Consider the following 288,358-nt stretch of genomic DNA (forward strand, 5'->3'; position numbering starts at 1 on the left):
TTAATTTATTATTTCATTTATTACTATATATATATTTGTATGTATGTATGTGTGTATTGCAGTTCAGCGGTACTTTTCATATGCACACATGTCGAATGTAGTTGTACAACAAAAAAATAAATATATATGTTTTGCAATTCATGTAAATTAATACGCTTTTACGAGTTAATATTTATGTTTTTTCGTTTTAAATTTTTTTTAATATTACATTTTTTTAATATTTTAATTTTTTTTTTATTTTTATTTTTTTTTTTAATTTTTTCCTTAATTTTTTTATTGTAATTTTTAGTTAGAAAATTTTTACATTTTATTTTTGCAAATTCAATATATCTAAATGCAATTTTTCCATGCGACATTCCATCGATTTTTGTTTTTGTTCATTTTTGTATCTTTTTTACATACTAGTAGCACTATTTTTATGGCTGTATACTTATTTCATATTTAGCGCATATTTTTTGTTGCTGTTTTTTGTTAGTTAGTGTAGTAGTAATTACAATAAATACAATAATTGGCTCAAGGGGCATTCAGCTACGCGCAGGTGAACGTTTGTTTGCTGTACAAAAGTACCGTTACATATATATATACACATGTTTCCATTTGTATCCATTTGTATTATGTGTAGTTATGCCTGTGCGTGTTTTTTACTTTGGTTTTATTTGTTGTCTGTAAGTGAAAGCATGCACACACACACAAACAGGTTTTTAGTAAGCCGCCACTGCCGCAAATCCACATTTTTCTATGCACAAGCATATATACTTTTGCATTATATACTTACATTACACACAATCACAGTTGCACATTAGCATAGACAGATATGTGTGTGTGTGTCCTTTTAATGAAATTGCATGCGGCAGCGTTTAGCGGTGAATTTAATTTGTGTAGTTTACTTTTATTTACTTGTGGCTAGCATAAACGGTTTGTGTTAATTATTTTATGCCGCTTTACATATGCGCTTAATTTGGTTTGCGGTATTCAATTATGAATTTGTAGATATTCGCCTATTTTTTCACCACTTTATTATGCATTACTTTGCCGTTGCAGCCTCCATTACTTATATCCTCCAATACGTACATAAGCTGTGCATTTTTATGTTCAATTAATTGTTGTGCGAGAAAAATATGCGAAATTAATTAAGTAATATGTATATGCTTTAATTACATTATGTGTAGGTTGTAGTGTAAATACAGTTTTTTTCTAGGTATACAGGGTGAGCTGCGTATATGGTATATGGAAAATAAGCGCCGAAAGGTATGCTATGTAAAATATTAATGCCTACATTCAGGCGTGTATAATTTCCAATCATCTTTAGTTCCAGAAAATTTAATGAAATTTGTCTTAAATTCTAAATAAATTACTATTAAGAGGTGCGAGCACTGTAAACCAATTCCAAGTACCGTAATGAATACTTTTAGACAGTACAAAATAGATTAACAACAAAATATTGAAGAACTAAGTATTCATTATTACAATATGCATGCTTGGCACAGCGGGAAAGCTCTATAAAATGCTACTTAAACGCAGCGGCTATCAACGAAGCTGAAGGACTCTCCCCCGGGACAACACGGCTTTATACCCAGCAGATCAACTCTAGGAGCTATAAAATGCGTCACTGAAAGTGCAGAAACCGCACAGCGTAGATGGTATATACAAAAAAATAGTGCTGCTGGCGACTTTAGATATTCCAAACCCCTTCAAGATAAGTGTATATGATCGACACACTCGAAAAAAAATCCACAACTACCTCAGAACGCGATGCCGAGCTACTTCAGTTAGCTATACCAAACTGTAGAGGGATAGATAGGATCAGGAGCACACAAGAATTCATTTTAGGCCCAGGCGCGTAGAACATCAGCTACGACGCTAAACCAAAACTTGAAATTCCAGACAAACAGATAGCAATCACGTCAGGAGCAGTACAATGATCCATTCTAGATGCAGACTTGTGGAGTATCTGGTAAGACGCTATAGTAAAACTCGACGAATCGTACTTCATTGGCTACGCTGACGACATTGCATCAATAATTCCAGCACGGTATACAGAAAAAGCGTGAAGAAAGCTTAATCAGGTCATAACACCATATGGACGCAAGCATGGTTCGACTCCAACAACCTCCTACTCGCTACGGAAACAATAAAGCCACTTCTGCCAACAAATGAGCGCATACCCTTCGAAATAAGTATGCGAACGACTTCAGATATCCTTAGGACACAAAAAGCAGTAAACGACTTAGGCTGGACCCCAGACTAACCTTCTGGGTATAAATCCAGCACGCCGCAGGAGAGGCAGCGGAAATTACCTGCCAACTTAGTAGACTAATGGCCAGCAGGGGCAGGGGCCTCCGCCAAGAAAAGAGAATGCTCTTAATGCCGACGACAATCAGCGTACGCAGCTAAGAACTAGTCTGCCATGCTTAAAAGAAATACTGGCTTAAGATAGTGCCCAGAGAGCAACGCACCGCAGTCCTTGGAGTTCGTCTAGTATACGGCCGTTATTATACCAATTCTAACCTATGGAGCACTGTAACAGTGGTATATTCCAATAATCTTGGCTTATCTCTTTTTTTTATTATCCGTCTACAAAACTCAGGCAGGAAGATCCAAGCAGAAGTACTATGTAGGTATAGAGAAGATCTGTGAAGTTCTATTGATATTGGATAGCCAGGCGGCATTGCTGCCTTTGACGATGGCAGTGTAGTCAACAACTGCAGGAAGACTTTAAGCTTACTACGAGCTCAACTTCATAATTTAGGTTTGAGATCACAGGAACCTTTTTCGCAACCAAAGGCAGACGTGGTGCAAAGCTAGAAACTTCTTTAGATGAATCCGGCAAAGCTAAAATCTTCTTTATATGAATTCGAGTTGGAGCTTTAAGAAAGTTCAAGGAGGATATTTTGAATAAATAGCTAAGAACAGATAGAAAACAATAACAAGCTGTAAGATAACAAAGTCGATATGGCGTAGGTGCGACAGCCATGGAACCAAGGACTTGTTACATAGGTCCAGACTTATGGCCTTTTGGAGAGCCAGCGCTAAAAATAAGCATGCCATATAACAATATTTAGCTAGATTAGGGATTACGGAAACTGTTTTTTACTTTCTCTGTGAATGTCTAGCACTATCACAAACCCAGCACAAAATAATTGGAATCCATGAGGCACCAAGCCTTAAATGGCTGTCCACAAAAAGAATAACTGAAGGACCCGTGAAAACCATTTTGAGAGATCATTTAGTGAAAGCTCGATTGGTTCCAAAATCATTTAAATTTTCCAAAAAAACATCGCATTAACGTCTGTGAAGCAATGCTTTCCGACTACCAGGTTGTCATGAAAAGTATTATTACTGGTAATGAATCGTGGTTCTATGCTTACGGCTCGGAAACAGACGCTCATTCGGCCGTATATCGTGGCAAAGGTGAACAGAAGCCGAAAAAGCAACGCCAAAGCACGAAAAAATCAATGTTATTTTTACAATTTTCTTCGATTTTCAAGGTGGTTCGAATTCCTTTCGACCGGCCAAACCGTCAAGAAGAAATACTATTTGCATTGATTCTTCGTGAGTTTTTCGCCAAATTTTCAAGTAATTTCAACTTTTACTTCAACAATTTTCGAATTTCGAAACATACTTGTATACTTCGAAAATTTTCGAATTTCAAAAATGTCCGACAAATTAAAAAGTGGACTGTAGACAAATCTTTTCGAAACTGTTTGTAGAACATTACTAGTCCTCTTAAAATTAAATAAAATTTTTTAAATTTTAATTTTAACGTTTACGAAAAATTGTTACGAAAAATTTTAATTTTATAATTTGTTTTTGTTTTTTAATAAACCATTATAGAAAAATATGAATTTTAAATGTTGTTTCTTATTTTTTTTTTATGGCTCACCCTGTATACTCTTTATATGATTTTTCGCTTTTCATTTTTTGCTCCTTAACTCCTGCATTATTCTTAATACATTGTATATATGTATTCACTCACACTCCATTACATAACTATTCAACTTAATTAGTAGTTCAGTGCTCGGAGGGAGCGTATTTTCTTATCTAATTACAGTTGGCTGCTCGCATTCGCTCAAAATATCTCACATTCTTCATGCTTGATGTGATTTATGTATTAGCAGTTGGCAAAGGACAAAGCATTTCGAGTTTTTCTTCGATTTTCGATGTGAAATTTACATTTACTTTTTAACTACAATTTTTTCGAATGTTGTTGTAATCATAATTGCTATAACGTGTACTTTGTTGTGGTTTTGCCTATTTGATATGTACAAAAGTTCGTTCTTTTAATAAATTGACTAAGTTTGTTTTTTGTTTTGTTGTAATGGATAGTTGCTTAGTTGTAATTTGTATTTTTATGTTTTTATGTTCTTATATATTTTTTTGTTTTTGTTTATTTTTTTTTTTGTTTCTGTGTATTTTATTTTTTAATTCTTATTTTAATTTTTTTTAATAATTTTTTTATTACATAAATATTTATATTAAATTAGTGGAATATATCGAATGGCGTCCTAGCCTTTTGTAATTAATGTAATTAATAATAATTGTATAGTAATTTGTCGCATGTATTTATTTATGTATTTACATTACTGGTATTAACAATTTTTTTTTCATATTTTTTTATTAATTTTTTTTTAAATATTGTTTTTATTAATTTTTTTTTTAATATTTGTATAGTGTATACAGCGTTTATCTACAATAAATAAATTTGTATCACTGTAGGCACTGTTAAAATTACAAAAAAAATAAATTAATTTAATTGCTTAATAATAGTTTACTGTTATAACAAATGAGCAACTTTTTACAGATCTAGTTCAATTATATATTATTTTATATAAAATCATTCTCTCGCCGTTTTTACGAATGATACAGTTTTAAAAGCGATATAAATGTCAAATATTCGTTTAGTTGTGGCTTAAGTGAGGTTAGGTATGATTTGTATCATTAATTGATAATTTCATTGAAATTCCTGTGAATATTACAGCACGGCCAGTAGAGACTAAAGTTGATTGTGAAAACTTTCAAGTAGCTATGAAGGCATGTTCTGAGAGTTGCCGGTGAGCAAGTTGATTCTCTCATCTTCACTTGACTTTTCTCTTCGTCGCCCAGTTGAATGTGAAAAATTTGTTTATTCATATGTGTATATTAGAGAGTATATACATATATATGTATACCATTACCATTACATATAATATGTACCGCTGGCGTGTTGTGGGATTAATGTTTCAGGAAATGCAGATCCTAACAGTTAGTGGCAGTTCAATTTGACTATTGGCAATAATATATTTTTGGGCTTCATAAATACCTCACTTTATACATCTAAAATTTTGCTTTGGATTTACTTCTTAATTGACAGGATTTTTTTCTTTACATTGAAATCAATAAGATATTTTGAGGATGGTGTATATATATGTAAGGGTATATTTAGACTGGTAGGGACCATAATTAATATAATTTTTGAATTTCGGTTGCTTTTTTACAGTTTGTTGTATGTATGTATATGTGCTTTATATTATAGATATGAGCTCAGTTATTTATATACATCATGCTTGTAATGTTGTTCTTGTTACTATGTATTAATCTTAATTTGTATTAATAGTTAATATTCTTTGTAATTATTTTTGAGCATTATTTTAAATTTCTTTGGCATAATTTGGCGTTAAATTTTATTTTTAAATATTTTATTTTATTATCGGCTAGTTTACTGCCTGACTTCGCGTTACTCATTTTTTCCTATATGTAAAAATATTTCTAAAAAAATTAAGAAATAAAATTTTTTGAAAAATTAACAAAAATATTTTTAAAAAACTTAATAAAAATATTAAAAAAACAAGTAAGGAAGGGCTAAGTTCGGGTGTCACCGAACATTTTATACTCTCGCATGATAAAGTGATAATCGAGATTTCATTATCCGTCATTTACATATTTTTTTTATTTTGGTTCCTAATGTGTATATTATTAAGAGAAGGCATCAGATGGAATTCCAAATAATGTTATATTGGAAGAAGGCGTGGTTGTGAACCGATTTCCCCCATATTTCGTATATGTCATCAGGGTGTTAAGAAAATATTATATATCGAATTTCATTGAAATCGGTAGAGTAGTTCCTGAGATATGGTTTTTGGTCCATAAGTGGGCGACGCCACGCCCATTTTCAATTTTTAAAAAAAGCCTGGGTACAGCTTCCTTCTGCCAATTCTTCCGTAAAATTTAGTGTTTCTGACTTTTTGGTTAGTCGGTTAACGCGCTTTTAGTGATTTTCAACATAACCTTTGTATGGGAGGTGGGCGTGGTTATTATCCGATTTCTTCCATTTTTGAACTGTATATGGATATGCCTGAAGGAAACGACTCTATAGAGTTTGATTGACATAGCTATAGTTGTTTCCGAGATATGTACAAAAACCTTAGTAGGGGGCGGGGCCACGCCCACTTTTCCAAAAAAATTATTTCCAAATATGCTCCTCCCTAATGCGATCCTTTGTGCCAAATTTCACTTTAATATCTTTATTTATGGCTTAGTTATGACACTTTATAGGTTTTCGGTTTCCGCCATTTTGTGGGCGTGGCAGTGGGCCGATTTTGCCCATCTTCGAACTTAACCTTCTTATGGAGCCAAGAAATACGTGTACCAAGTTTCATCATGATATCTCAATTTTTACTCAAGTTACAGCTTGCACGGACGGACGGACAGACGGACGGACGGACAGACGGACAGACAGACATGCGGATTTCAACTCTACTCGTCACCCTGATCACTTTGGTATATATAACCCCATATCTGACTCTTTTAGTTTTAGGACTTACAAACAACCGTTATGTGAACAAAACTATAATACTCTCTTTAGCAACTTTGTTGCGAGAGTATAATAATAATTTTAGAAAAATATTGAGAATAATATAAGCCTATAGTTTTCAGCATGAAAAATTTGCGTTTAGCAAGACCTCTCTAAGATTTCTATATCTTTTTTAAATTTAATATGGATAAAAAAAAATATGGTAGCATTTATATTACAATAAAAAGAAATAAAAAAAGGAAAAAACCATTTCAAAGACAGGTTATAGTTGCAGAGTAACTTTTCCGAGCACAGAATGTAATTCTTTCAAAAACTGAAACTTTGCACTTAACTCATTTTAACTAAAAATAACATTTGATAAATTTATAGTTACGCTATTTTAAATACTAAAAAGTCATACTTTCACTAAGAAAACTTAACGAAAATAATAAAAAGGTGGCAACTCCTTTTGATTTGATTTGATACCTGTATGCAAAATATTGCGGAAAGAAAAATATTGTTTTTTTTTTTTTTTAAATAAAAATATAAACATGGCAACTCGTTTCTTGAAAGAACTCGTATATCTGTATTTAATATATCGAAAAATAGAAAATTTTAGTTAAAAAATAAAAATGTGGCAACTCCTTTCCGAAAAATGTTTGGGATACCTGTATGTAAATTATCGAAAATAGAAAATTGATGAAATGTATGAAATTTTTGTGAAAAAAAATAAAAATGTGGCAACTCTTTTCCGAAAAATGTTTCGGATATCTGCATATAAAATATCGAAAATAGAAAATTTGACACAAATTATATAAATTTTTTTCTACAAAAATAAATTTAAAAAAGGTGGCAACACTTTTCAAAAAAAGATTGCGGATACCTGTATACAAAATATAGCAGAAAGAAATTTATTGATTTTTTCTTTGTAAAAAACTAAATTAAGAAAAGGTGGCAACACTTCAAAAAAAGATTGCGGATACCTGTATATAAAATATAGCAGAAAGAAATTTATTTATGTTTACTTAAAAGAACTCGTATATCTCTTTTTAATATATCAAAAAATGGAAAATTTTTGTTAAAAAATTAAAATGTGGCAACTCCTTTCCTGATTGAATGAAAATTGGTGAAATTATTTAATTAAGGTAAAACCGATCCTACATTTGTATTATAGCAAACTACAGTTTATAGATTTGAAAATCAGTGTAAAAAAAATGGAGATCTTAGTTACCATAGGTCAATTTCCCAAAATGTGTCCTGAAGCATCGCAAAAGAATTCAAAAGTAGTTTCAAATTTAGTATTAGTCCAGTAGCAATACAAAGATACGAGGAAATTGAATAAAAATGTTTCTGAAAGTTAAATAGACATACGGTATTCACAGTCTCCAAGTTGCCAAAAGAAATTTTAAAGTTAGTTCAAAACTATTTCAAAGTAGTACAAAAAAGTTGGTAATGACTGACTATACTTCCTCAATTTTCTACTCTCTTCAGATGGTGTCAATTTTACACGATTTCAAGTAAAAAACGCTCTCATGCTATAGTGGGAACTTGGAATATATCGTAGAATTTTTCAACTATAATCTAGTGTTAGCATTGCGTAATGTATGTATAGTCACATTCACATCCCATTTTATGACTCAAATAGGAGAAACATCGGCTCATAAATGCGTTTAAAAATAACAATTTGACTTCGACACCATCTATTAAGACTTTAATATATTGTACCTCTAACTCTGTAGTCGAAAATTTATTCCTTTATCATCATTTTTATTTACCAGGACACCCCTTGAATACTTATTTCAGGTGATAGGCGTATGTGCTTTGCACTTCCTTTATCAAGCTGCCGCATATTCCCAGAAAAATGTAAAATTTTTATAATATTTTAAAATGCTCCAGTACACTCACTTAAAAGGAATAGTTCTGTCGTCTCTTTAATCTATTTTGAAATTTTTAAACACACATAAAAGGAGTATCCCAGTGGATGCTCAAAACAAATTCAATGAATTCTCAATAAAAAAAAGTTGACGTCAATTGAAGCAAACAAGAAAACAGACAAACGGCACGCATGCATCCACACACAGCCCCCTCACTCGGGCGAGTGGCTGACAAACAGCACAGAAAAATTGTATAAAAATAAAAACGAAGGCGGAGTGAGGCAAACAGAGGGAGAAGCATGGCAAAGCTGCTTGGTTGAGTGGAAATAAGAAGAGAAGAAACGAGCGATACAGGTAACAGACGCACTTAACTCGAAAGATATGGATTTAATACGAATCGATGTAGGTTAAAACAGACAAATGTGTATACATATATATAAAATCTATATGAAGAATGGGTTTGGTAACCCGGAGGAAGAAATCGCTGGAGCTATGAGTAGTTTGTGCAGTGTAAAGAAAGGCTGGAAGTGGTTTCAGAAGAGTTTCATTTATTGGTATGGATTTTCTTGGTGAAATTATTAATGTTACAAGTGTGTACTATAGTGTGTGAGTGTGTGAGAGAGAGAGAGAGAGAGAGAGAGACCAAGAGTTGTCAGAGTAGGAGAAATAGAGAAATAGTATACGCGATTTAGATTTCTAGTAAAATTAAGCGTTGCCACTTAGCAAAAAAAAATATTGGGAGTGATAATGTAGGTAAATTAAATTCGTAATGTAGATTATTAACGTAGAATTATATGATTTCTATTAAAAATTAAAACAAAAAAGCGTCGACAAATAGTGGCAACCCTGAATCCCTTCAAAATTGTTTTATATGTATACATACTTGTATATAAAATTTGTAATGAAATATATATGTATTTTTGAAAGTTATTTAGATGATATCGAAACGCTTAATCGAAGTATTTTTTTGTATACATTTTGTAAATATGGCAACTCTGTCCACCAAAATTAGAAGTTTTAAAGAAAACACAAACCACCTACTTTTAATAGAATATGGTGGCCATTGCAGTAGCTAAGAAAAATTGGCAAATTGGCAAAAATAAAGCAATATTGGGAATGATAAAGCAGATAAATTAAATTCGTAAATTATTAATATAGAGCTTCGATTTCTCTTAAAATTTAAAACAAAAATAAACAAAGTAGATAAATAGTGGCAACCCTGAAACATTCCAAAAATGTTAATATGAAATAAAATATATATATTTTGAAAGTTTTTTAGATGTCATAGAAGTGATTATTGAAAGTATAAATTTTGTAAATATGGCAACTCTGTCCACCAAAATTAAAAGTTTTCAAGGACTGTCATGCATACCTTCTCAAACCACCTAATTTTCATATAAATATTATGATAGCAATTGCGCTAGCTTGAGGAAGTTTCAATTATGGGGTTGCCAGCTATTTTCCAAATAAATATTTTTCAACTTATGAAATATAAAAGGTAAATTAAATGTTAAATTAAAAGGTTTAATTAAATTGTGTTTTGGTTTTAAAAAATTATATAAAATTAATTATTCGGGATTATTTATAAAAAGAAAATTTAGTGTTGCCACTTAGAAACTAAATAAAATATCACTACTTATGCAAGTTTCATAAATTAATTCGAAAATTATAACTTATTATCCATATATTAAAAAGAGAGTTGCCACCTATTTATAATTTTTCGATTAAATCAGATGCACTAATTTAATACTGTATGCCATGATTTACTAAAAATCATGCGCACATTAATATGAAAATATATAATATAATGATTTTTATTGTTCATGAATTTAGAAGAAATGGTGTTGCCATACCTTTATAATGTTTCGACAAAATAAACTGGACTAAATCGGTGCTTTGTTCAAAAAGTTATAAATAAATATAAAATTGTATATACTATAATAATTTTCATTATGCATGAATTGAAAAGAAACAGAGTTGCCACTTTTGTATAATTTTTCGAAGAAAGCAGCTAAATTAAGTTGACGCTATTTTTCATGAGTTAGTAATAATTTTCAGAAATTACTATAGAATTAGTATGAACTTAAGAGAAACAGAGTTGCCACTTTTTTATAATAATAATTTAAATGAATAGTTTTGTGAAAAAAGCTTAATTAAGTTGGTACTAATTGCCATGAGTTCTTAAAAATTATACACACCTGAATAGCAGATCACATAATGCAATGATGCTCAGAGCCACTAAACTGAACACATTACTTTTGGTCCAGTTCCTAGTCATTTACGAGACCTGTCGCTATTCTCATTACCATCTATGTTCTATGCCGGTAGCATATAGATACATTCGCTACACATATGCACATATATGTGTGCATTAAAGGTGGATACATTGCGGTTGAAAGTGAAAAGTCGACAAGGTGAATCGCCTGGCAATTTTGGCTGACTTACTCACTAGCCGGCTTTGCAGCTGAGTATCAAGCTGTTTCAAGTTGAGCCGACCGCAGGATGTCTGCTCGAAATGTCGGCTTGTTGGCGGCTGACGGCAGCAGTTGGCACTACCGCACTCCCTACACCACCACCACCATCAAAAGTAACAACAACAACAATAAATCCTTCATGCTCCGCACGCTCGTTCTGTCTCTGCCGCGCTCCACCCTTCTCGGCGTTCAACGGTTTTATGACTTACTTTTCGATATCTGCGGATCAAATTGGAATTTATGCTTGCGGACTGCTGCATGTGTAGGCGGCGTAGGTGGCTTGGTGTGGGTTCATGCATACATATGTAGGTGTATATATGTGAGTGTGTGCTTGTGCATTGGAAGTGTGACTATGAATGATTCCTCCGGAGGTTGACTCCGCACTTTGCCGTCTTCAGTATGAACACATCTCTCCCACTCTGCTCAACTGAAAACACACATACAATCGCATATGCGTCATACCTACATACATACATACACATGTATAAAAGTCCACCTGCATGCCTTCCCTTGATGTGCTTGTTTACCTGCCTGTTATTTTTTCCACTCACATCCACATTTATTCGATTTTTTCTTTGACTTTCGACTTATTCGCCTTTCTTTATTTCTTGTGAATTTCATCAGGCGGAAATCGAATTCAACAAAAACGCAAATATAAACAGCCGTGGTGCTGGCAAAGTGGCCCAACTGCTGAGCCGTGGCGTGGGGGCGGCATGCAAATCAAGTTACTGGGAAAATACAAACATACACACACACATGCATACACCAGCATACACGCCTCCGTATTTATGTGGATATGTGCCCACATATAAACATTTCCTTGTATCTTTAGCCCACATCCGCGGGCGTCATTTTAATTCAGTTACTCGCGTGAATTTATGGCATTTGCCACTTCTTCTCATACTTCACAGCTGAAGTTATTCATACGCCGTGTGGTACCTGCGCTTGTTTTTTGTTTCAAACTGCCCGCCTATGCATTATATGCTATTTTTTTTTTGTTATTCTATGTTTGTGTTTATGCTGACGCTAGCCAATGTTTGTTTTACATTATATATGCATATCTATGTGTGCGTGTGTTTGCGTTATTTCAGTGAATTTTCTGTTATTTTCTGCTGCCAGCTATCTAAATAATATTTAAATTCGGTTGAGACTTTAGCTGGGCGATTGCCTTTAGGCTAAGATTTTAATGTGATGCCATACAGGGTCTCACTTAGTATTAGTGAGCATATGTAAAAAGTAATTGGCACAGTAGCCCAGCAAGTAAGGGTGTAATAAAATTAATAACCTAGTCTTAATACCCAGAAATAATTTGGAAATAAGATTCGACTTCATTTGCATATTGATATTAGTAAATATCTGTACTAAAACAAAAAAAGGGACTATACTTTATCAAATAAACTATTTGTCTATACAAAGATTAATGCTTGAGATATTAGTTTATATGACAACTATATGCTATAGTGATCCGATCTGAGAACTTTCTTCAGAGCTTGTAGCAATATTTTAGATAATTATTTGTGTCGAATTTTGTTAAGATAACATAACAAATAAAAAAGTTTTCCATACAAGGACTTGAGCTGGATCGCTCATTTTGCATGGCAACTATATGCTATACTGATCCGATCTGAAAAATTTCTTCAGAGCTTGTAGCATTATTTCATATAATAATTTGTGGCGAATTTTGTTAGGATAACATAACAAATAAAAAAGTTTTCCATACAAGGACTTGAGCTGGATCGGTCATTTTGCATGGCAGCTATATCACATAGTTGTCCGATGTCGGCGGTTCCGAAAAATTACCTAGTATACCTAGTAAAAAAAGGAAATAACGGGTGATTTTTTTGAGGTTAGGATTTTCATGCATTAGTATTTGACAGATCACGTGGGATTTCAGACATGGTGTCAAAGAAAAAGATGCTCAGTATGCTTTGACATTTCATCATGAATAGACTTACTAACGAGCAACGCTTGCAAATCATTGAATTTTATTACCAAAATCAGTGTTCGGTTCGAAATGTGTTTCGCGCGCGTGTTTTGTTCAGCGATGAGGCTCATTTCTGGTTGAATGGCTACGTAAATAAGCAAAATTGCCGCATTTGGGGTGAAGAGCAACCAGAAGCCGTTCAAGAACTGCCCATGCATCCCGAAAAATGCACTGTTTGGTGTGGTTTGTACGCTGGTGGAATCATTGGACCGTATTTTTTCAAAGATGCTGTTGGACGCAACGTTACGGTGAATGGCGATCGCTATCGTTCGATGCTAACAAACTTTTTGTTGCCAAAAATGGAAGAACTGAACTTGGTTGACATGTGGTTTCAACAAGATGGCGCTACATGCCACACAGCTCGCGATTCTATGGCCATTTTGAGGGAAAACTTCGGACAACAATTCATCTCAAGAAATGGACCCGTAAGTTGGCCACCAAGATCATGCGATTTAACGCCTTTAGACTATTTTTTGTGGGGCTACGTCAAGTCTAAAGTCTACAGAAATAAGCCAGCAACTATTCCAGCTTTGGAAGACAACATTTCCGAAGAAATTCGGGCTATTCCGGCCGAAATGCTCGAAAAAGTTGCCCAAAATGGACTTTCCGAATGGACCACCTAAGACGCAGCCGCGGTCAACATTTAAATGAAGTCAAAAAGTAAATGTCATAAACCAATCTAACGTTTCAAATAAAGAACCGATGAGATTTTGCAAATTTTATGCGTTTTTTTTTAAAAAAAAGTTATCAAGCTCTTAAAAAATCACCCTATATATGTAGTTGAGGAGAAGTATGATCAATGACTTTTGGTAAGGTGTGAGAGATGTGTAGAATTTTCTTGAGGGTTATCCATCATAACAACTGTCAAAAAAGAACTACGTGTTTCATATTTATGTCCTATATATTTTGAGAAATAAGCAAATAAAGGTTTACACCGCAACCATGTTTCAGAATAGATGAAAATTATAGCAATTATAACACTTTCCTAACAAGCATTGTGTTCAATTATGGTTGGACCCTTCAGAAATCTTGCATTTAGAAAGATTTGCTATCTCATATACTTCACTAGCAGAAGTTAGAATATATGTTCAAACCATTAATTTATAAAAGTCAAAATAGAATCGGCAAAATATACTAGACGTTTACTGCAGGGTGCAAAAATCCAATTTGGTGAGCATTGACTTGAATGGAAGCAGTTTTAAACGACCAACAACTTATCAGCAATATATCAACTAGGGCATTTAATTGGCTACGATAAATGTAGCAAACCTGTTCACCAGAGTCAGAGCCAGAGTCTGCTGAGCTATAAAATGTTGAAAACAGTCACTCATAGTATAATATATTGGTTGAGAGTACTGGGTTGGTCTCTGTTGGAAAATGGGTAGCAGTTTGATTAGTAATGAACTTGAACTCAACTTGTGACAGAAAAGGTCTCGGAAATTGTAATTTAAATTCCCAGTGTAAATGATATTTCAAAAAATATATATCTCATTAAGTTGGTAAGACTGTCTTTAATTATTGTGCCAAATATGAGCGCGATCTGTCAACCAGTTTGTTTACAGCAGCTACTTAAGTTGGTACATCTCAGTAGTGCGTTGCGGTTTTTACAATGGATCAAAGTATCGAATAAAGGATTTGTCTTACATAAATTTTGTATTTCTAGCAAAATTTCTTGTGCGGAATTGTTGTAAATGTTGGAAAAAACTTAGGGTGATTCAGTTTTATCAAAAACACAAATCCACGAGAGGTACAAAACCTTCAAAAACGTTCGAAGATCGTTGAAGATATGCCTCGTTATGGACGACCTGCGACCTTTTCAAATGATGAAAATATTGAAAAAGTGAAAGACATGGTGCTTAAAAATCGTCAGGTCAACAGATCGAGAGACGGCAATAGAGCTCGATATTTCTCGCGAGTCTGTTCGAATGACTTTGGTGGACATTTTGGGTATAAAACACGTTCTTGCTCGACTCGTCCTTATAAAGCTGAATTTTTTTCAAAAAAAGTGCCGTAAACAAGTCTTTTTCGACATGCTTGATTGTGAGAATTCTGATCACACATTCATTGGGATATAATAACTGCCGATGAGGCATGGATTTATGGGTTTGACATGCAAACAAGTCAACAATTGTCGGAATGGAGGGAAAAACAAGAAACCAAAACCAAAAAAATCACGCCAAACCCGTTCACAAATCAAGGTAAGGTTCTTTTTCGTTATTCGTGGTTTGGTGTATCATAAATTTGTTCCGGAGGGTTAGACGGTCAATAAGGACAAATACTTGGGCGTATTGAGGCATTAGCGTGAAAATACACGTTGAAGATGGCCGGAATTGTGGAAGAACAATTCATGGATTTTAGACGATGATAATGCACCATCTCATCGAGCCACAATTGTGACTGAATTTAAAGCCAAAAACGCAATCAGTGCCATCCATCAGCCACCGTATTCACCAGATTTAGCTCTGTGTGATTTTTTCTAGTTCACCAAATCGATCAAAGAATAAAACAAAAATCGCTGAAGGAGCTGAAGGCCATTCTAAAAAGTACTTATGAAAAGTGTTTCGATGACTGAAACAATCGTTGGCCTAAGTGCATTACACCAGGTGGGGATACTTGCGCAAAAACAAATAATTTTGATGAAGTATTAAATATTTTTATTTTTGTTTACAATTTTCGGGTGCTTTTTTGTCACAATATATGACCTTTCCTTTTCACTTCCATCGACAGGCCAAAGTCCTCTTCGTGACACTTCAAGGTTAGCTCAGTATTGAAATTTTTCTTGTCTGAAAGACAGAACAATTCTTCTGTATCTTCATTGTGAATCGTGCTTCGTATGACCCAACTTTCTGACCCCTCAAAACTTTTTCAAATGTCTGGGTAGCGAAGTATAAAATCAAAGAGGGGTATTTTTCGAGAGCCTCACTTGGAAAATCATAATAAAAGTTTGAACTAGAAAAAATGGAAAAATCATGAACTATTTTTCGCAAGAAAGCCCACCGCACTCACGTACAGCAGTACCCCTACCCAGAAGCACCCCCTCTTACACACAATCACACCTATAAGTTTCGTTGAAATTCTTGAACTTCCGCATACCGACATTCCTGAAAGCTTTATGTCTACTGAGAGCGACTCCAGTTAGCTGCCGCAATATTCACACTTACGTGCACACATACAAGAACGCATAGAAAATATCTTACACCCACACACGCATATATATACAGACTACCGTTGGAGCCAAGTACTCAATCAAATAAACACTCAGCTTTGGATAAGCGCATATTTGCCGTTATTTGAATGTGCTGGCATGCCAACAAATACGCCGAGTCAACAACAACAACAACTTTTATTTGCAACCGTTTGCTGCAACATTTTCGCTTAACGCCATAATAAATTTAGTGTAAACAAATCGACAGGCGGGAATTTTAAATGAACTGAAAGAAATCGCATTTCAAGGAGTCGCCACAGCGACGACCTTACCCTGCATACACTCGTGTGTACATATATGTATATGTGTGTTTATGAGTGTGTGTGTTTGTTGGAAGGCAGTCAAGTTGCAGACGATTTAGTAGACAGCTGTTATGTCGATGGCTTTTGCTCACAAATACCGTTCGACGAAGACTTGAGAACACACACACATGCACATGTAGCATCCATATACATATGCGTGTGTATGCTGTATATGTTAACTGTCGCAAATTAAATAGCAAATGATCGTACTCACAGGCGCTTGGCTGAAGTGTGGCGGAAATCGATTACGGTTCATTTAATTTTATACAAGCAGCCAACACACACACAAACACAGCGACACGAGCATTTATGAGCGTGTATGTAAATGTCACATATGTATGTGCGCAGTTAAATAGCGGTAGTTATTAGAAGATATTCATATCTACACAAACAAATGCAAAAGCATAAACATGCATGTGTTTGTGTGTGTGAGAGAGAGCTCGTGTGTTGGCTGCGGTTTCGTACTGCGGTTAGTGAAGTGCGAAATTGGGTTGCTGTGGGTTCGATTTCGGCGCACGCCTGCAAGTTTAGATGTAGCGGAAATATTTTATGAAATTTCGGTTGAATATTTCAATTTTTGCATTTCGTTTGAGCCGAATTTGAAGCAAAAAAAAAGGAAAAATAAAATGATAAAAGCTAAATAAAATTAAGCGTTTATCCCTGAATCATGGAGAATCTCGAAGGTGATCGTTATACCGAAAGTAGGAAGGAATGACTATTCACCAGTTAAATGATTCAGACCAATTAATTTAACTTCCTTCTTACTAAAGAGTTTGGAAAAGATCGTGAACTATGAAATAAAATCGAAGGCGATGAAAACGACACCTCTGCATGGAGATACAGAGTTCGCAGGAAAGGGAGGAAGTAATGATATGTACATTCCTCGACATCGAAGGTACCTTCGACAACACGTCCCACACGAGCGTAGCACAAGAAATAGAATGTGGCGACACCGGTGTGAAGATGAATAGAGGCCGTTCTGAATATCAACGCCCCGAACACGACCATAGGTCCATTTACAGATTTCTTCCTGGCTTCAGGAACCAAACCTTTGGGGTCAGGCGGTGGAAGCAGCGTATTGATCAGACTATTGTTAAAGCTACTAAAGCGCTTATGGTGTGCAATCAGCTAGATGGTTTATCCATGATCGTGTGACCGATTGTTACTTATGGAGCGGTGGCATGAGTCTCGAAAGCATCGCAGACTTAGGTAGGTCTTCAATTATCGATTCCATTCTCGAGCTACTGCTAAGGGATAGTACAATCAAATGGTACACTGACAGGTGTGGGTAGTTTCCCAATAATATTTCAAACAGATGTCGTTGCTATAAGTCGGTGCATAGAGATAAACCTTCATTGCAACTATCGCGATGAGCGTTTAGTTATACTCAGCGATAGTCAAGCGGCACTAAAAGCGATATCCGCATACGAGATCAAATCGCTATTGGTGCATAAGTGTATAAAACGGCTGAACATTATATCAGATCGTAACCAGGTGCACCTTATCTGGATGTCCGATCACAAAGGTATAGCCATGATTGAACTGGCTGATAAGTTTTCCCGCTCTACAGCATCCACCAAATGGCAGGACCTGAACCGTTCATTGCAGTGAGGCCCCATATCATAAAGGAACTGCTCTGCAAAGATGAGGGAATAGGTTGGGAGAGGTATTGGCAACAACTCCATGGTATGTGCCATACCAAGTTGCTAATGGGTGGTTGCAATCATCCCAAAGGACAAACTCAGGGTACTTGCAAGCTCAAGAAGCACTTACATAACATGAGCCTAGCTTCTTGTGCTAATTACCAGTTCTGCGACATGGATCCTGAAACTCCGCAACGCCTGCTAATTGCATAGCAGTCTGTTGGCGCAGGAAAAAGGACCTTGGATCCACATTTTCAAAGAGGGATCACATTGCCTCATTAGCACGCAACAGTATACTGCAATTTATGAATATATTGGGCCTAAGTGATTCGTTGTGACTTTGCAGAGGGCACAATAGAACTTAGGTCGCTGCACAATCCTCATTTATTTATCTAATATAATCTAAGATTATTGCAGACAGCTAGTTTTTTTCAGTTTTCTGCATAAACAGTTTATATTGGTGTGTTTAAAAAAACGTCTGATAAAGTAAATTTACGAACCGGTTGCAAAAACTTATTTATATAAATATTTTTTCGAGATACTGGAACTTGCAGATTGATGAATCGGTAATGTAACTGGTATAAATTACATAGACTGGTATAAAAAATATATCAAGATTAAATAAGCGTTAACGTAAAATTATTTTTAGTTTTTTAGGAGACACTGGAACTTGGCGAACCGAACAGGTTCCTGGTATAAGTCGCTTAAACTGGTATAACAAAATAAATTTAGATTTAACAAGAACTTACGTAAAATTATTCTTAATTTTTTGGAGATATTGGAACTTGAAGATTGGGGAATTGAATAAGTAACTGGTATAAATCAAATAGACTGGCGTGGTCATATAAAAATATGATGGCAAGCGGTTATACCACTTAAAAAGGTATCGGGTGTTATCAAAAGTCAATTTATTGACTAGGGGAAGAGAAAAAGGTGCATGAGAAACCGTAAGGAAAATATTATCCGAAGACCAGGAATTGATAAAGAAATCACAGTATTCAATCTACAATAATTGCTTTGAAAATATAATCTACCGACTAACTGTGGCCTACAATCCAACAGATCGGGTTTCGTAGTCCATAGTGAATCCATGAAGTATGAAAATACTTTTTGATTTCAGAGAGTTTTCTGAAAGTTTTATAAAGCTTCCAGTTTATTCTTAAATTTTAGTTTTAGGTATAACTCGGCACTGTTTCAGGGCGATAATATTGAGAATAGTTCCTTTCATCTAAGAAATAATTACAGCCATTACCCATTCTAATTGATTTTTACTTTTTTGAAATATTTTAAAGGAGGTCAACAAGATAATTCCATCCTTATATGAACATGTATACCAATGTATGTATGTATGTATATAGTACATAGGAGTTAGTAAGTATATATGTTTATTTGTAATTTTTGTAAATATTACATCGCCTTAAGCAAAAATGTAAATTGTATTAAATAACTTGAAAATTATGTTAGCTCATAATGACTCTCTACATGCCGCACATACATATTTATAAGAATACAAACAAACTCCTTTCTAAATATGTATGTATGTATGTTCAAATATACCCCCTACACCACCGTAAATCCTTGTGCCAACCCAAACAAGCGACAAATTTATAGAGACATACACCCTTTCGCCTTGGCTTACGCTGGACACATGTGTGGCAAGAATGTTTCTGCCACACAGCGTAAAAGAGTTGTCGTCTCATGCCCTTGAGTATTGCGAAAACATTTTAACTGCCAGTTACTGCACTCGAGAATAAAAAAGGTTACATTCAAAAGGATTTGGGGAAATCTAAGCAAATTCTATTCGGAAAATATTTATACATGCCACACACACACTGTCTTTGTAGCAGTGTTTGAATGTTTTTGCATAATAAATAAATACTATGCCCATTTATATGTATAAGTATGTCGTTATGCAACGTAAGGGTTGACAAGGCAAACGAAGGCAATACTGTTGACAACAACATAAAATTTCGTTGAGGGGAGAACGTTTTGTAGGCAATGAATAAATTGAGGTACGAATACAGTGTGTATGATAAGTATGCGGACATTGTTAGAAAGAAAAAATATTTAAGAAGGGGATACGAAAGAATACGGACGGTTGCCAAGTAAATATTAGAGGTTATCACATATTTGATCGACCTAAATATTGATTCATGAGAAAACGAGGTGATTTCTTAAGAAAACTTGGATTGTATGTATAATGTGATTTGCATGTTTTCTGTGCTTTGTTGAGACTACTTTAAGATTTTTCATCTGTTTCTAATTAATTTTGAATACTTTTAATGCTACACTGGATATTTTTAGTAGTTCCACTGGCAAGCTTTATGGACAACCAGATTTTTATAAAGTCGACACCCACACGTGCTTGGTTGCCTAGTTGTAGTTGAAGTTGGCTTTTTTTGCATTGAGATTTTCTTTCTATGAATTTGTGACTCTTTCGAAATTTATTTTTGAAAAATGGAACACATTATTTTTCTTCTTCTATAAAAAGTTAAAACTAATTAAAAAGTATATGTGTCATATCAAATAAAATATTATTAATACATTAACTAAGCTGTGGTTAATAAATAAATGTAATATTTTTGAGAACTGAAAAACGTTTTGAACAGAGTTGCCACATATTAAAAAAAGTAAAATTAAATACTTTTATTACGTTCGTCATCTGCAACAATATTACATTTATCAGAAACCTATTCTTAAGAATTTTTTTTTGCGATAGAGCTGCCATATTGATAAAAAATAAAATTTGCTTAAGTATTAAAAAATATATAAAAGTTAGTTTTCAAAATGTAGGTACTTTGAAAAAATGTGTTAGACTGGTTCGGTAAAAAAATGTAAATAGAGTTGCCCAGATTATTGAAAAATTGAAACTAGTTAAAAATCAAAATAAATAAACATCACATTTTTTTCATAAAAGAATTTGGACAAGTTAATAAAAATGTAATATTTTCAGAATGCTTCAGACTAAAGACTTTTAGAACAGAGTTGCTACATATTACAAAAAAATAAATGATTTAAATACGTTCGTTATTTGAGTAAGAGAGTTGCCATCTGTAAAAAAAATGGCTTCAGTATGCAAATAAATAAAAGTTAGTTATCAAAATTTGGGTGCTTTGAAAGTTCTGTTAGACGCTTAGATAAAAAAATATACCCAGAGTTGCCAACTTTTATTTAAGAATTAAAACTATGTAGTTAAAAAGTAAATCTTTCAAATCAAATAAAGAAGATTGACTAAAAAAAAATGATTTTTTTCAGATTGCTTAAGACTGAAAAACTTTTAGAACAGAGTTGCCACCTATTTCCAAAATACAATTTTGTTGCTTTAATTGCGTTCGTCGTTTACAACAAGAACAGTGTTACCAGAAACCTGTCCTTGTGAAATTTTAATGTTTCGAGAGAGTTGCCATATGCATAAAGATGAAATTTATTTCAATATGTAAACGAAATTTATGTACCCAAATTTATGTTCTTTAAAAATATTTTTCGGATACAAAAATATGCCGATTTGCCAACTTTTACTAAAAAATTAAAACTAGTCAAAAGGTAAATATTTTACATCAAATAATTTTAATTTTAATTAATTATTAAAAAATTTAATAATCTCCAAACTTGACTAGATATACGAAATATACATACATATACTCCGCATGCATCGAGTCCTCTTACGATACCAACCAACTTTTTGTGTGTCCTACTCATTTAACAACCCTAGGCCAGAGCTCTTTGATTCGAGTACTTGTCGAAAGGCGTGTCTGACAAAACTTGTCAGTCAACAGTGTTAAAATAACCACTACAACAAAAATAATAAAGTTTCGCTTTCTAGAGCGAAAGTTTCTCTTAATAGTATTGAACATTTCAAGCCTTACAGAAACAATTTTCGAATTTTTACGAAATCAATAAAGCGTTTGAGAATTATAAGTCAGTGAGTCATCATGAAGGAAATGTTTTCTAAAATGTGTATTTCGCCTAAAAGTATGTACTATGCAAGATAACCGTTTACATAATATCAATTTAAACACTTTCTCTCAAAAATGTATGAATTTTATTATAACACACTGTACATATCACCAACACAACATGTTGTTTCTTCGAGGCGACCTCGCCCATAACCATAAAAAGTTAATTTTACTAATATTTATTTAACTATGCAAATGTGTATGTAGTCGACAGTGAAAAAGGAGAGAAACAAACAGCAAGGGTGAAGCAGAAAGTAAAACGAAAGCCAAGCAAATAAATTCAAGGCAAACAGTAATGCCATAAAGACATAAAAAACTGAAAGCCTAACGGATTTGTGGAGAATATTTCGCTTAGAAATAAATGTGTTTAGAAAAATATATAAATATTTAACTGTAAAATAGCCTGCATCCTCGCTTTGATATTTACATTTGAACTTTGTTGCTTCCGTTACTTTGAAGCAGCACACAACACACAGCGATTAATGGCACAGCATAAACGAAAATGTGTGTGTGTGTGGCAAATTTCAAGTCAGATTAATTTTCAAGTGAGGCGCCTAAGCCAACAAGACAGTTAGATAGTAAGCTATGACGCCTTGGACTTACACACATATACACAAGATATATATCTATATATATATATATACATATAATAAACAAACAATAAGCATATCAAGAGTGGCGCCACAATCTTGGTCTGTGCAGCTTCCTGCTGCAAAGCCAGCATGACAGACAGCTAAGCCGTTAGCTGCACACATACACACACTGATACACTTACATACAAGTACATGCATCCAATCCAACGCATGTGTCCTTGTCCCATATACGTCACTTCAATTGGCACTTTAGTAATGCCGTTCGTTCTTAACAACAACAGACCTGTCACACTGCTAGTTCTTCACTCGAAGCTCGCAAACACACCATCGACAGCTCGCCTATTGCCGTCAGCAGCTTTTACGCCTTCGTCGGCGCAGTTATTCATGTCACTCAGAAGTGTTTGCCGAGGCGCCGCTGCTGAGGCTGGACAAATGTGACAGTGACAGTGACAGACCAAGAAATCGTGCACACACACAAACATACACACATACATATTTATAGTATGAGTATAGCGTGTGGCTCGCTTATACTTAGAGACAATAAAGGCCTGTGCGCGAGTGAGTGAGTTGAATTGACGGCGGGTCCTTTGCGCTGACATGTCAGTAAGTTGGCGAGCCGGCAGTGATTTAAGTCCATGAGGCACCCTTTTCATCTGCCCAACCAGCTGCGCTCCTTTGAGCACGCACACAAACACACATATACATATGTATGTAATATTGTGTATGCAAGTATAAAGGATAACGGTTTTGTGGCGTTCTCGCCCTTTTGAGACGCGTCGTTGACCTCGTTTAATGCGATTTGTTAAGTTTAGCCGTCAAGTTGAATTGAGTTTGGCATTTTAATTATGCATGAAAATGTATGCAGATTTTTTGATTTCTTGTTATTGTTCTTCTTGTGGTTGTTGGTCTCAAATTGGCCTTGTAACGGCACATTTTATAGCTTGGTAAGTAGACATAATCGTTTGAAGGCAGACGGATCAATGCTTTGATGGCTCAAAGTATGTGAGTGTGTGTATTTATTATATCCATATATAGTTATGTGTTTGTATAAGTATGTGTATGTGTCTGTCCGTATAACCACTGAGTCGTGAAAATTACTTAAGTGCCACTCATAAATATTGTCTGGGCACCAGTAATAGATATTATATGGCATCGAATATTTATGAACACATTAACATAGATAACTGTGAGCTCATACATAACGGTATATACATCCAAATACATATAATGCATACTCGTACATATATATGATTGTGGCTTGGTAATGCATTTTGCTCAACTTTATGCAAATATAAACGAAATACACAGTGGAAAACTTTGTGATTAAGTAAGGTATTATTTGCATATACTACTTATATATTAGAGCGGATCGATTTACAGGGAGCCAAAAAAGGAAAAAATCGCGAATGACGTAAATGTTCTACGGATCATTCGGAAAAAAAATTGCCTTAGAGACTATGGGTCTAAAACCGGTTGCGATTTCAGAAATTTTAAGTCAAAGAAGAGCATTTCCGCACACGCTTTTTTATAGGAAAAAAGTCGACCTGCTGAGCTGAGCAACAGGGTAGGTAAATAAATGAGGATTACATCAGTCTATTTTGCCCTTATACCAATAGCGTAAATTCGAGTGGTATTTTGGAATTTGATTTAGTTTTCTTTACAGTACATAAGAACTCTGTACGAATATATTTTTTCGTGAATACTTTGTTCTGTGCCCAAAAAATAAGGTGACATTTGAATTTAAATTGCGTGCGTCGAACGATTTGGAGAATTGTTTTTTTTTTAGGTTGGTAGTACTGTCAGTCACATTTATGTCAAATTTCATGTCAAAATATTCATTAGTGTTTGAGATACATGCGTTTTGTGAGCTGCTAAAAGTGAGGTTTTCGTTGTTCGCGATGTCGAAATTTGTTGAGCAAAGAATTTGCATTAAATTTTGTTTACGGAATCAATTTTCTGCTGCGGATACGTTGAGGATGGTGCAGAAAGCCTTTGGTGATGAGGCTATGTCTAAAAAAAAATATTTACAAGTGGTGTAGTGAGTTCCAAGACGGCCGTGAACGTGTCGAAGACGAAGAGCGTCCAGGGCGACCATCAATCTCAACCGACAGAAGCTCACGTTCAACATATCAAAGATTTGGTGTTGAAAAACCGTCGATTATAAATTAGAGACCTTGCTGATGAAGTTGGCATATCGAAAGGCTCAGCCAATACCATATTTGGGCCTCAAGCGCGTCAAATCTCGACTGGAATTGAATTTTTTGGAGAAAAGGCGTTGCGTTGAAGTATGTGAAACGATGCTTACCGACTACCAGGGTGTCATGAAATGCATTATAATTGGCGATGAGACTTGGATCTATGCTTACGACCCCGAAACAACCGATCTATCGAGCGTATATCGTACCAAAAGAGAGCCGAGACCAAAAAAATCGAAAAACCCTTACTACAGAGTTCTCAAAGGACTGAGCAATAGGGTAGATAAATGAATGTGGACTGCATCGTGATCTAAGGTATATTTTGTCCTTGTACCAATAGGGTAAATTCGAGTGATATTTTGAAATTTGATTTGGAAGATAATAAATAAAGAATTTGTAAAATACAATGTTCACCTTTTTGGGCACATCTTGAAATAATATTCTCTATATTTTTCGATAGTTGGCAATTCTCTTCGAAAATGTATCTATATTAAAAACTTTCGTATTACTTTTTGGTTACTAAATTGTGTTACTATCTTATAATCGTTTAAAATACGAAAATTCCTGACTATTTTCATCTTTTACAAATAAAAACCGTTTCTACCCTAAATCAAATTGGCCATTTGGGTATAAACGTATAAGAAAATAATTTTTTTATTTATTTTTTAAGATTTATTTTTTATGATTATTTTAAAATTAGAATAAGAAAAGTTTTCATCAAATTTGAAGATACATTTTTTAAAAGAAAGTGCTTACGTGTTTTTAACGTCAACTCGATAAATTTCAGTGGGTTTGTGACTTAGGTAAAACAATCCTAAATGTAGACTTTGTTTTCTGTATAAGTGCTTTAAAAAGTAAAATGTAGCCTACATTTAGGGTGTTACAAAATTGAAGAGACAAATTGAGTGACAACTCAGTAAATTCGAGTATATGCCACATTATTTACAACGTATAACTCAAAACTGCAACAAATAATAAATATGGTATATGGTATGAAACAAAAATATTTATTCTTTTTTGTTTTATTTAATTCTCTCAGTGCACTTTATCTTCTTGCTCATCAACTGCTTTAAGTGTCAACTTAAGAGCTTTGAATAGCTTAAGTATTGAAAATATTGCAAGCTATGCCATTTATCAGTAGATAAACCAACTCAAACTACACACGCACATAAAATAGACTTTTAAGCATTACCGTTAGTCAGAAATAATCAATTGAAAATTGAAATTTAAGAGGATTATAAACTGGTTTAAAGCCATTAATGAATTAATTGTGTTTGCATTGGATATAAGTTTAAATGACTTTGATTATAAACATTCTGAGAGAAAAGCTAATTTGAAAAGCCTCCAGAAAAGTAAAGAAAAACTGGCAATACAAATATAAGAACTTCAACATTATTAATAGTCTATAAGTCAAGAGTATCATCAAAGCTGAAAAGGTGCACACTCATCTCTTGAGTACAGGCATGAAGAAGGTAGGAACGATGCTCTGTTATTCTCTACGAATAGAGGGAAAGCATGAAGCTTCGGAACACTCATTTTACTTTTCAGTTCATTATAGAAGAACTCCTTTAAATATTCCATATATTCGTCGTATGAAGAGCGGAGGGTAAGTGATGATTACTGATCTTGCTGGTCTTTAAAGCTTGGTAAGATTTTACCACTTAACCTTGAGCATATTCTAGCTCTTGTTCAAGTAGAGACGAACTTGCATACAAGCGAAGCAACTGTGCTCATAGTAGAGTTTATACGAGTATCGATTTTCAAAAGCCGATGATTTTAGAAAACTTGTAAGTTTTGATGCCTAATGGAACCCTCAATAAAAATTCAACGCGAGGAACCCAACTTTGTGATACACTATTAATAATAGTATTTGTTACAAAGGCTCAGTATGGGCTCGAGAATGGAAAAAGAAGTCGGATTGCATTATTTTGTGAATATAAACCCTTAATCAACCCGTCTCTCTGGTTAAGCATTTGATGGAGGCTCGTCGCGTCGGTCAATATGTCACCTACCTTCAAAGTGACATTGTCACACATTTGGCAGTCCGCACGATTTAAGTCTCGCCAACTGACCGCTGTCTGCTGTCCGCCGTACGCCAGGCATCCACACTTCACTGTCTAGCCTCAGTTCTCCTTGCGGCATTTCACGACTCACATCCATGGTAGTTCTTCGTTAATGCGACTTATTGTATGTGTAATGGACAGCAGATAGTGGTGAGCAGCCGCATCAAGTGGAACAATTAAGTCAACGGCGGGTGCGGTTGGTGAGCGCAGCTGAGCGACAACAAGCGCATGACGAGGGATGGATTTAGTTCGGATGGGATATAGGCGACCAGAAGATAGAAGCGAATGCTTGCGGGGTTGCTGGCGGCTGCTGAGTCGCGGTCAGCACAGCAGGCTTTGGACAGCGGTCTAGCTGCCACGTCTGGTTCGACATGCTCACACTGTGTTGACCGCGAAAAATGAGCGAGTAAAATAAAACAGTTAAACTGAATTGAATCGTTAAAAGGCAGTTGACAGCCGGCTGTGCGGCAACATGATGATACTATCGCAATGCGTGGACTACATATTAAAGGCATACATGTATGGATGTGGGGCAGTATGCCATGTAGGGAAGCTGACGTCGGTGGTGCTGCAAGCCTAGTGTGTTCGTTTTCACTGCTGCGAGCTACTCGATGATGGCATCGAAAATTAGCTGTACATAGTCTAAGGTATGAAGCTTTTTCGCAGAATTCGCAGAATGAATAGAGCTTTCATTTTGGTATCATTTTTGTGATAATTTCTAATCAAGATTCGGTTTAAAGTCACATTGTTTTGTGGTGAGAGTGTTTAAGGCTCAAGCCTTTAGGTTCTCAGTAGAGCTTTATTAGTACGAAAGATTTGATATGCTGCCGAAGTTAGTATTGGTGATCGGGGCTTAAACTTTCAGTGAGTGACAACAATTATCTGTATCTTCTTAATTCAAAAGTCTAGGAAAAAGCTAATGCAGGAGAATCTCAGCTAAAAATTTAATTTGGGGTATCAAGTCAGTGATCTTGTGTCGCCGGTAACACGGAATAGTAAGGAGTAATTAGTCAGAAACTATTAAGCTTTCACTATACCCAAGCTTTCGTGAAAGCTCAAAGCTTCTAGCTTAAGCATTCACTTTACCTAAGCTTTCGTGAAAGCTCAAAGCTTTTAGCTTAAACTTTCACTATACGTAAACTTTTGTGAAAGCTCAAAGCTCTTAGTGGTTCCACTTAAGATATATACTGTAAAAATTCTTGGTACGTATATAAGTTATAAGAGACAGTAGAAACTACGACTTATATAAACCTATCCAATAACAAAGTCGGCAACTGAGCTGAAGAAAAACTTTCATAGGATCCAAGCAATTTTTGGATTCTTTGGATTTGGACACTCCTTCGAAGGGAAAGCAGATTGAGTGAGACCAATATAAGAAATTTCGAGGGAATATCTAGAATAACTAGAATTTTCATTCCACCTTAAAAAGGGACTCCCTACCTTTTAGAAAAGCTCGTTACAAGCCAAGTACAAAAAACACCTTTATTATTTTGCTGCCCCTTTTCCCTCAGGCCACAATTATGTTCATTTTGCACTTGCGGCTGCGGCAGTAAATGCACACATGTAACTGAAAATGTTTTTAGTCTCTTCAGCCTTCGGCCTTCCGCCGGCAGCGTGTTTACTCCTTTTCACAAGCACTTCCTGTCACAACTGCCGCAGGCTTAATTTTTTCACTTCTCTTATACACTATCATTCTATGTGAATGTACTAACCACTCAGCCGCTTACTCATGCCCGCATTCACCCCACTTCTCCACTATACACTCCCTCTCTCACGATACAGCAAATATAGCGGTGAAGTCGGCTTTGCGCTCTGCTGACTCCGTAGTCCGGACCAGTCAAAGTGGCAGCCACTTAACTTATTTCCGAAATTTGTAGATTTGTGGTGGGTCAGCAACAGGTATTGTTGTTGCTATTGTTGCGCTCATCTATTTTATGTAGTGTAACGGTTTTGTTTCATATACTATATACTAATTTATAGTAGTTTTTATGTGTGCCTATGAAGGTGTGATAACTGAAAACGACCGTTACTGAATTAGTGACATCAATTTAGGCGAGAAATATTGAATTTGTTTCAATTTAGTTCACAAATTGCAGGGAATTGCCTACAAATTGTTTGAGGTTATTACGATTTCTATTTTTGTTTCGAAAAAAGTGGCCAATGCAAAGTTCTTGTGTATTTTTCTTTTCCTCCGACTGGGCAGAGAATTACTCAAACATTTTTTGAGGTTAAATATTTTTATATTTTTGTTTTATTCAAAAAATGTTACCAGTCGAAAGTGTTTTATGCAAATATTTCTCTGAATAAGTGAATAACTTCAAGAAAATCATTTTGCTTCAGCTCAACGTCAACTAAAAACCTACAAGCCGACAGCCGCAAATCAATTTATATAATTGCTCAGTTAGCAACTTGCTCAATATCCAAACGAATTCGTATTGCCGAATTTAGTGCTTATATGTGTATAGGTGTGCTTTAAAAAGCATATTTACAGCAATTGATCAATGAAGGAAAGTGAGAAAGACGGAAGCTATAAACTGTTCATATGCATTTACTTATGTCAAAGTGTGTATGTATAGGTGCAATTGCCGAGAAATTCAATGGAGCACATGCTGCATTGTTATTTTTGTACAAGAAATTCGGAAAATATACACGTTTCTAAGACAAAGTATTGGAGCTATTGAGATGGACAGTGCGTATGAGTGATGTGTTTAAGGAAGCTCTCAATTGGAGTACATCGTCACCTGAAATGCAAAATAACGTTTCACCAAAAACATCGATAGTGAGTTTTTTATTGCTTACATACATACATGGTCAACTCTTATATAACCAATTGTAAACTCATACATAACCAATACATAATCAATACATAACCAATACATAACCTATATATAACCAATACATAACCAATATATAACCAATACATAACCAATATATAACCAATATATAACCAATACATAACCAATACATAACCAATATGTAACCATTTTATAACCAAAACACAAATTTTGTTTCATTTGACTGGCTTCTATTATATCGTTTTTCTTTCGCCTGAAAACTTGTGAAAAGTGATGTTACGTTATTTTGCTTTTTAGTTGACTATCTGATGGTGTATGTCAGCATACTTGTAGTGTAATACAGTTATATTTTTAAACTGTTGTCCTTAGAAGTGTTGGGAAATTCAATAAAAAAAATTTTGAATTTTTTTGGAAAACACATTTTGCCATAAAAAACAGTTTAGCGAACTTGAAATTTGTAACACGCTACTTTTGGTTAATAATACCATGAAGCACACCTTGAATTCGAAAAAGACTGCAACATAATGTTAGTTAAAGGAGCGGTTGCTCCCTGTGTTAATATCCTTATGGTTGTTATATGGCCTTTTTAAAATGTATATGTATAATTAAATTAGTTAAAATGATTTGTTAAGGTCTGTCAAAGGTCTACTCCAGACGTTCTTAGTAAAAATAGTTTTCCTTACAGCAGGATAGATAGTTGAAAACTGAAAAGATCAGAGTTGGTTGAAACTTATTAGAAACAAAGAACAAAATAGCAAAAATGGAAGGAAAAATAATTTGCGGTTGATCTAAGATCGGGAAGAGGAAGAGAAGAGTCGCGGTAGAATTTCAAGGGTTAAAATTGGTTATGACAAAACTACGAGCCCTACAGAAAAAAGTTATATGACTTAGTTGTAGGTAAATTCAAATATCCAAGTTTTTCGGAATTTTATTTTTATCCTGCGCATTAAACCAAACCAAAGTGTTTGGTTATTTTATCCGTATGTTTCAATCTACTATGAATTTCCTTAATTTTTGTACTGTTTTCAAACAGTTAATATGTTTCAAAGATAAGAAGCTATTCGAGAATGTTTCTGGTTCGAAGAGTTCTAAAACATAGTTTCCATATTAAAATACTTTTAATGTCATGAACCATTAATTCCTATTGTTCATAAAACCAAAAAAATTATTATTCATATATATATCGAGTAAATTTACAAAACTCTTTCTTCTTCTTCGCGTCATTTAACACAAATATTGTTAAACAAGGGAAAGGAAGTAACTTAAGTAGATTCAAACATAAAAATATTAATGCTATACTGGAGTAAATAAACATTTTAAGGAACTACAGTAGTATCTTCAGTCTCTATAAAACTTTTAAATGGTGTGCAACTTTGCTAAAATATGCCTAAATGTATACTGCGTTTTTTGTTTTTGTATAAATGACTGAAATGTTGCCTACATTCAGGGTCATAGAAAAATGAAGATAATTTCTAATCATTCGTAACTCAAAGGAAGCGTGTAATATAAGACAAAAATTATAAATTTTCTTTCAAGATTCATGAAGAAGAGTGAAGGGTGTACACGAACTAGATTAAAGTCTATATAGTGAAAATTAATTCTATATATTATAATAATTATCAAAGGTTACTAAAAAAATGTAATGTTTTAGATCATATTTAAAAAACCTAAACCTAATTACCCAAACTAGTGCTTCACTTCATTAAGGACAATTTTTTCGGTTAGGTTACATATAGGTTCCTTTATGAAATACCCTACTCAATGGCTTTAATATATTTACAAAATATCGAATCTATCTATTTGAAAAAATGTGCTATTTTTGATACTGGTCGAACTAGGCCAAAAGTATGATATTTGAGATAATTGATTCTATGATTAAATTCGGTTCTCATGATATTCAGACTTTTCTCCAGACATTGAAATGATGTTGTGTTATAGATTTATATCGTTAATATATTAAACATAGAAAAAACCTAAAAATTTTTTCAAAACAGTTGTTTTACAAATTTATAAATTTTTAAATGGAGTTGCCATCTGTCTAACTAATAAAATCTACATCGATATGAAAATAGGAGATATTATAGGTATTTAAAAAATTAATTAACAATACTGAGTACAAAAATTATTTCAGCAGTGTTGCCACCTTTTTGGAAATTCTAAATTAAATTGATAGATAAACGTATTCTACGTATGCATGCATTTATATGCTATAAGTTACTGAGAAGTGCAGAATAAAAAATTTATTTGGACAGAGTTGCCACCTTTTTAGGAATACTAATTCCAATAAAAAGTTAAACGGTTTCTAAATATACATATCTTTATATAAGTTGATGAGAAGCCAAAATTATACTTATAATTATTAAAAAAAAATATTTTATAACAAATATTTAAAAAATCAATTTAATTATGTTTTTAAATAAACTTTACTAACAGTATTATGCTTTTTAACGCACTGTATTTTTACTTAAGTAGAATTTAAGGAATGCTTTTCAAAAATTGCTTTTCAAATAAATTCAAGGCTGCCATATGTAAGAATTTTTTATTGTAAAGTATATTTGCTTTAAATTTTAAATGCCAAATAAGTTTTTTTTTTCAATAAAAATAGTATGTGCAAAAAAAAAAAAATACAAAAATTGTTATACACTGCAAGTTATAAAAAGTAGGGTTGCCATAGTAACATAAGCTTTAGAACTGATTACAAATATGATATAATAAACAATAGCAAATAATCATTAAAAATAATAATATATGATATTTAAAGTAAAAAGTATATATAGCGAATGAAAAAAATTAGAGCACTTATTGCCACACCCTATATAAATATATACATATATAAATACATTCATATAAAAAATATTATTTATACTAAATTTTTCAAAAAATAATATTTTTTTATTTACCAAAAGTAATGTTTTCTATACTTTTTAATTATTTTTTTTTTTAATGAAAAAAGAAATTGGCAACACTCTGCGCAGTAAACTAGCCTTTTTACATTTTTTATCATTTTAAAGATTACTTATTCATCACTAATATCAAATACCTAAACTAAATGAGCAATTTATGTTAATTAGTTGTGGCATTTTCCTTAAGCTTAGCAGTAATTAATTAGTTATTTCATGCTAGACGCACCGCGCGCCGCTACTTAAACAATAAATCTCAGTACTTACTTACATAATTCGCCATCAATTCGCCGCAAATTGACGCATAATAAAATTTGCCATAATTACATGTACTTAAATGTATGTTTGTATATCACTAAATATGTAGCCATCCCCACCACGGCTGTGGATTTATCTGCCGACAAGGTGCCAACGGCGCCGCCGACCGCGCGAGCCACGCGCACGATACTGCCACAGCAACAGCAGTTGCTGCGAGAGGGTGCGTAAGATGCGCAACTCAATTGTCGCCGCCGCGATGAGCAGGGTCACATTCACGCTCAGCGCCATCGACGCGGCGGACGAGCCGAGGTTGCCCTTCGTCAGCTGATCCTGACAGCGACCAATCGAATCGATGTCCAGCTCGGCCATGGCGCGACCGTTCACATCCAGCGGCGAGATGCAGTAGTTCTTCAGCAGGAACTCGCTGAGATTGTGCGCGCCTTCGACCAGCGGCCCATCGAGCAGCGTGTGTATGTGACAGCCGCAGGGAAAGTGATTATTTACTAGTTCCAGCTGTGAGACGCCGTCGATGATTATCGAGTTGGGGTCGGGCGTCTCCAGCACATGATTGCCGTGGAATTTGAGCAGCTTGATATCCGCCGTGTAGGTGAAGTTGAGCTCTTCAATCAAATCGATTTTGTTATTCAATATCTGCAGTTTGTCCACCTGCGACAGACCGGTGAAAGCGTCCGCGCATATAATGCCCAAATCAGATTCTTGCAGCGTCAGCAGCAGCACATTTGTCAGACCGCGGAAGGTGTACGGTGACAGCTCCTTCAAATCCATGTACGCGAGCTTCAGCAAACCCACCGTGTCCATGCCGAGAAAGGCATCCGGCTCGATGGTGCGTATGCCGGACGGCAATATCAGATGACCGACATTGGTGAGGCTCGAGAAGGCCGAAGTGTCGATGCGTATGAGCGGATTGTTTGAGAGTAAAATCAATTTGACATTCGATGTGCCGGCGAAGGCGTTACCCTCGATGGTCGCAATTTGATTGTGACTCAGCAGTATGGTCGAAAGATTCTGCAGGCCGGCAAAGGCGAATTGGGCGACAGTCTGTAGAGGGGTATACTGTATGGAGAGCTCCTTGAGACGCGGCAAACCGCGAAAGGCGAACTGCTTGATGCGTGTTATATTATTGCCGTCCAACGAGAGCTTCTTCAGCGCGCGCAGTCCGGCAAATGAGTCCGGTTTTATGACTGGGAAATTGTTTTTCGTTAATGCGAGATTCTCCACGGTCGAGGGTAATTGCCGCAATGGAATCTGCGCCAGACCGCCAGTGTTACACAGCACCTGTGGGAATAGACAAAAGAATTAGTGAGTTCGAGCTCGCTACAGCGGGGGTCGTGCTAATAGCATAATTGTTTGTGTTGTGGCTGTGTACATACTCGGGGCGTGTGGAAGGGCGGAGCGAAATGCACAACGCAAAACAAACTAAACAAACAAAAGGAGAAAATAGAAAGAAAACAAAAACAACCGTTATGTAGTGTACTCCAGGGAGTCGCGTCGCTCTGTGTGTGTTTGCTCTGACAAGTCAAGGTGTGAACTACCGCGTTGTCGTGGCGTGGCAGTGTCCGCGTTTGCGTCTGCTTCGTGCGTAACTTCGCGCCCGCCAGCAGCGCAATTTATATTGCGAAACTGTCTGTCCGTCTCGTGGTCCGTCTGTCTGCACATTCATCCGCATATCTATTTTCACCCATCTTAATGTTCATGTTTATGGTTTTGTTTCCACAATTTCTTCACGCTTTTTTCGTCGCCTTTGTTTTCACTTCGGCTTCGGCTTCATTTCTCAGTGACGCTTTATGGCGTTAAATGCGTTCGTGGGTAAATTGAATATGCGCCATTATTGTAGCAAATTAAATTAAATCGAGTTTCGTCGGCGTAGCCCGTCTCCTATGCGTCTGCCTTCTTTAGCGTGGAAAATTGATTATTTCTGCACACGCCTCCATTCCGTCCTCTTCTTCGAATCAAATATGGCACCAGAGCCTGCTGTGTAGGCGCTACATTGTAGTGCGTCCGTCTATGCCTCGTGCTTGGTGTTTTGTGTGGCGACTTCTCGAGTGGTGCCCCCACTACTGCTCGCGGAAGTGCCAAATCATGAGCGCCATTAAATGCGCGTGATTTTTGACTGATTTCCTTTTCAACTTATTCAACTAAATTGAATTAAATTAGACACGCATGCCAGCCAGTCGCACGCCAGGTGCTGGGGGACTGCAGTGGTGCGAAAGTAAATTTCACATTCCGGCTGTTGAATGAATATTAAGTTGACTTTTATGGTCGGATTTCATTTGTTCGCAGTTGTAATTGTGATAAACTCTCGTTTTGAGTGTGCGAATTCAGATTGTGAGGTTAGGTTGGAGGCTTTTGAGGTCCAAACTGCAGTTTTTAGATCGTTAGCTTTAATTAAATTGTTCGGAAAATTGTTTACCGACATATATATCCTTAACCTTAAGGCTTCGGAAACAACCAGAATTTCTGAAATTCTGTAAATTGCAACAAAGAGATCGGAATTACAACGGTTGGAGCCGACTTCTGAAGTGATTATTACTGAAAAGAAAACTTCATGTCATCGCAATTGTACAGCGGAATTCTATCCTCTGCAAGTTCTTTCAGAGAGGTGTGTCTATTCTCTCTAGAACTAGCATCAAGCTACTTCACCAGGCTTGTTTGGGTGCCTGGTCATCGCCTGGAATCGCTGGCTACTGCATAGCCGATGTCATAGCAAGAGGAGAGGTTCTCCTTTTTCGTCTTGCGCTCTAGCATTGGACCAATGACGTAAGCAGGCGAATCACTCCTGCGCGAAGATCTTCTGAACTACTATTTTGTTCAAGGCTAAAAATCTTGACAGGTGCAAGTTGTTAATGTTGACTGGAGGCTGAGTATGACACATCTCGCTTGTTTTACCTCCGTCAAAGCAGAAGATATAGCGAAACTGACATTTGCAGTCTCAACAAATTTGTGGAAGGTTCAAAAGGATTGTCGATTCTGTATATAGGAGTTTTAGCTATCCAAGTGAGATCTTTCTTATATTCGACCTCTTAACCTAACCTAACTAAAAATCGACCTCTTCGAAACGCAATGCTATAAATTCAAGACAACAGCTCTCCCCGGGGATCGAAGCAGATCAAGAATATATGTAAATATGTGACATCATAAGATAGAAAATTAACAGCGAAAATTTCTACAAATGTGATGAGAAGACCGACCAAATTGTGTCATATAAAGGCAACCACCGTGAGAAGCTGATAGGAATGATGAAAGCTGCATCTCTTAATTCTCTACTGGTGCGGGTAAAAATCTTATAATATTAATTCATTCTTTTTACAAGTGGCGACTTAGGTTCATATCTGAACCCTATTATGACAGACCTCTAAGGATTTTAAAGGCTCAATGCTGCAGCTACAGTGAAAGTGTGTCACTCAGTAATAAATACTCGATTACCTTTATACTGTTCTTAGCATTTTAGCTGACATAAAAATGAGGACGTTTAGGAAACTTAGAGTTTAGTTGAAGAGGTTAGCTTTAGAAGTACCCGCGGTCCCTGTTTCGGGGTAATCTGAGCTGTGGGCAAGTGGGTTAGGTTAGGTTAGATGGCTGATCAATGATCACAAATGGACTACAATATGTAATCTTTTGTGAAACCATAGCAAAGAAGAATTGCTGTCAACAGGGACAGTCAAGAGGCAAGTGTTGAACTGTTTCCACCTCATTTTCTTCCATACAGCTTCTGTAGATGGCGTCTGGTAGAATTCCCAACCTTCCTGATTGGACGCCAATAGGAGAATGGCTTTTGCGACAGCGAATATATCGATGGTAGTCCAGCGCTGTTCAAGCTTCCGTGAAGCCCAACCATCCAGCATTTGAATACAAGAGGATACGGAGCACTGACCTGTTTCCATCCTTTTGACAGTGGATCTATGTTGCCTTTCCCAGTTAGCTCATCAGCTTTACGGTCCAATGAGATTCCACTTTAGCCTGGCACCCAAAGCAGTCTTATCATAAAGACACTCGATGGTATTGATAGCGAGTTTAGGCACTCTTTGACCAGCCCTGAACGCACTGTTAATGAGTTCAAGGCTAATATCTTTACTCTGCTATCTGAGTGGATGATCACTTTTCTGAAGAAGCTTTGACCCATCCTTAAAGAAGCTCACTGACCCTCTCCTCCAACAGATTATTCCCACTCACTGCTCCCTCTCCGGTATGTGGGTAGATAAGGAGCCACCAGAGTTCAGTTTGGCGACTCCATGATCCAAGAGATCCGGTACAAAGTCAAAGTGAGTGAGGATATTCAAGTCTCAGACACGTGTTCTTTTATGAATCCAGACTCTCTGAGTCTGCTGGCAACTTTCGCAGCAATACACCTTTCGACGATGTCTACGGGCAATATTTGAAGGAGGGCATTAAGTGCCATGGCTAGAGTGGTCCTTAGTTTACCATATATGCTGAGCCCTCCACCACATAAAGACTCTATAAAACATAATGAACTTGGCTGTGGTGCCATAGAGCTAGATAACCACTTTCGTTGAGAGACCCACCTTTTGCCAACGGCTCCTCTAGAACATTATAAGACAATCGATGTTTTTTTTGCTCTCTCTTTGACATTCGGCTTGTATGAAAGCTTGTTATCCAAGATGAGCCCTATATATTTCATTGCATCCGCTGGTTGGAGACAAATGTCTCCACTTTCGGCAGCGGTGCCACCGGGGTCTTGTATCTTCTAGTAAATAAAAGCATCTCGGTTTTATTTGAGTTGATGGCGAGACCGTTTACGACTGTCCAATTTGTTACCTCTGCGTCAACTCATAAACGGTACTTAGAAACTTTTCTTTGCTTATAATCGTCTGCATAGGCAATCATCCGGCAGTCACAATCTTTCAGTGTTCAAAGGGAACTCTGGTTTATGGTACAGTTTGCGTTTATTCTACTCCTCTGTTCCATTTTCATTTCCATAATCACATTTTATGCTTTTGATTATTTAAATTTTTAAAGTGAAGCACCAGTTGCTAGCTAACTCCGTACTTCCGCATCCGCTAAAAAGTAGTGAACATTAAATTCGAATCAAAATTCTCCATTCACCCAGATTCCGCTAAGACTCGTTATTAGTTTTTATATTTTTTGCATATCATCTTTGCAATTCTTGCACTTCACTGCCTTTTCGCTAACAATTTTATTAGAACAATAATTGCAAGTTTCATGTCGCGTCATCATTGTTGAAAAATGGAACGCCAAGCGAGAACACACAGCGCACGCAGAAGAGCAGAGGCAAAGCAATGTTTGACGCAACCAACTGATTGTGGAACCAAGCGTCGCGCCACACACACACAGCGACTGTGAAGCCGAAGCCACAGCAAGGAGCAGCGCTTGGGCTGCACAGTGGGGAATTGACCATATAATCGAGCGACGCAAGGGGCTGAAGCGACGGCGACTGATTTGGCAGTTGCATCCCGTGACGACGCACTAAGCGTGCGGGATGAGCTGGCTTTAGCCGCAGCCACACCAACCCACATTTAATCTGGAATAATGAAATTACTTAAATTTTCCAATTTACTAGCAATTCGTAAGCGTAAACGTATTGAGGTCTCACTGCAGTGGCGCTGAAGCTGATTTGGTGGGAATGAGTACCAGCTAAAAATAAGCGATTTCCAACAACTAATTCTATGCGGTTGTGTGTGTGTCGATGGCAGCGCCATGCCAGACAACAATGAGCGAACGCGGCGGTTGCCATTGGGGACGCGTTCTATTAGTGTCTTCTCCACGGGCTTGATTTTTATGAAGACAAAAAGCAGCAAGCAGCTTGGAGTGGATAACGCAGAATGCGCTGGCGAATTGAAATCACGGAAATAAGCATTTTCTTGGCATTCTGGTGAGGTAGCGGAAAAAATGTGAATCACTTGAAAAGGAAATAAAAAGTAAAAAGACATGAGGCACAATCACTGCAAATACAGAGTCTTTGAGAATATATTAGTTTTCTTTTCTGCCACTTCGTATTGCTTTTCTTTTATGTGCGTTTCGATTATTCAAAGATATTGTTGTTGTCGTTGAGGTATCCTAAACTTACGCTTACTTAATGCAGTGCATAATAATTCCTTTCTCTAATAATATGAGATTTGGTATAAAATGTAAGATATTACTTAAGAATCTGTTTGATAAAGTTGTTTTTCGATAATAAAGATCAGTTTTTCCTTGCAAGATATCTTGATGTTGGCTTAAAGAGAGTTTTCGAACTTTGAGCATAAGAACACCGAACCATTCACATCGTTGGAGTTCATTGTTTTTGACTTTAGAGTACATCGAATTAGATATTCATCTCGATTTTGAACTTAAGAGAAACGCTGGGTTGCGAAAAAAGTCGACATTTTTCGAATTTTTTTGAAAATATCGATTGAGTTGCCCAAAAAAATTGTCATATTTCGAACTTTTGAAAATATGATGGGCTGAGTCTATCTGTAGTGAATTGATACTTAATATTTGGAGGTTGATCTGAGAAACCTTAATTATAGATTTACGATTTCGATGAATATGGATTACTTTAAATACTAATTTATCGATAAATCGATTTTTACCTCAAACTGCCAAATCTGGACTTAACGACTTTCACGAAGAAGCCGCTAACTCTGGACAATTTCAGAAATTCTCAATTTGATGAGGTGATATCATTAGCCCATTTTTTATTGATAGTGCAGTTGACAGCACGATTTTTTGGCTAAAGTAGCATTTCAGAATTGTGACTAATGATTTCTGGTAACTATGGCTCGAAGGTATAAACTTGGACTTTTGATTCGATCTTTCAACAATTGGGTTCATAGAGTGAAAAGTTATTAGGCACTTCGTTAGGCTATGGCTAAAGACTCACAACTTAAATCTTATAGAAAACGGTTAATGTAGGTGACAATATGAAATCAGAATTCTTTGGAATTAAAAATATACGAAAAAATTAATTTAAATTTTTTTTTGGTATTTTTTTAAGAAAAGCCACTTTCCCGAATATTTCCTAAAGTCAGCTAAATTAAGGATTTTGATCTTCGACTTTTTTGACTGATTTATACACGAAAAAGTAACGAAGATATGGTTTGGGAGAGAGCATAATAGTTTCTGTGATGTTTTTCCTTTGTTTGGCCGTAGTACAGGGTGCCTATTATAAAGAAACTTTTCTAGAAAATCGAATTTAAAACAAAGTGTTAAGGTTGCCAAGGCTCAAGAGTGCCTTGGTTCAACACATTTTCATATATTTATAACTTATAAAAATTACAAATCCTTTATACAAACTATAGAATATACATATATCTAATTGCTTTACAGAAATACCGTCTGATCAAATTTAACCCGGACTGACAAAAGACTATATTTCACGTATGTCTATACAAATCTTAGCTCTTTGATCTAACATATCCTAACTTAGAAAGCTAAAGCAGTGACCATGTGATATTCCGTTTCTCTGGAGTTTAAAATATGTGAAAAAAAAAATAAATTCATACTATATTTTCTAAAGACAGCTGAATTGTGATATTGATCTTAGACTGTTTTGCATGATTAATGAACATTTTTTTCCCGTAAAATATGTGCTTAGCACAGGGTGTTTCTTATGAAGAAAACTTCCTAGAAATTCGAATTTGAAATAAAGTAGGTAACCTTAAAACCATAACCGAAATAGACCCTAGTTCTACACTACTGAAAGTATATTTATTTGCTTTAACCGACCCCTGTGTGGAATACATTATTTTTTGGAAATCCTTTAAGAGAGTTATAAACATAAAGTTTTAACAATATTTAATATAAAAAAATAACACCTGATCAGATATAACCCGTACTGAAAAAAATCCACATTCTTACGTATTTTATCACAAATCTGTATTAACGCATTCAAAATAGACTGCTGAGCATGACAACCCTAAAACCAAATTTCCATACACTAGATATACATACACCTAGGCTGTGATAGTTCTCATTCACTAGACAGGATTTGATTCTTTTGGTATTATTTCCAAATCCGAACAAGAGAAGATGCAAATTTGTTTTCTCATTACAACCGCCAAGTCCATAATCCCGCTTCCTCCTTTATTATTAGCATTTTAACAATAATCGCGTGATTTTTGAAATATTATCTCCCATAAATTAATTACTTTTCGTGCGCTTATTACAGCTTGGCTCACCCCTACTTCTCCCCATCATTTTTCGCGATTTTTGCTTGTTTTCAATCCGCTTTCTCATTTCGCCAATTTCTGCTTTAAACTCATCTTTATTACTTTTTTTTGCTTTGCTTGCATCATTATTGTTTTTGCGTGCCTCCGTTGGACGCTGCTGCTTAAGATGTCTGCATTAATGAATTTACTGTTGTGCGGCATGTTTCTGTCTGCTGTTGACAACACTTTAGTCGCTGCCATTGCCACTAATTTCGTATTTTCCATTGTTGTTTTTATTGTTATTCCATTGTTGTTTTTATTGTTGCTTTGTAAACTGCAACTTGCAGTTAAATTATTGTTGTAGTTTTTGAGTTTTTTTTAGTGGGTCCTTATTATTTTGCGTCACTATTTTCTCTACTTCGCTTAACTGGAATATTTTGGTCTATTTTTGAGTCCTTTAGTATTGAAAGTCGAAATTATTTGCATGTCTTGTTTTCGTTTTTCGCTGGTTCACTGTTTTGCTTTTCCATATTTTAGTGGCACTCGCTGATTGCACGTTGTTGGGATTGCCACGGGATTTTGTATGGATTGTTTTATGACAGGGTTTGTGTCCATGCTAATTGAAAAACTCGCTGAAATTGTGTCTGATATAGATTTATTCGACGATCGCGTTAGTTCGTCAGTGTTGTTCTTGTGATTTGTATAAGTAGTCTTGTATCTGAGGATCGTTTCTCAATATATTGTTTTTGTTAATAGGATAATTTCCTTAAGATGCAGCTTTCTTAATCTTACCACATCTTTGTCAGAAACCAAAAAAATATAAATAGAGGACGATGAAGAGGAAGGCATTGTCAAAAGAAAACTCTAGAGATACAAAAGTAATGCAGATGCAAATATTTTTCAATACCATCATATCATGAGATGGTTTAATACGGTCGTTAGTAGGGGTACATATTTCTGAAGAATTTTTCTCTAGATATTTCATATTTTGCTATGAGACCACAAGAGGCTAGCCTAATACTGGATATTTTTATAAAGCTCGGATGGATTGTAAAGTGAAATCTTTCGACTGTCGAACAACTTCTTTATCAAAAGCTGTACTTATTACATATTCTTCTTCGTTTAACTATCATAATATATGGGGAACAGCTCTTTGAATTGAATAGAATTGTTGCTTGCGAGTTTCTGAGGGCTTTTTTCTATGGTAAGTGGTGTTTGTTAAGTCTTGAGGTAAAGAATTGATGAACCTCTCGAGTTTCCGAGGATCTTTTTTCTGAGGTTAACTTTACTTAATAACCTTTGAGGTTTCTCATAAATAAATGATGAGCCTGTCGTTTTGTGGGTATTCTTATACGGTTTTATTTACCAGATCTTTCTCGGCTCTTGTTAGGGATTAATTCTTGTCCCAGATCATCGCAAAAATAATTACTATATACTATTACTATGCTATAGTTTTCTGTTATCGTCTGTTCTCAACTACTGCCTTTCATCATTCTTAAATATAGTCTTAAGATTGCGACGAAGGTTGTAACCTCCTTAAGAGCCAGTAACACTGTGAAGAATATATAATATATAACTTATCAGCACTACGAGCTGAGTCAATATAGCCAAGTTTATCAGTCTCTCAGGCCGTCTATCTGTCATACACGAAAATGAGAAGCTTCTCATTTGTCGATATAGTGACTATCGTCGATATAGGACCACTATCTATAATGTAAGAACTGTCTTTGACCTATCAAAATCAAGTCATTGTATATAAAGCTTTTTTATTTGACACGAAATTTGGAGTGTACTATTGTGGAAGCAACGCTTTGGCATATAGCCAGTGGCGTCAGAGTAGTTAAAGGGTAAATAGCTTTTTAAAAGTTTTACCACTTTGACGAAATGTAAAGTAATGATACAGTTGATTTCATAACGCTACAGAACTGAAAGTTGACGAAGAAAAACCAAGAATCTGCGGCCGACGAACAAATCGCGAAAATTTCTGCGTGAGAACTTGCGAAGACTACTTGAGGTTCTCAGTGTACATTCTTCTGTTGGATGCAATCGCCAAATATTCGAAGTATTTTCTAGGGAAATATTGGATGGATTTAAACTGGTTTTCTGCTTCCAGAAACAGTATGTACTTTGAAATCCAAATAAATGGAAAATCGTCTTGACTGCTTGATAGACAGATTAAAATGTCTAGAATCCAGAAAATAATCGAAATCTTTTCATAAAAAATAGTCCAATTTGTTGCCTACATCCAGTCGCGTTCTTAAATAACTTTTCATATTTAAGCGCAGACATCAACCTAACTTAGTAAAGTTAATAACCCCTCCGTTATTTCAAAACTTAATAAGGGTCTTTCAAATAACAATAATAGAAATGTTAAATAAAAGAACAAAAAATCAACTCTGCGCAAAACTCAAACCTCACCACTGTGTTCACATTCCTCCACCAGCCTCTCACTTTCTTATTATTATTATTATGATAATTTAAATATTTTTTGTTTGCGCCCTTGTGAGCGCTGCACACTTACTTGTGTCTGTGATAAGCAGATGCACTCGGCTGGGCATGATTTCGATGTTTCGGACAGCTGCGAGTTCCATAAGCATTCCAGTGTAATCGCAATTATGAGGAGCCAAGAATTGCACATTTCACGGTGTGTTGAGCACGGAATGACGCCGGCACGTGCTGCACTAGCACTACTTCAACAACAACAATAACAGCAGCAACTGCGAATACCGTTAGACGAAGAATTGTTACACTGCTGGTATGCCTCGGGCAGCGAGTAAACTGCGCGCTACAACAATAACGCCGCTCACAAGCGCTGAGGGACTTCTCGAGTAGATTTCGCACCCTTTCCTCCTTGCTCTTCTCTTCTTCTATATGCTCCTTGGCGCTTCTATGCTGCTGTTGTTACTTCTTTACTGGATCTTGTTCTTATTATTGTTGTTTTTGTTGTCTGTGTGGCGCTAATGAAATGCTGAAGTCCTGCAATGCATAGAGAAAGAGAGCAAAAAAGAATACATAATAATTTAGAAGCAAAAAATTGCGGAAGCAAAAGAGTGGTAAAATGACAACAACAAGTTTAAAATGTGAGAATCCGAGGAAATGGAGGCAGATTGAATTATATGAGAGCGAGCATTCGCATGCGGATTTTCATAATTTTGTTTTCGCCGTTTTTTCATATTTTTATTATTATTTATTTATGTTGTTGTTGTTGCTTTTCATTTAACGGAGGTTGGCCACCACTTCAACGTTTTTACGAAGCAACAATGTGTCCGCGTAATTTTCGGTTGGCACGCAATGCGCGGCTACTTGCAACGTCAGGAAATTGCAGCCAACCGAAAAACGGGCGTGCAACAACAAAAACAACAAATGTCAGCGAAAAAACTGCTAAGAATTAGCGAAACCCCTCAAAAAACGCCAAAAACAATGGCAACAACTGCAGTGCATAATAAGAGTATGTGTATGTATGAGTGTGTGTGTGTGTGAATGTTGTGGCTTTGGCGTTAGGGTGCAACAACAAGCAGCCGAGATTTAATTAACGACATTTTGTTGCACACAATTCTTGGATTACATTGTTAGAGCTTTCGTTGTTTGCGGATTTTCGTTTGCTCATTTGTTGTTGTTTGTTGGGGTTTTGCTACTAAAACTTATCGGTTCATATTTAAGGATTTTTTCTGCGAGTGTATGTATGTACGAGTTTGTAGTGGGGTGAGTTCTGAAGAAGGTAACATTTAGCTGCTAATGTGGCATGAAAAAACAACATAATTTTTGTCAATATTTCCGACACACACAAAAAAGTCTTAATTTTATTTTTTTAATTTTGACAGTGCTGCCACATTATCTGTAAATTTTTAAAGTACATAGTATAACTTTTTTTGTTATAAAAATGTAAATGCATATTTGTAAACCCGATATTTCTCCAGTTGATAGTTTTTATTAATGACATGGCCGTCTGTCTGTATGTTTGTACAGTATATACGAGAACTAGTCCCTCAATTTTTCAGATATCGATCTGAAATTTTACATGAGTTCTTTTCTTTCTTTATATCAGCTTATTTGTTGAAACCGTCGATATCAGACCACTATAAGTTATGGCTGCCATACAAACTGAACGATCGGAACTAAGTACTTGTATGGAAAACTTTTTGATTTGATGAGATAACTTCAGGAAAAATGGCACAAAACATTATTTACGACAATTGTATAATCTCCAAAGAAATCTTTCAGATCGGAATAATATAGCAAATAGCGGCCATACAAACTGATTGGTCAAACTCAAGTGCTTGTATGGAAAACTTTTATATTAGACGAGATATATTCCCGAAATTTGGCATGGAATATTAAATGAGACAGTGCTACAACATGTTCACAAATGCTTCAGATCGGACTAATATAGCATATAGCTGCCATACAAACGGACCCAACAAAATCAAGTTCTGGTATGAAACATTTGTAGATATTTGTGAAGGGTATTAAAGTTTTGGTGCAACCGTAGTTAACGTTTTTTCTACCTTGTTTTTCATAAAAGCATTCCTACAAAAGTTATACATAGTCCAAGTCATACAGCAAATGACCTGAGCATGCATACAAGTGATTTAAGTTATGCATTCTGTGTTGCTCATGCGGCATGGTGTACCATGATATGGCTTCATACTCTCCATATACCTTTTAAAAATCTAGACATTAATATAGTTGCCAGCTAAACATAAACAAAAGTTTATATTATTTTATCATTTCATGAAATTTTATTCAGAAAGGCGAAGAAAAAAACATGGTTATAGAGTCCGAGTGTGACTTCGCAAGAAATTTTTTAATGAAACTCCAAATATTTGATATCAATATTAAAATAGTGAACTTCTTTTATATATTTGTCAAAATATTCAACAGCTGTTTAGATCATGATCTCCTAAGTTTTACATTCTTGTAAACAACCTATTTTTCTTTGCCCTTTAATAAGCAAGTTACAGTCATTAATGCGATGAAGCAAATATTGTTCGGTAAGTATATGAGGAATCCATAAATCAAGCTTAGAAATTAATACTGTGTATGTGACCGGTCGCGTTAAACAAATTTAATATTTCAGTCAAATTTTTTTCGGGTAAGATGGTGGAAAATGCCTTCTGCTTATCTTCTTATCTTCTTATTGTATTATTCCTTATTTATTCAATTAAGCTGTCATGCCAGAAGATAAATTGGATCATTGCCACTTCTAGCTAATATTGCATCACCTGACATTATTCGGTAGGCTGATACAACTCTGAGGGCTTTGGTGCGGTGCACTCTGGCCACTACCTTATGCCGGTTTTTCTTGTTAAGCCCATCTGCCCAGACTTCGAATCCGTATAATAGAACGCTGATTGTCGATGACATTAGCAGCTTTCTCTTTCCTCATGGCAAGTTAGGATCGCCTTTTGCCTTACTAATTAGCACCAGCCGTTGCTTTTTCAGGGACTCAGGGAATATTACGGTTTCAAGGCAGGCGTTGTACATATTCAATAGTACTGCCGGTCGTTCTGCAGCGATTACTTTCAGGATTTCTGCTTGGATCCCGTCCGGTCCGGGCCCTTTTTTCGTGTATGAGGAAGAATGCGTTCACAATGGCAGCGGTAAAGTCAGGTGGATCTCAATCAATGATTTTATTTTGTCCATATCGGCTTCAAGAGGCCTTTCAACCTTTTTCATCGCGTCGGTGCATCTTTAAGATAAAAATTGCCGGTACGAAATCTTGCACCACAATATAGGCATTGACTTTCGGTCAACACATCTTCTCCGTACACAACTCATAATTTTCGTCTTGCTTGATTTACAAACGAAAACAATTTCAAAACTTTAGGGAAAATTCTATAAACAACGCTTACTATATCAGCTGTTCAAATATATAACGGTAAAGCGATTAAATGTGAAGTTGGCGCGAAAGAAATTCAATAAGATCAGCTATTGTCATCAAACGAAATTACTCAATGAACAACCCAATAAATATATTACTTATTCACTTAATTAGCTAGCTATATTTATCCATATAAAGTTCATTTACTCAATTTATGAATATTACGGTGGAGTGCATAGTGGAAACTAGTAGAAAGGAATTGGACAAAACGAGTTCTCCAGTGACATAATATTTGATAGAGCTCTCAGAATTTCAATTTCCGTAGCAGTATTAGAGTAGTAGTAGCACTACGATCTGTTGTTTAAATATTTAAATAACTGTTATAACGGGAATTAGGGTTAATATAAGAAACCCGAATTGTATACGCTGTTCACCTACATTTCGATAAACAAAAACTGCTAACTGTAAAATAACTTTCTAATTACAAAAGCATTAAAGCAATGAGATTTCCCGTCATCCACATTCCAACAAACGGGCACACATACACACATACATATATATTTATACACACACTTAGGAATTACTTTCATCCAAAGAACGCAATTTCACACACAAAAACAACAACTGCTACTTCTAATGGACTCACCTAGCTACTTATTTATTTATTTCTAGTAAAAAAATAAAATACAAACAACAACAGCAAAGTAAATGAAACAAGTTCCATTTGAACTCGGCTCAAATTGCCATTTCCATTGGCAACGCCGTACAACTCCGGTAAGCTTTTATTAGCCGCCTAATGTGGACTTAAAGGATTCGCATTTTAGAAACATTAAAAAATCACAATAGGAAAGTGGAAGCTGCGGGCCAGTAAAAGGTAGAAATACCTGCCGTCCAGCGCAAAGGAGGAAAAGGTAAATGCCGACTTAATGCAAAGGGCAGCTGTGAGTCGTAATTTCGCGAAACTGAGTGGAGCGAGTTGAGGTGGGCAGGCGGCTAGGAATAGTACGGCTACATGAAAGCAAAAAATGGGCAAATGCTAGTAATGGCAACAACAACACAACAGCAAAAATGCTACTAATAACAACAATAACAACAACAACAACAACATCAAGAATAGAAAATGCTACTAATAACAACAACAACAATGAGTGCAAAAATGTTACAAATAGCAACAACAACAAAAGCAATATATGCTGTAAATTGGTAACAAGGGCATTACAAATTGAGTATAAAATGCCTGCTGGCCAGTTGGTCGAAGCTTCTGCTAGAGAAATACAGGTAAGTCATTTGGGCAGTGGAGCATTTGCCATTTATATACTACTTTGGACTTATGTACTTATGTATATTGAATACAGGTGGCAGTATGCTTGTAAAGTCCCAATAATATGTATACTATACTTTGTACTTAAAATATATATACAAGTATATACAATTATATACTGGTACATATGGTAGAAAGTAGTACTTTAGTTGGAGTCTTTGAATATATTTTTGTATATACATATGTATGTATGCATAAAGGTATGTACTATACATATTTATATTTTACTACATAATTTTTCACATAGAGCTACCATTTAATTTTGAAAATAAAATTAATCGATAAACATGTTTAAAAATTTTAATTTCGCCACGTATGGTTAACACTCTACATATAATTAATACATTCAAAACAATTTTTATTCCAATTCTTTGAAAATATTTTACTCAATTCAGAACAAAAGATTTAAAAATTAAGTCAAGTTTATTATTTTGGAGTTGCCACTTTTTAAAAAAATATATTCCAAAAAAAAATTTATGCGACTTAGGTTTTAAGGGACTGTGAAAGTATATGCGTACCACTTATATTTTATGAAAACATTTTTTTCACAGCGTTACCATTTGTTTTTGAAAATAGAGTTACATAATTTTTTCTTTTTACTTTGGAGACTAGAGTTTAACTATTTTTTTATGTTAATAAAATAAATACAATATCAAATATATAAATTTTTTTCAGTTTTTAATTTGACGGTGTTGCCATTTTTTCAAAATTAATAATTAAAAAAATACATATAACAAAATATTTGAAAATGGCGATGAAATATTAAAATAGTTTTAAAAATTTTCTTAAAAATTCATAAACTTGGAGTTGCCACTCATTAAAAAAATAAAAAAAAAATTTACTAATTACTTTTAGTTTCCGATTTCAATAAAAAGAAAACCCTTACTTTCATTTCAAAATTATTAAAAAAAAATGTTTGCTGTAATATGGTTTTCAACAGCCTTACCATATTTTATATATGTATGTATGTATGTATGTAGTTTGTAAGTGCAAAACACTAAATTTGTTATCTAAATAAAAATATTTTCACATTTTGGTTCAGAAAAATTTAAGGAGGACATTTATAAGTTAAAATAAGTAAAAATTTTCTTTAGAGTTGCCATGTATTTATGTGGATTTGCTTTATTTATAACGTCATTGCTAGATATACGATTTAAACAAAAAAAAAACAATCATAGTGTGCACTTTTTTAAAATGTTACAAAAATAAATAATTAACTTCAACAGTGCTGCCACTTAGTTTTATTTGGAAGTATTTTTTTAAATCTATTAATTGTATTGCGTACTTAAAAGAAAGGTTTAGAAAACTTTTCATGTCAAGAAATAACAAATATATAATATCAGGGTTGCCAAGTAATTTTATACGTAGTATTTTTTTAAAGCAATAAATTTTATTGTGCATTTAAAATTAGTTTTAAACACGTATTTCAGCATGTTACAAAAAACAAATAATTTACTCGAACAGTGCTGCCACTTAATTTTATTTGAAGTACTTTTTTTAATCAATAAATTTTATTGCGAACTTAAAAGAAAGATTAAGAAAACTTTTCTTGCTGAAAAATAAGTAATACATATGTAACATTAGCGTTGCCACCTAATTTTATATGTAATTTTTTTTAAGGAAAAATTTTATTATGCACTTAAAATGAATTTTATACACTTTTCTGTCCGAAAATTCTTCTGAGGTATGTGCATTTGTTTTAAATTAACAGTCATCAAAATTAATATTTTTTAATTTCAACAGTGCTGCCACTTAATTTTATTTCAAGTTTTCTTTTAAATCAAAAAATTTTACTGCGCACTCAAAATAAAGATTTATACAACTTTTCTTGCTGAAAAATAATTAATATATAACAGCAGAGTTGCCACCTATTTTGTATGTAATATTTTTTTTAAACAATACAGTTTCTTGTGCATTTAAAACTTGTTTTAAGCACGTCTTTCAGCTTGTTACAAAAAATAAATAATTTACTCGAACAGTGCTGCCACTTAATTTTATTTGAAGTACTTTTTAAATCAATAAATTTTATTGCGCACTCAAAAGAACGATATAGACGACTTTTCTTGATGAAAAATAAGTAATATATAGCAACAGGGTTGCCACGTGTTGTTATAAAAATAATTTGTACATAATTTCCGCTTACACATATGTACATGTAAAACATGTACGTATATAGAGACTACATTTTTTTAATATACGCCAACTAACCATTAGTACGGTGTAAATATTAAATAGCTGAGATTATAAATAAATCCGCTTACATTGCACTTCTTTCGTTTTTATGTCCTTTGCAGCACTTTATACATCGCCGGGCAATATTTATGTTTTTCACTTTCGTGCGCTGTCGCAGTAATTCCCGGCTTGTGTGTCCTTATTGCATTTGCTTCGCAGCTCCTCCGCTATCACAAATACATACACACACACACATATAAACACTCTTTCTCTCTAATACTCCACACATTTCTTTTATTTCGTCCGAGCCAACGGTGCAGTTGACCATTTTGGCCACATGCAGCGCAGTGTCGCATACAATTGTCGCCACCACACACGTACACACGCATTAACACACATATATTTGTATAAATATGAATTTAGCTGTGGCACTGTGTGGCTGCATTCGCCATTCCGTTTGTTATTATTAGGTGTGCGCAAAGCTGGAAGCATACTTTTGGGCGGTCAAGCGCACGACTGCCAGTTTGAGCCGCAAGTATGGCGTTGTCCATGCACTGCAGTGTAAGTTTACCTGTGGAGAACACCCTTTTCATGCTTGCTGCTTGAAACCCCTCTCTCCCTCGTATAATCGTCATCACCGTCATCAGCATCCTGGATTTGTTAATACTCTCCGTTATTTCCGAATGCGCTCCGCATGCTGCGGCTCCCTCTTAAATGACGCTCTAATAATGGGTTTTACGGCTTTCATTTGCAGCAGATGTTGCTCGCTGGCATTTCGTTGCTGCCTTGTTTAGTTTTTATTTGCCTCAAACACACATTCACACATATTTATATAGTATATTTGTTTGTGTGTGTGTGGTGCAGTAGTTAACAAGCACATTGGCCAGCAAAACAAACATAATCACAAATATTTTGCTAGCGGGCCACCTGTGCAACGGAAGCTTGTGGCATGTCGCAGGCACATTAATGCATACATACATATGTATATGTTTATGCGTATGTGTGTGCGAGTGCAATAGAAACCCGTTATTATGCGCCCATTAGTAGTGACCATTTTGGTTCCGTCCGGCTTTCGTAGCATTCTGCTTTTCTGCTTCGGCAGTCATTACAGGTACATGTACTCGAAACTTAAAACCTTGAGCTTGAGTTCTTTGTTTTCGAAATTTTGTTGGATGTCAGCAGAAGGAGTTTGGGAACAACTGACAACATATTTTTTACATTTAACTTAATTTTAATGTCACTTTAATGTAGAAATTTGTTTCGAATTTTGAATTATTGCTTTAGATGCCGTTCTGCTATGTTGCAGTTTGAGAACAAGGTCGTGAGATGCAGGTTATTTATTGCTTATTGACACTGAGGGTGTGTCTTTTTCGGTCGCTTATGAATATTGAAAGCAACTGAATACTTCTTTTTTCTCTATAACTCCAGCTTCTTTTAATCATAAGTCAAAATTTTTTCAATTTAAAAAGTAATGTGATGACTGATATCCAGCTAATACATATTAAGGTGAATTATGATTTTATGCTGATGTCTATTCGACTCATGATTTTAAAACATGGGACTAGACCCGGCGTCATTGGTATTACACTCAACCTTTTTAATGAGGTCGGTCTAAAATGGCAATTCGACCGAGGAAAGAAGGCGAGAAATGAAGCAAAAAGTTTAATTTCCCAAAAAAGAAGATTAAACAAATGTTTCCTTGATCGACATTTCCAGCAGCGAAATCTACATATTCCCCGACCATGGGATGAAATAGAAATGAGAACATCTTTCAATAGTAATCCATAAACCAAAGCTAGTTTCGTACTAAGTAACTACAATTCAGTATTTCAGGCAACGCGAAAGTGGTATCTACCTCAATAAAGAAGTCATTCAGGCCGAAATTTTTGGTATAAAGAAGGTAAAAGGTGGTCTTCTGCTCTATCCAGCAAGTCCATAAACTTACTAGTAAACAGCTAAGAGGAAATTAAGGTTAGCTGTGGGATCATTACTAAGTCTGACTGCGTTAGATTATCCAAGGAAGTAATGACCAGGTATCCAGTCATATAGGAATAGAAAAAGGAGACATGCTGACCCGTTCGATAGGCAGCCAGAAGCACAAAACCCTCTGAAATACACTAGACTATTCAACTACTTCAAGAGTTCTTTGAAACAATGAACTTTAGAGAAATACCTTAGGTCTGGAACACTAGCTATACAGGACATATCACATCAGCTAGTCTCAAAAGGCTTATTTTTAGGCTAAATGAAATTTGGTTACACGGTTTGACCCATCCCAGTATACCTTTTCTGAAGATTCCACCTTCAGGAAATTGGTAAAGTAAACTCGGCGGAGTTCAGAGCATACGCAAAGGATGATGAGATATTAACCTTGCCAATGCCCAGGCTTTAGTCGTATGAGACGGCACATGATAAAGGGCGTTTCATAGTCCACCTTCAGTTACATTGGTTAAATTGGTTGGAAAATAATCAGGTTTTTCACCGCAGCCGGTGAGTTGCTGGATGAGGCTTAAGGGTGTACCACTAGTCATCACAATGAACTTAATAAAGGCCTAAGCGTGCGGCCGCTTGCAATCTTGCGCTCCTGCGCTTCCATTTTCAAACAACCAACCATATAGTGATAAGATGCTTTATAAGGAATTTGGTGTACTCGTATATAACAATAAAGTCATTTTAAAGGCTGGAAATTAATTTAGCATTTCTTAATATGATAACTAGTTATTCGGTGTCCAACTTAAAACTCTCGAGACATTTGCATAAGCACTTCTTGGGATGGCCTTCAGCTCCTTTATCGAATTTGATTCTATCTCTACGTTTGACTGAAAAAAAGTTCCACGAAGCGGCAATATCAGTTTAGGGAACAAGAAAAAATAACACAGAGCCAAGTCCCAGCGAATATCACGTTGATCTTTGAGCGGCTTTCGCGCAGTTTTTTGGTTTTGGCTCGTTTTTCCCTCCATTCTGATGAATGTTGATTTGTTTGCATATCAAACTCATAAGCCCATGTCTTATCAGCAGTTATGATATTCCAGGGAGGGAGGTCGCACGATCAGAAATCTGTTCACGATACTCTTTTTGAAAAACTAAAAAAAATCAGCATTATCGGGAAGAGTCGAGCAAGAAGGCATTTCGTACCCAAATATACACCAAAATCAATCGAATCAACTCAATATACATATCCTTCACTTTTTCTTAATATTTTCATCAGTTGAACAGGTCGAAGTAAGACTTTTTCCAATATCTGTCACTCCGCACACGAAATTTGGTTAGAAATACAAACTTTGAGGCAAATTATTTGTTCGATATTTTTAGTCATTGGAAAAGTCGCAACGCACTACTGAAGCGTACTGTATTTAGCACAGTATTAAGTACAGTCCTGTCAACTTAGCAAAATACTTTTCTTTGAAATATCATTTACATTGCAAATTTAATTACAATTTCGACATAGTGTTTTGTCACAATTTCAGCTTTATTGTAAAGAAGCTCTTTAATATTTCACAGTGTTCTTCGTTGTATTGATGGCCCGAAATGACTTTAAAACCACTTAGTTCGACAGTTTACATCGTTGCAACACTTTTTCAGTATTTTTGTCTGTAAATAGTTTTTGTATGTACTTATGTACATATATGTATGTATGTAATGCTTGTCTGTCCATCTTTAGTGATCTGTTTGTAGCTTTTCAGGAAATGAATATTTTTAAAAATTTATGCTGACATTTTGTTGGACCAACGCGCACAAGCGCACACACTCACACTACTACAACTCAGAGGCAAGCACAAGCCAAAACAAAAATAAACATGAAGGTCGTTATGTGGCGATGGAGTGATAAGTCAGTGAAAAATAGTTGCCTCAGCGCAAAACTAAAACAAAATGTGAGATCTCTCACATTATTCCAGTCACTGCTTCAGTTCGCTGAATAGGAAATACTTATAGAAGCAAAATATTGATGAAGGTGTTTCGCTTTCTTTTTAAAACTTTCAACCTGATTGCCGTAATATTTCTCCGAACCGCTATTTAGAAGTGAGCATAGAGTTGTACGAGTATTATTGAGTTTTTGAAAATTCAAGAGCACATCAGTTAGAAAGGCATAGTTATAGCAAACAAAAATAATCACTTTATACTGCCAACTAACGCAATTCCAAAAACACTGTACTATATTTCGAATTTTCTGACCAGAAATTCAATAATCCACTGACTAATCCAGCTACCTTCTTGGATGTATTGATGACTGCGGCAGACAACCTTCCGCCGACTGCATGCTCGTGCACAAACACGTTTATACGGCTGCATATGCGCGCATTTTCGTGTGTGTGTGTATGTGATGAGCGTTGAAGCGCTCTCGCCTGAGCTGTATACACTTGACTGCCGCCAGCACTAATAGTTTTTAATTTTTAATCGCTTATAAAGTAAATGTTATTTTGTCGCCATTTTGGGACCAACGACCACAGCGCATCGTCGGTCTGTGAGATACTCTCACTCTTGTAACAAGTGTGTGTGTTTTTATAGCCAAGCATGAGAGTGGCAAGGCAGGCCGTGTAGTTGGCTGAGCGTTAATTGTGCTGACATTATTGCAATCAATTATTTAGCGGCATATAAGATGCTAATGAATAGTTGTGCTGGGAAATGGCGCTTTGTGTGGGTTTAAAAGAGCGTAATGCCAGCCGAATGATGCTGTTGGGAAGCTTAAAGGGATTAAGTTGAAAATCGTTTGCTGATTAAATGAAAGTGAACATCTCAAATGTGTCAGCAGTTGTGAGGCGATTGTGAGAGCGAGTACTTTGACAGTTTCTGATGTTGCGAGTTTGAACGAATATCATTATATTAGTTTTTCTCGCGCTCTTTTGTATTAAAGGAATTTGGTATGCAATGTGCAAATCGAAATTGTTAATCATTTACCGTTTTTTTGAACCAGTTTGACATTTTGGTTAAAATTGTAGCTTTATTTGTCAATAATTTGTTGTCAAATATATAAAAGGATTAACAAAAGTTAAAAAAATACAAAATTTCATATGACCACGAGGGCGTATGAGTGACGTATCGTCCTAAATAGCTTTTTCACTTTGCAGTTTGCGTTTGTTTAGCTTAAAATTTTGTTCAATCTTGTTATAACCCCACTTCCGCTTACACAAAAACTTATTCTCGGAAATAAAGTGGCACATCTTTAAAATTAATGTAAATCGTCGATAAGGCAGTGATCGGGAATAAAAAAAGGTTTATGCTTGTTTTACTAAATGTAGATATATTAAGGATATAGAAAATATGAAAAATAGTTCATATAATATTAGAGGAAATTAGCGAGCAAGTAAATTAAAATGAATTACTCATACGTCCCGGCGACGCTTTTTTATATTTTACTATATTGTTATAGTAAATGGACTTTTTAATCTGAAAATAGTTAGCGCAAAAGGAAAATATTCGTTTCGTTTAGCATATTATACACTCTCACAATTTTCAAAGATCAAAGTCGGGGGCATATTGAACTTTAGTTTGTTTGGAGTCGAAGTCGAATCGAAAGACTAAAATTACCATATTAGGTATGTATATAGGGAATGGGATGAGTATTGAAATATGTTTTTTTGAATTTCATTAACATAACTCATATTATGTTCGGTACACAAAAATTCTATAGGAGGTACATATAAGGGACTCGGGAAACTACTGGCCCTATTCAATCCATTTTTGACCCAAGAGCACTGTGTTATTAGAAATAGATGCGTTTAGAATTTAATTAATATATAAAAACGATTGACTTGGAGATTCGGAATAAAAATAGGTAAAGGCAATGAACCTATACGATATCGTAGGTCTTGAACAATTATGAAAATTTTAAAATTTTTGTTTCGATAATGCCTTTGGATATAAATTTATATGTCGTAAAATGAAAGATTCAGATGGAATTTCAAATAGCTTTATACTGGAAGTTTGTGATCCTTTTTCGCTTATTTTCACACAATAACATATAAACATGGGAAGAAATGCTATAAGAGCGCTTATCCCAATAATTATTTCGAGGTTTATTTTAAGGGGTTATGTACAGTTAGAAGGAAAGTGAAAATTTGTACACATATTGTAGTATCTTTCAGTTGTATTTTAAGACTTAAGGATCTCCAGAAGATGTTCTCAAAAAAGACGTTTTGTGGTGACCACTATATCTCTGAACTGGATCCTCTAGAATTAAAAACAAATTAAAAATAAAATTTTTGGACAAAAGTGCGGTTTCTCCAAAAAAAAGTTGATTTTTGCCCAAAATTTCGGTTTAATTCGTTTAAAAAAAAATAAATAAGTTTGAGACTAGCGGTTTAGCCTTTTTCAAGTAATGTTGGTCAACGACTTTGAAAACACCATTTTGAGAAAAACACAATTTAAACGTGTTTTGCCTTGTATTATATTTCCAAGCATTCTGAAATGACTTTTCTAGTTTGAGTGTAGCTTCGATAATATGCACCGAAACGATATGAAATTTTCGGTGTGTGTTCTTAAATATATGTACATTAAGAAAATAAAATAAAATCGTTTTTTATCGATTATATCTGTATATAACCTTTTAAATTAAAGTTCTATACGTATTCGATTTTGTTTATTATTTTCTTATTATTATTATTTTTTTTTTTTTATTAATATTATTATTATCATCAATATTACATATCCAAATTTATTGAATTTAAACCGTTATTTGATATTAGTTTTTCATTTAAGGGAAAAAGTCATATACAAATTTGCTAGAGCACTAGTCCAACTAGGCGTATGAGTAACCCAGTCTAGTACAAAAATATCTGATTTTTTTTTACAAAGAATAGAGTGGCGGTCTTAAAAAAAAAATTAACAAACTTCTAGATTCAAACGTTGAAAAGGCAATGTAAAGCGTACCAATCAGCTAAACGTGCTTATGTTATAATTTTGAGAAATAAGCATAAGTTACGTATACGCACCGGTGGTATTATTTTTTTGTGTATTTTTTGACTATGAAGGAACTTTTTTAAAACCTAAAACGGAGTTCATATTATCGTTGCTGGAAGGCGCTAGAGCAAAGTAATGATCTAAGAACTAAATGGTGCAACAAGCGGCAAGATAAATATATTGGGAAGAATATATACTATATATTTTCGGAGCAAAAGGTTGGCCATCTGAGTGACTTGATTCGATTGTGTCAAGCAAATTTTATGCACTAGGTCAAGTCTATGTTTCTACACTAACAGCTTCTAACTAGTTTGCAATCAAATTTGTGCGAAATTATTGATAAAAGGTCAATTATGCCCCAAAAAGTGTGGCAAACTCGTGTCCAGCATATAATTAAATTAAAGCGCAATCGCGTTGCTCGTAAGAGGAAGATTCTATTTACACGACAAGTGCTTTAAAAATCCAAAATATTACCAATTTCACTATTTCTTTTGGAGTTTTACTTTTAATTAAAAATCTTTAACTCTAAAAACACACCCTTTATAAATAATTTGCTTCTTATTTGATTATTGTTAAATAATATTTCACTACCATTGATAGTTAATTAATAACAGTTTGTCAATTAATAAAGCATATTTAGAGCACTAGGTCAACCAGGCGTATGAGTAACCAATAAAATCATAATTTTAAGAAAATAAGAAAAAAAAAGTGAATTTCGCAGGAGAGGTGTACAAAATTATTAATATTTCAGTTTATTTCCCTTATTACCGTTTTTGGTAATAAAGCTCAAGTATCAAGGGCTTTTCGGTTCATACTAATATAAAAAATATATGTGAAATTTAGCTCATTGCTGAAGTTAAATGGTACCAGCACAACATAAAGCTTAGAAGTAGAGCTAAAAGAATTTAAACTAAATCCTCCACTTCGTCTTAAATCAACCAACAGACAATTCAAAGAACTTTAAGACCACTTAAATTCCCTATTTTAATTCAGAAGCAATCAATTTCACTAAAAAATCCCGTAAAATCGATATTTTACTCGTTAGTATTATACCCTACAGCTAATTGTTCGCCGCCCTTAGCATTTGGGTCAGTGTTTGGCATACACAACCGCACATAGATAAATTCACACTTCAATTGACCCGAAAGCCAACGCCAATATTGGCCACATAATCCATTGTAGTTTAAACAAAACTAACCCATACGGACGATTCGAACATATTTTGGAGGAATTAGTGCAATCACCGAAGCGGTGAATCCATTACAAACGATAGTGAATAGCAACATGTGAAATGTGTGCATACATATGAGAATATAAAGAGAGAAAACAATAGATAAAAGCAAGGAGCAGCGGATACATGTGGAAGAAATAAAGTTTTCTAACTAAAACAGAGCGCTATGAAATTTATAGATATTTCGTCATACATACAATCAACTATTACACGTAGTTATGTAAGTATATAACTATAACTGTTGGGTGTCTGCGCATAAGTGCTGCCAGTCGTGTTGCACAGCTTGGGGCCAATTGCAGTGAAAACGCGTAAAAGCAAAACCAAAACTTTTGTGTGTGCGAATTCGACTGCGAGTTCTAACCTTGTGTGTGTGTGTGTGTGTAAGTGAGTGTGTATGGTGAGTCTCCATGCTGGTTGCTGGTTGCTGGTTGCTGGCATCTAACAAAGTGCCTCGGGTGTTGCATCACCTGCATGCAGGTGGCATTTCATGTGAACGCTTGCAAATGCCAAGCGCTGCGGTGCATGTGCTCAGTACTCGGTTGCCGGGTGCCATATGCGCAACACTAACTATCAGCACGGCCTCAGCCAACAATCGCATGGGCGCATAAAAGCAGAGTGAAAACCGCCGTTAGCTCATTTGGTTATCGCACGCATACAATGCGCAATGAAATCGCATTACCAGATCGAATACTGGCACATCGACGGAGATATTCGCTCATTTCTGTAGTGTAAAGAAGAATCAGGCAGAGAACCAGTGATATAATTTGATAATGGTTCAATCAGTTAATAGTGGTTTAAAATTGTTGATGGTACTTTGAGTTGCATATTTTATAATTTTGAATGACTACAAATTTGGGTTTAAGTCCTTTGAATTATTTCGTCTAATTAATTTTATTCATTTGTTAACGATTTCAGGATGATTTGCTTCTAAAGAGAGGCAAAGATCATTTTTTTCTTCATGGTAAGGTTGTTCTGATGAATTTAGCATACATTTGAGGGTATTTATTGTTATCCGATCCAAGTCACATACCGAAAGATAAGTTTTTCAGAAAATTAGAATGAAAGAGATCTGAAAAAACAATTTGTCTAATTAAACTTATTACTTGTTTAAGATTTTTGTCTCAATTGCTCCTAAAAGTAGACAAATATTATTTTTTTCCCAATGTAAGTTAGTTCAGGTCAACTTAGCATACATTCAAGCGTATTTATTGTTAACTTATCCAAGTCACATACCCAAAGATATTTCCTTTTTGCAAATTATAATGAAAAAATCTATAACGAAACACGTTTTGAATCATTTTTTATTTCCGATTTGAGTGTTTTTAGAGAGTTATGAAAAATATCAATTTTTTTTGGATATTAGAATATATTATTTAGCAACACATTTACCTTAGTCACACACCGATAACGGGTTCATAACGAGTTATGGCATTTTAGAATGTACAGACTCCAAAAGTAATGGCTCTGGCAATAAAAGCACATTTCTGTTCTCAAGTACTTATTATTTAATCTTAAATATTGTTCAAAGATATCGAATCTGTGCTTACTATTTCTCAGTTATCAGTTTGCTAATAGTTTTAAAAATCTTAGCATACATTCAGGCCGTTTTAATTATATTTTAGCCAAGTCACACACCCATAAGCCTCTTATTTAGTAAAATGGAAATTTTAGTCCCTAAATAAATATTAAGTATCCGGTTTTTATAGTTTTAGGAAGAGAATAGTGTAATATTATGCCGTCCAAATAGCATTCACTAATTAATATTGATTACAATTATATAATTATGACTCTGGTATGATCATTGCTATACTTATTTAAAACGTAGCATATAATTAGGAGCAGTGAATAATTTTTTTATCGAAGACATATACCTCTAAGCAACTTAGTTGTAATTGCTAGGTTTTAAAGTAAAGTAGGAACTGATATTTTCATTTATACAATACAAGATGATACATTTTGTGAATGTTTTACTATAAATTACCTACAATACATAGTTGACGGATTATTTTTTCCCCTCATTATTTGTTTATCCAAGTTCCATACGTCTTAAGCGAGCTAAGATTGGTAAATCATAATATTTTGTTTTGGCAAAAGTTGAAATATTTTTTTAGAAAATAAGTACCCTGTAACTAGTCCATAACTAGTTTGCAACCAGTTCAAAGGACAATTAAAAGCGCGTTGAATTGCCTCAACGTAGTTGCAATGCCGGGTTACTTGCCAAATGCGTATACGCCGCTTGTTGAAAGCCCATAGTCTAACCAATGAACCGTTTGCTGCAGCACTATCTCGCCACGCAGCCACTATCATCGGTTAACTCGCACATGCAACAATAAAAAATCGAAGGTAGCAAGTAGAACCGCACACTTGTACATTGCCAACGCCATCAGCGCTGCCTTTCCTGCAACGGCGGTGCCGATTGAGGTGACTGTGCTGACAAGCGGTGCCATTCGTCTGTGATACGCGTGTGTGTGTAGCGGTGTGGAGCCCCAAACGCACGCACACATACACACACATGCACGCAGGTGTTGCTGCTGCTGGTGGTCTCGGCACAAACCGTCCAAGTGCTGCCTTGTTTGCCTTTCATTTCATGGCAATTGTGGAATGTTGCTCTTGCCACACATTCAAGTGCTCACATGCGTGCGCGTGTGTGGCGTTGTATGAGTGTGTGTGTGTGCGTTGGTGAATGGCATTGCCGCGCATCCATTGCTTTTAGGGTTCAATCTGCTCGCTCATGCGGAAGTTTACGCTCACTGACGCACTTGCTTCCTTCCACCCTCCCTTCCGCTGTTACTGCCTTCAGTGCTTGCTGGCTTGTCTGCTTTATCCTTTCATATCGTTACTTTGTTGTTGGTTTGGTAGTTTACCCCTTTTATTTCGGAAATTATTCCTCTTCATGCGAAGTGCCTGCGCACATATGTGTGTGTGAGTGTGTATGTGTGTTTTGTCAAATAACTTCGGGTAAATGTCTTTTATTTGCGGTAGTCGGTAGGCAATTGGATTAATGTCTGAATTATTGGCCTGGTGGCACCGCTGTTCGAAAATCATTATTGCCCATATGTTCTGAAAATGTTGAGAGTTCAGGTATTTTACGCTAAATATATGATACACACGCACATTTATTTCGTTTTGTGGCTTTTATGCTTGTTCACATACATTTATCATATGCTTTTACTAATGCTTGTGGCTTAGTTGGCTTTTAGTTAGAAAGGTGGCTTTGTGAGCTATAGAAATACTTTTTTGTATGGATGGGAGCCACTGAAGGCAATGTGTTTCAATCTTAAAAGCTAATGGGGCTAAATTGTTTAGTTAAAAGTTTGAGTTATGTTTTTTTAAAATAATACCATACGTTATTTATTTAATGGTTTGTCTTAAAGGGTTTCTTAAGCTAGCCGAAGTATTTTTTTTTCATGCAAACGGGTGCAGGTGACTCTTAGCATACAATTAGGCGCATTTCATATGATTTTATCCGCGTAAGACTGACGAGATATTTTAACCTCAGTCTTACAAAAGCAGGACAATCGAAGTGAAAGCGCGAACTCTTAGCTAACTCTTCTGAAAAATATTTTTTCATTATCTCATGTTTTTTAACTTGCTTTTATGACAGCATACGAGCAATATTTGAGTTGTTTACAGTAACTGCAAATATTCATCTCGGCCAAGAAATGGAAGGAACATGAGGTCGTAGATCACTCCAATATGAATTTCGTGAAGGTCGTCTTAAATAAGTTGTTGTTGCGAAAAGTATTGATGCTATGTGCAACTGATATTGCAATATCCGAGAGATTGAGGCAACTATAAACATTGGTGGGACCTCCATATATTCGTTACTGCATGAACATTTGATTGTAGAAAAAATTGTTCACGTGGAATCCCACACAATTTGTCAATGGCTAAAAACAACGTAAGATTAGCGGTGCTTCGAAACACGTCTATGACAACAAGACATGTGATTAAACGTAGCTGTATGCGTATGCTCCAAAAGTAAACAGCAGTCGACTGTATGGGTGTTTCAAGATGATCGGGATCCAACAAAATTTCTTCGCGCATGAAGCTCTTCCAAGCAAACGGAAAAAAACTGGATGCATCGCAACTATACCATTTTAACAATGCAGAACATTTAATTCTGAGTGATACATAACCATATGTTTGCCAGTTGCTTTTCAAGAAATCGGCAAAACCAACCGCTGAAGATGGGGCACTCTTCAGCACGATAACACGTACTCTTAGCCATCGACTGATGCAAAACATGAATTTGATAAGTCATACTTCATGTAGTCTTGATTCGGCGCTGAATGGCTTTTCTTATTCCCGTTCGTAAAAAATAAACTAAGAAGTCAATGTTTATCAACACCTGAAGAGGCGATTGAGGCGTTCAGAACACATGTTTCTGAGAAGCATCTCTTCCGACTAAGTCTGTTTTTAGACTTAAATGATCTTACGTTAAGTGATATTGTTACCTATAATTATTAAAATACATCAAAATTATCTAAAATGTAAGCCTTTTCTACCATTCCGCTCATAAAATTTAGTTATCCGACGGGCGGCCCTCCCAAAGGTTTTATCTCCAACATTTTTACAGAGATTGCCTTGAAAATTTGGCAAAATATTGTAGACATATCATAGGAACCCCTTAACACTTCGTACCTATCAAATCGATATGTTTGACAAATCGATAGTTTGACAAATCGATAGTATAAGTCAAAGTCTATTTTGAGAAGTGTTGCCAGTTGCTTAAAAATGTTACTTCTTTTTTTTGAATTCAACGTTTTTAATACAGCGGAAAGAAAGATTATTACCACGGGCCGTAATTATATAATACAATTTCGTTTAGACTGAAAATATATTTTTTTTTGGTTTTTGGTGCAGAGAAAATTAAAGACTATTAAATGCAGATAAATTTGTTTAATATGAGATTTATGCCGAAGTGTTTTAAAATATATTTTGCTTTTGTCAAATATATATCTTTCATCTTTAGCTAATAAAAACATATTTTATTAACACGTTCTTCTAACTAGAAGCTATCTTCTAATCAGTCATCAACGAATGCACATTTCATAGTTATAAATGTGTGTCTCTGTGTATCCACATATTTCTTTGTCGCCATTTGTCGAATGCACAAAGCCAACTTTCCACTTGTCCAGACACTAATTTGCATATCATGCATTTTCAGCTCTTTGTAGCAACGCCTTTTGAGAAGTTGAAGAGAAGAAAAAACACTTGCAAGCCGTTACACGCATCAAGGCGAGATAATTTTGATGAGCTTATCATTTAAATGGTGGTAGTGTCAACTGCAGCCAATTGCAAAGTCAAACTTAATAATTGCATTTACTATTGTAACAACAACAACAGCAATAACAAGAGCGGCTGCAGTAGCTAAAACAATGCAGCGATAATAATCAGCAGAACGAAGCAATAAAGCAAATCGCAATCAATGCAAATTAAAATCTATGCCGCTCCAATTGTTTAGCATACAATTAGGCGCATTTAAATGCGGGTGGAAATCAACACATAACAGAGCGAGAGAGAGAGCGGGAGTGGGAGACAAGTGAATGCCAAAGCTTTTGATGTGCACAATTGAAATGACTTTTGGTTTAACTGTTGATGTGTGTATGCACGTGTGTGTGTGTGTGTCAGCTGATAAGCTCAAGCGCATGAATAACGGCAATTTCAATGCGAAAATTTAAATAATTATATAAAAACTATATCAAATATGGCTGTGTTTAATGCAATATTTTAATTTCACTAAATTGCAGTTACGAATTTGCATTATAACAACAACAATAACTGCATGAAGCAAAGTGTGCCTGAACGAGAGCGAGAGGGTGAGGAAGCGTATGTGGTAAGTGCATAAATTGTATACTTTCCGCTTGGCTTTTCGATTTTGTATTTTGATGTTTGCTCTGTTCACACTAATACACGCACATATATACATAATTATTTATATATATGTATATGCACATACAGTTGTCCACAAAAAAATAGGAGTGGCCACATGAGAAAAACGAATTGTTATTTTTCATTAACAAAAATGTTTGTTTTTTTCAAAATTTTTGTACAATGTAATTTGTTAAAGATCTATTAATATTTCCAGATTTCATTTATTTCAATTAAGCATAAGCAAAATTTTATATCGCAGTTTATATCAAGTAAACTAAAAAACTAGTTCCACAAAAAAATAGGAGTATTTTATGGAATACGTGACCGTTCTATATTTTTAATATATAATGCTTCCAAAGTTTCAGAGAATATTAAAATAATTAATTTTCCATTGAATATCCTCGATTTTTTTAACACAGCATCACATCTCCGAGGCATGGAGTCTATGAGATCCTGGCAACGCTTTATTGGTATTCCTTTACAAGTCTCTTCCACTACTTGCCATAAATCTCTCGAATTGATTGGTTTCTCTTCAGCTACTTTCTTCTTGATATCTGTACACAGGTTTTCAATGGAGTTGAGGTCAGGAGACTGAGAAGGTCACCACATAACCTCAACTCCGTTGGCCCTAAACCATTTTTTTGCGCACTTGCTAGTATGTTTAGAGTCATTATCCCGTTGATATACCCATATCAATGGCATATTCCATGAGGCATGCGTTAACTTTATCTCATATAATATTTTGACATATGCCCTGTGGTCCATGATGCCTTCAATTAAGTGAATTGGACCAACACCACAATGTGAAAAACGACCACATACCATGATTTGGCATCGTTATGTATAACGGTTTTTGTGGTAAACCAGGGATTATATTCTGAGTTAGGGGGACGTCGGACAAGGTTCCTAGAGCCTGTACTACCAAATAACTCAACTTTGGATTCGTCTGACCACAACATGTTTCGCCATTTAGACACGGGTCAGGAGCCATGCTCTTTTGCAAATTGTATGCGGGCTTCCTAGTGTTTCTTTTTTAATGGGGGTCTTTTTCGTGGACTTCTGTCAAATAATTTGTTCTGCTCCAAAAGCCTACGAACAGTTTCAGTATTAACTGACAAATTTAGTTCGTCATGGATGCTCCTGGCTGTAGCAAAAGGATTAATTTTGCAGTAGCGTACTATATTGCGATCGTCTGAAGTGGATGTTTTGCGCTTTTGTCCACGAGTTTCATTTTTTTTCTATAATTAAAGGCATTTGCTATCATTTGAGGAGAGCATTTTACGATTTTTTGGATCTCTTTATAAGTTTTTCCTAGTTTTCTCAATTTTTTTGATCGTTTTCCGCGTTTCCTCTATATAATGAATTCCTCTACCCACTGGAGAAAAACTCAATGATTAAATAAAATAATAACTAATTAAAATTGCTGCTAGATTATGGAACTATATTTACTTTTCTAATTTTGTGAAAATTTTTTATGTTAAGGACTATTTTGAAAACGAAATATCTAACACTCCTATTATTTTGTGGAAAGCAATAACAAGTGTCTCCGAGAACTAGCAAAGCAGAAGTAGAATAGCAATCATCACAATAAAAATTTGTTTTGTATTTTAATGCTAGTATCCCGTTAGGTGTACCGTTATGGTTTCGCGTCATTTACATGTGATTTAAAAAAGTTATGCAGCCAAACACATTTTCCAGACTGGCACTCCTATTATTTTGTGGACAACTGTATGTAAAGGGTGATTTTTTAAGAGCTTGATAACTTTAAAAAAAAAAAAAACGCATAAAATTTGCAAAATCTCATCGGTTCTTTATTTGAAACGTTAGATTGGTTCATGACATTTACTTTTTGAAGATAATTTCATTTAAATGTTGCCCGCGGCTGCGTCTTAGGTGGTCCATTCGGAAAGTCCAATTTTGGGCAACTTTTTCGAGCATTTCGGCCGGAATAGCCCGAATTTCTTCGGAAATGTTGTCTTCCAAAGCTGGAATAGTTGCTGGCTTATTTCTGTAGACTTTAGACTTGACGTAGCCCCACAAAAAATAGTCTAAAGGCGTTAAATCGCATGATCTTGGTGGCCAACTTACGGGTCCATTTCTTGAGATGAATTGTTGTCCGAAGTTTTCCCTCAAAATGGCCATAGAATCGCGAGCTGTGTGGCATGTAGCGCCATCTTGTTGAAACCACATGTCAACCAAGTTCAGTTCTTCCATTTTTGGCAACAAAAAGTTTGTTAGCATCGAACGATAGCGATCGCCATTCACCGTAACGTTGCGTCCAACAGCATCTTTGAAAAAATACGGTCCAATGATTCCACCAGCGTACAAACCACACCAAACAGTGCATTTTTCGGGATGCATGGGCAGTTCTTGAACGGCTTCTGGTTGCTCTTCACCCCAAATGCGGCAATTTTGCTTATTTACGTAGCCATTCAACCAGAAATGAGCCTCATCGCTGAACAAAATTTGTCGATAAAAAAGCATTTCGAACCGAACACTGATTTTGGTAATAAAATTCAATGATTTGCAAGCGTTGCTCGTTAGTAAGTCTATTCATGATGAAATGTCAAAGCATACTGAGCATGTTTCTCTTTGACACCATGTCTGAAATCCCACGTGATCTGTCAAATACTAATGCATGAAAATCCTAACCTCAAAAAAATCACCCGTTATTTGCTGTTGCTCAATTTTAAGCCAAAATTATGCACAAACCTCACATATTTACCGCTAAATTTGAATATTCATGCACAATTTTCCATTGCTGCGGTTACAAAACATTATAGCAAATACCACACAGAGCTGCTGACTGTCCGTGTGTGAGTGCGTGTGTGTGTGTGTTATGCACAATTGCGGCTAATCTCATGAAAATTTAATGAGTTTTGGTGCGCAAATTGCGGTACGAGGGGAAGTGTTGAGTTGTGAGAGTGAAAAAAATTGCTTATAATTAATTTTAAGTAATATAATTTAACGGTTTAAAATTAAGCAAAGCCGCTATCAACAGTTTTGTGGACAGAAACAAGCAAACAAAAAAATTTTGATTCCAAAAATAGAAAAAAATATATTTTTTTAAACTTCTTCGATGCTTTAAAGCACTTGCATAAACTGTTATGTAACTACATGTGCATAAACACACATTTAAATGCACACATACATATGCATTCAGGCGCCAAAGTTGATTTCGCACAGCGTCTGCTTGACTTTTCAAGTTTAATTAATATTGAATGCAATCAATTAGCGTTAAATAAGTCGGCATTAAAAAGTTGCGCTCACAATACGCCATTGTGGCTTATGAATTGTTTGTGTGTGGGTGTGTAAGTGTGCGTATTAAACATTTTCCGCCTTTTATACTTAATCATATTAATCGCATTTATCGTTTTAAGGTTCTTTTGCTTGTTAGCAAGGCTTAACAATTGTATTTACACACACACACACATACATATATGTATATTCACACACATATATATATTTCCATACATGCATAAACTGTTGAGGAAGCAGACCATATTAATAGTGCGCATAATAGCGCTTTCACGTTACGTATACGCCGTGGCGAACATGCATTGTATGCAAGATTAAGCATATGCGGCGGGTTAGGGTGGTTCAGTTAGCTGTAAAAAAATATATTTCAATTGAAATTTATAAAAAGTTAACTTTTAGTAAAAAAAATGTTTCAAAATAATCTAAATAGATTTAAATTTTGTTTCATAAGTTTGAGGAAAAGTTGAAAAATGACACTTAATATTGTTAAAATAAAAAAGAAAAATTAAAAAAAAAATGTGAATTAAAATTAAAATAAAAATAAAAAACCCTAACTTCCCCTCCACCCTAGGTATAATGCCATCGGCAGCTGCATTTTTTTCTACACAAAGTGTTATAAAAAGGTCTTTAACTTGATTTTGATCGTTCAGTTTATATGGCAGCTATATGCTATAGTGATCCGATCTATACAATTTCTTCACAGATTATAGCGATGCATTGTGTAATAATCTGTGCCGAATTTCGTGGAGTTAACTTGTCAAATATAAAAGTAATCCATACAAGGACTTGAGTACGATCGTTCAGTTTGTACGACAGCTATATGTTATAGTTGTCCGATCTAAATAATTTCTTCACAGATTACTTCTTTAACTGGGCTTATAATTTAGTAAAGATATCTCCTTCTCAAATATCTCAAATTTAGTAAAGATATCTCCTCAAATAAAAAAGTTTTTCATACAACAGTTTAATTTTAAACGTTCAGTTTGTATGACAGCTATATGCTAAAGTGGTCCGATCTGAAAAATTTCTTGGTATATTATGTCGTTGTTGTGTGCAATAATTCCTGCCAAATATCGTTAAGTTACCTTTTCAAATGAAAGAGTTTTTCATACAAGAACTTTATTCCGTTTGTATGACAGCTGTATGCTATAGTAGTCATATATTGACCGGTCCGTGAAATAAACAGCTCCTTGATGAGAAAAAAATGTGCCAATTTTCAGAGCAATATCTCAAAACCTGAAGGGCTCGTTCGCAAATATAATGACAGACAGAGAGGCAAACAGACGGAAATCGACTAAGCTCTTCCACCTAAGGGTCACCTCTGAGGGTTGAAGTGTCTCCGATGTTCCTTTTTGAGTGTTTAAAACTTCGGTACATACTTACATACATACCTCTCTCATAAAAATTGAAGAAAAATCAAAAAAATTTCCAAAAATTTACGTCGAATTCAAGAAAAATCCTTCAAACTGATTTCAGCGAAGTTTTTTACTTCAATTTTTTTTTTAGCTGGCACTTTAACTACTACTATTTAAGAGCGGAGACTATCTTCCTTCACATGCTCTCCCTAATATCTATACTTATATTGTATATATGTACAAATCATTTATACTTACATGAATATACCATACAACTCCATTGTAAATATTAATTTTCACTCACTTTGTTGCTGTAATCAATCAGCAAATCGCTTTTCAAGTTATTCAGTAATTGTAAGCATATTAAGTGCTTATTGCAAAAAAAAGAAGAAAATAATCAACAACAAATAAAAACACATGAAAATAATGCCAGCAGCTCAAGCATAATCTATTATAGCACTGAAACAATGGAAATTCATTTAAAAATTGGATTACAAATAATTTTCGATTTTTAATCCATTGTAAAGCATTATTTATGCAAGCGAAAGCTCACGAAGCATTGGTACAAAATTCAATGCCCGTGAAAAGCGTTGTGTAATAAAAGTTGTAAGGCAATTAATATGTTGGTTTGTAATAAGCAAGACATGGCAAGCTTCAAAGCCGTAAATTTTTCAGTGATACCGAAAATTTAAAATTATAGTGCTTCGTGCGCTCAAGAATTTATTTAGGAAAAATATTGGATGAAAATATATCGATCAACTGCAACAAAAATGTGTAGTGCAACGAAATTTCCGTTATGATGCAGTACAGAGAGCGCTATCAACATGAAACGTGAATCAGTATGAATATAATTTTTTTATTATATAGAAGATTATTTGGAAGATGTGATCAAATTGAATTTAGGAAGTTGCCACCTGTTTTAAAACTTGTTTTTGTACAAAACAATTACTAACACAAACAGTATTAAAAACTGAAAAGTTTCAGAATGAATAAAGTTAAAATAAAATTTAGGGTTGCCACCCGTTTAAATTTTTTAATTCAAAAAAATGTATGGAATGAGCGTGTTCTTGCGATGTGGCTATGAAACTAAAAAAATATAAGATTGCTTAAAGTAAAATAAAAAAAATTGAGTAGAGTTGCCATATTTTTAATTTTTTTTTTTAATATGTTAACCAACCAAAAAAAATATTTTAACGACGCACATACATATGTATTATAAGAAAGAAAACTTAAGATTCTTTTACTCAATATATTCTTATATTATAAGGTGGTAACCCTCTTCGAAATATTTTATTCAATTAAATATATTGTCACCTGTTTCAAAACTATAGGTCCAAAGAAACTGCTAAGACAATACACCTTACAAACTGAAAAGGTTCAGTTGTAATTAAAGTTGAAAAAAAATAGGGGTTGCCACCCATTTCAATTTTTTAATTTACATAAAATTTATTGCATGAACGTGTTCTTGCTATATGGCCATGGAACCAAAAATATTGAACATTGCTTAGAGAAACTAAAAAAAAACAGAGTAGGGTTGCCATATTTTTAAAAATTGTTGTTAAATTACATATATTACAATTAAAAAAATAAAGAATTTTTGTCTTAATATTTTTTTTGGCGTTGCCACCTGTTCGAAATAATTTATTTAGTTATATTGACAAAATCATTGAAAAAATTAAAAAAAAAAAAATTAAGTAATTTTTTTAGGGTTGCCACCTGTTCGAAATATTTTATGCAATTATATTGACAAAACGCTTGAAATCATACAACGCAGGCAACCAAAAAGTGGTTTTAGAGTACTGGAAGTTTGAAAAATTGTGAAATATTTTATTTTAGATTTTTTTTCAAAAAATTAAATCAATATTAGTTCAATAAAGTCAAGTTTCAAGCTACAAAAAAATTATTTATGAGAATTGGAGGCTCGCTCCGCTCATGCCTCGCCAACTTCAACAAAAATTTGGCAATGTGCAAAATGTATTTTATTTTCACCATGCCAGTGACATTTTTAATTGAATTTCACTCCTTGTTAGCCTGCTCTCATTTCCTTTATTTTCCCACCTTGGGTCACGCTTACTGCTCCCAAAAACGTTTATTCATTTTTGGCAACAGGAAGTGCAGTGAACTGCATCTAAAATCTCTGAAAAATGAGTCAGGAGTGGTAAATGAGTACATTATATGTATGTATATGCAAAATGTGGGGAGTTTTGTAGCACTGAGCAGGGGGAACTCGTTGAAAAATTGCATGCATTTTGTCTTTGTTTGGCTTTTGTTTGATGAAGTTGAAGACCTACTCCACAATTTGTTGTTGCTATTGTTGTTGTTGTTATTATTGATGTTGTTGTTTTGCTGCACACTGTACATGTCTTGTTCAGAGTTGCATTTGCATTTTCTTGTTGACTCGTTAACCGGCTGCTGAGGATCTTAATCAAGTCATCATTGTTGAAATATAAGAGTTGAGGCTCGGCAAGCTGGGCTTAGTCTTTGGTTTAGTCAAGGATTTGGAAGTAGTGCTCGTTCTTCGTGGCACTCGCAACAATAGTTTCATTATGACTTTGAGGATTAAAAACAGAAAGCGGAGACTGCGAGGTAAAAATTTTAACGAAATTTTTATTAATTTCGGAAGAGGTTGCTGATGAAGACCTGCGACTTCGACAAACACCGACAATGTGAGTCGTGTGCGCAAAGGTTTGGACTCAGAGCGTCGACTAAGTATTCCTTTAATTGCCCAGATGTTAAACTTATCAAAATCTGTGTTTCATGACATTGTGACGGAGCCCTTCTTGTGAACAGCTACCTAACCAAGGCCATCATCCCAACGCTTCCACAGGCGCCTACAGTCCAGACGTGTAATTTGCAAATTAGATAAAATATCTGAATACTCTAATTTGTATTTTTGTGATTAATCCATTAAGCGAAGCGTCGATTTATGGCATATTGACAAACAGAAATATTAACCACAGCCCGGCAAATGCAAGCAATCAATCAATAACTAATTTAGTAAAAATCCAAATATCATAATAGCCAATAAATCAACAAAAGCGCACATAAATTTTGCTAACAAATTTGATTTAAGCGCTGTTTTTTGCCTGGCAATTTAGCATTTTGCTAGTTATTAGCAGCAATTGAATAAACATAACCTACAAAGTGAGCGATTGCTGTATATGTGTGTGTGATGGAAGTAAGCTGCAGGATGCTGATCAGGGCAATGACTATAATTTTGCACACAGACTGTATATATGTACATAAGTATATGTATACGAGTATATGTCAGCATTTGAGTATGAGAGTGTATATGTATGTGTCTATGTATACGCTCATCTGTAGTTGTAAATAACTGCTGATTGCTCCTGACATTTAACACCCCTGGGCATGCTGTCAATTTCAATGTGGCTCTGCTGCCTTCTCTCGATTAGACGCCAAGCATGGCGGCCGTGCTGGGTTGCGAGCGGGCAGCGGTTGAGGCAAAAGAGCTTAGCAAATAGATAGCGGAAATCAAGATAAACAACTTTTAGTGGAGATTTATTCGAAATGCAGCTAAGTGAAATGCATCAATGGGTTTATCGGGATTTATTATAGGCGTCAGTTGTTCAAACTCATTTGCTATGCAGACACAACAACTACACATGCAATTTGTGCAAGAACGTGTGTGTGTGTGATATTTATAGTATGTTGCAGCAGAACTGCTGTTTGCAGTTGCCAATGCAAATATTTGCTTTAAATTGCACTTAAAAAGCCAAGAATGCAAATGATGCATGAGCCATGAATAATATCCATATTTTGTTTAATACATTGTGTATGTATGTGTCTGGGCATTAATACAATATTAAGCTGTATATGGTATAGCTGGTGTTTGGATTATGCGGGCTGAAGGCATGTTAATAAATATATGTGTACATTGGGGTAAACAAGTTCTCTATTTTCATATTAAAATTTGCCTATATCATATTTATTTTCCCTTTATATATAAAATAGGATTTTTTGATATTAAGCGCATGCACCTGACATGTCCGGTTCCTTAGTTGGGAAGGTGCCACTGCCCAGCTGATTGAAATCCTCGTTAGAGTAAAGATTTACATCACCGCCGTCCAAGAAATGCGATGGACCGGACTGAGACGAGTAGGTCCTAATGAAAATTACTACAGTGGCCATACAAAGGAACACAAATTCGGCGTTGTATTCGTGATGGGAGAGAGACTCCGTCGAAGAGTACTGGCATTCACCCAGATGGATGAACCTCTAGCCACAATCCGCATCAAAGCGTAGTTTTTCAACATATTGCTGATTTGTGCTGACGCCCCGATGGAAGAGAAGGACGATGTGACCAAAGGTGCTTTCTATGAACGCTTGGGGTGCATCTTTGCGATGTCAAAATCGTGCTTTGCAACTCTAACGGCATTGTGCGCAAAGGAAATATATTTGGCACAGCGGTCGGTAAATTCAAACTCCACGAGGAAAAATCCCCAAATGGGTTGAGGCTGATCGATTTCGTCGGGGATCGAAATATGGTTATCTGTAGTACTAGATTCCAGCATAGAAAAATTCACTAAGCTACCTGGCTGTCTCCGGATCGAAAAGCCACCAATCAGATCGATCAAGTTGTGATAGACGGAAGACACGTCTCCAATGTTTTAGGCGTGCGTACGCTCCACGATCCTAACATTGACTCGGACCACTATCTTATTGCAGTCAAGATATGCATCCGCCTCTGTGCAGTAAAAAATGCATGTCAACAAACACAAGGTAGGTTCGACCTCGAGAATCGTATTCGCTGCAATCACAACAGACAGGTTTTATACTCGACTTGCACTCCTGCTCTCTGAGAGCACTGGTCAGCAACTTGGTATAAGGAAACTGTGGGACGGAATGAGCCTACTTGCTGGGGCCTGCGGGCGCAATGAAAACTACTCCTACAAAAGCTCTGTTATCCTTGTCATCCGGCCAATTCACATACAAATGAGGTATGAGGCAATACTTACGGACAGCTAGCTCATGATTTTTGGCCATTGGAACCCGGCTAAGCGTCACTATGGGCACGGTATCAAACTCGACTTAGTTTATGAGCTCAGGTTAAACTGGCATTGCGACCGAGTAAAGGAAACCGACGAGGAACTAAACACATCGATTCATTCCCAAGTAGAGGAGCCTAAACAAGTGGTTCTGTGATCGATACTTCCATCGACGAATTCAACGCATTCATTTATGGATCAATGGATAAAACAGGAAGCCTGCTCCTGCCTTTTTCTGTAGTAGTCGATACACAGAAGGCGGGTTGAATCCAATGGCTACAGTTTCAATCTTTCAGGCCAAAATTGTGGGCATAACAGAAGTTGCCGAGTGGGCTTTTGATCTAACCAGCAAGTCCATAAACACTCTAGTGGATAAGCGGCAATTAAGGCCAACCATAGTCCCAATATTAAGTCTCATTGCGCTAGGTTATGCAAGCTGGCAGTAATGTAATTCGGTTAATATCATCTGGGTGCGATGTCATATAAGAATAGAAATAAAGGAAAAGTAGATAAGCTGGCTCGCTCGGTAACAGCAGGAAACACAATTCCTGAGGTCATTCAGCTTCTTTAAGGGTTCTTTCAACCAATGAAGCCTAGTGGAACACCCAAGGTATTGGAACCAAGCTACCTTAAAGTAATTTTATGGTAGTGTAGACGTATCAAAAAGCTCCTACTTCTAGATCAAAGGGAGCTTAGTAACATCATCCGGAGTCATCACAAGACACCTACCATTACTCACTTTCTCACTCACTCTCATTCTCACTTTCAAAAAATGGGAAAAGTGTCTTCGATGGAGTGCAGTGCATGCGCGGACGATGATGAGACGTTGGCACATTATTTTTGCGAATATCCAGCCTTCAGATGGATGAGAAGGATCATGTTCCACGGTTCCGAATTCTTAAACTTTGGAAACATTTGGCAGTTATGGTGGGAAAGAAAGAGACTTTTACTAAATTCACTGAGTTTCTGGATAAAGTTACCACCTGGGTGCACAATGGGCCTATTGACGGTCTCAGAGCATATTTATATATACAAATATTTGGTAACCCTACTTACAAAATTTCCTATTTACTTTACTTCGAATATATTTACTGCTTTTGGGTACTCAGTCATAACCCAATTTTATATATTTTAAATGAAAAATGTAATTAAAACTGTTATGAGAATTAATTTAGAATGCTTAGCAGATCTTTTTCTTATCCCCTACCGAATCCAGAAATTTTTTGCAGTAATAAATTTCAGTCCTCTAAAGTTAACTGTAAATAACCTCCGGCCAGAACTTTTAAATCCAACATCTTTCATTAATGGAAACTAAGGAAACTGAATTTTCGGTGAAAATTAAATTTTCTTTATGAAAATTTGGTAATTTCTTTAAGACTAACCACCAACTGCAAGTTTGTAGTATGTAAGTGTCTGCGTGTGTATGTGTTTTTGCTTGTAAATTCTTTTATTAAATTTTTATTTTTATTTTCATTTCAGTTTTATTTCTGTCGCCTCACTGGCTAAGCTAGTTTTACAGCAACATCAATTTACCGAACACACACGCACACATATACGCCACAAACCACACATACACATATGTATATGCATACGTAGTATGCCACAGCTTAACAGCAAAGAGCAAGAGCCAAGAGAAACCGCAACAATGGCCGACACATTATGCCCTGGCGGTTGAGCAGCCGGACAGGCTGGAAATATTAGCCCTTGATGGCTCATAAGGAGAAGCAGTTAAATGCACGCACACACACACACACACATTATAATATATGTAAGTGGATAGTTCGATCGTATATCCTTGTATTATGCACATATTTCGTGTTTATATATAAATTGCGATACATATGTGTATGTGTGAGTGTGTATGTATGTATGCGTGTGTGTTGCTCAGTTTGAAGGCATCGACAGCAGCGCCGCTTGGCCGCTCGGCTTGTTTGCTTTAAAATCTCGACAAACTGCGAGCTCAACACGCCCCACTTGTATGTGTGTGTGAAAATATAAATTTGCTTGCGGATGTGTGTGTGTGTGTATGGGCGAGTAGTTGGCAAAAGTTGACCATGTCGGCAACAAAAGTCAAAGTTTACATTAGCTGCCGGTAATAATTCTGGCGCTGCTACTTAACCTTATACTCGGCGCGTACGCTCAAACAAACTCGTGCGGCCAGCAAAGACGAAGTTTCGGCTGTAACAGAAGCAGACACTTACACAGGCATGTCAAAAAATGTTTATTAGGGTGATCATAAAAAATAAGTTTGAGAATTTTTTCGAAAAAATTTCCCAATTCGTGTTATTAGTGTTGTTATGGTTGTTGTTGTGACATAAAAATATGTCCAAATAGTTCTTTTGATAAAGCCGATTTGATAGTCCTTGAGTGGATCAAAATTCTTCGAAGCTTCAGTCCCAAGGAACCGAATATCTTGGACAAAAACACTAATAAAGGCAGAAGTATCACTTGACAAGTATGATTCCGATAAGAGATGACTTGGGTTTATGCCAGAAAGGTCAAATTTCAAATAACCCTGCTAAGACTAATAAACAAGCACCAGAAAGTTTCATGGAGTTCTTCAACCAACCCTACTACGAATAATAAGGAAGGCCTAGAGAGCTTCATGGAGATTCTTCCTCAAAAAGTATGAAAGGATGTCACGAACCCCCAAACTTTAGGGTCTATCTCAGAAAGCTCAAAGATCAACTAACCTTACTAAGATTAATATATAAGTCACAGAAAGTTTCATAGAGTTCCTCAACTAACTCAACTACGAATAATAAGGAAGGCTTAATAATAAAGAATAGCTTCATGGAGATTCTTATGCGAAAGGAATGGAAGGATATCACGAACCCTCAAGCACAAGGCACATTCTCGTGGAAAATCTTACTTCTATTGGTTATCTTTAAAATAAGGATTGTGACTGGGGTTCGAGCATCGAAGAGTCGTTAAAACTACGCTTAGCTTCTTACTTTCTAAGAAACCACTACACCAAGCAAGTGCTTTTCAGAGAGCGGTGCAGCCTTCTTCGATCTCGATCTCCAACTCACCTGAACGTTAATTTCATTCAACCCATTCAAGTCCCCGAAACTTGATGGTATCATACCTGTGCGACTTCAGCGGACGGAAAAGTTAATATGAAGTTGGTTGGACTCCATCTACGCAAACTGTGTTAGATTAGGCCACATTTTCAGGGTTTGGTGACAGGTGTAAGTAGCCTTCATTTTGTAGGCCGGTAAGAGCTTTCATGTGAATGGAAAAAGGACTTCAGCCCTATTAGCCTCTTCTCGTTTTTTGTTGAAGATACTGGAGAACCTTTAGGATCTGCACATTGTGAGTAATATACCGAGAAACATGATATGCGAGCTCGGCATGCCTGCAAGAAAGCAGGTCAGTATACAGTTCTCTGCGTCATTGCTGGAGGGAGCCGTCATACATAATGAATATGCGGTGGGATAATTTCTGGACATTGAAATAGTATTTAACAATGTGCGGTCGGTATAAATCCCGAATGGAGTATCTCGATTCCCAAACTAACGAACCCTGTGGCTGGAATTGGTATTAGTTGTCCGAATAAATTTGAGCGTTCGTCGGTATCCGACAGATTCTGGGCATCACAATAGAAAACAGTCCCTAGCAGCCCAAGTGGGATTATTCGAGGTCTTACTTGTATTCAGCATATTTACCTAACTAAGTGGCTTCTTACTTAATACGCAAACCTCGAGAAGTTCACAAAAATTAGTCTATTCTCAGCATCCTAAAAAAGACGGTCACTGAAAAATTATTAGGAACCACCCTAACGTACACACAAACACCTGCCAACTAGATCCCCTTTCTTTTGGACTTTCTTTCAAGCCAAACGCTTAACAAATTTTCAAATATTTTATTTCACTCTATATATATTTTCTTTTGGCGCTTTTATACGCCCTGCTATTCTTTGCGACTTTTCCCACAGCTTTATTTTCCTGCTTTTTAATTCCTCTGTCTTTTGGCTTTCCGCTTATCTATTTGAGCTGCCGTAAAAGTTGATCCACTGTCCGTTCGGTGAATGTCCTCCGCAGAGCTTAGCGCGCACGGCACTTCAGCTCAATTTACTTTGGTTTGTCGGCCAGCTGGCTGACACACTGACTCACTCACCTCTCGACTCGTGTCTCTAAGCACTCGTTGGCGTCTGCAGCTGTAGTCGCAGGCGTCCGTTGACTAAGTTGGCGGCGTAACAAGTACTTGGCTGGGCTCTTTTTCTTCTTTTTTTGACTGGGTGGAGGTAATAACCAAGTGGATAATTTGCAGCAACGACAAAGTTCCATCAAAGTAAGCCAAGTTAAGGTAGCGAGGGCGTACACACATACACACACACAAAGTCACGTGCTTGTGCTGAATTTATGTTAGCATACTTTCTGCTTTCTTCTTTCTTCTATGGTCACTTGTGAATTTTCATGCGAAATGTTGGCAAAACCGAAGATGAAATGTTGCCATCGATGAAGAATGTTAGTTGAGTTGAGGTTGACTTTAGAAGAGTTGAACTTTGAAGTTATCGAGTAATAGAAATTTATTGTTGCAAGTCATTGGAAATTAATGGATAAATACATGTTTTAGTTGAGTATTTGTTGGAGAGAGTATGAGTAAATATCTGCCAGCAAGCGAATAATCGTGAACTAGATGGCCAGGAAAGCATTATGCAATTACTGCTGTTAGAATATATGTAGTAAATACCTTTTATGACTAAAAAATTGCAAACAGGTGGCAACACTGCTGTTAAATATATTTAATTTGATACTAATAGCTAAGCATTGAGTATATCCAATTAATTTTTTTATTAGTTTTAATAAAATTTTCCAACAATGTGGCAACCATACTTCAAAATATGTAATGTTTTGATAAAAAGCTCGCATTAATTATAATATTTATTTAAATTAACAACAAATTATAATATAACATATTAATTAAATTTTGAAACAGGTGGCAACTCCAGAATAAAATTGACTTAAAATTTTCTTAAACTCTTCGGGTTTTTTATTTTTATTTTTTAATTTTAAAACATTTGGCAACCCTACCTTGGAATATCATATTATTTGAAAACAAAATCGCGTTAATTATAATATTTAATTTAATTTAGAACAAATTAGAAAATATTAGCAATTTGACATTTTAATTAAAAATTTCAATCAGGTGGCTACTCTGCTAAGAAAATAATTTCTTTACATTTCTTGAAACACTTCGGTTTTTAGTGTTGCTGCACCGTTTCAGTTTTTTTTATTTTTTTTTTAATTTTTTAAACATATGGCAACCCTATTTTAAAATATCTTATTGTTTGATAAGAAAATTGTATTGTTTATAATATTTAATTTAATTAACAACAAATTAGAAAAAAATTAGCAACGAAATATATAAATAAAAAATTTTTAACAGATGGCAACCCTGCTATGAAAAAAACTTTACTTTAATTTTTTTTAAACCTTTCTGGTTTTAGTGCAACTGCATCATGTCAGTTCTTCCACTTTTTTCTAAAATTTTGAAACATGTGGCAACCTGACCTTAAAATTGTTGATAACAACATCTTATAAGTGATTAACAAGAAATTAGAAAAAATTAGCAACGAAATATATAAATAAAAAATTTCAAACAGGTGGCAACTCTGTTTATTATAAATTTCCTTTAACGCTGCGATTTTTAATGCATCGACATCGTTTCAGTTTTTTATTTTTTCTTAAAATTTTAAAACATGTGGCAACCCTATTTTAAAATATCTTATTATTTGATAACAAAATTGTGTTATTTGTAATATTTAATTTAATTAACAACAAATTAGAAATAAATTAGTAACGAAACATATAAATAAAAAATTTCAAACAGCTGGCAACTCTGCTCAGAAAAAGTTTTACTTCAAATTTTCTTAATCGCTTCGGGTTTGAGTGCATCACGATCATTTCATTTTTTTTACTTTTTCTTAACATTTTTAAACATGTGGCAATTCTAATGCCAAAGACGCCTCTCTATAAAATTATGTAAAATACCTGCTAATTATAAATACATAATACTTTTGAAACAATGGATCAAAATGGGTATACGTTTTAGGATGCAAAAGTCAATAAAATACCAAACTCATCTTACGGCCTAATGGTATTTATCTACAAAAAATTCTAATCGGTAGGACCAAGTTGGATTAGAAAAAAATATCGATAGAACAATTCTTTGCTTAAGCTGACGGGGGAAGGGAAAAGTCGTAAGAAGAGTTACGAAATATATGTACATATAAAGCCATTCTAACTACCTCATACCCGAAGCCATCTGTTTAGCTTTAGGCTATTCATACTCGGTTTTATGCTTTTTATTATCCGTCTTCAGAATGTGAACCTGGTAGAGCAATAATTCAGACCAACAAATCCCAATACAGTGTACTTCTTCCTATAACTGAGTAGCAAAAAATTATCAAAAAAGCAGTAAACAACCGAATATTTCTCAGCATTTCAACGTCACCCCATAAATATGCTATTTCAGGCACCATCAAGTTCAAAAGTTCAGTCATCTAAATTTATACACACTCATCCAGCCATATATTCTGACGCCTTGTACTGCATTGGCATTGCGAATATTTTGCAAATACTTGCACTTCCGAGGCAAGTTTTTTATTGCTACTTCAGATGAAGAGCCGACGCACAAATTGGGAGACAGACAAGTTGGCTGCACTGACATGCCAACAAATTACGACAAGAGTCTATTAGCAGCAGTTACACGATGGCGTCTACTGACTGCCAACAGGCAGAACTCTACCAGCCATGGACTCTCGCCAGCTCCAGTTAATTTTGAACTTTTTCAGCCGGCACACAAAACAAAAACGCTTAAATAGTTGGCTAAAAAGAATGCGCACAAGTATTTTGAGTTCTCACTGGCAATGCACCGCACTGTGGCAACACTGAAGTGTTGGTTTAGTTCGAGCAAATGAGTAAGGGTTATGCCTAAAAATCAGAGCCAGTTATTTTTTTAAGGGGAGGTTGGACCAAAACTGTGGTGAGTATAAAGTTATGTGCGACCAAAGTTTTCATTTAAAAAATTTTATAAAAATTGTTGTGATTTTTCAAATTGAATTGTAGCCATCGACTATGAAGTACCTTCGAGTATTGGTTTTCCAGTGGTTGTTGGTGACTGTTAGTACTAAATTTATTAAGTTCCTAGTTATTTAATTGTTAAGCGCCTATAGTTATAGAAATCCGGAAAAGTTAATAAAATGTTGCCTACCATTGGGCTTATTACTAATTGCTTAGCAAAGTCACACACCGTAACTTTTATTATCAACTTATTATTATTGGCGATTTTTACAACTTGAAGCGAACTTATTACAATGTGGATATGAAATTTAAGAAGTTTTTGAGCATTAAAATATTTTGAAAAGTGTTGCCACCTGACGACAAAAAATATAATAAATTTTAATAAGCTAAGCAAATAACCTGATAATTTATATAAAAATTAATTCAAAGAGATTTCCTCACGCTAAAAAATGTTTGAGAAGTGTTGCCACCTGACCAAAATTTATTTAATTCTAAATAAACTAAGTTATGTAATTGTTACAATAATATGGCTATCAAACCAAGAAAATTTCCGAAAGTCTAAATATTTTTGACGAGAGTTGCCACCTGTTTAATTTTTTTTTTATTAAGTGAAAATAATGAATTAAATAAATTCTTACAATGTGGACATCAAGCAAATTAGGTTTTAGAAGGTTTTTGGTACCCATATTTTGGAGAAAGGTTGCCACCTGCTCGAAAATCTGAAAACGAAAAACTCGTGAAATAAATTATATGTAATATTGGTACCACCAGAAAGATATTTGGCAAATATATAAAGCACCTAGACATATTTTCAATTGTGAAGTTTACGGAGACGATGCTGTATCAGTGAGTGTGGCACAATAATTCGCACGCTTCCGTTCTGAAAATTTCGAAATTTCGATTTACACTGATGAAATAATGTCTCTAGCGGAAAAATTGCAAAAATTGGTCGACCATCGGTTGAAGTTTAGTTATAAGTATGAAAAGACTTTGTCGACTACCCAATATTAATGTATGACAAAACAAGACGACGCTTGCCATTTTTGAAGAAATATCTATTAATGATTCCCTCTATCCATGAAGCACACCATATTCCCTTTTTAAGGGTGTAACAGCCTCTCAGCTCAGGCTTGTGGTTTTTGTCATCACTATATGCGACAATTTGTTCACTAACACACGCATTCAATGAAAAATGGGCTTAATTGGTAAAAAGATTTTATTTGTGAAAATCTGACTCGGTGGTTATCGCGTTTTGGGGCTACTCTCCGAACATGTAACGCACTTGATGGTCGTTCGGCTTCAATTCTTGCACGAGTTGGATTTTGTAAGCCCGCAAACCAAGATCCTTTCGCAAAAGCTTTCATCAAGTGGATGGACGTAACACAAATTGCATCTTCTTCGATACTCTGCTCCACGGCAGAGAAAGCGTTTCTAAAAATACTTTTCGTATTTTGAGCACAAAAACTAGTGACTGTTAAATAGACAGCACCAAAAATAACGAAATTTTTGTGTATTCAAAATTTTCAAGTTACAAAATTAAATTTTTGAATTTGCCGTTACTTCTTCTGGAATATTTTCCCTTTTTGTTCACATGTGGTAAATGCAATTTAGAAATTGGTACGTCCAATTTGTGGTGAATATGAGAACATGCTCATATACACATATTGCTATGGTATGATATGCTAGGTATAGGTATGTATATAGACTGTTTTTGTACATTAGGTTGAGGCAATTGAAGTTATTTAGCTAAACAAAAAGCTATAATACCCTTCATAGGTACATTTTTTATTGTACAAAAGGGTATAAAAACATATGTTTCTTGATTTTGAGCGATCAATTTATATGCAGCTATACACTATAGTGGTCAAATCTGAACAATTCATAGATTATAGTGATGCCTAAAAAAAAATCTTCTTCTTCTTTAGAAAAATGTCTATGCCAAATTTCGTGAAGGTATCTCATAAAATTATAAAGATTACCTTATAAGAACCTGATCATGTTCGTTCAAGTAGGAAGCTTCTTGGTGTGAAAAATAGTTGATATTAAATTTTGTTCAACTTTGTAATATCTATTCACTATTTCCACTAAGCAGAATTGGATGGTTTTTATTTCCTTAAACTCAGGTTTCTTTCGACCCACCCTCATGTCTGCTTATGCACTTGCTGCCATTCAAATATAGCGCTCATCAAACGCTTGGAATGAACAAATGAAAAAACAGTGTCGGATAGTTTCCGAAAAATATACAGCTGTCACGCAGCCGCTCACACACACATTCATACACATATGTTAAACGAACCGTTGTATGTGTATTTGTGGTATATCGGCAACCACAATCTCTCTCGAAAAGTATAAAGTAACCTAATGATGTTCACTCGTCTGCATATCCTGTCATAATATTTACATTACAAAATTGAAACACAGACAACGGAGCTGCGGTCGATTTTTGTTAGGAAACTCGGAGGAAAAAAACAAAAAAAAATTTGCAAAAATAAAGAGTTTAACTTTGAAAATAGAACAAAAGGAAAACAAATCGACCACGAAAATTAGCATAGATTGTTAGCTCGAATACATTTGTACGAGCATGTGTATGTGCATTTCTATGCGGCAAAACTCATAGTATTTTCTCCTTCATGATTATGAGGATATCTAAAATACTTTTACATTTGCTTGTGGTGGCAGGGTTGCATTTCGGCAGAAGTTATTTTCAAAAAGGCGGTGAGGACACATAATAAATATTGAAATGTTTTAAATAAGTGGGGTTACAGTGCATAATTAAGTTATATTTTCATGTATATTAGGTTATGCGGCTAAAAATGCTAAAATGGCTTAAGTCGAGTTAAGCTGTAGTAGTTATTTGGAAATCCAATAACGTGCGGTGAATATATTTCTACTGAAACTTGTAGCAAAATGAAATTTGTGCTTTCAAATTATTGTTTAATCCAAAAATAAAGTTATATTTCCAACAAGTTGTTTAATTCTAGAAATTTTTATCAATTCCTTTAAGTTAACTTAAGCTTATTAATTATAACGCCGTTGTAATACAAATTTCCAGCAACAATAATAGAGAAAAACGTTTTCATTCCATAAATAAAAAGTCAAAATAACTGCAAAAATGAAATACAAATTTTCAAGGTTGCCACCTGTTTAAAAATTTTTAAGTAAAAAAAATTGTTAGTTGGAAAAACTGTAAAATATGGATGCTACAAGTAAACTTAAACAGTATATATAACTTGAGAAAAAAATTGTGGGGTGTTGCCATCTGTTTAAAAATATTATATCAATAAAATTTATCAAATGGGACCTTCTTGCAATATTTTTATACTCTTGAAACATGTTGCTACAGAGTAAAATAGTTTTTTTCATCTAACGGTTGTATGTAGCAACGAGACGAGTTGAAATCCGGGTGTCTGTCGGTCTGTCCTACCGTCCATCCATCGGTCCGTCCGCAAGTTCAAGCTATAACTTGAGTAAAAATGAAGATCTCTCGATGAAACTTGGAATGCAGGTTCCTTATTATAAAATATGGGTGTAATCGGACGACTGCCACGACCACAAAACACCATTAACCGAAAACGTACAAAGAACCAAAACATAAATAAGATAAAAAACTCTAATTTGGCACAGAAGATCGAAGTGGCCATGGTTAACTATGGGCTAATATTTTTGAAAAAGTGGGCATGGACACGCCCTCTAATAGACATAGGCGATGAGCATGGCACTATCCACTTTTCGGTAAAATCAAAAAATTTCGGGATTTGGCGATTTTGTTTAAATTTTTTAGTCAGTAAAGTTTCAAAAGTTTTCGAAAACTAAAAAATTTTAAAAATCGCTCTCTACTTGTAGAAGTTTTTTTTTCAGTTAAAAATATTTGGCAAAGGGTTGCCACCTGTTTATAACTAAACAATTTTAAAAATCACGTATAAAATATACATAGATATTTTGACGAACCTCAACCTTCTTAATTTTTATGCGTGTAATATTTCCCAAATTATCGAAAACTAAACAAACTTTAGAAATTTCTTTCCAGAAGTTTTTTGAGTTGAAAAATTTTGTTTAAAGCTTACCACGTGTTTAACTTTTTCTGTAAATATAATAAAAGAAGAAATTTGAAAACTGACAATTTAAGATATACCTTTTCTTAGGTGAAAGTATATAGGCGCAGGGTTACCACCTGCTTAACTTTTTATATGAGTTAAAATTTTCAAAATTTTTCGAAAACCAAAAAATTTAAAAAATCGCTTTCTAGAAGTTTTTTTCAGTTACAAATATTTGGCAAAGGCACCGTTTTAATTTTTTATGTCAGTAAAATTTTAAAAAAATTTTCGAAAATTAAAACTTTGGATAAATACCTTTCCAAAATTATTATCAGGCGAAAGGTATTTTCGGGTGATAACATTTTGAGCAGGTTTACCACCTGTTTAGTTTTTTATGCCAGTAAAAATTTCAACATTTTTTCCAAAACTAAATAGTTTAAGAAAACGCTCTTAAAAGGTTTTTTAGAGTGAAAATATTTTGTCGAAGAGTTGCCACCTGTTTAATGTTATATGTAAGTAAAATTTTATCAATTTCTTTTCGTAAATTAAAAAGCCAAAATTATTTTCAAGTGAAACTTATTTTCTGATGCTAAAATTTTGGAACAGGGTTACCACTTTTTTATTTTTTTAAACCAGTAAAAAATTTTAAATCTTTCGAAAACTAAAAAGCTCTTTGCAGTTTTTTTGTTTTGGTAATAGTTGCCACCTGTTTAAATAATTCGAAGAAATTCATAAAATAACGAAATTTTGCAAATAAATAATTAATTTTTGCTTATTAATCATCAAGCAAAACGATACCCAAATTTTTATATGCCAGCCATAAAAATTGTTATCAACCCGACTTCTGCTTTAAACAACTTCAATAACTCTCCACCCATTTCAATACGAATAGTAAGCTGAAATACTAAACTCAAAACGAGTTCAGTATGCTGTGTGCCTCATAATTTACGGAATTAATGGAATTTCTAATTGCAACATTGGCAGTTAATCGAGCAAAAAAGTAGCTTACGGTAAATTCTCAAACTCATTACTACCGAGAGATATTTAAATTAAAATTGCCTGAAACAAAAAGGATTCGAATTTTCCAGATGCTGAGAATTTCGAACATAAATCGATGACTAAGGTTAAGCAAACCCAACAACAATTACCCAAAGAATTTCATGCGCACAGCTCAATATGTGTGCACATGCCACATGTAGTAGGCATCAAGCACCTGCAAATAAACAATTGTGCAGGATAAGTGGTGGGCGGCGGGGTAGATGAGGCTGGTGGCTGGAGGCTGGGCTAGTCTGCTGTAGAGCTTTGTCAATTCAATGTAGTATTTGGTTTACGCTTGGGCTTTAGCTTGACTTAAGCAAAACATTTGCATACGAATTGGGATTTCCATGCAAATACGTTGCAGGCACACCCACACACACACACGCGCATGCACTTTGAGTGAAGACATACAACTACATATGCACTTAGTGAAGCATAGAAATAACTACCATCGAGCTGTTGACTCACTTCGATGCGTATCTACGAAATGCAAGCAGCAAAGCTGCACTGAAGTATTGAGGCTGTGACTGTCTCAGCGCTGCATCCGGGCTTGGCTGCGTTTCGAAGTGATGCTGCAGGAATTGATTTATGTTTCAATAAAATTTTTTAATCGTTTTTTAGATTTTTTGTGTGAGATAAAGTTAAGAAAAGGTGAAGGTTTTAGACGGATGCTGAGTATAAGGTGCTAAATTCGGATTTAGAAAAAAATATATAATTTATTCAAGTAATTCTACTTTTTCATCAGCAAAATCATCCACCATGGAAGTTAGATTAGGTCGCTATGTTGATCTAAAATCGATGAAACTCATTTGGATATTGGCGACATTGACTTTCTAAAGGCATATTATTCAGATGACCTCTTTCGCTCTTGTAATTCAAATGACCTCTTATGGTTCACTCTGGTTCTGAAGAACCTCGCAGTCTCACAAGTTCTGGTCGTTGAACAGCGCCTACTGAGCACAGATGAAATTGGGGAAAGGATGCCCTCTTTAGCCGGCTGATTGGCTTTGCAGTTTGCAGCGATTCCGCTGTGACCGGTCACATCTACGAGTTCAATATGGAGAAGTTTGAAGCTTTTGCAATTGAGATCATGCACTCCTTGACTAGTTTTGAACGCACAGTCAGCGAGCTCAAAGCCAGTATAGCCGCTCGGCTGTCGGAGTGTCGCACTTGAACGCTTTGCATCTACTGCTGCCTTGATGACAGCCACCTGATCTTGAAAGAAGCCAAAGTGGTCTGGTAGTCTGAAAGTAGAGTTGATTGATTGCTTCCAACAGAAATCTTCACCACCTGGTCTCCCCTTAACTTCGATCCATCCGAGAAAAAGAGCACTGCACTTCTTTTCCAGTGTGGTCTCGCCCATAATTTTCTTCATAAGGAACTGTCTGGAGAAGGTTCTGCGGCAGGGATATAGGTTAAAAGGAATGCAATGGAAGCAGTGGAGAATTTCAGTGAGAGATGGACCGTAGACAGGTAAAGAGAATAATCACTTCGTACTAGGTCTGAAGCTTATGGCGAGTCACAATTGATGTGTGTGGCCTGACGTTGTGCTCATTAAACAAAATTCAGCTCCAAATGGCCAAAGATGGCCTCTTCTGTCTTACTTCATACCGTAGGAGCTGCTCATAGTAGATAATTCCCTGCCAATCCTGCCAAACACAGACAGTCAGTTTTGGCTCAGTCCCCGACTCGACCTCAAGAGTTTTTGGTTGATGATGTCATAATAGGTGACGTTTAGACGTGAAAAATAAGGTTCCTCTAAATATCGAGAAAGATCATGCGATTTAAGGCCTATAAAACAATTTTTGTGGGATTATGTTAGAATAAAAGTTTATGCTAATCACTCTGCAACCCTCGGGAATTGGTTTTTGTGTTTTTTGTTGAAATCACAAATGGCATGAAATGATCTATATAACAGAAAAAAAGAAACAAGACCAGTTTTAGGCCGGTTCGAGTGTCTCATTTAATTTGGAAATCACGCCGCTCTTTCGGTGGATTTCCTTTGGATTAGGAGACGTCCATTCTTGGTAAAAGTACTCGTTTCACAAGAGCGACATCTATATATGATATTCGTAAATAAAATGCCATTATTTGAAAACTTTGTTTAGTGAAGATCAGAACATGTAAAATTTAGTGAGGAATTACTGGTCTTAACTGAGGAATGCCAAAGAATATGTGAAGGATCTGCATTACTTACAAAACCTCTTACAAATACTCAGCTATTTGAAATCATGAAATCTGTCATATGCCCTTGTCAAACGATGACTAATGAGGAAGAAATATTTAATGTTTATTAGTGTTTTGAATGAAAAAAGTTTTAAGGAAAGTGGTGCCAAGGAACTGTATCAAAGAAAGCAAGTGATAGAAGTACACTTAGTACGAGATAAAATGCTTCCTTGGCGGGTTTAAACTTAAGAACTCCGGGCGTTATAAAAAAAACACTAAGCTTCTCATGAAATATAAAAAGCGTATTATTTTTTGGTTGCAGTTAATAATGTATAAAGTATTTGAACAATTAGGAAGCTTAAGCTACGATTGCTTTAAAAAACCATTTGGTAGATTAAACCCACATTTTTATTAAAAAAAAAAATTTTAATTTTTTTTTTAATTTTTTGAAAGTTTTTTTTTTTAGATTTTTTTGAAAATTTTTGTTTTTGAATTTTTTGAAAATTTTTGAATTTTTATTGAAATTTTAAAAAAAAATTTTTTTTTTATTTTTTTTTCAAAATTTTTTTGGAATTTTTATGAAACTTTTTTTGTTCTAATTTTATTATGCTTTTCTGTTTTTCATACCTGCCAATATTTCCCATAATTTTCATATTTTTTATACCTTCCAACCTTAGTGCCTCCAATTTCCCACAGACCCTCCACAACATATGTTCATTTAGTATTACATTATTGTTTGCTTTATAGCTAAAATACTTGGTTGTAATAACAAAAGCAAAGATTCCTCAGCATAAGTACTTATGTAAGACAGCTACGCATGGCATTCACCTGAGAGTAACATTTTATTGGGCCACACAATGTAGGACCCAAAGTAAGCCCTTGTCGACATACGCATTATTAGCGCTGAGCTTTCTGGGCTTTTATTGTGTATAGACAGTAGTGCACACATACAATTATAGCCGCACCAAAGTACAGGCTCTTAGTCAACTGTTGACACGCATTGTTGTTGGGAGTCTGACGAAGAGACTGAACTACTGAAAACAGACGGCAAGTTGGCTAAAATATTCATAAACCTTAATTACGCACAGCTTCAGCCACACACAGCGTGACAAACAAATTACACGCACTTGAGCTGGAGTGGGTGGAATTTATATATATATTAACCGTTATGTATGTGGCAAGTAAGTCATACTGTCAGCTCTGCTCTGCAACAATGCCCCAAGGCATCTTAAACGCCGCCAGGCCACCTCACTGCACACACACACACAGATACATACATCTTTCTCTCGGAAGTGCGCTGTCAACGCCACCGACTGTTGCTTCAACTGGCAACGCTGCCAACACATGCTGATTACTTAATCTCCATATTATTATGATCATCAGCAGCATTATTATAATGTGACGCCTGTCACTTAGTCACAATGAAAGCAAAAACAAAAGAAAAAATTACAACAACAACAAAAATAATAAAGTGTATACTCCGGTGCTCTCTTCCGCTTCCTTGAAGTCGTTGCCTTGCCGTGGCGTGTCAATAAAGCGTGTGCAACCGCAAATTGTCGACGATTGATGAAGCCAATTACAACAACAAAAGCAACATTGTACGCCTCATAACGCGTAATATACAAATAAATTCCCACAATCACGCACACATGCACATGCGCTCACATATATGTGTGTTTTCGACTCGCTTGCCTGTGAAGGCGGCTCATGTGCGCCGTGGCGTATGAGTAACCTTATTGACGTGCAATAAATCGCTTTATTTGTATATGAGTGCACACGCGCCACACACAAACGCACACAAGCAACTTCACTGGCAGCAATAATATTAAGTTCTCATTAAGCGTTTTTAGTGCCACATAGTCGCTGCGTGCTTTAATCGCGGCGCTTCTTTGTATGTGGCAGGAATTCGATTGCTTTTACAATTTAGTTTCTAAGTGGCTTTTTGATTGGCTTCTTAAGCGCCAGCATGTGGAGCACTTCAAGTGCTGTTTAAGTTACGTAATGTGAGTGGCAGTAAGTACCGCACGCATTGCGATTACACATTCATTTATGTTTGTATGTGTGAACACAGGTGCTTTGGTGGCATTAAAGCGTTTGCATGAATTAAAGAACGAAAGCGGGATTATGATTCGAAATTGAAAAGTTTTGAACTATTATCAAGTATGTAAGTGAAATTTGGCAACCCTAATTAATTTTTTTTGGCATAACCACTTAAAATAAGTGTGATTAAATATTTTATAAAAGCAAAAATTATACATAGCCTACATAATAAATATACGTAAATATATAAATTTTTTATATGCTTTTTTTCATTACTAGGGTTCTAGAACGTTGAGCTAATAACATAGATAACATTGATACGAGACTCTTTGGTTCGAGAGAGAGCTGTCAAAACTATGCTAATAGTATCACATAGTAATTTCTAAAAAACGTTAAGTGAGTGTATACAAATCAGTAAATAATAAGGCGAAATATTATGGCTTGGCAGCGATTACTATCTTCTCAATAAATTCTGAGTACCTTAGAAGAGGAAGAGGATTTACAAGATGCCACTCAAATCGATGCCGTGTACATCCCCCCGACGGTTGACAATCTTACAGACGAGGAAGGCCTAGATGATCACGCGCTAGGTGATTTTGACAATATTGTGTCCACTGATATCGCTGGAACATATGAAATACACACCGATTTACCCTTAGAGCCTGAAAACACGCAAGGTGAGCTCAGTCCTTCAACATCGAAGAAGCCAAGACTGTCAAAGAAGTCCCCAAAATGTGTTCCAGACTGGAAAAAAGAACATCCGACCTATATGAATTGTCCTACAAGTGATGAAACAGTAATGACACAAAATATTGAAGAACGTGTAGGTGGAAAAACACCTTTTGAAGTATTTTCACTATTTTTTAGTGATGAAATTTGGGAACAGATTGTATGTTTCTCGGAAAAATATGCTCGTGACCATAACCGTAATTTATTTATCCTCACGGTAGCAGAACTCAAAAGATTTTTTGGTATATTATTATTGTCTGGCTATCATTCTTTACCAGCAACGAAATTGTACTGGTCAAAAGATGAAGACAAAAATGTATCAATTGTAAGAAATTGTATGAGTCGGAACAAATTTTACTCTATAAAGGAAAACATTCATCTATGTGATAATGCGGATCTGGATAAAAATGATAAATTCGCTAAATTGCGTCATATTTTCGATGTAATGAATCAAAAGAATATGCAGTTTGGGATATTCTCACACAACTTGTCAATTGACGAAGAAATGGTGCCGTATTTTGGACGTCATAGTTGCAAGATGTTCATCAAAGGAAAGCCTGTAAGATTTGGTTTCAAGATATGGTGCTTGTGTAGTTCAAATGGTTATCTGTATCGGTTTATTCCATATGGCGGAAAGGATAGTAACGACAATAGAAATGATTTAGGTCTAGGAGAAAAAACTGTTCTGGACCTATTGTCTGTCATTGAAGATCCTCGCAAACATCGTATTTTTTTTTGATAATTTCTTTTCTTCGCACAAATTATTTTGCATTCTGAAAGAGAAAGGCTATTTTGCCACTGGTAATATTCGAGAAAATAGAACAATGAATAAAACCATGATAAATACGAAAACTCTTCAGAAAAAAGAGAGAGGATCATTTGATTTCAGCTTTGACCAAAAACATGAAGTATTATTAGTTCGATGGAATGACAATTCTGTGGTGACTGTGGCTACTAACAACGCAAAAATTGAACCATTGGTTACGGCAAAACGTTACGATAGAAAAATAAAAAAAATGGTGAATGTGCCACAGCCCCAGGTTATAGCAGATTATAATAAAAATATGGGAGGCGTCGATCTGCATGATAATGGAATTGCCAATTATAGGATTCGAGTAAGAGGGAAAAAGTGGTGGTGGCCACTGTTCATCAATTTGATAGATAGTGTTTTAGTAAACTCGTGGAAGATTTACAATCTGGCAAATGAGCGATCTATGACTCAATTAGAATTTAAATCTTACGTTGCTGTTAGTTTGATGAAAACCGAAGAAGCCCAACTTACAGATAATTCTCACTTTTTGGGTAATTCAAATAGAAATTTAGGAAGACCATCCAAAAACGCATTACCTTCCAATATTCGCTTCGATAATATTGGTCATGTCATAGAAGAGCACGAAAATAAACGTCGAAGAAGATGCAGACAGTGTAAAAGTACAACAATTTATATGTGTAAAAAATGTCAAATACATCTTCATGCTGATTGTTTTAAAATATTTCACTCACGCTAATCGCTATAGTATTAGCGTAAGTGAAATATTTTAAATGTATTTTTATGACTTGCTTGTATAATATAAGTTCAGTAATTCCAACGTTGCGTAGGTGCAACATTTCACGGAATGAAAAATAATTAACCAATATTTTTTTTTTTAATAATTTTCTCTTTTTTTATGTATTTTTAAACGTAAGAAACAATAAAACCATAAAATATGCATTTATTTTTACCCTTGGGAAATAATCGGTTAATCTAGTAAATTGAGAAAACTTTATAAATATTAACTAATATATAATATTTATAAATTTTACTTATATTGTGGTTGCCACCTTGATAGTAAATAAATATATTAAAATTAAAGAAAAAGTTGCATTTATTTTTATGTGCTTTAAATTCCTTGTATGTGTGTACATTAGGGTGTTTCTTTAAATATTCATTTTTTCAATCCCCTCATGAAATTTCCTTGGAAATACCCTAAAAAAAAATTCCCTGAAAATTTGAGGCCTTAATATCAAAATTAAGGACTGGACCATGACATGTAAAAATTTTCCATTGAAAATACACGACAATCCTGATTTTTTATCTTTAAATTTCTATAGCTCAGAGGCATTTTATGGCATCGCTTTGACTTTAGACATATATTCCTCAGAATTGAACACTCTACAAAAGTGCCCATTGCGACAAAGTCGAAACTCGCACAGGCGAGGTAGTACGGGGCTCTAAACCTAATTTTTCCACGTAATTCGCATTTTTTTGTTTATATGTCGTATATCACAAGAGCTATAGAAAAAATTTAAATGAAAAACTTTTAGGATATTTCCAAGGAAATTTTCTGAGGGGGTTGAAAAAAATTAATAGTTCAAAAACAAAACAACCTAAAGTACATACCTTATACACATGTAATGTACATAATCCAATTGCTCGTACCTTTTTCTCATTATTATATGGCAACTCCACATTTACTACTACTAGACAATAACGGAATTTTGGGAAACGGAAACCTGATGAGACTGCCACAAGTGCCATCCGTCTGGCTACCGAATCAGTACAGGAAATCCGGAAGTCACTAAAAATGATACAGAAAGAAATTTCCAAAAGAGTTGACAGTTGGATCAGGTTGAGATGGAATGCGTTATGAAAATGAAGCATTTCGACATATTCGGCTTAAGAGGTCTAATTTAAGAAGTCTAATTGCAGCGTCTCTTCAGCATAAGTACGACTGCGAAACGGCTTCGGTCTTGAAATAAACGACTCGCTATATAAATGTGCTTAGAACTTTATATTACTCGCCTACTGCGGTTTTACGCTGGTTTTGGCACTCGACATGTAGAAACCACTCCCAATGAAAAAGAAACAAAAGCCTCCAACGAAAGACAACACTTTTGATGGCAATCACAGGAAACGTAATAAGGACTATGATTTAAATACAAGCACCTGTTGTGGCCAATCCCTAAATTGGTAAAGTGTCGATACTCAACCGGTTGATGTCCAAAGGTAAAGGCTGACATCACCGCCATCTCAGAAATGCGATGGATGGGACATGGAGCCGAAATTCGATGTGATTCACTCTCTATGAACAAAAATCAAGCTTTACAAGTCTCTCATCATTCCCGTCCTGCTATTTGGTGCGCAGGCATGGACAATGACATCATCTGATGAGATGGCCTTAGAAGTGTTGGAGAGAAAAGATTCTGTGGCAGATGGATGGTTCTTTGTGCATTGGCAACGGCTAGTACTTCTGTCGATGGGACGATGAGCTGTACGAGATATACGGAGACATTGACTTAGTTCAGCGAATCAAGAGACAGTGACTAGATTATATTGACCAGATGGATGAGAACACTCCAACTCTGAGAGTATTCGATTCAGTACCCGCCGGTGGAAGCAGAAGACGAGGAAAACCTCCAGTCTGTTGGAAAACCAGATGGAGAAGACCTGGCTGCACTTGGTATCTAAGCCAGTAAAGAAAGAAGAAAAAGGTAGAAACTGATAAAAATTTTAATATCTTTTATAAATTGCACTAGGTGTGCCGCCTCAGTTCTTGACGATGATAAGCCCGCCAGAAGCCAACTTGTTCAACAGAATTTAGTTTATATATAAGCATGTGAAGTCATCAGTGAGCTGTTTCCGCTGACTCTCTCTTCTTGCGCACTCTTCTGACAACATAGCTACATATTTTATGGCTATTAGTGAAGGATATGAGCTCCTTTTAGGTTTAAGGATTTAATAGTCACTTGAGTATTTAAATTACCAAGACGTGCACCAAGCATACATAATATAAAAACTTGTACAAATATATATATGTATATACATTAGTGTATATAAACATATATATAACATACTCCGCCAATGTGTTTATTTAATTGCGTCGAGACAAAGGGCTAAGTAACTAGGTGTATGAAAATCTTTTACCTTTGAGCGGATGTACAAGTGGCAGCCATTAGCACTATAAATATACGACGCACCACTTTGCAACGTGAGCACAAATATGAATCTAAGACTTTCTACTTCTCACATACTCACATATGTCTGCATGTATTATAATATGAGAACAGTTGTAGACTTGGCTTCCGCCGCTGCTCTTAAACCGTAAGCGAGTTAGCTAATAGCAGCGTATGTAGTATATGTTTATGTATGTCTGATATGTCTGATAAATATATATTTACTTGCATCATCTACATGTGCTTAGCTGTTTACTTACTTTTGAGCTGGCATTATGCTTAATCAACATGGCTCATCACATCTGATCGCATCTCATCAGAATTCAGCTCATCAACAAGGCACACAAATAGGCACACACACACAAACAAACAAGCTAACTTAGGCACACCAGCAACAATCAGTCGCAACAATAAGTTCTTAATTTCTCACTCTGCCACCATCACCCTCTCTCCTGCCCTATCCATTCAAACGCCTTTCATCGCTCGTGCTTTTGCTTTGTTCTTGGCTTATGCGGATCAACGCTGCACAATAACAGTTAATACGATGAGCGCAAAGGCATTGGAAGTGATGAGGGTTTTAGGCTGTTATGTAGTACTCTTGACCTGCATTTGTGTTGTTGTTTTCAATTTTATTGTTTATGTAAATTGCGGCTGATTATTAATTGACGAACTTGTCTACAGAGAAATCTACACTGAAATGTGATGCCATTTGATTTGTAATTATAAAGTTATAATCCGGTTAGCTTCCCGATAATTGACTAATATTTGACGAGTACATTTCTTATTGAAGTTTTCTTAATTACAAGTATATATTTTCTCACGCTAACTCGCAAACATCTTTCATACCATAAACAGAGACGAAGTGATTACTTTGACCCATAATTCTTTCTAACGCACTCAAGTTAGCTGAACAAGTTCCTTAGATTGATAGAACCGGTTTTTGACTAAACTACTATTAAAATACGAAACGCAGCTCATTTACGTGAAAATATTTTTTATACATCAAAGATCTCCCAAAACCCTTTATTTTGATACAAATATTTTTACACTAAATATTTTAATTTTTTTTTTTCATTCAAAGAGGTGCCCAAGTTTTCGAAAAATATCGTGTAGAGATATATATTTTCAAACCCAATTAGTTGTAATGCTTATTGCGCAATATTTAATATATTTAAACACTTGAATTTAAATCTGGAATTAAAAAAATTAATAATAGGTGGCAACCCTTAAAAATATTTTTGACTCCAAAAACTTTAGAATTATTTTAGGCTTTTAGTTCTGCTTTTATTTTTTGCTTTAGCTTTCTTTACTTTTTTTCAGACAGGTGGCAACCTTCTATATTCTTGCTTTCAACCATCTGAATAGCAAACCAATAACTTCAAACAAAAATTTGTCAAACCAGTTCAGCTTTATCTGTTCTGAAGCTGTATGGCAAGCGTGACGAAATTCTGTTGCGTCACACATTTTCGTTTCAATCCGCTAATTTTATTACCACACTCAGAAGAGTCTCTCAACAAAATTTTCAAGTTCCGAAATTTTTCATGTCAAAGTGTTGTAGTCCACCCTTGCAAAAGTAAGAAATTTAAAACTGACGAACTTCTTCTTCTTTACTGGCGTAGACACTGCTTACGCGATTATAGTCAATTGGAAACTCAGAGCAAAGCCAGGTCCTCCTCCACCTGCCCTTTCCACCGGAGTGGAGGTCTTCCTCTTCCTCTGCTTTCCCCGGTGGGTATTGCGTTGAGTACTTTCCGAGCTGGAGTATTTTCATCTATGCGAACGACATGACCTAGCGCGTGTCTCTCTTAATTCACTGAACTAAGACAATGTCGTCGTATATCTCATACAGGTCATCGTTCCATACTCTCGCCGTTGCCAATGCGGAAAGGATCATAAATTTTCCCCAGAACCTTTCTCTCGGAAAATCGTAATGCCGACTCATCAGATATTGTCATCGTCCACGTCTCTGCACCAAATAGCAGGACGGGAATAATAAGTGACTTATTGGGTTTGGTTTTTATTCGTCGAGAGAGGACTCTACTTCTCAATTGCCTACTCAGTCCGAAGTAGCACCTGTTGGCAAGAGCCATTCTGCGTTGGATTTCGAGGCTGGCATGGATGTTGTTGATAATGCTAGTTCCAAGATAGACGAAATTATCTACGGCTTCGAAATTATGCCTGTCAATAGTGACGTGGGAGCCAAGTCGCGAATGCCATGACTGTTGGTTTAATGACAGGAGATATTTCGTTTTGGCCTCGTTCACTACCACCATTTGATTTGCTATCTTATCCAGTCTGGAGAAAGAAGAACTAACGGCGTGAGTTTGCGGCCTATGACGTTAATATCATCGGCGTACGTCAGAAGATGGTGCCTTATCGACTCAGCTCTGCTGCTCAAATTGTTTTCTCTAGCAGTAGATTGAAGAGGTTGCTCGAAAGATAATCGCCTTGTCTAAAACCTCGTTTGGTATCGAACGGCTCAGAGATGTCCTTCCCGATGCTGATGGAGATTTTGGTATTACTCAACGTCATTTAACCCAACCGTATTAGTTAGTTTTGCCGGGATACAAAATTCAAACATTGCGGCATTAAGATAGCTCCGTTTCGTGCTGTCAAAAGAAGCTTTGAAATCGACAAAGAGGTGTGTGTGTGTCGATCATTTTAGGAAGGATGGAGTCATGTGTAGAAGTCCATGCAAGTGAAGAAAATTCTCTGTGCGCCATTCTCTTGGGAAAGGCCAGAAGCGATTCTTTTACATATGGCTCAAGTAGCTCTCCACTTTCGTGAACTTATTTATACGTTTGTGTGTCCCATTATCTACTCCGTCTGCTCATAAATATTCTGTTTATTCTTTCTGTAACTACAAGCTTTTTTATTATCAAATATGTTCCTACTCCCCAACTCTCTTCCAAATAAGTTAGTTTTTCAAAAACAAATATGTATTTTCTCTAATTTTTTTATTACTTTAATTGTGCTTTTACCGTTATTGTCTCCCTTCATACTTGACTTCACTTTCTGTTGTTACCCCTTTCTTCTCTAACATCTAATTACCGTTAACAGCGCATTCCTCTGACCATAATAGGCTCACTTAAATCATCATTACTACTCTTAGCTTCGGCTCGCTGACTACCCCGCACTCTCTATCTGTCACTTCTCTACTTTCACATCTTATCTTTACTCCCGCCACTTGTTGTGCTCATTGTTGCATGCCACTTATTTACTGTTTAAGCTTTTTGTTGCGAGCCCTGTTAAGTGCTAAAGTGGCTTTGGAATTCCTTCGAGCAAAACAGCATCTTTTCTTCCACTCCTGCCGCTCCCGCTCGCTGAGCCAGTAAAGCGAAAATAATTTGCTTAAATCTGTATATTTTCTTTTGCGGTTCAGCCGCAGTCGTCTTTTGTGGCTAAAATTGTTCGTTGACGGTTCAAAGGCTCATTAGAATGCTCTTTGCCTGTTGAGTATCTTGAGGAGGATATCACAAACTCATACGTATTAGAGGTTAATTAGTGTTTGTGTGAGTGTGTGTGTGCATCCTTTCGTGTTTAGTTATTGCTACCGCAACGCACTATGATTAATTTCATTAGAACATGCCAGCCTCACATACGAATTCCTTTGCTCCTGCAAGATATATCCCTCTCTCTCTTTGTCGCCCGCCCTCTCGTGCGCTTTGTTGGGCTAATATTTCATCTCTGCGTCATTCTGTGTTGCATTAATTATAAAATCCTCATTCGCTTCCCCACTCCACCGCATACAATTCGAAGCCGCGTCTTAGCTGGGATTTGCTCGTGAGTTTTGCGTGTGTACGCGAGGATTTGCGGCTCAAAGTAGTTATTACCAGGGGTTTCCCTCGGGTTTAGTGTAAAATTGAACTTAAGGAAATATCTCGCATCTACAATTTTACTTTTGAAATTGTGTCATTAGTTCGTTGCTGCTGTTGTTGTATGCCAACAGATTACTTATGCAGGATAATTTAATATTGAAAGCCAAAATCTAAGATTTAAAGCTTTGGCATAAGTAAATAAGACATGTGAGCTTACATCGACTTATAATCCACTCATGTTAATCGCGCATTGCAGTTTGGTTAGTGATGAAAGAATACTTTTGAAAGTTCGGTTGTTTGAAATGTTATACAAGTATAAAGAGGAAAGATGGTGGAGATAGTGATAGTGGAGTTGCAGTGAAAGCGCTTTAGTTACAACACAGACTTAAGATAATTCTTATCTTATTTAACCAGACTTTTTCAATGATGTAAGGCACTTCTTTATTCAAGCATATATTTTTTTTTTTGATTATTTTTTTGAAAGTTTTACCAACTTTTTTTAAAATATGTATGTAATTTTGGAATAAAGGTAGTAAAATTTTTTATAAAAAAAAAAAATTTATTAGGTTAAGTTAAGTTTATTCTTTCTGGTAACGAGAGCAGAAGACTTCTGGTGGTCCCCAAAGGTTCTTGGTTGCGCAGTTGGAAGTTATAGAACTTATTTAGAACATGGATTTATAGCTGCGGTATTATTATACTCTCGCAACAAAGTTGCTAAAGAGAGTATTATAGTTTTGTTCACATAACGGTTGTTTGTAAGTCCTAAAACTAAAAGAGTTAGATATAGGGTTATATATACCAAAGTGATCAGGGTGACGAGTAGAGTTGAAATCCGGATGTCTGTCTGTCCGTCCGTCCGTCCGTCTGTCCGTCCGTCCGTCTGTCCGTCCGTCCGTCCGTGCAAGCTGTAACTTGTGTAAAAATTGAGATATCATGATGAAACTTGGTACACGTATTTCTTGGCTCCATAGGAAGGTTAAGTTCGAAGATGGGCAAAATCGGCCCACTGCCACGCCCACAAAATGGCGGAAACCGAAAACCTATAAAGTGTCATATCTAAGCCATAAATAAAGATATTAAAGTGAAATTTGGTACAAAGGATCACATTAGGGAGGAGCATATTTGGAAGTAATTTTTTTGGAAAAGTGGGCGTGGCCCCGCCCCCTATTAAGTTTTTTGTACATATCTCGGAAACTACTATAGCTATGTCAACGAAACTCTATAGAGAAGTTTTCCTTCTGGCATTTCCATATACAGTTCAAAATGGAAGAAATCGGATAATAACCACGCCCACCTCCCATACAAAGGTTATGTTGAAAATCACTAAAAGTGCGTTAACCGACTAACAAAAAACGTCAGAAACACAAAATTTTACGGAAGGAATGGCAGAAGAAAGCCGTACCCAGGCTTTTTTTAAAAAATTGAAAATGGGCGTGGCGTCGCCCACTTATGGACCAAAAACCATATCTCAGGAGCTACTCAACCGATTTCAGTGAAATTCGGTTTATAATATTTTTTTAACACCCTGATGACATGTACGAAATATGGGCGAAATCGGTTCCACAACCATGCTATGAAGTTTTTGAATTCCTTCTCTGGGAACGAGAGCAGAAGGCTTCTGGTGGTCCCCAAAGGTTTTTGGTTGGGCAGTTGGATGTTTCAAGAAATTCTTTAGAACATGGATTTATAGTTGCGGTATTATTAGCTTTGTTTCTTATCTCCTAACTATTACTAGCTATCATAATTTTTGCTGGAAAAGAGTTTCTTATCCCAAAAACCAGCAGAAACTAGATGAAGAGAGGAGCAGTTGAAAAAAGGTCTTCAGTTATAACAGTTTGTCGCGAGCAAGTGTTTTAGAATGTTAAAAATTATTCAAAGAGGATCTAGATCGAGTTGAGGATGTACCACGTCAGGAGGGCCATCAGCATCAACTAATGATCAATACGTCAATAAAATAAAGTTATTGGTTCTTGAGCAGCGACGATTAACAGATCTTACCAAAAGCATCAGTGACAACCATTTTGAAAGTCACTTGGACCAAAGAAAAGTTAAAGTACGATTCCAATTTTTTTTTTTTCAAAAAATAACGTCTCGTTAACGACTGTGAAACAATGGTTCCGACTACTAGGATGTCATGAAATATATTATTACTGGCAATGAGTCTTGAATGAGTCTGAACACTCGGATATGCTCACAAGCTTTGACTTCATACCGGATCATCTGGATCATGGAGTCGCCATATCGAACTCCGGGAGGTTTGGCAGGGAAGAAGTCGCTGGAGGAGAGGGGCAGTAAGCTTCTTTACGGATGGGTCGAAGCTTGAGGGGAAGGTCGGTGGAGGGGTCTACTGTCGGGAGCTCTCTATAAAATCCAGCTTCAGACTTCCCGACTATTGCAGGGTTTTCCAGGCTGAGTTTGCAGCCATCAAGGTAGCGGCAGACATGCTGCTCAAAAGAGTGTCTACCTTCAGGGAAGTGACGGCCAGCGATGGTCCAACATTGGTACCTGTGCGGTCGCAAAGGCCTCAGTAAAGCTAGCCTCTCATTAAAGATGGCGCTCCTAACGGGCCACTGTCCTATTGGCATACATGCTGCAAGACTGGGAATCTTACCGAACGCCGCATGCAGTAGAAACCAGCCAGCACTTCCTTCTTGACTGCCCTGCTTATGGACTTGGGGGCACATAGCTTCAGAACACCCGCCGAGCTGACGGGCATAGAAATTAAGCGCCTCTGCAGATTTGTATTGGATACTAAACGGTTTGCCGATATCTAAGTCCGAACACGGGAGTTCGTTTTTCAATGGCTTCACAAAGGACTAAATCTACTAGTCCATGTGCGATCTCTTTATCAGCCATCTAACCTAACCTAACCTGAGTCTTGGATCTATGTTTACCATCCAGAAACCGACGATCAATAGCCGAATATCGTGACAAAGGTGAGTCGAAGCGGTAAAAAGCCACGTCTGAGCAGGTCAAAGATCAAGGTAATGTTGAAAGTTTTCTTCAATTATCGAGGTGTGGTGCCTACTGGATGCCTTTCTCTAACTTCCAAATGTACTTACTCCTCATAAGTTATACGAGACATAACCTTATTTAAGTACATCTTACACGCCGCGAAATAATGTTCATACATCTTGTATACCAATATAATGAGTTAATATCAACTATACTTTTTCAATGCTTTGTACTTCGTTACACTAAGTATACGGTCTTAAGAACAGAAAGCTATCTTAATAGAGACCACTTTTTTTTGTTTTTTTTTTTGTGAAGTGCGAAATGTTTTTCGTTAGTAAAATAAATTTTCAATTTTTCTTTATTATATCATTTGGAAATAATATTTATTATCCAGCAACGTCACAAAAAATACCTCAAACAAATCCATTACCCCGTTTCGTCATTAATATGAATTCCCTACAACAATGAAATCGCTGAAAGGTGTCTTCGTTGCACGTTTACACTCGCTTTGCATTTTCTCTTAAGCAAATTTGCCATACTTACACACACACACATTCACATACATGTTTTTATGTGCTGGCTAATTTTGTGAGCAGAAAACAAGCTGCATAAACTCATTATTTAGCTGCTTTGATAAAATACTCTGATTATTTAATGACGTGGTTAGAAGCCACAAGCCGTCAGTAACTCAATCAAGAGCTGCAAGATTCATCTTTCTGTTTTTATCTTTTGTTTTTTGTTTTTTCTAACGCTACGCTTTAGTAACGAGCAACGCCACAAGCCCGGAAAGCAGGATGACCACAAAAAAGATTGCATTTAAAGTAAATGATGGAAATATTAAATGGAGCTAAGCAGAGGAGAGCCGAGAAATTTGTTTCCTAGTATGTGTGTGTGGATAGATTTGAGAGAATAAAGCTGTAGGTTACGAAAAATAATGTTAATAAAATGCAATAAAATGCATGATTTAGCAAAGAGAGTGTAAAGAGAGTATATGAAAAGAGAATATTTTTGTTGGGGTTAGACTCGATCGACTCAAGTTCTCATCAACCTTACTATAGCATTTTTCTAAGTCCATAAAATTATTTTAATTGCAGTAAGTAATCTTAGTTCTATTCAAAAATTTCCTAGTGGGTCTTTACTACGCATGTAACTAAAATCCACACATTCCCACACGCTTACATATGCTTAAACGCACCCAACCACACACATAACCTCAAACAATAGATCTCCATTAGTTTCGCAGCAGAAAAAGTGGCCTTCACATTGTGCAACTCGAAAGCGTGTGGGAGCTTTGTGGCTCTACGCAGAATACCAGCGAACAAGAGAGTTGTTTAAGTTTTAAACGAAGCATGGAAAACGCTGTGACAGTTTGCGTGGAGGCGGGGTATATATGTATTTACAATGTAGCTCCCATACTATTATACTTGTATAAGCACATTCATAGCTTGGCGTGGACGTGCGTTCAAAAGTAGGCGAGTGCACAGGGGAATTATGAATGAGTTGAGGAGATGAATTAAATCTGCACTCGCCACTGCTGCGTGTGTGTGAGAACTTTTTGTTTTACTCACTTTAAATTAAATTTTGTTTAGATATGGTTATACGTATTTCATAGTTCCGGAAATACTATATGGTTTATGCTTAATTGGCTTTTTAGTCCGCGAGAGTTGGTGGTAACTTGCTGAGAGCTTTCACTGTGAAGCGTTGTGGTATGAGTTGCTGCTGGACTTTTTGTGAAAGCTCGGAGGTTAAAGAAAGGTCTGATTTTTAGTGTTGAGCCTTTGTAAATTAATTATGTGTTTTGGCTGTGAAGAACCTTATTTAAAATTTTTTGAAAATTGGAAAAAGTGTTCAATAATCTTTAAAATTTTTCACAAGAGTGACGCACTGACTATTTTGGTCGAGAAGAGAAAACGCAACTATAGCACCAAGCACTGGGCAATGGCCAACAGGAATTATGACTTAAGAAATATCGAGATTTTTCACTCCTTATCTCACCTACTCAAAAATTTTTGTATTCAACTGCGTTAACATTATACGCGCCCATTTTCTCCTATTCAAAAGCTTATAATTATTATCGCAATTTCCATCATTATTGCCAACATTGAGCGTGTCATTTGCATTGCTTTCACCGGCAAAGCGTAGTGACGAAGCCATTGTCATTGCCAGCGTTGTATTGTTGCAATTGTTGCTGCATTCCACATCATCAGCTCCACAAAAGCTGTCCTCAGCAATGCTGCCGGGCATCGGTACTCGTCATTCCCTGTTGACATTCGCCGACGAACCGACAAACCGAAAGACAGACATAGACCGAGAAATATTTGCATTGTGCGCGTGTGAGGCGGAAAAGGAATTCGCTTGGATGGAAGGCGAAGACTTGAAAGTGTGTGTGTGTAAAGAAAGTAGCAGGGAAAGCGATACAGTTATGACAATAAAACAAAAAAGAATGCAACTATAATTCAAAGCCAACGCAGAGCAAGAGCTACTAATATATAGCACACTACTCGGAATGTCTCTACATATGTACATATACATATACATATGTATGTACATATATATGAGTGTATAAGTGCGCGTCATTGAAATGACAAGACCGTCATACTTGCGACAGTAAAAGTCTTTATGTGACAGAAATATCTGACATTCCATAACTTTGGTTTACATAACAACACGTGTCCACACATACATACATAAGTGTATATATATGTATATTGTATTTATAAATAGTGCATACATGTACTATATATCCTATATTCTGAGAATATATTCTTGCCATTGGCATGAATGCACTTGTGTTACTCGCTTGAGGTCCGAGTTGAATGCGTGGAATGTGTTGATATTTCCTTCACTCGCACCACTGTTGGCTACTGAGCAAGAAGAGCCGCCGCCAAGTCCACAGAAATAATCGTTAAGGTGGTAACATATTAGTTTAAAGCAAGTAGATTGACGAGGTTTCCTTCAAACTAAAGTGGTTGTGTTGGAAAAATACTATTTGTAGGACAATCCACCTGGATCTGCAGAAACATAAAAATATTTATTTTAATTACAACAATTATTTATTTTTTTTTAAATTCAACCAAAAATCTAACCATTTAGACCCAGAAAATTGAAAAAGCAGATCAAGTCTTCACTCGGTGGTTTTCTGCAAACTATCTCATCCCTAGGTGGGACTTCAATAGATGCTTTCCAGAAAAGTTTCGTTTTGTAAGTGAATGAAAGAGGGATATCATTATGGTATTATCATCGTTAGCGGTCTTCTTATATCATATATGGAATTATCATTGTTAATGGACATTTTCTGAATATACTCCGAAGAGTTCATAACCGTCTAACATCTGTTCAAAATATTTTCCGAAGAACTTAATAACTCTCCCTCTTTTTTGCTTACCGTAGGAAGAGAAAGTGAATATGTTTAGACCTATATCGCTCTATAGAACTTTAACAAAAAAGAATACCAATATCATTAAGTTCTTCAAGCAATCAGACACATTTATTTGATGAATCTGTGCAGAGACTTTAAGACGTACGTCAGGAATCATCAGACACTTTTATGAGAGCAATTTGATCGCTCAAATCTATATCCACACAATGCTTATAGTACTTTGTTTGACTCTGTGTGGAAAATAAATTCAAAATCAAGAAACTAAAGAAAGTTTCTTAGCCAGAGATTTTTGAAGTATTGCTCATAATTTGGTAATTTTAAAGAAATTATATCAAGAAAGGCCAAAGATATTCCGATATAAAATACACAAATAATACATAGAGTTGGTGCGCTGCAAATATATCAGACAATATCAACTCTTCCCAACCTTTTAAGAGACTCGAAAGTCTATTGAGTAAAAGTTCGTAGAAGAACATATCCGATCTAAAAACATACCCATTTCAGGAATAGCCACTAATTTAGTTTTAAGGGTTAGTTATGGAAATTGTCTAGAGCCTTTCATAGCGGAGTATTTATTCCGGTAGAATCCGTCTCCTTGGGAATTTGATGACATTGATTCAAGTCTTTAGAATAATGGTGGATATTCGAGTTATCGGCGAGAAAGACAGTAAAAACTTTCTTAAGTGAAGCCAAATTAAGTCAATGGTTAGCAATGTACATGCATCTAGAGAGCAACTTATTGGACTGATGCAGAGCTGTCCTTGCGAGCCGATCATATATTGTTGCGAACTTCGTACAACAAGCCATATCAAGGCTTAAGCTAAAGAAAAAATAAAGATATATCAAGATCAGTTCACGGTATTCAAAGATAGAGGGAGAGAGAGAGATTTCAAGAGACTCTAGTGCTAGATTTCAGTTTCAATGGTTATTTAAATTTTTCCTACGTGGCATACCTCAAGCTCAGTGGTTTACACGTTGAACTTGAATGGATGTATTTAGGTCATGTTTTCCTTTTGGCATGAATGGAAGCAAGGAACTCTCTTGTATCAGTAGGTTCCCAGTTATTCATTAAAAAAGTGCTTTAAAAAATATTAAATTTTAATTTACGACAAATCAGGAGCCAGTGAGGAGGAGTCTCTAATTTTCTTCCATCAACTCGGCTAGTAAATCTAAAGCGAAAGTCATAGTGAAAGGGTTTGAGCCACCATCAATTTCCTACAGAGTAATATGGATAGCCATATTTATTCGGATATTCCAGCAATATTATAGGACTTAACATCGCCATTGAAAAATTCTGGCTTAAGTGTTAACTTTAATATGGAGGTAAGCTCATCTCCACTATCTGGAGTTTCCCTATGGAACAAACATGACAAATAAAGAGAAGCTGAATTGATTTCGACCGCAACATGTTTTGGCATATCCAAAGCAGATACAAAAAAATATAACTGAGGCGCCATTGGTAAAGAACCGTGCTTTTAATTTCATCAAAATATTCGTAAGAAACCGTGGACAGAGTACTCCGCTTCTAATATCATCATCAAACTTTGTTGAGGTCAGGCTCCACTTCCAAATAACCAAGCAGTTTTGACCAAGCCACAGCTTTCGTTGACGCAGGTATGAGCTCGACAATAATGAGTTTCGTATTACCTCGGCGGATTCTGGGTTATTTCACCAAAAGTCTCTTGGATACCATCTAAAACTCTCTTTAGATATCTTGTGTTAAGTATGTATTTCAAGATTTTCGTTCCCTTTTAAGCTCATTCAAAAGCCATATTATATTATTTCCTCTCTTTAAAGTCTCAAAATAGTACTGGTCTTATAGATATAGAAGAAGTGCAAAAGTATTGCCTAAACATCAGAGTTTCACTTATAATCAGCTGTTTTAAATATCGTTCGGCCAAAGGGCTGCCTTTGCAGGTCACTAAGTTAAGGTTTTGGGTTCCCGTCAGCCAATCAACTTAATGCTTAAGTTTCGGAGGTACCAAAACTATGACAATAAGAATTTTGAAACACAGGTAGAGAGAGAGAGAGTGACCTCAAAATTCTATTCCCCCAAATATTTAAAATTTTCCTACAGGGCATATGTTAGCACCAGTGGTCGCCGCGTTTTACAAACACAGGAGTCTATGTTTGCCTAGTAATAATCGGAAGGAAGTTATTTTGCGTAACGGACATCTTCACACACCAACACACGCACACATTCACACCTACACATCTATGCAAAACGTATACAAACACTTGCATAACTTCCGCTGATATACAAGGCCACAGGGTGATTGTACGCATTAGAGCGTGGAAGAATGTGACAGCGAGATATATATACACACACACACGCATATATACTTGCAAATTATTCGCACATGCAAAGTTATTTGAACAATGCCGAGGAAATGTGTTGGCGCCGTGAATGCCACGAGTATGTGCTGAGTTATGCGCGCAAGTTGGCATAGCACGAAGGCCCCGTGATACCCACATTCATAAATGTATGCGCTCATATGTAAATTTGTATGTATGTATGCATGTGTGTATCGCTTTATAATAGGCATACGCCAATAGCACTTACTTCACGCCTATTGTGTCAATGCCGTTTCAGCAAGCTCATTACTCCAACCGCTCCCCCACACACCCTTTTCCACACTTCCCACACACGGCCTTTTGGCACCCAAGGCGCGAATTATCAACTCATTGCAGCTATTTGCGGTTGGTGAAGCGTTAATATATAATGCCATTTGCGGCTCTTGGAGCACACACACCCACACACATATGCATACGTGCAGGTGATATGCGGTGGTGCAAGTGGCACTGCTCGTGTGGCTGTGTGGTGTTTGTAAGTGAGTTAATAGCTTTGAAAATACGCGATTGATTTTAATTACTGAGTGGAGTTCGGGTTTCTGCTGATTTTACGTCGAAAGAGCGAGAGAGCGTAATTAAGAGTTTTGCGATTTTATGGTTCATCTACTTAAGAGTTTATTGGATTTACAGTTAGGTAATTGGAAGTTACAAAACTTCTTCTGAAAATATGCAGCGATGCATTCCTTTTCTAAAAGTCGTCTGTTTTAGGCTAAGAATTTTAGTTACCTCCATTTCTAGTAAAGAAAAATCCTTTAAGGTAGGTTATTGCTCAATTTAGACTATTTTTTTTTTAACTATTTGCGAAATCACTGTTGACATTGGCCTTAATCATAGACTCAAACGCGAAGAAGAATATCTGGAGAAGTTAGAACTCATTTCCTTCCTTCAAAGCTTTTTCCATATTGAAGATTTTGCATAATATCTATGATCTAAAAATTCAGAGGCGGCTGCAATTTTGTTTTTCGCAATGGCAAAGAATTGAAGCTCTCTGCATCAAAAGTTATTATTTGTGGGTTTCCGATAGATTAGCTTTTTGTACAATACAAGCCTCTACTTAGATCAAAATTCATAACTATATTGGTGGTTATTAGGAAGCTAATATGCAATATTGGAAAAATCGCCGTTTTTACTGTAATTGGAATCCGAATTCCATTTTCAAGTGTCAATTCCTATGCTAATTTTCAGCTGTCAACTTAGTTTAGATTTAAGCAACATCATATTTTGACATTATTAGTTTTCAATATTCTCCTCTAAAAACAATGATAAAAGGGCAATGCATAAATAATACAATAATCCATTCGGTTTACAAACTTCCAAAGTATTTCGTAATACCGATGCATTTCATTTTGCCTTGAATTATGAAGATTCGTTCCGACTTGCTCAAATCCAGTATCCAAACCAACGGTAATATCTTCACGTACTTTTTCTTTTATTTCAGTTTAATCACTTTGAAACACTGTGTTCCATATGGTCATCTTTTAGAACATTACATTGAGTGAAAATTGAAATAAGTAAGAAAAAGTTAGGTTCGGGTGTAACCGAACATTTTATACTCTTGCAACTTGCAAGGATCAAAGGTGGAGAATTACCTGAAAGTGTTTCAAAAACTTTGCGAAATAATTTAACATGCTTGATTGGAAAAAAACTGACTGGAGAACAATAAAATCTCGCTTCTTAGTTAATTATGTATATTACGAGTATAAGTATACTCACTTAGGTCCATTTATACATTTTGGATCTCCGAAATATTGAGTAGTCGAAAAAGTCTTTTCGTATTTTTTCAATAGATGTCGTTGCAGTCGTATATCTCCAGTGATACCAATCAGATTCTGTCATACCATATAGCGTTGAAAAGATGAGATTTTAAGCTTCATTTAACCAGATTAAATTCGGGGAAGTTGAAAAAAATTTGCAGCTGCTCAAAAATGAGTGAAAATAATGAAGAAATTTGCTATTTTTTTTTGAAATTGTTTATAAAAAAGTTTACGAAGACGATGCTGTATCAGTTCGCGTAGCACAACATCTTTCGCTCGCTTTCCTGAAAATTTCGATTTACACTGATGTAGGTTTTACACTAATGGCTAATGTCTCTAGCGGAAAAATGTCAAAAAGAAATCGATCAAAGTATAACATATTTGTTTATTTATTTATTATTATTTATTATTAATAATATGAAGTTTTATTAGAAATACGAAAAGAATTTTCGACTACCCAATGTTAATATTAAATGATCTCTGAATTTCAATAAGAAGCCTCACAGCTTATCAATATATAATACTTGTATGTATATGAAGAATGTTTCAAAATCCGAGCGAAGCTACATTACTATTCTTGGTTCTTCGAATCCTTCGAACAAGTATCAAGTAATCTGTAAAAAAGGTCCAACCAATCAGCCAATATATAGATTACATAAGGTTATAGAGCTGATCATTGCACTAAAGGTTAAACCTGTTCGCATTGTGAACGCTGGTCCCTTGTGATTCCCAAAACTCTTAGATTTGGATCACCACATCCCGATTGACCGAAAAACTGTTTGAGCTACCACAAATTAGTTAAGGCAGCTAATGTCAATCCCAGCCACTTCGCCAGGTTCGCTGAAGATGTGCCTACCAAAATGTTTCTAACTCAGTTCGGCAAAAGTTGTACTGCTAAGAAGAAAGTGCCGAGACCACTTTGCCTTCCGATTGCATTTGCCAAGAAATATAGGCTGAAGTTTTTTTCCGTAATTAATGCAATTCGCCTAAGGATAGGTGAGCATTACGCAATTGAAAACGTATATGTATATGTGGATCCTTTACTCACACACTCAGCAATTCCTGCCGCTAAATCAACGTAGAGAACTAAGAATCAGAATCTCAGTGGCTGTCTGTGACATGAAAAGGCGATTTTTTTTACGGTCAGTGCTAAGATGCTTCATTTGCTCACACTTGAAAAAAAATGCTCAAGAACTAGTAAAAACAAGCGTTGGGTGCTTGAAGTTCGGCCTTTTATTAACCAGATAAAGATTGAAACTATAGTGGTAGGTCTTAATTTCGGGTCCCATTTCTAGGATGGTCCATTTTTCCCGAAGATATTAAATACTAAATAAAGAAGTAATTTCCTTTAAGAAGCAAAATATTTCGAATAACATAATCTCGAATCTTTAATTGATAGTTTGGTAGAACCTAAATTTATCGAGAGGTTAATCATCGAATGCGCGCATATACTTTATCTTCTCAGGGAAATATGCCATCGACTTCAGGCATTATCGAGCTCTTTATCCACTGAATTCAATATACATAAATTCAGTTGCTTTAACCATAGAACAAGGCGTTCCGTGAATTTTTCAGCCCACTACTCACAAGACATTTCTACTGAATAATCCATTTATTATATTTCAGCGCACGTATAGTACATAATCAAATTCCAAAATTTACGGGTAAGCCTGACGACATTGTTTTAAATATAAAAAAAGATCTTTGAGGAACCTTTACATCAGATTGCTAATATAAAACATACTTTTTCGCAAATGAGTATAATAATATTTCGGCCACCCGAAAAGCAATGAAGTTCTGAAGAAATTATATTTAGGCTGTAGAACGAATTACTTCTTAGGAAACAACCGGAGGAATGACTTTGATGAAAAGTCATGGGAACTCAGGATTTGAACAGTATACTTCTATGTTTTTTCTTTAAAAAACTAGGGAATCTCGAAATGTATCACCCTTTACTAGGTATATGGAGACAAGGGGAAGTATCACAAAAAAAGGGGAAGACGAAAATATGCCATTATGTTAGGTATATGAGGGCGAAGGGAAGCATTAACCCGATATTAACGATTTTTGGCACAAGAACAAGCTGTCATCACAATAATTATCTCCCCTCACATATTGACCGATATGTTCGGGAAATAATTAATCTAAGCTCTGGAGCCACATTTGGTGTTTGGGGCCTTGAAAAGTTATAGACCGGTTTCGACAATTTTCGGTCGTCAGATAGCCTTTTTTTAAAATGGCATTCTTTCTCATATAAGAAGTTGTCGTGGTTGGCATGCGATTTGCCCAGTGTATGATAGAAAAGTTAAGGTAACCAACACGATCGTTGGAAATACGAGGCATGACAATTAAGTAATGAAACTGATTCCATAAAAACCGTATATTTGAAAATTATTCTACAACTCAGCCATCCCCTTCAAAGTAGTCCCCTTGGGCAGCTATACAGCGATTCCAGCGCGTTTACCACGCTTCGTAATATTTCTGGAACGCTTACATTGGGATGTCCGCGTGTACCCTCGTCACGGCTGCCTAGATGTCCGTAATCGACTCAAAATGGGTTCCTTTGACCACCGATTTTGTTTAATAGTCACACTGATAAGAACTTGTTGAAATCGCTTGAGCTCTGAATTTTAAATTTTTCCTACCAGGTCGCTTCATCCTGCAGGAATATTCTATTGTTGACTGCAACAAAATTTGCGATGTGTACGAATGACTATGCAAATATATAAGAGATTCAGGTTTAAACTTAGCAAAAGCGGCTCAGTTCTCTACAGGCGCCGCGAGGCATGTCAGGATAACTTAAGCCGGTTACTAATACCCGAGATCAGGAAAGGCAACTCAATACAAAGAAAAACAAAATATTTATGCGTAAATTTAAGTGCGAAATGATATGCATACGAGTGTGGGTGTAAGAGTTTAAATTCATAACGGTACATATTTACATATGCATGTATGTATGTAAGTGTGTGTGTAAACGCCTTAGCACGCATGCTGACATCGTAGCTGAACAAAGCCTTAAGACTTGACTGAAAGCGCGCCAACGTCGACGAATTAACGTCGGTGTTAACATAACAGTATTAGAAGTGAAAAGCGGGGGCGCAGTTAGAGGGAGTAGAGGTAGTAGGTTGCAGATAGCAGAGGCAAGTGCCATGAAATAACGTCGTGTGAGGCGCCGAGTGGGCGGTAAATGCGTTAAAGTTACCTTGTCAAATATCGCAAAAGTCTAAAGTTGTTATCATTGTTGTTGTTGTAGGCAGCAGTCAACAAAAGTTGTTGGATAATTTCATTAGATTCGCTTGAAGTTAATTTTATTATCGTAATTCAACAGCAAATGCGCACAAGCGCACACACACACACAATCACACCGACTAAAAATCCAACAAACATTGCTCGCCTGTAAACAAGCAGTTACACAACAAAAACAGCAACATTAAAGCATTGAAATTACCAAATACAACCCTGCAAAGCATAATGCTACAAGAGTTAGCCGCCTAAGCCTATTTGCAATCGTCACAGACCCATTGCCACCCTCTCTTAACGGAATTGAACCCTTTTCCTGCCTACGCTTACAAATGAGGGTCGGCTTTGTCGGGTTAAGTCGTGAATGCGTGCAGATTTACAAATGCTAAATCCTGTTTGATTGTTGTTTTCAACGACCCGAGTAAATTTCGCCTCCCCAGTGGGGTTTGCAATGCCCAAAGTGGCTTATCTCTGCCGACAAATCACAGATTCTTTTCGAACTCGAACTTTCGCTGTTGTTGCATTGATTTTATTGTTGTTTGTTGCAAGTATTATGCGTGTTAGCTGATTTGCAACACAAAGTGGCAGTATCGATGGCCATCGCTGTTGTTGTTGTCGTACCAGCAGTAATTGAATCAAAATGAGAATCACATTTAACTAATGGCAATAAAAGCTTTCTGGCCGAGCTTGCCACAGCAAAGCAGATTTTTTCTCCCGTGTTCCTTTTTTAATTTTTTTTGTTTTTGCTTTTAAGGCCGCAAAACTTTCCTTTTCCACTCAGGTCGGTAATATTTTTTGTACTTGTTTTTCACTTTGAGTCTATAAAATGGATTATAATCCTTTAAGGAAAGTTGCAAAAGTTGGCGCAGCACTTTTCGTCTGGTCATGCCACAACAACAACAAAAGCATATAAATAAAATGTTCATATACAAATGTACCGTTACACATGTTTTTATGTACATTTCTTATTTTACGCCTCACAACTTTTCCGTTTTGCCCCACCCCCTTCAACGCTCTACTATTATATGCCTTTGTCCAGCCATCAAGTTTGCCTTGAGTCGCCTTAATTTACGGCCACTTAAAATAATGTCCTTAAATTACTTCACTCGGCTGCGAGACGGCAGCTTTTATTGGCCATTTGGAATGCAGGTAGCCGAAAATACAAAAACAAGCGCAAAAAGAATGCATAAAAAGCGCCGAAAGTGACCGCTTGCGAGTAAGTTAATTGTGACGATAAGCGCGATAAGCGTTTCGAACTTAAAAAATGTCAAGTATTCTGCGTTAAGAGGAAGGAAAAATGTGGATTGCCAATAATTCAGTTTAAACTCCGACTTAACTCGTATTAGAAAGAATTTTTTAAATTTAGCAGAGTTCACAACCTGTTTCTTATTATTTCCACACACCCAAATTATGTGAGAACGACAAATTTATATTTAGTTGTGGGTTGATTGCAAAATTGAGTTTAAAACTTTGTATTACTGAGGAACTTCGTTGGAAAAGACCAGGAGGAGTAAGACCTCTTAGAATCTCCAGTTGGCGCCACATTACGAAAAAAATAAACGACTGCTGTGGTGCCATTTCCAGTAGAGTAGAAGAAAATTAATGAAGAGCTGTGAAGCGTTGTCATTGAGTTGTTTGAGAAAATATGAGTATAAATATTAAAGCCAACTCAAAGAGCAAAGTAGCCATATGTTTGGAGATTGACCATGAATTTTCCACCGTTTTCGCGAAGTTCTGGTTTACGTATCCGGAACAGACCCGGATTTTTAACCGCCAAAGGACTGTCAAACCGACAGAATTTCTCTAAATTACTTCAGAAATGTTTTCTCTCGCTATAACAACAAAATTTTACAATATCGCGATGTAACGGTAAACACCAAAATTTTCTTTAAACTCGATTTTATGACTCTGTTGAGAGAAAGAAGTACATTCTCAGAGACAAGAAAGGAGTCTCATTTTCTATTTAGCCTTTGAAAGTAAAGCTATAAGGTGTAAGTCCCTTTCAAGCCTCTATTTTGAACTGAATTTAGTAAGTTTCTAGAACATCATGTGATATCCTGCCTACTAGCGACGCCAGTGGAAGACATATTGGGTATAAATCGGAATTCTGAGTGAGCATAAACGTTGAAAAACTAATAGATTGCACAATCCGTTGAAAAATATTTGCTAAGAGATTTGAAACATAATGAAGTTAGATGATCAAATAAAAATCGCACGAAAGTCTCTAAGTCTTTTTAATAACATTTACACATTATGCAGCGGCAAGCAAACATGTGAATCTGTTGAACAGTCAGGTCCTTTAGATACTTAACTTACGAGGTCGGGTACTTAGTTACTTAATTTATGATAGTCCTCTTACTTTCAAAAAATTGCTTTGACTCGAATGACTTGACAAATGCAATTTCTTAAATAATTATTTTGAAATTATTATAGCCATAATGCGGAATCGGCATGCAAAGCTAATGGACTTAAAGTCTTCCTCTAACTAAACTTCATCTGTAAGACGAACTACCAAGTCGTTTTAAACCACAAAAAGTAGCGCCACACTCATTGGAACATCTTCAAATCGACAGCAGACGCTGTATGTAGATACTTGACTTGAATATTCTGAAGAAGAAAATCCATTGTCTCACCTCCAATCTGATCGCATATGAATCTGCTATCATATTCAATACGATTCACTGAAGTTTTAGAGATATAGAAGAGTTGATCGTTTTCATAAACGAAACTAAAAATCACCAGTTTACCCAAGTTTCAGAAGACCTAAAAATTTTATAAAAATCATTTGTTTCTCTTAAGTTGGAGTATCTCCTACACTCGTGGCCACACAAACCGTACCACTCAAAATTTTCAAGAATTGGGCATATTTGACTACATTTTATAACAGTACTTTTTGCGGTATAGAAATTTTTTAATAAGAAATAAGTTAATGACATGTTCTTAAATAAAAAAATAAAAAATTACACAAAAAAAAAACAAAACACAATCGGCTGTAGAAAAATCAACTGAAAGACAGTGAGCTTTACAAAATGAGCTCGAAATGTAAAAGACTGATATGCGATGAAAAAATTATATTTTTTTATTTTTTAATTTAATTTCATTTATATATATTTTAAATTAATATTTAATTTAATTGTTTTTTTTTTTTTTTAATTGAAACACGAAATTTAGAAAATCCCGAACGAACGAAGAAGTCCGAAAATATAGTGGTAAGGTTTGCGTGGCCACGAGTGTACTTTGAACTTTCTGACAGTGATCCCTATAATATCGTATGCTGATCGTTTGAACATTGTCCAAGTAAAAAAAAAAATATTAATTTCGTTGCATAAAACCCCAAAATATATTTTAGGTTTCATTTGAGACTCTGAACACATTTTTGCATCTCCTCTTCTCATTACTCCTCTATAAACCTTACGCGTAGGAGAATTCTGATCTTTATACCTGAACAGGGTATATTAAGTTCGTCACGATGTGTATATATATAAATGATCAGTATGTTGAGCTGAGTCGATTTAGCCATGTCCGTCTGTCTGTCCGTCGTTTTGAAATTTGCAAACGTCATTTTCTCTTCAAAAAGCTGCTCATTTGTCGGAACTGCCGATATCGGACCACTATAGCCACATTTGACAATATATCTTCACCAAATTTGGTGAAGATTATTTTCTAGGGCAAAAATGTAATATCCGAGAAAATTGTTCAGATCGGTTAACTATAGCATATAGCTACCATACAAACTGAGCGATCGGAGTCAAGGACTTGTATGGAAAACTTTCACATTTGACCAGATATATTCACGAAATTTGGTATAGATTATTTTTTAACAATGTAATCTCCGAAGAAATTGTTCAGATCGGATTGCTATAGCATGTAGCTGCCATACAAACTGAACACATAGTTACTAAGACAGCACGCAACTCTTAATCGCAGTTAAAATTCTATAATTCATTACAACAACATACAATACATCTATTAGAAATCTGATGTGTAGAAAATTTCAAGACCTCCAAGTTAGAACAAAGCTCATAATATGAGTCAACAATCAGATTCAATACCCAAAACTCTCAAATTAACTGCTCGAAATATTCATATACTTGCAGAATTAAAGAATCAGCCAAAATGTGGCAAATGAAATATACAAAAAAATTATGTAAGTTAACTTATGGCAAGCAGACACATACATACACACTCGTAAGTCCAGCGGTTATGTGCACCCAAAAGCCACAAGTCATGCTCGAGTTGAGCTACATTCGAGCACACTCGTTCAACGCATTGCAACAAAAATGTAACCGCCAGTAACTTTTCTGGCCGCCACTTTGGCATGTGAACATTTGAACAAGCGAGTATCCTCCACACACACACACACTCGCGTATACATAACCACACATTTGAAATCACATATAAAATGCAAATGTTTATGTGTCTGGACAGGCAAATTTTATGTGAGCTGCCTTTTTAGAGTTTGTTGGTTTTGTTGTTGCTGGCATGCCGGTTACTGCCAAAAATGGAGTTTGCATAATTTTCGGCTAATTTTCAGCGTTGCCAAATTGCAGGCAGAACCTTTTTTTGATTCGCTAATAAATTTTGAAGCGAACCTTGACTGGGTGCTAGGAACTAACCTTTAATACTGTATTGCTTTGCAATCTTGGAAGTAGTTGAGGGTTCTTAATAGAGTCCAATTTTTTGATATCTTGGATAGGGTATTTTTAGTATGCCACGATGTTTGTAACACCCAAAAAAATATCGCAGAGCGTATAAAGTATATATACAAATAAGAGCGTAAGGAGCTGAGACAATTTAGTCATATCCGCTTGTCTATCCGTCTGTATAAACGCGAACTAGTCTTTCAGTTTTGGAAATACCGATCCGACCTTTTGCACATGCCCTTTTCTTTCAAAGAAGCAGCTCATTTGTCAGAACCAGCGATATCGGACCACTTTAGCATATACATAACTGCCATACAAACAGGCCGATCTTACTCAAATCCTTGTATGGAAAACTTCGTATTTGGTAAGGTATCGTCACGAAATTTGGCAGTGTTCATTGTCCAAGGCTACAATCGCGGAACATATTGTTCAGATTAAACACTAAGGCATAAAGATAATGTAGAAAGCACTCGATCAAAAGCAAGATAAACATCTTTTTATATCTTTTTATGCTATAAAAATTCACCTGTGAGGTGTATTATAGATTCGTTGCAGCCGAAGTTAACGGTTTTTCTTGTTTTTTTTTTGGAAAGTTCGAGCTTTTACACCTTTTTTGCTTCATTGACTTCGACTTCTTGATTTCTTGATCATCTCTGTATATGATTCCGTGGAGGATGTTTGTTAAATTAATGTAAAGTGAGTGGATCCCTCTGAAATACTTATAAACGGAGAGAAGAAATAACCTCAAAAGAAGACGGTCTGAGGTTTCTTGATAATAATTGACTTATATTACGTTATGTAAAGTACATCTTAAAGCTGGTTCTCGCGAGAGAGATCTTCTTTCGATTATTATGGGCCGGTCCGTCGAGATACTTAAAACCACTAAAGTTTGATCTAAACTCTTACAGTCTGTTAAGTAAGAGCGTGGTCGACTTTACTGACAATTAATGAAAGATTTCGCTCTAATTTCTTCGCGAGCCGATAGAGGGAAGCTTTGTACTTGATGCATTGTCAACAAAGGTTCAAAGGTACAGAAATGGATACAGCGGTATATAGTCGCTAAAAATGTCGATGATTTACCAGAACGTGTTTCGATAGGAAAAGTGAATAAAAATGATGAAAAAAGAATAGTGAATCTGTTTTCGCGGAGTTAATAGCAAAAAGTTTAGATATATCCTACAAAACTATCCGAACCGTTCTTCATACTAGTGATCTGAAATGGCGCAACACAATGAAGAAGCCTCTGCTGACTGAAAAACTTGTGACAAAGCGACTCTCTTGGGCGCATGAGAATATTGATGAAGATTTTGAAAATCTCATTTTTACTGATGAATGTTCTATATGGGCACGTTCTGTCCTCACGCGAGCGTCAACTTCCACCAATAGGCTTGTTCAGCGGACCGTAAAGCATGGAATAAAAGTGCATCTTTGGGGCTGCTTATGTACATATACCAGGATTTATATCAGAAAATTCGAAAAAATTCTATATGACATGGTCGTTCCACAACTAAAACTTAAGAAAAAACGATAGAGTTGCATGGTATACTACAAGCTACGAAACGCGGCGAACTAAAAGCTAAGTAACCTTTTATATTTGGCAACCCTAATGTTGCAATCTGGTAACTCATAGCTTTGGCATTTTTAGTGCTACACATACTCAGAACGTTTTGACATATGTACGAGAGCTATTTCTGTTGTTTACAGTAACTTTAAATTTTCACCTCAACGGAAAAATTAATTAAATCGCGAACGTTTTCGTATTTTTTCAACTTTTGACTTTAAATTTTATTAACCCATTAACTCAATAATAGAGCATCGGTGAACTTAATTAAGTTTTTGGCGACGAAGCTCCATCCAAGACTAATTTGTAACGATTGTATGGTGAATTCAATCGAGGTCGTAGATCACAACAATGTCATGCCAAATCAATTGCTATTCTCGAAACTATTGATGCTGTGCGCAAACTGATATGGCAAGACCGTCATGTAACCTATCGAAAGATTGAGATAACCATAGACCTTAGTAGGACCACCATATATTGAATATTGCATTAGTTGTTTAAAAAAGGCTCGTGTAGATTGGTCAACAGAAATGTTAAATAATACGCTTATGATACTATGACCACGTGACAGGTCATGAATTGTGCATTTATAAGTGAGTATGAGTCCGAAAGTAAGTAGCAGTCGACTGTATGGGTGTTTCCAAATGAGCCAAATACAAATTCACGAAGCACTTCCAAGCAAATGCCTGTCTGTTTTTTTTTTGTGGTATACCACAGGACATGTCGCAGCCACCTCACTAGAGTAGCACAGAACAGTCAATTTTGAGTGGTACACAACCACTTGTTTGTCAGTTGTTTTTCAAAAATCAGAAAAATCAACCGCCGAAGACGGATCACTCCGCACCACGACAACGCGAGCTCCCACACATCGACTGAAACAACTGGACTCAACTCTCAAAACATCGTTTTGATAGTCGCAATCATTATCACTTCTACATTTAATATTTCCCTACGTAAAAGATAAAGTAATTAAGCAACGTTGGGGTCCCCACGGTGTGAACATTCAAAACGTTAGAGATACCGATAGTGAGGCCGCAGAGTCTGTTGAAATTCCAGTCAGGAGCAGCATCCTAAACGATGTCTACTCCTTTTGGACCTAGTAACTGAACTCCAATTGGTATCGTAAAAGACCAAACTGGTCTATGCGTGGCTTATTGGACTACCAGATTAACCTAACCTAACCTTATACCTTCGCTTCAAATTAAATGAGGCATTAAGTTATTGTGACCAACTTTTTCGAAATTCGACTTTATGTTTCGTATTAAAATCTTTTAACAATCGATATTTCGAACTCCATTAAAAAAGCTAAAAAGAATATAATTTGAAAAGGTAATACTTGCTTCAGCTTAAACCGACTTAAGCTATTTAAAAACGTATTTTTTGTACCACAAAAATTTTCAAAAAATTTCGTTATGACTCGCGTCTCAGACAAAATTACTATAAAGCGAAAGTCAGTGCATAAAAGGAATATCACAAAACTAATAATAACCCAGTGTAGATGGAAAAGCGAGTGAAAAGCAGACGTAGAAATTGCTAAAGCGCTCAAGTTCACTCAGTACAAACAACAACAAAAATGCCAACAAGCGCGACACGAAGATGACTTGTGTCCGTGTAAGCGTAAGCCGGCGCTGCTTAGCCTGTCTTATTGTGCAGCTAAAGCTTTTATTTAGTTTAACAAATTATTCGTGTCCGTGTCGCTGTCGGCTGCAGCTTTGTGCTGGCTGTCGCCGTAGTGAAGGGCATTAACGCGTTAAGGAAAATTAGAAATTTGTTGCAAATAGTTTATGGCTCGCGTTGCGGCAGAGCGAGGTCGCGCTGGCAAATTAAAGCAACAAAGTGGAAAATGTGAAATGTTTTAAGTTTCTAAAGTGCTAATACTAGAATTGTTGTTATTAGCTTTTTTCATAAAAATATTTTTTTTTTGTCAAATTTTTTGTTTTGTTAAAATGATTTTAATTTTTTTTGTTAAAATGATTTTAATTTTTATTTTTTTTCATTTATAGTATTTTTTAGTATTTCTGTACTTTTTCCATTTTTTGTTTTATTTTTCCACTTCCAACAAACATTCGTTTTAAAATATTCGAAAATTTTATTGAGCACAAGCTTAATCCACAAAAATCACTCAAAGCTCAGACAACTGCATTAAATATACAGTTACATGCATGCACATACATTTCTAAATTTCAATCTGAAATCCACTTTAATAGCATGGATTTGATTTTTTAAGCTCACAAAAGTATGCTACATCAATAAAATTGCAGTCCAAATATTATTTTGTGCAACAAAAAAATTTCGTAAAATAAATTTTAAATTTGTTTTCGCAAAAAAATTGCCTGAAAATATATATTATAGTAAAAATCTTATAGTATTCCTACTTTACTTAGAGAAAGAACTTTTATATGCTCCTCTTACGGTACGTTAACATTAAAAGATATAAATAAATTAATAAAAAAAAAATTTCGTCTTATTAAATACTGCAATATCTCTAGAACACTCTCCTAAATTTTTAAGTTGATCCAAGTAATATTTTCGGAAATACAGCCTTGAGAGCTTGTGCGCTCCTGCCAACGCGAGCGCATCTTTTTTCCAAAAGGTCACCAAAAATGGCGAGGTTAAAATATTTTTTTTTTCCAAAAGTTTCAGAACTTTTCGTTAATAATGTATGCTTATAACAATAAAAAATTTTTATAAATTATTTGATTTTTTATAATGAGAAAAAAATTATTGAAAAAAATCTAATTTTAACAAGGAAACCCAACAAAATGTGGATTCCAGTTGAAGTTTCCATGAAAATTCCAAATCCAAGAATATTCGTTTTCAATTATTCATTGATTATTCGCACCAATATCTGTCTAAAACAATCCGATTCACAATTAAATGACGTCACTGTGATAGAGTTTGTATTTCGTATGAATATAGCTCTGTGTGTGTGCAGTGCAAACATCAAGTGTTAACACGCGTGAGTTTATATTGAGGCAGCGTACGCCCGCATGCAAATTTGCGCTGTGCTTAGTGTTGTGAGGTATTTACAGTTAGTTGTTTAACACAAAACACACAACAAACACGTGCAGCGGAATTCCGCCAAATGCCAGCATACAACTACATAAATGTACATATGACTATGCATAAGTGTGTGTGTGTTTTGAGCGGCATATTGGCCTTTGCATAATTCAAATTCAATTACAAGCATTTTTCGACACTCTCACGCAAAAAAGAGCAAATTGCAAAGTGTAAATTTGAAAATAAATAAATATATATAATACGTGCATGTACAAATATGTAACTGTGTAAGCTTACAAGTGGCGCAACGCCATCAATTGCACTCTGTGGGTTTTTAGTATACAAGGGTTCTCGTTTAAAACAAATATTTTAAAATTTTGAAAAAGTAAAAATATTTAAAACGTGTTTTCATTTTTGTTATTTTATTTTGCTATCAAAATCTTGTTTTAGCGAAATTTAGATATTAGATACAGGGGTACAAGGGTACAGGGTGCACCATCTTTCATGCCAATATCAATAAATGTATTTTATTTGGTTTTTTGAGATATTTGTCAGTATTTCTAGCGATATTATTGTTCACTAGAATTCGATTAATTATTTTATACTTAGAGTATTAAACAAATTCAACTCCGGAATCACACCATAAAATGCATCAATATAAAATACAACAACATAGTTCTCAGAATAACAAAAAATGTGTCAACTCAAAATTATATCTTCAATGAAATAGCAATAAAGCAATGTTTCTTATAGCTATGTGATGGCGAGGCAATGTCAGCCAGCAGTGAATGGCAATTACCCTGTTTTTTCTACAAGAGAGAAAATGAAGGAGATCGTATTTGTATAAAATTAATCTTAAACCAAAAAATATATGAGTCATGATTTATATCTAGGCTCTTGGTAGTACCGCTAATACTGAATTGTAGAATTTAATTTCGGAAACACTCGATCATATTTTCTAAAAAGTGGATTAAAATCTCGTTAAGGATTGGATTGTGCAGCTCCGGCTCTGCGACGTACGTAATTCAATCAAGAAAAAACATGAGGATATCAAAAATACATTGTGAACAAAAAGCACCCAAAATTGTAATTAAAATCCTACCTGGAGATGATACGATTTTTCAAAAAAATGGCTTTATTCCTAAGTTAACAGGACTGTTCTTAATTACCATGCCAAATATTTTTTTTTTTTGTTTAAATATCTTTTTTATTTATTGAATCTGCTTTTTGTTTTTAAAGCCTAACAATAAGTAATAAAATCTTAAACCTGGATTTAAAAACTAGACACGCTCAAGCAAATGATTGAGGTGTTTGTGAACATTGCTCCTCAGTACGCGGGCATATCTCTTCTTTTAAGGCGTGTTTGATTGCAGGAATGTACCAAAGCATACCAAAGGGTTTGGGTGATCACGGAGTTTTTCAAAAATATATGCTTATTCTGCTGTCTTCTAGCAGGACTGTTCCTTACCATAGAAATACCAAGGTCTCTATGGATATTCTCATTATGAACGCGATCTACTAAACAGTTTGTTTACAGCAGCTGTTTAAGTCGCTATCCCTCAGAAGTGCGTTGCGATTTTTTTAATGGATAAATATGGAACAAAGAATTTTGTATATCTAACCAAATTTCGTGTGCTGAATCATTGCGAATATTAGAAAAGAATTACAGCAATTCAGTTTTATCAAAAACACCAGCCCACGAGTGGTGCAATGCCTTCAAAGACGGTCGAAAGATCGTTGAAAATTGCCTCGTTATGGACGACCTTCCACCTCTTCAACCGATGAAAAAATTAAAAAAATGAAGAATTTCATTGGTGGTGATGATTACTTTGTAGGCGACAAAATAAATATTTATGAGTAATTAAATATTTTTCGTTTTACAACTCTAGTTAAAGTTTATTTCTTTTTGGGAGCATTTTGAGTTTCTCATTAGTTTTATAACTCCATCACGTTTAATAACTTTTGTACGGTGAGGTTTGCACAAAATTGTAACAAACTATTTTTGTGGAGAAATTTGTTTGAAAGTAGTAGATACTGTATAATAAAGATGGAAGAAAAAACGTTAACTTCAGCTGAACCAAAGCTATAATACCGTCCATAAATAAAAAAGTGTACATGGAGAACTTGAATCCGATCTGGCTAAATCGGTTGTCATATTGATAATATACATACTTCGTGGCAATGTTAATATATCTTGTACAGGGTATAAAAATATGAAACAGGAAAGAATTGTTTAAGGTGTTTACCAATTTTTCAGAAAACGAAGAGTACAGGGTTTGTTCGAAAAGGCATACGTACTCACGGGTGATGAGTCATGAATGTTTGAGTAAGATCCTGAGAAAGAGAGACAATCTTACGAGTGCACATGCCGACGTCTCCGCGCCTAAAAAAGGGAACAAATTCAAAGTGAAAACGATGCTCAGTGTTATTTTTGACATCAAAGGCATCGCTCAGCATGAATTTGTTCCTCATGGACAAACCGTCAACGCCAAATTTTACGTGGAAGTCCTCAAGAGACTCAAGCGAAGGGTCAAACGGGTCCGACAAGACATCGCAGCCAATTGGAAGTTACACTACGACAACGCCCCGGCTCATACCTCCTTTCTTGAGAACTGCTACCTAACCAAGGCTGGCATCCTAACACTTTTGCAGTCGCCCTGCAGCCCAGATGTGGTCCCCCTAACTTTTTTTGTTTCCTTGCCTGTAAAGGCCGATGAAAGACAAGTATTTTGAGACGACATAGGGGATCCAAACAGCATGCATCTTGGCTCACAAGGCTATTCCGGAGATTGTCTTCCGTGACACCTTCCGTGACGCCTTCAGTGCTTGGGAATTTCATTGACAGCGCTGCATCGATGCAGAAGGTGCCTATTTTGAAAGTTTTTAAAGAATTATAATGATTGGTTTAATAATTTTTATACCCTGAACAGGGTATATTAAGTTTGTAACGAAGTTTGTAACACCCAGAAGGAATTGCCGGAGACCCTATAAAGTATATATATAAATGATCAGTATGTCGAGCTTAGTCGATTTAGCCATGTCCGTCTCTCCGTCTGTCCGTCTGTCTGTATGTATACGAACTAGTCCCTCAGTTTTTAAGATATCGTTTTGAAATTTTGCAAACGCCATTTTCTCTTCAAGAAGCTGCTCATTTGTCGGAACGGCCGATATCGGACCTCTATAACATATAGCTGCCATACAAACTGAACAATCGGAATCAAATGCTTGTATGGAAAACTTTCACATTTGACAAGATATATTCACGAAATTTGGTATATATTATTTTCTAAAGCAACAATGTAATCTCCGAAGAAATTGTTCAGATCGGTTAACTATAGCATATAGCTTCCATACAAACTGAATACATAGTTACTAACAGAAATGCACCTGTGAAGGGTATTTAGCTTCGGTGCAACCGAAATTAACGTTTTTTCTTGTTTTTATATGGATTTAATAGAAATAAAACTCAATAATAATTTTCAATGGTTTGAAAATTTTTTCAAAAATTTCGAAACATGAATTCTTTGAAAACAAATAATAATACATGAATGGTATTCATATATGCATATATTTTAAAAATGTTGAAATTTAATGCCTTCATTTTTTTAAAGCAATCTAAAATATTTACAAAAATTTAGATTTAAATTTTTTCTAATAAAAAATAAAACGACAAAATCATTTCTATTTACATGTAAACGCGTTTATTTGATCAAAACTCGCTTTAAGCCTTCATTTCTCGCCGCCAAATGCCGACAAACGCGAATTCCACAAAATATTTGAAATGCAAATATTTGCCGAATGAACCGAAAATCACAATTTGTTTTTTTATTTAACCATTTTAATTTATGGTAAATTTGCTTTCGCATCGAAACGCGGATTGGCAAAGCAAACTCGAAATGGACAAAGCAAATAACTGCGGAATGTCTGTCTGCCTTTGCGGCGAATAGTTGAATTTGTTCGAATGAATTGGCGTGCGAACTATGCGAAAGCGAAGAGTGTGCCACCAGGGGTTGAAGGAAGGAATAGAAGGAACAGGAGAAGCAGGTGAAAAGCGAGCACCGGATGGTGGGTGCCCACGCTCAGGCGTCGCGACATTAATTTATGTGCAAATCATTTAAATATTTTCGCTGGTCGTAAATAATCTTGGCTGCGGTGGTGGTGGTGCGGGGTGGGTATGTCTATAATCAAGTACAGCATGACGGCCACTTAGCCTGGCGGTAGAAGAAGTGTGCAGCGGTGCGCGCACGTGGCACTTCGAACTTTCGCCGAGATTCCTAAGCAAAGTGTCACTTTTCCCTTCTTTCTTTGCTCGCTTCCGCTCGTGTAACTTTCGTGCATTCTCGCTATCCAGTTGGTGCTGATATTATAACGGTTGAACTTGCGTTTTCAGCTCAGCACCTTTATCCTCGTCGCTTTCTTTGCTTGCGCTTTGGATTAAACTGCGTTTTTCCACAAATTCTTCCACGCACACATACACAGACAGCTTATTTTTCATATGTATATACACACCTATAAGCGCGCTCGTAAACTTTTGACTAGCAAGTCCACGCTTATACATACATACGTGCGCAAAATATCTGCAGTCGTTTCTCACTTTCATTTGCTGCTCCTTTTTGTTGTTTTTGTTGTTGTGTTTTTCTTTTTTTCGTCTTTTTTGCTGTTTTACCGCTTATTGTTCAGCTCACTTCTTTGTCGACTTGCTTTAAGTTTTGTGTTGCAATATTTTTCTTTACGACTGTTGCCAGTATTTAAAGGATTTGCTGTTGGCCATTAACCTAGCGATTATTTTCTGGCAGTTTCTTCATCTCTGCTCATTGCAGCGCGCACTTAAATTTTTTATTGTTTGTGCTGCCACACTATTTCACATTTTTAAGTAGGTAGTTGCCACACTTTAGTGGCGCATTTTTACATGCGCTCGTAAAATAGTTGTTGCCGATATTAAAACACGCTTTTATTGTACATACACCTACACGCACCTATAGACATACACTCTTACGCACATACACACCTATACCCTTGTATAATGCACACACACACATACACTTGCATCATACACACACTTTTGCTTGTAATTTCCCATTTTCATACACCTACACAGGCGCATTAATCGCGCCGCCTGCTCGCTCACCTGCCGCCCTGGCCGTTATTACCGTTATAACTCCAGCGAATGCGCGCAATCGCACCGAAAATGCCCGCAAGCGCTCATAATTCGCCGTTAATACCCGACGCACGCTGCAGCGGCGCAGCTTTATTGCCTCCCTGCAAGCCACTTACCCCCTTTCCTGGCTTGTTCTTCCATTTGTGTTTGTTATGTGCTGAAAATCTTTAGTAACTGCCGCTTTAGCGCTCCCTCCACCCGCCAATTCATAAATCCAAAAATGCACTTTCAACTTTTTTACGCGCTCGTGTGTTACCCGCCAACTCCATGCGGCCTCTTAATAAACCTGTTGGCGGTAAACGTATTCTTAAATGCTCGTTCGAGTTTCAGCTTCCAAATCTTTAGTTGCTATAAAGCGAGCTAATCTGAAAAGTTGGATTTATTTTGTAGAAAATTAAATGAAATTGAAATTTATTGCTTTGAGTATTGGCTACACTGTGCGAGAAAAGTTTGCCGAAATTAATGCTTAGGGTCTACCAACGTTAACATTTGCGGATCATATACATATCATATATAGTATGTAGTAACTTTCCAAAACTTTATTGAAATCCATTACATAATAATTTTGATACCAAGAAGATCCGACGTTTTCGAGTCAAATTTAGTTCAGCGATGAGGTTCATTTCTGACTCAATGAGTAAGAAAATATGCAAAATTGCGACATTTGAAACGCAGAGCAACCTGAAGAGATTCAAGAACTGCCATTCAATCAAGAAAAAATAACGCTTTGGTGTTGTTTGCGGGCCGGTGGAATCATTAATCCACATTTCTTCAAAAATGATACCGGTAATAATGTAATTGTCAAAGGCGACCGATATCGCGCCATGATAACCGACTATTTGATGTCTGTTATTGTAGCTCGTGATCTTGGTGACATTTGATTTCAACAAAATGGCGCCACTTACCACACATCGCATCAGCCAATGGATTTATAAAGAGACCTCTTCGCTGAGCAGATAATTTCACGTTTTGGGCCAGTCGGTTGGCCACCAAGATCGTGGGATATATAAAGTCTAAAGTATGTGCGGATGATCCGGCTTCGACTCAGATCTTGAAGCAAAACATCAAGCGTGTCATACGCCACTTACCAGCCTAAATACTCGAACGAGTCTTCGAAAATTGGACTCAACGGATGGACCATTTGAGACGTAGCTGCGGCCAACATTTGAAAAATATAATCTTCAAAAAATAAATATCAAGGAATAGTCTACGGGCTGATAATAAACATTTACCATTAAATTTGAAGTTTCTGTTGTTTTTTTTTCTTTAAAAAAAGTAATGTTCCTCAAAAGGAATACTTTTATAAGGATTTTACTTATGTTTTATGCTCTTCCAAAGGCAGTACTATTCCTGTCATACTTGCACCAAACAAACTTACTTTGCTATTTTGCTGGTTGTTATTGATTTCCATCTGCAGCATATAAACCTCTCTCACTTGTTCTTTACCAGCAGGCATGGTATTAATTTAAAGAGGCTTCTAGCCTCTGCCAACTCGTTTGCCATTTCATTGCCAAGAATATTCCTGTGACTGGGAATCCAAATTATGGAAAAGTGGAGTCGACCCGCCAGTGAGCTTAAAACCTTCCTGCAATCGTTGACTACACTAGAATTAATCTGTGGTGTCGTCAAGCTTAACAAAGCCCCCTGGGTATCTTTGTATATGTTTGATTTCTGTATTCTCTCGTATTTATTCAAAAGAACACCACAGGCCTTCTCTATACTTTATGATAATGATTGGACGACGCTGGCTGACTTTGGTAGACGTATCATACAAAAGAAGACAAGATCATTGGAGAATTATAGAAGTAGTAATCTACTTCCTTAAAAACTTAACTCTCTCTAAACCACTTCTTTATTAACGTTTAAATGTCAAGCTCACCCGAAAATTTCTAATGAAATCTAATTTTAAAAGGATATAGCCTGATATACATGGAGAGTTCCAAAGTAAACAGAACTTTTTGAATCTAGCGCCTCCTGGTGGCGCCATCTATATGGCGACTAGTGCGTTAGAAAATGCTATCTTTATCGATTGTCCAGTGTGACATTTCATGACATTTCATTGATTGGAAGTGAACCACTCTCAATACTGTCCCGAATTGGGCATCGCAAGCGAGTCTGGGGTTAAACTCGGAGAAAACAAATATGATTGATGCTGGACACAATCCGGAGTTCTCGCTCTCTTATGCACTGATGCTATACAGCTATTCTTAGACCAATTCTGCTCCACCGTGCAGTAGTATGGTGGACGAGCGTAAAGAAATCCACCTACCGGAAGCCAACTAAGTTGGAGCGGTGATATACCGTCCAGAGTTAGGCATAATGCATTTATTTTAAGCTAAGCTAAGCTAAGCCTCATATCGCATATCGGCCAGAAGTGTCTTGAGAAACAGGACAGGAGTGGAAAGTGTTGCTAGAAGCAAGCAACTTCACTTTTACTGAGTGCCAGGCTACAAAGGCAACGAGGGCAGTGAAACAGTCGACGAGATTGTCAAGAAAGATGTACGGCTAACACCCGAAAATGCCATCAATATTGGGAAGTTCCAAGAGACTGTAGGCATCTTTTTAACCAAGGCAGCCATCGTTTGCAGAGTATATGATAATCACACTTAGGTATTACTAGTAAATCCTGCATAGTATATAAAAGCTAGTCAAAATCAGAAGATCTATGAATTTTACACCTTCTTTAGTATTTGGTTGGTTGATGGAAAAAGTGAATGTGAACTTATTGAAATTAATTTCAAAGTAAGCAATATTTCATAACTAAAATTTAACTTTTGTTGCAAATGCGCTCAATATTAAGCAAAGGAATCAAAAGCATTATGAAGTTGTTATTATTTTTCATCACTTTCCAGCTGCTTAGTTGCCGTGAGAAAAGCTAAAAACAAATCGGAAATGAATTCACAATATAAATGTGGCAATTGCAACGTTGCGCGGCAACACGATAAAAAACAACAACAACACACGAGTTGCAAACTTTTAGTTAAATCTGAAATCATACCACCAAATAACGGGCTTAATTAGGATTATAATGAATGACATGAGCGCACAAACACACACACATAAACAGCACATACACACACACACATAAACAACATATGCACACATGCTGAATATGAACTCACATTGGCAGTAGCGAGTAAATAACGATGAAAAAATGGCTTTGCCAGCGAACGCTGAAATTAAAAGGACATTAAAATAATATTTCCATTAACGAGGAGTGTCGAAGCATAAAATGTTTTATGTAAATAATTTATTTAGTGCGCATGAAGACTGCATAAACACATGCAACACATCAAAAGCAACAACAAAAACAAAAAACATAAAAGTTGTAGTTCAAATTGAAGTGAGAGTATTAAGAGCTGCTGGAGTTATAAAAACTGGTGGCAAGCGGAGAGTAAAGCGGAAATGAAAGAATAAAATATATATAAAAAAAAAATTACAAAAATAACAAAAAATATAAATATGACAAAAAAAAATACAAAAACAGCAAAAATACAACAACAACAAAAAATACAACAACAGCAAAAAATACAAAAAACAACAAAACCTACAACAACAACAATAAAAATATATTCCCAAAAAAAACAGCTTTGCGCATAAAAAGCGAACGAGTGCATGCCACATGCCGCGTAGTAAATAAAGAAGACAATTCAATCAGTGCCACACGCTGTCAACAATGGCCCGCTGCCGCAGCCACCACACTGTTACACTGCCACACAGATAACGGCAATTTGTGTAGTTTAAAGCGTGCAAATGCATCAGCATTGTCAAACGTCAACTCAATGAAATGCCGCAAATAGTTGGCAGTCGTTGTTAGCATTGTGGCAGCGCGCATATAACACACACACACACACACGCGCGAACATATGAAAATATGCAAATATGTGTGCTGTGTGTTATTTTATTTCATTTATTCATTTACTGTTGTTTCGCGTATTTTGCGCGGCCATTCGTTAGCGCTGACATGCGCCGCTCAATATCCGCGTCTGCGTGCGCCATGACGTATGAGCAACATTAATTACCGCCCGGCGCGGCGAGGCGCGGTGTGGCGGCGCGCGCTAAATAAGCAACTGCAAGTGAAAACATGCGCCATATTAGCGAAAAAAATGCAAATATCGGTAAAAAGCAAAGTGTGCTAAAACAAAACAAATTTGTGGCAAGCACAGTCGCGGCGAAATGTAAACATTTTATAAAATGTAAGCGCTGACACCGAGCGAGCAAAAACAGCGCCGCTAACGAATGAATTTATTTACAAAATGCCACGAAATTTATGCGCGGCAGCCTCAACGGCTATTGGCGGTGCTGACGCGCTGACGTGCTGACGCAGCCGGTTGCGAGTTGCGTTCGTCGCCAGAAAAAGTGACTCGTTAAAAATTTATGAACTGACACGTATGCGAAATAGAAAAAAAGGTACAAAATAGTTGTAAAAAAATTGAATTAAAGGGCAACAGTTGCGCCCATTAACTTGATGAGCTTTGCTGCAAGTAAAATGTGGCGTGTATTTGATGCTTGTTATTCTTAAGCATGAAACTTAATACAAAATCTTTTTTTATATTTTTGGAATATTATTGTTTTAAATTTTTTTTATATATTTTTTTTAATTTTTTATTAATTTTAAATATTTTTTAGCTTTTTTCAATATTTTTGTTATAAAAAATATTAGCCTTTGGGTTGCTACTCACAAAATCATCACTATATCATAGTTTCACAAAACTTTTATATGAAAACTCGTTTTCTTCAAGCAAAAAAGTTTTTTACATGTTGCCAACAATAACATATTTGCTTTAATACTTAGGATTAAAAATAAGTTTAATGGGTCTCTAAAATTTTGCTGCCAAGAGAGGTTGAAGTTGACATATTTAAGTGCTGCCATCTTTTCACTTTGCTTTTGAAAAATATTTTTTATTTCTTTAAAACTTGAATTCCAAGTGGAATGGCAGTTACATATCTTTTTTTAGTGCTGCCACATTTTCAAAGTTTTATTTTTTCAGATATAGAGTTCATATTTCTATACAACTTGAATTCCAGGAGGACAGTTGCAATTTTTTTAAGTGTTGCCATCTTATCAATTTTTTTCAAATTTTTTTTTCAAAAATAGGGTTCTTTAAAATTTGTTTTGCATGAGGTGTTAAAATAGCAAATTTGTTTTAGTGTTACCACCTTTTAATTTTTTCAATTTCTTTTTAGATAGAGTTTATATTTCTTAAAAATTTTAATTCCAAGAAGGGTTGCAGTTGTAATCTTTTTAAGTGTTACCATATTTTAATTTTTTTTTCTTTTCAAAAATAGAGTTCATATTTCTTTAAAACTTGAAGTGTAAATTTTTTAGTGTTGCCACCTTTAAAATTTTTTTAAAAAATTTATTTTTCCGAAATATAGTTCTTATTTCTTTACAACTTTAATTTTAAGAGGCATGCCAGCTTTAAATTTTCTAGTGCTGCCATCTTTTTCTATTTTTTTTTCAAAGTTTCTTTGCAAAAGCAGAGTTAACATAAACTTTATTTTTAAAATTTGTATTTCATGAGCGGTTAAAATTGAAAAAAAATGTTGGTGTTGCCAAATGTGAAAAAATTTTTGTTAACACATGTATTAGCTACAGTGACAGCACATATTAATTTTCTACTTTGAAAATGTTTAAATTAATTTGCAGCAAAAAAATGTTATAAGCAAGCTATTATATACATATATATATTCGAAATCTTAAAATTAAATATAATAATATTTTGCTAACTGTTTAAAAATGTATATATAATAATAAATATAAATAACTATAATGAATTCTACAAAATAAAAGGTCCTACCTTCAACGAACTGAATTTCTAAAAGCTTTCTGTAGGAAATAAATACAAAGAAGCTTTACAAAGGTTTCAAAGTAAAGGATTTTTAGGAAAATAAAGCGTAAAACGTACGAAAGAAGTCACTTAGATGTCCTGAGAAGCACCTCAGCCTGCTTGTATGTACGAGTTATATAAATCGCCCTGAGGGTTTTTTCTCAGATTCATCCAAAGTCAAGTTAAAGTCGTGGTCAACGGAAATTGAACTCTTCAAAACTAAGTACTTCATATCCGAACAGAAATTTGGTATAACCAACAATACAACTAATGAGCAGCTGCTTAGTGAGAAAAGGACGGGTTTTCAGATAGATATTTTAAAAACTGAGGGACTAGTTGCATATGTGTTCAAGTATACAAAAAGAGGGATATGACTAAATCGGCGCAGCTTTTCACGTTGATGATTTATATATATGCTTTATATAATGTCTAACCTCCTGAAAAAAAGAAAATTTATATGCCACTTGCGGATATTTATTTGGGAAATATGGATGTTACAAATATAGCTGAGCCTCATTGGAAACAGTACCTGAATTGCTCAACGATCAGGCAAATGTGGCATGAATAGACCGCACGTGCTAACTACTAAAATCCAAAGGAAATGATATAAGAACTCTATTGGGAGTACTAACATGTCACTGTCCAATAGGCAAACATACCAGTAGACTAGAAAAGCTATATGACTATTGTAGAAGCTGTTAGGAGGTAGAAGAGGAGGAGATTACTAAACATCTTCTGTACGAAATTAAGGCTCTGTATAAGAAAAGAATAACAACCATCGGTTGAGGATTTCTTTACAACATCTCGGAGGTTGCCCAGATACTTTCCATACTGATGAACTTCATCAGAAAAATGGGGTGTTTCAGAGAAAAGTCAATAGAGTGAAGGGACGTTAATCCCGGGGGTATCACAATGGGTCTCCTGAAGATTTAGGTGCCTCCTCACTACTTAGAGTATCTAACGCTTCTTTTTGGATCCTACAAACATCGAGAAAACTTAATACACTCTGTTCAAGGTACATATAAAGCTCGTGAGCTATTTGTTATAGGACACTGTTCAGGGTATAAATATGTATACTAGCAAATTTCCTGCAAGAAACCTTTATAATAAAAAATACCAGAGTCTTTTAAAGAAAGCCTAGAGGATTTTTCCTTTCTTTCTTTCTTTCATTCTTTCCGACTCCCTTGAATTGACCATAAATTTCGTATATTAGAAGCTAATACAATGCCTAATTAATGTCTCCAAAAGACACTCATATTTCGCCTTAGTTCCCAACAACAATGCGCAATGCTGCAATTGATACTATACGAGCACACTTTTCCCTTAAAAAGCTCAAAAAACTTTGGTTGGTGACATTGCCGCCACTTCGGCGTCCATCAACCATGATCTGCGAATATTCAATTGTTTGCGCATGCAAAGCGGCAACTTGACGACGACTTTCCGAATAGCTTTCACCTCATTACTTTTCGATTCCCTTTTACAACTTGTTTTTATTGTTATTATAATTTCGAGCTTCAATAAAAACTGCAAAGAAATGCACTAAAGTTGTTGTTGTTGTTCAGTTGGCTGTTGTGCATTTCGAGAATGGCTGCGCCAACAACGTGTTTACGGCGAGAAAATGTACAAAAAAGCAATGAAATAATAATAGAAACAACAGCAAAAGCAGCGCTGGAAAGCGAGCAGCGGAAGTTGTAACATTAAAGCAACAACAACAACAACCGAAGTAAAGGGAAGCTGCATTTTAGTGCTCTGGCTGCCACTCTTTGCGGCAGCGTCTCCATCACTTTATCGCTCTCCTTCCTCTTCGTCTATGAAGTTGCTTACTTCCTTTTCGCTTTCATGGCCTCCGCCTCAGCTATGCCACGCTGCCGTTTGTTGCATGCAACTACTGCATTTGTTTATGGCTGCCGCGCGAAATGGATATGCTGGCGTCACTTTTTTTTATTTTTATTTTCTCTCTCATTTTTCACTCTTTCCCAGTTCTGTTTGTTCTTCAATCTACTTTCGTTAGTTGTTTATCTGTGCAGTTTCGTTTTAAGCGCGATTTTATCGCACTCACCAGCCGAACTGCAAGCAATATCACAACAAGCCATTGTCCACTCGACGCCTGTACTTACCCCTCCGCCCTCCAGCCTCCGGCGCCCCACGCTTTGGCAAAACAATGGCAGTGCAATCTGATAATCGCCAAAACAGAAGTGCAAAACACATTTTTTCTCATTTTGTTGATGTTTTTGTTGCTGCTTTTGTCTGCCTGCTGCCACAAATACTTCACCGCGAATAGGCTCTTGAGCACAACTAGTGTTTTCGGCTGCCCGAAACTTCCAACTTGCGGTCCTGCCGCGGCGCATTCGGCTCGTCGGTCGCGGGCTCTTTCGTAGCCCAGAAAAGTCTGTGGCACTCAGGCGTCTCCCGTGGCGCTTGCTGGCTGTCGTTCCCACTTAGCGCTCTCGTTGTTGTTGTCGCTTGTTGACTTTTATTTAAAAATATTTGTATGTTAGTTTTTCATTGTAACAACAACAATAAAGTGGCGTTGCACCACTGGAAATCGCATCTGCTGGCCCTTGGTGGAATATGCTTTGGAACCTTTTATGTACTTCTGGCTTATTTATAATCTTGTTCTGGCAGCTGCAGCAGCCAAAAAGTGAATTAAATACTTTCGCATTTATTTTGTTTCACAAGAGAGGTCGTGAGTTTAAGATAAGATGACTCGCTTTCTTTTAGAATTTCATATTTATATTTTTAAAAAGATGCAATCATAATATCAATATAGAAACTCGAATGAGAAAACAGTATTCTTTTTCCTGTGATCAGATTCCGTCTCATGATTTAAGGCTGAGATGAATCTGTTCCTTTAAGTTTAAGCTTCTCAAGACAGATCAACGACAGTGTACAGTGGAGAGTAGATTCTGCGCCATACGCAGCCACTCGGACTGTGTCGTATGGAACGAATTGGCGCACTTTACGTCGAGATCTTACATTGACAGCGTACAAAATACCGCTAACGCAAGAACTGACGATCCAAGAAGATACGACGTTCTCGAGCCAAATTTCGTTCAGCGATTAGGCCCATTTCTGGTTCAATGTGTATGCAAGCAAACATTCCGCTGCCATTTCCGTCGGAAAAAACAACGGTTTGGTGTGGTTTGTGGGCTGGTGGAGTCATCGGTCCATATTTCTTCAAGAATGATGCCGGCGAAAACGTAACCATCAATGGCGACCGTTATAGCGCCATGATAATCGACTATTCGATGCTTGAGCTTGAAACTCGTGATCTTGGTGACATTTGGCTTCAACAAGTCGACGCCACTTCGCACACATCGCATCAATCAAATAATTTATTGAGAGAAGACTTCGGTGAGCAGATAATTTCACATTTTGGGCCGGTCGATTGACCACCAAGACAATGTGATATCAAACCGTGAAACTTTTTCCTCTGGAAATATATATAAAGTATAAAGAATAAGCGGGCAATCCCATTTTAATTCAGGCCTTAGAGTAAACATCACGTGCGTTGCCAGTTGAAATGCTCGAACGAGTCATCAAACCACTGAGACCACTTGAATCCTCTTAATCCTCAAAAAATAAATGCAAAAGCATGTTATTTCGGATGATAATCAACATTCCCCAATAAATTTGATGTTTTTTTTTAAAAAAAAGTAGGGAACTTCGAAATGAATTAATGGATTTAGATATACGAAGGTAATTATAATCCGAACTTATGAGTTTTAGACATCACGGCAGACAGGTGTGTCTAGCATTCCAAGTTCAATCCAGCCTATTTACCTAACCTATTTATTTTGAAAGACAACAGGGACTCTCTACGTCTCTTATAAATCGGCCCAACACATTTTATTTGATAATATTGCTAAGACCCCCAATTTAATTTTTATTGGCATAGAAAACTTCGCATATAGCCCACATGCTGACGATACACCCATGACCTTGACTAGATTTCACGAACGATGGACTGCTCAATATAAGGCTGAAAATGTTATAGAATCTAAAAAATAGCGCACCAATAAATAACTGATACCCGAAAGAGCATGTCAAATGATTTAAACCAGGGACCGGAAATAAGAGTTATTTTACAATTTTTAATAAAAAAAATCATACGTAAAGGAACATCGTAGAAAAGTTTTGTTTACACCATCATGATTTTTAGGTGAACTATATGCGAAATATTGTATGATTTTTAAATTTAGATTTTTATATATTTAGATCAAAAATAAAAGTTATTTTTGATTTCTATTTTTTTAGATCAAAAATAAAAGTTATTTTTGATTTTTATTTTTTTAGATCAAAAAATAAGAATTATTTTTGATTTTTATATTTTTAAATCAATAATAAAAATAAATTCAAAATTTGTGGCATAATATGTTTCTTAATTTCTGTTAAGCTTTAAAGTAAAACTAAGGTGTACGGTTATAATAACAGCAAAAAAATAAATAAATAAAAATTTTGAATTGATTTTTATTATTGATTTAAAAATATAAAAATCAAAAATAATTCTTATTTTTTGATCTAAAAAAATAAAAATCAAAAATAACTTTTATTTTTGATCTAAAAAAATAAAAATCAAAAATAACTTTTATTTTTGATCTAAATATATAAAAATCAAAAATAATTTTTATTTTTGATCTAAATATATAAAAATCAAAAATAACTCTTATTTTTTGATTTTTTCGATAAAAGTCATAAGAGTTACGGTCCCTGATTTTAAATCATCTACTTCTTGACCGTTCGGCTGCCCAAATCGTAAAATTTGTTATAAACTTCCAGATTTGTGTGGAAAATAGCTAAAATGTTTTCACAAATCGCAACATTTGATCAACAACGAGGCCTGGTTATGACGAAATCATCGAGCAAGCAAGAGGTCAAAAAAGCTAAATTTCAAGCTTTTCTTATGCTTTCTTTGTCCCTTTCTTTCACCTTTTTTTCTTCTTTTCTTCAGCTTGGGTAATAAAAAAGGTACTATATATGAAAATTTTAATTATTGAAATGTTGCTTTTTTGCCAAATAAAAAAAAAACAATTGAATGAATTCTAAAATAACTTCCTTATAAATATAAAACCGCCGATCCTTACGAAAATTATAATAAAAAAATTTCGCAAATATCTTTGCCATTTTGTGTTATTTAAGCGTAATTTTATTTCTTCGAGAATTTCCACAAATTTAATTCACAAACATGTGGCAACACTTCTCAAAAATTGTACTCTTTAAAATTTAAAAATTTTCTTTTCTTTATTTTTTCCTGTAACGTTGCATTTATATAGCAATTTCAGGAAATTTAGTTTTGAAACATGTGGCAACACTGCTAAAAAACTTAATGTGTTTAATTTGTCATAAATCTTGCAATATAGCATTTGCTGGACAATTTTGTGAATTTAAATTTTAAACACATGGCAACGCTGCTCAACAATTTTTTTGACAAAAACTCGTCTTCAACAATTTTATTTATTGAACAACTGAGTTAACAGAATTTTGAAAAATTTATTGGGAACATTCAAAAAACTATTTCAAAAACTTGCAGAAACTTTTGAATTATTGGTGGATTTCCACGCATTGTATAAATTTTATTTCATTAAATTTTTAAAAATGTGGCAACGTTGCTTAAATTTTTATTACAGCGCGCAGCAAGTTTTTTGAAGTTTTATTGCTGTAATTTATAAAATTCTTTAAATTTAATTTTCAAACAATAGAGACAACACTTTGAAAAATAGCTCTTTTGTTTGCAAAAGTAAATTTTATTCGTTTAATACATACATACATACATATGTACTATATTACTAGACTGTTTAAATAATTGGCAACATCGCTCGAACAAATCTGTATGCGCTGTGGACATTAAGTGGTTTACACTTTTTTAAAAGGTACAAATATAAAATTTGTTTGTATTATAAATAGGTGGCAACGCTCTCATTTTTTTTTATTCTCCATCGCTTCATTGAACACCAAAAATTCAATTTACACACCTTTAAAAAATTTTAATTTAAAAAAAATTAAAAAAAAAATTATGGCAACGTTGCTTAAATTTTAATTTCAGCTGGCAGAAACTTTTAATGTTTTATTTCTGCAATTTATAATATTCTTTAAATATTATTTACAAAGATACAAATTCATAAACATATATTTTTATTTAAAATCTATAAATAGGTGGCAACCCTTCAAATTCTTTTTGTACTTCATCGCTTTAACGAACACCGAAATGGTTAAATTGATTATGTTTTCATTTCGATAGCACTCTGTATACTGCGTTCGTCAGGGAATCTCGTTGAGTAACGCAATTTCTTCGCAATTGATTGATTAACAACTATACGGAATTTTACTAAAAAAATGAATAAAATTTTAGGCAGCGGAAATAAAAAAATGTTAAAAGTTTTAATTTTTGCCGTTGAAAAATATTTAATTTAGCAAAAAAGTCTTTTAATTTTTTTTAACAAAAGAAATTATTTCTTTAACAATAAATATGTATATATAAAAATATGTCCCCCAAACGCTTACAAATTTTTTTATTATAAAATGTAGTCTATTCAGTTAAAAAAGTGAAATTCAATACTTGTTCGCATTTTCGAAATAATTCGCTCAACAATTTATTTAAAATTTCAGCGAACATTCTTTTTTGGGTTTTCGCCAAACATTATGCAAATTGTTAACAATCCGCAAGGGAACCAGTAAAATTATAAAATTACACCCACATACACGCAAATGAGTGAACGCACATACACCCACCCACATAAATGCGGTAGATAAGCACAACAATGCGGCAGACGTAGCATACATGTAGGCGCTAAGCATTAATTATTGCCATTGATATGTGAGAAATGTGGCCACACGCACACCCATACATTTGTATATAAATATAGAAGAAATACAATGTGCAGTAAAATACATGCTTTGTATGTGTTGTGTGCAATCACATTTATGCATACAAGTGTGCCTGTGTGCGTGTGTCTGCGTGTGTGTGTGCACTCGTTTACTGTTTCAGAGTATTTTGACGCGCAGCTATTTATAATTACATGTAATTTATGACCGCATCGATTATCGGTTGCACGGCCAATACGTAACAGCAACAATGTCGATAATTACAACAACAATAACACGACCAACAACAACAACAGCCACGGCAGTGTTGCACATTTGTGCGAACATATTTAAAAATAATGAGTATATCGTATTGACTTTAATTAAATCGTCCCAAAGCATCCGGTTAGCGAGCGCGGACATGTTCGGCTAGCGCATAACGGTAAATGAGTTGTGTGTGTTTTTACGTGTGTGCATATGCTGCCGCATTGCCTGTGTACGGTTATATAAATGGACTGTTGGCTTTAAAATATTTCGCTTTTGCATTAATTTATTTAATTCGATTTTGTTGTTATTGTTGTTGGAAGGAGGGGGCAAGTGGAGGCTGCACGGGTCAACCGCTGCATAATTCGCATTACAAGCGAACGTTTGCCTTAAATATTACCAAAGACCGACAACAACACTTTGCAGCGAGTCAATATATGGTTGTTGTTGTTGTTTTTTGTACCGTTATTTTATGTAAAATTATTTATTTTGTGCATTTTGTTGACAAGCGGAAGAGACAGCTAAAAACCACCTGCTGTCAGCGGTAATTCGTCGCTTACAACAACAACAACAACACGAAGCGTGGTGAAAGCACAGCAAGCCAACAAACAACAACACACATACACATATACAAATTTGCAAAAAATTATATACACACATATGTACATATAGTATATAAGTTAGTATATGAGCATATATACATATGTATAACTGTATTCAAATTTAGTGACATCGGTATGCTTGTGGCATGCAACGTAATGCTTGCAACTCGAAGCACAACAACAACAACCACTAGGAGCAGTAAATTAATAATACGCTTTCAACCAGCGCCTACAACAGCACACAGACAGGCATTAGCCAGCTGTTGTTGTCTTATTATTTTTGTTGTTGTTGTTGTTGTTAACACTCGCATTGTCGACCTTAGCGCCTGCCAGCTGCCAATCGTCAGCCTCCCCAGCTCATTTGTTATTACGGTGTTTATTGCTGCTGTGGTTGTTGTGCTTGCTTTTGTTGTTGTTGTTGGCATAGTCAAAAGTGCCAACAGCATTTAACCAGCAGTCAATCCTTCAGCCGATTGCTTTTCTCCGTTAGCTCGCTTGCAGACGGCCGGGACACCACTGGCGGTGCACATATTTCCTGCCCCGCATAGAGAGACGATAGCGTTTGCTGGTACTTGCAATTGCAGTTTGTGTTAGTACTGTACTTGGTGCTGTTGTTGTTGTTGGTTTTTGCTATTTACGCCGCCAGGCAGAAACATCGGTTTGCTCATTTTTCATGCTCGGAATTAAATTTGCTTGCTGTCAATGAAGTGCACCAGCTCAACTTGTAGCGTTTGTCTGTGCATGCGCTTGTGTGTGTGTGTATGTGCGTCTGTGGTGCCAACAGTGTCATGTGTTAGCTTCTGGAAAGTTTAAAATATTACTATAATGCTTTGTAGATGCTTAGACGACCTTTAACTTCGATTTGGGTATCTGAAGGTATACGCCAGCTGATCAAAATTGAACCGGACTGGTCTATGAACACAGCGCACGTGAACTGAATCGTTAAAAGATTGTTTTCATAAATGATTACAATTATTTTATGTTTGTGTGAAATTTGAGCTCTACGCCAGTAAAGAGAAAGAAAAAGGTTGTGCTCTATAAGTCGATGAGTGTGTCTTTCGCAGCCTTTTTTTATGACTCAAAAGTTTCGTGTAGCGATTTTTACCAAGGAGTTTTTTCTAAAAACCTTGAAAATGTTACAGAAGCGTTTTATGGCGTCTACTTTATCACGAACACAAACCTTTGAGTACCACAAAACATTTAGTGAAGTTCGTGAAGTCATTGAAAACTCTGCCTCAAGCGAGTCGTACATTGATTGAAATTGATGACGATAACATCGAAAAAAATTAAAGTAACAGTGCTTGAAAATCATTGTATTAGCAACAGAGAGGTAGCAGAAGATCTCAGCAGCTGTTATGAATCGATTTAACAAAGTTTTGATTAAAAATTTGGTTAAAGCTTTTGGTATAACGAGTGTCACTGCTAGACTCGTATCAAAAGTTCTGAATATTTTGCAGAAAAAACGTCGAGGAGAAGTCGCAAAAGATATATGGAATAACGTTAGCACCTTTAATTCTTCAAAAACATCACTGGGTGTGAAAACAGAGAAGTTGCAGAGATGATCAGATTATATAGAAAGTAGACAACTCATCACTCCAAAGAAATGAGGCTAAGAGCCATCTCCTCAGTGTCAGTTTAGCAACCATCTATCAGTTAATTTCGCCTTAACTTTACTGAAAGAATGAGTCTTGAATGAGCTAGCCATAACTTACGAGTAACGGCCAGAAGGTTGCTAACCAGACGTTTCGAAAAGGACTTTTGCGATCCAGAATTAGACGAAAAAGTTAGGGAGTTTTCGTACAGAATTTTAACATAATATCATCGGTTAACAGTTACTTTTAAGTATTCTCTGCAAAACTCTTGGATATTTCCGAATCTCAGACTTTTCATGTTATAAGTTCGAATAAATGTTTTGGCTTCGTCGTTTAATCATACTATCAGTGGACAAACCTCAGAAGGATATATAAATTCAAAATGCTGCCAAGTTGACCGTCCTTGACCGGATAAAAACTCCTACTCCGTTCCGGTTACGTTTACCCAACTGTCGTGGGAACGGATCTAAATAGTCATATCTTGTCTTAATGCTAAACGCTCAAAATAGTGGCAGGAATATTTTTCGGTTTGCCTGCCGTGGTAATATTATAGGTATGTATTTGCAATATTGGACTTATTAAATTGATGATACCTGAAATATTACTAAGTGTAGTCTAGATTGATATAAATATGTCATATAAGTCTACCAGGCTAGAGTCACCATCGGTTGGAAATTCTTGATGGTTTGAGTCGTTTTATTGCAATGACATAAGGGAATTGTTGAAGGGTTGAGCTGAAAATATCTGCGCTTCTGTTCGTATGATAATGCAGTTGATATTTACTCTACATATAAAGGACTGGTGATTACTTATTTAAGATTAACACTCTTTATGCTGGCCGAAAGTGGTTTCTATATAAGGACCCCAATGAGTTTGGGATAAAACCCACTATGAAGAACTATCTATAGAGTTTATGGCTGTAATTTTTGACTGGTAACACGCAAACACTATTTTACTAAATACCATAATGATCAAGAAAATCAGTATTTTAATATATCCCATATATATTTTTTTATCACTAAAAAACTTTGAATAGCAATCGATGGCTCGAAATCGGTGTTAGACCCATTATCCCTTAAGCAAAGTTGTTCAGAATAATCGGTAGAACACTTCCCGTATACGCAAACAATCCACCTCCTCCATTTTATGTTCCACTTCCGTAAAAAATTCGTTTGTGTTTTCCCAACTATGCAATTTGAAGGAGTGTAGACTGTTTTGATCTTCAATTTCTAAGCATTTAAATATTCCAGCAGCCAAAGAGAGTGGTCATTTTGGAGCGGTAAAGAGCTCAGCTTTTATAAAGAATGGGTGAGATAGGTCTTTGAGGTTTGATTTTCAGCTGGGACATATTTGTTCTATTACCAAATGGTCTGAATAAACTTTAAGAGTAAAACGAAGCGTGCTCTCTTTGACATTTTCAGTGAACCCAAAATATAAAACAAATTATCTCAGTTATATTGTTTTTGATATTAATGCAACAAAGCCAGCTTCAGTATCCTCAATATTGTAGTATATTTTACACATCGATGGTATATGTACCACTGAATCAGATATAAATGTGGCTATATAACATTATCTGTGATTAATTTTTTCAGTATATTTCGACCTATTCCACCCTACATACTTAAATTATAGGTTTTAAATTATGACTAAAGCACTTCTGCTTCTTTTCTAAAAGTTTTCGTTGAGCCTTGACTACTTCTTAACCCAACGACAGCAAGCTGGTCAATAAAGAAGCGAACTATAGACCCACATTGAAGCCAAGCTTCTATATAAACGAAATTTATAATACAAGTAGAAACCACGAAGTACTAGCTGACGCGGCGAACTTTTTACTGTCAAAGAAAAAAATTGTTGGGATCAGTTATTGATAAAATGCAGAAAAACATTATCGCTGAGAACCGAACAATGACGACAATCAGTTTTATAATTAAGTAACTGCTCACACTGGCAAAATGCTAACTCCCACAGCTTGCTTAGAGGCCAAAGTACACGAAATATAAACGAATCTTAGAAGTATATACCTTGTCAAAAAGACGATGATTAGCCAAATATTACAGACCTTTTCAGGGAGTAGTAAAAAAAAAATAAGATTTGGAAATATAAATTTAAGCCAAAAACTCCGTCAAGTAAAAGTGAATAATACTTAAATTTTACATGACAGCCCCGCCTCGCCAAAATCAGCAACGAAAGCATTAAGTGGATACAACTTTTTCGACACACTGTAGAACAGATTGTGCAGCTTACCGCCCGCTGCTCACCAATACACTCGCAAATCCACACACAGCACATGCTAAACATTCCGCATGCATAACTTTTGTTGTTGTTACTGTCATTGCAATTGCTGTTGTCGTTGTCGTTGCTGTTGCATGATTTTAACTCGTCCGCCTTTGTTGCTGCTGATCGAATTCGACGTCTGAAATCCGGTCATTGTGCGGTTTCAAGAGCTCATTTATTGAATGCTGCCCGATCCGCGCCGAAATGCCTGCCAAGCCGAGCGAAGCCATTGACCAGGCGGCCCGCTTTGACAATGCAACGAGTCTGGGTGGTGCACATGTATGTGTGTGTGTGTGTGGCATGTCGACCGAGAATTCCCATCAATTTTGTACGTGTTGTAAGCTCGGCAAACAATCGTTGTATGTGAGTGCGAGTGTGTGTGTGTGTGCGTTGCATTGTTTGCATGCACTGCATTTATGTTGTTGTTGTTGCATGGGTGGGCCATTGTGCAGCGGCAGCCGGACATTTGCATGGCCGTTGATGTCAAGTGCTTCGTCGGTGCTTTTATAGATTCAAATGAGCGCCGCTTACCACACACAGTCGCTCACGTCTGACGGCTCAGTTGCACTCAAATAGGCGAGTTCGTGTGTATGTGGTCGCGCACCCACCACTCCATAATCGAAATGGAAATCAGTGGCAACACTGTGGAATGGCAAAAGGCGAATTCAAGCGACCAAACTAAATCGGCTGTTGTGTTTTGGCAACTTATTGTTAATAAAAGCTTTGCAACGCTATTGAATGACTCAAAGGTGTTTGGGTGTGACGTCGATGGTGCAGATATGCATATTGATGGGTTTGCATAGATGCGGAAATCTCGTGAAAAGGTTTGGATGCAAGTAGGGTGTTGCTAAAAGTTTTACATAGACCCTTAGATTGGTTTCCAAGCAGATTTTGGGCTTCACGATATTAGAGAACACTCTTACTTCACTCCTCTCTCTACTTACCAGAGAAACTATGTAATAACATTGAAGATCGTTCCGCTAAAGAATGCTCTCTAACTCTTCATTTATATGTATATATAGAAAAGCCAAACAATTTTTCCTTTCCACTTTTTGATACTTCGACTATTTATGTTGAATTCATTCGTAAAGTTGATCCCAATCGATGGATCGCACTTGGGCAGATGGTTCATCTTTCATTACCCGTAAACTCATAAAAGGGGATGACTATATTCTCGCAGATCGACCAAGCGTTTTGAGTTTACCATAAAATTGTTAAGGCTTAAGACTGTATTGGCAGATTCGCCGAAAATATGTCTATCAAAATATTCTAATCTCAGCCAAAGCCAAAAATTGATTCCACCTTAACTTTCTCCATACCGCTTTGACAAAGAGAAGCCGACAAAACATTTAGTCCAGTCAAAGCGTCTGAACTTACAGCGAGATTGACTTCCGAGAACATCTTACAGTTCACTCTGAGTCAGAAGAATTTCACAGTCACACAAGTTCTGTTTGTTAATCAGTGCTTGCTGAGCTCACTGTAGCTCCATCGATCCAGTGATAGAGCGCAAGAGAGATCTGAAAGCCAACTCGCTCAAATCGAATGAAATTGAGATAAGAGTAGATTTCTTAGCAAGCTCATAGATTTTGCAGTTTCCAGAGATTCCACAGTGACCAATGTAGGCTTCTATACAAATCTAATATAGAAAAAGCTAGAAGCTATTGCTACCGAGATCATTCACACTACTTGACTACTTTTGAACGTAGAGTCAGCGGTCTTAAAGCCAGTATAGTCGTTCGGCTATAGGTGTAAAGGCATACTTCTGTGAAAGAAGCTGCAGCTCGGAACAGTACTTATATTACAACTTTGATGACAGCCACCTCAGCATTAAAGATACTACAGTTGTGTGGTAGCCTGAAATTAGACTCGATGAAGAGCTCTCGACAGAGAACTTCTTCTCCTATCCTTCTCTGAGCTTGGAAACATCCGTGAAAAAACTCACCGCACCAAGGACTTCACGCCGTACTTAATTATTTACCTCTAAAATAAAAGAAGAGCTAAAAGTATTTTTTTTTTTATTGGAACGGGTCTGGATTTCTATCTGAGCAACATCCACAGCATCTCCTAAAAATGTGTATGAAATATTTTCTGACGTAAAGTCTTGCAAAGTTTGTATACATTTATACCCTGAGAAGGGCTCTGAACGGCTATAAAAGCTTAAGCGATGTCTACGGATGTCCACAGTAACGGAATAGTCTCCGAAGAAATTGTCGGAACACTATATTATACACATAGCTGTTATACTCACCGAGCAATCAAAATTAATCCGAATCAAAACCAATCACCGTTCCAAGACAGTCGAGTCTAAGTAACCGGAATCGACCCCGATTTGTTAACTCGGCACCATTCCTCAACATATTTTTATTCCTTTTTATGTCATAAGAAGTGCATCTGTGAAGGGTATTATAACTTCTAGTTGTTTATCAGGTCATCTCTTGACTATTAAGCATTCAATATTTAAATGACCTTTGCGCGATGTACATTTTCAACACTCACATAGTAAACAGATAAAGCTGAGCATATGTTTATTTGAGAGTCATTGTGAACGGAAGACACAAATGAAAATTAGATTTTCGAAAAAAATTAACTGAGAATCATAAATTTCGAAATAAAATATTATTCTTTCAAAGACGGTTTCGAATTTGAACGAAATCGGACCACAAACGGTATATACCAACTAGTTTGACAACAGCGCCATCTGCGGATATACAATTTTCTGATTAATGATTATATTTTCCTTTTACAAAAATCGTTTACTCTTATCACTTCCTGCGTCCGTCATATTTCAAAATCTCATTTACTTCATTTTCAGCGTCATCTGAATGAATCAATTTGAATAGCAACCAGTTACAAACCAGTTATTATGGATAAATATACAAATACACGTGTACAAATCCATTCTAGATGTGTTTTATGCACACCACGAACCCTACTCCGCATCCACTACATATATATAACCGCACACACACTCACACACATATATATACAAACTAACCACGCATAATTGGTCACAAAAATGTGTTGGCCATTTTAACATAATCATTTTGCGGTGAAATTTGCTGGCCAATTCAAATCAATCACGCATACACGCATACCCGTGAAACATATAAACGCACGCGTACATATACAAACTATATATATATTTACTAGACACTTGTGTTGACTGCATGAAGCCGTGAGTTCAACGAATAAATATGCAACTCATGTTTGGGCTCATACACTATGTCCATGCACACACACACAAATACATATATAATTATAAACACATATACAATTAGCACAGTACATTTGTGTATGTATATGTGCGTATAAATTCGAATGCTTTAGTAGCCTAGTATGCAAATACACACATAAATTATGAAAATTTGTGACATTCGCTCGATTTGGTGGTACACCGTGGCAACATCATAAATCATCACCTAATTGCATGAACTCACACCAACACCAACAACAATAGCCAACCAATACACACACAAGTGTCCATTTCTTTGGAGGCGAGCTGTGTTTGTACAGGAATCTGTGCATAAATAAATCGGTATTATTATATAAGTGGCCAAAAGTAGGTGTTGATTGTTAGGTAAAAGTATGTTGTTGAGTAAGTTGCTGAGATGTGGTGGAAACGGTGAGCTACAAACATAAATTTGCAGCTGACGATTGTCGTACACTCGTTTGACTCAAGGCCGCTTGCCTCCATTCAAGCAATGGATGATTAATTCTCCGGACTTAAAGGCACTTTAGGTGGTCAGATTGTTGAAAACTGAATTGAAATATTAATTTATGTAGAAATTGTTAAGGAAATATTATGTAAAGATTATTTAATATTGCTTTATTGATTATATTCATGATTTCTGCAATGTGGCTGAGTTTGGGCAAAATTTTGCAAATATTCAAGAGATGCCAACTGAGTTGTGAGAGACAGAGCATACATAGTCTTCACAGAATGTATAAAGCATTTTACGAATTTCCACGATATTATTTGAGCTCGAAAATTCGCAGATTTCTCATTAAGTCATATGTTTTAAACTCCGCTAAAAAGTTATAAGGGGATTAGAGTTTAGTAGAAGGGAAGAGATTATAAGACTGTGGTTAAAATTTAGTGCGGAAATAGAAGAGTATGAATTTTCTGGAAACTCCATTAACTCCCTCAGGAATTATTAGAACAACTAAACATAGTTTAGAATTGGAAGAGTAGACAACTTGTCGTTGAAGATCCTAAAAATAAAAGTAGTTCATTGCATGCAGCTGCGGTTGCTATAAAGTATTCCAGCAATCTTTGTCCTTTTAAAATTTCCACATGAGATGATCTATATAGACAAAGAAACAACACGAAAATAGAACATGCGAACAATCTACTTAACAAAATTCCAGCCAAACGATTACCATCAATCTACAATCGACAATAAAGGCAATAAAAATTACAGCAACATAGTTCTCAAAATGATAAGGTAGACGTTGACTCAAAACTATAGTTTTACTGAACTAACAACAAAGTAATATTTTCGAAAACTAAGCTCTCAAGTTTTGAGTGAGCCAACGCAAACAAAACGAAGCCAGCGCAAGTTAACTGACTTGCTATGATCATTTTACGTTTTGTTCTGGGGTTACTTGGGTTTCCTCGGGTATAAAACAGCCTTTTTCAACTATTATTTTGTCATAAAAAAATTTAATATTTTATACTGTTACAAACATACATACACTCTTAACAAAGAAATTGTTAAATTTTGGAAAAAAATATTTTAAACTAAGACGCGATTTCAGGTAACTCGTCGGAAAGTTACGATTGTAACTCCTTAGAGGACCATCTATAGTGAAAAAACGTGACTTCAAAACTTGGGCGAAGAAAAAAAACTGAAAATTGATTTTTGGCAGTCATTTTTACAAAAAAAAAACTCAAATTTCCATGAAAAGAAAAGGGACATTTCTTTTTCAAATATTTGTAGTCGAAAAAAGTTCTTCGTTCAAGTGTCTAAGAACTGTATCTTAAATAAATGCGTAAAGATCGGTTGAGTAGTTCTCGATAAATCTTGCCAACCGACTTCAAAAACACAGTTTCGAGAAATACGCGTTTAAAGACGGTACACTTAGCATAGCGAGCTTCGAGCGCACGAGATCTCAAGGCTATATCTCTGAAACTATTACTCGGGTCAAATTGAAAATTTAGAATGATATTCTAGAGATATTTTAGAATTTAACAAGACAATTAAAAAATTACTATTTGAAACTGGCAAAACCATATAACCCCTTAAAAAAACTTATGCTTGTCGTAAATGATTTTTTTGTGAGCCAATAGTGCTAAGTTAGCTTTGGCAGAAGCTTCGCAGAGCTAAATACTTATTGAACGGGGAAGACGCTGCAATAACAGAGTTTTATTGCCTATACATATACACTGCATCTGCTTCAACGTACTTATTTCTGAGTCAATGGTGCTTAAATTATTCTCTCCTTAGTATGCTTGATTCGATATAAAGCTCGTTTTTAAATTAATTAGAAATTATTATTATTATTATTATTATTATTATTATTATTATTATTATTATTACAAGAAGAAATGAAGATTTTTATATGTAAGAAAAAAACGAAGAGAGCGTATTGCTCACGTTGCAACGGCCTGTTCAAGAATTAGTGCTAATTTGGTAAAGCCGTATCCATCTGTGAAATCGCTTATTTAAACATCTATTTGAATGGTAATGGATGACTAGATCCAATTTCATAAATATTTGCCATTCACTAAGTTATTTTCTTTTTCCTCATATAGCGAGGTTAATATGTTATCGATAGAATCTAAACTTGCCGGTCTTTCCAAACACTACTCTGAATAGGCTTTTGACGTTCTTTCGTGATGAAAAACAAAAACATTTTAGTTAGCTAGATTTTTTCATAAGTAAGTATTTCATATAAAGGTCTTTGTCTTCGCCCGAGTTCATATGCTGAAAACTGTTTGATGTTTTGTGATAATAAATTTTCTATATTTTATTGGAGTGTGTGAAATAAAAAGAGAAAATGCAGACCAGAAAAAATAGATAATGCTACAACTTGAATACCAGAGCAATATTACCCCGATATGCACAGTGAACCCTTACAAATATTTATGTATATGCATATGTATGTGTTTGTAGTTTAACTCAGATCATAAAGAAAATCCAAGTAGTTGAAGAATAAATCATCATCATCAATATTCATCATACACGGAGAATATCAACACATATTCCCAAAAGAACTGATAAAGTCTTAGCCTGGAATCTTACCCAAAAATGTGTTTTCAAATTCCCTGATTGTTTCGTTATATTCTACATAGCAATTGCTTGAATATTAACTAAATACAATAAAAAAAAATTAATTTCGCTAAGTTGATAGGACTGTCCTTAATTACTATGCCAAATATGGACGCAAGCTGCCAACCAGTTTGTTTACAGCAGCTGCTTAAGTCGGTACACCTCAGTGAAGCGTTGCGGTTTTTACAATGGATAAAAAGAAGAAGGAATTTGTCTTAAATTTTGCATTTATAACTGGATTTCCTGTGCAGAATCGTTACGAATGTTGGGAAAGGCTTACGGTGATTCAGTTTTATCGCAATGAATAACTAAATATTTGGAGTTTTATTTGCAATTTTCGGTTACTTTATATGCTAGACATATGGCTTACAAACATGTGATGGGTTGTTATGGCAATAGTTGTATAAAAATTATATTCACATCAAAAAAAGGAAGATAAATTCCAAATATGATTAATAAATTTCTTGGGAGTCTGATCTTTTGTAGTTCGGCATCAGTGCTACATATAGCCTTATTTCATATTCTAACCGCACGAAAATAAATAATAAGGCTTTAATCTTGCCATGTTCACACACATATCTTTATGAGCCGCTGACTAAATCATTATTTTCCAAAAAACAACGAGTTTTCCACGAAGGAATAACTAACAGAGAGAGGTCCTTAAAGATTCGGCCAGCCATATCTCATTCAACGAGCTCTGTCTCTATAGAAATGAAACTGATTTAACGTTATTTTGTATAGAAACGATATATTTTAAACCTATTCGGTTATATTTGGAAGGTTTTTAGTAATTTAGAAAACAAATCAAAAAAAAGTATGTAAGAAAATGAGTCGTGTACACTGTATAACATTACACTTGAAATTTTAATTGATATGTATGATACACTGGAGCAGGTATTGATAGCGAAGCCGCAGAGTCTGTTAAAATTCGTGTCCGGAGCAGGCATCCTAAGCAATGACTGATTATTCCTCTTGGACTTAGCAAGTGAGCCCCATCTGGTATCGAAAAGGACCAAACTGGTCTAGGTGTTGCTTCTTGGCCTACCAGATTAACCTAACCTAATCTAACCTAATTAATTTTTTTTTTACTAATATGAATTATTATCATATTATTATTTGAACAGAGTCGAATGGAAATGAAAGCAATTCGAGAACAAAACATCTGAGTTACATTAGACGATGTAACCAAAGTATCTATAACGCCTCGATATGCAATCTTTCAAACCAAATCTGTCTTCATACAGGGTGCTCGAACGATTTTGTTACACAAAAAAATTTTGGATTAATATTCAATATATATTCGATAATATTTTTTAGGCTTCTTCTCGTCATAGTTTCATATGGCTTCGTTAGCAAAAAACTGTGAACAATAAATCTTCACATTTCATTTGATTAAAACAATGCGCACTCATGTCACTATGCCAGTATACAACAAATATAAAATGTCCTACCTTTTTTGTGGCGCCAATTGCGACTTCATAAATATTCATAAACACAATGCGTTGCGGTGTGACGCACGTGATTTTCGCCCGTTTTCCTGTATTAGTTGAAATGCGCGGCGCGGCACAGGCGTCAGAGTAAAATGCGCTGCAATTACGAATAACGGTATTTGCACTTTCACACAACAGCACAACGAACAAACACACACACTGGTATTAATATGTAGTTGTGTATGTAAATACTTTTCAATGCAACCACTGATGCCGCCACATTATTGTGTGTGCAACATAATCACAATAAATTGTCGAGACCGCGCGAACGACCGCAAAAAACGCAACGCCGAGCAATGCAACGCAGCGCGGCGCGACGCGGCACTAAACAACAAAGCCACACGCGGCGCTGGCGACGACGAAAAACCAGCCAAATGTGCGCGCGGCACAATTGCAACGGTAAAATGGGTTGCGTGGCGGTTTGTGTTTAGGGTGGCGCACTGAATAATTTGACACTTGCAACAAGCAGCGCGCACTCAACACCAGCACCGTTGCACTTGACTGTTGAAATGGCAACGGAAACGGAAGTTCAAAGCGCGCACCGCAATGCAAAAATAACGTACGCACTCACACACACACGCACGCGCGCGCGATTTAATGCATGTAGCATTAGCGGCAATTTGACGCGCTGTCGATGTACTGCGCAGGGCGCGCTTGTGACAGGGTGAGTACTGTGCGGCGCGAGGTATGCCGGTTGCCGCTCCGAACCGCAAAGCCGTTTATTTGCCGGTTGGCTGCGCAATTTTACGCAACAACACTACAGCGCGCTGTGGCGCGTTGCCGCTTCCAAAGTGAAAATAAAAATATTTCGAATTGTTTGTTTGCTTTCAGCTATGTTTTGACTGTGTGTTTGTTGTTTCTTTTCGTTTATTTAACGCGCCGCGCGAATTTCGAAATGCAACCACAATATGAGCAACGGTAAAATGCAACACGATTTGTCGTTAACCGCATTTGCGCTCGCCCAAAGCCAATAAACACGAATGTGCCTCAAAAGCTGCGATTTCACCAAATAACTTGCCACATTTAATCTATTGACGGCCAGAGTGCGCCTCAAACGCGCGGACGTGTCCGAGCACATGCACACAGCGACAGATAAGCGCGACGATATTGCCAATGTTGCAACAGTTGCCGCAGTCGTGCAACATTCATGCACAGCTTAGTGTTGCAGTCACTCACACATACACACATATGCACGTATATGCAGTCCGTTTGTTGTATGTGTATATGTGTCACACGGACTACGACGAAATTGACCGAATTACATACAGACACACGCACGCGACAGCACTGCAACGCACAGCACGGTTTGAACTATTCAAGCGCCACGCACAATACAGGGTCTCTGACACACATCCGTCCGCATCGGCGACCGATGTCAACAAGCTACAAATTGCAACTAATTCAAATCCAGCAAACGGATTACTTCCGACGATGCCGCCGATGCGCACGACGATGATGATGATGACGACGACAACAACGATGATGACGACGAGGACGACAACGGCGGTGGCGACATCGACGAAGTCTACGCTGGGCAAAGCGATGAGCTGAGCCGCTGCGTGGCTGGCAACGCCAAACAGTTGACACTCGTGCCTTGCGTGCTTCGTATCGGTGGCGCTCGGATTAGCTAACGAGTGACTACGACAAGGTGGTTTTTATGCGCGAAGCTGGCGTCGGCAACGAAGAGGGCAGGCATATTGGTTGGTGACCTCGGCTAATGATGATAACAGCGAACAGGGCAACAACAACAATAGAAATAATATAGTAACAACAACATACAAATATTTAGTAATAACAACAACAACAGCAAATATTTAGTAACAACAGCACAATACGAGTATAGTAGCAACAAAAGCAAAAATATAGCAACAACAACAGCAACAATACATCAACAGCTCACCAAACGCCACATAGTAAAACAACAGCAACAACAAATACACTCTAATACTCGCAAATGCTGCATTAACAACAAAAACAAATATAATATCAACAACAACACATATAATACCAACAACAACACATATAATACCAACAACAACAAATATAATACCAACAACAATAGCAATAAGAACAACAATAACAGCATTGTCTGCACAAGTTATGTATTTTGTCTGTCGCGCCTTGGGATATGCCTCGTATTTCGTTGTTGTGCGGCTTTGCTTGCATTCTTCGCCTTTGTTGTTTTGTTAATGCGGCATTTGTAGCAATCCCAGCTCGCTTGCTCTCTCGCACTCGCTCTCTCCCAATTTGTTTGCTCTCGTTTTGTATTTGCTCCTTCTCATTTACTCTCGTGCTCATTTCACTTCAATGCTCTCTTTCATGAAGCTTTTTGCGTTGCAGTTGTGCGGCGGATGAGAACGACCTTTAACATGTGGTTTGTAACAGCTAGCGAGGACTTCTATTAACAGCACTAAATTAGCAGTTGGATAGGGTAAAGGTTTTAAGCACACACATATAGTAAGTATATGTAGTATATGTTAAGTCAATATCATTACAATTCTTCATTGAATTTTTGAGAAAGTATAATTTGACTTATAATAAGTATCTTGACCTTTCAAATTTTCCTTAATTTTGTCTGCGACTAAAAGGTTGATCTCCAAGCCTAGATTTAGAAACAAAACGGGTATGAATTAGAGCGGATATTCGTAAAATTACATGAAAACATGCAAACAATTCATACCTTCTCCCAAATGCAATGTATCCAATATGGTATATGGCATTTCGGCATTCCTCCTGATTTTAAGCCGTTTAGCTTGACCAAAATGCTTCAACTTTTAATCACGCTAAGTGAACACGTTTTTTTTTTGGCATAATGTAGCTTACAAATACGGACGGACGAAAGCATCCCCAACGATTGGAATTTTCACAGTCTGCGCCAACTACCATGGGATAAGCCTCCTGAACATCGCATATAAGGCTCTATCGAGCGTATTGTTCGAAAGATTAAAGCCCACCGTCACCAAACTGATTGGACCTTATCAGTGTGGCTTCAGGCCTGGAAAATCAACAACTGGTTCGTGAAAAGACAATCGACACTCAAAACAGAACGAAAAGGCTGCTATGTATGTCTGAATTTTACTGAAGATAATAATTCGAGCTGCAGAGCTAAATAGAGAAGATATACTCTTCTACAAGAGTGAAAAACTGCTTGTGTATGCCTATGGCATGTTGTTGTTTTTATTAAGTTGATAGTCCTTAACCCGAAAAAAATCCGTGTCCGTTCCGGTTACGTAGACCCGAGTGTTGTGGCAACGGTACGCCGATGACATCGATATAATTGGCTATAACAACCACGTCTTTAGTTGTGCCTTCTTCAAAATGAAAAAAGAAGCGCGGCAAATGGGTCTGGTAGTGAACGAGAGCAAGATGAAATATCTCATGTCATCAAACAAACGGTCCTCGTACTGGCGACTTGGCTTCCACAGCAATGTTTTGTCTACCTTGGAACTAGCGTTAACATCGGCAGCATAGTTAGCCTCAAAATCCAATGCAGAATCACTCTTGCTAATATACATATGCTACTTCAGACTGAGTACGGCGAATACTGCAGTCGAAAAAAGTCTATGACCTATAATATTACTTAATAGGGTACCAAATATTAACCAGTGACGGTCATAATGTCATAATGAATATTGAATTCTTACGCAACATTTTAAAGTAACACTGGAAAGTATTACCCCAGCTTTGATCCGTTTGATCGTGTAAAATTACGAATGTGAAAATTAAAAATTTATTTCCTTTTTAAAAAATTTCACAGACTTTACCGCAATCGTCATCACCTTTAGCAAAGTCAACAACCTCAAAACTCCTTGAATGGCAAAGTTTAGTGTCTCGTTAAAGGTAAACAAAAGTAGCACTGACTTCAGGTTGTTGATCTCGGGAAAGGTAAATAAAACGGTCATTGGCCTTATCAAAGGTCATCAACTTCCCGTAGTTCACTGACTTTCCTAAAGGTAAAGCAAATGGTAATTGGTTAACCTAAAGGTTACTAACCTCCCGTAGGGTTGGTGTCCTCGCTAAAAGTATAAAAAAACGCATCTGGTCTCAGACATGTTTTCTTAAACGGTATTCTGATTGTTAGAAATATGATAGTGATAAGTCATATCTCGGGTCCTGCTCGCCTGAACTTAGTGCTCCCTTAATTGTTTTCTTCTAATTTCGATTAAAGGTATTCCAAGGTTTCAATTAACAGTCTTTTATTTTTCTGTATAAAGACGAATTTTGGGGCTTATAAACTTAGAGCCAATATAAGGTCCTCAAGGTATAAAAATTTCAGGAATATGGCTTTCCTTCCTTTTTGATATAATTCAGTTTGTTGAAGCTGAAGAATATAACCTCTATGAAGACTGTTGATGTCTAGAACCCTACTTCGATTAGGTCCAGTAAGTCTTACCATAATAAATTTATACAATTATTTTTTTTACGTTATTAATAATATTATATTTTCTTGTCAAAATAAAAATATCCCTTTTTCGAATTTAATAAAATTGCTTGGCAACACTGCCACATACAGTTCCGCTCTGATTCTATTTCAAAAAGCTTTCTGCAGGAGAGAGAGAGCATGTATTTCGACTCCAGTCAAAGCTGCTACGCGCTTAAATCCACCGACAATACACTTGTACTCAATAAATGTTGCTTTCTACAACTCACAGTCTCTCGCTCTCTCTCCCCGCAGGCGGGTAAGCCGAATGTCGAGGATACATTTCATTTGCCGGTAATTTCAAATTTACGCTTTTACGCTTTTCCACAATTTCCCTTTTGTGTCGGATGACAACGAAAGCAGCAGCAGCAACAATAACAACAACAACAGTAATAACACAGCAACTGAAAAACAACAACAAAATATATAAAAATAACAACATAAAGTAAGCGTAAAGCAGCAGCGTGAATTGATGTTGCATGTGGAAGGCAGAAAATGTTAACTGGTGAGTGCAACAAAAACAACAACAACAGCAATGCTATTAACTAAAGTAAATCCATAGCAGTGAAGATTCGATGCAATGCCAAAGTCGCTGGTCACTCTTCGCATTTATTGTTGTTGTTATTAGTTTTACTATTGTTGTTTTTGTTGTTGTTGTTATCTGTAGTATATTTGACTGCACTTTTATAAAATCAATGGCTTACAAGCGTACAGACAAATGCTGCAGATTGCAGTATAAAGCAAGCAAGCTGGGAGCTACTACACACATATACACTTACATATTTACAACAACAACAACAACATTAGATAATTGGAGTTGCAAGTACACCTTTCTGTTGTCATCTTATATATCAAAAAAGCAGTGCCACAATATTCTCGTCAAACTGAAAGTGGAAAAACTGCATGAGGCCGACATACTCGGCATAAAAGGGTGGCAACCCCTCCAAAATGAACGAACATCAAATGTGACGTCGCCTGAAAGCTCCGAAAAATATATGATTGCAACTTGTGTGTACAACTCCGGTGGCTAAGTGAATCCGAAGAGTCCTTTGACCCACAAACTTTTACCCAGAGACCTCTCCCCCTCTCTCATAGAAGAAGTAGTGGCATTTTACCTAAGTACGCACAGTAGATTAGAGTAAATTAGATTTTGGGGTTTCTTCAACCGACTGCCGAGCGAATGTTTTATCTGCATGCAACACACTCACACACATAAACTAAAACACACACTCACACACTTACATTTGAAAGTACTCTAAGTGAATATGCAACACTATAAAATGCCGTTAGTTGCCAGCAAATGTGTGCCCGCTTTTGTTTTATGTTGTTGTTGCTTGTTCTTGTTGTCTAGCTGCCGCTCCAGCAGCAACCAACAGCAACCTGCCACTATGTAAGTATGTATGTGTGGATAAGTGTATGTGTGTGTATGTGCAGCCGCATTTCCCTGTGCGATAATGAACAAAATCCCTTGTTTTATGACTGCAACAAAGGCACACGCAACGACACACAAACACATGTGCTGTTGACCAGTTGCTTAGGCTTTATAGTTTTGTTTTTGTTGTTGTTGTGTTAAAATGTAATGACTGCCGACATGCTGTTGTCCGTCGCCTAGGAATTTTTACAGTTGTTTTATTACAAAGATTGTAGTTGTTGCTTTTATAGTTATTTCCCCAGTAGTTGCTCATTGCTGTGGCCAGAGAAACTAAAAGTTACTCATACGCCAAGGTGGTCTGTAGCTGTGATATGTTTAGGAAGCTGATATTTGCTGTTTAACTGAGTTTTAGTTTAAATTTTAGAAAAAAAATGTGTTTGTAACAGTTTCTAGTTTTATTTTTGTATTTTATTTTGTATTATTTATTTATTAAAAATATATTAATTTTTGAAAAAATAGCAAAAGATTATAGCAACTCTATAAGGTTACTGTTCTACTACCCAGCTCTGAAGTTATCAAATGTTATACAACGCGATATATCATTTCTATTAGATGGTTTGACGTTCTGTTCTTTGATGACACAAATATATTAATAGTTAAAATCATACATTCCAATTGAATTCATCCTTCAGCACCGTGCAACATGCTTACAACATTATTTTTGGCTAATCGTTCCCTTACAAATTCCATAAACATTGTTCAAAGTCAAATTTTGAGATTTGATTTCAACTTGCTGTGATTTCTTATTGAAAAGTAAAGGTATCTTTGAGACTTAGAAGGACGTGAGTCAATAGGATTTTGTATGGTTATCTTTCGGTAAAGATTTACATGGTCTATTGGCTCTATATAAGTGTCATTTGCTCCATACTAACTTATGCCACAGTGGTAGAGTAGATGACATTATTAAAAAAACACTTGGATCAGGTGTAGTGTTTCTATTTTGAATCTACCACAACAAAGACTCTGGAAGTTATTTCCTATATTCGTTTGATACACAGGTTTGAGGTATGAGAATATGTTGACGATCCACCTCATGCTTTGAGGCCATTATATCCAGGCTACACGTCACTGCAAGCTTAGTCTCATACTCGACCTTGTTAATGAACAGAGGCTAAGCTGACTATGCGACCGAGAAACTAAACACATCGTTTTCATTCACTGACGGATTCAAGAGTAAAATAGGAACAGCAGCAGGCTTCTTCTGTATTAATCCATACACGGAAGGTAGTTTCAAATAAAATGACTATAGTTTAGTTTTTTAGAAACAGGCATAAGAGAAAGTACCAAGTGAGCTTCTGCTCTAAACAGAAAGTCCATATATATTCTTGCGGATAGCCAGGCGGTGACCAAAGCCATCCGTAGCGCCAATACTAAGTCTCATTGCGTTCGGTTGTGCAAGCAAGCTATAACTAGGAGGTGATATCATTTGGGTACTCAGTCAAATAGGAATAGAAGAAAGTGAAAGGGCTGGAGACATAATTCCTCTAAGCTGCCTCTGGCCATTCAGCTCCTTCAAGGGTTGTTTGAACCCTAAAGGAACAGGAGGATTGAGACAGGAACACAAGCAGCACAAAATTATATTGGATTAGTGTTGATGGTGGATAGACCAAGAAGCTATTACTTCTAGACAAAGGGGATCTTAATATTATTTTAGATGAAAATGAAAGGGCAGTCGAAGCTGAAGACACAATTCTCGTAAGCTGCCTAAAGTCATTTAGCTTCTTCAAGCGTTGATTGAAGCAATGAATCCTAGAGGAACACCAACAAGTCTTGGAATACAAGCAAAACAGTGCTTAACATAAAGTTACTTTGAGGTGGTATTGATAGTGGACGGACCGAAAATCTTCTACTCCGATGCAAAAGGGACCTTAGTAACACTGTAGGGGTCATCACAGGGCAGCTACCCTTAATATATCACTTTCAGAAAATGGGAAAAGTGGATTTGACGGGAATGCAGCGCATGCGCAGAGGATGATGAGACGCTGGAACACTTTCTACGAGAATATCCAGTCTTCAGCCGGATGAGAGGGCCACATTCCACGGCTCCCATAACTGCAATTTAAGAGACATCGGTCAACTGGGGAAGAAAATAATCAGATTTTTTTCGAACTCCACTCAGATGTGGAATAAGGATTAAATTGATTACCACCCGGGAGTACAATGAGCCGAATGTGGCCTAAGTGCTGCTGCCTACAGTCTAGCGCTGAAGCGTCTCATTTTCAACCAAATAACCAATGTAAGACTATTATTCCTAATTCGTATACAAAATTTGATTTTTTGAACCGTTTAACCCTAACTTTCCCCTAAATATCCCTTCCATGTAATTGAGCATTATAATCTTGGGCTTAGACCAAGTGTAGCATTATATTATTGTTTCAGATAAAGAATCTTTTGACATAAACTGTTTAATTGTAAAAAGTTTATACTTTAACAGGGCAATTGTTGACACTTCCGATAAGTCTTTCTCTATCATTCTCTAAGCGTTTGGGCAACTTCAGATTTTCAATAATATCATAAATCTTTAAAAAATTATTTCATACAAAATTTTAAATATCGATAAAGTTACTTCTGTGGTCAATTCGTGTTCATAACAAGTGCTAGATAACTCATTTGACACCTAAAAGTTCCCTAAATTGCTTATAAGAGTTTTTCAGACTGTCGAACTCGAATTCCTCACAACCGCATAAAAAAGCAGACTTGAAACAAAAGCATTCACATAAACTTAAGTGAATGCTGTCTATTGGCGGCAAAAAATGGCAGCGACACCTCACGAAAAATTTGCCACAAACATACTTTAATGTTGCAACAGCACAATCTTTAAATCTACGCATGAAACCTTGCAGCAGAACTTCCACTAGTCCATTATCTTCGAGCATATAAGTGAAGCAGATATGCATATTATGAACTTTGCACATTTTTCCAGCTTCCAACGCACACATTAATATGGTCATGCTGCCACTAGCGCTTGGTAAGCAAATTGAGTTCGTTTTCATTTCTCACGTTGTGCGTTGCTGGTCAACACGACAGGGGCAAAATTGTGAAAAACAAAGCAACAGGAAAAAAACGCAGGGTCAGACTGACATGCAGTGGCTGCAACGCATGCAACGCCAACGAAAATATATATAAAGCAGAGCAAGAAAATGGTGAACAATGAAGAGTAAGTACGAAATGCACAAACTACAAGTCAGTCTGTCGGCGCACAGATCATCGAGCATACGGAAAGGCAGTTATTACTCTTTTTGAGGCATGCATGGGCAATTGCAGGAAATCTATCAAATGTATGCTTATATATTATATAGTATATATACGAAATTTGCATGCCACACATATGTTATGTCTGCCGTAGGTATTTGAGATAGTCTGCTGCACGGAAATATAAAAATAGCTCAAGGTATGCTCATCTGCAACACAGCGATTCGACATTCGTACGAATCGTTTATCACTCGCCTTAGTATTTACTCAGCTGCAATGATTTTTTATATAAAAATGCTAACAAGTGTTACCATTGTCATTGCCTTTGCACTTCCTACTGCAATATAATATATCTTGTATGCACCCTTCTCTCTATTTGTTGCAATGCTTGATTCCAGCACACAATTTTTAATATTATTTAAATAAATGTAATTTCCATGCGTATCAATATAAAGTGAATCATTATTTTCCAGTCATCATCCCAATGCATGATAGAGCAGATAAAACCATTCACGTATCTCTTAGTTTTTGTATGTTAAACCATATCCATTAATCATTCTTTTAGCATCCTCAACAGACTTTACAACTGTCAGTGAATCAATATGAGAACTTTCGTATAAATTTGGAACTCAATATTCATAAAAAGCTACCACAGCACTCTTTGGCTAGTTCAAGCATCTGCGTTTTGGCATAAATCTAACTTGGAGCCAGAAAAACTCACAGCCAATTCTCATAAATTTTGGTTTAGTGACAAAGCTTAAAGCGTCCAACTCATTCTATGTAATATCTGGTTACCTAAAAATCAGTATACATGAATAATGCATTTTCTAAAACAACTCAAAAATTCGTTTGTTTCCTTCTAGTCTGGAAATAGTGACCTTAATATTTTCTCATATATCAAATACTTATCTACTCGTTTTAAACAAAGCTCTCTGTATTCAATAATCTCTGCGTTTCTCTGCTCCATTCTATTGTTTCTAATAGATAGTAAGACGGCTTAGAACAGTGCTAAGTTGCCAGAAAAGAGAAGGAAACTGAAATCGCAATTGAATTAGAATAGTCATTCTGAGTCCATTATATATACATCCTCAACAAACAGATGCGTCTATTTCCTCTGCTGTTGTTCGTACATGTAGAAGATCATCACATAAAACCCTGGTGTTATCCTCTTAAGTCAATGAATGTGTAAAATTCCCATTTTTTTCACAGCGCTCCCAATCTTTCTGATAGTTCTTGGACCCACCTCACAACTGGCTTACATGGTATTTGTTTTAACGTCTGGAATCATTAAGAGACTGCTCGTGTAAAACTACATTTTCGTATAACTTCAAAGGTCTTCAAATAGCAGTTACATTATGGCTCATTTGCAGCGCCTAAACGGCTTAAAACGCGAAAGTGGAGGTAACACTGTTTTAGCTCATTTTTTGGGCAAAAAATTGTGCAGCTTTGTGACAAGGTTGGTAAAAAAGACTTTATGCCGTTCTTCAATTCACAGTCGCTCTTTCAGAAATCGTTGAAACACTGACAAAATTAAGCGAATGGAAGAATAGAACGACTGCAATAACAGCGTCCAATCAGGTCGCCGTACTGTGTAACTTCGAGTTTATTGTTGGAATTTTTTGTCTCAGTGATATTTTGTCACAGACGCTGCCACTTAGTGTGATTCTGCAGAACGAATCAATCGACCTTTCGAAAGCATCAACCGCAATAGCATAACATTGGTTGCAAAACTGAATACAAGAAGAATACATGCTTAACATCACTTTAATAAAATAAGTATATATCCCTCGATTCATCCCCTTCTTCACGTATTTTGCACTTTGCGAGCCACAAATGCTAACGCTGAATGATTATTTTCTTCTTTGTGCTGAATCAAGACTTGGCTCAGAACGAAGATCCGGAAAAGATTAAACGGCTTAGCCCTCCTCGACCTAAACTACGACATTGCTGTGGAAGCAGAAGAAGCAACGTATTGAATTTATGATGTAAAATAAAATTTCAAATATGTATCAAAAATAAAATTATAGCCCCCCCTTAAAATTCTACTCTGGAGCCGCCCCTAATAACAATAGTAGACCAAATAGAGCCTGGACTTTTTATAATGAAAATATTTATTTAAAATTAAGCTCAATTTGAAACTTCGAAAATAGAAGTTTTCGATTTTGGAGGCTTTTTCAATATAAATGGAGAAATCTCTCAACAGAATACATACTAGTTTTGTGAAACAGAAAGTCTTGTCAGCAACTGAAGGTATATCCTCGGCTTTGATCCTTAAAAGTTCCAGGAGTATGAAAAGTTCAGTTGTAATCGAACTTAGCTATTCCTTCCTCGAACTTGGGTCAAATATCTAGACACAAAATTCGTTTCCGCCGGTAAACATATTTCGTCGTTTTTATTGCATGCCATATGATGGTATTTTTAAAAGATATCATATATTTTTCTTTCACATATCAAATATAGCACTGAAACAAGAAATTAAGGTGGTTATACCATAATTAGACATAATAAAGTTCGCCGATTTATAAATGTTAGTTTGTTGAGTCTTTTACAATTTATTTTTAAATATTTATTCATTTAATTTCTCTCTTTTTCACATCGAATGAGCTACTTCTAAAGGCACTTTGTGCAGCACAATGCTGTCTATATGTAAAAACGTACATTTATTAAAACAAATATGTTTCTATTAGCCTATTTTGGTATAAGTATATGTTTATAAATTATATATGTATATGTACATATATACATATATACATATGTATATAAAAAATTGTGTAAATGTAAGCGAACACACTAATGATGCAATCGAAATGTAATGTGAAATCCCAAAGGATGCTCATGTGGCAGCAGACGTCTGCACTTCAAACACCAGCAACACACACACACACAACTCAACAACTTGCCGACACATACATACGAGTGGTTCAAACGCTAGGGTCTAAGGTGCGAAGAAAATTGGCAAACAGGTTACCGGGCGCCTAACCAAATGACCGTTGGGTCGTCAAGTGCGTACTGTCGAGCTGCCTTTGCTCAAATTGAGTTTCATCAGCTCACTTTTCATCTTCGCCGATGTGTGCGGCCAAATGCGTGAATCTCTTTATGGAGTGTGTGCGTGTGGTTGTTGCTGTTGTTTGTGTGCTTGTACGCGTGACTATCCGGCTTTCAATATGCCTTCATTTGTTCATTATTTCGCCTTTTCTTTGCACACTTTTCCACACTATGCGCCGAAGGTGCGTGCTGGGCGCTGGATTCTGCTCATCAACTGCTCCGCACCAGTGTATGTGCGCTCTCATATGAGCTCATGCATGTGTGAGTAGTAGTGTGAATGCGTGTGTGTGTAGGAGCGTGAGTTGATGCGTGCCGCGTGCTGAGACAGTACTAATGGCTATGAAATTGTTTAGTGATGGCCGGTGAACGTGAGCGGAATTTCCAAATTAATTGCTGGCTTCATCTACCGGCCGATCGTAGCCTTCCTACGGCTTAATAGAAGCACGAAGTAGAGTGTAATGTTGAGTAAGTTGGGTAAGGTGGCGCAAAGGCAGCTCGTTACTGTCATAACAATAGCGAAAAAGACAATAAAAACAACAAATTAGCCGCCTACCTTTTTTTGCTCAAGAACCCCTACGGTGCTGCCGGGCATTTTTTCAACGCAACTAAATGAAAACATTAAAGTCAATATCATTCCGGAGGCAGAAGAATATATACAATGTATAAGCAGCTTAAAAAAATTGAGGTGTGAGGGAGTATAGTGAAAAATAAGCAAACACTAGTGCCAGTAACGACCTGTGAACACAGAGTTGAAGTGTCCGTGAAGTGGCGACTACTTCCGTTGTGCCGCAAGGTAAATAGCGTGCGTGTATTGCTTGTTTGTGTAGCAGATTATCCACATATACTCATATACAAATGTTTTTTTTTTCAAATATTTTTTTTAACAAGAAATGTAGCATTTTTTATATTGCAGTATGTTGTAGGTGTTGAGCAAAATCTATATTTCATTCGACAAAGCCTAGGTTAGAGGAATTAAAGTACTGTCTTCTTAGCTGTAAGACAATGATACATTAAGCGTCAAAAATAGTGTGTTGGAATTTGTTTGATACTAATATGCTCTCAGCGAATTTTCCTTAATTTGATTATATATATGTAGCCGTTGGTCGAATTCAAGGTTCAACAAATTAAAGCATTGCTGTCAAACTATACCTGTTTTGTTCGACAGTATAAAATTTTAAAGAAATTTTAATTTTGTGCATTGAAAACTAGATTTGTTCCAAAAATTCTATATCGAAAAATATTTTCAAAGACGAAACACTGCATAAAAGAGGTTAATAAACAGCTATTGGTTCAAAATACATTTACTTACACAATTAGTGTCCGCTTTATTAACTCCGCGCCAAAATGTAGGCAACAATTTTTTTTTAAACTCTTCCATTATAATTTAAATGAATGTTGTTAAACACTCCATCGCTTCAACATAATGTTTGCAATACGAATTCCCCTTTGCTACAAAATAGCCAACAGAGACATCCGAGAAAAATTTCTTCCCAGCGAGCATTCTTTTCAGATCTGAGAACAGGAAATAGTCCCTGTGAACCGGATCTTGAGAATTCCGTAGATGCTTAAGCATTTCGAAGACATGGTGTACTGTCTTGGTGAAACGGCAGTTTCTTTTCCATTAAATGCAGGAGTTTGTCGGCGATTTCGTTCTTCAAATGGTCCAATAATGATAAGTAAATAATAGTCGCTGTTGATGGGCTATCTTCTTTTAAGATGGTCAATAAAACTTTGTCGATGTGCATCTTAAAATACACACGCTATAACCTAACAAGCGACCGATGCGTTTTTCCACAGTTTCGATCGGGTTCATCGTGTGCATATCGATGCAGGAACTCGGGTTTATTACGCTTGAATATTTCAAACACTGCTTCGAGTCTTCAACTCGTCGTTATTTTTAGTCAAAAGTGAGCTGGACCCACTTTGCACTGGGCTTTCTTTTACTAAAATATTCGTAATTGGTATGATGTACACATTCAGTTGATATTTTTGGAGCAGCTTATGTCTCGAACAACTTCACTTTACGGTCATTCAAATTATTTTGTGGTTTATTTTCATCGCTGAGGACCCCTTTTGGGCATTCACCGTCTTCGGTACTCATTTCACCATGTCTAAAATTAGCATATAAATCCTTTTGGTTGATTTTCTTGGGGCAGTGTACGGAAACTCGTCATCAAGTTAAGTTTTTGCTTCAGCTGTATTTTTTTACTTCAGAGTGTCATAAAAATCGAAATTATTGTCAAAATATCGAGTAGTCGAAAAATTATTTTCATATTTTCTCAATAAATGTCTTTGCAGTCCTACTATATATCTCCTGTGCTACCAATCACATCGCGTCATACCATATAGTGTTGGAAAGTTGAGGTTTTAAGCTTCATCTGTTCAAAAATTACTGAAAATAAAGAAGAAGTATAGCAAACTTTGAAATTTTTGTACAAAAAAGGGAAGAATGCCACGCAAGCCACCAATGAAATTTGTGAAGTTTGCGGAGACGATGCAGTGTCAGTTCGTGTAGCACAACAATTATTTGCTCGCTTCCGTTGGAAATTTCGATGTGAAAGATGTACGTCGCTCTGGTATTCTATCGTTGAAAAGTCGATGATCGTCACATAAGCAGCCGTGACATCGAAAAGGAACTTAACATTCACCATCAAATGGTTTTGAACCATTTGAAAAAGGCTGGCTACAAAAAGAAGCTCGATGTTTGGGTACCACATGAATTGTCTGTGAAAAATTCGATGGCCCGTATTAATATCTGCTATTATTTGCTGAAACGAAATGAAATCGAACCATTCCTGAAGCGAATGGTAACAGGAGATGAAAAGTGGATCAAATGGTTGCAAAATCAGGATTAACGCCGCGAAAGGTTATGCTGAGTGTTTGGTAGAATTGAAAAGGACTCATCCACTATGAGCTTCTCCAGCGTGGCTAAACAATTGATTCTACATTTTACTGTCAACAAATGATGAGATTGAAGCAAGCAATAAAAAAAAAACGGCTATAACTGATCAACGGAAAGGGCTTCGTCTTCCAACAGGACAACGCTAGACTACACACATTTTTGATGACTCAGCAAAAACTGGGAAAGCTTGGCTGGGAAATTTTGATACATCCACCATACAGCTCTGACCTTGCACCATCGGACTACCATTTGTTTCGGTCAATGCAGAACTTCCTTATTGGAGTAAAATTGCCTTCAAGAGAAGTGTGTGAAAATTACTTGTCGCAGTTTTCGCCGAGCAACCAGAAATGTTTTATACTGATGGTTTAATGTCTCTAGCGGAAAAATGGCAAAAGGTTTTGGAACAAAATGGTACATATTTGGTTGATGAAGGTTCATCACAAATATAAAAAAAAAATAAGTTAGAAATGCGAAAAGACTTTTTCGACTACGCAATATATTTGAAATATTGCTATATATTTTATGTAAATTTGATAAAAATAATCACATTTGAATTATAATCTGATTTTATGAACGATTTTAATTTTCGAAACAAAAAACATCATTAGCGTTTTTGGGTTCAAAAAGAGAGTGTTGGAACGTTGCTTATGAATAAGCTTTTTCTTTTACACTTCATATTTTATCTTACTCTTTTAAACCTTTCTTTTTTGTTTATCTGCGAAGCAAAAGAAGTGATGTGATATGTTGCAAGAAAAGTGCAGAAATAAAGCACTTTGGGAAGTTTTTAGTTGAACTTTTCCGCTTAGTGCTGCATAGCTGGCTGAGCTGCGGCAGCATTTCGACACATCAGCAACTTTACAACCGCTCGATAAGTGGATTTTTGAAGTGAAACTACAATTTTGCGCCTTTGAGCTGACAGCCAGCCAGCATTGAACGTCACTATTCAATATTCATTCGTGCATTTGCCGAGTTTTTTAGCGGCATGCAGCACCAATACACATACATAAAAACACGGAAAGAGACACATGCCGCTGAACTTATGGGATATGAGGGCATAACATACATATACATATGTGTATATGTATAAATATATATTTATATGTATGTATGTGAGTCTAATGTCAGTTGTGTGTGTATGCGGGTACATTTCATTGGCTTCAAATATGTCGTCGTCGCAACCAAGTGGGCATTGAAAGGCTGCCCTGCTGCTGTCGCCGCTAAGCAAAGCCATATGCAGCCAGCCAGTTCGAGTAACGCCAATAAATAGCTACTGCATTGGCGGCAACATCGCGCGTTGCAAGAGACGCTGTGCGTTTGCCGCTACAAATTCGGTTGCAACATCTGTGGCTTTAGTTGCGATTATCAAAGCACGCGCGCACACACACACACACACACACAGAAATATTGAATTCAACACACATATACACATACATATATACTTCTATAACATTTTTCCATGTGTATGTGTTTGTCTCTTCTTGTGGCAATTGCTCTCTGCGCTGTCGCGTTGCTCTGCACTCGTTGGCCCAGTTGTTGCAACATGCATTGTGTGCATTTTATTGCTTTTCTATAACTTTTAAATTTCGCCTTTGCTTTTGTTGTCGCCGCTTCATCTATATCTATCAGCGCTGGTATTTGTGTAACATTTTTATTTCCGATTTTCTATATTTCCCCCCGCATTTTTGTTGTATTCCCCTGTCATTTTGTTGCTGACTTTCCGCTTTCGTTTATTTATTCGCCTCTTTGCCGTGCATTTTTGCTGTTGTTTTTTATTTGCTCTGCCACATTTGCGACTGAAGTGCACAATAAATGCGGATTTGCTGCAATATTTGCACATAAACTTCACCCGTCGTCCCTATCGGCGTGCGCCTCCGCCGCTCTCGGCTTTCTTTGGCTTTTTTATGGATTTCGGAGAGATCAGCGGCGGCTCTTCGCAATCATCATCGTCTTGCTTGCAGCCTGGTTGCTGTTGTTGTTGTTGTTCTCTGTATTCGTTTTTGTAAATTATTTCATCGTTATTGTTGTTGTTAGTGGTGTGTGCTCTCTCCATACATTGTTGCATTGTTTATTTAGCGGACATTCGAAGTAAGCTGCCGCAGTAAAAAGTGGCCCATCATGACTTAGTGTCAAGTGGGGTCATCGATTTTCATATTTATTGTATTCCATTGGTTCCGCAGCTCTTATACATAAATGGATTTATTTGCTTGTTAGTCTTATATAAATATATTTCGCATCTCTTATATAGATATGTTGTTTTTAATGCGCTATTTTTAGTTGCCAATTATATAGAGCTTGGTATTTTCTACAGCAATGGAAACATTTGTTGAACATAGCTTGTTATGAAGCTTTCGAAGCTTTCTCGAAGCTTCGCTCTTTTAAGGAAAGGCTGTCAAAGCCTTAATTCGTATAGTAGTAAAGATACAGCAATCTCGACATAAGAAAATATGACTTCGAGTCTTGAAATATTTACTATTGTAATGCCATGAAGAGCATAGACCCAGCCCACTTGGCTTTTTTTCCTACAAGCAGGTTAGCCATTTCCAATATTTGGAATATAGGAGAAATGAATGAAAGCCATTGAGACCCTTTTTCTCCAGATCTAAGAGTTATGGAAGATATTTAGGTAGCAAAAAGCCTATATTTCTACTTCTCTAGCGGCGTAGATACCGCCTACACGGTAGACGAGTTTACAACAGCGCATCAGTCGTTCTTCCTTTTTGGTGTTTGGCGTCAATTGGAGATTCCAAGTGTGGCCAGGTCCACCTTATCTACCTGATCTCTCCAACGGAGTAGAGGTCCTCCTCTTTCTCTGCTTCTGAAGGCGGGTACTACGACGAATACTCTCAGAGCTGACAAGTTGTCATCCATTCGGACGACATGACCTAACCAGCGTAGCTTCTGTCTATTAATTCGCTGAGCTATGTCAATGTGGTCGTATATCTCGTAGATATATCACATCGTTCCATCGACTGTGGTATTCGCCGTTGGAAATCCGCAAATACCATAAATCTTCCGAGGGCGTTCCTCTCGGAAACTCGTAACGCCGAATTCAGGATGATGAAGGACTTGTAGAACTTGGTTTTTGTGCGTCGAGAGAGAACTTGACCTCTCAGTTGTCTACTCAGTCCGAAGTAGTCCGTTGGCAAGAGCTATTCTGTGTTGGCGGGGATACCAAATTCAGACATCGGGGCATAAAACCAGCTTCTTTTCGTGTTGTCCAAAACAGTTTTGAAATCGACGAAAAGTTCAATCATTTTCTGACGGTGGGCTTCAGCTTTTCACACAATACGCTCGAAAGATGCGATGTTTAGGAGACTTATTCCACGGCAGTTGGCACAGATTGTGGGGTCTCTCTTTTTATGGATTGGGCAGGGCACACTTAAATTCCAATCCTTGGACATGCTTTCGTCCGACCATATTCTAAAAAGAAGCTGATGAATGCTCCTTATCAGTTCTTCTTCTCCTTATCAGTTGCTCTGGGCATCGGTTACTAGATTACCTCTGGAGATTCTACAAATTTGTTAAACCTTCTGTTAGCCGCCGCATCTTTTCGTAGAACTGTTGACCATTTCCACTGTTGGCCAGCTTTTCAAGCCCATCGTACTCACGCATTCGGCCCCTCTCTTTTTCTGCCTGGAAATGCGTCTTACTTCCCTCTTCAGGTCTCGATATCTATCTCATCTTGCACGCGTTGTGGTCGATAATAACGTTGCGAGGTAGGCAGTCTGTTTTCTGTCTGCTGCGACACGGCCAACTGTTTATTTGCCTTTTCCGAAAAGCAATGATTTCGTTTGCAGCTGTACGTAAGGAGCTTGAAATGCCGTCCCACAGGGAAACAATTTAGAGTTTCTAATGAAGAGATTAATAGAATTTCAAAACAAGAAAAAATGTTAACTTCGGCTGCAACGAAGCTAATATACCCTTCACAGGTACATTTCTTTTAGTAACTATGTGTTCAGTTGGTATGGTAGCTATATGCTATAGTAATCTGATCTGAACAATTTTTTCGGAGATTATATTATTACCTTAAGCGGTCATCCATATCAAATTTCGTGAAAATATCTTGTCAAATGCAAAAGTTTTCCATACCAGCACTGAATTCCGATCGTTCAGTTTGTATGGTAACTATATGCTATAGTTAACCGATCTGAACAATTTCTTCGGAAATTACATTGTCGCCTTAGCAAATAATCTTTACCAAATTCCTTGAAGATACATTGTTAAATGTGAAAGTTTTCCATACAAGAACTTGATTCCGATCGTTCAGATTATATGGCAGCTATATGTTATAGTGGTCCGTTATCGGCTGTTCCAAAAATAAGCAGCTTCTTGTAGACAAAATATCGGTTTCAAAATTTCAAAACGAGATCTTAAAATCTGAGGGGCAGATAGACAGACGGACATGGCTAAATCGACTCAGCTCAACATACTGAGCATTTATATACTTGTATATACTTTATACGGTCTCCGAAGCTTCCTTCTTGGTGTTACAAACTTCGTGACAAACTTAATATACCCTGTTCAGGGTATAAAAATGAACTGAAAAAAAAAAATCTAGAAGGTATTATAAAGACTGCTTCTCGAAAGATATTTATATGTATCTACCCAAAAAAGTGTCTTCATTTCAACTTTTTCAAATATTGTACTTTAACAAATAAAGATAGATACAAATATATAATCTATGTATATACATATATGTATAGTGCACAGACTGCCTGTGCATCTGTGTGCGAAAGGGCACTTAGGCAATCGAGTGTATGAATACGTGATGTGAATTCATGTCGATTGATTTCCCACACGAACACATACACAGTGACAACTTCCCACACAGCAGACTCGCATACACGCTTCCTCACAAAAACGCACACACAAGCAAACTCGCACACTTCCACGCCCAACCTCTAAACGGTGTCTCGTTCACATAACAATGCCGGCGTTTGGTGCGACATTCATAACTGCGCGGCGCTCGGCATTGCCGGAAATTGGCCATGAATTACAATAAAATTTTTTCTCCTATTCCTACAACCATTTCCGCTTTCCGATTTCATTTTATTTCAATACTGCCACACACGCACACGCACACACTCACTGCTATTCACCAGCCACCGCGTTGCTTTTGTGCGAATGAAGTGTTTAATTTGCCGTCATGCATTGTACCGTTATCAGCAGCGGTTAAATATTGTGTCATGTATGTATTTTGGGAATAGTGTAAAGAAATAACGGTTATGACAAACTAAATGTCATTTATATTGATGCGATAATAGGTTAATAATGGGTGAAGGGTAACGTGCGCTCAGTTGAAGGTCATTGGTGTTGTATCTAAAACTAATGGTGCTTGTAGTTATTGAATCGATAGAAGATTTTCGAAAATTTATTGAATTTTTTTTATTTAATATGGATATATTAGGTCAAAAACTATATTCAGGCGAGTTGCCAAGAGACTGCGTGCCTCAATTATTTGACGAGGCTGATTATTTGGTTAGAGGCTGTTTCTTGCTAATTTCGGATTGCCAAGACCAACACTGTTAGTAAAAACCTTCTAACACTTATATTTTATGTGTTGGCAAAGGGTGTAGTTTGAAAAATCAAATATCCCACAGATCTCTTAGGACATCAGTTGCCAATTTTTCCTTCAGTTGGGTAGTGTGATTAACAAATCACACCATATGAATTGAAGCCTTGAGATGCTGCAAGAGGTAAGAGAACAATATATTATAAGAATGTATTGCTTCTGGCCGATAATATCGATATCATTAGCCTCAACATATGCGCCGTTAGTTCTGTATTCTCCAGACAGGATAAGAAAACGAAGCAAATGGATCTGGTAGTGAACGAGGGTAAGTCGCATTCGCGACTTGGCTTGGTATTAGGTACCAGTGCACAGCAGCGGTTTTCTTAGTAACAGTAACTTTCATAATACATATTCTCTCATGGCAGCTAAAATTGTTATACGAGAGGGGAGAAATTATTTTCATTTGCTTTTCAATTACACGCTTTGCTAACCGACGGTGTTAGACGGAAGCGTTTATATATTTTTTATCCACTAAGTACCCTTACAAACACCTGCGTGTTGTGGTTATTGCACTTCGAATTGTTTCTGTACTTTTTCAGCCAAAAAATTTTCGAATATTGAAAACTGCACGCGTTCCGCCACATCTCAGCTTCGCTTTGTTACCCAAGAGCACAGTGACATTTGAAATAAATTGCATATTTCGGCTGCTGGCATTTGCTTTAGGTCCCAGATATTGCTAAATCTTTACACATACATTAAATAGTAACAGTGACAGTAAATAGTCGGTGAGTAAGCAAAAAAGGTAGCTTTAGATCATTCTCTTATTCCAAATCATATAGTGCTTGAAGGACAGCTCGACAGATGTTCCAGGGCTTTCTAACGAATATGTTCCTTTCAGTTGTCAAGACACCCAACGATTCAAGGTATGCTCTAACAAATTCGTTTGGGATTCAGCTTAAGCGAAGAGATAGTGTTTTGAATTTTTCGACAATTTTTTATTTTTAATTTTGTTGTCACCAATCTTCGGCAATTTTGATCACATGTTCTAATTTACATATATATAATATTATAAAGTAACAATTATAACTCCGTTTTCACTGTTACAGTGTTTGCTAATGAATCTTTTTGACAATAAGGACCACTAAGAACTCCAGCTTATGAAGGTTTCACGTCGTCAGCTTCGTTGAATGCACACCTGAACTGAGAAAACGTTTTTGCCTATTTGTTACGGAATGAAATATTGCAAGTTAGGATCTAAATGCTGTAATTAATCTGCACTTTATATTATCGTACCAATATAAACACAAATTTTTGTCTAAAATTCAATTAGTGTTTTGATGGGCATTCAAAGTACCAAATCACTTTGGAGAAGATTGTGCAGATTGTTCACATACAAAAACTGTTACAAGATCGGGGTGTTTTGGAGGATCTTAAGGCTCTTGGTGAATGGAGTCGTATTTGATGCTTTGTTAAGATTATCTTCTCGAACGTCTCGTATACTCACTCTCTAATAAATCAAACGGTGAAATGTCAGTTCTTAGTGATAGTTTGTAAAAAAAAATTATTCGCATGATTAGATAGAAGTTCCCTTCTTCTTTAAGTCATCTCATGTAAATGTTCTAAACATCCACATTATTCGAAACTCCTTTGTACATTTACATACTTTAAGAACCTAAATGAACAATTACCTTTTTTCTATCAAGCACTTTCTCTTCAACCCATAGCTACTCTGCCTCTGTCATTTCGGTTCAGCTACTAATGAATCTATAGCGACTTGGGCATAACTTTGCAAGATACTTTGGCGTTAAATGACAACGTTAAGAGTCTTTTCTGATCGAATTATTTCAGATAATTTCCCCCATAAAGTAGCGATAGACAGATATTATTGAACTTTGTTTTTGTTTTACAAATTTTCCGAAATACTACTGTGAGGAAAAAATAATAAAATTATTTTTCAAAAATTTTTAAAATTTATTTTTCAAAATATATTTCGACCCCTCAAAGAAATCCCCCTTGACCTTAATAAAATTGTGCCAATGTCTTTCCCGATCCTCAAAGCAGTTGTTAAAGTAAATTTCTGGAATAGTCTTCAATGCGCGCAGCGATTCACGTTCAATGTCTTCAATTGCCTTAAAACGGATTCCTCGGAGCAGTAGTTTGAGTTTTCTAAATAACCAGAAGTCACCACGGATATGGTGGATGCGACACGATGAACAATTTATGCCAAATGCACTTTATGTACATCAGAAAGACTAGCGTTTACTAAACACAAATCATTAATTTAGTGTGACAATTGGCTCACTGACATACTTACCGACCTAGAAAAAATATTTCAACGAAATGGGGTTTCGCTCGAAATTTCAATTAATAAGCTTACTATATTTTTCCCACAGTAAAATTCAATCAAAGTTAGGTAAGGTTAGGTCGTAAGTTTGATAGAGAAATTACCCAAAAAAATACTAAAACATGGTTCACCGGATCCTCAAAGATCACAGACGATGTATTTTGAACTTATAATATATTCATTAAGGCGGTTAATATCAATTCCAGCCACTTCGTTAGGTCCTCCAAAAGTTTGTTTATCGAAATATTTCAATCTCAGACTGGCAACATGTAGGCAATAGAGGAGAAAGCGGCAAGATCATTCCACATTCCATCGCGCCTGCCTCCATAGAGCTTTGGCAAAGAGAAACCTACAAAATATTTGAACGCAACGCCTTTGAACCTATTGGAGGTTCACAGGTCCAGCGTTAGAACGTAAGTAGACTACACCGTCCACAAATCCTTCACAGATATGTTAGCATATGTTTATACCGTTACAATACTATGAAATGTATTAATTTAGTTAGTGTCAATAAATTCCAGAATAATGATAATCTTGAGAGTTACAACTATATGTACTATAATCTGTGGAAGGAAAACCCCTTACCTTTAGAATTCTTAATTACTCTTCTTAAGTCTCAAGACCGTAGGCCATGAGTTAAATAATGATAAACATTACATGTTGGACAAAAAAGTCTTCAGAATCCACTTTGGGGAGCTACCACGACAATAATGAGTCGCTTGAACTTAATGAAGACGCGTTTAAAGAAGCAGAGGAAGCAGAAAGCTGCAGATATAAAAGACAAAGCAACAAAATACCGTTACAATAAGCGTACACAAGTAAGTAATGAGCGTATTTATTGCGTTAAACGGTTGAAACAAGAGGAACAATGACCATAAACACGCTTACGAATTATACGCACTCAAATATGTACATATGTATGTGTGTGTGTGATTACATACACACACACGCACAAGGATACAAGCTTACAAACAGGCAAATAAATGAGAATTGCTACTGAAGAACCTCAATTTAAGCAACTTTTTTGTTGTTGTTGCTGCTGATAACTGTATTGTTGTAGTTGCTTTTGTTTATGTATTTCTGTTATTGTTTTTGTTGTTGCCGCATGTGGGTGTTGTAAAGTGGCCTGTATAAAGGCCACTTACTCGCATTACAAGTTATTAACTCAATACCAGCAATAACAACAAAAACAACAGCAAAAGGAAACAAGAAATGAGTGCAAAGCAGACGAACCAGCAGATTCGGACGGACAGCTGGGCAAGCAGATGGACATAAAGAGCGTCAAACAGATGGCTGCGGGGGACATTTTGGCTGGCGACGCTGCGTGCGGTTGGAATTATTTCGCCGGCGCCATCGTCAAGGCAGACGAAGCAGTGATGCTCCGTGAATATATATATGTATGTATGTGTTTGTGTGCGTGTGTGTATGCGTTTGTATGGGGAGTGAATGAGATTGCCTGTTGAATGACATACGGAACTGTACAATAATTGGTTAATGTATGCGGGTCATTCTGGATGTGTTGGTGAGCTATACACATTCATACATGTGTGCGTGTGTGTGTGAGCAGTTGTCAGTTTTAATATCATACGCAACAGTTGAGCGTTGCTGGGCTGTGTGCAGTTCTATGCATTTATATACCGACGCAAGTAAGTGGCTCGCACAATAGTCTTAACAACAACAACTACAACAACAAAAGCTACAAACAATAGTAGGATGAATTGATGTCAGTCGCTTCAGCTCCTGCTGGCGGCTGGAAATGCTTAAATGCAACGCAAACTCTATAATGCAGCAGTAGTTTTTATCATTAGGGTGGTACTAAATTTTTTCAATTATATTGTATATTGTTAACTTTCACCGGAGCTATACGGATAAGGATCAGATAAAGTTAAGGATAATGATAAGGATACGGATAAAGATAAGGATAAGGATAAGGATAAGAATAAGGATAAGAGTAAGGGTAAGGGTAAGGGTAAGGGTAAGGGTAAGGGTAAGGGTAAGGATAAGGATGAGGATAAGGATCAAGATCAAGATAATGATAAGAATCAGGATAAAGATAAAGATAAAGATAAAGATAAAGATAAAGATAAAGATAAAGATAAAGATAAAGATAAAGATAAAGATAAAGATAAAGATAAAGATAAAGATAAAGATAAAGATAAAGATAAAGATAATGATAAAGAGAATGATAATGATAAATGTTTTATTTCTAATAGAAAAATCTTTAACTCATAAATGAGTTAAGCTCCACTCGAGACTTACAAACATTTTGAACTTTTAATTTCCTACCACCCTAATACTTACAAACTTCCACTCATTAGCATTTCCCACTTTTCCGACTTCACTGCAAATATACATTTTGTTGCTGCCATGCATCTGCAACAGGCAAAGAGCACTTCAGCGTGCGTCCATGTTCATACCGTTGTTGTTGTTGGCATTATTGTTTTTGGTGTTTTTCGCACATGCTTATTATGTTGGTTGATGTCCACATTGTTGACTGTCATTGGCACTTAATTGAAATGCTGAAATTAAATTACCAGCTTCAAGGGTCATCAGCGAGTAAAATAACAAACAATAACAATGCTGCTGGCATATAATCAACTTGCATATGTTGCTGCTGCTGCATTTATCGTTGTTGTTGTTTTGGTAAAACCATTTCACCAAGAAAGTAAATTATTATGTAAATAATGTATTTAAAAATGAAAAGAAAATTGAGAAAGCGCGAGCAGCGAATTGAAACGAAAACGCTTACAACTTTATGAAAGCTTTTGCCACGCTTTGCGGTTTTTATGAAAATATACAATACTGTTGTTTGTATATATATTTGTTCAAAGGATTAATATTTTAAAGTCCTTTCTGCCATTGACTGCCATGTTGCATGTCTTCATTAAATGGAAGCATATTTATAAAAAGACGCAGCTATGAAGCTTAAAAGCTTCTGTGAAATGGTTTTAACTAAAGATGAAACGTGCTTTCATTTGTAGTTCGGAATATAGATTTAGCGCTTGCGCTTAATTATTTTTTGACCTCAAGCACTTGATTGACTAGAGAATTAAATGGCCTTCAAAGCAGTTAATAGTGGCTAACAATGCTTTATCTCTCTTCGATGCTTAGAAGGAATTCACCCTTCAATTATGATGAATTGAAATGACTTTGAAAAATTGTGCGAGTGACGGCCAAGGGGCAACATTCGTTGTAACATAAAGTCTGACTGTAAGCAAGTTTCACTGCTGAGACCCACAGACGTTGTACATAATGCTTAGATGGCGCTGTATTCAAGTAGCTGCAATTTAATGGATTTCATGGACTGCTTCAACTCGGTCAGATTTTTGAGTTTTGTTTGTTTTGTACAGGGTTTATCCGGAAAATAATAGAACTGAGTCGACTTAAAAAAAATTATTGAGCCAATCGTTACAATTCTTTAAAAACTTTCAAAATAGGCTCCTTCTGCGTCGATGGAGCGCTGCCAGCGCGATTTCCAACCAAACAAGGCGTTACGGAAGGTATTCTCCGGTGGAGGCTTGAGAGCCGAGGTGCATGCCGCATGCCTTTCATCGACCTTTTCAGGAAAGGAAACAAAAAAAGTTCGGGGGGGGGGCACATCTGGGCTGTAGGGCGGCTGCGGAAGCTTTTGGATGCCGGACTTGGTTAGGTAGCTTTTCACAAAAAAGGCGATGTGAGCCGGGCGTTGTCGTGGTGCAACATCCAATCGCCTGCGATGTCTTATCGGACCCGATTCAACGGGTTTGTCCAGGAGGAATAAATTCGTGGTGGACGCTGCCTTTTATGTCAAAACAGACATTGAGCATCGTTTTCATTTTGGATTTTTTCATTCATCAGCGACCTCTACCCCGGTCCTCCAAAAAAATCCTGGTACCACCGAAACAAACATACCACTTCTTGCAAAAGCACAGAATTTCATAGCGTACCTTGCTCTAACGAATTCTGAATTTTCGGCTTGCAGCACTCCAAAAACACGTCAATCAATCAATCACTTTGAACTTGTCTTGTAATGCTGAATAATCTCATAAATACCTCGATTAGTTTTTGGTGAACAAAACTTTTATCTTCTGTTGCAACGAGTTGCGAGGATATAAAGATACAAACATTTGTGCTACCATTTGTTTAATACATTCAAAGCTTAATTTCCAATATCTATCTGCGCCAACATAATTTCGAACAACACAATACTATGGCAACACTGCCACTCAATTTATGCGACTCTCAAACGAATTTCATGAAACAAAAGTCCGCTGCGAAGCGCAAATAACTAAAATTTTATTAATTTTCCTCACTTGTTGTTTGTGTAATTCGAAATATAGAATTCGATGCCATGATTATTGAGTTTATTTTGTATTTTAATTTACATTTTAACAAAATTTCACAAATACGGTAAATTGTATTATGAGTAATAATTGCGGCAGCATGACGACTAAAGCGTTGAAAAAGCCTTTCCTTTGCAAATTAATGAATTGCATTCCGATTGTAGCGGCGGTAAGCGGCTTAAAGGGCGGCCAGGTGAGGGGGCAGCGGTGTTGCTGTGCGCGCGAATTATTAATGACGCCGAATATTTGAAAATAACTACGCACCATAATGAAATGAAAACTAATGCGCGCACGAATGCGAAATTTAAATCGCCTATCAATCGGGCGCACACAATGCGAATGCGAAAATCAAATGAAATGAAATCGCCGGCATGAATTCGGCGTTGCGCTTTTGCAATTTTCAATGCTCACATTTTTGAAATTTCATTAGTTTTCCTGTGGAATTTGATGGAAAAGCTTTATTTCACCTGTTTATCTTATTTGCGTAGAAAACATATTTTAAATTCATGCTTATCCTTGATTTAAATGCGTTTGTTCAGCTGTTTCGCATGAAATACAAATGAAATAGAGTTAAATGGACTTGTATTGACTACCAAATAATACACAGCACTCGTTTTTAATACTTTCATATATTTAATGTCTCAGTTTTGTGTAGTATAATATATATTGGCATATAACTTCACTGCGCACTCGATGACTATACTATACTTTATTCTACTCGCTCCTCGCTCGTTTTACTCTACTCGCTCCTCGCTCGTTTTCCATTCGCATCGGTGGTGCTGCCAGTTGTCATCACTCACTAGGCGTTGCCACATCCCTCCTATTTTTTTAGCTTCAACTTAATCCCTTCTTGCTGAGCTGATGGTTGGTCGCCGGTGAACACGTTTGTAGGTGGTGATGTGACCTTAGGCGCTGACTCAGGACGTAGTGACCCTTGTGACGTTCCGGGTCTCCTCCGCGCTGAATTGTCTGGATAGTGTTGAATGTTGTTCAATTGGTGGATGTAACAATGTTCCTGGTGCTTTCTCTTACTCACTGGCTGGTTGTGGTTAGCGGAGGGAATTTTCTAACATGGCTGATGTCTCCTCCGCAGCACCTTACCATCGCCTGAAAGCTGTACCTCATCATCGCCTTGCCTTTTAACCACAACCGTATTTCGGTTGCATTGAAATTTGGTGTTAACTTGTGCGGGAATATAACGTTTTTCAAAAGCACCATACCCCAACTTCCTATGTCCGAGCTTTTCGCCCTTCTGCTGCATCAGCCTCTCTTTCCCCTTATGTTTATTTATGCAGTCCAAGTCTCTTGCCGACGAATCACCGATTTTCTTGTGTTAGATCACGTATGTCTGGGATCTTGTCACGAATAGTCCGATTGAACATTAATTCCGTTGTGTGTAGCCCCCGGTTGTGCTGTGAGGTGTCCCATTGTTACATCATTAAATATTTCTGTATCTCTGACTTATAGTTCACCTTGTTAGAGTGGGCAATTTTCAAACGCTTTACTAGTGATCGATTTATATTCTCGACCTCTCCGTTAGCTTGAGGCCAGTACGGCGGTGTTGTGACTAGCTCGATGTTATTCTCTCTACAGAATTCTTTAAACTCATGCTCACATATTGCCTCCCATTGTCAGTACGCAAGGATTTAGGTAACCCTAGTCTAGAGAAGATGTCTTTCATTGATTTTATAACAGTTCGGAACTTATTTTCCTCAAGAACACAACTTCTTGATAGCGCGAGAAATAGTCGATCAAATACGAGTACATATTCGCCATTGGGAAGAGGTACCCAATAAATCCGTTGCCACACATTGCCATGGTCCGTCGGGGAATCTGTGTCTTTGCATTGGGGTTGGATTGTTTGGTAGTGATACCAGCAAGCAGTCTCGGCAATTTTTATTACAAAACGTTCGACCTCTCTGTCAATCAGGGGCCACCAAACCTTTGCTATTAGTCGTCTTTTCATCGCCGACTCCCCTGGGTGCCATTCGTGTGCGACTTCCAGTACTCTTTGCCGTAGAGATTCGGGAATCACAATGCGTCTCCCACGCAGGAGTATATTGCCTAGCACCGAAAGTTCTAGTCGGAACGGATAATATATATTGGATGTTCCCGAGCTCCACGAGTTGTTACTTATGTGAGTGATTGCTCAGATATATGATCATCCCCTGTACTTTTCTTATCAATGACGGTTACTGTAAGAGTGCTGGCACGGAACTACACACGATTTTGGAAAAACATTATCTTCACAGTTGCTGTCGAATATGTCACTACTTGAAAACTTGACTAGTCTCGATAAGGGGTCCGCTATGTTTTCCCTTTTTCCAGAACGATAAATTACTTTAAATTTGAAAGCTTGCAGTCGTAGAAGCCAACGTTCAAATTCTGGCAGGTGGCTTGGATGTCGGTTTAAAATAGCTTCAAGGGTTTTTGTGGTCTGTGACCAATTCGAATTGTAATCCTGCTAAATAATAATAAAATTTCTCTAGGCCCACACTAAAGCCAAGCTTTCTTTCTCTGTTTGCGAATATCTTTTTTCGGGGGGGGGGGGGGGGACGTCTGAGAGACTTTGCTAGCGTATGTGATTATCTTCGGATCCCACCGCTGTCGAATTGAATAAGACTGCTCCTAAAGCTATTTGGGCTGGCATCAGCTATTACGCGCGTTCTGTTCTTTGGATCGAAGAATGCTTAAGTTGGGTATTTCCGCTAGATAAGTTTTTAGTTTTTTAAATGCTGTTCTTGATTGTGACTCCAGGTGAAAGTGCTACCTGATTTTAGGAGACTCCTCCTCAAAGCTCAGTAATATCAGCTAATTTTGGTATGAATTTTCCCCTATGTACGTAACTAGGCCTAGGAAACTTCTTACCTCGTCTTTGGTCTTTGGGAGCTCGAAAATCCCCGATTAATTTTACTTTCTCTGGATCGGCAGTGAAACCCCTGTTCCGATAGCATGTGCCCCAGAAACTTTAGCTCCTTCACTTTCCAGGCGCATTTGCCTGTGTTTAGTACGACACCATTCGCATTAAATATTCGCATAAACGTCCCTTACTGCTTTGTCATGTTCTTGTTCCGAGCTTCCGAATATGATGACATCGTCGATATAAATTGAGAACGTTCTTGCAAGGTGATAACAACTCTTCCATTATGCGTTGGAAAATCTCAGGTGCCCGAATTTACCCCGAACATTAACCCTTTTGTACCGGATAGCCCTTTGTGTGTGTGATAAACGTTCGTTATTTCTCGGCTGGCCTCATCGAGTTCGATTTGATGGTAATGCGTTTTTAAATCCAGCCGCGAGAAAATTTTGCATGTCTTAGTTTTGTCAATGAAGGAGTCGAAGTGGGTAAGGTAAAGGGTAGTTTTCACGTAGTATGGTCCTCATTTGTGCGCGCCTCATATCAATGCATAGCCTCACGTCCCCCATTAGGTTTGAATACTATGACCACCGGCGATATCCACGAGCTTGGCCCTGGAACTCGCTCGATTATGTCTTGTGTAATGCTTCATCAATCTTTTTCCGCCACTTTCGTCTCTAATGCAATATCGGAGATTGCGTCTTATTGGTTGCTGGACTGGCCGGATACTACAATTATCTATTGCTAAACTAACTTTAATGTTTTTGATTTTTGGAAATGGCTCTTTATCTTCAATTCGATGGACATTTAACCCTACTCTCAAAACATTAAGTTTTTACTGCTGAGTCCCGCCCTAAGAGTGATTGACTTCCCTTTTCAATAACATAAAGGTAGCAATCAGTTCTGTATGAGCTGTAGCGATTGGCGCGTCAAATACCTGCAACCTTTCAAAAGCTTATCCGCGGCATACGCTTTGAATTGATTTGGAGAGTGGGACCGGATGTTTCCATACTACGGCCTGTCCGTTCGTAACTCCGACCAATCTCCTTCTTCACTTATTAAATTAAATCCGATACCCAGAATCTATTACCATGTCAATCGTTCGGCCACCAATAGAGCATCTAATCCTCTCATCGCTCATATCATCATCATTTTAAAAACAGTCGAACTCCCGCATTTCTTCAGATCTCATCTCACCCTCATCATTTATGCGCGCACTCTAGATGCTGCCATGCGCCGCCGTTTCAGGTTATTATAACTACCACTTCCGTGCTCACGTTTGACCCTTTTTGTTTTACACCTCACTGCAAAAATGACCCTGTAGCATACATTTATGCATTGCATTTAGCATTCTGGGGGGGCGCCAGCCGTGCAGTTAAAGTCATTACTCGTATGCCCTTTACGCCCGCATCTATCGCAATTCAGCAGTATCAAACTTAGTTTTGTTCGCGATTTTGTTTACGTTTAGTGGCACTACGTCAGAAAGCCATTGTTGTCGTTTGGCTTTTTATTGATTCGTGTATCTGACACATTTCAACCACCTGCGTTTAAATCATGTTCTTTTTCCAGGAGTCGTTTTTTCAAATCTATCGGTGCCCACACATCGATGAGTTTATCTTTTATATTCGTTTCTATAACTTCTTTTCTCGGTCTTACCGAATTGACATTTAGCAGCTTGACCTCTTAGTTTTTAAAATGATTTTATTTAGAGTTGTCCCCTTCCATTGGTTTCAGGGACCTAAATAGATGTCACGTTCGAACGTCGCAGTTCCTCTATTGGAGAGAAATGTTGTGTCAATTTACCCACGAGCACCTCATATGGATCTACAACCTTCTTTTCCTTCTACCAGCGCGTCTGGGATATTATACGCGAGTATTTTTTCTTCTTGTAATTGAAACGCCGCCAAGGTGTATGCAGTTTGCTTCTTTTCTTAGACGCAGTGGTATGTCTTCTGCTTCTAAGTACAACGTAAACGATCGAAGCCATTTTTTTCCCCACTCTGTTCGGATTATCGACTTGTCCATCACGTCGCATAGAAATGGTGCACACTGGGATTTCATCATTTTTCTTAGTATACTAGTTATGTATATGCAATTTAATGCCAAATTTTCTCTTTATTATTTAGATTCTCTTCAACTGGCAATTTTAATGCTATGCAATTTAATGCCGAATTTTTCTTTTTTTCTCAAATTATTTTGCAATTAATGCTTATGTGACTGAATGCCGAGTTTTTTCTCTTCTTTAAGTTTTCTTCGCGCACTCGCACTTGCGCAGGCAAAATTCAGTCGCTCTCACACACTACCTGTTGCTTTTTTTGAGACTCGCTGAATTGCGTAGTTATATGCAAAAAAAAAAAAAAAAAAATTTCTCTCCACCCTTTCCGATTCGTTTTTTTTTTTTTTTTTTTTTTTTTTTTTTTAATTATTATTATCCCATTATCGTCGCCACTGTATTGACTACCCAAATACTACACAGCATCGTTTTAATACTTTCATATATTTAATGTCTCAGTTTTGTGTAGTATAATATATATTGGCATATAACTTCACTGCGCACTCGATGACTATACTATACTTTATTTCTACTCGCTCCTCGCTCGTTTGTACTCTACTCGCTCCTCGCTCGTTTTCCATTCGCATCGGGGAGGTGTGTGCTGCCAGTTGTCATCACTCACTAGGGTTGCCACAGGACTACATGAAATTATGAGTTTACGAAATTGTTTGTAGCTCAAAATGAATTTTTATTTTCGAATTATTCTCTCACCCATTTAATCTTTCGAGTTCTAGCAATATTTGGTTTTCTTATTCAACTTAGTTCTCTTCAAGGGTGATACATTGATCATAGCGACTTTCCAACTTTTCCATACCATTTGTGTAGTACGATTAGTCCTTTGCTTCACAAAAGACTTCGGCGATCACCTCTTCCTTTGAGGAACATTTTTTCTCAGTAGACATTCATTTGAAATCTGAGAACAGGAAATGGTCGCTGGGACCAGATGTGGAGAATAGCGTGGATGCATAAGCAATTCGAAGCTCAATTAATGGACATTTGCCATCGTTTTCACTAACTTTTGACATCTTTTTCTTCAATCAATCAATCTTTCACTCCTTGTCATAACTGTTGCGTTTTTCCACGCTTTCGATCGGGTGCATCATCTGCAGTCAACGAGGATTGATTGTGTCACATATCAATCCAAAAACTCGAGTTTATTACGCTTAAACATCTTCAAACACATGAACTCATCACTGCTTTGTGTCAAAAGTGAGTTAAACCGACTTTTCACAGACCTTTCTCATACCCAAATATTCGTATTTTTTTGATGTTTTTGTCAGTAACAATCTCTTTTGCGCGTCCATCACGTCTGAACTTAGCATACCAACCTTCTTCTACCTTTTCTTCTTCTTCATCTTTGGCACTGCGTCCTTGGGTTGGGCCAATAACATAATACTTTGCCAGTTGCTTCAATTCTTTGCGTGGGCATACCAGTTGTACATTTCAAGTGCAGACAGGTCGGTATTCACTTGATAATTCCATTGGATGCGTGGCGCCCTTGGTTTCATTACCTTCCTTCTTCATTTCGCTGGAGCATCGCTCACGCGGACGGCTACAAAGATCTTGCAATGGACAGTTCTCTCGGACGCTTTCTCATCTCGAAACGTCGGGCCGCATAATAAGATGGTGATAACACAAGACGTTTATTTACAATGAGCTTAAGTCTTTCATACAATACTGTCGAAAGAACCTTATATGCGATCTGCGATATTAAGAAGGCTGATTACGCGATAATTAGCGTAGACTTCGGTCTCTTCCTTCTTGTGGATAGCGAGGAGTACACTCATGTTTCAATCATTGGGCATGTAATCATCTCATCAAATCATGCTTAGCAGCTGGAACATGTGCCTTTCCAACTTCTCGCCACCGCCTTTGAACAACTCAGCCGGTATTCCATTATACGCTGAGGCTTGTTACTCTTAAGCCTCAGTAGCGCTGTTTTCATCTCGTCTAGGTCTAGTGGCAGTTCGACAATGCTGTCGATGTCGGTTCTTCTTCATCCGTCACAGTACTCCTTTCTCTATATAGCAGTTTCAAAAATGCACATTTCGAGTTTACTCTGTGTGTCTGTTATCAAATATTCATTCCTATCTTTACAGAAGCCGGCCCATTGAACCTTGAAACCATTTGTTTGTTTCCTGACAACAGTTTTTTGCTAAACTCTTGCTAGCCATCATCTCAACCTTTTCGTACTAGTGGCTTTCTATCACTCCTTTCTTTTTCTGTTGAAAATAAATACTTCTCTGCTTTCCTTTTATCGCGGGTATTCGTTTTTCTACAGCCCGTTATAACAATCGGCCATGGCTTTGTACGCAGAGCTTTTCTTCACTGAGGCGAGGCATTTATCGTCATACCAAGGCTTATCAAGGCAGAGGTATGAAGATAACAGAAGATGGAGTCCCACTGTTTGTATACGCCCTAGCGATAGGATTGATTTGGTCTAAGCAAGATTGAGAGCCAAATGCGGAATGTTTGGGTGTCTGTTGTGATTGTAGATTTTCGGCGTCCAATTTTCGATGTGTTGGAAATAGTGTTTATGGTCCTGATTCTGTAAAAGCCAATACTCCAAATTGTGTTAAGTTTTGGTAATTTTGATGTCAAAGAATAAGATTGGCTCTAGAATCTAGAAGACCAATTGTCGAAAATATCTACAAAGCATGGAGTTCAACCGTGATCTAACCCTAACCAATCGTCGATAATTTGTGCCACACGAACATTCAGTGAACCATTCAGAGAAAAAATTGGTAAGCCAATCATATTCATGTGGGGTACAAACTTTAAGACAACGATATATGGTCGTGGACTTCTGTCATCAACAGATATGTGGTTTTAGGCAGAAAGCTAGGATTGAGTTATTCAAGAGGACAACGACCCAAGACACCAGTGAAACTTGTGTTTCTGGATGTTTTCTTGTTAAACTTATTTTTTTATGGCAGAAAAATATAACGTTTTAACATTTTAAATACTTATTTTTCATAAAAACCATATTTTTATTAAAATTAGAAAAATAATGAGTATATCAGCAATCAGTATCAGGAAAGCACCACTAACAACTTAACTTCACTGCATATTCTCAACCATAGATCATAGCGCTAAAGTACGTGTGTACCACATATACCTACACACAAAAACACATATGTATGTATATGTATTTTTCCAAATTTGTCTATTAACTTTGCTCGCCACCACAAATTTCGCAAATAACCGGTTTGTTTTCCCAGGAATTTACCAAAACTAAAAGTGTATTGTTTTTGGGTGCTTCGGTGGAGTATCTCTGCAGTTAGTTACCGACTTTTTGCACCAATTTGCAGTTCTGCTAATAACAGACAGCATAACATCAAAACAAAAGAGTAAGTGAAAATACAAAAACATCAACAAATAACAACAACAACGTTGGCAAATACGAATGTGTGGCGTTTGCAAACGTAATAACAATAATGGGTAACAAAGCAGTAAAGTAACTGTTGGAACAACCCGAACGGTCAGCGTACAAAAACAAAAACGAAAACTAAAATCAACAATAACAACATGAAAAGTAGTCGAAAAGCAATTAAACTGTTGACACACATCAACACCTAAATGCTATTAGATATATAAATATATAAACAGATCTATCCACATATATGGGTGGATGTGTGTATGAAAGTTGGAACTTTCTGCCGGTGGGAAAAATTGGTGGTCGACAAAGATGTTTCTACTTCAGAACTGTTAGATTTTGAATCAGATTGGTTAGGTTACTAGTTACTCATGAGGCCCCGAGTAATCACACTTGGATTATTATAGACGCTTGTTTTTTGTGATGTCTAGAACTCTTAGGTATGGATAAAAATACGTATATCGTATATCGACAAAAGAGCCTGTCACAAATTTATTAAGGCGGCTAATATCTGTTCCAGCCAACTCTTGGACCGTAAAATTTATGAAAACCGAGTTTTTTGAACCTCAGTGTGGCGAAAGCTGGACAGTTGAGGAGAAAGTATCATTGGACTCAAGTTGACACTTCGGCGATGTGAACTTTGCTAACTGTTCATTGGACCTTTTACGTTACACTCAGAGAAGGACTCTCACAACCCCATAATTGCTGGTTGCTGATCAACGCTTGCTGAACTCCAGCGAAGCCCAGAGATCTAGTGCCCGAGTGCACAAAGATAGCAGAACTCCTGATGATGGTAATGAAAATTACTATTGGTACCTTTTCTTGCAAGCTCATCGATTTTACAATTTCCGACGATATATGGAACACTTTTTCATTGAACTATTCTAAGTCGGGTTGAGAAGTCTAAAAATGGACATTTACTGAAGAAAAACTTATACTCTTCGCAATCTTCGACAGACTCTAAGATTACGGTAGACGGAAGACAACACCGATGGAGCTTCACATCAAACCACCGTCCAGAGGTCTTGAAGCTGGCCACTAACGCAAAAGTAATGATTAATTTGACTGTAAGAAAGACCTTTCTTTGAGAACTTATCACCGCTGATAGAGTATAAATAAGAAGATGCGCAGTATTGTTTCTCACCTCTAATCTAAATAGAAGAATTAAGGCTATAAAACGATAGGTGACAAAAGAGCTTTAGGATTCCATAAAGTACACAAAAATATACCTAGTACCAGAAGCTAAGTATGAACTCAAGAAATTAACGCAAAACCAACAAATATAATGTACTAAAATGTCCCCATAAGAGGACCCAAATATCCTAACTACAGCGACAGCTGTAAGTTCTGGAAGCTATAGAACACTTCCATCCTCTGTAATAAAAATCACATTTCAACAGGCTGGTCAAATCTTCGAACTAGAGTCTCAAGATCTTTCAATTTTTGGACTGTGGTTTTCAAGAAACAAAATTTTCTTTTTAAAGAGAGTGAAATTTCGTACTATTTTGGAAAGAGTTATAAAGTCTCGAAGAGTTATAGGCGAATCCTAAAGCACCTACTTTCTTATATGGAGATCTCAACGACCTCGAGTTAAAATTACATCAAAAATAGACCATTCCGGACTAGTTCCATAGTTCTGCCACTTTACCTAGCTCCCTTCCGCATATGAATGCTCGTATGTGTTCGTAAATAAGTATTTTGTGTCGAGTTATTTGTTTAAAGGTAGACACTTTTATTCATTGGCACTTGTATGCCTCATGTTGCACGTTGCATATTGCACTTTGCACACTTTGTTGCATTCAACGCCGCTGTGTTGCACTGCCATTGCGCTGCTCAGTTGGGTTTATTCACTGTTTGGTATTTCTATTATTGTTGTTGTTGCTGTTGTTGTTGAAATGTGGCTCTGGAGAGTTTTTGCTACAATTGTTAGTTAACTTGTTTTCTATGCCATATATTCAGGGGGGCAACACTCGCAAATTGCTAAAATTGAAAACATTGAATAAATTCACAAATTACTGCATGACCATACACTGAGAGAAATAAATACTTTAATGTTTATGTATTTTGGAGTAACGTTAACCCTTTTTTTGTTTTTGCTGTTTTGAGGTTGCAAACGTTAATTGGCAGCGTTTTTGCCGTTTATTGTGATCTTATACAATATTATAAAATTGTATCTATTTTTTAATTTTATTGGAATATATTTGAAACAGGTGGCAACTCCATTTCAATATTTTTATGAAACCTAGTTTGTGATAAACAGTTTTTCAAAAAAATTAGATGAATACAAATTTGAAAACATGTGGCAACCCTACACAAAAATATTTTCCTACTTTTAACTCGGTACTTTATTTTTTTACCGTTACCTCTAAACATTTTCTTGAACAAAATTTTTTAAACAAGCTTTTTAAATATCCTTACTTTCGTACGCATATTTTTTAAATTTAAATGCTTAATATGGCAACCACAAAAAAAGAAGATTTTCAAATTTTAGTATTAATAGCAATTTTGTAAGCACACCCCAATATTTTCAACTTAGTATTATAAAGGTTATTAAACAGGTGGCAACCCTCCACAAAACTATTTTCCTTCTTTAAGTCTTTAGTTTACTTCTTTTGTACCTCTAAACATTTCCTTAAACAAAAGTTTTTTAAATAATCATGGATATTGTTTAAATTTACATAAACAAAAATAGCCGAATATGGCAACTCTTTAACCCTCTATAACGAATGGTAGACCACAGGCAACAAACCGTTTCACCTTTCTAAATTCGACTCGTAGTAATTTTTTTCGTCTTGTCAAGCAATGTAGAATGTAGTCTACACTCCATTCCTCTAATCAAGCATAAGCAAAACAAACTAAGTGCCGTTACTTTTTTCCAATGAAGCTTTTTCTTCAGTGAAAGTCGGGCACTGGCCTCAATGTGCGGAAAAAAATCCGATGCAAAATCCCGAAATGTGCCGCGTTCACTCACACGGTGTGTGAAAAGTGCGGGTTAGCTTTATGCTATACCAAAAACAATAATTGTGTCAAGAACTTTCATTTGTCCTGAAGGATTTCCATTTTACTCATAATTTTGCCCACTTTCTTTATCACTGTTACTCATTGTTTCCTGTAAGCTGTACACTCCCTTTTTTTGTGTTATATGTGTTATAAATAAAAAGTAAAAAAAAAAAAAAATAATAATTTCTGTATATGTATTTTCCCATAAAACTAACCGATTCCACTAAAAATAGTTAATTTGGAGTTTGAGTTATAGAGGGTTAAAAAAAAAGATTTTTTTTTTATATTTTTAAATTTAGTAAACATTTTGAAAACACACGCCAATATTTTAAATTTAGAATAATAAAAATTGTTAAACAGGTGGCAACCCTCCACAAAAATATTTTTCTTACTTTAAGGTCTTTAGTTTACTCTTCTCATTTACCGCCAAACATTTTCGTAAATAAATTTTTTAAGACTAGCCTTTTAAATCTCCTTACTTTCGTACGGATTATTTAAATTTAAACAAATAAAAATAGTGGAATATGGCAACCCTCTATAAAAAATATTTTAAAATTTTAAATTAAACATTTTGTGGGCACACGCCAATATTTTCAAATCAGAATTGCAAAAATTGTAAACAGGTGGCAACCCTCTACTTAAAAACATAATAATAATAATAATACTTTTAATCAAAAGAAAAAATTACAGTATTTATAACATCTTCATCTACAATCAATTAGCTCATTGTAATACATTTAAAATAAGTGGCAACCTCCACAAAAATAATATTTAGTTTACTTCTTTACTCACCTTTATCTCAATTAATTTTGCTAAATATTTTTTTTACAAGCCTTTTATGTCTCCTTATTTTCTTACTGATATTGTTTCTATTAAAACGCGTAAAAATATATAATGTATGGCAACCTCATTAAAACTTTTTTCAAAATTTTCCTTTTAATACTCATTTTGTAGTAACACACCAAAATACTCAATTCTGAATTATAAAATTATGAACCAGGTGGCAACCCTCTTTATAGAAACTTTTGTATATAAGCCTCCAACCTTCCTAAAAACGGTTTTTATTATTCCCTCTCGTATAAACTTTATTTACATGATTTTTTAACTTAAAATTTTCGAACAGCTGGCAACCTTCAACAAGTTATTTTTTTTTGAGCCACCCTATATGACAGCAATCAATTTTAAAAAAATTACTCAAAACGCTTTAACATTCGCTATGTTGTATATATGGTGATCGTGACGAAATTTTGTTGCGTCACGCAATTTCGTTGCATTTGATTTTTTTATAATTTTTTAAATTAGCACCAACCTTTTTCTCTGAGTGCACTTCTAGTACAGCAACAGTAACGAGTAAATTTTTACACCTGCCATTCATGCACATAACCTCACAATTTTTTCCGAACACTCCACAAATTCAGAAGTTGCAATCGACAGAAAAATTTATTCTAAATCATTAAGAAACTTTTAATGATGACCCACAGAAAACTTGTTGATTTCGAAACTAACGGCAGGTGTGTGTGTGCGAGTGTGGCCGCTTGTGTGTGTGTGCGCATGAGTGTGAGTGATTTGTGGCAGTGGTAGTAAGCATAAAGTTGGCAACAGCAACACAATAAATAACATGAACAAAATACAGTTATCTAAGTGAACACCACAAAAATAATTGATAAAATAATTTACAAATTCGAAACAGCATGTAAACAAGCGAAAAACAATGTAAAAGCTGATAAAATGTTAAAGTAAATTAAATTACGGTTATGAGAGAGAGAAATAGTGCTGGACAAAGAGGCGATGATGAGAGCATTTTCGTATCATAAATCTTATATCCAAAAGCAATTCTGCATAACTTAGGCAAAAACAATAGTCAAGTGATATTTGTTGTTATTGTTATTTGCATTACCTACTGCGTTCGCCGCACCTTTACTATCCTCTCCTCTCCATGCTTCGTAATTTATGCGCCACTCGCCACTCATAAATTGAAGTGTTCATTAAAAAGTTTGCATTTTTCGCATTCAATCGTTCGCTGCGCCACAATTTGCCAACAAACAGCCACACACTCACATCCAATAAGGGAGAGAGTGAAAGAGGTGGCTGAGAGTGAAGCGTCAGTAATAAATTACTGTAAAAATCCAATACCTGCAGCAGACAATTGGCAATTCATAATCGAAATAAATTCGAGTATTCATTCATTTAATCATCGAATCAATAATCAGCAGTGCCAATGAGCAGCTTCTCCTTCCTCCCTGACGTATTGTCCTCTTCGGTCAATTCTCATTTGGCACAATAAGTGCAATCGGCTGTGCAAAGTATGAAGTCGTCAATCAGCTGGTTAATGAAGCTGTCCGTCAAATGTCGGTAGAATCAAACCTATTTTTAATTTCAAATAATTTTTGCTTTTCGTAGATGAGAAAATGAAAGATTGACTGGTTTCTATAAAAGCGAGTTGCATTGTCTTTTTCAACATTTTCTTTCATGGTAAAAAAGTTTTGTTGTGAGGCAAATTTAATTGTGGCTATTTTTTCGTCTTGTTTAAATTTAATCTAGAATCTAGAAATTAATGTCGAATTTGCACATTTTTTACCTTTAAAGCAATTAATTTTTCATTTGCCTACCAAAGAGTTATTTAATCTCTTCGAAAACTTTTACGTCCAGTTTCGAGGTGAGGTTATAAATGCGGTCTGGACCCGCCTAGATTTCTGGATTATGGAGCTAACACATCTAACACAAGCCCCAATTGGAGCTTACTACAAAGTGCCTTATCCAGAATCATGGCCAACTTAGAAGGACGAAAACAAAGCAGCATAGCAATAATGGCCAAAGTTAGCCAATCAATTTTAATCTATGCGGCGCCTGTGTGGGGACCAGCATTAATGCAAAGAACATATGCAAGAATGGCAAAATCAGTGTTCCGGCAAAGTGGAATCAGAACTATTAGCCATTCCGCATGGAGTCTCACGAAACTGCTAGCTGGAATAATGCCCCAGACATAATGGCTCGAGAACTGAAGCGGATCTATGATAAAAGAAAAATTTAAAGCGGGAAGTTGACAATGGCAGAGCGTAAGAGGATAGACAAGTCAGCATACAGGAATGGCAAAATCGTTGGAACACAGCAGTAAAGGGAAGATGGACGCACCGATTAATCGGAAATGTACAAACATGGGTCAAACGAAAGCACGACGATATAGAATTTTACATGACGCAATTTCTAACAAGGCACCTATGTTTAAGAGTGTATCTACATAGGTACGATCAATGGAGTGGCATCAGTGAAAATGCGGATTTTTTTACTGCCCGAGATTTACAACAAAGCGAAAGAATCTGGAGATGTAAGTGAAGCCGGATAACACCTGATAATATAGTGCCTTATTGCTGCAAACCTGACAAGTATGGTATACCATGGAGAGGACGGCAGCTCTGATAAATGAGCTGAGAAGAGCCGAACAACAAAGAAGCAGTGAAGCTAGAACCGTGAAAAACGAGCTAATGGCGTGAGCCCAAAGGCTAAGTTGACCCTGCTTTGTAATACTTAGCGACGGTCCCGCCGGGCCTTTCCACAAAGCTACAGATAACGGAGTTAAGAGTTTAATAGGTAGGCATATTGTTTCACAAGTCCAATATAGTAAGATAGTACTGATTAGGCGGTCCCGAATTCCCCCTTTCAAAAAGAACTAAAAGTGCGCTAAGCGCTAAAGCCAATTTTATAATTACTCCGTGTGTTGGCTTAAGACCAAAAAATATATGCCTGGTCATCACAAAGCCCTGTAGTATATTTGTCGAAATATTGTCAAATTAATCCACTGCTTGCATAAAAACCGGGCCACTGCATGATCTCAGCATCAAACGACTTCCAACTTGTCCAACTTCAACTTGTATGTATGTCAGGTCACAGCGGAATTGTCGAAAAGTGCAAAGCTGTAATCCAGCCTAGTCTAACAAATTCTATCAGGTCGGGAACGAGCAGAGCCTCCTCTGTCTTCGTGCAGTCTAAAGCTGGATCAAGCGTTTTAACCTAAAATTTCGCCATTGGCACTCATGTATGAGGCTAAAAATTTTGGAGGACACAACTTGTCAGAGCTGCAATGAACAAAATGAAATGGAAACATCTAGACACTTTCACCTTCACTGTCTAGCTTTCGCCATCCTAAGGTTGAAGCATCTCGCTTGCCATACCGTTTTAACCAGCGTAATGGCTGGAATAGATATTAGGCGCCACAATAGTATTTTTGTTCCATACCTTGAAGTTCTGGGCTTCACAATGGACAAGGATTACTCGTGACCTCACGAGAAATCTGTCTATTTAGCTAACATAACCTAGCCCAACCTATCCTTACAAAATGACTATTAACTCCACCAGACTTTAACAATTAGCCCCTGAAGCTTGTTTAATCTCTGCAGAGCAGACCCATGGATCTTATCATATTCATAAATTAATAATTTTAAAAACCAAAAAAGGTCGACCCTTCTATACCACCTCTCCATCTAAATGCAGACACAGTCAATGAACGCCACTTTCTTAACGAGGAAAAAAACTGGGAAATGAGCACTCAATCTTGACTAATTCACGTCACGACAGTCAATTTCAATTAATAATTTTTCATCGCAGCCATCAGCGGCGATTAATGATTCCCTTCACCTCCTGCTCATCGTACTTTTCGCCATTGAAATCGGCTTCGAAAGCTGCCAACGCTGGCTATTTCAATTGATTTGACAGCTTTCGCTAAGTACTCGGAGTCAACAGCTTACAGGACAACGCCATCTCGCTTACAAGTGATACATGCCAACTTTCACACACTACCAAATATAAGCGTGTGTATGTGTGAGCAAATATGACAGCTTCATAAGCGAGAGTAGCGGCGGCCGCGATATTGACGTATTCGCGTCACGTTTTCGCTATGAAGACAATTTAATGCCGGGTAATAAAATAAAAGCGGTCATAAGCAACATAACGGTTCACCGAGTGTGTGTGTATGTACCTCCTTTGTATGTTTGTATGTCAGATGACAAGTTTCAATGAGTGTGCGAATATCAATTGCCGACGTTTTCGAGCCTTCCGGCAGCGTGACGGCGGGTCCATCGATGCACACACATCAAAGTAAACCGTTAAGTTCACATATGACCTTCCAGTTTGAAATTGCTTCACTTAATAAAGTGTTGAAAAGAATAGAGTGTGACGGTATCGGCATCTTAAGTGATTTAAAGCAATGCGAGGAGATTGGTGACGGGAATTTTAAATTGCCTTTTGGGCTTAGTTTTTCCTTATTTAAAAAAATTTAAACTTCATATAGCATTCAATGAAGACCTCTTTAGTTCTAGCGCCTTTTGCATCGCAGAATCTCTCAGACTGTTTGATCCCCATAAGAGTTGTATGAAATTCGGAATCCCAAGGTCAAAGTTCAGTGTCCTTTTGATGAGCTGTTGTTGTTATAGTAGTGTCTTAAATAATTTAAAGACTTCTGTTAAACAGAAAATTTCTTAGCCGATCTTAAATCCATGACAACGGTATGATGTATTTAACAAGATTAATAATATCTATAAAGATGTTTATTGGTTTAAGCTTATCCTTCCTTCAACTGCATCCCTGAAAACTTGGAACACTATGTATCGCCGAAGCAGCTCCTGCTGTTTTTTCTTTGCTCACATACCGGCGGGGGATATGAAGTCGCTGGAGTAGCCTTTTTCACGGGTAGGCGAAGCTAGCAGGGAAGATTGAAAGGGATTTTTTTGTAAGCAGTTCTCTGTCAAGCTTAGTCTTAGACTACCATATCGGTGTAGTGTTGTAGCTGTTATTAAGGTAACAGTTTACAGCTCCGAACTGAAGCCTATTTCAGGGAGCCGACAGCAGGATGACAATACTATCGCAAAGCGCGCTAGTTGTTCCTCAACCATTTTCCGTAAGACTACGAAATCCTTTTGGCCTAGAGTAGAGTTCTTAATCTTAGGAGTTCTCACATGAAAATCTTGACTGACCTAAATTTTTGATATTGTATAACGAATTTGATCTGTGATGCAGAAATTCTGTTACAGATATCTCACTTTACTTTGCAACAGTCATGGATATATTGATGATTGAAGTGGAGCACTGTTATCTCAATTAATAGTGTCAATTCCTATTCTTACATCTTTTTTCACTAGTGCTTCGTATTAGTACCTCAAACCCTACTTTTCGAAAACACTAGCACAATAACCTGGAGAAATTTATCATAGCTACTAAGAGAACACCGCTTTGGATCAGTTTGAGAACCAAATATCGCTTCTGCTAAAAATAAATTAAACATAAATACTTTGGAAACTTGCTCAGCCGGTTCTGAAGATACTGAAATTTCTGGAATACTTAATACTTAAAGATGATCCATTTCGAGATCCCCTACTTAAAAAAAAACACTGAGATTTCAAATTTAATTGGAAATATTTACTAGCATTCGAAAGAATATTTTTCGGCATTTATTTTTCAAAGACTATCTATTTTAAATGTTGCACGCAGCTACGTCTCAGATGGTTCATCCGTTAAATCCCGTAACGCGTGATGTTTTGCTCCAAGACCTGAATAGAGTGGGATTGTCCGCATAGGCTTGAAACTTTACATATCCTCACAGAAAAAAGTCTAACGGTGTGATACTCGTATCCACAATCTTGGTGGCCAATCGACCGTCCCAAAACGGGAAATTATCTTCTCACCGAAGTATGCTCTCAATAAATCCATTGATTAATGCGTTGTGTGGAAGCGGTGCCATCTTGTTGAAACCGAATGACGTCGAGATCACGAACATAATTTCCAAAGAAATATGTACCGATGATACCACTGGCTCACAAACCTCACCCAATCGTAGTTCTTCTGGATTGGATGAAATGGCAGCTCTTGAATCTCTTCGTCCCAAATGCGGCAATTTAGCTTGTTAACATACCTATTGAGCCAGAAATTAGCCTCATCGCTGAAGAAAATTTGACCCGAAAAAGTCGGATTTTCTAAGAACTTTTCAAGAGCCCATAGAGCAAAGCAAGGAAGGTCGAGCGGCTTCAGTTCTTGCACAAACTATATTTTGTAAGCTCTCAACGTAAAATGCGCTAAGTAGTTCCAGCGTCGAAACGACTCTCTATGGTCTTCCTGCTGGACGTGGTCTATTAGGTGAAAATTTAGATCAGAAATGAATATGATTGAAACAAAATTAGTATATATTGTTAATGAGGGTACACCAACATACTGTAAACAAAAATCATCACAAAGTTTGTGTTTCAGAAACGTTGTTAAAAATCAGTCGAGAAAGCTTCTAAATGTCACCCATGTAAAATCAGCTAAATAATCTATAAATAATCCAGAATGCTAAATTCATTCAAATGGAAAAACGTCAGGTGTAAAGTTTTTGTGTGCAAACCGAAAATAAAACTGCGAAAAAAAGTAAAAACAGAAAGAAAGAAGGATGAAAAATGAAAAAAGAAAATAGCATCGATAGAGAAAAGAGACTCTCCCACAACTCCACATTTAGTCACGTGTGTGAAAGTGTTGACCACCGCTTTCTTATCGTGCAAAAACCGAGCCAGCAGTTGACCAAACGTGTGCGACTTACCGTTATCTAGGCAATTGAGCGCGTAAACAAATTCATGTATGTATGTATGTATGTGTGCGTGCTTATATTAGCATACGTGAGAACAAGCAACATCTGCGCGGCTACAAATGCCGCAAAAAAAATGGGAAAGACTGTTTTTACGATGCTAGATGTGCAAATACATATATGCGTATGTATATTGGTATTATATGTATATACATATGTATATCCTTGTATGTGCCCATGTATGCCTTTTTCTACATAGAGTTGATTTAAGGTCAGCGGTCAAAATAAAAACCTACTCACAAAACTATTTATAGTCTCCCAAAACAACTCAATTGCTAACGAGCTTCACATGCACACACATGTATTCACATACACATATAAACGCACACGTACGTCACTTTGGACGCATGGCCGCCCGGATCACATAAAGTGAAATTTTGACACTCACCTATCAAACTCTGGCAGCTCAAGTCATTGGCTTGACCGGCACTTTCGCTGGGAACACACACATCTGCTCGCATAGACACTCACACGCACACACTCAACCACAAGAGGGTGCTTAAACGCTACAGCTGTAGGTGTTGCGGAAACTCGCAAGGTATTCGCTGGGTGTTGGGGAAAAATGTCAGTTAAATTCCAGACGCTTTGCGGTATTAAATTGTCACCGCTGCCAGAGCTCAGCTATGCGGAGCTCTACTTCAGAGCTCTTCGCTGGGCTGGGTTCGGTTTGTGGCTGCGGAATTGCCGGCATAGTTGCGTCGTTTGCAGCTGCTCTTCGCCTTCTCGCTTTCCTTCAGCTCTCGTTTTCGTTTTTTGTTTTTGTTTAGCACTATGTCTTGCTTATTGTTGTTGCTACACAAATTCCTGCCATTGCCCTCGCTCTATCTCTCTGCCTCCATCTTTCTGTGCATTACTTGCGGTATTTATTCCGACTGAAATGTCCCACAACGGTTTTGCGCTGCTGCAGCAGCAGATTAAGGGACTGCGAGCAGGTGCACTGTGTTAACCTCACTTTTTTTACAAGAAAAGCGAATCTTTTTTGTTAAGTGGCTTATGAGAGTAAATACTGTTATTTGCTGAGGACTGAATTTAAATTTGAAAAGAGTATTTGATTTTTATTGATTTTGAAGAAAATTTAATGACTTCAAAAATTATATACAATATATAATATAATTTATATTTTAGCAGAGAGTTGCCAATTATTTTGAAACTATAATTAACTAAAAAACTGCATAAGACTTCAAGAAAATTTCAAAGTATTATATAAAAGTTTAAGTGTGTACTGAATGCTGAAATATAGATGTTTTATATAAAGTAGTGTTGCCACCTAAAAGAAATTTTAATAAAATTAACATCGTTATTATAGATATATTATTTTGTTCAACATACTTTTAAATTGAAAATTCATTTTCTGAATCAAAATAAAAATTTTAAATATTTTTTTATGAAAACTTAATAATAATGTTGCCATATTGAATGTTTCAATTGCATATTTTTGTGTGTTTATGTATGTACAATTTAAAAAATAATTGCAAATATAAAATTTACAAATATGTATAAATTACAATAAAGATATAGATGACAAAAAAATAGTTTGGTAATGTTGCCACTTTGCTAAAAATATATACATATTTTTAAAACTAACGAAAATAGTATACATTAAAAAGCAGACAAATTCTAATTAATAAAATTTTTAATACCACAAATTTTTCAGAATATGACGTTGCCACCTTATTACAAAAAAAATACACCAAACTAAAATAAATGCAAAGTAACCTTTATAAATAAATGACAAAAAGAAATATTTTTGTATTTGTTGCCACCTAATTATAAAAAAAAGAATAAGACACCAAATAAAAAAATATAAAAATTAAGTTTTAAATAAAATGCATTTAAATTACAATGACGGCATGAATGACAAAAATATATATTTTTGTAAGAATATTATTTTTTAAAATGTGGCCACTTTACTAAAAATGTATTTTTTCTGTATTAATGGAAATTGTGTACTTAAAAAAGCAGACAAATTCCAATTAATAAAATTTTATATACAAGAAAATTTAAAAATTTAAATTTAATTTAAAAATAATGTTGTTGCCACCTAATTATAGAAAAAGAATGAGACACCAAATAAAATAATATAAAAATTGAGTTTTAAATAAGATGCATTCAAATTACAATGACGGTATGAATAGCAAATAAAAATATTTTTGTAAGTAGATACTTTTTAATAATGGGCAACTTTGCTGAAAATATATTTTTTAAAACTAATGGAAATAGCACACGTTAAAAAGCAGATAAATTCCATTTAATAAAATTTTATATATTATAAATTTTTCAAACAAATGTGGTTACCACCTAATTATAAAGAAGAATAAGACACCAAACTTAAAAAAAAAAAAAGAAATGCTAGCTAAGCCTCAAAAAGGGTGCTTTTGTTCGAGCTTTTATTAAAACCTAAAGCTATTAACTGCTACAAAGTAGCCACATTTAACAAAAAATTGTATTACAAAAAAAAATATTTCAAAAATTGACATTACAAGACACAAGCGGGATGGACATCTCTGGTCCAATGAGGTAAGGACAAAGCTCAAAGAGAAGAAACGTCTTTGGCACACATGGCATACATGGCAGAAAGGAGAAATCCAAATGATAAAACACTTCTAAATCGTGCCACAAAGAAGCTGAAGCATGTTCTCTGGAAATTCCGCAATAAGTCTCTAGAAGCGTTTCTGGTTACTGCTAAACCAGGAGATCCAGTAAACAATCTTATGCGAATGCGACTAGATAAAGACAACAACCTGATGTCTACATGCCCACCAATTTTAAATAGCAGAGACCATTGGTTGCAGGACCAATCCAAAGAAAGCAGGGGTATTTGCCACACACCTCCTTTACTCCAAAAGAGTTTAGTGATGGCTCTAGCAATGCGGCAGCCAGAAATTTTTTGGATGGTTTACTTACTTGTACAATCGGCCGTTCTACGTTAGATGCAGTGATGCTGAGTCGTATTTGAGACTTGTTCGTGCTAGCGTGGCCCAAGGCAGGGCACTCGGACCTGTGCTCTATATTCTTCATACAGCTGATATTCCGGTGATCAACTCTAACTCTCCTCTAACGGCAACCTATGCTTATAACACTGCACTGATAGCATTAAGTGGCAACTTTAATACTGCTTCCAAAAAACTGCTGATACAATTGAATATTTTAGAACCGCGGCTCACCAAATGGAACATTGGTATCCATACCAAAAAGTCCATACAAGTAGTATTTACCCTCAAGCACAAAAATTGCCCTCCACTGTATTTATATAATCAGTTGTTACTCAAACACATATGCAATATATTTGAGGATTAAAATTGAGAAGAGGCGCACTTGGAAAGATAACGTAAGAATAAAAACAACTCAGCTAAGACTAAAGCTACCGCCTCAGTTCTGAAGAATAAGTTGATAATTTATAATGTATAATACTTAGGCCGATCTGAACGTATGGCATTCAAAGTGAAGAGAATTCAAATTCAATTTGAAAAAAAGTTTAACTTAAGCCAGTGCAAAGATATTACAATTCTTGGTACAAAAATTTAAACCGGATCATATAAATAGCCAAAGGTAAAAGTCTATTCTCAGGTAGTAATAGAGATACATAGGAATTGACATTAATTGATACAGAAAACTTAATCTTATGTTCTCGGTGGGCTCATGCTATTCCAAGTTTTGGAATTTTGAGAAAAGCCAAAAGTGAAAGATTCCAAGCAGGGCTCCTCTGGACCTTTCGTCACTTATTTTTTCTAAAAATAGGCTCAAATCTGTCATCGACGGCTGTCAAAATGTGTAGAACCAAAAATAAGCAGTATTGAGAAAGAAAAAGAATAATGTACTAACTTTAACGAGCGAAGCCCTGAGGTAATTTACCTCTCCATTACCGGTTTCATTTTCACACTTTCATACATAAAAAGTCGAAAATACGCTTGAATAGTTACCAGAATGAAAGTGAAAGCTATGCGTCAAATGCTATACCCTTGTATGTATGTAAATACGTAAATTGTGATGAAAGAGCTCCCGCTTTGCCATTGTATACCCCAAAACCCATTGTTATCGCTAAGCAAGTTGGGACAAAAAAGCGACACGTCACACTTGCGTGACGAAAAGCAATCGTATTCAATGCTGCCAATTGGGAATTTGTGATTGAAAACCGAAAAAATGCGAACAATGCCAAAAAAATCCTGAAAGAAGTGCCAGAGAAAAGCCACTTGAAAGGGAGAATTTGCGGAGAAGGAAAAGTGAATGAAGTAAATGAAGGGAAAATGTTCGAAACAATGACGAAACAGCACGAACACCTTGCTTAACTCATAGGTGTAAAAACCGAAAATCCAAGAAAAAAAACATCAAAATAACAACAAAAGCATTTGCTTGTTAACGAGATAATCGAACTGAATTGCTGCAAAGTGCCGAAATTACAGCCAAACACTTAATGGCGAAAGGAAAATGCGCTCAAGCTGATGCATGAATTTGCATGGAAAGAACACCAAAAACAATAAAAACAAAAAGGACTCGAAGAAAGCTTATCTATTCATTTACTTCAATTTCTACCCTATGGTTCGAAGACAAAGTGATGAAAAGAGATATTTAACCGTTATTTCTTTCAAATGAGTTTATATAATTTAGCTATTTTGAATAAAAGTAATAAAAGCTGAATGCAAATGAAGTTAGCTGCAAGAGCTTTGTGAATGGTAAGACCTTCATTGATAGCAGGGACTCATGTGCGAAGTGTGAGTGTCCTGGCTGTACATTAATACTCCCTTAAAACTGGATTTGTTGCGCATACAAACGAGGGATGTTGATTAGATTAGATTAGATTGATAGACAACGATTGCACCGCGACCTTAGGTCAATTGTGCCTTCTGCTAAATCGCAAAGACTCCCCTAGCTCCAGCAAATTGATAAGGCCCAATATACTGCAGTTAGTGAGGCGATGTGATTCCCACTTGGAAACATGGATCCCATGGTCCCATGGATCCTACGTCTGTAGACTGATATACAGTCAATTAGCATGTTCCCTGTCTCAGAACCCGCGAATTACGCAAAAAGCTAGGCCCAAGTAGTATGAGTGCTTCTTCAGCTTGCAGTGGCCGGAATGCGACAAGTAGCCTGGCTTTGTCCCTAGGGAGGTTGATTACATATTTAAACATGCTGCGGTTGTAACACTCTCAATAGCAGCTTGGCATGGCGCAGGCCTTGGAGTAGCTGCCAATATCTCTCTCTGCCAACTCCTTCTTCCTTGCGGAGCAGCTCCTTTATGCTATGGGTAGCCAACACGATCAAGGTTTTAGGTCCTACCATGTAAGTGGATGCAGCGGAGTGTGCAAGCTCATCAGCCAGTTCCCGGCTATATCTCTGTGACTTGGGAACCAGATAATGTGCACTTGTTTTCGTTCCGCTAGGCTATTCAGCCATTCTCTACAAGCCAGTACCAGTAGCGATTTCATCTCGTAGGCAGAGATCGCTTGAAGTGCAGTTTGACTGTCGTTAAGTATGGTTATACATTTGTTGCTTTCATTGCGTTGGAGGTTGGAGCTATGCACCGGCTTATGGCAAAGACTTCTGCCTGAAAAATTATCGAAAAACGTGCCGTAGGTATTGAGAGTTTGGTGCGTGGTCCTGCGACTATAGCTCGATAGTAGAATCATTCCATTCAGCCTTGCTAACCTTGAGCTTCTGGGTGAAGTTTACCTTTTTGGTAATTCTGTTTCTTGGAAAAGATAGAATGGTATTAACTTAACTTTTTCATCCGCTGAGATGAGATTATCTTACCTCCGCCATACTCTTCTGCTCTCGTTTGTAACACTGTGTTTTTTCCTACCTGACCGAATACAAAGTGAAGTGGTATGAGCTCAATCATGACTTCAAATACTGCCGTCGAAGAAGTGCTCATTGCACCCCACATGGAGATACATGCGTGGTGTTGCAGCTTCGATAGTTGAAGCCCAACCGAAGTCTGCAAAGCTTTTAAAACCCAAGCCAGCTCATCTACATAACTATCGGTCGCACGATCATGGAGTACAACCATGTAAAAACACTTGTCAGCCCAGGATTTACCAGCTAGTCGATTTCACACCATTAGTGCCTTGGTGGCTTTGATCATAGTCAGGTCAACATGCTGCTTCCACCACAGAGTAGAATCCAGCTTGAGACCAAGATATTTGACTATGTTGGTCATCTCTACCTCTCTGGCCCCATGGGTGAGGTTCCTGAGGTCGGATAGTGACCTACGTCTCGTGAAAGGCACGATCTTAGAGGAAACGGTGTTCAACTCAACTACACTGCATCATCCTTTAGCCAGGTTTAAATCTCTTTGTAATAAGTCGCAGAGAGTGTCCTCGAAGTTACGTCTGGCTATAATAACAATGTTCTCCGCGTAACCTTGATCCCATTGTCAGTTGGCAAAACTAGTAGGTCGTCCATGCCAAGGCTGCATAACAGGGGAGATAGCGCTCCATTTTGCCATCAACATTTTTCCACAGGTGGCAACCCTCAAACAATATTTTCGGAAATATCCTGAAATATAGGAATTCTCAACAGTTGTTACAGTTGTTAGTTTTCATTTAACATATTTTTCCATTAAAATTTTTGAAGAGGTGGCAACCCTCAAAAAATTTTTTCGGAAATATCCTGAAATTTAGATATTCTCAACTCTTTACAGTTGTTAGCTTTCATTCCTCCTATTTGCAATCAACATTTTTCAACAGGTGGCAACCCTCAAAAATTTTTTTCGGAAATATCCTGAAATATAGGTATTCTCAACTCTTTACAGTTGTGAGTTTTCATTTAACATATTTTGCCATCAACATTTTTCAACAGGTGGCAACTCTCTACATTATTTTTCTAAAATATCCACATACACATTTACGATGAAATAGCCAAAAATTATTTCATATTTTGCCATCAAAAAATTTTAACAGATGGCAACCCTCAAAAAAAAATTTTTTTTAATATTCTCGTATGCTAAAGAAGCCGAAAATTTCTTTCTCGTTTCACTAACGCATTACTGAATTTCAATGATTTTACTTTCCTTCTTCAAGTAACACCGCGAATGAAACGTCGGAGACCTTTTGCCTCAGCCTGTGTGATATTGATCTAAAATTTTGTACACGTCCTTTACTCCCCAATAAACTGATTATTAAACGGAACCGCTGATATCGGGCCACTCTAGCATATAGCTGTCATACAAACTGATCGATCAAAATAAAGTCTCTGTATGGAAACTTGTATTATTTTTCAAGATATCTTCAAGAAATTCGGTATGAGTTAATTTGTATAAATCGAACAGAATTACATGGAAAATTTTAAATAATATTTAATAAATACATATGTATGTGTTGTTGCAACTGAACTCCGCATTCTATATATCATTCACATTTAAGATACTTGCCTCTATTACATATGAATATTATACAAATATTTTCCATAATATCCACGTTCCACACACCTTGATTGGCTGAAACGTGAGTATGCTTTTCGCTCTTCTTCTGCTGCTGTTGCTATGCAGTTAATCAGGCGTTGAGGTATAAATTGATTCGACAACGAAGTCGCAACTCATTGCAACATACTCGTAGCTTACAAATATGTCGCGCCCACACAAGCACCTACAACTGTAAGCGGGCATATGCAGCTAGAGAGAGGTCTCAAGCTTCGAAGAAATGTAGAAAAATGAGTTTAGGGAAATTGACAGCACATAATGCGCATTTTGCGTGGCGTAGCTGCTGCACGGCGTCTCATTCGATTATGCTAATCATATGAGCGATGCCAGCCAAGTAGTGAATGAGGCAAGAGAGGCGACAATAAAAAAGCATAATGTGACAGTATCGTATGACAATAGACACGGTAATAACAAAAAGAACTCACAGCAAACAAAGAAAATATATTTAAAGCAAATATACATGGTTCAATATTGGCTGAGTATCAAGTGCGCCACGGCGTATGAGTAACAAATGCACGTATTGCACACTTGTCATCGAATCGCTCGTCACGCGTCGGCCTCATAAGGCAAATAAAGCGAATGAGGCGCAAAAAAACATATTCAAAACTAAGTATATGTGTAGGGTATAATTTTATATTTTGTAAAAAAGCAACAACAACAAGTTATAAAATAAAATAGAGCTGAAATTCTACGCTTATTATAGACAAACAAAGCGACTTGCTCGTGAAAACGAAAAGAATTGCTGCAAATGAGCTGCTTTATATGCACAACACAGGCCGCCGTGCAAGCTGCAGATGCTGTAAAAAGAAAGCGTAGAGTCCTTTCTCACAAATTTGTTGCAACAACGGCATAATTCGCGCATTCAAATAAGCGCAAATGCTGATGAAGCCGTCGCCGTTGCACTAATCCGCCATTTTATGTGCCAGCATGTTGTTGCTGTTGGTGTGGCAATGTATTGCAGCTCATAAAAAGTTACGTGCAATAAAAGCTTAGAGGCCATCAGCTAGTGTAACGTTTGCAGCCAATTACACTTGCAACAGCGTTGCAATGTGGCAAGCGCAGGAGATTGAAATAAATAAGGCGAAGATTAAAAATTTTAAGTGCGCAACATAAATCATTACAATATTCAAGGCTAATAATTGCACGTTTTGAGAATATTTTTTCCATATTGGCTTACTTAATACAAGAACATTCAAGTTGCGCTAATGAGAAGAGCAAATATTTTTAAAAGGTCGCTTAGAACAGCTGTAAATGGTCTGAAGAAATAATTAGTTATGAGTTATTACCCGTCTGAAGTATGTAACTTGCTTCAATATGACTATCTGCCTTCAAGTTTTTGGTAAAATATGAGAAATCCCTCTGAAAGTAGTCGCTCTGGGCCCCAATACATTTGTGCCAACGTTTTTCCAATCCTCGAAACAGTTCTTTAAGTCAATTTTCGGAATAACCCAGTAGAGATTCTCATTTAATGTCTTCCATTGTCTCAAAACTGTTTTTTTTTTAGTTTGCTGAATAGCCAAAATCCACACGTAGCCAAAACTCAGGCGACTTCGGTGGTTGTGGCACCATATTGGTTGAAAATTTGACGATTTTTACATTAACTAAGAGTTATCGGCCCATATCTCCAGCTTCTTTTTACGAATAGCTTCGCTCAAACAGCGCATAAAACTCAAATAGTATTCTATGCTGACAGTTTGGCCTATAATTCGATAATCGCAGAAAACTGTCAACATAACTCACCTTTGATACCATGATATTCGGCCGATATATCGTCTCTTTCTGGATCGTAAGCATATTTCCAAGACTCATCGCTTATAATAATACGTTTCATGACATCCTGATAGTGGGAAAGCATTGCTTTACAGACTTTAACGCGACGCTGTTTTTCGAAAAACTGAGTGATTTTGGAACTAGTCGTGCTTTCACTTTTCTTAGACCCATATAATTTTTCAAAATGGTTATCACTGATCCTTTCGATATTCCAAAAATGCCAGTAAGATTCTCTCTGACTGTTACTCGTTGCTTCTCAAGTACCATTTCCTTTATTTTATTAACGTGTTGATCATCAGTTGATTTGAATAGGTCACAGAGATTGAATGTTCTATAACACAGTTTTAAAGAGTACTTTGAAGTAAAATTCTTAAATCACATCAAAAAGTAACAAATTTGGTTTGGGTTTTAAACCAATTGTTGCCTTTTATCCGAAATCTGTTCTTCAAATGTTAACCCTTATGCTCCAATTATATTAAATCTTGAACGGGACTGGCATATTTAATACAAGATGAACTAAAAATGAAGATTAGGACATAAAATTCGAGAACCAAGTAGCTGATCATGATTAATTCGCAACTCTAACAAAAATTCGTCATTTACGGGGTCTTCAATATAATTACGACTAAATATGAAATACTCGTATCAATGACTCTTGACTATACTATATATAAAGAAAAAGTGATTAAGTTTGTTAGCATCTTTATACCAAAAAAATTTCTTATCATAAAAAAATGAAATTCACACACACACACAAGCACAGTGAAGACAAAGTGGGCATAAGCTCTTCAAACAAAGAAGACGAATAAACAAAACACAAACAGAACATGAATATTCAATGGCAATGCATTTTCTATGTTAATTCCCTGCCACACACTAATACACACCCACACAGGCACACAAATATAAACGCAAGCACACATATACATACTCAAACAAGCAAACACTTTCATAGTGGTCTTTCAGTGCCTATACCCTTGCTTTTTCTTAGTTTAATCTAGTGCTGCATTTTTTATCCGCTTTATCACTCGCACTCAACTTTTTCTCTTCATTCTTCGCAATTTTCCACACAAGAATTTGTTATGCATTCAATTCCTTTTCTTAATTATGCAATTGAAGACTTTTAAGCGCAGCTAGCCTTCCACTTTACTCACTTCTCTCCCACTCCGGCGCCTCCTTAGCGCTGTGTTCTTAACACTTTCTTTTGTTGCGCTGCTTTGTTCGTGGTTGAGGGGCAGGCTGGCTGTGTAGCTCATAAACCGTTTGGCTTATTAGCACATTTTGCGCTCAATATAACTTGCAAATGCGTAATAGCGGTTAATTTGCCGCTTGTGGCACACATAAATTCGCCTTTAATGCGTGAGTATGCGTTTAAGTTTCGTTTCCTTGCGTGTGTGTGTGTATGTAGGCTTCGTTGCTTTTCGTGATAATTAATGATTTAAAATTCGTCTTTCTTTCCGATATTCACTGTCGTTTTTTGTAATTTTAAACCCACACACTTTCATACACACAGCCATATGTTTAGTATATTTGAAGCTACTTAGTAAAGCGTGTACAAATTAGTGCTTAATTAGCCGAAAATGGCCAGCCATTATGAAACTGATATTAATTTTTCATGCGCCGGAATATTAAAATTTTTTAGTATTTTTTTTTTTGAGAATTATCGCTTTTCTCTATAAAAAGTTTGACAGGCTAATTTATCATAGCTTGCATACATTTTTGTTCATTTAAGCTCCTCTTAAATACAGTATTAGTCAAAATAATGTGTACGCTTGCTTCTATATAGACTTTTAAAACTGAATTGAAGTTAATAAAAACATGAAATAAGTTTTTTTTTAAATAGATGGCCACCTTAGACTACATTATCACATTTTTTTCGGAATATGTGGCAACTCTGTTCGAAATTTTGTTCTGCCATAAAGTTTCTGAAATACCTTCTGCTCAGATCACTTTTGCTATATTTTATATTTTATATTGAATAATTGCTTCTAAAAATAATTGTTGCCCAAGCAATTCATAAAAAATTATAATTTGAATTAAAGTCAATAGAAACATGAAATGATTTTACTTTTAGCAGAAGACAACCTTATAGAATACTTTTTATCAGAATATGTATCAGCTCTGTTCGAAATTATCTTCTATCTTAAACTCATTCAAATACTGTCAAATATCTAATACTAGGACATCTTTTTCAATTTTTTATATTCAAAGGACTTTTGGTTAAATGAGTTTTTTCTTAAATATGGCAACTCTTCTAAAAATATTTCTTGTCCATGTAATGAGTATACTTTTTCATTAAAACGTTATAATTTCAATTCAAATTATATATAGAAAAGTGAAATATTTTTATTCTAATTAGATGGCATACACAAAACTATTTTTCGGAATATGTGGCAACTCTGTTCGAAATTATTTTCTGTTTTAACCTTTCTGAAATACCATCTGCTCAGATCTCGTTAACAAAATTTTATAAGAAAAGTGCTATTCATTAAATGCGCTTTTTTTAATATGGCAACTCCCCTAAAAATATTTGTTGATATACATATGTACATACGTGTTCACAATATATTTCTCAAATTTGTTAGCTATAGTTTAGTTTTTATTTTGTTAGTAGTGATAAAATATTTTAATTTTCAGACAGGTGGCAACTCCTTAAAATATATCCGAGTCCTACCGAATATCTTGTGATTTCGGATTATATATAGATATGTACATACATATACATATATATATGTAAATATGAAAGAAAACTATAAAATAATCTCTAAATAGCAAAGTTCAAATAAGGGTTGCCACATTTCTAGTAATTTTGCAAAATTAAATTGATAACATAATGAGTATGAAGTAATTGAAATCAAACCAAATATTTTTATTATAGATCTTCAACGTAGCTATAGATTAATTTAGAAGGGTTGCCACCTGTTTGCAAAAAATATTATACAATTTTTGTTTGAGGAAATAGTTTTATTTAACTAGTTAACTAAACACACGGTTTACTACAATTTTAGCTTCACACAAAAATAATAACGAAATTTGATATAAGGGTTGCCACATTTCTAGAAAATTTAAGCAAATTAAATTAATAATGCATATAAAGAATATTAAATTATATTTTTATGTTAGAGTTTTCAGCGTATATTCTTCATCATATTTCACTCGCAATGCAACCCGCAAACAAAGGTCACATTGTACCGTTATTAGTATTAAATTATGGAAAGATATTTGCTGCTTATATTAGTCCTTTTGTACCATTAAGCCTACATAACTATTTCTTCCAATCATTACAACTATTACTGTTTTGGTCTCCAAAATTTTCGATTTCGTCTAAGTGGTAACACTTTTTTATTGTTCAAAACGAAAAAGCTACAAGCATCAGCCGAGACCCAATTTTCAACATCCACTCAGTTAATTAGCCGTCACTTTTCCACGCCGCTCACGTTTCTCCATGGCCTCAAGATACAATACTGTTGTGCCAATGTCGACATAAGGATAACCTTCCCGGAAGCGTAAGATGACCTTGTATCTTCCAATTGGCGGATCGAATGGAATAAAACGTTCGTCCACATAAAGATTATAAAGACTGAGGTGGCCCTGTTAATATAAATGACATACAGACATACAAGGATAACAGTATAGCAAGCTCACCGTATAGGGGCAACTGTGATCCACATTCGACATCTCTTTCAAAATAGATTTAATTATTCTTCCGTATGCAGAAGAACTTCGTTTGCCAATTAGGTCACAGACATTTAGGGTTGTATTTATGAGAAATGGCAAATATTTATTGGCCCCATTCATCTTAAGTAGCTGGAAATTGACCTGAAAATTGAAGAAAGAAGTTAGTTTTATAAAAAAAAAAATGTATAAACAACATTTTTCAAAGAATATCTGGACTTTTTGATTTTTTCGAAACTTACCGATACATTTTTCAGTGGCTGTAGAATATCACTATCCCATATGCAAACTGATTTCTGCCAATTTATTGGCTTTAAACGACAAGAGACGTTTGTCAGAATTTTCGGGTTAGGATTGCATTCAATGCTTAAGGTTTTGTAGATGATCGTTGAGTGAATGAGCTAAATCGGATTATAGACTCATATACTGTTTTGAAGTAAAAGGAGACTATTTTGAATAAAATAATTTGATTTTTCCGAAAAAACCATTTGTTCTGTTAGTTTTTTTTTAAGTCCTGTTTACTTTGGAAAGCACCTTGTAGTAAGTTAGATATTGTATACATAATCCATGAGCATCATTTGAGAGTGAAAATAAAAATGTTATTTTTTTTTTCTCTGGTGACAACCCCCTTTAACCCCCCTTGACAATAGAGCGGATCCATTTTGTTTTGTTTTTTACAAAATCACGTATGCGGAAATACATATTTCACGGATCATTCTGAACAACTTTTTCTAAGGGACTATGTGTCCAAAAGTCGATCTCCAGATAGCGATTTTTAAGCCGAAGTTTAAAAAATCTGAATCTGGTATTGGGTATATGTGATATAGTTGTCCGATCTAGCCGTTTCCGACAAACGATCAATAGAATATCAAAATCCATCTACATATTTCATTTCCGTCGAATATCTCAAAAATTGACGAACAAATTTTTATAATCCCTTAACAAATTCTTAAGAATATTTTCCGCTTATGCGACTTTAGGCTCCCTGTAAATGGTCCCGCTTTTATATCCGTCTTACTGTCCGTTTGAAGATATAAACACGTGCCAGGTCCACAGTTTTTGAGATACCGAACTTACATTTTATGTAGGTTCTTTTTTCCCCACAAAACTGCTCATGTGTTGGATCCGCCGATATCGGATCACTATGGCATAAAACTTACATACAAACTGAACGATCGGAATCAAGTGATTGTATAGAAATTTTTTTTTATTTTTTGGGATATCTTCAAATAATTCATTAGCATTCCGCCACCGAATCTAGAAAGGCACTGTCCTTCTCTCTCTCTCTCTGTCTCCCTATCTCTCACTTTAGAATTTGTAAACCAACTTGCCAACCCTCAATAAAACCAATCAGAGAACTCAGATTCGTTATTATAAATATTCCTCGGCATACAAACCGTTACATAAGTCAAAAACACCACAATAATTTTTAAATATCTCCACAGCATTGCGAAACCCGTTACTTTTACAAGTTGGAAATATGAAACTGAATGTTAATTTCGACTTTTGTATTATCTTTTCAAGTTGTTCAGTAGACGTTTTTAATTGTACAGTTTAGTATATCTAATCACATCTATCTAAAACGATACTGCGCGCACATAATTAAAAAAAAATTTAATTTAATTGCCAAAATATATATCTAATATAAAGGTGCTCCATGGTCTCGCTTCGTTGGCTGAATCAGGCAACACTGTGCCACAATTTTAAGTTACTTTTAGTGCACTCAAACCAAGCTAAACGCAAAGGCCTTCGAAAATCTAGAACAAAATTTTTTAATAATTTTGTAAAAGGTCATATTACCTCATTAACTCTCACTGAGCTACATATTTTAGCCTTTATGAGATGATAAATATTCAAAAAAGAATTTAAACGGTCAGTAGGAGGGCTAAATACTCGATTTCTCACATACAAAATATATACTTTGGCTGTTCGAGAGCACTGAATTCTTGCACTCGTTTATAAATTATTTTTCAAAAGTATTCAAGTGGGGTCTCCAAGCTAATGGTAGGATCATATTTTCAGATGAACTCTTAATTTCGAGTTGGCTAAAATAATGTCGCACAAACATCAACCGCATTTTCTATACATGTATGATCACAATAATGAGTAATAATTACCTGCATCAGGTTATTTGCAAATTGTGCTGATATAATAAACTCCACTTTGAGCAAAAAAAAATTAACTGATCGCTGTCTAATTGTGAAAATGTTAAATACATATACAGTCGAAACTCTCTATAACGAATTCCAAGGGGCTGGATAGTTACATACTTCGCTATAAAGAAAATTCGCTATATAGCAATCAAAAAAAAAATTTTGTTCCTTTTTGGATGAACTAAATTTTTACACTTTTCTTCTTCAATATAATTATCTAATACAATTAGAGAAGTAAGCACAGTACTTGGTACGTTCGTTTTCAACGTCACCAATTCATCACGAGTTTGGATGTTGGCGACAGCACTTTTACCTCACAGTGTTTTTTGAACAATGCCTTGACGATTTTTAAATTTTTCAAGCCAACCTACAATTGCTTCAAATTCTCCCTTGCTCAATGCTTCAGCGAATTGTTTTGTTTTTTCTTTGAATATTGGTCCAGACAGGGGAATATTCTTACCACGTGCTGCGTATACCCATTTCAGCATTGCTTCGTCAATATCCTCAAAGGTACAAGTTCAAAGCTTCTCGCGTTTAACACTGGATGCATTATCTGTGACACTGGTTAAAAGCTTATGCTTTATTTGAATAAATTCGTTATATGAAGATGGAAAACGCTTCAATCTTGAAGTTGCGGTAGCAAAAAATGCTTCGTTATAAGGAAATATTCGCTATAGGGAAATTTGTTATAGTATAGAGATAATTTTAAACTTAAAGTAGACCACAAACACAGTGCTCTTATGATTACTAACTACTAACAGGACTTTTTGAATCTAGCGCTCCTGGTGACGCCATCTATATATCGACTGGTGCGTAAGAATCTGCCTTCAGTATTTTGAAGACATTTCGCTTTTTTCGATTTCGGCTTTCATTTGACCCGCCATTCGTTTGATTCACGTCTCGTCACCAGTAATGATGAGTTTGATGAATGTGCTATCTTCAGTTACCTCGACAAGCACCTCTTTTGCGATCTCTACTCGACGCCGTTTTTGGAAGAAATTCTGATCTTTTGGTACAAGTGTAGCCATGACTTGCTTCATACCCAAAAGATAAATCAAAATGTCGACCTTAAGGTATATTAAGCGCTTTATGAGCAATAAAAATTTTCTCAGATGTTTAATTTATATTCCTACCATTTTGGACATCTGAAAATGTGAGTTACCAAGTGTTTTACCGTTGACCTCGAAAACGCGGGACATTCAAGAAGAAAGTGCTGAGATGATTCCAACTTTATTTTTTCCATACAGCTTCTGCTGCTGCCGCCGGGTTAGATCTTCAAACTTATAGCATAAACGCCGATAGGGTAATGGCCTGTTAGTGCCCCCATAACTTGGGAGATGCTAGCCATATTAAGGCAAAGAACTCACTGAATCGCTTACGATCGATCGTAGGCCAAAAGAATGCGACACCACTTGAATGAATAGAAATCCAGCACTTGTCAAGCTCCCATGAAGCCTTGCTATCCAGTAGTAGAACACACGAGGATTGGGGAACACCGACCCATTCCCTTTTCACCGATAGCGTGGCTAGGGTAGCCTTCCATGTCAGCTCCCCATACTAGTCTTACCACAAAGTAAAGCGCTGCCATTGATAACGAGGTATTCCTTAATCAGCCTAGAATGCATGGATGATATCATCGCGCATTTAAGCCAATATTATAGTCATTGGATATGTTGAATATGTATCCTAAATGTTTAAAAATAGAATTAAAGTCGAACTACCTGTGTGGTTTAACATGTGACTACGGAATTTCATAACAAAGTGTTTGAACAGGTTTTGAGGTGTGAAACTTTGCTATATTAGGAGTGTGACCTTGCTAGAACACGTCATGTGAAGCTTAATTTATTAAATTTTTAGTTAGTTAATATATTTTTGTGAAAATTAACTCGTTTCAATTAAAAAATTATGTTTGGTCGCGGTTAAGTGTGCTCTGAGGGCATAACTTCCACTCAGAGATATATAGGATCAAAGTTCAATAGAAGCTCTTTCAAGTGTCATTTGCTGTTCAAGAGACAGTTCGAAACATCTGTGAGTACTTCTGTCATAAATAAAGATTTCTAAAATCCAGAAAAATCTTATTTCATAAAAATCCTTGAGTAAATCGCTCTCAAAGTGCTTAGCTAACACGCTTACAGTCTTGGAGAAGGGATAACACAAAATCAAAACAGGTTATCCTTGAGATACAGTAAATGAAACTCAACCAGAACTGTGTTCAACTTAAAATTTTCATACACTATATACAGGGATAACAAAAGTACCCTTTTCGCAGACACTCAGTCGCAGCTGTTGCCGCACCACCGCGAACCAATTTAATAAATTAGACCCACAACAAACGGCACTACCAAGCAATAAACTAAATTTGCACCCCTTCAGCTCTTCTTGCGTTACACGTCCCAGCAATTGACAAAATTTGCGGGCAAAAAAATACAAAAAACCCCAAAAAAAGATAAATAAATAAACGAGAACTATGGTCCAAGAAATAGTCTCACATTTGCGGCACTTTTGCACGCCTAATAGCCAATAATGAATATGCCTATTCACACTTGAGGAAAACTCATTTCACTTTTATGGCCACTAGCCGGCAGTGAACCACCATTATGTATGTATATAACCATGTAGGTGTCTGTGTATGTGAGCATGTGTGCGCGTGGCAATTTTTTGGCAATTTCTACTCATAAAAATTCAATTTTCTGCTGCTCAATTTTATGCCGTTGATGAGCATTGATGAGAGCCCACAGGCCCAGCCGAGCCGTTAAGTGCGCTTTCATCGTAAACGGTTAGTGGCACATATTGCTCTGGCCATTTTTGGACAGCGCACATACAGACACATTTCCTAAATGGGTCTCCACCGACTCTCACTACTTTGCTCTCAACTATTCTTAATATTCATATGCGAATATGAATGAAACGTATCGACAAATGGTGGAGATATGTATGTGTTTTACATATGTATGTACATACAGTATTAGAGCATACATATGTTCGTGCTGGAATTTATGGAATTGCGGGCGCAACAGCAGATGTTGGCTTTCACTATTGCCTCTTGATGGCCCAGAGCAAGTACGGCTATATTCGCTATGCTCGGCATTTATTTAGTATTTATTTGCTGCTCACCATTTTTGGTGCTCTTGGTCGACCGCATGTCGCAAAACGGAAACTATTGCCTTGCTCTAGCTCTTTAATGGTAAAGTTGTGTTTCTTCTTAAAGGGTTGGTAGAATTCGTCTTCCTTGCTTTCATAATATAATATGCATAATAACGAGTGTAATTTAATAAATTGTTATAAGTGATTCAGAGGGACGATAATATCATAACAGGGGTATGGGGGTTAGACCAAGGTTCAGACGAATTTTTTTTCGCAATCACCCTAGACCACTTTATGTGTAAGAAAACGTAACCATTGACTAACTTAAGCAGTATAACGTCAACCGAAAAGTCGAAAATCATTATATCAGTTCTATTGGGGCTAGAGAAGGGTTTAAGCATTTACCTTCGGCATTAAATTAAAGTAGACTGCAGATATTTTGGAGCCAAGATCATGCTTTTTACTCACATGGTTTCGAAAGGACTGCAGGACGGTTTATGGCCTAATGACGGATCACAACTTGCTGATATCGCATATGAGCACTATTAACATAAGTACCGACGACACCTGGAATACCTCCCACGCCTCTGTCCAGCATTATAAAAAACTCGTCTTAAATATCTAATCTATCAATTCTCTCCTAAATTTGCCAAAAATCGCTTACGACCTATATGACAAATACTTTAAATGATCCTCCAGCTGACATTACTAAGGACTATTAGGTCTATGTATGGCGTGACGACCAGCCAGTAAAACCTAACCTTACCCAGTTTTGGTTCTTTGCGATACCAAATGGAGTTCAGTTCCTAGGCCCAAAAGAAATAGTCATATTTTAGGATGCCTGCACTTGACGGGAATTTTAACAAACTCCGACTGTTAACACCATTCTGAGGGCGTGTCCCGCCGCCAGACAGTGACCATTAGTATTCCTATCATGTTCCTTCCCATCTACCGTTTTGCACCCAGTTAGCTCTTTTCGTGGTGTTTTGATGTTATTTACCATGCTTCTGTCGAGAAGGTCGTATAGACAATGCATGGGTTTCCCAATATGTATCACGTTTCCGGATGCTAGCCGTTCACCATTGTTGGCAATCTCGTCCACTTTTTCATTGCTCTCGATGCCCTTTTGGCCTGGCATCCAGTAGAAGTAAAGTCGCTACGTCTGGCAACACTTTCCACTGCTGTATACCTAAAGCCAGTCGAAAGATTACAATTTTTGTCTTAGGTATATGGGTACTAAAACTAACCGTATTTTCCCGATTGTATTAACTTTTGGCACCGTGGAACAAATATAGTCTAAGTTTCAATAAAATACGCTGTAGAATTATTTGTCCGAATTGCAGCCTCCTTCAAGGAAATGACTATCCACTCTGATCGCAAGGCTGCGATATTAGCATTGAGCAACTAATTGTGCATTCAAGACTGGTCTAGGAATTCCGCAAGTAATTTTGTAATAAGATTGGTATGCTTACAGTCCACAAGGAAAGTGCAGGCAACTGTAAAGCTGATGAACTGGCAAGAAAGATTACTCTTACAGTAAAACAAAAACTATTCGGTGCTCGCCTTCCCTATTACCGAATACATAGCTGGGCTTCGCGGGAACTTGGCGCGGGTGCTGTCGCAAGCAATGAGTTCTTGCCCTTAGAAATACTATCCTATCCCTAGTTCTGAGTGCTTTAACAGGCCACAGAATCTAACCGGATGCCAGCTGCAGAAGAATAGAAGATAGAAGAAGATGAGGTGGATTCATATCAGCACTTCTTTCTATATTGTCCCGCATTTCAAGGCTTAAACACTGTGGAGCTCACGCTTTCAGATGTTCCTATGAGAATATAAATTAAACGCATGAAGAAGTTTTTACTGGCCACAAAGCACTTTACTGACTCAGAAGTTCGATTTAAAGAAGTTCTATATATATAGAATCACAAAGGACTGAATATGCTTAGTAGTCCAAGTGCGATTTTTGGATCAGACAACAAATCTAACCCAACCTAAACTTCAATAAAATGCCTCTTACATTCACCGGTTATTAGATACATATAAGAATTAGGAGAAGTATTGATCCGATTTAAATATTTTTAGCACTAGGGTATCCTGTTGTCATAAGAAAAATTATCTACAAAACTTAATGCAAGGCCTTTTAGATTGACCAACATCCTCGGAAAAGGTCAATCATAACCACTGTAGTAAAACATAGTCTATATCTTGGGTTTAAAAGTTGCAATTAAATGAAGTTGAGTACGTTAAAATCACCTTTTAGGCAAAGTTTTATTTCGACTAAGTCAATGAGTCTGGATTTATACACTGTAAAGTGAAGAAGAGAAATTATTTTGAGGTTTTGAGTGAATTTTATTGAGACTAACAAACTATCCTTACGTTCCCACAAAATGTATGTGTATACTACTTTCAATGCAACAAAATGTCTAAATAATTTAAGCACTGGCAATTTGCATTTTTAATTAAAATAGTTTGTCGATGTTTAATTATTTTAATTGATGCCATACTCACGTGAATGAAAGAACGCACGAATAAGAGCAGAGAGAATGCTCGTAAGGAGCAGATTTTCTAAGTCAATTTTCCAATGAAACCACATACACATACACACTTACAGTGAATAAAATAATGTAAAAGCAAGCAATGCAAACAAGCTGTCGCACGGCAACTTTTCCTCACATTGCAATGAATATATGCACACTAATGCACCGTCTGCACGAAAAGTGCTTGGACAACGAGTTCGAAAGTGTAAAAGTGCCAGCAGATTCATTTTCGAGATGAAACCTAATTTTATTTATTGGCCACTGTGTTTTACCAGGTAAAAAATACACTTTGCACAAAACGAAGCAAAGCGTGCCAACGTGGCGTATACGCAACCAAAAGTGTAAACATGACAAACAGGCACTAAAGTGAGTGAGTGAGTGAGCGAGAGGAAGAGCGTGTCAGTGAAAGAGTGTGGGTGAGTAATGTAACAAATATACATATACCGAGTGTATGTACTTGCTGCCGGTGACCTGAGGCAATGAAGTTCACTGCAATGGAAACTATTTGATAGCCTACATATGCTTGTGCAACAACAACAACAACAGCTGCAGCTACTTAGCCTCGACTGTTCGCTTGAACCGGTAGGCGACTGCTGCAATTGCCTCGGCTCAAGTGTTGTCAGGATATTATACGCTTGACTACGCGTGGCAAAAGCTAAGCACTCCGTGTACAGTTAATATGTGGCATGCAGCAGTAGCGAGCAATGAGCCGGCTAGTGGGCAAGAAACTGAGTTCGAAAGTGAATCGGTGAATTCGAGAGTGAATGCTGGAGTGCTTGGCATACATCGATAGACCTGCATGCAGGTGCCTACACACATATGTACATGCAAGTAAATGAACATGCACTGAAGCTCGCACACATATATACTCCAGCAACAACAAAATCAAGCTGTTTGCCGTTTTTGTCAAAAATAACCGTAAAAACAACAACTGTGATTAAATAAAATAGTTATCTGCCATTTCTTTGACTTTGACCAAAGTGCTTGCAACAACAACAATGATGAGAGTAAAAGCAGCCAAAACAAACAATATGCAACGCAAGAAGTAAAAGCTTTAAAAATGATTAAATTGCTTGAAAACTTATTCCGAAATTGCACTTGCCACAGCTGTTGTAGTTGTAGTGCTTGTGTGTCACATAACGGATGTGCTCTATGCGTGCAAGCAACGGCAAACAAATGGCCAACAAAAGCACATATTTATCAAACATGTTGACCGAAAAAGTCGACTTAACGAAACAATAAATTTTCACGTAACCAAAGTGCTGCTCGCAAAGATTTTTCTCCACGAACAAAAACAGCAAAAGCAACAAAAACAAGCACACTGTGGTTGTATAAATAGATGGCCACAAAGAAAGGATGTTTTTGGCAACAAAATGAAATGGCAAACTAAATATTTTTGTTTACCAAATTTGCTTTTAAACATATACCGTTAGTAATAATTGAAAAGCATTTTAAATGCACGAAGTTGCAACAGTTAGAAAAATCAGTTTAGTGCTGCATGCTATTTTTTTGAGGTGGAAGTTGAGTTTGAGTTTGAAGTTGATATTGATATTGATATTGATATTGATATTGATATTGATATTGATATTGATATTGATATTGATATTGATATTGATATTGATATTGATATTGATATTGATATTGATATTGATATTGATATTGATATTGATATTGATATTGATATTGATATTGATATTGATATTGATATTGATATTGATATTGATATTGATATTGATATTGATATTGATATTGATATTGATATTGATATTGATATTGATATTGATATTGATATTGATATTGATATTGATATTGATATTATTGATATTGATATTGATATTGATATTGATATTGATATTGATATTGATATTGATATTGATATTGATATGATATTGATATTGATATTGATATTGATATTGATATTGATATTGATATTGATATTGATATTGATATTGATATTGATATTGATATTGATATTGATATTGATATTGATATTGATATTGATGTTGATATTGATATTGATATTGATATTGATATTGATATTGATATTGATATTGATATTGATATTGATATTGATGTTGATATTGGTATTGATATTGATATTGATATTGATATTGATATTGATATTGATATTGATATTGATATTGATATTGATATTGATATTGATATTGATATTGATATTGATATTGATATTGATATTGATATTGATATTGATATTGATATTGATATTGATGTTGATATTGGTATTGATATTGATATTGATATTGATATTGATATTGGTATTGATATTGAGACTTGATTTTCAACCATATGAAGATTGTGGTTGAGGTTAAGATTGAGGTTAAGGTTAAGGTTGAGGTTGAGGTTGAGGTTGAGGTTGAGGTTGAGGTTGAGGTTGAGGTTGAGGTTGAGGTTAAAGTTAAGGTTAAGGTTAGGGTTAAGGTTAAGGTTAAGATTGAGGTTAAGGTTAAGGTTGAGGTTAAGGTTGAGGTTAAGGTTAAGTATAAGGTCAAGGTTAAGCTTACAGTTAAGATTGAGGTTAAGGTTAAGGTTAAGGTTGAGGTCGACGTTGAGGTTGAGGTTGAAGTTGAAGTTGAGGTTAATATTGAGGTTAAAGTTACAGTTAAGGTTAAGGTTGAGGTTAAGGAGAAACATAAGGTTGAGGTAGAGGATAAGGTTAAGGTTAAGATTGAGGTTAAGGTTAAGGTTGAGGTTAAGTTTAAAGGCAAAGTTAAGGTTAAAGTTAAGGTTAAGGTTAAGGTTAAGATTAATATTAAGGTTAAGATTAAGGTTAAGTTTAAGGTTAAGGTTAAAGTTAAAGTTGAGGTTAAAGTTAAGGTTAAGGTTAAGGTTAAGGTTAAGGTTAAGGTTAAGGTTAAGGTTAAGGTTAAGGTTAAGGTTGAAGTTGAAGTTGAGATTAAGAATTAAGATTGAGAATGAGAACAAGATGAAAAATGAGATTTAGGTTGAGATTGAGATGGAGACTAAGATTAAGGTTAAAATTCAGTTTAAGATTGAAATTAGTATTGTGATTGAGATTGAAAATAATATGGTGATAGAGACTGAGATTCAGATTCAGGTCAATAATATAGAGGAATTAAGATAAAAATTTAAATTGAGATTTAGATTGAAACTAAAATTGAGATTGAAGTTTAAGTTAAAAATTGAGATTCAAAATGGATATAAATATATGTTTTGTACATATGAAAAAAAGGGATCAAATTCACCATTTTCATTCTGAGAAAATTTTTTTCAAATACTAGGCATCTTCCTGATCTGAGTTAAAGAGAAGTTGGAAAAATATTCAAATATTGTTTATTTCTTCGGTTTGTAAGGACTATCACCGAGTTCTAGTAACACAATAGATCTTAAAAACCATTAATGCATCAGTCTAGTGCACAAAATGTACTCAAAACTTGTGACACTAGCAAAAAAATTGTAATTTATTTCCTTGAAAATATTTAAGTGGCTAAATTATTCAAAACCATTTTTTATTATAACGGCATACACTTTCCGTAGAAGCTTTACATAATTGCATAATTATTTGAAAAATTAATTTCTTTACCACTTTTGTCTAATAATCTCTACCAAGCAATCTTTACATCAAACTTTTAAGTGTGACACTGCGTATGAGCAACAAAAACTTTTAATCTTTTAAATTCCAATTAAACAATACTTGTTTTGCCATTTCTTAACTCCTTAAACTAAATATAAGTGAAGCAAGTTTTTCGTGCAAGCACACTTGCCGTTTGTCAAGTTGCACAAAGGTATTGCTGCTGCCACAGTGGCAACGCTCAGGCATGTCAAAACTTTTCAAGACATTACTTCTTATTATTACTTGACGTAGTTCAATTTGCTTTATTTACACATATGTATATATATCATATATGTAAGTATGTATGTGTAAAATGGGCACAATATATGAGAGCAAAAATGAGTATTTCCTCTACTGACGTCAGCAGATGACTACGATCGCAGGCATGTATGTGTGGGTATGTGTGTTGTAAATGCAAAATTTTTCCACTCACTTTTTGCTCAGTGAACTTACCTGCCTCAAACACTTAACTTCTTCTCTTTTTAATTTGTGCCTCAAACTTATTGCTTTAAGCGAATTACTTATTGTGGCGAATTTAGACAATTTGTTGCGTGCGTTGAACTTAGTGCACAATTACGGCATTATACTTATAATTAGAATATGCTGAAAACAACGAGCAAGTCAAAAATAATGTTTTTTCTCTCACCAGAAGCGCACTTCACCTAATTGGCAGTGAATCAAAATAAAAGTGGAAAAATCAACTCTTCCTGCCTTCAATGGCATAATTAAATAAATTGGACTTGCAATTATATTTAATTGCATTATGATGCGCCCAAAAAACAGTTGCTCGCAAGACGAATCCGAAGCACAAAAACAAAAGACAAATAATGACAGAGGCAAGTAAAACAGCAAAAAGTGGCTTGAAGAAAAGCATTTTGAGCACGCACGCGAGCGGCAAGCATTGCAAATGATTTTTCGCAACAAAAACACAAAAATGTACAACAATAATGACAACACGAGATTTTCGGCCGAGAAATGACAATAAATATTTGGGTGAAGTGCTGTGAGCAAAACAACAAAAAAGCTGCAAAAGCAACATCTTTAAGTCGCCTTAATAAGATAAGGCGGCATGAGTACTTCTGCAGTTTGGAAGAGAAATATAGTGGCAGCACGATTTGGATTGTGAATAATATGAATAAGTTACGTCTGTTATTATTTTTGTGATATTTGTTATCATTAATGTTCTCTGACTTGGCTGAGCTTTTAGTTTTTTAGGAGTTTAATTTTATAAATTTGTTCTATGAGGAAAATTCGGTAAGTGTCTGCCTTCTAAGTGGTTATATAAAATTCATTGAATTTTAGTAACATAAAAGCCAAACACCAGGGTTTATGAGTATGACTGTTATATCCTCTTTTACTTTCAGCTCTATTTAAGTTTCGCTAGCTCTGATCGAGTTGATTTGAAGTTAAGCGGCATGAAAATATATCTAGGTCAAGCGAATAAAGAGACCAATCGATACTGATACTGATGTACTATATATGAAAACAATACACAACAAATACTGAATCTTTTCCCAAGCAGCAGAGCTGAAAAGGAACCAACAGCAGTGGCTTTTCCATCGGGGATTATCTAACATTATCTTTAAACTGAATATACTTTAGTAATACCTACATTCTCTAAATCGAAAATTTTAAATAACTGGATGTCATGGTTCCCCTGCCAATTAACGTATATGTAGCTCATATTTTTTTCTTCTTCGTTATTGGCGTAGACACCGCTTACGATGTTACAGCAGAGCCATGATCTAGCCATGTCTCTTAATTTTCCACATGGAACCTTCTTACTGTTTGTTGAGAGCGTTTCGGCTGCAAAGCGGCGGGTGCGTATATTGGCTGGAACAAGATAATGGTCCGAGTCAATGCTAGAACCTCGATGTGTACGAACGTCTAAAACCATGGAGACGTGTCTTCCATCTGTCACAACATGGTTGATTTGTTTGGTGACTTTTCGACCTAGAGATAGCCGGGTAGTTTGATGAATTTTCCTATGCTGGTACTACAGATAAACATATTTTGGACCCCGGTAAAACCTCAACCCTTTTGGGGATGTTTCATCATGAATGCTGAATGCTGGGGCACAAATCGACGATATGTTGAAGATGAAGCAGTCTCTGTCCCACCACAAATCCCATACCGAACTTGCGCTCTTCTATATGTCCACTGTAGTAAATGCCACAGGAATCTACTCGCCTCAGCCCTTGTCCAGTTCCTCGCACATTGACGGCAGTGATGTCAGCTTTTACTCTCACGAGGACATCCACCAGCTGGGTAGCGGCACCTCCCAATTAAGGGACCGAACAATTTAGATGCATGCCTTTAAATCTTAATTTTTAACACGTTTGCAGAGGGGAGTCCCTCTTCCTAGGCTGTTTTCTTCCTTTCATTGGACGTGTTTTATGTTGCGGGTTCCAAATCCAGCACACAACGTTGTGTAGGGGATGTTTCGCCTTATCACTTTAGCTCGCCTTCAAACGGATGTTTTTTGGCTACCCAAAAGACCTGAAGTCGTGAACTGCTTGAACCATTTGTAAAAGAATTCACAAATAAAACAAAATTAATATTAATTCTTATGTTCATACTTAAGCAGAAATGTTCGCATATTTCTAAGGAAATGGAATTCCACGCCTGCTGTGCTCCGGCCATAATTCGCTCAATAAGCCAATTTAACATGCGTTCCGAAGATTACGGAGGTCAATTAAGCGTAATAATATTATTGTCCTAAAGCCATTTATCAGTTGCCCTTGTTTGACCATTGGTCGTCTTCCCAGCGTAGGGTTAACCTGGTGTACCTATAATTTTGAGGTTCAGTCGTCAACCGATACCAAACCATTTATTTTAGTTTCATCAGACCACAGGACTTTCCTCCAGTTCCTTCAAGGTCTTGTGTTTTTCAACTTCATATGGCTCGCAATTAATAGAGATTTTTTGACTTTCACACGGCATTTTAGACTAGCATTTCCTAATTTTCTGCCAATTGTCTCTGCTAAAACTTTTAAATTATTGTTATATTTCCGGCAATGGCCATTTACACTTTATTTTCGCATTTGTACTTCTTATGGTTCTAACATCCATCGTTCCATACGTCAGTCTTCACGGACTTCGTGTACACTTTCAGCTACAGCTGCTATATTTTCTTCCCAGTGTGCTGGACGTTATATATTCGGTCGAATATTATCCAATAATGAATGCTGGATCTCAGGATGGGTGATCGTGTTGCGAATAGTATGCTCAGCAGACCGATTATGTTGACCATAAGTTAAGCTAAGCGCGATAAGCATATTCTTTACAGGACGTAAAGGTCTCTTGTTACGGGCCTAATTTAGACACGTCTCATAGCCAAGACATTAACCAAAATGTGTTGAGTCGATCCATAAGTCGTTGAGATCCTTCGCTATCTCTTGCGGCAAGTTTTCAATTACTCTACGACCTTTACTGAATACTTTGTTTTTACTTTTGTTTGTAACAAATTGCATTCCCCAAAAGATGCAAGATTTTGAACGATTCTGTAGCAGTGATTTCTAACAAACTTCACACAAACATAATTAAAATATTCTACCTATCTAGGAAAACATAGTAAATAAAAAGCGTTATTTTATTTTCGTCAGGACTTCTAATTTTAACTTCCCTCCCCTTCATAGTTTTGATCAATTAGCATTTCCTTGCTTATTTGGCCACAATATAAAACATTTCTGCTATCGCACATCTCATTAAGAGCAAATGAGGTGCCATATATTTAACTAAGTATCTATGCAAGCTGCCTTACTTTGACCTTATTCCAAATGCAAATGAATTACAGTTGCGTTTGATAAGTCCAGAGACACTAAATAATCGCCACATAACCAGCTGATAAGCCCAAACGCAATGTGGGCAATGGCAAACCAAAAACAAAGGCGAAAAAGAACAATAATCGCGCTATAAAGAAGCGAGGTAACAATACAGAAAATATACACTAACAACAACAGCAATAAAGAGGAGTCAACTAGATGTAGCCACAAAGCTGAAGACTGACTAGCGGTTATATGTGGACCATGGAGAGCGACTGGAGCAAAGGCGAGCTACAAAGACCCCAGGGCAAAATACGCAAAGTGGCAACACGAGTAATTGCACCAGCAACAATGACAACAACAACAAGTCACCAGTGACTAGTTCACTGTAAATCCTGTTGAACCTTTCGTTGTTGTTGTTGTTGCGCCGCACTTGAATGCTCGCGACGCGTTTAACATTTTAATGAAATTTCGCTAATTACTTGCGATTAAAACATAAATACACACTGCATACCTACATACATATATGTATATATATGTGTATATGATGAAAGCATATACACAGTGTGAGCAAAAAGTTGTGGACTCACAGAGAATTGGTCTCCACTTATAATAAAAGAAGTGATGGTAACCCTTGCAATTCAGAGTAAATATAAAATACTCTATTAAAAAATATTCTTTTAGTCCACTAAAAATTACCTAATAGCATAAATAATTTAAGTTATATTGGGACCAGGTGGCAACCACATTTAAAAATATTTCACTGTAATTTGTATTTAATGTTCGTAGTTTACCAATTTTCATAAAAGAATTATTTAAGCATATTTTTGGGGTTGCCAGATTTTTATAATTTTTTCGAAGAAAATTTTTGTAACTTTTATAGAAAAAAATTATGATATTAAAAATTTTTTTGACCGTTTCTTTTATTTTAAAAATATAAAATGCCAAAAATTTATTTGATTAAATAAGTTATTAGATTAAAATTGATTAATTAATTTTTAGGTGGCAACCACTTTTAAATACATATCGTATTAGCAATTTTATCATTATTTTAACCTCAAATAATTATTAAATGTGCCTCAGTGTGTGTATAACTTTTAAATAATAAATTGAGTGGCAACACTGTTGAAAAATACCTGAGTTGCTGGAAAACTTATAAATATTTAACAAAAATACTTATTGTTTTATAAAACAGATTTTTTTTACATGTGGCAACCTCATATAAATTTGTAAATTATTAATTATAAGTTATAATATATTTATTAGCATTGAATACGACTTGTAATTGAGAAAATAAACATCCGAAACAAATCGCATCTGGCAACGCTATTGAGCTCATTTTTTCTATTTTCATTTTAATTTCCTTGGTAGCACAATTAGAACTTCCATCAATTTTAATTTATAAAATTAAAAAAAAAAAATAATAAATGTAATCTACGGCAACCCTGTGCAACGGTACGGTACGTACTACGTCAACCGTAGCATGTAGTAGTTATAGCATTTATTTAATTTATGTTTTTTGTTAAACTAATGTAAAGGCAGGCAACCCTAATGAAAATTTAATTTCTTTAAATTTATAACTGTCAATGGTATAATATTCGCATTTATTTAATTTATGTTTTTTGATAAGAAAATATAAAGTTAAGCAAGCCTACTCAAAAATTTATTTCTTTTAATTTATAACGAGGTGGCAACCCTAGATCTATGCTACCTGCTTGAACAATATTTTTCTTAATTTTTTCTCAGACAATTGGCAACCCTACTTTAAAAGACTTTTTTGTTGAACAAATTGAACTGGAAAATTTCACTCAGCTATACTTGTTAGATAATTTAGCAAGAAGTGAGCAACCAGTGACATACTAGTTGTCATCACAACTAGTTGCCATCATAACTAGTTTCAAACAACTCGAAATTCCTACTTTCGGTTGTCTTCCCACAAACCTTCACATATACTCATTTGTGCTCACAATTACAAAAGGCGCATAAAAATATAACACTCACACTCATATGTAATTATACATATGTATATACTGGGTGCCCTCACATTTAAATACACTGCACTCATACTCTCATAATAACGAGTAGCGAGTAGATAATTTTTTGCAAAAGCACATTCTCACTGTTTATTTACGTTCTTATCGCAGACGCAGAGCAAAAAAAAGGCGCAGCGCATGAGCTCATTCCGCCACCTACAAATGCGTAGCATAAATTTAAATGCACCACTGACTTAACGGCATATTTAAAACCGCAGCAACAACAACAGCAACTAGCACAATTAAAAGCAACAAAAAATGTGGAAATTAAAATGAAATACGTGACTAAAATGCAAAGTTTGCTCGAGACGTTCGCCACACACCGCCGCATTGCCCACCAGCACAACAACCATAACAACAACAAGCGTAACTACTTTGTGCTGCCAAAGAAAATGCGAATGTAATTAAAAGGCGCAACGAATTTCTTATCTTTGTCGCATTAAGTGTGAGCCTTTGTGTGAATTTGCAGCATGCAACATGCAGCGCACAAACACACCCACACACCGGCATTCACACTCACAGCCAACAAAACATTTATGCGCCTCGGTCACGCCTACGCCAGCCGTCGCTGTGGCAAGTGCGAAGCCAGCAACTTTGTGGCAAAAACTTCACCGCAACACAAACACAAAAGGCCTACAAATGCGGCGGCGGCGGCGACGGTTGCGTTCGGCGATTATTTGCTAAAGCGTTGCATTCCGAATCTACTTAAATTTTTTTTGCGCTTTTATGCTAAATTTTTCGCTATTTAATTGCTCGACGAGATAACAAAGCAGCCTCGTTGCGGCAATTTGACAAATTAGTGGAATATGGCAACGCTCACGCATAGCAGCCGGCTGCTATAACGGTAATAGTTGCGCTTGCGGCAATGCAGTGTTGCACAGACAACAATTGCGGATCTAAATTTGCGTGCGAATACAAAGTGCGCGGCAGTGTGCGGGGCGTATGAGTAACCTTTGGAGCATGAGCCTATGCATAAAGCCAAAATTTGTAGTAATGAAAATGTTTCTATGAAGCTTTGAATGGATGTACTCATTTGTGGTAATTACTCAAATAATTTATATAATGATAAGTTGAGTCTCTATCTTAAATTTACTTCAATTTCCAGTAAAAAAAATCTACAGTGAAAAAATAAAAGTTTACCAATATTACCGCGAAAATGTCCAACTATTTAAGTAATTGCATTCTAAAAAGAATTGAAACCGTAAAAAAACTTCAAATTCGGTTAAAAATTAATATTATGCTCATCGTTTTCTTTAACTATCGTCTTGTGGTTCTCTTTGAATTCTTCACACAGGGTTAAACGATTAATAGGGAATGCTATTTGGTAATTTTAAAGTGTCTACGTGAAGGAATATGTCGTAAACAACCGGATTTGTGGACAGAAAATGCATGGCTTCTTGATCAGCCAACGTATTCACCAGATTTGGCTTCCTATGACAGTTTCAAAAACGAAATTCCGCTTAGAGTCCATTGTTGCCCTTAAAAATCATTCTCTGAAAGCACTGGAGACCATCTCAACCGCGGCTTATAACATGTCTAGAGATAATTGGATTCAACGCTGGCATGTTTGCATTGACAGGCCATAATAAAGATTTGTTTTAAAGTACCTGGAAATTCGTTTTTTTTTTTTGGCAATTAGCTTTTGATAACGCGTTCCACACAAGCGTCATCAAGGCACTGGAAAAAAGGAATGTGGCAGATCCAATATACAGATGGATAGATACTGTACCAAGACAGCTAAAACCACTGTGGGGGAGCGTAAGATTCGTCTTCCTACTACGAAGGGCTTCCGACAGGTGGAGTTCTATTCCCCCTACTATGGACCCTAACAGAAGATAATCTCCTTGAATTGCTCACGAACAATAAGATTTGGTGTTCGAGGTACGCCGATAACGTTGTCATAATAGCACAAGATAAACTTGAGAATACTTTCCGCGATATAGCCCAAAGGGGCTTAAGTATAGCTAAGGGATGTTGTCGTACGATAGAACTAATTATCAAACCAACAAAAAAAATCGTCGCCCCTTTTACAAAGCGAAGATCTCTTTCGGAACTGAGGCCCCTAACACTTGGTGGCAGTGATATGGAGGGGTCTAAAACGATTAAATTGCTAGGCCTTACATTAGACTCAACCTATATGTGGATTAACACTGTTCAGAGCTACCAATGTATACCATGATCGCAAGGCCCATTGTCACCCATGGAGCGGTTGCTCCGCAGCTCTTGAAATCATGCTGGGGCTCACACCGCTGCATCTAGTGATCAAACAGGTAGCGAAACATACCATGCTGCTCATGGCAGCATAGGGTTTTGGCAAAGGGGAATTAATATCATTTCAACAAATGGAAGCCTTGATATAGGACACACCACTAGCTCTTCTTTCAAGAGGCAGCGTTACGAAGAGGGTAAACTTTACAAAAGAAGTATAGAGATACTTTCGGCAGTAAGACGGAGTGGATTGATATCACTGACGGCTCAAAAACACCGAAAGGCATTGGACCATGCATCCCGAGACCGCAGACCAAACTATCCATACCAATGAGAAGTTTTCCGAACATCTTTCAAGTAGAAGTCTTTGCTATAAGACAAAGTGCAATATATGTACTTAGCGATAGTTAAGCAGTACTAAAAGCTGTCTCAACTTATGAGGTCAAATCGCGTTTAGTGGAGGAGTGTATGTGAAAGCTGAACCGCCTATCAGTTTCAACCGTGTATACCCGATCTGGGTGCCGGGGCATAAGGAGGTAGCCGGTAATGAGCTGTACTATGAACTAGACCGCTCTGTGGCAGTTTTCAAGATGATGGGGCAAAAGCCATGCATTTCGTTGGGGTCCCACACCATAAAACGGTTGCTTCGCACGGAGAAGAAAGTAGGGAGAGAATGGAATGGCAGCAGTCAAAGGGAATGCGCACGCTAAGCTACTACTAGGAGGTTACAACCTGACAAGGTTCAATACAGGGCACTGCAGTTCAGGAAGCACAGGTCCAACAAGGCCATAGTCTCTTGCGCGAACTGCCGATTTTGTGGCAAGAAACAGGAAACTCCAGAGTATTAGATTCTAGTCTGCTCAGCAATCCATATACGTGGACAGGAATCACATCACTTCAGTCGTGCTCAGAAAGCTCTTAGAATCATTAAGAGTGCTGGACCTTTGTAACCATGTATATGATATAGGAGAGGGCACAATAGACCATAAATTGCAGTGCAAAACCTCAATTATTTTCTATATAACCATCTCTGGTAGTGTTTCTTGATTCACCCATTAGATACCTGCGATGACTATTTACCAGGTGATTTCGAAACGAAATGCTTGATGAATCTGAGGAAAAATGCTTTTCTGTTAAATTCAATAGCCTGAAAATTATTCGGAGATAGTTGCTTAGGTTTTCACAACACACAGAGACAATAATTGCTTAAGCTGCTAATAATCTTAGCAACTTACTCTTTAACTGTCTATTTCTAAACATTTTTTCAGTGCACTCAGACAAAACCTTGTTGCTTTCGATCCTGGAAGGCAATATGGACCGACGCTCTTAAATTTATGAAATTTATTTATTTATGAGTGTGGTGGCGGCTCATTTCTTATGCTTCGTGCTATCTTGTAGCACTCTCGGGCTGTTTGATGGCAGTCTCTTGCTCAGCTCAGCTCTTCATAGTGGCTTTTTTATCATACTTAATTTTTTTTACTTATTGTTATTTTGTATTAACTTTAATGCATTTTATTTATTAAATAATAATTAATTCTTCTCCTTCTTTTGAATATTTTACTGCCGCTCACACAGCAACTAACACTTCTTTTTTCTAAATCGAAGATATATAATTAACTTTATCGACACGTCTGTAGCAAACACACAGCAAGGCGACAGCAGAATATGTTCATTCTGGCAATCAACCGACCGCAAGCGAACTTTATTGCTAAAATATTGCACGTGCAACACATTGAATAGGTAAAGTAAAAGCACATACATATGAGCGACTAATTGCTGCCACCTACATATGTATGTACATATGTGTGTACTTCGAAATTGTTTTACTTTTGACCAAAGAATTTTACATATATTTTAATTTTTTTACTTTATATTTTTTTATTTTTATTTTATTTTGCCTATCACTAAAACACCTTTGTGGCGCATTGAATGTTAGCCAAATGAGGATTTTTGTTAGTTCTAAATTTGATTTCGATTGCAATATATTCGCCATTGTGGTGGCCGTTAGCGCCAATTGATTTTATCGCACAAATAAAATTAGTTTATTGAACACAGCAGGCCCGCACACAAACACGGACCACACACACACACTCAGACTCACACTCAAAAGCCTGAAAAGAGACATGGCAACACAGTCGCCAAGCGCTTGCCAAATAAAGATGTAAATTTCCACTTGACTGCGGCTAATCCCATAAATTTGCCGCACGCCACAGCAGCCAGCAGCCAGCAGCTTCTAGCAGCCAGCCAGCGAGCCAGTCAGTCAGCCGGCTAGCCCGGCTATTGGCCACTTCACGCTGCGTTGAAACTCGCTGAACGCTCAATGCTCGCTGCCAAATGGCGCGCACAGATTCTATAAGCACACATATACCCAAACACATATGCATGTGTGTGTGTGTGTTTCGGTGAATACCAATGCGAAATCAATTTTTATTTTGTCAATATCTTTTATTTGCGATTTTCAGCGCTTTTATGTGATTTTATTGTTTTATTTATGGCGAAATTGTGTCGTCACAGTTGTTGTTGTTGTAATTGTTTTATCAAGCATAACGTTTTATGTGTTAATCCGCTTTTTTGTTTTACTTTTAATTTTTTTTTGTTGTTCTCGCTCACTCTCCTTAGTCGTTGTTGCTTTGTGTTCGCGCTTTTACATGAAGCGACGCCTAATATTACGTATACGCCACGGCCCACTCGCCAATACTTGTATTTATTGGCCTTTGAGTGCGCTCAACGTATGCTTACAGCTCCACTATTGCCCAAAATGTAGGTATTAGTAAGGGATTTAAATATTTAGAGGCTTTCTCTAAAGGGATTGAGGTTGGAAACATCCAGATTGAAAACTTTTTTTAACTGGCGTATTTGCAATTGCTGCTGGATTTGTTATTTAATTTTGCGGTAATTTTTCAGGTATAGTTTCAATGAACAATTTGAAAGAAGAACTCAAAAATTTCTGTCTACAACAACACCTCAAAGTATTACCCAGTTATCCAAGCAAATATATTTGATAAACCGTCCCACAACACTCCCCATGACACTCCACAATCCCGGAATTATTAAGTCCCAACACTTAAATTTCGAGATCGGTTTTCATTATAACTTAGAATGGTCATTTATTATGCAAAAATACCGAAAACATGCCAAAAACACGAAGTTGAAAAACCCCGAAATCACACAATCCCAAAGCATAAAACTTGGAATTGGTATTTATTGTGCAGAATTGCACACAACAAATATATCAAAAACACATCTTAATCCCGAGATCACAAAATCCCGAAACATAAAATTTCGGGATCTCCGGTTCTGATGCAAAATTGTATGAAACAAAAATTAGGAAAAACCGCAACGATCCTAACGCTAACATCATAAAATCCCGAAATTTTAAAATCCCGAACTTTAATTCGAGAACAAAATTTCGGTATCACCAGTTTTTATAGAAATTGCATGCAACAAAAATGACGATAATGCATTGCAGTCTTAAAGTCATAAAATCCCGAAAATTTTAAATCCCGAACTTTAATTCGAAAATAAAGTTTTCGGTATCGGCATTTTGTAAATAAAAGTGCATGCAACCGAAATTACGAAAAAACGCCACGATCCTAAAGTCATAAAATCCCGAAATCTCAAAACTCCGTAGCCAATCCCGTAATCCAAAATTCAAAAACTAAAGTTTCGGGATCTTCAGTTTTTATGCAGATGTATTGCAGTTTTAAAGTCATAAAATCCCGAAATTTCAAATCCCGTAGTTCAACATTCGAAAACTAAAATTTCGGGATCGTAATTTTTTATGCAGAAATGCTTAAAAAATATTTCTTGTTTTATTTTTTTAATATTTTTTTTTTCAAATACGCGCCAAATGCACACTGCCTGAAATCTATTATTGACTCGCTTTTAGCAGGCAATTTAAATTTTTATTTCTATCAATTGCATCCACATGAAAATCTTTATGGCACAAGTAAATAAATAAGTAAACAAGTGAATATACACATTTGTGTACACAATTGGCCATTTGCAAACAGCTGCAAACACCATAGACATTTTCAAAAATGCTTTTAACATTTATTTGAAAAATAATAAAATACAGTTATTTTTCTTGTTTTTGAACGCAGCGCTGTGCGAACTCAATTAACTCCATTGAAATATGTAGTGAATAATAACACTATATAAGAGCATAATAAATAGATAAGAGCTTCAAATAATTTCATTCGTAAATTTTGCAAAATAATAATGTTTTGATTTACTTTTAATTAATTTTGCAATAAACAGACCATTAAATATATCTTTTCATTATGTGTTTATGACGATTGTTCACGACCATGCAGTCCAGTCATATACATACACATAGCTTAAGATTTATTCTTATGCTAAACATTAAAACTTCTCGAAATAGCACCGAAAAATTATTCCGAAAAGTAAGTAAATGCTTGAGAACGGCGTGTGAGATACTGATGTGGGGTTTCCTCAATTGATGCGCTATTGACAGCAATATTTTCTACACTATGGGCCCTTCTTTGTCTCACTGGCACGGGATTATTTTGTATTGTGCCGATTCAAACAGAGAAGAAATCTGAGCTTGCAAAGTTTACTTAGAGATGGAAACCCTTCTGGGAAGCATTGGAACTCTCGAAAATCAGAGCTTCTTGTAGACGACGGAGGGAAGAACTCATTGGAGGACAAGGCAGTGAGCTTTTTTAAGCTTAGAGGAATATTATACTGCCGAAAACTTTCAATTAATTAAATTAGGCTCACTACTGGAAGCAGAGGTGACTGCTATAAGAGTAGCTATAGGTCTACTCTTCCGAAGCACAGCCTATTTCAGAAGGGTTAATACGTAGGTTGTCGTTTATACATATTTCAGGATTAGCGGACAAAAACAAATATTAATCAACGGAAATTTCTTTTTTTTTCAAATTATTCTCCAATAAGATCTATACAATTCTGTAATAAGAAATATACAATACATGCATCTGAACTAATTCTCAAAGCACGTTTGCCACTATGATTGAGATACCTCCACAACATGCGTTTTGAGTGCATCAGCCGCCTCTTCAGGTGTCGTAAAATATTGAGCTATTAGTTAATCTTTTTGGTACGGAAATATAAGAAAGTCTTGCGGTTTCAAATCAAGACTTTTGGATGTTTCAACAAATCGATGTTTTAAGTGCTCAAAAATACAGTTGTTTCAGTCGATGTATGAGAGCTTGCATTGACGTGGTGTAGAGTCATCCGTCTTCGGCGCTAGATTTCCCTGATTTCTTGAAAGATAACAGGTAACTATTTGCTTAAAAGTGCTTCGTGCGTGAACAACTTTTTTTGAATTAGGCTCATCTGATAACAACCATACAGTCGACTTCTGTTTACGCGTAAATCCAGGATTCATCATTTTTTCCAATGTCATAGACCTGTTCCGAAGCACTATTGTCATATTTTGTTAACATTTCTCTTGACCAATCGACAAAAGCCTCTTTTGAGCAAGTTACAAATTGTGTGGGATCCAACATGAACAAATTTTTTTATAGCAAAATTGAGTTTGTGCTGATCCCACTAATGTCGATATCTAATTGTTTCAATCTCACGATAAATCACATGATGATCTTGCTATATCAGTTTGTGCAGAGCATCAATAGTTTCCGGAACAACAACGGATTTTGGACGACTTTCACGGAATTTGTCTTGGAGTGATCTGCAACCTCGGTTGAATTCACCATACCGTCAATTAACACTGGTCTTTGATGGAGCCTCATTGTTAAAATGATAGAGATTAAATTGCATTTTTTGCTCGAGATAAATATTATAAGTTACTGTAAACAACACAAATAGTATGTCAAAACATTCTGAGTATCTATAGTATCCAAAATGTCAAAGTTGACGATAAAGTTGTGAGTTGGCCGCACTAGAACTGGCAAATCCTCGAAATATAAATGGCTTGCTATATAGAAATTCATTTGAAAACTCTCATATAAAGTTTTTCTTCAAAAAAACGAAAGTAATCTCCAATATTTATAGCCAGCTTTTTACGCTCAAATCCAGGTTAGTTTTCAACTGGTTGCGCCCAGGTATTGTAAATAGACCATTAAATTGACATACCACTTCAAAAGTAGAACTTTAAAATTTTACTTGCAAAGTACGAACCATTTATTAAGGTCACATCGCCTTTATAGCAACTTAGCACCTGAGCCCTAACTTTCAAACTTATAAAACCAAAAATATACGCCTTCGATACCGATAACTTGAGATAAAAAATGTGAACGAAAGCTATGTAGCAAATGCTCCAAAATTGTATACAGTAAATTATTGTGATTTAAATCTCGATATGATAGCTTTGCAGTATACTTACGATATCAAAGATTAACTATCTATACCATTACAAAAAACATACCTTATAAGATAGAACACATACCAGCGCCAGCCCTCCCTTTTGATTATACTTATATGTTTCATTTTATTATATTTTATTTTATTTTATTTTATTTTATTTTATTTTATTTTATTTTATTTTATTTTATTTTCCTTGAACAACTTAAACCTATAATATTACCAACTTAATGACCTTTCACTTTAGGCGCTTTCGTACGGGATTTGAACTCTTTCACATCAGTCACTTGTATATAGAGAATGACAGTGCCTACATCATCATAAGGATAGCCTTCGAGAAAATGAAAGTCAATTTTATAGAGTCCCAACGGCGGCACAATCGGCATAAATTTTTCATCCACATATAGATTTTTGACAATCAGGCGCTTCTGCTGATGAAAGGAAATAGATGGGATAAATGTAAGTGATGGAAATAATTTAAAATATTTTGAAAAAAAGATTTAAAGAAAATTTTAAATAAATAAATACAAATTTTTTGTAATAAAAAAATTCTGAAAATAGCAATGAAATCAACTTTGGCTACACCGGAGCTATAGTACCTCACACAGCATAAAAGGTATAAAAAGATCCTTATCTAGACTTCAATCGGGCAGTTTCTATGAGAGCTACATAAATGTAATACTGATCTGATCTTAAAGATTTCTTCAGATATTGCATTTCTTCCCTAGACAATAAGGCATGTGAAATTTTTTGAAATAAAAATGCTTTACATGAAACACTTGACACCGATCGTACATTTTATATGAGGCTATATGTTATAGGGGCCAATAACGGCGGTTCTGACGAATTAGCAGCTTCTTGATGAGGAAGTGTAATGTGTATTAAATTTTAGATCGAGATCTCTGACTATTAGCTGAAGAATCCTTCTCATTCGTCACGTACATATATACAAACTTTTATGTTGTCGAACCACTGCAGTATATATCAAGCTGTGTTATTTGTTATTGCGAAAGTTGCGGAGCTGGCCTCTAAAGCGCCTGCAAGCACTTCCGGAGTCACCACCTATATAGATAGCGAAGCAGTAATCAACGCAGTAACTTCGTACCGCATATCGGCCAAAAGAGTTTTGGGTAGCAGTAGAAACTTCCCTTCTAATGCGTGCCAAACCCAAAAAGCATCGAGGACAATGACATAGGGACGAGATTGTCAAGAATGGTGTATGGCTAACACTAAAAACCTGATCAACATTGGAATATCGAAAATATACAAAATTCATATTGGCAATCGATAGAAGAGACTGTAGGAACATGATCGGTATACCAACTGGCCACTGTCTTGTGGCGACACATGCCCGCAGAATGGAGCTGATAAATCGAGAAGACTGCAGAAAATGTCTACAGCAAGCCACCAGCGAAACAATGCTGTACTTCTTGTGCACTTGTCCCGCATTGGCAAGACTACGCTATAAGCATCCCCACATATTTATGATAAACCGGACCAGGTATCAATAGTAAGGCCACAGAGTCTGTTAAAATTCGCATCAAGCGAAGACATCGTCTTGGACCAAGTAACAAGTAACTGAGCTCCATCTGGTATCGCAAAAGACCAAAACTTGTGTATGCGCGATTCATTTTCATACCAGATTAACATAACCTAACCTAAACTCTCACTCACCGTAAACGGACAGCTGTGATTCACATTCGACACCTCCTTGAGTATGTTCATGACAATTGTCGTGTAAGCTGGAAAGTTGCGCTTGTCCAAAATGCTGCACAAATTGGCCGTGACATTGACGAGAAACGGCTTAAAGCGATTGGCGCTGTTGCGTTGAAAAACTTGTAGGTTGAGCTTTTAACGTGACGAAATATTTTTAGTGAATATACCAAGGGGTGTACGGACGCACACTTACCGACACATTGCGCAGCCGATTCACGATGTCGCTCTCCATGTTCGTGTGCGAACGATAGCGATTGATCGCCTTTATGCCGCAGGTGGCGTTCCGTATATAACGGGCATTGGGAAAACACTCGATCTTCGTCGTTTTATAAACGATCCAGCCATGGACCTGCAAGCAAATTCAAGTTATGCTATACTGCTCGATATAAATCACCGTTATGTGTGAAGATTAGTGAATAATGAGTACTTGCGCGTAGATCAGCGCATCGGCAACAAGCAGCAGTAGCACTTTATAGCCCATTGTCATGCATTGCGAGGCAAAAACGAAGTGAAAGCAGTTTACTGAATGAACGAGTTGAACAAACAGTTATGTCGAAAATTGCAAGCAATCGTAATTGTTGCGTGTAATTGTTGCGCTAATGGTGATTATTTGTGTAATGATTTTTTAATTGATTATTATTGCTCTTATTGTTTTATTGTTGGTATATTTTTGCTTTTTTTATTCTAATCACGTGTAGGTTAGTTCAGGTAATTATCTAATAGTTTACAATGTGTTTTGGATAAACTATTTTCTAATAAAACTTTCACTGTTTTCAAAATTATTAATTCACTAAATTAGTTTGGAAGTTTTGCTGCGTGAAAAACTATTGATCTGATTTACTAAAATGAAACTATTAATCGGAAATTAATTGCACATATATGTATTTACTAATAATAAACTCGTAATAGTTTGAATTAAAAAGTTGGCCAATGAAATTTGCTAGCGAGTGTTTATGAAAATTAAGAGCGTTTCGTGTGGCAACAACAAGCAAAACGGCGTGGGAAAAACAAGGGAGCGCGGCGTTTATGAAACCACGATGAAAATGAAACTGTTTACCTCGCTTTTTTCTAACTCACTTCGAAAGCTACAATTCCCGATGATGCCACCATACCAAAATCCACAGCAAACGGTTAATTTTTGGGAATACAATTCCGTTGCCCGAACCACACGCGTATTTCACTCACCCCATGGACCTTATTTGAGAAGATGATTTTTCGATGAATTTTCAATTATTTAATTTGCATAACAATCTTGGACGATTTCCAGGCGTTATATCAAAAGGAAACTTGACATGATTCCTTTTTTCACCAAGGAGCTGCTCATTTGTCAGAACGGCTGATGTAGGACCACTATGGCATACAAGTATATCTAACATACAAACCGATGGATTAACAATCTATTGGATCCGAATTTAACTTCCTGTATGTATTAGTCGAAGATTTTATTGTAAATGTAACTATAAAAAGTTTAATGTGACATATGATATGCGACAAATGGTCAAATGGATTAATGAAAGCGATAAACTCAGGCGCAACCAAACATTTTACACTCTTGCAACCAGCAAATAAAAGCCATGGAATATCTTAAGGTTTAAAACTGTCATTACGAGAGTATACAAAAAAAGAATTTTCTATATAGATAAAACTGGGTGGTCCAAGTAGAGGTACTCTTTGCTCTGGGCACTTTTGTCGACAGATCACGCGGGAGAAATATCGTCAAAGTCAAAGCTGTTATTTTTTTCTTCAGTATTGTTTGTCATTTCATCATGGAAAACTTACACCTAACAACGTTTTAAAATCGTTTAACTTTTTTACGAAAATTCACGTTCTGTAAAGAATGTTTCTCGCGTGTGTGCTATTCGCCACACCATCACCCATCTAGACCACGTCCAGCACGCAGCAAAGAAACTAAAACAGCCATAATTGAGAGGGTACACGAAGACCATGGATAGTCGATTCGGCGCCGTTCACAGAAACTCTATACTGACGTATTGGACGACTTTGCGGATTTTACTTCGAGACTTTAAATTGAAAGCATACAAAATATAGCTTGAGCAAGAACTGAAGCTGTTCAACCTTTCCAAGCGATATCGCTCCCGCTATGAGCTCTTGAAAAGTTTCAAGAAGATCCGACGTTTTCGAGTGAAATTTTGTTCTGCGATTAGGCCCATTTCTGGCTAAATAGGTATGTGAACCAGCAAAACTGCCGCATTCGGGACGAAGAGCAAGGTATTCAAGAGTTATTTCATTTTATACAGAAAGAACAACGGTTTTGTGTGGTTTGTGGGTCAATGGAATCACCAGTCCATATTGCTTCGAAAATTATGCGTGTGAGAATGTAACCGCCAATGAGGACCGTTACCGCCCCATTAACTGACTATTTAAAGCCTAAAATTGAAAGTCGTGATCTCGGCGAATTTGGTTTCAACACGACGACGCCACTTTCCAATTAATGAATGGATTTATTGAGAGATCACTTCCGTGAGATAATTTTATGTTTTGTACCTTACACCGTTAGACTTTGTGACCTGTGAGGATATATAAAGACTAAAGTCTATGCAGAGTATCTCGCTTCGATTCAGGCCTTACAGCAAAACATCAGGCGTGTGATTCGCCAGTTACCAGTCGAAATGCTAGAACGAGCGATCGAAAATTGTACTCAATGGATGAACCATCTGAGACCTAGGCGTGGCCAACATTTAGAAGAGGTAATCTTCAAAAATAAATGCCAAAGAATGTTCCTTCTAGTGATAATAAAGACTCTCCATTAAATTGTAAGCTTCGTTGTTTTTTCAATATAGAGCTCTCATAATAACAGAAACAACTTACATTATTTTTTCTTTTACCAGAATTTAATGCAAAATTTAGTATGAGTTCTTCCAGATCTTCTGTTTTGACCTTTATCTGGTAACTATATTTCCATTTGTATGGAATTTTAACGGAATGAAATAGGTTTTATTCTTGTCGGATTGCCGTTAAAAATAAACTTTCTATTGTTTCGTTTGCAACTGAATTTTTTTATAAAGATTTCGGTTTTGAGACCTTTATCATCCACTTAAAATGCATATCTGCAAATTCATTAGTTTTGTGGTAAGGCAAAACTTAACCTACTCTCACCTGATTAAGTATTACTTCGCGGTAATTTTTGCTTCGCCTTTTAAGTCTCCTCTATGGTACAGACTGACGGACGATTATTATGTTTTATATTTTACAGTTTCGTCATTATTCGAACTGGTGTCATGATAGCTTCGTAACCTCATGTCAAATCAGAATTTGTGTCAGGTGTTAATCCAAGTTTCCTGTGTGTCCACAAATGGATGTCCGATATCAATCTGTGAATTTATCGCTCTTTAGATAAGGTTTGTACCGGTGCCGTTACATTATGAATCTGGTTATTGATACTTTTTAGACTGATATAGACGGCTCTGATAAGTTGCATTACCGTGGTGTCTTACAAAAGTCACTTCTAAGCTTATGTAATAAAAATATAAAACTTGCTTCCTTGTCTCCCTCACTATAAAGCTTTCCTAAGCTGTTGTAGGACGATTATGCAACTCGATACTCGGGTTCACATTGGCGCATGTCACGCTCTCATCACCAGTATACCACCGACTAGTGTAAATACATATAATTAAATGGTATATGTGTGTGCCTCCACAAATGCTTACTTTTTTCGGCTTTCCTTTCACAAAGTTACCGCGTAAATGACGGGCTTCGTTCCGTCGTTCGGTTGCCAAAACACCGCCAGCTGTCATGACTTGTGTGACACATCAGAATTAATTTATGTTATGATATTTTGACAGTTTCGTATGAATTTGCTATATCAAAGTGACACTTTCATGCCGACACGCACACACATACACACACCTATTTCGAAAGTGCTTAACACTTTTTACGTTTTTTCCTCCGAATTTCAATTCACTCACAAATCCTTTTTCACGTTTGCATAATATTTTTACTATTCACTCGGTTCACAATCCCCCCCAACCCCCTACGCTACACTATTCATGTTGTTGTTGTAGTATTGCCTGCCATTCAAATCACTTTGCGCAATCATCGCATTTCACTCGCTTTTGGTTTCTCGCTTTACCGTTGCGTTTCGCCTCGTCGCTCGTTTTTTCATTTTTGGTTTTTATTTTCGGGCCACTTTTGATATTATTGCCAGTTTGTGCCATTTGAATGTGGGGAAATGTGATAGTGGCTCAGCTGAGCAGCGTTGACTGTTGGTTATTTAATGTTCGTGCTGCGCTTTTGCAGCGTCATCGACACATGTGTGTGTCTGTATATAAGTACATATGTGTATGATTTTGTGGATTCTTCACTTTTTTTGGCTTTGCTTCATGCAATTTTACTTTATTTGACACATAATTTGCCTTGCCACCTTCTCAGATTTCATACACACTTGCTCATACAATATTTATATGTGTGTTGGTTGTTTGTATTAGTGTGTGTTTACTTCTATACTTTTGCTCACACGCTGTTGTCACGTGATTCCATACGTATGACAGTGTTGCATTTGCGATGTCACCTGCGTCGTTCTCAGAAATTCCATTTGGTATTCAAATCGCTTTTTGTTAGAAATTTGGCAGAAAAACTGGAAAACTGAATTTGAAACTACAAATAGATTGAACATTTTAAAAAATATATATATAGAAACACTTAAAAGCAAATTAATTTTTCAACTTCACAGCTTATGGTTTATTCAAATGAATGTTAAAACAAATGTAGAAGAGTTTAAGATAAGGTGAGGTTGGGTTAAGAGATCGATCCGTAACAGTGGCAGCTTAGAACGCCAAACCGCTAAAGTACCCAACAGTCTTTTCCTTGAAGCAGTATGTCTATTTGCACCTTAACAACAACAAATTCGGTCTGAAAAACACTGCAGCGATCCAGTAGCTTAAAACTAAGATTGATGGCTAGCTTCGTACGGAAATCTCTCCTCCAACCATCCATCCTAACTTCAAGTAGGTTCAGACCCCTTCATATACTCGTACTACATATCTGCCGCCAATGTCCATGGGTGCTAATTGTGAAATAGTCATTAAGTCATATTGTTCGTGTAGTCCGCAATTCCCCGGATTGCCAATGAGAGCCGTTCTTTGGATACGTTCAAGAGTTTTAGCGAGTGTAGCTCGAAAAGCTCAACGTCAGTTTAAACAGCCGTATTAGTTTTGCGGGGATACCAAATTCAGCAGACAGCAAAGACAAGCTGTCAAAAGTAGTTGTAAATCACCGAAGAGGTGGTATGTGTCGATCTTCTTTTCACAGGTATTTTCTAAGTTTTGTCACATGGTGAATATCTGGTCAGTTACTGATGTTCCATGCCTAAGGCCACACTGATAAGGTCTAATCAGTTTGTTGTCGGTGGTTTTGATCTTTCACACAATATGCTCGATAGAACCTTATAGGCGATGTTGAGAAGTCTTATCCTACGGTAGTTGTCGCAGATTGTGGGGTCTTTCGGCCGGCAATCCATCCATAATTGCTTTTGGAACTTTTTCATGGTTGGGCAATGAAGAGTCGGGCTATATAGGTAATAAAACAGAGCTAAACAGTTTTGAATAATTTTGACATCAAAGCATACTGAGCTAAGTAAAACAAACTCATTTCATTTTATTGAGATATCTTCCTTATTGCTCAGTTAAAAAGAAAAGCTGTGCTCGTTTATTGGACGTCGAAGACTTAGAGGAAGATCTAGATCAATATTTCTGTCACCGAACTATATGTTGTTTAAGAAAAGTACATTTCATCATGATTTGAAGTCAAGAAAAGCTGCAAACCTCTTACTATAAGGTAATGTTTCTTTTCAAACTGTGATATCATCTGATCAAATTTGAAGCGGACTGGTTCATATAATATGCGCGCACAAGCCTAATAAAAAACTATTTCCTATATCGGCACACGTTTTGATATCTGTATGAGGCTTGATCTCCATTTATTAATCACTGTGCGCTTGGAAGCTGTTGCTAACGACGCGAAATGCTAGGCGGTTTTTACAATGAAGAGAAGTAACTATGAGTTTGCTTGAAATTTTGTGCTTCTTATGGAATCACGGCTACAGAATCATTGAAAATATTGCTGAAGCGTTTTGGAGAATGTTTGTTTTTACAAGCCTTCATTAAAGGTAGTGAAGTCATAGAAAGCTTACCTCATGTGAGTTATCCACCTCTGTTTCTGACTATAACGTCGAAAAACAAAAAAGTACAGAAAAATTTATTAGTTTCAGAGCGGCAGCAGAGGATCTCAACCTCTCTTGTGGATCGACTTCGGTTAATGTTTCTTTAATGTTTTAGTTAATGTTTTTTAATGTTTTGTTTAATGTTTTGGTTAATATTTTGGTTAATATTTTGGTTAATGTTTTAGTTAATGTTTCTTTAATGTTTTGGTTAATGTTTTGTTTAACGTTTTAACTAAGGAAAGTGCCAATACTAGACACGTAAGACCTAAATCTTTTGCAAAAACGACATCAAGTAATGATCGCAACGCAGCTGAGGAGCCTGTATCCATAAAACACATCATTACTGGTGACAAGACTTTGGTGGAAAATTCTTTTGATTGCCATTTAAAAACACGACATTTTCTAAGTACCTTAATAAACATTAGGGTGGGTCAAAAAAAATTAAATTTTTTTCACTTGGTACTGTGGAAAACAGGTTCTAAGACAACTCTAAGAAAACCTCTATATGTAATTGCCGTTAATTGTAACGGCAAGATCTTCCATTGTACGATTTTTTATTTTTCTAATTAAGATATCGAAGAAAAATCAAATCTCGCTCGCTTCCAACTACTTAAAAAATTTTTCGTTGGAAATGGAAAAACGAATCAAGAGCAATGCGTCGCGATAAAATTTTGCGCCAGATTGGGCGAAACAGCTTCGGAAACGTTCGCTAAATTTGTAAGAGTGTATGGTGATAGTGCTCTTAGACCCGGAAACCAAACGCTAAGGCTCACAATGGTTGTCTTCGCGCGCCCCCGCCCGAAAAAAGCTCTCTTGAGCAAGCCGAAGGTGAAAACGATGATTATTGTCTTTTTTGATAGCCGTGGAATCGTCCACAAAGAATTCGTTCCACCGGGGAAAACTGTGAATCAAGTCTACTATTGCCAAGTACTCGAAAGATTGCGAAAACGAGTCAACAGGATGCGCCCAGACATCGCTCGTAACTGGATCCTTCATCACGACAACGCGCCGTGCCACACCGCCCTCAGCGTGTCCCAGTATTTGGCCTCTAAAGGGATCGCCGTGCTGCAACATCCGCCTTATTCGCCCAACATGTTGTTTCCTAAAACGAAATCGGTGGTCAAAGGAACCCATTTTGAGTCGATTACGGACATCCAGGCGGCCGTGACGAGGGTACTCGCGGACATCCCAGTCGAAGCGTTCCAGAAATGTTACGAAGCATGGAAAACGCGCTGGAATCGCTGTATAGCTGCCCAAGGGGACTACTTTGAAGGGGATGGCAGAGTTGTAGAATAATTTTCAAATATACGGTTTTTATGGAATCAGTCTCATTACTTAATTGTCATACCTCGTAACTTCGCCTGTAAACTTATGAAAAGTGATGTTAAGTTATTTTGCATTTTAGGTGACGATATGTACATATATATTCTCTATTACCCAAAACTTCTTGCACTTAAACTTATTAATTTCAACCTTACTAAACCAACCCATCCCTCAACTTCACTTTTATCAAGTAATTAATATTAATTTATTGATTTTTTAAGTAAATATTTGAACTTTAAACAAAAGATTACTCATACGCTCCAGCTACCATTGATCTATTTAGAGCTAATTCACTTTCAATAACACTTTCGCCGCATGCTACGAAGAGCAGCAGGATTTGAACTGGAAAATATCCCAGAAAGCTGCAATTAATCCGTCGCTTCCGTCGAAAGTTCCAAAGCTTTGTTTCACTGTCACTTTGAGCTGCTTTCCGTTTTGCTGCGCTTATCGCCAGTTATCGTCTACAATGATCCGTTTAAAGTATTTAACACTTAGCCTGTCATACTAAGGGCGCTTTGGCGTGAAAGTGAATTCGAAATCAAATGACTGTAGGAAAAAAGGAAAATTTCAACCAAAGTTTATTTCATGCATTAAATGTAGACATCAAGTTTCTCCTCATTCTCCCATATTTAGATTAGTTGCTGAATTAGAGAAAACAAATAAATGAGATGGCCTGAAAAAGTGGACACAAAACAAAATAGTTAGCAACTGGCACCAACTACAATCACCGCTCTCGCACTCCATGCCGCTTTTCTCCGTTATTTTCTAATTTGTTTATTTTTCATTTTTATTTCGAAATTTGCATCGCATTTAATCTGAATTTAAATGCAAAGTGACTGTTGCGCCGATTAGCACAGAGCTTTCAACCTATCCAAAGGCAAAACGGTCAAGCTTAACCCTTTTTTACAATCACCGGCTTATGTGGGCGCAGCGTTATCCTGAGTACGGCCGAATGGCGTTTGGAGCCGACTTTGGTGACCGTCAAACTTTCGCTAGCAAATCACTTCATGGCCGAACAAATCAGCCAACTAAAACTTTGTCTAGGCTTGTCTTGAGTTGTCGCCCACGCAATCGCAACTGTAAGTGTGCCATTCTGTAGTAACACCAACAACAATAATGTAGCGAACGCTTTACGATTTGCTGCCGAACTTTGAAAAATGCAGAAACTTTGATGAATAACAACTATTGGAGCTCTTACAAACATATGTACGTTGGAGCTTTAGAGCAAGGCACCCATGAATACTTCTAAAGCTTACGAATATGCTTCCAGGTAACCAGCAGCGAAGACTTGAACAAATGGGAGTTATTTCAAATTCATAACTAACAGAAAGGGCGAACTTATGGGAGAGATTAGTCGTTCACCTATTAAGATTATCCAAAAGTGAGTTGAGCATAAGTAGCCAATTTGTAATAATTGTCGGTGGTGGTCCAGGCGTATAAGTAACCTACGTATTGTATGTATTTGCATGTAATAGAAAGTTGCATCAATTAATATGTATAAGAAGATAATTGTATTTTTTCTTTAAATACAATGATGTGAGAGAAATTGATACTTTTCCGGACCCTTATAAATCTAGGTCTAAGGCTAATTCTAAGTCTAATCTAAGTATAAGTCTAAGTCTAAGTCTAAGTCTAAGTCTAAGTCTAAGTCTAAATCTAAGTATAAGTATAAGTATAAGTATAAGTATAAGTATAAGTATAAGTATAAGTATAAGTAAGTCTAAGTATAAGTATAAGTATAAGTATAAGTATAAGTATAAGTATAAGTATAAGTATAAGTATAAGTATAAGTATAAGTATAAGTATAAGTATAAGTATAAGTATAAGTATAAGTATAAGTATAAGTATAAGTATAAGTATAAGTATAAGTATAAGTATAAGTATAAGTATAAGTATAAGTATAAGTATAAGTATAAGTATAAGTATAAGTATAAGTATAAGTATAAGTATAAGTATAAGTATAAGTATAAGTATAAGTATAAGTATAAGTATAAGTATAAGTATAAGTATAAGTATAAGTATAAGTATAAGTATAAGTATAAGTATAAGTATAAGTATAAGTATAAGTATAAGTATAAGTATAAGTATAAGTATAAGTATAAGTATAAGATAATAAGTATAAGTATAAGTATAAGTATAAGTATAAGTATAAGTATAAGTATAAGTATAATAATATAAGTTAAGTTTTGTGCCACTAAAAGCTTCAGTGCAACAGAAGTATACCACTAATTTCTCTTGGTGACCACAAAACGAGCGAATAATTTCGAAAATGCAACTCTTTTAATATTGTGGAGCATAAAGTGAATACTTCGAAGATACTTCGGTGTAGTCACAAGTGACATTACTTGTCTTTAGTGGCGATAAACTTTTAGAATGCACTAAAGTTAGAAAGACAGGACAGGAGTACAACCGCTCTATCAAGATTCAGTGAAATACATGCATACATACGAGTACATCATATATACATATGTATGCACATATGAATTTGTATTTCAGTACTTATGGTTCAAATCGCTTTGCATGACGGTTATAATCGTATAATAGCCTTTGGTGCAACAAATGCAAGTGGACTAGTTGCATGCCAGTTTTATTGATGCAAACTTGGCTCAAATAAAGACCTAAGGATTATTTCTTATGTTATGGGTATTTGAAGAGATGTATTGGTCATAAGTAAGAAAATATATTAGGGCGGTGTTTTGCTTTGAAGTTAGATTCGTTTCTTGTCGCTTCAGAAATATTTTACCAAAAACTACTTCAGCCTATTAGGATGATTTTTTAAGAGCTTGATAACTTTAAAAAAAAAAAAACGCATAAAATTTGCAAAATCTCATCGGTTCTTTATTTGAAACGTTAGATTGGTTCATGACATTTACTTTTTGAAGATAATTTCATTTAAATGTTGACCGCGGCTGCGTCTTAGGTGGTCCATTCGGAAAGTCCAATTTTGGGCAACTTTTTCGAGCATTTCGGCCGGAATAGCCCGAATTTCTTCGGAAATGTTGTCTTCCAAAGCTAGAATAGTTGCTGGCTTATTTCTGTAGACTTTAGACTTGACGTAGCCCCACAAAAAATAGTCTAAAGGCGTTAAATCGCATGATCTTGGTGGCCAACTTACGGGTCCATTTCTTGAGATGAATTGTTGTCCGAAGTTTTCCCTCAAAATGGCCATAGAATCGCGAGCTGTGTGGCATGTAGCGCCATCTTGTTGAAACCACATGTCAACCAAGTTCAGTTCTTCCATTTTTGGCAACAAAAAGTTTGTTAGCATCGAACGATAGCGATCGCCATTCACCGTAACGTTGCGTCCAACAGCATCTTTGAAAAAATACGGTCCAATGATTCCACCAGCGTACAAACCACACCAAACAGTGCATTTTTCGGGATGCATGGGCTGTTCTTGAACGGCTTCTGGTTGCTCTTCACCCCAAATGAGGCAATTTTGCTTATTTACGTAGCCATTCAACCAGAAATGAGCCTCATCGCTGAACAAAATTTGTCGATAAAAACGAAACGAAACACATTTCGAACCGAACACTGATTTTGGTAATAAAATTCAATGATTTGCAAGCGTTGCTCGTTAGTAAGTCTATTCATGATGAAATGTCAAAGCATACTGAGCATCTTTCTCTTTGACACCATGTCTGAAATCCCACGTGATCTGTCAAATACTAATGCATGAAAATCCTAACCTCAAAAAAATCACCCGTTAGAAGTAATAAAGAGGAGGTCAAGTATCCAGAAAAGAGCACTTTTTTTCTAGTCAACTTTTCAATAAACCTTAGAGAAAAGTATGCGTGTTTTGCCTTGGGCGCCTTTTAACATGATGTGGGCGATTCCCTGAGGCATTCCATATACTCCAATTCATTCCTTTTGCATATTTTCTGTACAGGCTCGATAGCCAGATAGATGGCTCTTTTGACAATCTCTCTAGCTCTTTCGCTTTTCAAAATACCCTTGTCATCTGGCACTCAATACACATGCAGTCACTTTCTGACAGCCACCTCTTCTACTGGCTCCCTGTATCTAAAGTTAGTAACTTTAATAGTAGACAATTTTTTAAATAAAAAGTATACCACCCTAATGTGTTAATATTCATAATAATCTGAATGCATGCAACTGTTTGAAATCTTCTTTTCTCTTAAGCAGCCAATAAGTGCAACAGTCAGTCGAGACTCGTAAAATCTTTTATTGCACACACTTAAATTGGAGTGCTACGAGGTATGACAATTAAGTAATGAGACTGATTCTATAAAAACCGCATATTTGAAAATTATTCTGCAACTCTGCCATCCCCTTCAAAGTAGTGCCCTTGGGCAGCTATACAGCGATTCCAGCGCATTTTCCATGCTTCGCAACATTTCTGGAACGCTTCGACTGGGATGTCCGCGAGTACCCTCGTACTGGGTGTCCGTAATCGACTCAAAATGGGTTCCGTTGACCACCGATTTTGTTTTAGGAAACCAAAAAAAGTCACAGGGTGACATGGCGGCCGAATAAGCCGGCTGTTGCAACACGGTGATCCCGTTAGAGGCCAAATACTGGGACACGCTGAGGGCGGTGTGGCACGGCGCGTTGTCATGATGAAGGAACCAGTTACGAGCGAGGTGTGAGCGCACCCTGTTGACTCGTTTTCGCAATCTTTCGAGTACTTGGCAATGGTAGACTTGATTCACAGTTTTCCCCGGTGGAACGAATTCTTTTTGGACGATTCCACGGCTATCAAAAAAGGCAATAATCATCGTTTTCACCTTCGACTTACTCATGCAAGCTTTTTTCGGGCGGAGGGCGCGCGGAGACAACCATTGTGAGCTTTGGTACGACTCAGAGCACTATCACCATACACTCTTACAATTTTAGCGTACGTTTCCGAAGCTGTTTCGTCCAATCTGGAGCAAACTTTTATCGCGACGCGTTGCTCTTGATTTCGTTTTTCCATTTTCGTGACGAGCACTACAAACACACGTCTACTCAACTTGACGCACTAAATAAACTAGACATATATCAATGGAAAGGGGAGGGATGCCGAAAAAAGAGAAGGTGAATTTCAAAGTCACAGGTTTACCACAAGCGCGGCAATAAAATCAGTCTCATTACTTAATTGTCAAACCTCGTATTTACATAATTCTGACAAATGCTAAGCGAATATGAATATCACGCTAAATTGTGGGTACTAAAGTTATTTCAACGGCGATATATTTTATTTCAAAATGTTAGTTGAAGACAGAGGACATGCAACAAAATTGTAATGTCTTAAGTGAGTTGAAAACTAGGTTAATACGTCTTTCTTGAACTATATTTGTGCCGTACCGAATCTCCACGGTTTTGGTTTACACTAGGGCTGGAATATTTTCTTCATTGCCTGCTCGACGTGGATTCCGCTGTGACCAGGCAGCCAAACGAGTCTGAAGATGAAGTAGCTTGATGCTATTCACAGTGAAGACAGACACTCTTTAACCTAAACCTTAACCTTGAACCGGATTTGTATAGAATTTTTTCGAACAATCTGCACGATACCCGTACTCCTCGTTTTAGGTGTACTAAACGTACTCTTTTCATTGAAGATGTTTCTTACGGTGTGGGTTCCAAACCCAGCGCACAACCCTTAGTCCGCCTTCAAACGGGTGCTTTTTGGCTACCCAGAGAATACTTGGTCTAGGACCGGCAGTCGTGAGCTGCTTGAGCCATATGTAAAAGAATCGTTTCTGACTACTCCCAAGTGAATGACACTCAGAGAAGTTTCCTCACTAGCATGAAATTTCAACACATGATTCCATCCTCCTTGGCGTTACGAGTTTTCGAGAGAAAGGTTCTGCGGCAGATTTATGATCCTTTGCGTATTGGCAACGGCGATACCGCAGTCGATGGAACGATGAAGAGTTTCTCTCTAAGTTCTGCAGAATTCTTGCATTTAGGTTAAATGCCCTAAAGTAGTTGCGAGTATCTAGAGTATTCGGTATTAGTCATACAAATGGTTTTTAAGGTTAGACAGTTTACAGAGAAGTGTTTTAATTTCAATGTGGTCACCGGAAATACAATATAACTCCATTGTAAATAAATATTTATGAACCTTATTCCGCTTTGCCGCCTCCCCACTTTTAACATGACTCATTCGTGCGTTAGTTTCATTTCAATTTCACTTTCCTTTAAGTTTCGAAACAACAACAAGTTTTACACAGCACGCATTCTATCGCCATGAACCTCACACAACACCAACAACAACAACACAGAAATATAAAAAAAATAAAATTGAGAAGAACATACAGCCAAGTCAGCTGCTAAAGGGAACATAAAACTCGCGCTTGGCTGCAGATGTCCGAATTCTTTTACACTCGACTAAAATAAATCCCTCTCGCTTCGCATGCGCTCGCACCTTCAGATATGCATTTCTATGCCACAGTCGGATGACATTTTCTCACACACAACTGCACAAGTGCTTCCGTAAATGTCCCATGTAACTGTGAGCAGAAGTCGCCAACCCAAGTCGGACCCACGTCGGCCAGCGCGTCACAGGCAGCTTTACCTCCAACTGCCTTGGGTTACTTGGCCACGCCGGTGGTCAAGCAGGACTTTGCCGCAAGCACCAAGGAAAGGCAGAGCTGGAGGGTTGCAAGGAGACGCAGCGTTGCCGTGATAACGTCAGTGTTAGACGCACTGCCACACCGTTGCTGACCCCCGCACGTGCGCAGCTAAAGGTGAAGTTGACGTAGGATTTCTGTTGCCACATTTGAGTGTTGCAGACGCATTCCTGCAACCGCTGGCAGGATAACTGAATTTATTTGCCTTCACTTTTATTTCTTGTTATTACTTTTTTCGCTGGATCCCAGTGAAGACGATTTAATCCCACATTTCAGAGTTAGTCAAGTGCGAAAATGACATAAAGCAATACAAACAAAAGCAAAGCAACGAAAATGCTAGGTGAAAATGAGCGGAGAGCAGAGGACCGGGAAGATATATGTGGGTATAGGAATGAGCTGGGTTTCTAGAAGCAAATAGCGGTGTGAAAATATGTTGGAAGGAAGGTGCCGGGAACGCTTAGCAACTACACTAATTTTCTGACGTGTGTTAAATACGAAGTTAAAATGCTTGTAAAAACGTGTTTTTTCTTAAAAAAAAATAACGGTAGTTTTATGTAACGGTATTTATACATTTTCGATTGCCAACGTTTAGTCATACTCACACTTCAAAGCACAGCGTTTACCAGCGACAACACCTATACTCCTCCATCGCCTTTACCTACTTCTCTCTCTCTCTCTGTGTTCCTTTGTTACTTACAACAATCAACTGCAAGTGTTCATTTCCACTTCCGGCCCGCTTCAAGCGTTCACTCACACACACAAACACATACACAAGACCCCACTTACCCATTCGCAAATGTATCCTTGACACCGACCTTTCCGCCAGCATCTTCTCTTGTCGTCGGTGTGTGTGACAGAGAAATTCAACGGATCCCCATAAATACACTAACGAAAAATGGGTGGAGAACGCACAAAAGTATGTTAAGAAGCACCATGGCTGAAGCGGCAGCGCGTCCGCAGTCAAGATGCTGTGTTTACAAATGTTAAAACTCGAACGAAATCGAATTTCGAGTGTGAATTTAAATATTTGATATTTACATTTCTCGCCTCACTTCGTGTTTGAGTGAGCAATACTAACTGTGTACTTTCCTTGTGAACTCCTGCAACTTCGTTTTTTCTTTTTGGGTATTTTTTGAGGTATTTTCTTTCGCTGAATTTTCTATGAATTTTTGCTAGAATTTATTACAGTTGAGATATTATTCACTTAATGGAGTTTAACGGTGTCACAAAGAAATCTAATGGAATAAGAGCTGTATAGCTTAGTTAGTATTAACGGGAAGTAACTTTATATATTCCGCTCAAATACATGGTCGTATTTACTTTAAGGTTAAATTTAGTTAGGTTAGGTAAATAAACTGATTACCGATAGAGAGGCTTAGGCATTGTGTTGCCCAGAACCCGAGATATGGATAAAAAAATCGTCACATATCGGTAAAGCGCCTAGAATATATTCGGAAATATATATGACAACCGAGATGCTTCAGCAATAGTCTGCCGAGAGCTACATAGTGGAAAATAAGGTGCTGATTGCTGACCAACGTTTTTTGAGCTGGCGCGAAGGTCGTAAATCAAGCTCCCGAATGCACGATGACAGCTGAACTTCTGCTCGTTCCCGTCTTGATAGAATTTGGGTATTCCACGAAAAAGCACAGCGCTTACGCTCCATCCACACATCTCTCGAAAGAATGTATGTGTGCGAAGAAGATACTACTAGGAGTAAATTCTGCAGCGCGGTGGTTCAAGTCTACAGGGATGTAATCAAAGCGAGAATGATTTCGGGATATCTCTCTCTTGGACGTTTAATGTCAAGCTTCGCAGAATCTGAGAGCAAACTTTGCAGCAATACATCTGTTGGTGATGTCCAAGAATGCTATATATAGAATGGCATTAAGTGTCTTCGTTGGTGTTGTTCATTATCCACCACATGAGAGCCGCTCAATGAGCACGTTCCAGCTATTTAGGAAGATGTGATAGGGCAACCAAAGCCTTCCTCATCCACTCCTCAACATTGGGCTTCCATGATAAGTTTCTATCAAGAATGAGGCAGAAGTACTTAACCTTTTCGACAGAGTGAAGTCGAGAATCCCTCCATGGGAGAAGGAGTAACTCCGGCATTTTATACCTAATAGTAAATAAAATCCGTTCAGTCTTATTTGCATTGACAACTCAGCCGCTTCTTTTCGTCCACTTAGCTACCACATTAGTGTTAACTTATAAACAGTATCTATGAATACTCCTTTCAATAAGAGCAACCTGCATGGACAATCACCCGACAGCCTCGTCCCACGAGTTCTTTCAATAGGTAATTTATCACTAAGATCCAAAGTAAGGATCACAGAGTCCCAGCTTGCGGGGTGCTTCTATTGACCTTTCGTTTCAAACATTGCCATAGTATTTACCAAATTAATACTAATTCATTTAATTTATTGGCAGAAAAAGGGTTCATCCTTTTGGAGCTCATCAATTAATTAACCGAATACATGTCTGTTGTGAAACGATAACACCACAGCATTTACTACACCGATTAATTCAATAATTAGGTGTGGAACTTTGCTAAGTTAGGTTTGTGTCTTCGATAAAATTTAAGATGGTTAAGCCGTTTAACTTATGAAATGGTCCATTGGACTTATTTGGGTAGAGATAGTTCTAAATCAGCTAAAAAATTCCGAAGCCTTTCTGACATGGGATCGAGTTATAAATGTGCCTAATAATGAAACAAATGATAGTTTTTAAGACCCATTATTTACTAGGTGAGGTTAGATAAGGTCTGACGACTAATTCACAAAGATGGCGGGGGATTACTCTTAGACTGCTATGTTACTCATTAGTGAAGCCAGATTAAACTCCTATAATGGGCTATTAACTTTCCACAAAGCTCCTCACATCTCTCAAAAATCTACATACTTGGGTCTTTTATTTTTATTTCCGCTATTTCTTAACGATGTTTTAAAGTACAATAATCGAGGTATTTTAAAGGCGCAACACTTGAAGAGGAAGTTTTGAGATGATTATCTCTCATCTTGTTCCAAGCAGCTCTTGCAACTGGCACCCGGTACAATTACTTACCGCATGAATTTGTATCGGTCAGGGTCCAGTTATAATCTCTAGAACTATTGAAAAGTAGACTTTGCTGAGAGCGAGGAGTCCGCTAGAACTCTTACGATTCACCTTGGACCAAAGTGATGTAAGCAGAGTCTACGCCAATAAAAAAAAGAGGAAGAGCAGTGTTACGACTAACTTACGGTTTTAGTAACTGATTATTGCTTTCCCAGCTGGCCTGAGACCCATTCATCCAGTAGTGGACCGCAAGAAGCTAGCGAAACTTCTACCCATTCCGGTCCGGCAGTTGGTAAATCAGTCTAATCGTGAATTAACTTGAAACCAGAGAGGCTAGAGAGAAAGAGAGAACAGAGAGAGAACGACACCTCTTCACCCTACCTTTACGGTAACAACCTTCGCTTGGAAGAATACAATGCAATGCTTAGGAAGCCAATTATTTTTGGGAAACTTAAAAAGCCAATCAGGAAAATGGAAGATATTCAATATCTTAGTTAATTCTGGACTAAGTTTTTAGTATTTTTCCAGCTTTCAGAATAACTTTTTATAATTTATATTGGCCTTTAATTATACTAAAGTCCAGTGTATGTACATAAGTCATATTTACCAGAAACGGTTAGACAACACATTTCCTACTCCAGTATCAATACTTATGCAACAACACTTCGTTTCGGGAAACACTTTCATATTTTTCCACAATTTTTTTTGCATCCACACATATTCAAACACCACACGCTTGCATTACAAGTAAGTTTTGCCACAATGTCGAACGAAATTTACTCGCCTTGCACTCGGACCATTGACTGCGACTTGAGTCAAGCACTTCACGTTAAAAGTTTAAAAAAGTAGACTTCAGAAAGCTGTGAATATGAAAAACGTAGTACATGCAAAGGAGAAAAACAGTCAGCTTGTCCAAATCGAATGGACGTCTCTTTGAATGGGAAGAGCGAAAAGTCAAAAGACGCAACGAAAAAATTGAAACGCAAGCGGCGAAATTTATGCAAAAAACGATACTCTAACCGACGCCGAAGAAAAATTTGTTCGCAAAATGCACGTAAAGTGGTGGATAAATCCAGAAAAAAAACGCGAGCAGTGCCGAACGCGAAACAACAACAATGCACAGCAAATAAAGCGAGCAAAGTTGGCGGAAATCGAAAACGCAACCGACAAGTGAAGTCAATTGCAGGATGATAAACTCCACATGAGCACCATTGATCATACGGGTCAGACCAACCCTGCACCCATCTCTCCCACACGCCACATACGTTGCATCTGGCTGCCGACCGTCCAAGCTGTGCTATGCGTCTACCGAAAATTCTTCTTTATTTTGTTTATCTGGCGAAAAAAGGGTTGCCACCGCATTAACCAGCTTGCCTCTTCGACGCGTTGCAAAATCAATGCCTGACGGACGGTGTTAAGCTAACGGCAGTGCCGAAGCACACAGCATGACCGCAGTAAGCAGCGTTGAGCTGGGCAAACAAGGGGTGTCGGCACACAGAAGCGAGGACGGCGTGGAACCAGTCAGCCAAGTGAGCTTCTTTTTGGTCACAGCGAAGATTCTCCACGCGAACATGCTTACAAGGCACACTATTTGTATGTGTGTGTGCGCTCGTTTACACTGTGACGTGTTAAGTCCAAAGGACTTTCGATAGTCAGTCGAAGGAAGACACGCCTTTTATTGTTGTTCGAGTGTGGCTGTAAGAAAACAGTTATGTATGTGCAACACCTTGGCCGAAGCCCTGGCATTTCCTTCAATACTAATCTACCGTTTCTAGCAACATATTTATTTGTATGTGGCTGTATGTTGTTGTTGAGCTCTTTTCTACTGTCAAACAGTTTTCTTAGCCGCTTAGTATTTTCTTATTTGATTATATTTAAGTCTTGCAAATGTGACAGCAAAGTTCGTGTCGTTCAAGCGCCGAAGTTCATATGCACTGTTGCGGAACGAGATAAACCGCCATAAATCTGTTGCCATCATTTCCAAAGGTGACTGCGTGTGACATCTTGGAGAGCGCACGAATGAATGAATGCTTGACTGGGCGCCGCCTGACCGATTATCCTTACGCAATGAAGACGAGAAAGGTTTGCTCCCAAATCTTGTTGAATTTATGTATGAAAATTCCTCAAAGCTTGGATTGCTGCAATTAAATACTCAAAAAACTCTTAAAGCTTTGGAGTTCAGATTTACAAGCGTTGCTAGATATGATCTTAATATAGTGAATATACAATAAACTATTGGTTTTTCTACTTCCGATCATACCTTGGCCTAGAGATGAGGCAGCTAACTACATTACTGTTCTTGGTTCTGCGAATTCTTCGAGCAAAATTCATTTAAGTAATTAGTAAAATAAAGAGCTGATCATTGCTCTAAAGGTAACGGAGGTTCTCAATGTGAACTCTGGTCCTTTGTGATTCACAAAACTTCTAGATATGGATCACCAGATCCTTATAGACCGAAGAACCATTTTAAGCTTACCACAAATTAGATAAGGCAGCTAATATCAATCCCAGCCAACTCACCAGGTTCGCCGAAGATGTGTCTACCAAGAGGTTTCAACCTTAGACAAACGCTATACAGCTAAGAAGAAAGTACCATTCAGCTTTGTCAATAATCGTTAAACCGTTAAATCAACGTAGAGCTAAGACCCAGCATCTCAGTGGCTGTCTATGGCATGACAACACATTTTTTCTACGGTCAGCACTAAAAAGTCCAAAAACTAATAACAGCAAGCTTCGGTTGCTTCGTGCGGGGAGTACGGGGTTTTATTAACGAGATAAATATTAAAACTATAATAGTAAGTCTTAATTTTTGATTTCATTTTTAAGATGGACCATTTTTCCGGAAAATAAAAAGTACTAGATACAGAAGTCATTTGTCTTAAGAAATAAAACATTTCGAATAACATAATCTCGAAAAGCATACCCTGTACTGGGATGTTGTCCTCCTGTTGCCTCCAAGTTAGTGCATCCTGGATAACGCTAAATGACCTGCGGAGTTTCAACTCCTGGACGACTTTAGCTTTGAAACTGGGTTTTTAGTGGGATTTGTAAGATTTTGGTGGACCCCTATGCTGGTGGATGCGGCATTCTGACACCTTATTATGATGAGGTGGCACTCATCTGATTGGCTAACGGGCTAATTTCGTGACCGCTTCCGTTCCGTTCAAACCCTGGTAGGCCTTAGAGTACCTTCCCCCCCGTCGTCGTAGGTATATGTTGAGACGACTCCTTCTTTTTACTCGGCTCTGAACGTATAGCCTCATAAGGGCGTGCGTCAACCCCCGTCTTGGCTCGTTACAGAGGCAACATTGAGTCCATTAAGGCGACTTCCTTTCCGTGGGACGGATAGCGGTTGTAAGTGGTTGGCATTTTTTAATGGACAAAAATAAAAACAAATACAATATGTCAAAACCGATACCCAGATCTGTCTCGAGTGGGACTGCTGCTCCTGGGGTGATGAAACTATCGCTTCCGAAGTGCAGCAATAAGACCGATACCCCAGTAGGAATCTCTACGAGCAATGGGATGGGGGAAGCCGGTAGAAACCCGTCGGAAGGCGCCTTGGATACAGCATTCATACGCGACGGAATAGACAGCACTAGCAAAGAAACGTCTGCTTGACTTATGAAAGACTCTACAGGGGGCAGAAGACAGTTAGCACTAACTAGGAAGCTGAAGGCAGACCGGTGATAAGAATGCTGGTCAGGTATCTGAAAGGCAAAAAGGACCTCACGGAAAAGCTTCTGCGAGAAAGTAAAAGGTTGTCATGAATCCACTAGGTTCAGGCGTATTCTCTCAAAAAGCCTCTTCTCCCCGAAATATCTTAAGAGCGCAAATGAGAAGTGCCCTAAGCAATGAAGATACACTTCGGATACTCCTTGAAGCTCACTTCCCGAGCAATACGTTTTCTAGGAGGATATCTCTCAGAGTGCTGCAAGATTTTAGCGCGGCTTTTGTCGACCTTCTTGGTGAACGACACTTGACGGGACCGGAAGACATCATACCAGCATAGCTCCAACAGGCTATTAAGGTGTCATACGAACTGCATAAGACTAGGTAACATTCCGGTGACCTGGATACGAGTCAGAGTTCCGTTCATACCGAAGGGTGGTGGGGCTCCCACGTTACGGCCAAGAACTTTACGCCCATCAGCCTCTCCTCCTTCTTACTAAAAACTATGGAGAGACTGATGGACTGATACAGGAGGAGGAGAGACTATGTATCAGGAGCGCAACATGCTTATTGTAAAAGCAAGTCTTTGGATACTGCCCTAGACATGCGTCTATGCTGTAAGGTTAGGAATCTTCCTAGACGCCATCTGCAGAAGCTCTATGGAAATGATGATGAGGTGAAAACCACTCAACACTTGCTTCTTGACTGCCCCGCATTTGGGAGGTCAAGATTTAAACACTTGGGAGTTCAGACCTTGAGACATCGCACCGAACTAACGGAAATGGAAAGTAAATGCTTGTGCAAATTTATTTTGCTAAATATACATAAGTTCGAATACACCTGTTCTTATTTTCTATGGCGTCACAAAGGACTACGTTTAGCAGACAACGTGTGATTTCTCTAGATCAGCGATCTAACCTTACCTCGAAGCATTAATAATTAGTTTGATATTCCAAAAGTTCCGGTATTTGCGGGTAAACCTAGCGATATTTAGATCTTCTTCTTTGCAGGCGTAGACACCGCTTACGCGATTATAGCCGAGTTAACAACAGCGCGCCAGTCGTTTCATCATTTCGCTTCATAGCGAAAATTGTTACATATGGCTCCAGCAGCTCACAACTTCTAATCTTTGACCAAGTATCCTCTGGGTAACCTAAGAACATCCGTTTGACGGCGAGCTAAAGTGAGAAGGCGAAAAATCCCCTACACAGACAACGTCCTGGATTTGGGACCCCCCACAAAAAAAAATTCACTGAAAGATGAAAGACCCCCCTTTTGATGACGACCATGGCAAACCAATTAAGAAATACGACTTGAGGGCATGCATCTGGAATGTCCGGTCCCTTAATAGGGAAGGTGTCGCTGCCCAGCTGATTGATGTCCTCGATCTTTAGATCAAATCGCTAATATAAAACATCCTGTTTCGAAAAAGAGTGTAATAATATGTATTTCAGCCAGTCTAAAAGCAATGAAGTTCTTGAGAAATTATATTTACTTCTAAGTTTTTCGCCGGTTAAGAAACAACCGAAGGAATGACTGCGATGAAAAGTTATCGGAACTCAGGGTTCGAACTGTACACTTCTGAGATAATATCAGGCCCTGCTGATAATTGGTTTTGGAATGTAACTTTCCTTAATCTACGGCGTGGCCTTAAATCAAATATTTTATATTCTTCATTTTTATAAAGTGTGCTTTCAAAAAATATAAATTTTCTTGAAATTTTAAAGATTCTCTTTCACTTATGAAGTTAAGTATATATGTATGTATGTGTGCTTAATAACTTGAGCGAATTTCTTTCATTGTTTATAGAATATCACTGCAGCAAGGATGATCTGCGGCGACTGTGTCTGCGCCTGCAAACGCCAATAAATCAGCGGATTCGCCTGTCGCGCGGTGAGACGCCCATCCAACAGCCAATACCGTTAGTTGGTATAAATTGCAAATGAAAATAAAACAAAGTCAACAACAAAAACCCAAGTAGAATGAGGGCTGTGAATCATTCCGAAAGAGCAACTCGCGCTCAGCCGGCGGGGCAGTAACGGCGTTGCGGCATCCCCCCCCCAAACGCGGTGAAAGTTGTGTCGATGCGCTGGCAGACGATATTTTAGCGGCGGAAGTACGACAATACGACTACAGTGATATCAAAAACTGAGAAACGACAACAACACAACAACAGTGTCGCATTCCCGTTTCGGTTAGGTTACAGTTATTTGTGCCACTTTTTATTTGTCGCAATGCCTTGAATGCGAGCGCCGAATGCGTTCCTTGGCCTGGACAGCGGGTTTTTATATCCACTGCGGTTGTGTTGTTATTATTGTCGGCTGGCTTGCTAACTGCCACAGCGTCAGTGCGGCCCACCCGGCTCCCTTTTTGTTGCTGTTCGCGTTGTTGTTGTTGCTGTGCTGCTTTGGCTTTGATTACCAACCACAGCGTGGCGAAATATTTGTTTTGGCATTTTGTCGTAACTCATGCTGGTTATTATTGTTTTTGCCTTATCGTACGTGTGGCCAAATAGCACACGTAGCTGTAGACACGAAGAAGAAATGCGAACAAAACCAGCGTGACAACAACAATTACCGCAATGAATAATTTCCTGCATTCTGCTGTTGTTTTGTTTGCAACTTTTCTTATTATTGTTAAATATATTTGTGGTGGTTGTTGTTGTTGTTTTGTTTGTGGTTGCCGCTGATTTCGTCATATATTCCAAGACTGATACACACTGGAGACGTGTTGGTGAATAATTCCAAAAATAATCACGATTCGGCTGCTCGTTTTTAAATTTCTAACCAAGAACCTTAATCTTTCAAAAAGAAGAATACACCCACACGCGGTAGTGCTGATCATCAGTACATTCTCTTTAAGCTTCTGTTGTCGAATAATCAAAAATATTGAAAGGTCGAGCTTCCTTTACCACTTTAGAGTCAGGGCTTATTTTTAAAAGTGAGAAAGCGCCACCCAGTGTTGACTTTGCAATGGGTGTCGTGTCATGATCTCAAGCAGGGTCTTGTCAGGGTCATTACTTGCAGGCAGGCGGCCCCTAGCGAAGGCTGATGTATTTTCCCAATCATCGCCTTATACTGGACTGCTTTATATGCATCCTCAGAAGTACAGGGTAGGCCATTTAAAGTTGACCCATCTGGCAACGCTGTAACTTTTAACAGCGCTGACAAATCGGCTAATGTCATACCGCGTTAGAAGCGTCATTCGAAGACAATTTATACCATGGAACAGTACACTCCAAAAGAACGCGCTGAAATTGTTCAGCTTTATATTCAAAATAACTTTTCAATTGTGTTAACTCAACGTGCGTTTCGCAAAAAAATAAAGTGAAAAGTGCTCCAGTTAAGAACACAATTAAGTCTTTATACGCAAAATTTGTGAACACCGGTAATCTCAGTAATGCCAGTCATGCATCCAGACAACGCACAAGACGTTCTGATGAAAATATCGAAGCTGTACGAGCCAGTATTGAGGAGACTCCATCGACATCGAGTTATCGCCGCTCTCAGGAATTAGACATCTCTCGCACCACTCTCCGACGCATAATTCATAAAGATTTGAAGATGTTTCCATATAAAATTCAAATGGCACAAAAACTAAACCCAGCTGATTATCCGCGACGCCTTAATTTTGGCAAATGGGCCATCGAAATGGCTGAAAACGAACTTGACTTTTGGCGAAAACTCATCATGTCAGACGAGGCACATTTCTCGTTGAATGGAGGCGTAAACAAGCAAAATTGCCGATTTTATGCCACCGAAAATCCTCAATTAATTGAAGAACAGCCTCTTTACGACCAAAAAGTAACAGTTTGGTGCGGTGTTTGCGCGAATATGATCATCGGACCGTATTTTTTCGAAGACGATGATGGAGCCACGACAACAGTCAATGGTGAGCGTTATCGAGCCATGATAACGGATTTTGTGATACCCATTATTCGCGAAAATGACATGGATAACTTCTGGTTTCAACAGGACGGGGCTACATGCCATACAGCTCGACCAACAATCAATTTATTGCGACCATTTTTCCCCGGGCGATTGATATCGAAAAATGGTGATGTTGACTGGCCACCGAGATCACCAGATTTGACGCCACCAGACTTTTATTTGTGGGGTTATTTGAAATCCAAGGTATACGCTAATAAGCCAAAGACCTTAGCTCAACTGAAAGCCAACATTCGACGTGAAACAGCCGCCATATCATCCGAAACATTGGCCAAAGTCATGGAAAATGTCGAAAAAAGAGTGCATTTAGCTGTCAAAGCTAAAGGTGCCCATTTACGCGATCTTATTTTTAAATATTAGTTGAAACAAATCCCCTTGGACCAAAATAAATTATCTTTGAAATGAACAAAAAACATTGTTTTCTTTTGTTCTTTTTTTTTAGAAACAAATGGGTCAACTTTAAATGGCCTACCCTGTAGATGAATAGGTAATAAAACGGTCATTGCTAATGAGGTACCCGGCGGTATGTATAAAACGCTATGAATAGATACCTACTAATCAAAAACTCAAAATGGAGGACAAAAAAGAAGCGGACTGAGATATCGGTCCAAACGTCGGTGGGAGACAAGGCTGCTACCACCGACGAGCACAGCGATCGTTTGAGCTGTCTCGCCAGCGCCCACGTATCCAGCGTAAACTAAACACATGGAGGGCAACGTTCGACGGAGAGCGAACCAAAGGCGCCCTCGAAACAGAGGAAATGCAAAGACGTAGCCAGGAAACTAGGCGTCAAGCACGGGGACGACAAACCGATAACGTCCAAGGTTGCGGCGGCGGCCAATGAGATTGAGAAACGGCAGTAACCAGCTGGCACAAATGTTACAGCAGCGGTGAAAGAGAGTGGAAATGAAGCTATTGGAAGCCCTCTTTTCGCAGGATGGCTTAGCGGAGTCAAAATTCTGAAATGGAACGGAGACCCAAAAACTTGAGAATGTGAAGCGTGGCGAAATCAATCAACGAAAATGAAGGATAAAGCTACATTCTCCTGATCAATGAGGCGGCAGATGATATTCTGTACGTAAGGTTAAGGAAGATGGCGTGGGGCGTGGGAAGCGTGTTGCTTCACCTCAAGAAGCGCCATTCCGCGGACGGCAATAAAAACACGCTGGAGATTAGTGAAGTAGAAAAGGATCTCGGCGTAGAAGAAATCATGGCTACTTCACTTTTCCTACAGGAGGTGGATGTGGAAAAAGAACTCAGTCACTAGTCTGATGGTCTAAAAACAAGAGCTGAAGGTACACCAAGTGAACCTTCACAGCAGTAAGATCGCCGAGCTTCTTCGCAATTTAGAGAAGAGCGACTACGACGTGACTTTAGTCCAAGAACCATGGATTGCATTGGACAATCAAGTAACGAAAACCACATTCTACAAGTCACTCATCATCCCTGTCATGCTATATGGTGTAGAGGCAATCTTCAACTTGCGCCAAACAGCGAAAAGGAAGAACGACTGACGCACTGTTGTAAACTCGGCCTTAAGCGCGTAAGCGGTTTCTATAGATGAAGTCAGTCCGTTTGCGACATAAATTATGTAATTGGTAAAGATTTTGAGAAAGCATGCTTCGGAATCGAAGCTGGATCAAGTTGGTCCATGTAAGATGAATTTTTTGTAATATTTAGCAGTCCTTACATTATTATAATATTTTTAAAGTATTCAAAAAGACACATGGACTCGTATATATGGTAAATGATCAGCGTGACGAGCTGAGTCGATTTACACATGTGCGTTTACCCGTGTATATGTCCCCCAGATATTGAGATAACGATCTCAGATTTTGCATATTTCATTTTATTCTCAAGAAGCTTCTTATTTGTCACAACCGCCGATATCAGACCACTAGAAGATATAGCTGCCATACAAACTGATCGATCCAAATCAAGTGTTTATATGGAAAACTTTTTTATTTGACAAGATATCTTCGTGAAATTCGGTATGAACTATTTCCTAAGTCAGCATTACAATCTCCGTATACATGGTTTAGATCGGACCACTATAGCTTATAGCTGTCATACAAACGGAAGGTGCAAAATTAAAATAAAGATCTTTAGATACCTTTTCATTCTATAAGAAATGCACCTGAGAACGATATTTTAGCCAAGGTGCTGTCCACGCTAAGGTTTTTTCATATTTTTCTATAAAATTTTACAGCTAAAACACTGTCTCGACTTAAGAGCTTTCTTTTGCTTGTCTTATATATATTTCATTTTCTATTTATGTTTCTATTTGTCTATGCTTTGTTTTGCGTATCAGTATCGAGTACACTCATGCCTTCAAATGCACTTACACATATACATATTTGTACATATATGTATGTATAGTCTCTAGCTGTATTGTTATCGCTCACCTTGCCATCGCTTCGTTGTCATTCTCAGCGCGCTGTGCGCTGTGTGCTGCGCCTATTTGGCATTTTGATGATATTATTTACATTTCGCATTTCGTATGCAAAACAGCAACGACCGCCCAGATTAAATTGACTTTCAAGTATTCAATTTTCTTACAGATTCGTTGACGACAAACACTTGAACCGGCGCTCAATGATGCTCTACGCCGAAGCTGTTTGCTTAGCACACAACACAACACAAACTCACATACATATATAGCGTTGTATATGTAAACTACCTGTGTATGTGTGCTTGTATTAGTAAACTTGCTTGCATTGAACGCCAGTCAATTCTCAATGTCATTGTTACGATTTCACAGTCCAAATACACACACACACATACATACATTACATGAATGTATCTTTATATAGTAAATATATATTTTGCGTATTTTGCTGCAATTTTTCTCGTTTAGCAATTTCCTCTGTCATATTGTCACTAATATTGTTGTTTTTGAATTTATAATTACTTCTTACTTCGAACAATGGTATTGGTCCTTTTGCTGCCGTCTAATATATTCAAAAGTCTTCGAAGAATTTAAATTTAGCAAAGTTTCGAAAATGTATTCAAGTCACACAGTTTGCTGGGAAGTTTGTTTTATTTTCTTTGTGTGCGCTGTCATTGCACTAAAATAAATAAATAAATAGATAACTGTATAAACAAATTCTCATTACTTGTGGCACATTGTGTGGCCTGGAATAATAAAAACGTTTTCTTTTAAAGAAAACTAAATATTTGTTGGCCTTTTGAAATTCGAGAGAATATAAACTCAAGAAGCCCCTTAAAGTTTTGTGAAAATTGTATTTAGGTTAATGGAATAATTGCTTTTAAATATACATATATACCAATGGATGTATGTATGTATATAAATTGCTCACTTTGCAGCACACAACTTATAAAGTATTCATATAAGCGAATTGAGTGGCGGTTAACGAAGAAAAAGGTGAACATAAATTGTGACAAAAAAAACCATCCGAATATTGTAAATAAAAGGACAAATATTTAATTATTCTTCAATAATTATTTTGTCGGCTTCAAAATAATGCCTACTAGATTCAATATACTTATGCCAGCGATTTTCCAGTTCTCGAAACACTTTTCTAAAGCACTTTTTAGGATGGTAAATTCTGTACTATCTCTTCGATGAAAACGGGTTCCACGGAGCGGCAGTTTCAGTCTGAGGAACAAGAAAATATCACACAGAGCCAAATCTAGTGGATACGGCGGTTGATCCATGGTATTCATTGCGTTTTGGTTTTCAATACGGTCACAATCGTGGCTCGATGCGTTAGTGCATTATCATCGTGTAAAATTCATGAATTGTTCTTCCACAATTCCGATCGTTTTCGACGAATGTTCTTTCGCAAACGCCTCGATACGTCCAAAAAAATGCGTTATTGATCTTCCTTCCCTGAATGATGAATATCGAATAGGCATCACCTTGACTATTGACCTGATTGCCAAGGTTTTTTGATTTCAGCTCATTTTTTCCCCAGCATTCCGATAAGTATTGACTTGTTTCCTTGTCAAGCTCATAAACCCATGTCTCATCGTCAGTTATAATGCTCTCCATGAATGTGGCGTCGAAATTCGCATGATCCAAACAGACATGTATACGGTGCTCTTTTTGAAAAAAAAAAATCCGATTTATCGAGACGAGTCGAGCAAAAACGCTTCTCATACCCAGAATACTTATCTACAAAATCATTCGAACGGACTCGCAACAGATGTCTGGCTCCCTTGCCATCTCTCTAACATTGGTCTGATGATTTTCAAGCCCCATATTCTTCACTTTTTTAATATTGGGTAGTCGAAAAAGTATTTTCGTATTTCTAATAAAACTTCAACTTTTTTTGATCAGTTATAATATTTTTTTTTCCATTAATTGCTTCAATCTCATCAGTGGTTGACAATAAAATGTAGAATCAATCTTTCGACCAGGCTGGCAGCTCATAGTGAATGATTCCTTCAATCTAAAACACTCAGCAGAACCTTTCGCGGCGTTAATCCTGACTTTGCAACCACTTGTTTAGCTTCACCATGCTTGGACCATGATCTTTTTCGCACATTATTGTTATATTTAATCAACTTTTCATCTGCTGTTACCATTCGCTTCAGGAATTTTTCGATTTCATTTCGTTTCAGCAAAGAATCGCAGATGTTAATTCGCTCCATTAAATACTTCACTGACAATTCTTGTTATACCCAAACATCGAGCTTCTTTTTGTAGCCAGCCTTTTTTAAATGGTTCAAAACCGTTTGGTGATGAATGTTAAGTTCCTTAGCGATGCCATGGCTGCTTATGTGACGGTCTTGGTCAATCTTTTCCATATTTTCATCGACTTTATCACCGATAGGTCGACCAGAGCGAGATGCATCTTTCACATCGAAATTTCCCGAATGCAAGCGAGCGAACCATTGTTGTGATACACGAACTAACACAGCAGCGTCTCCGTAAACTTCACAAATTTCATTGGTGGCTTGCGTGGCATTCTTCCCTTTTTCATACAAAAATTTCAAAAAATAGCGTATTTCTTCAATAGTTTCACGCATTTTTGAAATGCTGTAACTTTTTTTTTTTTTTTGGAAGCTTAAAATCTTACCTTTCCAACACTATATGGAGATATACGACTGCAACGACATCTATTGACAAAATACGAAAAGACTTTTTCGACGATCCAATATATGTATAAGAAAAACACCATTAAATTGAATTGAAATCAAATCACATCACATTTCTTCAGTAATCCTTGCTTACTTAAGATCAGCTTTGTGAAATTTATATAATAACAAAGACATCCCCTCTTCGTACAAAGGATAAATGGGATATAGAAGTCTTCGAATAAATAGTAAAAAAGAGAAAATCATATTAAAAAACTCTTGTGAAACTTTAAAAAACACAATTTATTCAAACCATTTTCCACCAAATAAGTATTTTTGGCACACAAAATCTAAAATTACTTTTCTATATATTACTCGAAATTTTTCGCTTATTTTTCAATCAAATTCTTCACAAGTCACACAGAACGCATGCAAAGTCAATAGCATCAACTTAGACAAACTAACTAAAGGCGAGGGCAACAAATAATAAATTTAAAAACCATTTCCAAAGTAAACACAAGAAATGATTTCAAAATGATATTTGAAAAATGTGTGCGCAGGCCAAATAAATTTTCAGCAAGCAAACAAGAAATGGTGGCCGAAATGTGAAAAAGGCACAAAAAGTTAATATTTTCTTTAGAGTTGTGACACTTGTGCCATAATGCATAGCTGCAAGCATAAAAAATCACACATTCATTGCATAAATGATGTATTCATTGTGTCCAAGTGGCAACTTGGAAGAATATCTTTCCGGCTGTCAGACTGACCATTGATGTAAAAATATAATATTATTACAAATTACGCTTATATTTTGACATAATATTACTCTTCGGCAAGGCCGAATATAAAATAAAGCACAAGCTTTATACAAATATGCTCCAACCACTTTCCGCAATTCATAGCTCTTGGCTTTGAGCAATTGTCTAAAACAGCTCCGTCAAATACATAAATGCATGTGGTAATTTGTGTGGACAAGCGCATATATTCGCCGAGTTCAATTGCAATTGCATTTAAAATAACCAAAAATGCAGCCGCAAGCCAGCACTCACACTCAACTTGTACATACAAGCTTTCTAATGAAATAGGAGTGGAGGATATAAATGCTATTTGCTTAATACTTAAGCCCTGCAGCATTGATGGAATATGAATGGCAGATGACCACTGCGTATGAGTGACATGCCGTTCTCATAACAGTCGGGTATAACTACTCGGAACGGTCCCGAATTTTTAACCGTCCAAGGACAGTCATCGCGTTACAATGCTTGGAAATTACTTCTCAAACGTTATCTGCCTCTACAACAACAGCAACAAGAACATTGAAAAAATATAATGAGAGTATTGTTACTCATACGCAGTGTGGTGTGCAGGGTGGATAAAACGGTTAGTGGGTGCATGTGCTCATGCGTTATTAGGGTTGATAAACTCATAAATTTAATATATTATCTTGGAACGCTTGGTTTTTCGAAAGCTGAAGCTCAATATTGTGATGTGTGGGATTCAAGCCTTTACCATTCCATACCATACCAAAGTGAAAGTTTAGAGTAAGGGAATATAGAGATTTAGATTAGTTTAGATTAGATTAGATTAGATTAGATTATATTAGTTTTAGGATTAGGTTCGGTTAGATTAGAATAGATTAGTTTGGATTATATTGGGATTAGATTAGATTAGATTAAATTAGATTGGATTAGATTAAATTAAATTAGGTTAGATTAAGTTAGATTAAATTAGATTAGATTGTGTAGAAAACTAACTTTAACATAGAAAAAATGGTCGACCAAAATGGTACATATTTATTTATTCATAAAAAACAAGTCAAGGCTCGATTAGAAATACGAAAAGATTTTTTCGACTACCCAATATTACCCTATCTAAGGCAGTATCTGAAAATAAGTTTGAGATTGGACTACTATAACATATAGCTACCATATGAATTGATCGATCAAATTCAAGATAAAGATCTTTTTATACCTCTTTATGCTATAGGTGATTTTTTAAGAGCTTGATAACTTTTTTTTAAAAAAAAAACGCATAAAATTTGCAAATCTCATCGGTTCTTTATTTGAAACGTTAGATTGGTTCATGACATTTACTTTTTGAAGATAATTTCATTTTAATTGTTGACCGCGGCTGCGTCTTAGGTGGTCCATTCGGAAAGTCCAATTTTGGGCAACTTTTTCGAGCATTTCGGCCGGAATAGCCCGAATTTCTTCGGAAATGTTGTCTTCCAAAGCTGGAATAGTTGCTGGCTTATTTCTGTAGACTTTAGACTTGACGTAGCCCCACAAAAAATAGTCTAAAGGCGTTAAATCGCATGATCTTGGTGGCCAACTTACGGGTCCATTTCTTGAGATGAATTGTTGTCCGAAGCGTTTTCCCTCAAAATGGCCATAGAATCGCGAAGCTGTTGTGGCATGTAGCGCCATCTTGTTTGAAACCACATATCAACCAAGTTCAGTTCTTCCATTTTTGGCAACACAAAAAGTTTGGTAGCATCGAACGATAGCGATCGCCATTCCATTAGACGTAACGTTGCGTCCAACAGCATCTTTGAAAAAATACGGTCCAATGATTCCACCAGCGTACAACCACACCAAAACAGTGCATTTTTCGGGATGCATGGGCAGTTTTTTTTCTTGAACGGCTTTCTGGTTGCTCTTCACCCCAAATGCGGCAATTTTGCTTATTTACGTAGCCCATTCAACCAGAAAATGAGCCTCATCGCTGAACAAAACACGCGCGGCGAAACACATTTCGACGACACTGATTTTTCTGGTAATAAAATTCAATGATTTGCAAGCGTTGCTCGTTAGTAAGTCTATTCATGATGAAATGTCAAAGCATACTGAGCATCTTTTCTCTTTGACACCATGTCTGAAATCCCACGTGATCTGTCAAATACTAATGCATGAAAATCCTAACCTCAAAAAAATCACCGTTATAAAAATGCACCAATAAAGGGTATTGTAGCGTCGATGCAGCAGAAGTTAACGATTTTTTTGCGCTGATTTTTGATAACGGTTTCTAGAATATACTGGTTTGGTAATAAATAAATAGTGAACTAGAAATACAATTCTTAATAATTTAATTTTTCTTCAAAATAACATAAGAAGAGTACTATGCAACATGGCGTATGAGTAACTTCTGTAATCGTTGGAAAATTCAATCATTTGCTAAGGAAATTAGATAAAATAAGAAATTGAGAAAAATATAAATTTCGGTGTAAAAGTAAAGAGCGTTTATAAAAGCTGAAACTTCTCCCAATATTTACTTGAGAGATAAGGAACTAGAGCTTGAGATTGTTAAATTGAATTTTAACATCTACCTCAATTCGAAAAAAAATATTTAACATTTTTATATATCAAATAAAAAAGTTTCAATTTTCTAATTTCTAATCCTGAATCCTGCATACCGGACTGTAAAAATTTATATCAGATTTTGATAAAATCCTGTCTTTTTTTATTCAAATTTTTTGTGATTCAAAAAATTTTTGCAATTTTTAAGCAAAATTTTTCAATAAAAAAATCGCAGCCCTGTTCAGTCAATCTTCTAAATAATTTAGACACGATTTTTTGCAATTTCTTTATCATTAAACCAATTTTTTGTTGCTTTATAGCAATTACACTCTTTTCTGTTACAAAATATGTTTAACGTATTGCTTATTGTGCTCACTTCTCCTCAACATCCAACCAATATTCGTGGTTTGCTGTCGCTTTACTCGCCATTTCAAATTCATTTATTTACTTCTTACCAATTACTTCATTTATAATTTCTTTCATTTTCAATATCATTTTCATTTCGAATCATATTCATTACATAATCATTACCACTGTCTATGAGTTTATGTGTATATACATATAAGTGTATATATATATATACCTATGTGCACTCATTTGAACGTATTCCCAAATTAAACATTGGCTTCATGCTTCACTGACATTTGCAAGTAGCAGTAAAGCAGCAACAGCAACAATCATAATAAAAACACTAGAATTGCCATTCATTCATTTAACAGTACTCGCCACCTTAGGTATCACATGCATGCATTTACTTGCATACATACATACATATATTTATAACGATATATCAAAAATTCATTCATATGAGCGCCAAACGGCTTTCACTACTTGCAGCGCCGCTGCTGCTACGGTCTCTGTCGCCAACGCCATCGCTAACGGTGGCTGTTGCTGTTGCTGCGGCTGCTGATGCTGTTGACACACCGTTGGGAGTCACTCGGGCGTGTCGCATCGATTAATCACATTTATGGCTGTGCACAATTTCATCTATCACCGTGTGTGGTTATCGTCATATGCATTCGCATTTAAATCTCCGCAAGTGTATGGGTGTAAGTGTGTGTAGGATGGTATAAGTAAATCCTGGGCAGAATGAATGCGCTTTTATTTCACTTTATTTTGTGTTTTGTGGGAGTACAAATTTTATTAAAAGAAACAAAATGCAATTTTAATAAAGTTGTGTTATTAAACTTGCAATCGATAATTTTAAACAGTTATATTATCGATACCAGTTATTTCTTTTCGATATTTTTGAATCGTTCGTTTTTTCTGAACTATATTACAAAAATATTTGCGTTATAATCTTATGATTATTTACAATCGATAAATTTAAGTACCAATATTATCGATAACAACGATATAATTTTCGATAATTTTATTTATGACAAAAGCTCGATAGCAAAATTATTGATAAAAATTATATTTTTTCGATATTTTTCTTATAAAAAAAAATACCATCGATAACAACGTTATAGTTTTCGATATTTTTATTCGTGGCAAAATTTCGATTGTAATATTATTTATAACAATTATATGTTTCGATATTTTTCTTGCGACAGTTAATCTATTATCGATAACAGAGTTTTCGACTGTTTTTATAAAAAACTTTTCGAAATTTTTTAATAAATTACTTGCTGAGAATAAATATTGGGGTTCGTATTTAGACACACATGCAAAATGAAATAGTTTTCGATAATTCCCGATAAATTAAAGTTTTTTTACATATATTCTTTATATATATATTTCGATAAATTTAAGCCCTAGTGTTATCGATAACAGTTGGATATATTCGATATTTTGATTTATGACAAAAAATGGATAGCAATATTATTAATAACAATTATAAATATTCGATATTTTTCTTATGAAATCTATTATCGATAACAGCAATGAATTTTCGATATCTTTTCATGACAAAATTCTCAAAATTTGTTTTGATTAAATTATTTGTTGAGAATAAATATTGGGTCCCTATTAAGACACATACATATGAAGTATGACATGATATTCGATATTTCGCGATAAATTTCAAATTTTTAATATGCATCAAATTCTATTTGATAAATATGCCAAACCGACAGTTTAAAAAAATATTTTTAATCGATTATTTGTACCGATAACTTATCGATTTTTTTTATCGATAACTTATAAATTTTTATATATATAAAAAGTGTCCAGAAGCCAATTGCCAATTATCAACTGCCTCATATTCAACTGCTTTAAAACTAGTTAGAGTTCAGTCTATACTAACAATCACTTCAACTATTTGAACAAAAAACAACTAAGCATGCGATCATCCCAACAGGGTTATGAGAGTCGCCTCCGCCTGCGGCTAGAAGCCACGTCCAGTGAGTGTCATGCATCAACACCACAACCACACCATTTCACCGCTTCCAAGCGTTCCACAGCCACAATTTATTCACGACTCTTTTATGCTCGTATTTTTAGCCAACTTTTTGTTTTTTCTCGGCCATTTTTTTCTCATCACAATTTCGCTTTTGGCGATTTTTCATTGTTTTCATACTTTTATACGCATAATTGGCAATTGCGCAATTTATTGGCTACCACAGTGGTATCGCTGGTGGATATGTTTAAAGCATTGTTTGATGATGCAAATAGTATTAATAAAAGGAGTGAATGTTGCGGCATCAAATAAACTTGCAGCATATTACGGCGCTTCGTACGCTCTCCGCATTGTTGCAATGCAAATAAAGGCGATAATAGTTATATCGAAAAAACTATGAATTATGCAGTGAAATGGTTAATTCTACTGCATATATAACTAGTAGACTACTGAATTATGGGTTCATGGCAATGTTTGCATAATATATTTGGAGTTAAATTGCGTCAAATTGATCGTAAATCGTTTTCAAATTAGTTACTTACTTAATGTGTGTATTTTCAGGATTTGTTACCGTTATAAAAATTTAATCCAACGTTTTTTTTAACTTTTTATAAAAGTAAACAAATATAAAGTTGCCTACATTTAGGCGAATTTTTCCATATGTCAGCAAAGTCCCACACCTAACAACTAACGTTAAAACTATCCGGGCTTTTTACGAGAAGAGGACTTTAAGAGAGAAGATTTTACTGCTAAAAGGCTCTAAAAGCAATATTTAAATATTAAAATTGAATGCAAAACAAGTAATAAAGAGCTAATTTCAGGTATAACCGAACATTTTGTACTCTTCCAACTTGCAAGGTTTAAATCCGGGGTACATAAGACTTATTAGAGTTCGAGTTTTCTTCCGATTTTATTCATTCTAAGCACAAATGTCTCTATTTTATTAAGATACCAAACATGTTGGCCGATATTTGCGGTATAAAGTCAGCCGGAAGTTCAAAAACGTTTTTATTAGGTATATGGGGGCTAAGAGAAGTATTAACTCAAATCAACCCAAAAAGGTTTGAAGATGAGGAACTAGAAGCACTACTGGATGAAGATAGAAGCCAACAGAAGCTGAAGCATGTTTTTGCATGTCAAAAATGCTGCTTGTAAGATATAAAAACAATTTTGCATTAGATTATAACTAATGATAAGAAAAACGATCTAAGCGCAAAAGCCATATATGAAACCTGAAATCAAGTCCAAGCCAATCAACGGAAAAACCGAATTATGAAGCAATGATAATGAGAACGGTATGCTGTATTATGAGTTTCCATAAGCACTACCTTTTGCCTCATGTTGCAAGACCGGTTGGTTGGTTAAAAAGGGAGACGCATAAGTGCTGAATCGCAGGCGCCACACTTAGGCCATCATTAGGCCCATTGTGCTCCAGGGTGGTAACCGATTTAAACCTTATCCAGCAACTCAGTGAATTTGCTGAAAAATCTGATTCTTTCCCAGTTTCCCAATGCATTGAGAGCCGTGGAATCACAGAAACGCGTCGGGCGAAAATGTCTTCCCGACTCTCCAGATGCTCGGAGACAACCAGCCGAGATAATGCCGAATCCACTTTTTTGAAAATGGGACCTTAAGGGCCAGGTACCATGTGATGACCACTACAATGTTACTAAGATCTCTTAGCTTAGAAGGCTTTATGGTCTGTCCACCATCAACACTACCCCAAAGAAACTTTGTGTTATGCTCTATGTTGCTTGTATTCCACGACCTGTTTCTGTTCTTCTACGGACAACTGTTTCAAACAACCCTTAAAGAAGTTGAATGCTCTGGGACAGCTTAAGGAATTATGTCTCATGCAGCGGCCAAGCGTGCCAGCAGGACAGCCCTTTCACTTCCTTCCATTCCCATGCGATTGAGTACCCAGCTGATATTATACGAGTTACCTCCTAAAAGTCTGGTCATATCCTGCTTGTATAACCAATACCATGAGTATTGGCGTTACGGATGGCCTTAATTGCCAGATTGCCATATTTTCTGGAATAATTATGGACTTGCTGGTAAGAGCAAAAACTCACTTGGCATCTTCTGTTAAAGCCACAATTTTTACCTGAAAGACTGAATTGTATTCATTGAGATTAAAGCTGCCTTAGGGATTACTCCAGAAGAAGCCCTCTCCTGTTCCTTTTTTACACTTTGATCCGTCAATAAATTTATAAATTTCACAGTTGGAACTGTTGATCACAGAGCCATTGGTTCAATTATTTCTACTTGGGATCGAAAACGGTGTGCTTTAGTTCCTCATTGGTTACCTCTTCTCAGTCGCATTGCCAGCTTGGCCTGAGTTCATTATTAAGGACGAGTTTGATGCCATGCCCGTAGTGACAACTAGCCTAGCTCCAATGGCCTCAAATCATGAGCCGGCTGGCCGTAAGCATTACGTCATACCACACTTCTATTTTTATACACCGGATGTGGAGGATCACCTCCAGAGCTTATGTTGTGGTTATTTTCAGTGCGCCCGTAAACCCCAGCTAGCAGGAACGCTGCACCTGTTCCAGGGATTTAATAAGATAATTTTTCGATATCACTGCATCATAGTATGGGTCATTAGTATGGGGCGGATGACAGTTTTGTAGAGCCAATAGAATATGTGGGGTCGTAAACGCCACTTTGAGGCAATAGCTTTTCTGCGGCAGTTCGTGATTAGAATAGCTTTAGAAGCCCTGCTCTCAATGTATTCTCTTCAGCTAAGCTTTTTTCCGATATAACTACGAGATATTTGACAGAGTTCGAGAGTAGTGCAAAACCGGTAGAAAACTATTTGGAAAACAGTGCCTCTTAAGTTTTGTCATATTGTATTCACCCTAATGGTAGGCAACATTTTACATAAATAAAAGTATTGCCTACATTTGGGTGTTATTAAAGAACCGTAATAAAAATATGTAGAAGGATAAAGATAAGTGGAAATAGCTAAAATATGTGCTATACATATACATTATTTAAAAACTTCACCTACCAAAGAGAAGCTCAACAAAGAAACTATTTTTATTAAGATCAAAGCAAACCAATTATTAGTGCCAAAAGTATGCAACAGAGCATCGACTTTCAAAATTTCATAACTATCGGGGGCTATTGATACAAAGTGATATGCATATATGTGGATGCGACATATCAACTCTTTGAAATATTGCATATATGAATTTAATTATTAATGCAACACGGAGCATTGTTTAGCCATGTTCACTACTTGCCACAAAAAATTTGCATTTCCTCCTTTAGCACCTTTGTATGTTTAATAGCAACACACGAAAATCGACACTTGATTATCTTCGGCAATGGCGAGCGATTAGCATATAAATTGCATATGCAACGCCAAGCGCAATCAATTGCATGCTGAGAGCGAGCGGGAGAACAGCGAAGCGCAGGAGCGGAGGAGATGCTGCGGCTAACAATATTAAATACAGGCGGGTAGCTATGGCTACGTGAGTGCAAATTTGGTGAGCCAACAAAAGGCTTTGATGAGCCAAGAACTTACTGCCTGACAGACAGGCAACGCCCACTGAGCAAGCTAATATTCGCCTACTCTAAAGCTATGCGTAATATACATTGTATATATTGTATATAACTAGATATGTGTTTATGCTCAAATTTGTTTGCCATTTTATAATCACTGTCTTTGTGAGACCTGATTGACAACAAGCTCAAAGGAAGTGCTTCAGGAAAATAGTAATGAAGGCTGGAAAATAATTTGGTGGAAATAATGCTTATATATAATAAATATATATAGGTATGTACATCTCTAACCCTCTTCTTTTAATAAAATTTCACTTCCCAGAAACAAAAACTGTCGTTCCATCGCTGCTGCTGCTGGCAGGTAAAAGTTTAAACCTCGACTAAATGCAACACCAACAACAAAAGTAGGCGCACACACTGCATACTTATAGGCGCTCAAGCTTGCCAAAAAATTGCAGAGCATATACTCTAGTATGCTTACGAACGAGCTTGTGAAGCCGTGAAGCAGTAAATTAGATTTCACTAGCATGAAGTCAAAAGCAAGAGGATGCGCGTGCAACGCAGTGTGGCACACGCACACTCACATACATGCAAATTTAAACATGTTTACACGTGTGCACTTTTGCATTAGTGCATGCCTTAGGTGCATGCATTATGTTGCACAAATGCCAAGAGTGCAATTTTCTATGCTTCTTGTGTTTTAAGACAACCAAAGCCACTCCTAAGTTGACTCAATTTGTTGTCTTCAAAACGCAGTCAGGAAGCTGGGAGGGAAAATCTGTTTTAAGCATTTTCTTCCTGTTTTTTTTAAGTCTCAGACAATTTTGTTTAAAGTTTCGTTAGCTTGAGGTTTAATAAGACATTATTTTTAATTGAAATGTAGAGCTCTTATGATGCGGTAGATAGTCGATTGAGTGCAACGAAATTGTGTAGCGCAACGGAAAGCGTCACGCTTTCAGATCGATCTAGTGTATTCTCAAATGACTATTAATATCTCTAGTTTAGTTTCTTATGTCGCAAAGTTTAAATATACGGAGGAAAGGTTGCCACCTTTTTTAATGGAATCAAAATAGGATAAAAAATTATAAGATAAGAAAACTTCACAAACTGAAGAAGTGTTAAAATGTTATATTATAAATAAAATTAATTTTAAAAAATAATAGGGTTGCCACCTATTTCAAATTTTTAATTCAATAAAAACGTTGAAATAAATCTAGTAAGTGTAATAAGTTGGAAATATTAAAACAAACTGGCAATAAAAAATGATTTTAAAAATATTGCCACCTGTTACAAAATTGTTGTATTAAATTAAATAAATTTCAAAAATATGAAATAAATCTGTTAAGCGTAGTAAGTTGAAAATATTTAAGAAAACTTGAATTTAAAAATATTTGTAAAAGTGTTGCCACCTGTTACAAAATTTGTATATCACATTAAATTAATTAATTTAAAAATATGAAATAAATCTGTTAAGCGTAATAAGTTGAAAATATTTAAGAAAACTTGCGCTTAAAAATATTTGTAAAAGAGTTGCCACCTGTTACAAAATTATTGGGTTCCATTAAATTAATGAAGAAAAGATGAAATAAATTTGGTAAGCGTAATGAGGTGAAAATATTTAATTTTTAAGATAACTTGCACATAACATATTTGTAAAAGAGTTGCCATCTGTTACAAAATTAATTAAATTAAAATTAATAAAGTAAAGATGAAAATGTGGTAAGCGTAATAAGTTGAGAATTCCAGGAATACTTCCATTTAAAAATATTTGCAAAAGAGTTGCCACTTGTTACAAAAATATTCTATTCGATTTAATTTATGAAGAAAAATTTAAGCAAATCTGTTGGGCGTAATAAATTGAAATTATTTAAAAAACTTCTATTTGAAAATGTTTTTAAAAGGGCTGCCACAAGTTACAAAATTGTTGTAATCCATTAAATTAATGAAGTAAAGGAACTAAAAATAATGAATTAAATGATGTGCACAAAATATTTAAGTATGGCCCTTACATACATACATATATGGTAATTAAAATTTGTGTAGCGCTGCCACTTATTTCCAATTTTTAATTCAATGAATATGATAAAATCAATCGAGTTATGGTAAAAAGTTCAGAATATTTAAGAAAGTTGACCTTTGAAAATATTTTTAAAAGGGTTGCCACCTGTTCAAAATTCATTACTTCCAATTAAATTGATTAAAGAACTTAAGTACAGCAACAAGAGCGGCATAAAGGCTAATTGCTGTGAATAAATTTTTAAACATGGCTCTATTTAAAAGCTTACTCAAAGAACTATGATAAGATAACGAAGCGCTCTAGTGGGAGTGCTTCAATGGAACCAATGTGATCATTAAAGACCTTCCACGAGGCAGATAATCCTACACTGCTATCAAATAAGTTCTGTCTTCAAAGTGACGTGAGTACTAAATCTGCGAAAAAAAATTGAGATTATTTAGTCAAGACACGCACTTTATTTTATAACTGAAAGAATTTGATGTCTGAGGGCGTATGTCTTCAGTGATGCTTGAAATTACGAAGCTAGCGGTTCAAACACCGCCCCGATAAAGGAATTTATGAAACTCATATAAGCAATATTTTCGATGATCGAAGATCAAACTGTTGGTTTGAGTATTTGCTAAATTTTTGCAAAGGACCCGAACCATGTTCAAATAGCAAAAAATCGCACCTTTCGTTTTTATTCGGTTCTGAAAAACTACTACCAGTATATCAAAGCGTTTTATTTTTGTAAATTTTTGCTTACCGAAAAATATAGTTTCATTCAAAACGACCAAATCTTACCACAAATTCTGCTTCTTCCAGCTATTAAGTATTCAAAACACAACTCCATATTCTGAAGCGCTAGAACTGTGGCTGGAGAAGATTGAAATAACACTTGGCATAAATTATTAATTATCAGCAAAGCAGAATTTAATAAATCACACTCGCCCTTCCACTCCGCATTTATTTTCCCTCACTCACTTCGATATTGAACTCTGAATGTCTTCTAATTGCTAATTATCTGTCAATTTCGATAATGATAACAACAACAACAGCAAATACATAGACAGACGGTCCACTGGACCAGGAAGAAAGAAAAAGTAATCTTAATTATAATTAGCAGAAATTTATGAAGCAAAAGCAAAATATACGAACTGAATAGACAATAAAGTTGTAATGCGAGTGGTGAGCACCTGCTTCGAAGCAGAAGAGAAATTGGCTAAAACTAATTGTGGGAGCGGGAGGAGGAGCACTGTAAGCCAGCAACTTCTGTGTGTGTTTGTAGTAGTATAGTAGATAAAAGTAAGCGATTACAATGGCTGGAGAGAGTTAATTGAAAATGTACGCGTCCGAAGGCAGCTCACGTACTCCGATGGACTGAGGTAGCTACCGGGAGTGTGGAGAGCGTGCATACCTACGCGTATACGTAATTTAAATCTTCAAACGTGCGCTTCCGCCTGCAGTCAGCAGGAAAGCAGCAAAATCAGCGAAAATATAACAGTCTTACCCCATACCAGCCTTACACTAGCTCAGGCTAATAACTGTATTTATTTTGGTTGAGGGTTTGGCTTCCAGTGAAGAGTTAGAAAGGTGTAAATATAGTAGGGAAGCGAGCGACCATTGGTCACTAATATGGTATTTATTGTTGAACTATAATTCCATATGTTTCGCATAGATGCCAAGGAATGCTTATACTCTATTTTCTTAATTTTCATGTATACTTAGGAGCTCTCTGAAAATTATAGATTATACCCATAGTACGCAATTTGATCAAACAAACAGCTGCCAAACACAGATTACTTTTAATTGGCATATGGAGCTCAAACTCCACCCGAACACGAAAAAATGGTTGTATTCGTCTGCGTGAAGTACTTTAGATCTTCCACCTTTCTTCCATTTTATTCAAAGCGATAGCAACACGAAGAGATCTGAAAGATTTACAATGAAAGTGTACGATTAAGAAAGTCAGTAAAGTACTCCAAATGATAGCCATTTTGGAATGGTAGTCATTCACTTACTCAGGGGCTCACTAAACATGAGTTCGAAATTATTCTTCAAACTCAGTTCCGATTTCATAAAGGCATCTCTCGGTAAGGATCATATAGGTAGGTAGGTAGGTAGGAGTGCAGCCCTATCGGGCTCAATTAGCACTGATGTGCAATTTCGACGCACTGTTCGTGGAACCTCCTGTATCTGCTGTTACGTTCCACCTTCTCTCTCAAACCATTTTGAGGTTTCGATGAAACTACTTATGTCCGATATGCTTTTGGTGGAAATCCATTCAAGGTTTGGTGCTTGGTGGATTCCGAGTGTTTTGTGTCGGATCTGTGCCAGAGCTGGGCATTCGCAGAGAAAGTGGAAGATTGTTTCCTTGTTCCCTGCTACTCCGCAGCCACGGCAGATGTCGTTGTAGGGCATACCCATTTTGGACGCATGTTCCCCAAATGGCCAGTGCCCTGTTGTGGTAGCTGTTATTCTGTATATACTTTTCCTTGACCTATTTAATAGGTCGTTGGTTCTTTTCCTGTCGTATGTTGGCCATAATTGTTTAGCTATGACGCATTTTGTAATGTTTTTCCACCTGTTGTTAGCAATTTGTTGAAATTGTCTATTGATCTCTCCTTTGATCGATCCTAGCGGGCTCGGTATGAGCTCCGCCTCGGATTCATTGAGGAAAGCTCCTGCCTTTGCCAACTCATCTGCTTTTTCGTTACCGAAAATGTTCCTGTGGCCGGGAACCCAGATCAAGTTTAGCTGGAGCTTGTCTTTTATTGAGCTTAGCGCTCTCTTGCAGTTGTGAACTATACTGGAATTTGTCATGGGTGAAGACAATGCCAGGAGGGCCGCCTGGCTATCCGTAAATATAGTTGCTTTATGTATATTCCCGTGGTTTTCTAATAGAACTTCGCAGGCTTTTTCTATGCCTAGTACTTCTGCTTGGAAGATGCTAGCCGAGTTCGGTAGACGTATAGAGAGAGATATGCCCAGATCAGCGGAGAATACCCCCGTGCCCACTCCGCAGTCCATTTTGGACCAGTCGGTATAGACTGAGCTGGTACCCTCCTCTGCAATTGAACCTCTTCTCCATTCTCGTCTAGATGGTATCCTCACCTGGAAGTGTCTATTGAAATCCAGCTTTGGGAGAATGTAGTCTGATTTATTAATAGTGAGTTTGTTTAGGATTACACTATGTCCGTAGTTCTGCTGATTCCAACCTACCAATTCTTTTGTTCTTATCGCCGCAATAGCTGCTGTTCTTTGAATAAAAATGTCCATTGGTAGTTGATGCAGGATCACATTGAGCGCATCAGTCGGACATGACCTGATTGCGCCTGTAACACCCGCACATGCTGCTCTTTGTATTCCATTTAATTTTCTAATGTTGTACAGTTTGTTTAGCGCTGGCCACCATACCAGAGCTCCATATGTGAGTATGGGTCTTATGACCGCCGTGTACATCCACATGATTATACTTGGTTTGAGGCCCCAATTCTTGTTGACAATTTTCTTACAAGTATAGTAGGCCATGTATGCTTTGTTTACTCTTTTTTCTATATTTATTTTCCAGGACAGTTTGGCGTCAATCTCCACCCCCAAATACTTAGCTGTTGGGGATAGAGTGAGTGTTGTGCCGTTTAGTACCGGAAGTTGAAACTGAGGTATTTTGGTTCTGCTAGTGAATAGCATCAGTTCTGTTTTGTTCGGGTTAACTCCTAGACCATTGCTTTTAGCCCATAGGTTTAACCTACGAAGTGCTCTTTCCATAATCTCGCTGACTGTTGAAGGAAACATACCTGATACCAACAACACTATATCGTCTGCATACGCTACTGCTCTCACTCCTCCACCGTTTAATTGGAGGAGTATTTCGTTCAGCGCTACAACCCATAGAAGCGGAGAGAGGACCCCCCCTTGAGGCGTCCCTCTACTCACATAACTTGTTTGTGTTGCAGCGCCGTTTGAAGCTATAATCTTCCTATTCTCAAGCATCGATAGTATCCATCTGCACACAGTGTCATCTATGCCCCCATGCGCCAGAGAATTAATTATCGTATTTACTTCTATGTTATTGAAAGCGCCCTCTATGTCTAGAAAAGCAGCCATGGTGTATTGTTTGTGGTGCAGTGATTTTTCAATCACACTTATCACCTCGTGAAGGGCAGTTTCGTTTAATCGGCCCTTTATGTACGCATGTTGGGACTTCGATAACTTCTCCGCCATTATTGTTCTTACGTGTATATCTATTAGCCTTTCTAGTACCTTCAGCATAAATGAGGTAAGGCTTATAGGTCTAAAATCCTTGGCGTTCTCGTGCGTTCTTCTGCCTGGTTTCGGAAGAAACACAACTTTACTCCTTTTCCAACTTCTTGGGATGTAAGATAGTTGAATGCTTGCTTTGTATATATTTTCAAGCCTTAGAACCATTGGTTCTACCAGTTTCTGCAGCATTATGGGCATAATCCCGTCAGGACCTGCCGCTTTAAATGGTGCAAAACTATTTATGGCATATTTGATTTTTCTTTTGTCTACTATTTGGCTTCGATAGTCAGCTGCGTTCACCGGTGGTTCCGGTTGAACCCTCGTTGAAGGTGTTTGCTGACTCCCGGGGAAGTGTGTTGAGGATCATATAGGTGCCTAACCTTTATAGAATCCCGATAAAAGTATAGACTGTAGAAATTGAAAGAACAGGCAACCTCATCGCATTATTACCGAACTGTTCCTAGTTTCGCTCACGTCTCTGCTAGTCTGCACTGAGCCAACTATGACTAAAGCTTCGTAGAAAGTTGTGTACAAAAATTTATTTGTTTCCTACTGCATACACACATAATTGTGTCCAATCATCACATACTATAACCTAAAATTTGATTTTACTATCAGTATTTCCAAACGTATCTGTAAATGTTATGCATTTATTTGTGCCATATGTATGCATGTGTCTGCGCATGTATCTATGTTTGCTTATATATACAGTATATATCTCAGCCTGCTGTCATTGTGTTGCGGATGTCATTGGATATCTAGGCATATCTATGTATGTCATGTAGTTATACAAATGTCGTTAGCTATGCTTAATTACAGCATTTTTACTTTGATTAAATATGTTCTGATTAATACCTAATGACCCACATAATTACCGTTAAACAATTTGCAATATTCTCTGATTTATTGACTGATACTGATTTACTCTTCATTAAGCTTTTACATATATACATATTATATAAGCTACATAGGTACATAATGGCTATAGTGAACTAAGCGCCAAAACAAACAATGAATATCAAGATTAAATGTATTTAGAAACTATTTAGCATATTTTTAATTTGGTTGAATATTCTATTCTATGTTCCAAGTAAAGGTACTTATACAATACAATAGCCGTTTTTTGACAGATCACGCATGAGTCGTGTCAAGCTGTCATGTTATTATACTCTCGCAACAAAGTTGCTAAAGAGAGAGTTTTGTTTTGTTCACATAACGGTTGTTTGTAAGTCCTAAAACTAAAAGAGTTCGATATAGGGTTATATATACCAAAGTGATCAGGGTGACGAGTAGAGTTGAAATCCGGATGTCTGTCTGTCCGTCCGTCCGTCTGTCCGTCCGTCCGTCCGTGCAAGCTGTAACTTGAGTAAAAATTGAGATATCATTATGAAACTTGGTACACGTATTTCTTGGCTCCATAAGAAGGTTAAGTTCGAAGATGGGCAAAATCGGTCCACTGCCACGCCCACAAAATGGCGGAAACCGAAAACCTATAAAGTGTCATAACTAAGCCATAAATAAAGATATTAAAGTGAAATTTGGCACAAAGGATCGCATTAGGGAGGGGCATATTTGGACGTAATTTTTTTGGGAAAGTGGGCGTGGCCCCGCCCCCTACTAAGTTTTTTGTACATATCTCGGAAACTACTATAGCTATGTCAACCAAACTCTATAGAGTCGTTTCCTTCAGACATTTTCATATATGATAACCATGCCCACCTCCCATACAAAGGTTATGTTGAAAATCGCTAAAAGTGCGTTAACGGACTAACAAAAAACGTCAGAAACACTTAATTTTACGGAAGAAATGGCAAAAGGAAGCTGCACCCAAGATTTTTTTAAAAATTGAAAATGGGCGTGCCGTCGCCCACTTATGGAACTACTCCACCGATTTCAATGAAATTCGTAAAAGGGTGATTTTTTAAGAGCTTGATAACTTTTTAAAAAAAAAAAACGCATAAAAACGCATGAGTCGTGTCAAGCTGTCATGTTATTTTTGTTCAGAATTGTTTGGTATTTCGTCGTGGAAAGACTTACGCCTGAACAATGTTTACAAATCGTACAACTAGCAGCTCTATCTGAGAGTATACACGAAGACGAAGACCGTGGAGTGTCCATCCTGCAACGTTCTCAGCAACTCGGACTGACGTGGGAAAAGAATTGACGCATTTTAAGTCGCAGTCGAAATCTTATATTGAACGACTAAACATACAGTTTATATAAGAACTGAAGCCGCTCGACCTTCCCAAGCGGCATCGCTTTCCTCTATGGGCTCTAAAAAATTTCCAAGAATATTCGATGTTTTCGAGGGAAATATTGTACAGCGGTAATGCCAATTTCTAGCTCAATGGATATGTAAACAAGCAAAATTGCTGCATTTGGGACGAAGAGCGACCTAAAAAGATTCAAAAGCTGCCATTTCTCCTGAAAAAACGGTTTGGTATAGTTTGTGGGCCGGTGGAATCATTGGTACATATTCCTTAAAAAATGTTGACGGTGCGAACGCAATCTCCTTAAGGGGTATTTGCGGTTTCGTCTAAGCATCATCTACAGCCAAAACCAATAAATTAAATATCGTTAGAATCAGAATGTAATCGACACATCGGCCAAAGTTTTCGAGAAGCAAACCATAATAGTTGAGGCAGCCCTATAGCGACATTGATCTAACGCTAGCTCTTGCTTTCTCCATAAGAAAATCTACAAAACTAGAAATTGCCGAAACTTATGTAAAACAGTTTCAGGCTTACATCCAAATTAAAACGGGAAAGTTAAGGCTTTTAAAGACAAAACTTTTTACAAGCTTGAGGTTTTTTTAAAACTATACAAAAAATATGCCTTTATTACCAATAAATGATTGCAACAATCTCTTCTGCCATTCAATAACAACTCAGAAAGAAAGAAAGAAACTTTTCTAGTAATTTATTATAAAATAAGCGCTTAAAGGGATTTGTAAATCTGCTTTACATCTTCTATACATATTTAAGCCAACATATGTAAGCATTAAATATCTCTTCTCTTTACTTGAGTTTATCTCTTATTACTAGGTACTAGGGGAGTACCATATTGGAGGAAGTGGTAATCTTCCGACAATGTCATTAGTTGAAGTATATACAATAACAATTTACTGTTAACTAAAATACGTCTCACATTTGACTTTGCTCTCAGCCTTTTCATTATAAACTCTCAATTATCTGGATTCACTTGCTAACTAACACTTGTCCATTCAAGCACATATGGCAGAAGACACAAGCTTTCACATGTGTGTGGAAGTTTTCTTGTAGTATGACGCGGGTAACTTAATCTTTTGGGACCAGTACTGGTTTTCGCCTGTTCATTTTATGTTTTGAATAAGTATTTTTTATTCAAAATGATAAGTGCTATCGAGATTGTGTGCTTTTGTACATTATCATCAGTCCAAAAAATTTATTAGAAATGGAAGAAAAGAGATAGAAGTGAGCTTAACGGTTAAGTTGCACTATATTACTAAATTAGTAATAAAAAAATTCTTTTAGTAATGCTAAAATCTTAAAATATTTTAGAAAAGAGTTGCCACCTGTTCATATTAATATAAATAATAATAAATTGTTAAATTAATTCCACACAGTATAGGCAACAAACTGAATAAATATAGAAATTCTTAGTTTATAGATATTTTTGAAAAGGGTTGCCGCCTTCTATATTTTTATAGTATTAAATTGATAGAACAATTTTAAATATTACAATTTGGCTAACAAACTAAGTAAGTATATGGTAAGAAAAATTTATTTCTAAAATATTTTGGCAGGGTTGCCATCTATTTGAAAATTGTTAATAAATTAATAAAATAATTTTAGTTAGTAGAGTACTGGCAACAATATAAATAAGTAAAGAAATATTTCCTTTGTTTATATTTTTGAACAGGGCTGCCACCTGTTATCTCTTCATTTATAGATTGATGATAACCCAATTTTAAATATATGTATATTACATTATGAGCAACGAACTAAATAAGTATAAGAAAAATTTATTTTTTAGAAAATTTTTAAGGGGGTTGCCAGCTATTTGAAAAATTCTTAATAAATATGGCTAACAAACTTTGTAAGTATAAGAACATTTTTTTTAGAAAAGTTTTAAGAGACTTGCCACGTATGTATTTGAAAATTTAAATTGAAACAAATTGATAACTATTATTTATAGTAATTGCAAAAAAGTGTTGCCACCTATTTGAAAATAATAAATTGATAACCCAATTTTAAACATTACATTATGGGCAACGAACTAAATGAGTATAAGAAACATTTATTTTTTTTTAATTTAGGGGAGTTGCCACCTATTTGAAAATGCTTAATAAATAAAGAAAAAAGTTTAAATATTACAGTATGGCTAACAAACTTTGTAAGTATAAGTACATTTTTTTTATAAAAGTTTTAAGAGAGTTGCCACCTATTTCGAAATTTTAATAGAATCAAATTGACAACTATTATTTTTAGTAATTGCAAAATGTGTGCAAATGTGTTGCCACCTATTTGAAAATTTAAATTTAAATTGATAACTAGTATTTATTACAATTACAAAAAATTTTATTATTTTTTTCAAAAAACTTTTTTCGGTTATTAACGTATTTTAATCGATTTCATACTTCTCATTTATTTCAAAAAAATTCGCTTTATTTAAATTTCGACAGTACATAATACATATATAGTATATATTTTTTCAACTGTTCCATTTTACTACCACACCGTACTAGTTAGTAACCACTTGCATATCTTCCTCTTGTGTGTTCGTTCGGTTACTGTAAATTTCTGCCATAGATAGCATTAACTG

The 288,358-nt window shown here is 36.4% G+C and overlaps 3 protein-coding genes across 3 annotated transcripts; all 3 read right to left on the reverse strand.

Moving 5' to 3' along the window:
• Positions 1–32,817: 32,817 nt before the first annotated feature.
• On the reverse strand, positions 32,818–153,413 carry LOC105223710 (insulin-like growth factor-binding protein complex acid labile subunit). Its single transcript, XM_049454189.1, has 3 exons — positions 151,994–153,413; positions 43,659–44,113; positions 32,818–34,307 (listed from the first exon to the last, which is right to left on the reverse strand). The coding sequence occupies exons 2-3, from the start codon at positions 43,773–43,775 to the stop codon at positions 33,144–33,146; spliced, it is 1,281 nt and encodes a 426-aa protein (XP_049310146.1). The 5' UTR covers positions 43,776–44,113; positions 151,994–153,413; the 3' UTR covers positions 32,818–33,143.
• A 57,084-nt stretch (positions 153,414–210,497) lies between these two features.
• Positions 210,498–214,136, reverse strand: LOC115066695 (uncharacterized). The gene is made up of 4 exons (XM_049455775.1): positions 214,056–214,136; positions 211,198–211,356; positions 210,926–211,099; positions 210,498–210,871 (listed from the first exon to the last, which is right to left on the reverse strand). The coding sequence occupies exons 1-4, from the start codon at positions 214,134–214,136 to the stop codon at positions 210,686–210,688; spliced, it is 600 nt and encodes a 199-aa protein (XP_049311732.1). The 3' UTR covers positions 210,498–210,685.
• A 22,726-nt stretch (positions 214,137–236,862) lies between these two features.
• Positions 236,863–238,832, reverse strand: LOC105233333 (uncharacterized). The gene is made up of 4 exons (XM_011215387.2): positions 238,779–238,832; positions 238,545–238,700; positions 238,310–238,483; positions 236,863–237,063 (listed from the first exon to the last, which is right to left on the reverse strand). Exons 1-4 carry the CDS (start codon positions 238,830–238,832, stop codon positions 236,863–236,865), a joined length of 585 nt encoding a protein of 194 aa, XP_011213689.1.
• Between the last annotated feature and the right edge of the window lie 49,526 nt (positions 238,833–288,358).

Source organism: Bactrocera dorsalis, chromosome 4 (genome assembly GCF_023373825.1).
Source record: "Bactrocera dorsalis isolate Fly_Bdor chromosome 4, ASM2337382v1, whole genome shotgun sequence".
Lineage (NCBI taxonomy): Eukaryota > Metazoa > Arthropoda > Insecta > Diptera > Tephritidae > Bactrocera > Bactrocera dorsalis.

Bases quoted from the DNA above. Each gene is read 5' to 3' on its own strand.
- LOC105223710 (XM_049454189.1), bottom strand. From the start codon at position 43,775: ATGTGCAATTCTTGGCTCCTCATAATTGCGATTACACTGGAATGCTTA. The intron at 34,308-43,658 runs GTAAGTGTGCAG...CTATTCCCACAG, and splicing joins TCTGCTTATCACAGACACAA to GTGCTGTGTAACACTGGCGG.
- LOC115066695 (XM_049455775.1), bottom strand. From the start codon at position 214,136: ATGGCTACACTTGTACCAAAAGATCAGAATTTCTTCCAAAAACGGCGT. The intron at 211,100-211,197 runs GTAAGTTTCGAA...TTCAATTTTCAG, and splicing joins AGCCACTGAAAAATGTATCG to GTCAATTTCCAGCTACTTAA. The intron at 210,872-210,925 runs GTGAGCTTGCTA...TTATATTAACAG, and splicing joins ATCACAGTTGCCCCTATACG to GGCCACCTCAGTCTTTATAA.
- LOC105233333 (XM_011215387.2), bottom strand. From the start codon at position 238,832: ATGGGCTATAAAGTGCTACTGCTGCTTGTTGCCGATGCGCTGATCTAC. The intron at 238,701-238,778 runs GTACTCATTATT...ATTTGCTTGCAG, and splicing joins ATGCGCTGATCTACGCGCAA to GTCCATGGCTGGATCGTTTA. The intron at 237,064-238,309 runs GTGAGTGAGAGT...TTTCATCAGCAG, and splicing joins ATCACAGCTGTCCGTTTACG to AAGCGCCTGATTGTCAAAAA.